Source organism: Antedon bifida, chromosome 7 (assembly GCF_963402885.1).
Source record: "Antedon bifida chromosome 7, ecAntBifi1.1, whole genome shotgun sequence".
NCBI lineage: Eukaryota > Metazoa > Echinodermata > Crinoidea > Comatulida > Antedonidae > Antedon > Antedon bifida.
In genome coordinates this window covers 2,106,084-2,332,516 of record NC_136232.1, presented here as the reverse complement: position 1 = coordinate 2,332,516, position 226,433 = coordinate 2,106,084, and the positions used below count along the sequence as shown (strand labels likewise).

The 226,433-nt window shown below is 32.5% G+C and overlaps 16 protein-coding genes across 22 annotated transcripts; 10 read left to right on the top strand and 6 right to left on the bottom strand.

The window, feature by feature from the left end:
- The first annotated feature begins 3,261 nt into the window (after positions 1–3,261).
- On the top strand, positions 3,262–15,852 carry LOC144847840 (phosphatidylinositol-glycan-specific phospholipase D-like). Its single transcript, XM_078704376.1, has 25 exons — positions 3,262–3,384; positions 4,097–4,155; positions 4,579–4,657; positions 5,057–5,154; positions 5,543–5,653; positions 5,897–5,945; positions 6,194–6,254; positions 6,769–6,876; positions 7,087–7,114; positions 7,782–7,921; positions 8,212–8,401; positions 8,846–8,973; positions 9,833–10,022; positions 10,119–10,229; positions 10,348–10,416; positions 10,782–10,941; positions 11,182–11,234; positions 11,740–11,837; positions 12,195–12,388; positions 12,871–13,083; positions 13,403–13,462; positions 13,691–13,803; positions 14,141–14,167; positions 14,542–14,586; positions 15,226–15,852. The coding sequence occupies exons 1-25, from the start codon at positions 3,303–3,305 to the stop codon at positions 15,310–15,312; spliced, it is 2,553 nt and encodes an 850-aa protein (XP_078560502.1). The 5' UTR covers positions 3,262–3,302; the 3' UTR covers positions 15,313–15,852.
- A 140-nt stretch (positions 15,853–15,992) lies between these two features.
- LOC144847841 (leucine-rich repeat-containing protein 72-like) lies at positions 15,993–19,862 on the top strand. The gene is made up of 6 exons (XM_078704377.1): positions 15,993–16,132; positions 16,512–16,585; positions 16,803–17,068; positions 17,927–18,016; positions 18,333–18,522; positions 18,876–19,862. Exons 1-6 carry the CDS (start codon positions 16,115–16,117, stop codon positions 19,045–19,047), a joined length of 810 nt encoding a protein of 269 aa, XP_078560503.1. The 5' UTR covers positions 15,993–16,114; the 3' UTR covers positions 19,048–19,862.
- Positions 19,863–20,535: 673 nt separating this feature from the next.
- LOC144847764 (uncharacterized) lies at positions 20,536–32,150 on the bottom strand. The gene is made up of 5 exons (XM_078704277.1): positions 31,175–32,150; positions 30,371–30,413; positions 26,010–26,202; positions 25,455–25,675; positions 20,536–25,048 (listed from the first exon to the last, which is right to left on the bottom strand). The coding sequence occupies exons 1-5, from the start codon at positions 31,858–31,860 to the stop codon at positions 24,851–24,853; spliced, it is 1,341 nt and encodes a 446-aa protein (XP_078560403.1). The 5' UTR covers positions 31,861–32,150; the 3' UTR covers positions 20,536–24,850.
- Positions 32,151–33,419: 1,269 nt separating this feature from the next.
- Positions 33,420–43,026, bottom strand: LOC144848146 (uncharacterized). The gene is made up of 2 exons (XM_078704839.1): positions 42,652–43,026; positions 33,420–34,955 (listed from the first exon to the last, which is right to left on the bottom strand). Exons 1-2 carry the CDS (start codon positions 42,676–42,678, stop codon positions 34,482–34,484), a joined length of 501 nt encoding a protein of 166 aa, XP_078560965.1. The 5' UTR covers positions 42,679–43,026; the 3' UTR covers positions 33,420–34,481.
- Positions 43,027–49,833: 6,807 nt separating this feature from the next.
- On the top strand, positions 49,834–52,372 carry LOC144848192 (uncharacterized). Its single transcript, XM_078704904.1, has 4 exons — positions 49,834–49,933; positions 50,381–50,481; positions 50,979–51,099; positions 51,923–52,372. The coding sequence occupies exons 1-4, from the start codon at positions 49,834–49,836 to the stop codon at positions 52,072–52,074; spliced, it is 474 nt and encodes a 157-aa protein (XP_078561030.1). The 3' UTR covers positions 52,075–52,372.
- A 650-nt stretch (positions 52,373–53,022) lies between these two features.
- Positions 53,023–61,868, top strand: LOC144847548 (metal cation symporter ZIP14-like). Of its 2 annotated transcripts, XM_078703963.1 has the most exons (9): positions 53,023–53,114; positions 54,064–54,324; positions 56,425–56,594; positions 56,994–57,122; positions 57,677–57,692; positions 57,839–58,020; positions 58,838–59,060; positions 60,160–60,347; positions 60,817–61,868. In XM_078703963.1, exons 2-9 carry the CDS (start codon positions 54,288–54,290, stop codon positions 60,967–60,969), a joined length of 1,098 nt encoding a protein of 365 aa, XP_078560089.1. In that variant the 5' UTR covers positions 53,023–53,114; positions 54,064–54,287; the 3' UTR covers positions 60,970–61,868. The 2 variants fall into 2 exon arrangements, with proteins under 2 accessions (XP_078560089.1, XP_078560090.1); XM_078703964.1 differs by lacking the exon at positions 57,677–57,692 and having other exon boundaries at positions 57,823–58,020.
- Positions 53,877–169,388, bottom strand: LOC144847555 (lysoplasmalogenase TMEM86A-like). Of its 2 annotated transcripts, XR_013613754.1 has the most exons (3): positions 169,272–169,388; positions 164,864–168,429; positions 53,877–53,886 (listed from the first exon to the last, which is right to left on the bottom strand). XR_013613754.1 is itself a non-coding variant. In XM_078703976.1 (2 exons), exons 1-2 carry the CDS (start codon positions 169,287–169,289, stop codon positions 167,722–167,724), a joined length of 726 nt encoding a protein of 241 aa, XP_078560102.1. In that variant the 5' UTR covers positions 169,290–169,388; the 3' UTR covers positions 164,298–167,721. The 2 variants fall into 2 exon arrangements, 1 of the variants encoding a protein (XP_078560102.1); XM_078703976.1 differs by lacking the exon at positions 53,877–53,886 and having other exon boundaries at positions 164,298–168,429.
- Positions 72,737–80,251, top strand: LOC144847547 (metal cation symporter ZIP14-like). Its single transcript, XM_078703962.1, has 8 exons — positions 72,737–72,830; positions 74,571–74,700; positions 75,637–75,806; positions 76,405–76,533; positions 77,232–77,429; positions 77,931–78,165; positions 79,067–79,254; positions 79,552–80,251. The coding sequence occupies exons 2-8, from the start codon at positions 74,658–74,660 to the stop codon at positions 79,702–79,704; spliced, it is 1,116 nt and encodes a 371-aa protein (XP_078560088.1). The 5' UTR covers positions 72,737–72,830; positions 74,571–74,657; the 3' UTR covers positions 79,705–80,251.
- LOC144847551 (uncharacterized) lies at positions 80,885–82,430 on the bottom strand. 2 transcript variants are annotated; one of them, XM_078703970.1, is made up of 2 exons: positions 82,345–82,381; positions 80,885–81,949 (listed from the first exon to the last, which is right to left on the bottom strand). In XM_078703970.1, exon 2 carries the CDS (start codon positions 81,933–81,935, stop codon positions 81,102–81,104), a length of 834 nt encoding a protein of 277 aa, XP_078560096.1. In that variant the 5' UTR covers positions 81,936–81,949; positions 82,345–82,381; the 3' UTR covers positions 80,885–81,101. The 2 variants fall into 2 exon arrangements, with proteins under 2 accessions (XP_078560096.1, XP_078560094.1); XM_078703968.1 differs by having other exon boundaries at positions 80,886–81,949; positions 82,330–82,430.
- LOC144847553 (tetraspanin-4-like) lies at positions 88,657–107,672 on the top strand. Of its 3 annotated transcripts, XM_078703973.1 has the most exons (8): positions 96,832–96,939; positions 99,304–99,390; positions 99,727–99,918; positions 100,592–100,768; positions 103,612–103,770; positions 104,041–104,124; positions 105,099–105,198; positions 106,079–107,672. In XM_078703973.1, exons 2-7 carry the CDS (start codon positions 99,325–99,327, stop codon positions 105,156–105,158), a joined length of 738 nt encoding a protein of 245 aa, XP_078560099.1. In that variant the 5' UTR covers positions 96,832–96,939; positions 99,304–99,324; the 3' UTR covers positions 105,159–105,198; positions 106,079–107,672. The 3 variants fall into 3 exon arrangements, with proteins under 3 accessions (XP_078560098.1, XP_078560099.1, XP_078560097.1); XM_078703972.1 differs by lacking the exons at positions 96,832–96,939; positions 105,099–105,198 and adding an exon at positions 88,657–88,703; XM_078703971.1 differs by lacking the exon at positions 105,099–105,198.
- On the bottom strand, positions 107,745–113,577 carry LOC144847545 (uncharacterized). The gene is made up of 9 exons (XM_078703958.1): positions 113,467–113,577; positions 112,728–112,989; positions 112,165–112,360; positions 111,477–111,671; positions 110,712–110,889; positions 110,339–110,472; positions 109,611–109,752; positions 109,245–109,411; positions 107,745–108,929 (listed from the first exon to the last, which is right to left on the bottom strand). The coding sequence occupies exons 2-9, from the start codon at positions 112,953–112,955 to the stop codon at positions 108,784–108,786; spliced, it is 1,386 nt and encodes a 461-aa protein (XP_078560084.1). The 5' UTR covers positions 112,956–112,989; positions 113,467–113,577; the 3' UTR covers positions 107,745–108,783.
- On the top strand, positions 113,703–128,434 carry LOC144847364 (uncharacterized). Its single transcript, XM_078703662.1, has 20 exons — positions 113,703–114,076; positions 114,302–114,474; positions 115,239–115,347; positions 116,615–116,728; positions 117,684–117,745; positions 118,144–118,269; positions 118,942–119,052; positions 119,797–119,868; positions 120,424–120,532; positions 120,968–121,044; positions 121,628–121,692; positions 122,233–122,425; positions 123,126–123,278; positions 123,739–123,810; positions 124,226–124,382; positions 125,280–125,425; positions 125,932–126,026; positions 126,585–126,660; positions 126,904–127,015; positions 127,395–128,434. The coding sequence occupies exons 1-20, from the start codon at positions 113,875–113,877 to the stop codon at positions 127,469–127,471; spliced, it is 2,301 nt and encodes a 766-aa protein (XP_078559788.1). The 5' UTR covers positions 113,703–113,874; the 3' UTR covers positions 127,472–128,434.
- On the top strand, positions 129,094–160,623 carry LOC144847542 (serine/threonine-protein kinase tricornered-like). The gene is made up of 11 exons (XM_078703955.1): positions 129,094–129,189; positions 139,107–139,255; positions 144,559–144,604; positions 145,039–145,245; positions 145,382–145,505; positions 149,168–149,322; positions 150,253–150,355; positions 151,261–151,331; positions 153,129–153,370; positions 153,912–154,096; positions 154,665–160,623. The coding sequence occupies exons 2-11, from the start codon at positions 139,131–139,133 to the stop codon at positions 154,820–154,822; spliced, it is 1,416 nt and encodes a 471-aa protein (XP_078560081.1). The 5' UTR covers positions 129,094–129,189; positions 139,107–139,130; the 3' UTR covers positions 154,823–160,623.
- A 2,347-nt stretch (positions 169,389–171,735) lies between the features above and the next one.
- On the top strand, positions 171,736–221,986 carry LOC144847546 (tyrosine-protein phosphatase non-receptor type 5-like). 2 transcript variants are annotated; one of them, XM_078703961.1, is made up of 13 exons: positions 171,736–172,113; positions 183,141–183,198; positions 187,625–187,730; positions 198,589–198,687; positions 210,461–210,645; positions 210,917–211,009; positions 212,886–212,985; positions 213,379–213,534; positions 213,688–213,825; positions 214,243–214,356; positions 215,582–215,742; positions 216,060–216,173; positions 216,619–221,986. In XM_078703961.1, the coding sequence occupies exons 3-13, from the start codon at positions 187,662–187,664 to the stop codon at positions 216,707–216,709; spliced, it is 1,320 nt and encodes a 439-aa protein (XP_078560087.1). In that variant the 5' UTR covers positions 171,736–172,113; positions 183,141–183,198; positions 187,625–187,661; the 3' UTR covers positions 216,710–221,986. The 2 variants fall into 2 exon arrangements, with proteins under 2 accessions (XP_078560087.1, XP_078560085.1); XM_078703959.1 differs by having other exon boundaries at positions 210,914–211,009.
- LOC144847538 (uncharacterized) lies at positions 173,579–176,566 on the top strand. Its single transcript, XM_078703949.1, has one exon. It carries the CDS (start codon positions 174,116–174,118, stop codon positions 176,564–176,566), a length of 2,451 nt encoding a protein of 816 aa, XP_078560075.1. The 5' UTR covers positions 173,579–174,115.
- Positions 221,987–222,572: 586 nt separating the features above from the next.
- On the bottom strand, positions 222,573–224,930 carry LOC144848060 (transcription initiation factor TFIID subunit 11-like). The gene is made up of 4 exons (XM_078704730.1): positions 224,487–224,930; positions 223,794–223,881; positions 223,551–223,647; positions 222,573–223,278 (listed from the first exon to the last, which is right to left on the bottom strand). The coding sequence occupies exons 1-4, from the start codon at positions 224,834–224,836 to the stop codon at positions 223,148–223,150; spliced, it is 666 nt and encodes a 221-aa protein (XP_078560856.1). The 5' UTR covers positions 224,837–224,930; the 3' UTR covers positions 222,573–223,147.
- Between the last annotated feature and the right edge of the window lie 1,503 nt (positions 224,931–226,433).

Here is a 226,433-nt window from a genome sequence, read left to right as displayed (position 1 = left end):
TATTTACCTATATAGTTCCTATCACATGCTTGCTGATTACGTATCATCGAACAATACAAGCGATGACCACTATGACACAAAATATGGACAAGTATCAACAAGGTAAAGCTTCTGAAACGCTGAAAAAAACAAAAATGAAGATGACGTGGGTGTTCTTTGCATTGACCGTTTTCTTTATAATAACTTGGACTCCTAACCAGGTCTTGCTTTTATATTATACCACGATGTATAAATTGGATTACACTACCAAACCTGAGATATATACCAATATTTTCACATTGATCGCCTTTACCAACTGCCTTCTTAATCCATTTGTTTACGCCTTCACTCAGAATACAGTCAGAAGCAAATTGGGCATTAACTGCAAGAAAAATTAACAAAAACACAAACCGATTAATAGGTTTGACATCGAGGGTGTACGGTTGTCAAGAATGCCATCTGAGATAATGACCGTATTTGACTGTGACATTTCTTCTGACTTCTGAAATAGAAGAAACTTAGATTCTATATATATAAATTTATAATAATAAATGTATGGGCCCTTGGGGGATAAAATTAAAACCTTTAGATATAGTATTATACTTTGACAATACTGTTAATACTCATTAATCATTTTTGGTCGCCGTTTGAATCGCAAATTTCTTACTGTGAGTGTGGGTACTGTTGGATATATAAACACATAGGCCTATACAAATAAACTTGATTACTGTGAGTGTGGCTACTGTTAGATATATTAACACATGATATACAAATAAACTATATTACTGACAGTTGCTTCTCAAGGTTTGTATTAATTATATTACATAATTAATCAACAATGAAATACCAAAGTATAGCTAGAGACATAGAATGAATAAATCGAAATACTTAAAACAAAACGTAATACATTCTTTATGGTGAATACCAATCATAATCTGAATTATATAATGACAACAGTATCCTGCATTGGATTCAATCAGAGAAGAGTGAATTTCACTCTTCACTCTTGATTCAATGTTTTGGGTAAAGAATGCCAACTTGAGTTATACTAAATGAATTTGTTTAGCGACAAATTATGAAGGAATCCAATCGATGGTTAACAAATAGCGAACTAAAGTTTCATTCGTAATTTCTTTTATTATAATAATTGATAATTAGACAATCTGTATTAGGCCATGTCTGTATACCGGCCTATTCGCCGTTTGAATCGCAAATTTCTTACTGTGAGTGTGGGTACTGTTGGATATATAAACACATATACAAATAAACTTGATTACTGTGAGTGTGGCTACTGTTAGATATATTAACACATGATATACATATAAACTATATTACTGACAGTTGCTTCTCAAGGTTTGTATTAATTATATTACATAATTAATCAACAATGAAATACCAAAGTATAGCTAGTTAGAGACATAGAATGAATAAATCGAAATACTTAAAAACAAAACGTAATACATTCTTTATGGTAAATACCAATAATAATCTGAATTAAATAATGACAACAGTATCCTGCATTGGATTTAATAAAACACATTTTAATGACCAATGATTGACAACACATAGAAAGTCTCCATGTTTTGGTAAATTAGTTTAAAACGTATCGAATATTTATTAGTCTTGTAAACTAGAATATTATTAGGCCTAGATCTTTCAATCATAATCAAAGCGTTAATTTTTTTTATTAAATGTGTTTTGCTTCTCTTTGAAATTGTTGTCTTTGATCTTATAGTATGACTATTATTGATTACCGACATATTAAATTAGAAGAACCTATGCTTTGCAATCGCTAGGCCTGCATAGATAACCATGGCGAATTTCACCGATGAAGTAATGTTGAATTTTACAGCTAACTGCACTGAATTTATCTCTCAACCAGTGGATTTTGGAGACCCATACAATTGTATATTACTTTTGTTCGGTTTAACCGGTTTAATTGGCAATGCAATTGTCATTGTTGTTATCGTCAGTACGAAGGCTCTTCGGTCGAAGATGACGTATCAGTTAGTGTGCAACTTAGCGATTTCTGATTTGATATCATCAGTGCTTATGATTCCCCGACCAGATATCTTCTATGATCAGAGCCTTATAATGGAGATTGTCTGTCGGTTGTACGGTACGAACGTTCCGTTCTGGACGTCTCTAACCGCGTCTCTGATGGGACTACTAATGATAGCTTTGGACCGATACTGGGCAATAGCAACTCCTTTTAAGTACAAGTCGATTGTATTTTCTTCAAAGCGATATATTCTCTTAATGTTTCCATGGATATATGCCGTTTTGGTTCAAATGTTTGGTTGGTTTGTTAGAAGGGTTGATGACTGCGGCAAGTGTCGTGGGATGTTTAGCTGGCAGTACGCGTTACTTTTAATGGGAATCAATATATTCCTATTTACCTATATAGTTCCTATCACATGCTTGCTGATTACGTATCATCGAACAATACAAGCGATGACCACTATGACACGAAATATGGACAAGTATCAACAAGGTAAAGCTTCTGAAACGCTGACAAAAACAAAAATGAAGATGACGTGGGTGTTCTTTGCATTGACCGTTGTATTTATAATAACTTGGACTCCTGACCAGGTCTTGTTTTTATATTATTCCACGATGTATAAATTGGATTACGCCACCAAACCTGAGATATATACAAATATTTTCACAATGATCGCCTATACCAACTGCCTTCTTAATCCATTTGTTTACGCCTTCACTCAGAATACAGTCAGAAGCAAATTGGGCATTAACTGCAAAAAAAAATAACAAAAACACAAACCGAATACTAGGTTTGACATCGAAGGTTGTAAAGAATGCCATCTGAGATAGTGACCGTTTTAGACATTTCTTCTGAATTGACACTGGTTTTTTACATCATAAATAGCATTTAGATTTCAAAACATGGCATGAATGGAAATTATTTTTGAACAATAAAAACAAAAATTAGATAATTTATAAGCTTAACAAAAGTAAGCCCGTGCGACTCTTAGGCCCTATCACTAAGAAAAGTGAAATGCTTTAGTAACAGGTAAAAGATTAGGTCTATATTAAAATAGAATGTGTATCTTTCTTTTTTTCTTAACTTGTTGACAATGTTGCTTATTTTGTAATGAATTCTCCTATCTACATTATTCATATTACAATTTTCAGTATTATAACAGTATATTAGTTAGATAGATAGACATCGTACAAAAGTGCGACAAAGATTCTGATTGACTGAGGGCAGTGTTTTGCTTTGAAGAAGCCGAAGATGATCACGTGCGTTTGTTATGGTTTTTAAAGAAGTTGTGCTAGCAGACGATCAGAGGAAGCATTAAACAATGTCTCTTGTTTCCTTGTTAATAGTATATATTTCTATTTCACCTGTAAAATCATGTGGCATCACAACACATATAGAAATTGGTAATTCATATACCAAGGCATTGACCTAAACTAGTTTTAGTTAAATTAGGCGTAACTAGTAAGATTATCTATGAGAAAGTATGACTAGCCTCTAGGCTAGCTAGGTAGTAGGTTAGGCCTACTGTATCTACTTTACAATATCCATTGGCATAGTACAGTAGAAAGAAGGAGAGAGAGGTAACCGCTACCTAGATAGAGAGGTAGCGGGGCCTAGGCCAAGCCAGATTTTATTGATAGATATAGGATGTATTGATATATAGACAGTATCTGATTTAAAATAAAATGTTGGTTGATAGTAATAATTGTTAGAATGTGTTTTATTTTTTTAAGTTTTTAATATTTTAAGAGATATTAGGCCTAGCCTATCTGTTTTTTCCTTAACACCTCTGCCATTCCAACCCCTCCCCTCCACCCTCATCAACCCCCCCCCCTACTCACCCACACAACTAACCCCTCCCACCAAACCCCACTAATTCCAACATCTTTCCCAAGTAAATAAATAACAGTTACGTAATATAAAAGTTACATTATTAATTTAGTATAACTCACAAAGGCCCATTAAAATGCATTGCTCTTAGTGAAGTCTGTAACAGTGGACACTTGTATAGCAAATGCTTCCCAACTCAATTTGATTCTTATTGGTATTCCTGCCATCAAAGCCTAGGCCTACATATCTTTCTGGACCTTTCAAGTTCTTTTATTTTTACTTTAGGTCACCGAGCAGCAACTTATTTTGAATACACTGATCAATATGGAGTAGACTATGGAAAGGTTTGTGGCACTAACAACTAAACTAACAACGATTAAATATATATATATATATATTCAGGTTGAAATTATCAGACCGTTATATATATATATATATTAAACTAATGTTTTCTTTTGAATCCTTCTTTTGGTATTAGTGGTAGGCTAGCTAGGGCTAGCCAAATAAAAAAACATAACAGCAATTGGAGGTTCTATTTTGTAATTATTGGATTGATTAAGTTCAATATGTTTGACCTTTTTTTTAGTACAATTCATAATCGGTGTACTTGGAATTTTGTATTTCACTTTAACTAACTGTAGAATTGATTTTTTGCAATATTGGACCAGTTCATTGAATGCTAAGATACAAGCAGCAATTTGTAGTGTGGTAGTTGAAACAATTGTGAGTTTCTGATATTTCTTTCCTTGTTTCTTGTACTGTACTAGTTGATAGCTGCACATCAAGATGCATTCCAAGCTGGTAATCCTTACCCAGATACTTTTTATGACTCATTGTGTCATCAAGGTTAGTGTCAGATCAACACTAATATTTATATAATTTTGACTAACTTTACAGTTATGCCTTACAACAGGAGAAATAACAGGTAATCTAGGGCCACTCCAACTACAGAGGTTATTTCATTCCACAATCAGCGCACCATACTTTTGTTTACCACTATGTACACCATACTTGTTTTGTGCCTGCTGTTGACAAATTAGTTTTTTGATCGAAAGGACAAGGCAAAGAGGGTAAACCATCATGTGAAAATATACACAAGCAAGAAGCACGAACATGTATTGAACCTGTGCCATTTCATACACAAGTTTGATTCCTTATCATATTCAGGAACCTTGAATTTTTTTCAAATATATATATAGTTACTGTATATACAAACTAGTATTGTTTTTATCCATTATGATTTAGGACAGTTCCATGGCGTATCTGAAGACACCCATTGGGCACCCTTCCTAAACGTGACTATCAACTACATAAGAAACACTTACCCACAACCATGGGATACAGTGAGTACATTTGTAGAATAAATATACAGTAGCTTATATTGATGTTATATTATTACTATATTGTATTAATATTTTGTTTATCTTTATGAATTATATTTATGTTAATTTAATTTTTATTTTTAGATGTTTTATGTCATCATTTTGTATTTTTGTGATGGTCCCTAATGATCAGCTTCGGCTGGATGGACCACCCTCGTAAAATATTGTTGAAGTAAAAAAATAAAAAATGATAAAAATAATGTTATTTTATTATTATATTATTTTTTATGTTATATATAGTACATAAAACATACATAGATTTCAGGTCACTGATTGGTCAAAAAGCAGATGATAGTTCCAACCATCATTTAATTATGAACTTTGAGTAATTTTGTTTTTTAAAAAATAGGAAACGCAGAAACTGGTTGTTTTTATGTTGGGTTTTGTGTCTCATCAAGTTGCGGATATTTCGTGGCATAGTCTTGGAATTGAACAAGGTTTCCTAGCAACAATGGGGCAGGTTAGAGTTTAGAACTTTACAAAATGTTTTTGTAAAAACATTTTTTACAAAAGAAAGTTTTACTAAAGAAAGTACAAATATTTAGATTGTTGATATATATATCCATACATGGCGTAGAGTTTGATAAAAAAAAAACTCACTAGCCTTGAACACACCTCTAGATATGTAGAGTATCTGAAAATGTACTAAAACTTTCATTAAAAACAAAAACATTCTTTTAACTAATTTAAATTATTTTTTTAGGTAAATTTCTTTGGATCATTTTCAGCAGCACATCCTGTAGGGGATGAAGGTAAAGTGGCTTTTATATTCTTATAATTAAATTACTAATATGATGATGATATACAGGTAAACAAGTTTTATTCTAAAAGGATTAACCAACCATTCTAGTGAGATTAGCACATCCAAGCCTCGCGGGAGAATTCCCATATGTGTTTGTCAATTAGTCTTGTTTCAATGAATGCATTTTATAACTTTTTATAATGAATAATCCAATAAATGTATACAGTATTGAACATTTTATTTCCTTGTTTTGTCTAGGAGGTGACGTGGTTGCCCAGTTTGAATTTGACACTAGTTATATAGGCGAGATCTCAGAATGGTTAGTGACATGATAATTGTGTTTAAATGTTTGCATGTTATGCTTACCCAAACATATATTTGCTTGTGATAACAAAATAATAAAGAGAGAAAAAGAAATTGTTTTCCTTTATAGCTAAATGGTTGATTTGTAAGGGCGCGTGATGCAGTGTGTTAGGCATTGGCCTTCTGAGGATGTGAGGCCAACGCTCATCCCATGCTTTTTGCCTTAGACAAGATACTTTACTTATGTTTGCCTCTTTCCAACCAGGTGTAAATGGGTACCTGGTTGGATCAAATGTACGCTACAATACGATATTATTTATTGTCATTTTAGCAATGGGGACAAATTAAATTTGGTTGGTTTGTTTACATTTTTATTTACATACAATTATGTAAAATGTAATTGCACTGATTACTAGCTGCATAATTGTGAGAACATACATGTTTGATCCAATGGGGTAACAATTTGACCCGCTTAGAAGCCTTGTACATTAACTGCTATATTAGATTGACATATTATTATTTTTTATTAGGTACCTACCAATTCAGGATCTTGTCAACATCTATCAAGAGTACTACCAGGCTAACAAAGTGGATGCCTCGCTGATTGAGGAATGTAGTGCTCTAATGTTCTTAGGCAGGTTAGTTTAAAAAATATGTTTATTAAAAGCTCTATCCAGGAGTTTCTAATGATCTTTTGTAAATTTTATTTGATTCTTTTGTGTAGTTATTAGCTCTAATGTCATTCTAATATTGTGTTTATTCTTGTGACTTTATTATTAATTAACAACTAAAGCTGATGTCTATGATATATTTACTTTCATTATTTTATTGTACTGTATATTTTATAGACTTGGAGAGAAGTTGGCTATTTCTAAGGTTAGTGTCTTCTATAATCAAATAACATTTCTATTAGTTTCAACTTAGCAAACATTTTAGTATTGAAACCATACGAAGGTCAATAATACATTTTCAACATGTTATTAGTATCCAAAATAGATGTATACTTTCACTTGTAGTAATTTATTCATTTAATATCAGTTTCACTGTACTATATTACTTTATATGAATTCATCAAGCTATGGACAAAGCTGGAACATAATACTGCTTCTTAATCCATACGATTTTGAAAAAATACAATGCAAAAGATAGAAAATCAGTGGTGTAACGGCTATGAGTGCTCAGTGGCTAAACCCCTGAGCAGCCAAATGCAACTGCCCAGCATTGGAGGTCCCCTAAGGAGTGCTAAACCAGGTGCCTTTGCCCACTGTGTTATGCCACTGTAGAAAATGTAAATGATCTTGTGCACTACGCAGTATCTGTATCTTTCTCAAATCTCTTTACTAAATGGGAGAAAATCCTCTTTTAGTGTTATTTTCATTTGTTTACATTGTTATTTTTTGTATATGCAATTGTGTTATTCTAGAATAAAATAATCAATCAATAGAACAGTAGGTACCCTTATTTCAAAGTCCTGGATCTGGCAGTGTAATTGTCATTCTTGATACAGGATATTTAACATATCTGTATCTGTCTTTGTGTTTAGCTGTATCGAAGCTATGCTTCCAAATCACCATTCCTTATAGAGGATTATCAGGACTACTTTCTTGGTGGTGTAGATGACATGGCCGTCTGGACTACTAACCTTTGGCGTACGTCACTCTGGATGCTTCAGACTGGAACTGAGTAAGTGAAAAGCAATAACATTGTTCATAAAGCTCTGTCTACACTATCAAACTTTATGTGACAAAAAAATATGATATGCCCATATATGGACATGAGGATGTCATATCACTACCATATTTAAGAATATCACTACTATATTTGGGCACACTACACTTTTTTATCAAACTAGTTTGATAGTGTAGACCAAGCTTAAAGTATGAAGCTTTCCATGTTTGATTTAATAATTGATTAAACTTTATTTTTGAAATAAAACATTTAGAATTGAATAATCAATATTTTTAAAATTGCAGAGATTGTCAAATCCCACACAGTACTTTGTTTATTTCCTGTCCGAATCAAACGGATGTTTACCAAAACCAGCGGAACATCAAAACTACTAGTCTCCATTCCAGACTACACTTACATGGTTTGTCATTGGATGATGTAAAATACAGAAGAACTGAGCGAGGAGTCTACATCACTGCTTCCCCAAGACTAAAGGTTAGTTTAGTTTCAGTTTTATTTCACACAACATATTACACTATATATACATTTATAAATAATAATAAAACGTTTGATTGTGTGTGGAGATTACAATAAGCCATAATGGCTTTAAGTCTGAACTTCCAGATAAAACAATAAATAGATATGGTGATGACTGAAAAAAGCAAGTAAAAAAACATACAAGATATGCACTTTAAATAGGTTGGATAGTTAGTTGAATTAATTCAAAAGAGCTTATATTATTCAACAATGTCAATGCGAGGTAATTTCCCAATTGATCGTAAAACGGTACTGGGTATGATCAACTGACGTTCCTGCGCTCCACAGAACATCCATTCATAGAGACACTAATAAAGGGATGAGAACAGGGTAGGGACTCCATAATAATTACAATGTTATGAAGAACAACATTTTATTTTGTATATTTTTATCTTTTTTTAGAGAAAATTCAAGTCATTGCAGAAGAAAGAAATGATAAAAAAGCAAAAATTAAGGTTGAAATCATCACATTATCATCAAGAACCATTAACGACATTATATGTTGAGAATGCATATGCAAAATTAGGATGGTAAGAAAAAGTATTGTATGTTTGCTATTCACAGTAAATGGCAGCTGTACAGGAGCTGATGACTATGCCAAGACCATAGCCTGGATTTTTACAGGGGGGTTCTTGTTTCCAACAATTAGGGCAAGTGCAAGAAACTGAAGAAATGATAGATTTAGGCCTACCTAGTAGATGAAAATAATTTGCTATAAGTTAGGCCTATTTACTCTAGCACTTTTTCTGTTGGACTCTAGTTTGAAAGGGACACTTCAGAAAAAAGGAGGTCTTTCGAACCCTACGAACCCCCTGGCTATGGGCTTGCTAACCTCTTGATTACAGATTGAATCCCTTGCTACCCTAATGCAAGACAATGTATGTAGATATTGTCTCCGTTTATGCTTGTGTTGTATGTTGAGTCCTTGACACATACATTCACTGTAAGGTCTATTTTCCATGATAGATAGAGTAGGTTCAATTTAAATTAATTGATGGCATATCTTCATCCTCCTCTGTTAAGACTCGCGTCACGAGTAACACCCTTGCCATAAAATCTTTACACTCATTGCCTCATCCTTCGGATGGTAAACCGTTGGTCCCATGTACATATATTGCATGCTAAAGAATTTAGTACACTATTCGAATAGAGTAGGAGATTGTCTCATGATGATCTGATAGGTGCTGCATGGCGTGAGGCTGTGGATGGTCTGATATGAATTTTCTCCAGTTTCCAGTTTAGTTAAGAATAAATACCTTTACCTAATTATCTTAAGTAATAATATGCATTTTTATACATGAAATAAAAGTGGGTGAAATCCTCACAAAAGAGAGAAAAAATAAAGTAATAACAAAATAACACCTAACCATGATATACATCTGAATACAGGAGTTTTATAACAGAAGACCTGAATGGAGACGGTGTAATGGACCTCATTGTTGGTGCTCCCGGATATAGCATAAACAACAACATCCAGCTAGGCCGTGTTTATATCATCTATGGGTCAAAAACAAAAGGACTGCCACAGGGAAAGATTGACTTGGATGTGTCTGCTGATGTCCATATTACTGGCCTAAAGGTAGACATGTTTGAATCTAATGGGTTATATTATAATACTTATTAAAAGCCAATATCCTTTTCAAATACCGCAAACCACTATGTTTGTCTTTTGTAGAAAAATGGTCGATTTGGTTCTGCACTTGCTGTACTGGACATAAATTTAGATGGAGTCGCTGACTTGGTTGTAAGTGCGCCCTCTGTTGGATCAACAACTCTCTCGTATTATGTAAGTCAGTGTTCCTCATTCTGTAGTGATTATGTAATGCAGTTCAAGTAAATCACATCTCTCACTGACCTATAAATCGGTGGCAATCTCTTATTTCTATTTGTAATTTATTTAACAGGGAGAAGTTTCTATTTATCTAGGAGGCAGCAAACATTTTGGTTCTCCAAATATTACTATCAAGGGTCAAGTAAGTAACTATAAATCAAAGCAAAATGATATATGAGTAATAAATTAATATGAGAAAAATAACTAAAACAAAAAATAAGGAGAAAAAAACTAATAGAAAAAATGATATATAATCATATATATAGCCCTAAAGAAGAAATATAGACAATTATAGATGACAAATGATTATGTTTTTTTTTTTGAATTTACAAATTGTTAGCATTATTTTAATGTATGTATTGATGTTGAAATGACATAAATTTGGGACATGACCCGCAAAAGAGAGAGAAAAAAAGAACTCACTTGTCCCTTCAATGCCATAACTGCAAACTCTCCATTTAAAATTAAAAGTTGTAAAGATTTATGCAGTGTATATATTTGTCTTAGGATATTGCAAATGATTATTATAATTTGGGTTGGACATTAGCTGTTGGAGATGTGAATAGAGATGGACATAATGACCTATTAATAGGGTCACCGTTTGCATCTGCTGGGGGTCAACAAAGAGGCATGGTCAATGTCCTGTATGCAAACCACAAAATTAAAGGTAAATACATTTTTTTTTCGCCTGTGTATGGTTACCTTTTTCTTTTCCATTGTGTATCTACTGTTTGTATATGTTTTTAAATGAAGTGAAAGTTACTGACTTTTATAACTATGTACCCACTGTATGTACCCTCTTGTCTCCACAAAATATTTGCTTATAAATTCAGGATTCTGTCTTTCAGACTTAAAATGCACTTAGAGAAAAAAAAGTACATAATTGTTACTGTTCATATTTGTTTAGGTCATCAAGTCATGTCTGTTATTGAAATGGATATCACACTCAATGGCGATCAGGTACTTTTTAATTCAGACTTTAGCTTTAAATTTCGGGTAACTTTTATTATTTGTTTTAACTTTTTGTTATGGGTCCTAGTGAGACAACTATCCACTTCTAGCTAGGGTCCATTGTTTTTGTATTTGCATATTTTTGTTTTGTGTCATCAAAGATAAGGGCATGGGGCGCATTGTGTTGGACGCTGGATTACCGATCATTGCTTGTATCCTTAGGCAAGACACTTTACTTACATTTGCCTCTCGACCCCACCCAGGTGTATAAATTGGGTACCCAGTTAGATGAAGACACAACTTTGCGCTGATTACTAGCTGCATTATGAAGTATGTTTCCATACATGTTTGATCCAACAAATGACCGTGGTAATAATGCTTGTAAGGCGCCTTTGAGCATCTATTATTCATGAAAAGGGCGCTATATAAATGTGGTATATTATTGTTATTATTAAAAGTGATATGTAAGAATGCTAGTTACTATGTTTGTTACTGTTTGTATTGTTTTGCTTAGGATTATGGTTGGTTTGGTAATAGTATCGAGTTAAAGAAAATGAAGTCTGGTAAGACATTATTGTTTGTGTCACAACCCACATACAGGATTTGTTCTGTGTAAGCTTAATATTATTTGTTGTTATTTTTTTTATAATTGTTTGGTTTATAAATAAAAATGTTAATATTTATGTACTAATAATAATAATAAACTTAATTTCACCCGTGGAAGTCAGTTGGCATATCTAGCTGTCTTCTGACTGTTGGCTGTAAGGTTATAAATCATACCCATTACCGTTTTGATTGTACGATCATTTAGGAAGACACCTCGCAAATCTTATTAATTTTTAGTCTAGTCTCTTGACTGTAAGGTTATAATATAAATCTTACGCAGTCCACTTATAGTTTGAACAATATACTATATCAATAATTTTTCTTCATTTGGGTGTAAAAATATGATCTTTATTTTACCCACAGTGAAGGCTGCCCTCATTCCGATAATGACACACAGAGTGTAGGTCGCATTCTTGCTTACGATGTGAAGAACATCAGTGAGCCAGTGTTCTGCCTTCATGGTGAAAATACATTTGATAAGCTGGGATCTTCTATGGCTGTTGGTGACCTGTACAATGATGGCAGTGATATTCTTGCTCTTGGAGTTGATACTGGAAGTAAGATAAATGCATCGGTTAAGCTCTGTTCACACTATCAAACCAGTTTGACAAAAAAGTGTGATATGCCCAAATATGGTAGTGATATGCCCAAATATGGTAGTGATATGTCCATATATGGGCACATCAAATGTTGTTATCACATAAAGTTTGATAGTGTAGACAGAGCTTTACGTGACTCATTAAGTAGAAAATTGTATCATAACAACCAAAAAAAAATATTTTCAATCACACTTTATTTCTTTTTGGAAACATGTGGTGTACCACAAACTTTACTAAAGCCATATATGGACACGATAACATCATATCACTACCATATTTGTCAAACTAGTTTGATAGTGTAGACAGATCTTTACACAGGGGGTTTGATACTAGTGTAATTTGTTGTGACATAGGGATGTTGCATTATTTTTACAACATTGTCATTGCTAGTTTAAAAGTTTTAACATTTTTTAATGAACCATCATTAATATTATTTGTAGATGTTACAGGAAAGATTCTAGGCATATCTAGCAATTTTCATCAAGCCGGTTATTTACAACTGTTGAATTTAACCAAAATGTCGGCCACTAGTGATAGCTGCGATCAGATGCAGGCTTCATCCATTCCAGTGGTTGCAACCTTCAAAGGCGACAGATTATATTCACGGTTTGGAATGGCTGCAAAATTCCATGATGTTACTGGAGACAAAATAGGTAAGTTTAAAAGAAAAATAAAAATATATTGTAAATCATACAGTTTAGACATAGACTCTGTTGAGAGTAGCAATTGGCCTTCATTGTTTGTGTTCTATTTTAGATCTGAATATTGTGTTTTATTTTAATCTTTGGCCACCATACCTAAAAATGCCCAACAATATTACCACAACACTAAAGCTCTGTTTTCACTATCAAATGTGATGTGCCCATATATGGACATGATGATGTCATATCACTACCATATTTAGACATATCGCTAACATATTTGGGCATTTGATAGTGTGGACAGAGCTTTATTCTGTTTTCTTCTTTTCAGGTGACCTGATTGTTTCTGCTCCATACAGAATTGATGACATCACTGAAGAAATTTTTGGAGGTAATTATAGTTGTTACCATTGTTTTGTAAATAGAATCTTGTTCCTTAATTAAATTATGTGATCTAAAGCTCTATCTACGCTATTAAATTTTATGTGACAACAAAATGTGATGTTGGTCCCATCCTTCACTAATGTACATCTTAGTGAGAAGTTAAATAAATAAAACTGGTAACCTGTAACACTACTGTACTTTTTATATCTTTTACTATTTCTTGTGTGCTTATTAGGAGATACTGGTTCTGTATACGTGTTCAAAGGAGGTGAGAGTCTTGGCAAGGGTGATGTGACAATGCAGTGTAATGGGCTAGTAAGTGGTGTGGAACCTTGCCCAGCTGAAAAAGTATGTATTATTCTTTAATAAAACTTTGGGCTAGTGTTTGCAGTTCTGCTAATTGAGTGATTGAATTATATTTATTTTTGTTTTGTTTGAAGAACACACAGTACCTCTCATATAATGTATATACAGTACAAATACAGGAGATAAAGGCCTTTACATTTTGAAATATAATTCTTATGTATAGTATTATCAAATCAACATTTTTCTTCTTAAAACTACTAATACAGGCTTAAGTAATAAGTTTGCTGGATTGATTGATAGCAAAAGAGTAAACAAATTATAAAAGGATCAAAATCAAACAATTAATCAAAATAATGTTAAGAAATTTTATGTTTTTCAGGCATTTACTTCATATACAACAAACGAGGTAAGTTTGATTTGATTTTCTTAATACGAATATCATTAATACTGATAATATGTAATTGGTCAGATGTTTCCCTATTCTTTTTGTACGTTATACTAAGTATATTAGGAACACCTGCTAAAAATGTTCAAGTAATTCTTTGGTGGGCTCGAACCCATGACCTCCAGATCACCAACCTGGCTTTCATACCTCTAGACCACTGAGCTAAGGGTTAGATTTGAGCCCAGGTAAGCGGCGGGGGCTGCACCACAATAGTTAATAGAATTATCATCTTACCTATAATATGATGTGGATGTTAAAAGTTGATTATTTATACTGTAATAATACTGTATTAATACTGTAATATACTATAATAATACTGTAATATTTATTTTTAGAGAGGATCTCATTTTGGTAAAGGAATTGGAAGCTGGAAAATACAAGTAAGTTAAATTTTGAAAATAAAAATAACACTTAACAACTTCACATGTATGCACACACAATTATTTTGTATTCACAGCTTTTTCCAGTTGATTCTGTGCTGTTATATCACTTTGCCTTTTCAGTGCATGTCTTACTTACCCCCTTATTAGTTGCATTTATTTAAAATACTGTGATTTCACATAGAAATTATGTAATTGTCTTCTTACATGGAACTTGGGCCAGTATAGCTATATGAAATACTTCTTATTAAAAATTATAAATTAATTAATAGGTTAAGCTACATGGGTTAATCATGTTTCTTCAACGTGCTCCACTAGATCATGTTAGGGTGATTAACAAAAGCTCTGTCCACACTATCATACTTTATGTGACAAAAATGTTATGTGCCATATATGAACATGATGATGTTATATCACTACCATATTTAGGCACTTGTCAAAATAGTTTGATAATGTAGACAGAGCTTTAGGTTGATTAGCTATTTGATCATTTAGGTTTTCATAAAATGACAAGCTTGATCATGATAAGTAGAACCATTATTAAAAGTTAATGTGAATCTACCTAGTGAAACAATTTCCTTTTTATTGTGGTACTATGCTGCAGGATTTTCTGCTAATTTGATGATTGTTACTTTACAGAACTCTACAGCGCTGGTCGTATCGGCAGTGGGTAGTAACTTTGGCAGCAGACTCGCAGGCGCACTGTACTTATTTACGGTTAAATAGATTAAGATAATATACTTTCTACCATTCTGGCAAACTTATCTACAGCGACCTAATATCATAGGATTTTATGTTGGGTGGGCAGTGAGTCTAAAATACCATACTCCCGCTCAGTACCACCTGCGCTTTACACAAATATGCAAATTGCTACTATATGAATATGCTAAAAAATTGCTTGCTAATTTTATTATAAATTGATTTATGTTTTGTACTGAAAATTATATTTTGAATTAATAGATTTTTAAATTATAGATATCAAGCACTTTATAAACAAAATGTGAAAATGAAGTTTCAAGATTTGTCACAATTTTTTAAATTATTGATAATATATATAAATTATGGTTTGTTTATTGATACATGTGTCCATTACCTCATGAATAATTTATTCTAATAGAGACCAAAATTAGAAAATAAAACTTACAACAACAATGCAACTTAGAAAAATAAAACAGTGTATTTTTACGATGAACAAAATATATAAATAGAAATTAGTATACTTATTATATATATATATTAGAACAAAATGTTATTTACTTTAAAATTTGTGTGCAATAAGTTAATTAAAAGGTAATTATTTCAGTTGATATTAATTTAAAAGAATGTTTGACTATATTTTTGGTTATAATAATAATATTGTGAACAGCATCAAAAAGTTACACAAAATCATTATAGCGCCCTCTACAAAACTTTGTTATTGTTTGCACGCTGTCAAGCAACAGACAACAAACGATTTTCTTGCTGTGATTTTCGTGATTTAAAATGTGATATTTTGATTGAAAGAATTTGATAACGCCGTGTGGCAATCATGGTGGAAGTTGAAAAGGTAATGCAATTTCTGTATGTATGTATTTTAAGCATTGAATTAGAGTAGAGGCCATACTAATACTGTATATAAATATAGGCCCGCCTACAGTTCTACACAATATTAGACCTAGCTAGCTACCAACCCAGGTACAGACGGAGGCCTACTAGGCCTAGGCCTATGTAGAGTACTAGCGAACCTGTCTAACTACTAGCTAGGCCTAAGTAGTCTTAATATTGTTTATAATAATGGTCATAGAGTAGCAGGCCTATTTACTAATAGTCTAACTGTACCATAGTAGTATAGTGGCTAGGCCTAGAGGTACCCTAAAATTAAATAAGTAGTATTATTAAAATGACATTTTATATAATAAATAATTATTTGTTGATATTTATTACAGGTGATAGAGGAGCAAATGAGGTCACAGGGCATACGAAAAGACCAGGATGTTACACAGCTCTATATGGCTAATAGGTAATTTATATTATCATACACAAATATAGTTATTATTTTTTGTTGATTCCACAGTCCAACATATTGTAGAATGTATAAGTATTTCAAAACTGATTACTACTGAAATAAAAGTGATTACTTATTGTACCTGAAATAAAGTTTGATTTAAAATGTATTTATCTTCAAAAAAACTTTCTGAAAATTAACACACAAATAATATCTTCTTCTGTACATCTAGGAAGTTAGCTGAAGATGGTGATTTATCACAATTCAAGAATCTGAAATACTTATGGTTGAATGGTAATCGTTTACGTCACATCACCTGTCTAACTAAAAACTACCATATGACTGAACTTTACCTGCAGGACAATGAACTTGTTGATATCAGTGGCGCTCTAGGACATCTGACATGCCTTCACACCATTATGATGCAGAACAACCAGTTGACAAAGTTAGAACAGACTGTGAAGGAATTCAAGGCAATGCAGAACCTTAGAGTGTTAAGTGAGTTGCAGCTAAATTATAAAGCTCTGTCTACACTATCAAACTTTATGTGCCCATATATGGACATGATGATGTCATATCATTATGTCCATATATGTATATTTGGGTATATCACTACCATATATGGGCACATCACACTTTTTTGTCAAACTAGTTTGATAGTGTAGACAGAGCTTTAGAACGAATAAGTTTAAATAGACGTCAGTCTTTAAAAGATCTCTTAGGTTGACTACTAGTATATATGATTGTACTTTTTGCTCCACCTCTAGTCGCCTGAAGACTACACTATGGTATTGTGCCTTTACAGTTGTAGCTCCTAAACAACCTTCCCAATTCCATTTAAGCATCATCTTCTATCAAACTTTTCAAAATTCTTTAAAAAACCCACCTTTTTAGTTTATTGTAATTCAATCTGTCAGTTTTTATTTTAAGTTCTTTGGGACAATCTGCTGATTGATAAAAGCACATATAAATTCACATTAACATTAAGACATAACTGATTGGATACGTGAACAATCAAGTAAATAAACTTGTTTGTTAAATAAACCCCATTGTAGATAATATACTAAGTGAACTTTGTATACTGTATATAGACAAACTTCATAATACACAATTACATACTGTACATACCATATGTAACACTAACAAGTGGAACATAAATATTTCTTGCGATAATCTTACCAAGTTACAACACTTTCACATGCTAATTTATCACTATAGCGCTTTTTCAATAAGTAATCTTCTTATGGAAAGCTTAAATTGAAAACATAGAATTTTATGTGGGGTTTTACCTTAAGTTAAGTACCATATCCACATTCCTTTTAAGTAATAAAATTTATCTTATATTGTTTATTATAGATTTGTCAGGAAACCCTGTTGCACAAGAGCCTGAATACAGATTTTATGTTATACACTATGTCCCATCTCTACAACTCCTTGATAGAACCGGTAAGTCAAAAGTATATCTTCATAAGAAAAAATGAAGAACTTTGATTGATAACATATAAGGTTCAATAATATCAATAAAGCTCTGTCTACACTATCAAACTAGTTTGACAAAAAAAAGTGTGATGTGCCCATCACCATGACATCATCATCACACTAGTTTGATAGGGTAGACAGAGCTTAAGGCTATGTGTAAGAGAAATTGTGTCTATAGTAGATTTTAGGGGAGGGCCTTTTAGATCTGATGCAGTTTGGCAATGAATACTTTTCCAGCAAATATTTCCATTTATTCGTTTACCTCTATTTGTTTACCTTTTAGAGGTGTTGAAACTAGAGCGTGATACTGCAGCTCGTTACTACAACCAAAATCGTCAAGCTCTTCTAGACACCATCTCATTTGGACGCCGATGGCCTCTAGGCCCTCCAAGACCTCAGGCTAACACAGGCTTATCATCACACGGCGGAATGAAAATGTTGCATGATGAAACATGGGATAATCGTGAAAAAGTGTTAGTAAAAGTAGTAGTATTTTAATGGTCATTATTTTAACTGCCTATTTGTGATTTTTCAAATCAAAGTATATTTTCTCACCCTTTTATAAATATCTTGAGGTTAAATTTGTCTACGGTTTTTACTTTACAAGATAATTTTGCCAACTTAACTATAGTACTGTAGTTGTTATTTTGCTGTTTTTACCAGCTTGACTATGATTTGCAATCTTTATATTTGACTACTTTTATATATTTTATTTATGAATATTAGGCAAGATTAGGCTATTAATCTTAAACCAAATAAAACATATCTTATTATCCCACATAATTATCAATTACTAAATTAATTATTTTAACATTTTTTTCATTAGTGAAGATGACCTTAGCGACACCTCCAAAGGTGACCGTGCATTGAGGCGTTCAGTGATGCAGTACTCTACAATAGATTGGTCAAAAATACCAAAGTCGCAGGAACGCCGACTTGGCATACAACAGAATGAAGATAAAACAAAAGGAGAGCTCATCACTGTACAGTTCAGATGAAGATACTGTAATAACGCACAAAACAAGTGGAGTCCCTATTTTCCCTTGTTTGTACATTAAAGTAATTATTTAATATCTGAGACGATTGTTGCCTCAGATAATATACAGTAGATTTCAAAAAGGTTGCTATATCTTCTACCTCTTTCTACAATAATTTTACTATATCATACCATAAATTATTTATTAAAAGAGTGTGTTTACTATCATATTGGTGCATTATTATATCTTCCATATATATTTACTCCAGGATTATAGCAATCAATCTTCCATATATTATTTATATATTACCAATATAAATTATTTAGTAACTTTTTTACTATAAGAATCTTGCTTAAAACTCTGTCTACACTATCAAATAATATGATGTGCCCATATATGGAGATGATGATGTCATATCACTACCATATTTGGGCACATCACACTTTTTTTGTCAAACTAGTTTGCTAGTGTAACCGCTCCACTTATCCATTATGATTTCCAATTTTGCTCTTGATTATTTTTATCCTTTATTATAGAATAACAGTTATATTTTGTCTATATTTATTCTACATTTAATCTTGCATTGTTTATTTTTGTTTTATTAAAGTCTTTATCACATTTCACTGGCATCATGTTACTTCCTTATTTATATACCATATATTTATATAATAATTGTATTGTTTTCCACACCATCTTCATATCATGTCTTCTATAGTCAATCTAACTTAACATGAACGCAATGCTGTGCTCCTAGATACAGTAGATGTACAGTATAGGATTTGTATTAGGTGTTAGATGCATAGTTCATATCTGTGTAGTATTTCTGAGTTACAAAGAATATTTATTAAACGGATTATAACCAGAACAAATTTGTATACAGTTATATAAAATACAATTTTGTTTTTTGTCCAAGTTAGTTTTTGCAAGAGCACCTGTTCGCTGTTGTCGTTGAAATTTCCACCTAACTATAACTAGTTCAGTGGAATTCCCACCCCACTAGTTCTTTGGAACTAGCTATGTGGAATTTCCATCTCAGAACTAAGTCAATGGATTTCCTGGGGAGATTTTACTTGGTTATTTATAAGCAGTATGGTGTATCAACTCAGTAACCCTCACCCAAAATCTTTACTTGTGGTGGTACTTCATTTGAATAATTATTGTTAAAGCCCCATTCCCTATAATTGTTGACGTTTTTATTTTAAAATGTAAATGTATGTTTTATAGTAAATTCTGATAAAAAGAGAGAAACAATACACTACCTAGCTTGTGGTGAATGTTCCATCGTGGGCGGTCTTTAGGCCTAGCTAGGCTTAGGTTTGTAGGCCTAGCTGGTAAACAGTACCAACATCATACACTAGCTATAGGCCTAGCCTGACAATTGGCTAGTTGCTGCATTAATTGTTTTTCTGTTTTTACCAGAATCCGTTAACGAATTGGGGAAAACCCGGTATTTTCGCTGGAAAGTCTCAATCAAATACGCCAATTGGTACCCACAAAAAAGACAATTAGTTTTTGAAGCAGAAATATGATTTTTATTTGTTTCCTTCATGATCTCAAGGTAGAAAAAAAAACATATGAGAATGATCTATATAAAAGTTGCATCCCCACTCAGCACGTATAAAAAACAACACTTCTACATCAAATGCTTCATTTGTAACTATACACAATAATCATATACAACAAAATCTAAGATAAAAAAAATGTATACATTGAGTTTACTTGTCTGGACTTACCAATTACTGAATATTACAATCTACATACAAATAGTACAAACACATAACAGAATTAAATACATTAATATAATGTTAAAGGCGTTTTAGAAATTAACATAGCAGTTTAAAAGACAATTTTGATATAGTATGAACAATTACATAATCAAAATAAAGTATACTATTTGAGTTATGATTGGGCAGCATTTTAGCCATTAACATGGTATTAGGGCTTTCTACATCCGTACAATGGGAGGGGTAGTCTTTATTTTGGTCTGGGATTAAGATAGTATCAAGATAGTATCTTAATCCTAGACCATACATTGAATCTACAGAATTTGATTAATAAGAGTAAACAAATTAGGTATAATACTGAACATTAAATGCATTACATGCTGTAGATATATTGTACATTGCCACAAATTAAGACTGTACCCATCAGGGACCAGTCCCAGGGGTTTGTAAGCCTAACAAACACTGTTATCCTCTCAGAAAGACCTGTGACATAAAAGCCCTAAAAAATACATATTTAATTTAGTTAATTCATTTTTTTATTTCATTGTCAATAATCTATATAATTTTAGGAATTCATTATTTTATTTCGTATAAAAAATCTTTGTACAAATTTTAAAACTGGCGTTAATGTCATAATCTTAGATACTTCTTAAAACATGATTAAATTTTGTTCTTTCATTTCAAAAATTCTGTGATATGTCCACCTAACTATTTTTCACAAAAAACTGTGAGAATTCCACAATACATTATTTATTCAAGATTCACAAAACTTTCTAAATTAGTCATTAAAAATGTACTTTTATCACAGAAACCTCAATGGTAATTTACAAAAAAAAACATAAATAAAGTGTTATAAAAAGCATATACAATATTGTAATATTTCATCCAATATATTAGCACTCAACATTATAATGTTTTTACCAATTATTTGAGGTATAACCCAATATTCATGTCACACGATCTCTAATTCATACACCTAGTAATTTTAATAATTTACATAAAAGATATGTATTTCAAGGAAAAGTAACAAGATTTTGAATACTATGTACCAAAGCACCAAATATGTGTACTGTTTCATGTTTTATTATGTGCAATATTAAAATACATATTGTGCTATATGTTTCCACTCTCTACTACCATTATTATATTTCTATATAACCATACAATGGATTTATACTAAAATAGAAATGTGGAAGAACATTTCAATTAGAGAAATCTCATTCTAATTTTTAATTGTAAAATATATTTGACAGGTATGAAAGTTCTATATACATGTCAAATATAAATAGATTTATCTATTATGGTATTAATTTATTTATGTACAGTTCAATACAGCATTTAGTACACTATATATTTAATATAATTGGATTGAACCTACTGGGGGATGGGGGGGGGGGACATTCGGGGTAAGTAACTCTTCATCCATATATATATATACTTGACTGGCAGCATTGGCAACTGGTGGAGATAAAGGGACATAATTACCATTGGCTCATTCTCAAGCACTATCAAACTTTATGTGACAAAAAAATGTGATGTGCCCAAATATGGACATGTCATATTACTACCATATTTGGGTATATCACTATCATTTGGGAACATCACACTTTTTTGTCACATAAAGTTTGATAGTGTAGACAGAGCTTTAGTGTCAAATGAAAAAATATATTTTTCCCAGACCTTACATTCACTCTCTGTATCAACTGTGTTCACAATAGCATTTTGATAATAATCCATATTGATATTTACCTAATATTTAAAAATCTATGTAAAAATCATATCTTCTGCTTTGATGAGCAACACTTCAACATGTCATAACTCATTGATTAAAGAAATATGAATTATTACTACTTATGATTTATAATACATAATGAATCAATATTTACCTACACACATAGATTTGTAGTAGAGTGACTATATAATCAGGTTATTACAATAGATTTGTACGCTCTCTAATTTATTATTTACAGCATGTCTATAATATTTACAGTTTCACTCACACACAAATATAAATCATTATATTTTTATTATTAACATACTTCTTGCATCCTGAGTACCATAGAATTTGTTCAAAGGGTATTCTTATAATAAATTCTATTTTAAGATTATTTGTGACTATGGTATACAGTATGAATAACAAAATAACAATTTTTATTATTACAAAATTGTTTTTATTCAAGTAATTTAAATGCAAACATAAAATAATAATTTTACTTATGTGGGAAAATGGATTTAAATAATAAGTTGTGCCTGGAATTAAAGTTTATACAGAACAGAATTAATGCCAACAGGTAACCATGGGCCAAGAATCACCTTAATAAATATTAAGTTAATTATTGAAGAATCACCGTAATAAATATTATTAAGTTAATTATTGGTACAAGTATGAGAGGTAAGAATACAGATTTCATTATAAATTAAAATACTAGTATTAAATTTGCTTTAGTTATTTTCTTGTACTGTAGTTTTCAATTGTAAAACCTGAAATCTGTACAATACTGTCAGTGTCTAGGTAATTTTGCCAGGTTTAATTTAAAATTCTGAATTTCACAAAATTCTACACCAAAATGCATAGATGATATACACGTAGTACTATCCAATTTGCTAATTACAACAGGGTGCTGTCCAGGTTCCAAACAATCACTGTATTAAACACACCCACTGTCGCAGTGGTACAACAAAGGGTCCAGGGTAATATTTTTGGTGAGAAGGGACACCCTGATCATGATTCTCTAACACTTTGACCACACCGTAGTGGAATAATGAAGAATATCGTTTACAGCCAGCCAATTTAACTGATGGCCTAAACGATGTAACCGTCATAAAGGGGATCCTTTATGTACCACTCCACAGAGTGGTATAACAAAAGGCCTTAAGCTCTGTCTACACTATGAAACTTTATGTGACATGCCCATATATGGATATGATGATGTCATATCACTACCATCTTTTGGCGTATCACCACCATATTTGGGCAAATAAAACTTTTTTTTTTCAAACTAGTTTGATAGTGTAGACAGAGCATTAGAAGGCACATGACAGTTGCCGTAGTGTAGAGATGTTTAGTTTTAACACAGATGATATATTCAGGTACTGTACCATAAATGATGTAGCCCTTACAACATACCTTGGACCCCCTCCGTCATATCACTGTCTAAGGAATGTTTTGAAAGATTGTTAAATGCTAAACATGATTCAAATTGTGATTATTTACAAGGTATTTTGTAGGAAACTAAATATAAACACTTATATTTATTGCAATATTAATTTATATTTGAGCAGTATTTGAAAAGTTAACTAAACCCAGCATATGCTGGTAAGTAGTGCTGTTTAAATCTAGTATAAACTATCCTTTAGTCTTTAATATCCAATTATTTATGACTGTCCTTTCCCATACTCTTCTTCCCTACTACAAAAATATACTTTTTTTCAGTTTGAATTGTCTTAACACATCTCACCCCCACAAAATTAGTTTACCATTCAAAATTGAGGAAAGACTAATTTAGAGAAAGAAACAAGAATAGTAAATTTGCCAAAAACAGAACAGAATGCTTCAGCTGGTTCTGAAATAAATATGTTTTTCATTTCGATATCTTGACTTTTCAGAAAGTCTCACTTCATTTCAGAATGTTTTCTGATTGTAAAATAATAGTTTTGGGATGATTTCTCCACTTTGTTAAGTCTGTTGTTATGCTTGTAGATTTTTCAGTTTGCTGGGCATCTGGCTTTACGAACGTTTCTGGTTTTTTGTGGAGTTTGATTTTCTTGTTTTGTTTGGCATCTGGTTTTGAAAGAGTTTATACTTTTTAATGACATTGAAATATTTGAAACTAACAGTATCTTTACTGAATAAAAGTATTTGTTATTTATCTTTTTTATTATTACTCAAACAAGAAAAAGGACAGTGCTTTAAATGATAAAATTCAACAAAGTGATTTACTGTACATTTGAGAACCAAAAAGAAATAAAATCTTCCGATTGTTTTGTTTCTTAAAACCAAAGCTAAACCTAAATATGTTTGCATGAGTCCGATTTTGAGTTGGTAATCAGAGATTCTTTGGTTAAATTATCGGTCCTTAATTAGACCAGTGCCTTCATTGTCACATGTAAGCAGTGACCGATGGCCTACTAGGGCTACTGAATGAATACTGTGAGTCGAGTCCACTGTGTAGACCATGTGAGGTGTCCTTGACAGGGGATGCGTCGAGGAAAGCGGCGGTTAGACTGACGGGGTACGCTGACGTTACTGGCAGTTCCATGCTCAATGTGTCGTAGTTCATGTTGTCCAAGATGTTGTCCTGTAACATCATTAAAAAATAAATGTATCGTTAAAATAATACATTTCAGCATTGAATATTGTCTATATTTTAGGGGGGTGAACACATAAGAAAAAGTTTAACTGGAACTGGGCATAATTAGGTGTTAACTAAACACAACACTAAAATGTTTGTGTGATTTACAAGATTAAAAACATCTGAAATGGATGAAAATGTACACCCCTGATATTACTATTATATAGTAGATATACAGTAACTAAACCCATCATATGCTGCTGTTCTTATATCTACAAGTAATGATGTTTAAATCTAATAAAACTATACTTTACACTTTAATATCCAATCTGAAATTGATGAAAATGTATACTGCTGATATTACTATTGAGAGTAGAGTGTACTTAAAGAGTAAATAATAGGATAAACTTACATTATATCCAAGATCCAAATGAGTATCCAAAGACAGAATATCCGTGGTCAAATAGTCATTGGCAAGAGTTGTTATGGCTGGAGCACACGTAGTGGTCATTTCAGGAGTGGACATTATGACCGTATCACTGCTGTTGTTTCTTGGTTTGGACATTAGTTTAGGCTTATTAGGAGAAGCGCCGGGAAGACCTTTCGTTCCATTTTCTATGCTAGGTAGATCCTCTATAAAGGCAAGTTCAACAATTTAGTATTCAGAAATTTAGTATTCAGAATTTAACTAATTAACAATGTTAAATAATTACAACTATGTACCTTCATATAATTTAAGAATGGGCCACAGATATGTAACTTCTTCATTTAAAGTCCAGTGTGCTGGGATTGCACCACTTTGGAGGAAATCGGAATAAAACCACCCCTGTAAAAAGTTTGGAACTGGGATGGAATACAGGGTTTGCCTTTTTCAGAATCAAGTGATTTTGTGCTTAACTCGAACACAGGCAATTGGTCCATAATAATTCAGTCAGACTTCAAAGTTACTGTAAAAGTGTAAACCAACCTGGACAGGCCATGGCACGACGGATTCCAGCTGGGTCTTTCTTGGTCCATTTTGATACCTCTTCCTCCATCTTGGCAACTTTATCTGGATTCAAGGCCCATAGACACCCCTTCCTACTGGAACCTGAGCTGCTTTGTGGTTTCTCAATCTTGGCAAAACATTTATTGAGGGACAAATTATGTCTTACAGAATTCTAAAGGAAAAAAAAAACAGAATTTATTATTGATGTGATTGTGCTTAGTAAGTTTGTTGTCATTAGTCAGATAAAGCAATTTAAGAAGCTCTATACATGATGGGATCACCCAATTTCTTCAACCCAGTCTATTAAATATTCATTGAAGGTTTGTTTTCCCTATTAATAAATGGAATAACCTTCCATTAATAACAGTCCATTCATAAAGTTTCACAATAGTCAATGGTAATAGAACTCAATGAATATTGAATGAATTTGTTGTATATGAATGGAAGGCACACTCCTAATGGTCAGTATTGCTATACAAGGTCAAATGCCGGAGGGCCTAAAGTATAAACACTGTTATTACAATAAGCATCCTACTACAACTTTTATTTAGAGAGTTGCAGTTGTTATGAAATGTAATCGGGCTGCCCTACTTTTATGTATTTAGTAATACAGTAGAAACAAATGAATTTCATGTCTCAAGCTTTAGCTATTTTTCCCACAAATTAGTAATATTATCATTTCACAGAATATCCTAGAGCCTTATATTATATTTAATTAATTATTAAAATAATAATTCATTATGTAGTCAAAAATAATTTTCTATTTTTATTATCCATCTTCAATAATTAATTATTCTTGAGGTTATAAGAATTAGAATTATCATAAAATCAATGAATAAGAATAATGTTGATTAATTGATGCTATATTCCCTTGTTTAAATATTGATGCATGTTTTCTGGTTGGTTAAACTCAATAGATCGTTGTGTTCACACCTGGTTTTATCATTTTTCATAACTGATATGTTTTCTATAATTAATAATGATGTGTTCTGGGTTAGCAAACCCACCATACTCTATGTTTCCGGTAGTTAGGGATAAATTACACCAATTTCCATCATGCACTACTAGGCTTGGTTTAATTCAGGGTAAAATTATAGTGTGACAAATATTCAGCAAAGTACATGTAGGAGTAATCATCCACCTAAAGTTTATTTTAAGGCCTTCCACCCAGCTAAATTTCCCCAAGAAATCATCTGGATATTTAAATAGTAGTATGTGATGTACTGTTTTATTTTGTTATCATTCATCCCTTAATTGTTTTAACCCCACCCCTATACCTATATCCCTGCTTAGAGCAGACTTATACTGTATATATATTAAATTACTGTTTTTATTTTATTATTTATAGGTAAATAATACAAAATTATTGTACATTTATTTATTTACATTTAAATAATAACTTTTAGTCATTTTAATACAAAACATAAGTTGAATGTACTGTACCAAAATTTCCATTATATTATAGATTCTTATTTTTTATACATTATCATAATTAATGAATTTGCTATGACTTTTTCATGAATCATGCAGACCTTAATCTACATATACTACTGTACAACGACGACAATGCACTTGTTTTACTATTTTTTACTACACATGATACGGATCACTGAACACAAATATAGATCAATAACAAAATAATAGGAGCAGGTGTTATTATGGAAGAATACATTTTAACCAATCAGAAAGCTATATTTGCATGATATCATTAAATGAGTCATAGCTCACATGGGATTTGACCAATCAGCAACAGGCACCTGGATTAGGTCAAAGGTGATTGATATAATTATAGGTTTTTTTTGTTTTTCAACCTTCAGTCAGTGGAACATTCCATAGGCCAGTGAACAAAGGGTTGAATCATCTATTGTTAAGAGATGTAGATGAGTTAAGAATAAAAGAAAATTAGGGAAGGGAAGGAGTGGTTAAAATTAGTAATTTTACGACAAAGACTTATTTGTGGGTGGAACCAATCAGTCAATAATGACACATTATTACCAATTGAAAGTCTATGATGGTTTTAATTGTTTTTTTAATCAGCAATTTTCTCAATACACCCGCCCGAGCATATTAATATCAGATAACATTTATTTTTATGACATGTCTATAAAAAATAATTACTACATACAATAATAATAAAAATATGGCATATGCATGGAATATTGATAAGACATTTCCACATTAATTTATCCATTAAATATGGCTATTGTTGACAATACAATGACATTGGGAATAAAGTTGACACAAGAAAGGATTTCCTCTCATATAATCTACTTTAGTCTAACTACCAAATTATTATAGTAATCAAGTTTATGCTAGTAATTTTAATATTTTTCCTTTACAAATATGGATACTAAGAATGTTTAAAACCAAGTTATTAATCAAAGAAATTATAATATATTATGAATGAAAAATGTAAGGAGTTAGTTTATAATGAGCCATAATTTATCTGAATTAAGAAATAAGACATAATGGTAACATACACTTTAGATAATAATAATAATTTAAATAAACAATTTCAAATAGTACTGTTGATTTTAATTAAAATTAAAAATTTGTAAACACAATTACTACTAAGTATTTTCTATTTTCAAATTCAGATTAATCAAATTATTTAAATGAAAATGTTCCAAGTAAATATGAAGTAATATAAATTACTTAAATTTTCAGATATTATTTGTTTCATTTATTCTATTTTGATCATTAACAGTTTTCAGTAGTCATGGCTATGTTCCAGCACATAATTTTCATTTCCCTAAATACAATATGTAATTCTAGATTGTGTTCAATGTAGTATATTTGTCTATTTCCGTTACTACTCAAAATAATTCATTAAGAAGGCTGTATTTATAGTAATATCGAAGAGAGAGAGACATGGCAAATACTGTTGTTTTTATAGGATGGATAAAATTTCAATACATCCTGCATATAATACAATGTATTATGAAAACAATATCAAAATAAACAATTTTATGAATTATTACTACACATATAAATGTTACTGTATAATATAGCAGTATTTATTTTTTATATATTTAATTATTTTATTTATAGAGGGCCCTATGCATCCCTAACAAAGCTACTGGGATTGGATGGTTGTTAAAATTGTCAGCCAAAAATTTGAGAAAAACATTAAAATTTAAAATAGAATTTCAAGAAAAACAAGGGTGCATTTCAACTTGTGTTTGCACATGCTTTGTTATGAACAAACAAACCTAGTAATCTTACTAACTGTTCACAGCGTATTTATTATTTAATTTTTTTCTATAAAATGTATACAGTTAATGTATTACTTAAATTTAGTCGGAACAAGCAAAAATAATATTGTCAACAAAGTGACAATAAATAAATAGACAGATGCAAGAATTGACCTTTAATAGTACAGCCTTTATATCAGCTCCTGGCTAATTGGGTTAATGACTTTATTAACACGCATTAATACTATTGTTTACATTGCCAACAATTCAATACCTCATACATCACTATATTTGTACACTTGTCCTGGAGAACATGTCATTGTTGTAAATATTTTTTTAATCAATAAAAAAAAAATATTTTTAATACAAAATATTTTTCAAAGTAGTTGCTGCTTGTTAAAAATTGATTGTTACTGTAATTTAAATAAAATCCTAATTATACTAATTTCACGATCCTATTTGGAGTACAGTATGTTTTTAATTTGTTTTGGAAGGGGGATGGGAGGGTGGTATACAGTCCATGTCGACATAGTAATATGTGTGTAGGGGGTAAGATGACATTTGTAGATGGGTGGAACATACAGATGTGATTAGTATGACAATATTTAAGTGATCTTTTGTTGTTAAATGTGTTTTATAAAACAATATAACTGTAGTGTCACACCTGTCACACATTGAGTGAACAATGCTCGTGTGATATTTCACCTGTTTCTTTTGTACTGCAATTTGTTTAGTATCTTTAATTGTTAGGTTTGGTAACATTTTAAACACATCCCATTTTATAGAAAATATTTTTACTTCAAGGAAACAAAATTACAATGTTGAAAAACTAAGAAAATATTAAAGTGAGAGAGTTTTTGTTATAAACACTATTTCCAAACAAAAAAAACAAGGGCAAACTATATTTTCTTGCCAACAGAAATGGGTCCACTTAAAAAGAACCAAGGGAAACCCCAATTAATCAACAAATACTGTTTTTTATAAAACCGTTTGGGATTTTTCAATAGAAATAGACCCTAAATGTATTATACTGTCAAGAAATATGTAATTTTAATTACATATTTATTATTAAAATAATTAATTGAAAATTCATATTTTAAGAAAATGAAAAAAAATTGGGGGAAAAAATGAAATTTAAGCACAAACCTTCCATCCGTCAGGTGCTGTTTTAAAGTAAGGAAAATTCTCACTGTAAGAAAAAATCAAATATTAATCAATATTTTTTTTATTATCTATTGTGTACAGAATTATTAATAATTCATATTTCATTTCATAGTAAATTGATTGTGAGGGGTGTGGTTATTATTAAATTGATATTGCTTCCTGACCAAAATTTAATTAAAAGATGACCATTTAAATCTAAACCTCTCTACACAGTATTTATAGTATAATAATTATAATAAACCAGTCATGAATTTGTGTGCTAAACCTTATCCAACCAAATCAGTTGAACAAGAATAAATTATAAAGGGGAATTCCCTTTTTGTCATTGTTGAAAGTAGAGGGTGTTATGGTTCAAAATTTCAAATTTTGTTATATTAAAATTTGGTAATTTGACAGGAATTTCAATATTTTTCATGATGAAATTTTAAAATCAGTTTGGATGACACACATCACAAACATATTTTATGTATTGATTTTACATGTCACTCAATGACATCATCAGGGTATTTCCCTAAACCAGACATAAACTGGAAAACAATGGTCTCAGATTTTAGGAGCTGAAAATAAATTGGATGCAACATTTTTCAAAATGAAAATATGTCATTAATATTGTGAGAGTTTTACTTTACGCCTACTTCATGTCGAATGAACGAATAAAATAATACATGCAAGATAAAATTATTATTAGACAAACACAGTTATGTAAATACAATTTTTACAATTTGAAACAGAAAAAAAATACATACATAAATATATTTCATTTACAAATTTAACCTAAATACTCACCACATAAATGCATATATTTCACTAACAGGTAAACATCCGGTTTTACTATTTTTTAGTGCCATAGTTATCAAACAACTGTACGAATACGCTGGTTTTGGATAAACTTTTTCTTGTGAATTTATATCCGAGGGTTGCGGTTCGATCTTTGTATGCTTCACCGTTTGCACCGTGCCGTTTTGGATTACATGAATGTTTGAATTTTGAATAAAATGTTGCTGTAGTTGATAAGGAACTTGGCTGTTGAGAATTTGTTGACTTGCTTGTTGCTGAGCATAATTCTGTGCTTCCAATGCTCTGCGTACAGTTTGATGCTGTTGTTGTGGTTGGGATTGTTGTTGTTGCTGCTGTTGTTGAGCTACAAGAAAATCCAGAGATATAGGCGAACCTGTTTGTGGATTTACTAATAAATTATGGGTATCGATGGCTGAAGAAAGCTGCGAAAAATCTAAACTGTTTGAAGAACCGTTCATTCCGTTTTGCAACCAAGAAAAGTTGATCAGTTCCGTTGAGTCGCTTCCAACATCATTTGAGTTGCATAGATCAACAACAGAATCCACCGTTCCATTAAAATGAAGTTCTGTGGTTGCTGATGTAGTATTTAACTGAGCTGAATTTAATATTTGATCCATTTCAGTCCTTACCTCAGCGTCAAAAACATCGCTCATTTGAGAATCATAATACTCCATTTTGAATATTCGCGTACAGTTCGTAGGGGGCCTGGATTCGGAAACAGCTGAGTGAGTAGTCGGGAGTATTTTTTTCAAAATTTCCCAGCGAGTGTAAACAGAACACGTTAAAATACTACGTCAAATTTCTACAAATCCATATGATATTATAATAATTTCCACCTACCAACAGCTGCACAATATAATTCAGATTATTTCAATAAACTTGATTATAAATTCCAGCTCATTCTGATAGCAAAACGAATAAAGAATCGGAGACTATTATTTTCAACAGACAGGTCCATGATAGTAAAAATGGAATCTACTACGACCGTTAGATAGGACAAAAGGTTAGTGGCATTTAAAGAGACAACCCTGATTGGTCAACGGCAAATGACATAATTGTATACACGTTTTTGATTGGCTGCTGTCATTAAATGGCCTACCTTTGTTATTGGGTGGGGAACGATTTTGTTTTCGCAGAATTTTGCTACTGAAGTACGAATGGTCACTGAATTCACGGCGGGAAAAAGTGGTATGAACTACTATTTGCTAGAAATTAATATTATAGGCCTACTGTAAACATGCATTTGTAAAAGAAAACATATAATTCATTGTGTCACATACTATATCACTAACTAGCACTGTCACTATATGAAGTAAGGCTCCATTTTGACTGAGTAAATTCAATTATGTAATTAAATCGTGATAAAAAAATGAGTGTAGGCCTAGGCCATATATTATTATTAGGGCCTATTGTGTGCCAGTTATAAGAAAATTTAAAAGAAAAAAATAGTACTTTAATTTAATTTTCTATTTTAAAATGATTTTATATATACATTTTATATCAGTAATATTTCATGAATTTCAATTATGAGGATTTAATTAGATTCTTATTTTTATTTTATTTAATATGGTAGGCCTATTATACAGTACTGAAAATAATAAAAGGGAATTTCCCGTATCATTGTTTTTATAATCCCTGGAGCGCGTGCGTGTGCGCGTAACCTTCGCGTATTTCCGAACTTGACCTACTTTGCTCGCGTAACAATACGCTTTTCCGGTTCGCGCTTCCGGTTGGTACGCATACAGCCTGAACTGTTTTATCACAATACAGTACGGTACAATACTTTTTGATTTGTTTTTAATATGATTTTAGTGTGGAATTTTTCATTGATAATATTTAATTTGTTATTTATAAATTAGTGATAGATAAGAACAGAATGACGTAACGTTTTAATAGGCTTGTACCTAGTTAGTAGACTACATTCACCCAGGTCTAATGTGTGGATTGATTGTGTCTAAAATAATTTTTCTTCACAGATTTAAGTATTGCAGAAAGGTTAAATACATTTTTAATACAATATTTGTGAACTTATAATGTATACGATTTCAACATTTCAATTGCAGTTCAAAACTCCTACAGATCTCCTGAGAGTCCTGTAACAGAGTAACAGAGTCCTGTAACAGAATGTTATAGAGGGCGACATTTAGAAAATTGTCAACTAACCAAGAGATCTTTAAAATGGTTTCACGTCCCTTATCGTACTGTCCCCGATTATGTACAAGTAGGCCTAGAGTTGATTGAGTATCGACTTTGGAAATTCCAATGACAAGTGTAAAAAAACAACAAACAAATTATTATTTCCTTCAGTGGATTCCTTCTTTATTGATTTCCATAATCTTTTCAATGTATAGTATTGTCCATAATGCCCAATATCTCAACAGTTATAAAAACTCTTTAAAAAAAACTGAAAACAACAGTTTATATAAACTAAAGTTATAAACTATAAACTACATACTAACAAAGATAAGAACATTTAAGTGGTTGTAGTTACTGGTTACAGACAGTTACTGGACTTTTTTTTTATAGTAATATATTCTTCTGGCCGTATAGTTTTTAGTATTTTTTGTCTTAAAAGATTTACCTTACCCATATATACGGTAATATATTTACATAATCATTGGCATATAGTATATTACAATAATAAATTAACTTCTATTTTTCTTTTTAAACTAAAAATATCTATATATATCTTTATTTTATCTGTTCACATGCAATAAAAGTGAGTTACCCTCACGAACGAGAAAAAACGAATTAAAAGTAGAAGATATGGTCACCGATTATCAGTATGTATCTCCACATTATAATATTTGTGGTGCCTGTATCATAGTTATAGTATATAGGTCTAATATACATGTGAAACACATGTGATATTGTATTACCTCGATATACTGGAGACATCTATAATCGGGTGGATATGAAGGTGTGTCAAAGAATAAGCTGTGAGGAAGAATGTTTTATTTTGAACCAAAATTTAGTTATTTATAACAAAAAGAATGAAAGTTCTACAATATAGACCTATGTAATTCCATAGTCGATTTGAATCAATTATTATATCGAATTTCATAAAATATAATAAATATACGATATTAATTATGTTATTATAATAATTTAACAGAGTTAATGCATATTATTAACAGTACTGGTTATTTTTTTTTTCAAATTAAAATATTATTTTCAATGATCGTTATACAATAATAGCGTACTGTTTATTTTTATTTATTTATTTGAGTTAGTGATAAGTTTTCAATGCCAAATATATCATTGTTACTGTCCTTTCATGTCAATGCTTTTGAAATCACGAATCGGCCCTATCCTCGCTACTTTCTGTCTGTCCAATATTATCCTGCGCGTGTGCCTCTTCCATTAATACTTGAGGGGTGTCCATATTCCTAGGTTGTTCGTTTGGGTGGTTCTGTGCTTTCCTTATATGCCTTGAACTAAGGGAATGTTCTGTCTTTTGTGAAATATCCGTAAAAGTAACCTGGCAATATTCACAGTAAAGAATGACGCCATCTTCAATGTTTTCTTTTACTTTAAGCGCGTTAATATGTCTCTGCCCCTTCTCGTGATCTAGTCGTTGTGTGGCGCTGCTATAGGCCACATTGCAGATTCTACAATAGTCTGTGCTTACGTCACTTCCAGTTGTTTTATAATTCTCCACAACCTTTAACCTTTTTTGGTGAGTCTTTCCACTATAATGTTGCTCTGCATGTGCTGGCGAGGTTAAAGATATCTTGCAAATTTGACAAGGTGGAATTGCCATAATTGTCTAAAAAAACAATATTTATAGTTGTGTTAAAGAAATTTCGAATTGTACGTTATATTAAGGCTTTATCTTACCTACCAATCATTAGTAAATAGAAGTTGGCATTTTCAAATACATTGTAAATATTTGTTCAGTACAGCGTATCTCATCTTTGCAGTTTAAACATTATTATTATGTATAATTATAGCATAATATACATATAATTTAATAATGTTTATATATTATATTAAAGGTTTTCATGGCGAATAAACACTAGGTAGGTTTAACTCTGTCTACACTATCAAACTGTATGTGGAAAAAAAGAGTGATGTGCCCATATATGAACATGATGATGTCATATCACTACCATGTTTGGGCATATCACTATCATATTTGAGCACATCACACTTTTTTATAGTTGGTCTTTATTATATGTTTCCAAAGCAAAGATAGAACAGATATCAGATATTCTTGAAACTATAGTTTTCACTTTCACTCAAATATGGGCGGCCTAATTCGCCCGATGAAAACTGTAACAAGGGTTATATAATAGTACTTAGCTATCGGAACTGCAAAACTGTATTGATAGGAACTAACTTTATTAACTTTCAATACAAAACAATTCAAGATAGGCCTATTTTGTCTCCCTGATTTTTAATATGCCATTTTAATGTCACCTAATAGTTATCCACTTGACCAAAAATTGGATCGAAAAACAAATGTATTTACCTAAAAAACTGTAATTTAAAGCAAAAAATAGTCAAATTGGCTTGGTTTTTGGTTGAATTTAACCATTTATTTTGTCATTTTATAATGTGAAAATGTTAATTGTTTCAGTTTTTTCTACGGAAGTGATTGACTTAGGCCTATTAAAACTATAAAAATCTATTCAAAATCTGATTTTATTATTCTTGATTTTTCATGTTTTTGGGGACAATAGATCTTTAAGTTTAAATAAAGAAAGAATTCTACTTTGGCTGGTGTTGTAGAACATTTTTGATTGTGGTATTAAGCTTCACAAAAACTGTTTTAAATCCTCTTTTTGTTTAAATTGAACACTGATGTTGTTCTTCAATTGATAAATTATTTATTGAATTGAAAACTATATACAATGCCTCTTAAGACCATAAAGTAAGTTTGAAAAAACTCCGTTTTACAAGAAGCTATTGTTTTTGTACTAATCATACATTTTTGTTTATTTTTGTCAATTTTAATTTATTTTGCATGCCGGCTCAGATTACATTTTTTCATATCCGGTAATGAACACAATAAAAACTGGCGGGAATAAAGATTTTGTGAGCCTAGAGAAATTGGTATTTATAGGACTATATAACGTATAGAAAAGGGACACATCATGTTGAAACAATACAGAGAAAATACATTAATATTACATCTGAGCCTAGCTCATTTACTGCTGGTACTAAAAACGTATCTGATATAAATGACTTTCAATAAAAATATAGAACAGCAATTGAAGTACGTATTACTAAACCTATCCCCCCTATAATATACCTAATATGTCCATCATAATCGTTGTGTCCAAAGACTAGGATTTATTGAACAAAATATTGTAAGTTCCGATATGCAACGTTCTGAAATAATATTATGTTTCTAGGCTCTAAATATTCTGACTTCCATGTCTACAAACCTCCGTGTCATCGCCCACTGACAAAAGACTTCCGAACCTCCGATAGGTCTCTGTCATCGAAATTATGGTTTCATCCAAGACTGTTTTACTTTGGAAATCGTTTAACTTTCTACCGTATTTCACTTATTCAGAATAAAACATTACAAACAAATAACATTAGAAATATTTCTGCAATTGTTTTATTTTTATTCTGCAAACATTTTAAACTATATAACGCCGGTGGACGGATTGCTAATATGTCGACATCTTGGTATCGAACACGCCGGTAGAATACAAGTTGAAGGTTAACAAAAACAAAGGATATTGTTTAGGCCTACATAATTATGTTTTCATAAATCCAAAGCAACTTTGTTTCAAAATTCTATAGCGCCGTGAAAAAATTACAAAATGTTGTACTGATTTTTAAAATACGTAAGATGACGTGAGTTATTATTTAAAATGGTGTTTAAGAAATTCTCAATTTTAAATTTATCGTAAGATCTGTAACTTCAAATGGAAATCTTATCTGGAAGAGACTAACTCTTACAGTTGCATATGCTAGTACCAATGCTTAAAGATGTATTGTCCCCCAAAATCATGAAAAATTAAAATTAAGTAAATCAAACTTTGAATACGTTATTTTGTAGTTGTAATAGTTTGTAGTTAATCACTTCCATAGAAAAAAAAATGTTTTCACCTATAAATTGACAAAATAAATGGTTAAATTCAACCAAAAACCCACTGGCTGGCAGCCAATTTGGCCGTTTTTTGCTTTAAATTAATTTTTTTTCAGGTAAATACATTTTTTTTTTATCCAATTTTTGGTCAAAGTGGATAACTATTATGTTACATTAAAATGGCATATTCAACAAAAATTTGGTTAAGAATTATTTTTTCAGGGGGACAATACATCTTTAACTTTGATGTAATTGTTATTTATTTTAATCGTTCAATTTAGGCATCAAATATACGGAGCATTACATTGTAATAGGTCAGTTATTAAACATTCATGTCATTAGAAATAATGTCTACACATATTAAAGTTATAATAAAGCTAAAATATTTAATAACAGATGGTAATATTTTTGTTATTGGTACATTCATGTTGTATACATTTGTACACCATGGATAAATAATATAATTTTTGAGTACCGACCGCTAGCCACTATTCCGTCTGCCCGCAACCGGGTACGACCGATACAAGCCGGCATGTAGTGTGATAATTTATGGCCTAGCAGAGGCTAAAGTTAATACGTATACTTCAAATATAAGAATTATTCATACTTTTAATGTAAAAATATAACTTTAAATACTCTTTTTTTGTTGCCAAAAATGTATTTTATATTTCTTACTTCGCATTTACAGTACAAATCACAATTAAACAACACAAAATTAAAAGAAACATAGAAAGATGTGTTTTTTTTATAAAAACAAACTCAGACAAAACCGTCACTTTAGTTAGAAAAAAATAATAAACTGAAATAAATTAATTACAAACTTTATACTTTGGAATACATATAAAATAAAGAACAATTAAGTAAAAACATTTTAGGAAAAATCTTCTATAAATGTATTTCTATTTCTGTATAATTTCATCACTTTGTATGTATTTTTTATAATGATTGTTCAAAATAAATTCAAATCAAAACAAAGTACATTGGAGACTGCATATAGCCATTTCGATAAAATTATTCTTTTAACAATAACAAAATACTAAATAAGGATTATTTGAATTAATTACAAACTTTATACTTTGGAATACATACAAAATAAAGAACATCTATTTCTGTATAATTTCATCACTTTGTATGTACTTTTTTATAATGATTTTTCAAATCAAAACAAAGTACATTGGAGACTGCATGTCGCCATTTCGATAAAATTATTCGGTTAAAAATATAAGATACTAAATAAGAATTGGTTGAAATTGAAAAAAAAGAAACGAATTGTTGTAAACTTTTGATTATTTAAGTTAGTTAAGAAAAGTAAGACAAACTTATTACACAGTAGTTGTAATGCATAAATCAAAGGAAAGGTATTAGTAGAGAAAGATTTTTTGTTTAAAACATAGAAAAAGTGTGCCACACTAGCTTACACGATCCTCTCCTCCCACAACCAAAAAACAATACAAATTATTATATGCAATTATTGTTAGCCTATTTACACGTTTATAAAAACTTACATAAAAGAAGTTGACTAGGAAAAAGCATTTAAAAAAAAGTCTTGTTTTAGTATACTCAGAGAAGAGTGAAATTTCACTCTTACCAGGTATACTTTAATAATAATTAAATAATAACAATATGGAGACTTTGTGTTGACTATTTTCTTAATTTTGGGGTTTTTTGTATGTGATAGATATTCGTTTTCATTTAGGCCTACAAGAAAAATAAAACAGTAGGTCTATTTATTTTTTTACATTGAAACAGAATGATTTCTATCTTATCCCAGTGAAATGTGTTTGTTATTTAATCAGATTGTCAGTTTTCTTTCGTAATTATTATTGCTCAGATCAGTATTTTTAATATTATTTTGTACATTTTTTTAATAATTACTAATTATAATTATGTTGTAGTTCAATTAAGTCTCAATAAAAATGTCCTTTTGATAATTTTTCTTTTTGTTTATCCTCCTTTTCAGTCTATTGAGGTCATCTATAATTAATGGGAGTTTTGTTATCAATGATGAACACATCATACCGGTAATGTAAATGATATGAAATATTAATTTACAAAGAATGAATGTTAATGTTCCTTTGTTTAAACACCAGTATTCTTCAGATGTTGTTAGTATTGACTTTTGTTAATGTAATGCAAATAGCACTCAATGAAATGTTTAGCATCTCCATATCGTATGAAGCAAGAAGGTATAGGCTAAGATTTCATGTTGTAAAGTTCTGTCCCCTGTCGGCCGCCATTTATCGCCATTTTTTTAGTTGGAATCTCCGTAGAGTAAGATCACCTTATTAAGTGTTAACTATATGTAGGCCTATATAGTCTTAATATACATTTTTTTTAAGTAAGTGCCGGTTCCGTCCTGTTTTATTACGATTGTTATTGTATACATTATTTTAAAAATGAATAGGTTTAATCCCTGATTAAAATTGTTTTGTTTTTGGTTATTTGGTTTTTTTTTCTACATCGAGGCCTATGAATACCTTACGGGTACATAGTAGAATCAAGGCAGGTGTCTAGCCCCACTTGTTCTTGTCATGAAATAGTCATTTTCAGTCATGTTACAAGGGTATTCCGGCGACAGAGATATAACTTCATAAGTGCCATAATCATTATAATAGTGACGAGGTAATTACTCTCTTGTCTAATATTAGTTAATTATTAATATATCGTTTCCTTCCACTTTCTTGAATGCTGCCTATTTATTTTCATTCTGCTCTATGTCTTCTTCTCGGACTCGACATTTTAGTTTCAATAAATCGTAGGCCAAATACTTTCAAACTTCTTACATTTACAAGTTTTCTGACTGAAGATAAAACTAATTAACTGGAGTTGAATAGCCATTTATGAGATTATGATTAAAATTAATTTAGCATTATTTACACCATGGATGCGGCACGGCTAATCAATTATTGTGGGAATTGTGTAAGCCTATATAACTTTTTAACTCTTTTCACTTCGTTTTTCCGCTTTTTAATTCTTTTGTTCAGCACATTGAGGCTTTGTATAATGCGTCATATAAGCCCAATTTATTATTATTATATAATAGTATTCTTTCAATTAATTTCATAATAATGTCACAGACTGAATAAATAATAGAATATTAAAAAATAATAACACTTGTTCAAAATGTCATCCCAAGTATGATGGATGTATTACCATTGGTATGTAGCCTATATGCCTATATTGACACGCTCCGTTCAAAGTACAACACATACAGATGTAACGTGTATATTTCCTGTGACATAATAACGTTAACATAATCATTAATATAATAATAAACCATATCATTTATTTATAAATTGAATGAAATATTAATTACATCATGCGTTTTAATGGCGTGCTGCATGCTTAACAAGACAGGCGTTTTTCTTTATCACTATCAGGTGCACTTGGCATATAAATAATAATATTCTTTTTTTTAGTAGGCCTACAGTTATTAAAATAAATTTGACAATTGAATATCCGCCCTTGAACATGTGTTACTGTCTGCTACTTTCCGGTATTGTGTTAACGTATTGTATTCTCTGTTAGAAGTCTGTAAGTTACGATTAGTCTAATAATATTGTTTAAGAAAATTCTTATATTTTTTTTAATAATTGTACAAATCAGATAAAGAACGTCATTAAGGGCGGAACATAAAGTTTAGTTCTCAACAAACGCTCCGCAAGAATGTTGATAAATCACGAGGCGACGAATCATCTACTATAGCAATATGATTGGTCAACTCACAACTACGTGGTTGCGTTGCGTCCAAAAAGTGGAAACCAAACTGTACGACCGACGATAGGGGTCATAAAATGGCAAAGATTTCAACCATGGAACATAACCATTGCAATCCTAATAAAACTATAAGCGTATCTCTATAATCAAACCAATTAAAATAGACGATCCTATCTATTACATTTATTTAATTTGAACTGTATAAACAACTAGTTCAGAAATGTGAATCCAATTTATCCAACAACAAATATTTTCTAATTCACTGAGTGGGAGTTTACTCGAACTTTGTAGCATTTGGTCCAGAATTATACAATATTGCCTTGTGTTGCTAAAATACTCTAGTGATAAAACTAGTGTTTTACTTGTTGGCCATTAGACCTAAATGCATTAGACGCTGGTATAAAATTAAATTTAGATAAGTTGAATTTGATGGTTATGTAAAAAACACCTTGGGCCAGCTGCTTATTAGACAAAAAAAAAACAACATTGACAAACAAAGAACATGACAAAATAGGGGTTAAAAAAATATTTAGTGCTTATTTTCATTTATTATGGTTTATGTTCGAAAAGCGTAACTTGATCTAACCAATATACAATAGACTGTTGTCTTGAAACAATGGAATGGTAACATATGTTACATTATAAGATCGAGGAGTTGGGGATATTGTAATCATCATCATCATCATCATCATCATAATCATCATCATCGTCATCAACGGATCTTCATCATCACCATCATAACTACCACCACCATCAACACCAATAATGGTACATTAATCGACACCATTGTCTATCAGCACCAGAACATCTTATCGTCACCATGATAACTACCACCACCATCAACACTAATAATGGCACATTAATCGACACCATTGTCTATCAGCAACAGAACATCTTATCGTCACCATGATAACTACCACCACCATCAACACCAATAATGGCACATTAATCGACACCATTGTCTATCAGCACCAGAACATCTCATCGTCACCATCATCAACACAAAAAATGACACATTAATCGACACCATTGTCCATCAGCATCAGAACATCTCATCGTCACCATCATAACTACCACCACCATCAACACCAATAATGGCACATTAATCGACACCATTGTCTGTCAGCACCAAAACATCTCATCGTCACCATCATCCACACCACATCCATCATCTGTTAACTTCATCACCTTAGTTCCACCACCAACCATCACATCAGCACCAACACCACCAACAACTTCATCACCAACAAACATCATCATCATCACACTCTATCAGGCATTTGGCACCATCACCAATGTCATCACCAGCATCTTCCGTTGATTGTCTTCCTACCACCATCACATTTTTTCACCTTCCGTCAACAAAATCACCACCATAAGAGACCGTAATAATTTTAATGATGAGATTGTGGAAAAGATGATTCCATACGCAATATATTTAATTAAAAGTAATGATAATGTATATAGATCTATATATTAATTGATTTATAATTTTGTATTTAAATAAATTAAAATTTTAATAAAAATTGAAAATGAAAAATAAAATACTTTTACAAAGATGACACTATAACATTATTAAATGTTAAGAACCCGCTAAAACATTTTAAAGTTATATGAGTAGAAATTTCTATATAAAAAAACTAAATGATAATTAGAATGCCATGTATACCTGAAAATGATTGAAAAGAAAAACACCTACCTTAAACAGTTTTCTTTTAATTTTCATCTTGACGGCAGTAGAAAAGTTTTGGAAGAATTATAGTACGTCCTACCTCGAACGAGCCACAGTTTTGAATGAATACCGCTGAAAGTCTAGCGCCGCTAATAGGCTGGAGCTTCGCAGACGATTTCTTATAAGCCCCTGGTAATTTTAGCTATTACGAAATTCGCTAGAAACCAGGAATGTACAATGAAATAGCTGTTTAACCGGAAATATATTTATGGATTTCCCCGTATCAGTTCGATCTCTTGTATAGCCCCCTCAATTTGATGACGTTGACAATTGATTACGAGTCCTTGCAGCCTACGTATGATCCAATTTGTACATTTTCACATATTTACAGTATCTTTTAACTTTGTAAACCTAATAGAAGTCTTCTGTTATCTGTAAATTAAAATAACATCAATTAATTTCATTTTTTTAAATTGTATGTAATCAATATTGAATTAATATTTGTCTAGGTTCTTCGAAACATGCTATTACTCAGAACGAATGCTTTTCTCCGAAAGCCAGCCAATCAGAATCCTGGTATTTATCTACCAGTCTGTGACGGATGTGGTATCAATTGATATAATAATACACTCAATGTGATATAATACATGCATGGCTTAGCACATAGTGCTTTTCCAGTATATCCAGGTGCCCCGTTTTTCGGAGTAGGCCTAACGTTTGTCTAATAAAACCGCAAATAAATATTATTTTTGCCATTGGACCTATATATATACTTTTTCTTCCCTATAGGAGAGAATCTCAATCTTCGACATATATCTGAAGTAAATTTAAATTTAAATGATAAACACGAGGAAATATGTATGTTTAGTAGCATATAAAGGTGTCGTGTCGTTTTATAAACCTGATCCAGTCAATCAAAATATAGCTTATCTTATACGGGTTTTTTCACATTTTACAACTGTTTTTTTTTTCTTTTGTGGCACACTACCACTTTTATCCATCATCAACAAGTTTCAGGGGAACCCCTATGGGGGCACGTATAACATGTGAAACGATCGGGGGAAATATGTTTAGCAGTCAGGACAACCTATTCAGGGGACACTCCTATTATTAATTAAGGGCACACTTTCCTGTAACTAATTAAGAAGGGGGAACCTATTCAGGTGACATCCCCATCGGTGACACCCCATGCAGGGGACACCCTAACTCCTGTGATGCTGATTAGGCTTACGAGGGGAATGTAATATTCGGAACAACCTATTCAGGTGACATTCCCATGCAGGTGACACCCATATTTAGGAACACTTTCAACCGAGGTGACACCCCCATCATGCAGCGGACACATCTCCAGGTGACACCCCCATAATGCAGGGGAAACCCCTATTATTAAGGTTCCTATGAAACTATTTACGAGGAGAAATGCATTCCCCATGCAGGTGACACCCGTATTAGGGGATACTTTCATGTGAGGTGAGGCATTGTAGGACACACCCCCATGCAGGTGACACCCCCATAATGCAGGGGACGCCCCTATTATTAAGGTTCCTGTGAAACTAATTACAAGTGGAAATGCAATATTCGTGACAACCTATATCCAGGTGACACCCCATGCAGGTCAGGCCCCCCCCCCCCACCCCACTTCCAATAAAATTGACAGCCATGTCTTTTTTAAATAAAATAATGACTATTTATTTCTTTCTGCAACCCGACGGATCGTTTTTATCATTTAATAAATATTTAGCTTCCCGCCCCTCTTATAATGCTGGATCCGCCCCTATTATTATTAATCGAGAGGCAATATATGTTTTAACATTGAGGATATTCATGTGACACCTCCATTAAGGGGACCCTTTGTTTGGTCCCGAAGATGTGTCCACTTAATAGGGCTTTACTGTTAAAACACAGATCTAAAACAGATAATTTAAATCAATGTCTACAAATCAAGCTATCCCGTGGAAGCAGCAGCTGTTATTTTGTGTATGCATTTATATGTTGTTGTTTTGGGGTTTTTTTTTTAATTTGAACATCTGAAACATCTAAACAAATAATGATACAAATTTAGATTATTCAAAACATTCGGTTTTTCCGAATTCTCCAACACACACTATTTAAATTGACGAAAAAGAGAAAGTATTTTTATCTTTTGAGTTTATTTTTAAACTTGGTTATTTCCGTATATTTTCTTTCCATCCTCATGGATATTGCTACTTCCACAAAAACCCACAGGATGTTATAGCATGAGTGGAAGTTGTAAGGCCTATAAGGCCACGCTACAGTAATCCCAAACGTCAATACGTTATTATTACATGCAGTTATTGGGCCTATTGTGACGTGTCTGCGAATGTATAACAATACACTATATACTTACTCTTATAAGATCCTCCGCTTCATTCACTGGCTGCTGACACTATAGCTTAACTCGAGCGCATAACATAGTTTGTCACGTGATGGCAAATTTACATTATTATTGGTGTCGTATAATTTTATTAGTATACATTGTTTTTACGTGTTTACATTCATATGTCAGCAACGAGGCAGTTGTATAATCATGATATTTAATGCCAGTTAAAACAATTGATGCTGATGAAGGCTGTAGTTATCCTTTTTACACTCTTTCAAAAAAAATGTGTTGCTATTAAGCTCTGTCTAAGCTGTGCCCAAATATGGTAGTGATATTCCCAAATATGATATCATGATCATGTCCATATATGGGCACATCACATTTTTTGTCACATAAAGTGTAGACAGGGCTTTATGTAAAATCAACAATTACTTTTTAAAGACATAAATAATATTTTGAATGTCTAGATACTGTCCTCTTTCTAAATGATCCCAATAAGATTTTAAAAAATATATCCCATTGGTCGACGGAGCCAATGGGATCTATAGACTATTATATTTCCGTGTCAATAGTATTGGATAATTACTGTAGGGCCTAATACTTCCAATAAAGAATAGATTTGCTTAAGATCAAACTTTGTATTGATTTTTTTAAAGATTTGTCATGTGACTGTCAGTGGCCTATCAACTGAACTTCCCACAATATTGAAACATTTTAATACAATAAAACTAAGCATTTATTTTATTTATAGTTTAAGAGGCTATAATTAGGTCTATTAGAACTCTTGGTTTCCGAATGTCTATTTTTTTAAAATTTAGTAGGCCCAATTTACATGTATTATTCACCGTTTGGTGAATAATGGTTTTTAAGATTTTTCATTTGACTGTAGGCCTATCAGTTGAACTTTTTTTTTTTTTTTTTTTCATTTTTTCATTTCATTTATTTCACTATCATCATCGCAGCCTTAGCTGAATTACAAAGATATTTACATTTTCTCAATATTAAAATTTGTATAAAAGTATAAAACCAATGATAATTATATATAAAAAAGGAGGCAATTTACACAAGAAATACAACTTCCCACTACTCTAACTATAATTATCTATAATTGGAACTCTTAGTTTCCGAATAATAGAATAATAATAATTTATTTGAACACACTTTTGTAACAGTGGCATGAATATGATATATGATGTGAATGTGCGTTCTACAATCAAAGTTTACTAAAACCACATAACAATATGCTAATAAAATTCACAACAATAATAATAAAAATGTAATAAATAATGAAAACCAAACAGTACCCTGATAATGTAAAATAATTGGCGTAGAAATTGATAGTATATGTAATCTTTGTGATAAAATGGCTTTTAATAAATTAGAATGGATAATTAAAGATGTGACTCATCCACTAAATAGTATTGTAAGTTTTAATAGATCTGGTAGAATTCAGCAATGCAAAGTTAAAACCAACTCTTTTTTTCCATATGCTTGTCATTTATAATGTACATTTGTCAAGATAATTAGTTAAGGTGTTACGTTTTTATATTGTGTTTTAAATTGTATTGTATCTATGTTTCTAAGCTCAGGAAAATAAATTTCATGTATGTAATATTATGTGAAAAATGTGATAAATTGAATCTTGAAACTTGAATCTTGAACCTCTAAAAATCCCCATTTTTCTTCATGACATTTTTCCGAATGTCTAATTATGTTGTTAAAACTAGTAGGCCTATTTAGGCCTACATGTATTAATCACCGTTTCCGTTCTCATTGATGTTACTAAACCCGAGAGAAGGTAATAGTGGAAGTTACATGGATAAGAATAGGACTTGTAAAAGCCCACGTAATGAATGATTGCAGTAAAACATAAATGATGTCATTGTTGTTTCGCAATCAACTTTGTTTTGTAACTCTACTTATGCAATGAAATCTGAAAATGCTTTTTTTTTCTTAAAATACGCAAAAATGACTAGTCATTCAAAAGATTTGAACTTCGGAAAAACCAATAAAAATAACCAAATAATACAGAAGAAATGTCATGATATATGGCCTACTTTCTAATTACACAAGTTAAGACAATGAATAGTTTTATATCAAACAATGAAGCGTAATTCAATATCTTTATTTTAATGTCTTTATTGAAATAAAATATCAATTGTATTTACAATATAAATAATGTATACAGTTGGACCGGGGAAAGTGATCGCTTACGGGACTAGGTGACCGCTTACGGGAGGTTCTGCCGATAGAGGGCCAAAATCACGTATTATGGCTATGCACGATATATTTCAGGGTCCTTAACGCAATACAAGGGCGTCTAAGTTATCCAGCTAATTGTATGTTATTGTTTATGATCAGGTGGTTTGGTATTATTTATGATTTTGAGACAAATGTTAAAGGCTTGTAGGCTATCATATGAAAATTGTCGGTCAAAATCTGTGTAGTTTTCATCTCACCTAAAAAACCGCTTCGAAATAAAGCTAATATATAAAGCACAATAAGTATCAAAATTGTATTTTTGTTGTCAAAAGTCAATACGAATTACGGGAGGTAATTTATCATACAAAAAATCTAATGTTTAGTAAACAAAAAAAAGTGGCCGTGCCCGTTTGCGGGAGGTAGGCCTAAATGCAAATGCACTAATTAGATAGGAAGAACAAACTGACTTTTGTAAGTGCGGCCGTTAAGGGTGGTGACCGCTTACGGGAGTTCAACTCTAGCTTCCAAATGTATAAATTAATAATAATCAATTTGAGTTATCTCTAACGTCAATGTGACCACATTATTCCGTTAAGTAGTTAGTTATAGTTAATACTTTATACAGGTCTCCCTCCAATAAAGACTCCCTCCCTCCAATCAGGGATTCACTTTTCCCTGCTCCAATTAAAGACCGATATACAACGGCCCTAGATGGACCCAGCTCAACAGTTTCCTCTAACTAAGACCACTTATACAGTTAGTTATAGTTAATACTTTATACAGGTCTCCCTCCAATAAAGACTCCCTCCCTCCAATCAGGGATTCACTTTTCCCTGCTCCAATTAAAGACCGATATACAACGGCCCTAGATGGACCCAGCTCAACAGTTTCCTCTAACTAAGACCACTTATACAACTGACAAGTTAAACAACAAACAAGGAGAAGAGAAGAGGTGATAGTAACGTTTTCTTTTTTTCAATAAAAGTATTACAGTTATTTTATAGCTAGGCCTATAACATTTTCAGGATGTTGGTCTGCCAAAAATGAACCTCAATTCATGTTTCGACCATTTGGAGAATGATGGTTGTCCGTATACGTATTTATAGTCAAAAGTTCCCGACTACGTCACCTCGATCACACTTCTATTTGGTTCCCAATTGGACGGAACCCTGACGTAAGTAATTTAACCAATCACGACGCGATGGATCACCAAAGTGGGAACAAAGTTTAAGATGTACGTCAAAATGACTAGGCATATCTCTTTATTACCAACTGTTTATTATGGGGAAAATATATGCTATAGTTCAGCTATTGTAGTTCTTTATTATGTAAGATCAGTTACCCAGTTCGTGTCGCAATGCCTAATTAAGTAAATATACAAAACCCTTCTTCGCCTCCTTATAATAATATTGAAAATCCTTCCATTGATGTGGAAACACCCAAAACAGCAACGGACCTCTACCTCTGGCTTTTGAATTGAATGGGTGACTACAAATAATGTGACGTGTGGTACGGGTTAAAGGCGTGTGTGTGATGGAAGACTGGTGGAAAATAGGTACGATAGTGTAAGGGAGTGAGATGGGTCGGAGATTAAGCATACCGCAAAGCCAAATTATAAAATGACTCCAAACATAATTTTTTAGGCGTACTGTACTTGATAAAGTACCTTTTTGACCATTGACGCGGTTTTTGAAGTTCATAATTTTTCCGATCCACCAGCATAGTCTATAATCTTCTGAAAACAAGTGCTAAATAACGACAATCAGCTGAATTCGTACTTGTAGTTACGACACATCTCTGGCTTGTTACATAGCATGAAGACCGGACTCCTTACCCCACTCAGAGTGGACAACTTTTCCCTCACTCCCGACCCCTGCATGCCATAGGCGGATTCAATGTGGAGGGGGGTTGCAGCCGGCCCTGTAATGCAAAGCATAAGTACAATAAATTCAGTTCGGCACCTACAAATTTTAGCCCCCCCCCCCCTCCCCATCTATTTCAAAATCCTGGATCCGCCACTTCATTCCTCTCCAAAGCAAGGCCTATGACACATGTGACAAATTTATTTTAAGAATAAGTTTGCACCCATTTAATCATCCTGCTTCTGTCCTTTGACGTCATGATCATACTACAACAAACTATCCAATGGAAAAGCGGGAGCGATGTTTACATAATCTACTGTTACTACTAAAACAAGATCGGAGCCGCTTTGGACCAAAGACCTTATTTAACAGTGTTTCCGAGGAAACACGAAACTACAAAAGAAGTTGTAAGACAAATATTGGTATAAAAGGGTGTTGAATATGATGATGACTTGCGGAATCTCGCACAATATAAGGCAGGGGTGTGTTACCACCGCTCACTATCTCAGTAGTCAAGACCCCTATTGGATCAAAAAAATTTGGTAAGTCCGATTTTTAATTATAACTATACTAATGTATGAGTCCGTAGCATTGCTTGAAGTGAGAACTTTTTTTAAAAACTTTTCGTTTAGCACGTAACAATGTTCTTATTTATATTATCATATTGCGACTTAAACCAAGGCGTGCCGTTACATTTAAAAAAATATTTTTATGAATGAAAAACTTAGAATGTGGGTTGATTTTCAAAAGTTACACATATTTTTTATTTTCCGTAAATAGTAATAATCAACTATAAGCAACAAGATGAAGCTGTTTGTATTCGTACTCGCCCTTGCGGTTGTCGCATTTGCCCAGGATGAGGAGCCCATGGAAGGAGGAGAGAGCCATGAAGAATATACAGGAGGTAAGTACCACAAAGGCGTTACAGATCATTCGTAGTTAGGGCTACGTCATTTGCCTATGTGTTGGTCCATGGTTGTATCAAGGCAAACTTAAGCTATCAAACTAATTTGACAAAAAAATGTAGTATGGTAGTAATATGCAACAGGACACTGAGCTCGCCTTGCCAAGATAGGAACCCGTAACAATCCTGTGATCTATGTCTGGCTGCGACAAATACCAACAGTACTGTACTATATACATATTCTATGCAGCGCGCGGTGTCTGTTAAGGACGTGGAACCAATCGTGTCGCAGCCACAGATAAACCCTTTGATCTCCGTAGTAGCTCAGCATCCTGCCTTGCCTTGGTTTTACGGAATAAGTGTAATTTAAAAGAAAAAAGTAACTTTATTGTAGAGATTATTGTAAACATGTAACATTTTTAACTACCGATAATTGCTTTATTCCAGTTCCGATGTGTTACCATTGTCATGGTACGGACGACTCTGACTGCCATAGACATCCAGAGAAATCACAAAACTGTTCTCTAGCCGAAGGCGGATATTGTGAAGTACGTGTTTGAATAAAACTCTTATTTCATTATTGTGACATCATAACAGTATTTATAACTGTCATCCGAAATATTATCGGGATGATGATGAAAAGCTGACGTTTAACGGGTCTATAGCTACGGAGATTGTGTTATTATGATATAGATAGCCATGTATTTTTAATAGTAATTTTATTGGATAACGTAAACGGCGGTCGTTCAAGTGGGACTGACTGTACTTGTTGATGATGTAATAATAAAATCTTAAATATGTATTTTCCCCTGAAAAATGTTAATGTTTTTTTTATATGGCATTTTAACACCAAATAATTGTCAGTCAAATTGTCTGTCAGACAATGGTTTTGGTTAAATTATTTTTTTGTCATCCTTTTATAAGTATTATTTTTGTTGATTTTTTTCTGAAATGAATAATTAAAACTGCAAAATCGCCTATTCAAAGTATGATAATTAATTTTTAATTAACAATTAATACATTTTAATGTTTGATTCTTTTTTAGGCAACAAAAATGAGTTACGAGGGCAATCATTATTTTATAAGGAGATGTAACAACCAGTGTATGAGCGGAACATTCGAATACAATGACGAAGAAGCCTTGAGGAGAAACCTTACCATTGACGGTAACTATAAATTATTTACAATTTTTCCGACGGCCGTATTAATACTAGAGAGCTTTCGTTCTGCGCAACGGACCGAAAATGACAGGTCAGTGTCGTCGGTCCGTTGCCTGGACCTAGTATGGATCAAGAGAAAACGTCCTAATATACTTGTATGTGTCATCGGCGCAAACGAAAAGCTTCCTATAATAACGTTGTTGTTGAATCCCCCAAAAGAACGTTTTTTCTTAAAAACTTTGCTAGGCAGTTTTTAAAACCGGTAATGGAATCGATTTGGGTTTTTAAAAACCGTGTTCAAAACCGGTTCCTTTTATGTGGACCCGTTTCTACTTGGCAAGAACATACGGTATTTTAGAACACGGTATTTAAATCCGTATTCAATCTCTCAGCAGAAACAGGCCCTTGTGTTGAAGTGTATTGCCTATTTCTGATTTAAAATACCGGTTGAATAAACGGTATATTTTGCCAGCAGAAACACAGGTCCACATAAAAAGAACAGATATTTAAATACTGTTTTAAAAACTCCAATTGATTCCGGGTTCTATCGTCAAATACCGGTCTTTAAAACGGTTTCGGAGCAATTTTCAGCTTCGGTGCGATCTTTTTTTAAAAACAAAACCGATATTCGCGGAATGCTGTTATTTTGAAATGTTTCAGTAGAAACAAGCCCTTAGAAATATATGGTAACATTAACCCGTATTTGATTTTACTTGAAATAAAATCCACAGTATGCATCATATGCTAAATCTAATAAGCAATAATTGAAAGGTATAATGTTGTTTATTATATATGGAATTTTAAAATAAAATGCTTGTTTTGTTTATAGGTAATCCACCCGAAAAGTTTGCAACCAAATGTTGCAATCATCATTTTTGTAATGACATGGAAAACCCTGCATCTGGAGCCATCAGCCCTAGTGTTGGTCTGTTCACCTTGATTGCCAACGCCATCGTTCTTTTGCTTGCAAGATTCTCTTAAATACGATGACCTGCTGCTTGCTGTCTACTGCCTAGAATGGCGTGTCAGATTTTTTAGTTTTTCATTTATAGAAATCGATTAGTCGTAACGATATAAATAGGCCTATTTTCATCTACAACACTAAACTCATAATTGGCCGGATGATCGGGACGTTGACCATGTGGTAGTTACGGGTAACTGTAGGTCCCATGGGTTAAAACATTGGTCATTATCGGATATAGTATGTTTATCGTTATCGGATACTTGATATCGTTATCGGGCATTATTTTCCGTTTTTGAATACCGTTGATTTCAAAACGATATGATAATTAAATCTAAATATCATTTTAGTTATTGAATACCGTTAAGTTGGTTTTCAAAACGATAAGGTCATTAAATCTAAGTATCATTTTAGTCATGTGATCATAATCATCGTTGTTTTAAAGTAACTGGTTTATTTTTAGAATAATGTTGTGTCGAAATTGATGATATAAAAAAGAATGAGAATAAAATTTGTCTATTTCATATACTTTCTATTGATTTGATTTATTTCTTTGTGTTGAAATAATAAACTATATATATTGTTACTAAACGTTTTGATAAAAGTATTTTGTCTGTTTTGTTTCATCGTTATTTAATATATTATGAATAATGATGTTTAAATCATAATTTAATTCTAAAGTGCGAAATGCTATCTATTCAAAATATAGGCCTAACGTGAAAAACTACCTGGAAATTATGTATAGAAATTAATTCAATCTGAATTTTAAAATTAAAGCAATTAATAACTCTATGCACACTTATTATAAGTTAAATGAATGAATTAAATATTAATTCTACAATATTACAAAAAGAGTAATTTTATTCAAATGATAGCTGTGACGTCAGCGATATGGTGGCGTTTTTATACTCAAAACAAAAACCAAAACGCATGTGTGCGTAGTAAACACACAACAGAAACCGGTGCGGTGTGGGTGGTGTTGATAATTAGCCACGTATGACCCCTGCTCTGACAACAACAAGACGACGAATATTTTGATCATCAGTGATGAAAAGAGCAGGTAAAACGACACTCTGAAACATAATTTTCTTTGATTAGTAATTAGTATTGAATGATAGATAGATGAACAATTTTATTTATAACTAGCTAGGCTTAGGTAGACTGTAAATGGAAATAGGCCTAGGCCTATGCCTCCTCCTCCTATTCCCCTTCTGCTATAGAGAGAGGACCTTACTATACTAGCTTATCTCTGTTAGTGTTAGGCTACATACAAAGGCTAGGCCTAACTAAATAGGAAAGTAGCCGATAGTGATCGATCATTAACCGCTAGGCCTAGTTAGTAGAGGGCCTGATCTATCATATTAAATTATTATTTCTATTACTTCTTTATAGTATAAAAGATTAATAGAAATATCTAATATAAATAAATAATAAATCAATTAAATAAATAATATAAATTATACAATACATTCATTCATTTTTGTAGGCATAGGCCTTTATTATCATCAGGACAGTATCTGCCATAACATTTACACAATATTAATTATTATCATTTGTTGATATATATATTTTGCAGTACACCACGTATATTAGTTCTGAAATGAACTGTTGAGTTTCTTGACGTTTCGATCAATATGCTTTGATCGTCCTCAAATTATTATCATGTTTTATTGACAAATGTAGGCCTATCTATCATCAAGTTAAAAATATCTGAAAAGACATATATGCCTCCTACACTACAGTAGGCCTACACACAAAACATAAATTGTACAGTATCTGGCATTTAGTTTTAGTATGTGGGAGCCCAGCAGGCGCACTTCGTACATGTTTTACTTTAGTAGGAACCCCATTCTACTACAGACTAATAGTACCAGTAGCTTGACTATCTAGTATGTTTTAAACTCATGTGTCTTTCTCATTAAGTGAGTTCTATAATTGTGTCTTTCCTATGACCTAGAGTAGTAGACCTAGAATTATGTTGTAATAATATCTCATTTTCTTTTATACAGCTGTAGTACACAATTGTAATCAGATATATTAATTATACTGCAGCAGCAACAATAGATAGGCGAAATTGAGCACGATAAGAACACTTAAATTGGTGGAAAGAACTCATTCACATTCAGACTCAATAATACCTTTTCCTTTATGAACTCTACCCACAAATTGACTGTTTATTGAACAAGAAGATTTCAACTTGTGCTGTGTATGTATTTCTGTAGGAATCAACAATATGAATGATACAACTGAAGGACCCTCAGCCCTTGAAGGTAAATAAGCATCATCCTTTAACCAATAAAATGTGAACATATTTCTTCCTCAGCAGCAACAGTATACCAACCGTTCATTCTCTGTTTATTAATTTATTTATTTCCATTCTTCATTTGTCCATTCTTCATTCATTTATTTATTTATTCATTTTTGTACTTGTCATCCAGTCTTCATTTTTATGTATTCCATTCTTCATTTATTTTTATTTATTCTTTCCATTTTTCATTCATTCATTCTTCATTCATCCAGTCTTCATTCATTTTCATTCTTAATTCATTCTCATTCTTCATTTATTCTTTGCAAAATCTATTCTTCGCTCATCCATCTATTTCTCTCATCTGTTAATAATTCATTCAAGCTTTCATTCTTCATTCATACTGTACAATATTTTTTATTCTAATACACTAATCAAACTGTGTACATATAATTAATTCATAAGTTTTCTATCCATTAGCAATATTTGTTTATTAGACTAATTGTTTTTAATTGTTTCAGCACAAATCAATGTGTCAATAAAAAAATAAGATTATGTTGGATGTTTGCATTTTTAAATAATAACCGAACATTATTATATTTTTTATTGCGATGGCCTTGCTAAAAATATCGTTCTAAGCTTTAATAATCCTACAAGATTAATTCCATATACTTTGTGTGCAAACAACAGGTGTATGAGCGATGAATATTTAAATTGTTATTCCATAAATAAATAAATTCGTATAAATGGGAGTAACTACTGTACTCCAAAATATAATTCCATAACTTTTTTAAATAAAATTGTTTCATATTCAGTTTACAAAACAATTACCTGTTGTAAACTCACCAAAGGTAAAGCATAATTATAATTTGAAATGATTCGCTGATTATTTATTCTGTCTTTATGCTGAATAACACTTTCAGTGCTAAAGCATTGATTTCCAAAGTGGTTCAGTAGAGAACATTAACAATATAATATTAGGGACTTTTTTACGAAACAGGACGGGAAGCCACAGGACCGTTCTCAATCATGAATAATTTATACTTGAGCTTTAACAAAGTGGGTGGAGCTTAGTGTGAAATTCTGTCGTCTTAACTTTTTAAGTACGACAAAGTTGCCATTTTCCCGTTTACGGAGAACAACTAAAAATAAGCTACATATATTATAATCTTAAATGTACAGTTAAATTAAACTTAAAAGTAGAATTTTCGAACGCCATGAATAATAGATGTGAGACCAAAGGAGTAGTTCTAATACTATGTTTTTAAGTACCTGTAACAATATTATTTAGTTTAAAAAATTATTTTTATTTAATTTTAATTTGTTTAATTAAATTATTAGTTAATTGTGTGTGAATAACAGGTGTATGAGCGATTAATATGTACAGTCCATCGTATAAATTTCAATAACCACTCATAAATACAATCCCATAAATAGTTTAAATATTAAATTGTTTCATATTCAATTTACAAAACAATTATCTGTCATAACTTTTCCAAATGAAAAGCATACAGTAATTATAATTTTAAATAATTCACTGATTAAAGCAGAATCCCTATGAAGTGATCATTCGTATTTTAAACAACGTGTTTTATCTGTATTTTATCAAATTTTAACCTTTTTAACTCATTTTATATTTTTATGTGAATTTTTAACAAATGAAAAAATAATTTCAAACCGTGTACATATTTTCTGTGTTTGACAACCAATAAATGAATACTATTCTATGCCTGGTATTGTCTGGTAGGTTTTTATGATAAAATGATGTCAAGTGATTTAGTGAAATTTAACTTATATATTTAACGTATATATTAAAATAATTTTTTTGGTTTTTACATTAAAAATGTATAAAACGTACAATTAAATTTCACAATAACATTAAATATAATGTTACCATGTACTTGATAACATTTTATATTATAAGACACCATCGGGCGATACCAGGGCCTACTGGGTGTAGATTAGTATGACCCCCTATTAAGGGTACACTTTCAAGACCTAACAAAATGTCCTCATAATAGGGTGTCCCAAAGGAGTAGTTCTACTACTCTATGTTAAGTACTTGTAACAAATTATTTAGTAAACATTAATTATAAATTGAATATATATTGCTTTTTGTCAACAGTGTGGGGCTTTGGATTTCTGTTTGTTACGATAATAAACGTTGGTGCTGTACTTGGTATATGCGTTGTTCCATTAATGAACAAAAGACTTTATAAAAAGGTGTTAATGTTTCTAGTGTGTTTAGCTGTGGGTACCTTAGCTGCAAATGCTGTTTTAAGCCTTATACCAGAGGTGAGTAAAATACTGTTATAATTTTATGAAATATGTTGTCTTCAACCAAAGTAATCTAACTACAGGGCACTGAGCTTGCCTTGCCAAGATAGGAACTCGTATCAGTTTCTTTGCTCTTGTGTCTGGCTGCGACAAATACCAAAAGTACTGAGTACATATTCTCCGTGGTGCACAGTGCCTGTTAAGGGGCGTGGAAGTGATCATGTCACAGCCACAGATAAGCCCATTGATCTCCGGAGGTCAGCATCTTGTTGTTAGATTGCCTTGCTACAACTAAGTTTATTGTATTTTCAATTAAAATTATTTTTGCCGACCTTCGGAAATAAGTAAAAATATCCTACCCTTCCAAATCTTTGCATAACCGCAGTTTTATTCAATGATTAATGTATTCTTTTATAGGCCCATGGGATGACGGTGGACACAGAAGGTCAAAGGTTTGTCTGGAAGAACATGACAATTCTAGGTGGCATCTACCTTTTCTTTTTGATTGAAAGAATTTTGAAGATCATAGCAGTGGGAAGAAAAAAAGTATGTAAAGCTCTGTCTACATATATCAAAGTTTATGTGACAAAAAAAATTGTGATTTGCCCATATATGGACATGATGATGTCATATCACTACCATATTTGAGCATATCACTACCATATTTGGGCATATCACTACCATATGTGGCAAATCACACTTTTTTGTCCAACTAGTTTGATAGTGTTCACAGAGCTTTGAATATGATATTACATAGTTTACACATTTTCACAATGACAATAAACCGATTTGGATACTGAAACATTAATGAATGAACTATAGTGTGTGTCTTTCAATTTTGCTCACTGGGACATTAGGATATCAAAATACAGTAGAACTGGGACACCCCTATTCTAGGGACACTTCTATTAAGGGGACAATATATACTTCAACAATATAACCAACCCCTTTTCAGAGGACACTCCTATTGAGTGACACATTGTTTGGTCCTAAAGTTGTCCCATTAATCTACAATTCACTCTACAAGACAAAGTTTACCATTGACTTAATATAGACATTATTTATTTCTTAATGATTTACTATATATTCCTATACCACAGAAAAATCAGCTTAGAGGTAGTCTAGAAAGGTTTACCAATACAATTCACTTTCTTGCTATCAATAAGCTAACCTCTACAAGACAAAGTTTAGCATTGACAATAAACAGTATTTATTCTTATTTATTTACTATTTTCATATACCACAGAAAAATCGGCTTAGAGGTAGTCTAGAAAAGGTTTCAACAATACCAATGTCTAATCACTATATACCTCAAGTGATAGAAGACTACCAGATGCATACAGTAGGTAATCATGTGACCATGCCTTTTAATGGAACTGGGATACATGGTCGTAAAGTATCGCTATCAGATGAAAAGAATACAGAGGAACTTGCACCTTTACAGGTACTTGCTCTGTCTACACTATCAAACTTTATGCGACAAAAAAATGTGATGTGTCAATCATATCACACTTTTTTGTCAAACTAGTTGATAGTGTAGACAGAGCTTTAAACACTACAGTAGAACCTTTCCTTTGGGACACCCTATAAAGGCCAATTTACACAGACGAGCTGAAACAGCAAATGGTGAACAGAGAACAAAAAATATAGAATCTATGTTATTTCATATGACCATTAAACAAAACGCGGAGCGGATGGTTGAGCTGAAATCCGGGATAAATACCGCTCATCTGTGTTAATTGGCATTTAAGGGGACACTTTTCTGTAAAGGAATGAGGGAAAATTTATTTTTTAACATTATGGCTACCCCTATTCAGGAGTTACCTTATTATGAGGACACTTTTCTGTGAAATGAGGGTAAATATATGTTTAAACACTATCGCAAACTCCTATTCAGGGAAACACCTTATTTGTTGGGTCCCAAAGTTGTCCCCTTAGTAGGGATTCTACTACAGTAGTACATTTGTACTTTTTGTTCTACCTAAAGCTCTGTATACAATATCAAAATATGTGATGTGTCATATCACTTACCATATTTGGGTATATCACTACCATATTTAGGCACATCACACTTTTTTGTCAAACTTGTTAGATAGTGTAGACAGAGCTTAATAGCCTGAAGACATCAATCTCTTTCAATCTGTTATTTTTTATTTCTTTGGGACAATCTACTGATTGTTTGAAGCGCTATATAAATATTACATTTCTACTGTTGTAATGTTACTTATTATATATCATCACTGAATAATCTTCTTTTTTAGATGAATGGCAATGGCAAGCCAATCTGTGGTCATGAGCATGCAGAGGTTGACTTCAGTTCCACAAAGAAGGCAATTGCCTCAGTGGCTTACATGATAGCCTTTGGCGATGGCCTGCACAACTTCATTGATGGCTTGGCTATTGGCGCATCATTCACGCACTCCATTGCTAGTGGCATCAGTATTTCTATAGCAGTTATATGTGAGGAGTTTCCACATGAGTTAGGTACTAGTTTTTATTGTAATATGCATAATAATAATCTTTAGCTCTGGCTACACTATCAAACTTTATGTGACAAAAACATGTAATGATGATGTCATATTGCTAACATATTTGGGCATATCAATACCATATTTGGGCACATCACACCTCTTTTGTCAAACTAGTTTTGACAGAGCTTTATACTACTTTCACATCGCATTGAAAAAAATGACTGGGGTAATAATGTTCAGCGCATTGAGAGCTTGCTTGTATGCGCTATATAGGAATGAACTATTATTATTATTATTATTATTATTATTATTATTATTGCAAAACTCCAGAGTTTTACAAACTCTGTGGGAATCAACAGCTGCATATTGTATGGTGTGTGCCCTGGTACATAAACTCTAGAGTTTTGCTATTGCGATGTGAAAGGGTATTAGAGAATTCAGTATTGTTTCTGTACAAATTAATTGTGAGACCAATGATTGGACTGTTCCACAGTTCATGTTAGTTATTCAAATTGTTACCTCTACTATAGAGGTGATGTTTCCACTCCTGTTTGTGTGTGTTTATCTAATTGTTTACCTGTCTGTTTGTCTATTTACAATACAAATGTTATGCTGAATTTTCATGAAAGTTTCTCGAAATGTTTTCTACCACACAAAGAAAATCTATATTCAAGACAATTTTTCTGAAAAATATTTACTCATTACTCCATGATTTAACTGTTCCTGACACAAAATAATTGTTTGTTTGTTTCTGTTTGTTTCTTTATTTCCATTCACAAAAACATAAACATACATAAATAATCATTACAAAACAAAAGAATGGAAAGGGGGAATCTCTGAAGCACAGCTTATAAGTAGAAATCCCCTGTTACAAAACAGTATATATATATATATATATATATATTGTATAAATATTTAAACAAATTCACACATGTCATGTCTACACTATCAAACTTTGTGACAAAAATGTGATGTGCCCATATATAAACATGATGATGTCATATAACAACCATATTTGGTCACATCACACTTTTTTGTCAACTAGTTTGATAGTGCTTATTTTTACTTGATGTTCCAGTAAAACTAATTATTCTGCTTTGTTTTATTTGTAGGGGATTTTGCTATATTATTAAATTCAGGTCTGACAGTAAAGCAAGCTGTGATGGCAAACCTAGCGTCAGCAGTAACTTGTTATTTTGGCCTTGCAATCGGCATTCTACTGGGTGAGCTTACAGAAGCAGGGGAGTGGATATTTGCTCTGGCTGGTGGCATGTTTTTGTATATATCACTTGTAGACATGGTAGGTACAAATGCATGCTTTACTTTTGTTTTATTATTTATTGATTGATGTTCTCTTTGTGACAAGACCCACAACTTTTAGGCGATTCTTTTTATATTATTGAAATTAAATATAAGACAAAAATGTATGATGATTTCAACTTTCTCATTTGCATTAATCCTAGGATATCTAGAATTGCTTTTGCAGGTGCTATTATTTGAAATAAGCTTCCTCTTAGATTAAGAATGAAAAAACTGCCACTGTCACACACAGATACTAATCATATATGGGCCCTCTGGGAGAACAGTCTTTGACTGAAGAGGTCACTCAGTATAAAAAAATAATAATACAGTAATAAAAAAAATTTCTCTGAATGTTAAAGTATAGATTGTCTATTAACTTAGAATTCCAAATTCTAATTTTTATTTGCAACAAAATAAACATTGTTGAATTTAGAGTTCTAAATAATGTGTTTCTTTTTCTTTAACAGCTTCCAGAAATAAATAATTCATCTGACGATGATCCAAGTCTATCTCCTACCAACATTTCAATATTTCTTCTTCAGAACGCCGGCTTACTGCTTGGATTTGCTATTATACTTATACTAACATTATTCAGTGGGTATATTGATCTAGGCCTATAGTCACAAATATTATTGAATGCCTTGTGTAACTCTACTTGGTCTACCTCTCCAGAACCAGCGTTTAAATGGTAAATTAGAACAGATAAAGTCACTAATTTCTGTAGAGGTATACTGTATTTAAAACTAGCCTTACGTATCAGCAGTTATTGAAACGTTCAAGAAATCTTCTTGTCAGGTTCCCTGCGCTCACGCTAGGCTCAAATCTCACAATGATCTCATAACCATTTATTACAAGAAGAAATAAATAATAATTACGTATTCTCATAGGAACAAGGAGATAGTATTTTTACCAATGTCGTGTACCATATGATGTCTATTTTATAAATCTTTGTAGTGACAGCCTAGTATTGTGACAGCCTAGTATAAAGCTTTGTCTACACTATCAAACTGTATGTGACAAAAAAATGTGATGTACCCATATATGGACATGATGATGTCATATCAGTACCATATTTGGGCCATCACACTAGTTTGATAGTGTAAACAGAGCTTAAGTTCATATCAACTGAGTAGCTAGTATGTTAAACTGTTTGTGTATGTGATGCCAAATTGATTTTATGCTTAGCAAAACAGAGCTTATTTGATAAAGAAGCTTGTGTGAGGGCGTGTGGCGCAGTGTGTTGGACGTTGGACTACTGATCGTGAGACCGAGGTTCGAATCCAACTCTCGCCGCATTGCTTGTATCCGTAGGCAAGATACTTTACTTACGCTTGCCTCTCTCCACCCAGGTGTATAAATGGGTACCCGGTTAGATCAAGACGCAACTTTGCGCTGATTACTAGCTGCATTATGGAAGTATGTTTTCATACGTGTTTGATCCAAAATATGACTGGGGTAATAATGTTCAGCGCTTAGAGGTTTCACAACATTAGGCGCTATATAAATCCAGGATATTATTATTATTGTGTGCTTATTGTAACAGTACTTCTTTTACCAATACAGGATATATTTAATTTAAGTTATGTTTATAGTAACATACCTCAATGTATCCTTGCCATTTGATTGTTTTTTAGTTATGCATTACAGACCTTTTGATATTCAGTTCTACTTAATGGAAAAGTGATATAATAGTGATAGTGAATGGTGATCATTTTCTGATATGCGAGGTTGACTAATCCGCGTTCGTGAAAGTGATATAATAGTGATATTTAATGGTGATCATTTTCTGATATGCAAGGTTGACTAATCCGCGTTCGTGAAAGTGATATAGTAGTGATATTTAATGGTGATCATTTTCTGATATGCGAGGTTGACTAATCCGCATTCGTGAAAGTGATATAATAGTGATATTTAATGGTGATCATTTTCTGATATGCGAGGTTGACTAATCCGCATTCGAGAAAGTGATATAATAGTGATATTTAATGGTGATCATTTTCTGATATGCAAGGTTGACTAATCCGCGTTCGTGAAAGTGATATAATAGTGATATTTAATGATGATCATTTTCTGATATGCAAGGTTGACTAATCCGCGTTCGTGAAAGTCATATAATAGTGATATTTAATGGTGATAATTTTCTGATATGCGAGGTTGGCTAATCCGCGTTCGAAAATCAATCTGTAGCGCTTGCCATTTAATTGTTCTATTCCGCGTCCAAAATTGAAGCGCTGCCTTTTTCAATGGCCTAGCTTCCTGGCCTAGCTGTGGACAATGATTCAAGATGGAGGCAGTAGATAAATTAAGAAATATTAATTGAATGGAGAGAATATTTCATTCTTTAAACTCATGAAATATTCTCACCATTCACCTCATAAACATTCATTATTAATTGTATAATGAACCCATGCCATAAGACGACCAGTTCCTAAATTTTAATCTTGTGTTCTTATTGTTAGCCATGTTTTGAAAGTGATAACCACCCCAGATGTTTTTTATAGCCAGTCATTTGTAAAAACAGATTATTTCTACGTACAATATATATTATAATATATTATAATATAAAAAAGTAAATGATAATTCCGTATATTGTATTGATAAGGAATCTTGAAAAAAAATATGTACTGTAGGGAGTTTAAGCAATAATTTTTTTTTAAATACATTTTATATTATTGGGAAATAGGTATTTATAATTGATGTTTGTTTTGTTGTGGCAGTACTAGGGATTGGGGTGGTGGTGGAAGTTATCTGAGGTAAAATTGTATATTGGATTATTGAATTTTAGAACATGCAATATAAGTTTACAAGAGAGGGGTGAAAAAGTATAAACCAAAATCAATGATTGATTGATATATATGTATGTATTTAAACCACACAAATATGGTATAAATGTGACTAGCCTCAGTGTCTATTCCACATGTACAGTACTTGACGATTTCAAGATAGTTAAAATTTAATGATTAATTGTCTCAATCACATTGTCTAGTAGTCGAGGTTCTAGACTGAAAGTAGTAAAAAGATAAATATTTTGGCAGTTATTGTCTTTTTTATGTTAGTCCACCAATCAGCGTTTCAATTTTTATCTGAAATGTGAGCTCAAGTATTATATGTATGAAACGCCATATGTGCCAGAATATTTATCTTTTTACTAATTTTGGTCTACAACCAAAGACCTAGCTGATACTCCGGATTTTACACACATCACAATGCATACCAAACATACAGTGTGTATAGACTCCAGAAATTTGCTAGGTGATGTGAATGGATTAGTCTAAAGCTCTGTCTACACTATCAAACTTTATGTGGCAAAAAAATGTACTGTGCCCATATATAGACATGATGATGTCATATCACTACTATATTTGGGAACATCAGACTACTTTAATAATGTAGACAGAGTTTTTGTATTGCTAGCCTTTCAATGATATAATACAGTCAACCTTCCCAATACCAAAACAACCTTGATTGACCAATGCTTTTCTTTTTTTCTACAGAATCTGATTTCCAAATATTTATGTATTTATATATTTGAATCTTACAAATATTCTTGTGTTGGGAGAAATGTAGCCATAATATAAGTTAGCTAAAATAAATAACTATAATTGCTGTGTTTTAATAGTAAAGAATCTTCATCTTTTTAAAGTATATATTTATTAGTACAAGTAATCATGAGATGTGGTCATGCCTTAGTGTACACTATTTTAATAGCATTTTTCTTTTTCAGTATTTATAGTTTTATGTAGTTGTTAATTGTTATTGTATTTTATATCTATATTAGTTCCCTTTCCAAGTGGTGAGCTGGAGGCAATTTACCCTTATAGCACATGTTGCCACTAATTATAGGGAAGTTTATTTAGTCATCATGCAATTATATCAATTCTAAAGTTTCTGTTTTTCTTTAAAACTTGGTTCCCATTTGGACTCGGTGCAACGATGTGGGCGCATCACAAGCGACAGTTCGGGGATCCATCGCTTCATGATTGGTCAAATTACTTACAGAGGGCTTCCCTCCTTGTGTTGTACCCAAGTGAAAACCAAGTACAAGAAACTAATCTTTGCTGCAAAAATTGATCCCTAACAGTAAATTTTGTAAACACGCTACAATTAATTGACGTTAAATTTGGTTTTAAACATATTTATTTTAGAAGTATTATTGAGCGTAATAGTGTACATACAGTATAATAAGGGGTCTGTTTCCCTATTTTGTATATTAAAAAGAGCAGTAACAATGCAAAAAATCATGATAACTAAATCATAATTTTTATACAGGTTTACTGTAAAAATTACCATACTGAACTCCAGTCCTTCGCTAGGGTTGAATATATCAAGTTTCACCTTATGCCCTACAGTAGTTCAATATACGTCAGTATAATGACGTACATTAAACACAACAGTTTTTGGTAACAGAATATCTGAATAAAGTGTGTATTTGTGTTATGTTCGTCTTTTTACAGAGTATTTATTTAAGAACTAAAAATTGTACTAAACCCTATTTATCTTTTGCATTGCAATATCCCCCCCCCCCCCCCGGTTGAATAGTCTGTATTCAGATTATCCATAAAGTTAACACTTCTTCGCCATCAACCCCAAACATCGACGCAACTCTAGGAAAAGATACTAGTCTAGTAGGAAATGGGGGTTCCCATGCACCCCTGAGGTATATTTTTTTAATGTGATTTTTTATAATCTCAAGTATGTCTAGTAACCAGATCAGGTTGTTAACATTTTCAAATCGTGTCCCATGGGGTTGTTTTTGACCCATTTAGTCGGCCATGTTGGTTTTAACAAATTAACATTTTTTCGCATTTCTCAGGAACCAGAGGTCGTAGAAATATAATTTTGGTACCAAAGTACTCAGTATATGTATGTTTGTATATGCTGTAATGAAAGTTTTTTGTATACAATTACGGGAAGTATGATTTTTGACCTATGACCTTGCTTTTAAATGGTGTCCATATCTCAAAAACCGGTTGTCATAGAAACTTTATTTTAGTCTCAAATTATGCAGAATACCAACATTTATATTCATGGTAATGCAAAAGTTTGTCCGAAAATTATCGGAAATGATATTTTTGACCTTTGACATCATTTCATTTACATTTTTACACAATTTTGTCCATATTTGAGGGCATTAGCAGTTCTCGATAACTAACAGACATAGAAATATAATTTTTGTGTCAAAGTACTCGCGATATGCATTTTTATATTCACACTAATGAAAGTTTTTTGTGAAAAATGACCGGAAGTAGGACTTTTGACCTATGACCTCAACTTTAAATATTGTCATTATCTCAAAAACCAGTTGTCATAGAAACTTGGTTTTAGTCTCAAATTGTTCAGAATACCAATATTTATATTTATGATAATAAAAAAGTTTGGCCAAAAACGACCGGAAATGATATTTTTTTATCTTTGACATACTCTTTTCTTTTTTGTCAGTACAAATTCTGTCCGTATTTTGTTAGCATTATCAGTTCTCGATAACTAACAGACATAGAAAAAACATTTTTGTGCCGATCTTTGTTAGTAACAATACACTAGGATAAATTCGTTGTTTAGTTATCAACATTCCGACCTTTAACCCTATTGAATGATTTTGTAATGATATACCTTATCATTTTTAATTTTGAGATTAATACATACATACATGTATTAATTAATCTTCATTCGAGAGGAGTTCTTCTAGGATGTGACCATCCTCATCTAACTCTTCCTCGTCCAGCTCCTCAGATGTTTTCTCAATCAGATCAATGAGAGAAGGAGGAAGGACAGCACTTTGTGACCAAATTGGCTCTAATATGTTGTCAGTTTTCTGCCAGCCTTGTCCTTGGTCATATGGTTTTGGGCACCAATAAATCCCTTTATCTGCTCGCTTGAAGATAGCAAGGCGGTGATTGACTCTCTCAACATGTGGGACAAGATTATCTCTGCATGGTGGAAGGCGCGAGAGATCCATCTTTGATTTTATAGTCAGTTGCTCATCCTCGCCTACCATTTTCTTGAGCATAATGCTGCGTACATTATTTATCGACTGTTCACGGGAATGACCATACATCAAACATGTAAATGCCTCGATATCATCCATAACTTTCGGACTTACGGACCAGTCATCACCTAGTGTTCTGAAGAAAATCATTTTAAAATTAGGACAGAGTACCAAAAATAATAATAACAAAATGATTACTATTAACGCACGAAAGATCATTACCTGAAGGCAGTTTGGTACTTGGGGTAGTTCTGTAATTTTTTCAATGGTCCAACTTTACCCTTGCCCTTGAATGCACTAGTTACGTCTTCTCCAGTGAACACGTATAATCCCATTAATGTAGTGCATTTTTCAGCTCCCTGCATTCTTGCTAGTTCACTTACATTCACAATTTTGCGATGTTTACCAGTCCCTGTATCTAGGTAAATTACTATTGGGATTGACATAGCATGATGAAGTAGGATCATAAATATATCTGTGTCAGGCGTCCTCACAACTGCCGATTTATACCCCTTATTGGCAGCATATTTAAGGTACAACACAACTCTGGTGTCAGTCTCCTCTTGTTTCGAAACCAGTTCATGTATCTCACACTGTGAAACCTGAAATTAGTATGAAGAAGATTAAAAATGATAATCTGAATTTTAGTCCATACATTATGATTGGATTTTATATTACCATACTCACTTCGCCATCATCAGTTGATTGCATTTGATATGCTTTTCCCTCTACCACAATTATCGATGTTTCACTTCTTTGAAGTCGAGATGCGGCTGTCTTGCTTCCCCACACGCGTAACATTAGATGGCAAAGCTGAATTTTGTTTTGGTCGTTTGACAAAAAGAGTTTGAAATCTTTAGGTTTTCTAGTTGCTGGTCCGTCCAATATGTAATGGTCAGATGATCCACGGCGTAAACGCTCCTGTGCTTTTATTGAGTCCATATGGTATGAGTCAGTTGAAAAAATAAAATTTTTCTTTGACACCATTTGATCAAGTAGCAGTAAACATATTTCTCCAAATGTTGGAGGAAGGTGCACCAATGAATGGAAAAGTGCATTACCATCCTGAATGTAAAACGCATTTTGTGGGTAACACACATCCTTTTGAGCATCTTCCAACAAGTAATGGAGCATTGCAGCTTTATTGGTTTTATTGAAAAACCCGTTTGGTGTTCCAAGACTAGGTGGGACTGGTGTAAGCGAGTACCGCATTAGTTCATCAATATTTATAGGCTCATTTAGTTGCTGTGACTTTACCAGGAGCATGAAAGCAAGATTACTTTGCTCACGATACTGGATAAGCTGTAAAATGATATTGATATACAATATTAATTACTAACTAATAAGTTACTATATCAGTTATATGATTGCAACAATAATGTGTAAAAATAATTAGTATGTCATACCTTTCCCTGTGAGGCAGTGAGCTTGATCATCTTATTGCAAGCTTCCATAGTTTTGAGTTTCTGTCTCTTAATTGGTTCAAAGAACAGTGTTTCAGAATTTTTCATTAGCCGATCTTGGATGAACTTTTGCTTAGCCTCTTTACCAGCTTTCTCAGCACGGAGTACATCTGTTTCCACTTCCAGAGATGCAGGAGCACCTGATGCAAGGTTATACAGATGATTCTTGTCAGTCAAGGAAAAGGGATTTGTGAAGTTTTGAATAGCGGAAATAGTACGCTGTACTGCATCCTCAGATTTGTTTATCTCGGCCCTCGACAACTCGCGGTGTTTTCCTGCCTTTGGATAATCTGGGTCGTCGATGAGACCACACATCTCAAGGGTTTTCTCAAAATATTGTGCACGGGTTGAGGTCGTACGGCACCATCGTTGATAGGCACCGAATTTAGAAAAGATGCCAACAAAGCCACCTAGATAATTAAATTATAGATACATAGCAAAACATCAATATAACATAATTGTGTATTTTGTAGGATTATGCTTAATTATTATTGAAAATGTTCATTACGACATTATTACAGTATGTAGGCCTGTTAATCTAAAAGATAGTTAATTAAAATAAGTATACAGTAGGCAAATAAAAATATGTACCTTGTGACTTTGCAAACTTCATGAAAGTCTCCTCCATGGTCTTGTCTACTGCACTCAGAGCACCAGGGATGAGAGACCGGGCTACTGCAATTCCACCTTTTTTTAGAAGTTCCTTAGCACCAGGATGAGACCGATCGATATTTGTTAGGAACACCTCCAGCCATACGAGATATCTATAAACAGTTAGTATTAATTTATCATTGTAAGCTGATATAATAATAATAATAATAATAATTGTACAGTTTTTTTTAGTTTTCTAAATGTTTTAGTAAATACTTTAGTAAATACTTTATGTACATTAGCTACTAAAAACATAAATTACCTTGAGTAATTGTGTCCATCATAGGCAAAAAATAAGTCTGCCATATCGCCATTACACTTGTGAAAAAGTGCCAGGTTGTTGGTTTTCACTGAATATTGTAGCATCAGAATGAGACGAGTATGGTCAATCACACTGAGCCAGAATGTGGCTGTTTTCCCTAGATGACCATTACGAACTTTGTCCTCATAAGCCATGTATTTCTTGAGCATGTTGAGGGTTGCTGGATCCTGTAGCACAAGATTAAGGGTGTCACGGTTACAAATGTGGACCATATGCAATAAGACATCTAACTTTGCAGCATCAATCTTCTCCTCCTCAAGGAATTGCTCAAATAGCAACCGTTCCATGGCTTCAGTGACTGTTTTGAGACAGAACAAGGCTTTTGAATATGCCTTTCCTTTAAGCACGCTATTCAAACAGCCACTTGTGACGAGATCAGCTTCTATAAGTATGTCGGAATAACCTGACCCTTTGCATTTATGGCCAGTCAACATACCCATATAATTCATTCCAGTGTGGAATGGTCCTGGCGTCACAACATGCTTCTTATACCTGTCAGGGAATTTCCAGATTAGAGGAAGTGCCTTCATACATCCACCAAGATCGAATGTGTTAAGAACATATTCTTGGCCTACCTCCATTGTGGCATCTTCGGATATTTTCAATAATTCAACAATAACTGAATATTGAGTGAAGGGTTGGTTGATGGGTGTGAAATAATCAATTGTTGATTTTGTTGAGGGTTTGACTACTGAAGTTGCTGAAATGAAGCCACCAAACCCTGGAACAAGTTGATTTCCTTCTTGTTGACATCCAATGAACCGTGCATGAAACCAGATAAGATACTCTTGTATATACTTGCAGTACACTGTATCGTTAGTTGCAGGTGGTGTAAAAACAGTTCCATCTTGGAATCTGGGTCCAACTCGACCATACAACTGCACAGGAACAAGGGTTTCTGGTGTTTCAATCATCCGGGACCTTATATTGCTTCGCTCATAAAGAGGTAACAAGCGGTCGTGGTCAACGGTATTAAATCCAGGCTTTACCTCTTGTATCATGATTCCGCCTGTGGTATTTACCATATTTGAGCCATGGATGTTTGTGGTAACTTTGTTTAGATTATCCCACTCAAGATGGAACACATCATTACCATCACCAGTAATGATTTGTGGAGTAAGGAATGTAGAAATTTCATCTACAGCTTTCACCAGTGCTGTTTCAAGTTCTAAGCTGAAGTCGTATGTCTCACAATGACCCAACCTATTCAGAATAGTTGTCAATTGCTTACTGCGATAGAGATGTCTAACTGTGGTACTAAGGAGTATGTGCTTCGGCAACTTCCACTCGCCTTTTGTCACAGCACGGCATATATCCTAAAATAAATCAATATATATATATGACAATATATATGCATCAATGTATTGTGTAATTTTAAATATGCGTCGTGTACAAATAACATACCAATAAACTGTTGCAGAAGGCTTTCAAAGAACATTCAGTTATGATAACTGTTACGTACTGTAAATTTGTAAGAATAAATTTAAATGTGTCATACCTGGCCAATAGAAAGCACAATACGTCTTGTCTTTTCATTCATGTTCTGCATGTTTTCATCATTAGATATAAGTATACTCAAAAAGCTCAAAAGATTTGGTGGAAGAAGTTTATCGGCTGCGTTGATTTCTAAATCACTTGCTGTAGGTGGCCACGGAAATGGCTTCATTTCTTTAAAACCTTGTTGTACAGAATTTCGAAGTTGCATCGCCATATTTTCATACTGGTTTTTCAATCCCAGTTTATATGCATAACTCACTGCATCAGCGACAGACAGATTTTTGCTAAAAACAACATTATAAGTAATACACCCCTTATCACCTGGGTTAACATTTGTAATAGTAATGCATTTGCTTATATGGTGGTTCTCTAACTGTGCCTTGAGTTTCTCACTTCTATACTCTGGATTAGGGAATCCCATTTTCTCTAACTCTTTGACATAGATATCACGAAGTGATGACAATAGCATGACTTCTTGCTGCCCAATTACATGTTCTTGAATAAAATAAATTACACACGTCAATGCATTTAAGCGGGCCTCACCTTTAAGACCATTATCATTATCCACATTCAACGACTGGATGTATTTTACATACTTTAGGTTGAATTTTTTTCTGCATGATTGGTGGAAATTGGCGTCGCGGGCAAACAGGTCTTCACCTTGCACTAAGCAATGTAGGTCATGCATTCCTAGTGCAAGTGACCGAGGCTCAATTTGTTTCCATGTGGGATCTTTAAATACACCATTTTCAGTTTTATAAACAGGAAACTTGATGCACCTTTCAGTCTTTCTAGACACTTTCAATTCAAGTTTATTACAAAAAATACACTCTGGTGGAAACAAACTGTTCGTAGTTGATGGTTGTTTACGATTTGAGCGGGAATTTTGAGCTGCACTGGATGTTGAACTACATTTTAAACGATGTTGGTTAATAATAAAGCGTTGGTAGCAGCCACGATGATAACCAATTACATTCAAATCAGTATTTTCGAGATTCTCTGGAATACCTTTACAGACATCCTCCATACGATAAGGAGAATCATAAGGTTCGGTAAGTCGTTTGTCACGAATACTATGTAGCTGATTCAACTTCTCTGAGGCTGATCCCTTGATATCAGTGAGCGGAATAAATTGAAGATGCTCAATACCTTTGACATGTAAAATGCAACTTACCGATGGACGCTTCCGAACATTTTCTATTTCATCAATAGCAATCTTGCGCTTTTTTGAGTTTGACATGATTATTAAACAATAATCTCACAAGAATACATGTAATTATGTCAATATAATAAAACAACAACAGCTTTTAAACATACTTTTTATCCCAGTTAAATTGAGTAATTATTTCCTGAGTTAGGTGAGATTAGTTGTAAGTTTGTTTTAGAACATTGTGGAATATGAAAAGCATTTTCATTGGTTGAAAGTGATGCATTTTTAAAACAACCTGATTGGTTGGAAGTTAGAAGATGATGATTGGTTGAAAATATTTTCTTTGGAGCCTTTTTTTTGGCGCATTATAATTAAACTGACAAAAAAGAAAAGAGTATGTCAAAGATAAAAAAATATCATTTCCGGTCGTTTTTGGCCAAACTTTTTTATTATCATAAATATAAATATTGGTATTCTGAACAATTTGAGACTAAAACCAAGTTTCTATGACAACTGGTTTTTGAGATAATGACAATATTTAAAGTTGAGGTCATAGGTCATAAGTCCTACTTCCGGTCATTTTTCACAAAAAACTTTCATTAGTGTGAATATAAAAATGCATATCGCGAGTACTTTGACACAAAAATTATATTTCTATGTCTGTTAGTTATCGAGAACTGCTAATGCCCTCAAATATGGACAAAATTGTGTAAAAATGTAAATGAAATGATGTCAAAGGTCAAAAATATTATTTCCGATAATTTTCGGACAAACTTTTGCATTACCATGAATATAAATGTTGGTATTCTGCATAATTTGAGACTAAAATAAAGTTTCTATGACAACCGGTTTTTGAGATATGGACACCATTTAAAAGCAAGGTCATAGGTCAAAAATCATACTTCCCGTAATTGTATACAAAAAACTTTCATTACAGCATATACAAACATACATATACTGAGTACTTTGGTACCAAAATTATATTTCTACGACCTCTGGTTCCTGAGAAATGCGAAAAAATGTTAATTTGTTAAAACCAACATGGCCGACTAAATGGGTCAAAAACAACCCCATGGGACACGATTTGAAAATGTTAACAACCTGATCTGGTTACTAGACATACTTGAGATTATAAAAAATCACATTAAAAAAATATACCTCAGGGGTGCATGGGAACCCCCATTTCCTACTCTACTATACGCTTAGTAACAAACAACAGCTATCTTTCCCTCTAAAAAAATGGTATCGTCGAGAAAACGTTCCCCTGGTGGACAGCCCGCCGCCTGCTGGCATACATACCTCGTGGCCGACAGAACATACAACATAAGATACCTCGTGGCCGACAGTCTGTAGTAGCACGCTGCACGATCTCTATCACAAATTTGATCATCAGTCAGGAATAAAAAGGGCAGGTAAAATGACACTCAGTCACTATGATCATAATAATTGTATTTGATTAACAATAGTTATAAACAATTATATGGCTAACTAGGCCAGGCTAGATAGACTGTTGTTCTGCTTTTACTTGTACTGTAGTAGTCTAGTGTAGTAGGAGTTGAAACACCGGTTCTCGTCTGGTTAGAGCTTGATGGGAGACCATGTGCGAATATTTGGTGCTATATACAGTACCATACTTAGTAATAGTATGGTCCTCCTAAAAATACCAAGCCCTGCCCTACCATTATAAAGTGTAAATTATACAAAATAGGACATGTTTAGAGTGTTAATTGTATTTTTATTAAAAAAAGTATACTTATACCAGGGAGGTGAAAAAATAACCTCCCTGCTTATACCAGCAATTCTTTATTCCTTGCTTATACTGAGGCGATTTTGGTGTAAACAATTTTAAATAATCGATCAGCCTCGAGAATGTACAATGCGTCAGAAATGCGTGTATTGCGTCAACTAGTACGTTTGCGTCGACATATGAGAGCAAATGCAATGTTGACGCGATTATTAAAACATTAATTCTCAACATATTTTACAACGAAATTTCTATATGTATCCTATAAATAACATGTATTAGCAGGTTTTCCTTCTACGCTACATGAGGTACAGTATGTTATTACAGTATATTCATGTGCTATTTTTACTTGCTAAGATGATTTATTAATAAAGTTAATTAACTGCACTTGATCAGTCTATTGAAATATGAACTGATGATATAGCATTCTTTACAATTAGGTATGCAAAGATGTGTCAAATAACGATTCCACAAAAATTGACTATATATATATATATATATATATCCAATCTGCATACATATATATATATATGTGTGTATTTTATAGTTTATTTCCTTTAAAGACCCAGTCAATAAAAAAACTCTATATATCCTAATACTGTCGGACGACCATTGGGATTGGAAGGTACGTTAACCACCAAGCTACTGTACAGCTCCACTACATGATGAAAAGAGATTTTTTTTTTATTCAGCTGACCATAGCGCCATCACACTCGCACGTCCTCGTGTATTATTGTTGTTACAGTGCACAACCTTGCGCCTTATCGAGAGACATTGTTTTCACCATGTGTTAGTTGGTTCTAGTAGGCCTAGTGTTGGTTGATATTACATTCGTTTATTAAAAGTGTTCATATCTACGTGAAGTTGATGAGTCTTTATATTGCCGTAGGTTGATGTTAGTTACGACAATTTTATGACTTTAATTTTCATATCTACAATACTGTACATCACCTTCAATAATAATATAAAGGTCCCCATACATTCTGAGGAGCTGTAACAGGTTCATATAGTGTAGATGAAATTATGCGACCCACATTATTCAAATTTTTAGATATGACGTTATGAAAATGTTTGACCTTTTGACCTTGAGCAGATCTTCATTTAATGAAATAAGAGGAGAGCACTCAATAACTACCCTTAAATTTTCAAGCAGCTCGACTTTTACAATTTTGGTTTTATTGCACCCCACCCAATTAAACAATTTTGAAACGCTAAAAATGATCATGCTGAAAAGTTTCTCATGGCCAGATTTTATTATGGGACAGATAGATATTTTTTTAATAACTTTTTGAAATAATCTGGCCACAAAATCTTCAAAGAAAAGAAACAATTAATCGTAGCAAGAAAACTGAAATTGGTGGATAGATCAATAATTAATACTTTCCCCTTTATATTAATTCTACCACAGGTTTTAAGTGATTGTTGAAGATTAAGAACTATCTATTAAAAAATTCAACTTTGTGTACGTACAGTAGTACTGTAGGAATACAACAATATGACTGGCAATGGTACAACATCAGGAACCTCTTCACTCGAAGGTAAATATCTAGAAGTGCTGAAAATGACAGCAGAAGTCAGCAGCGCTCTTATCACTTTTGAACATATTGATTGAGCAGATTAACTAACAATTCATTTTCAATTTATTTCAATTCAACCATTCTTCCATTTTTTTATTCATTAATTCATCCATTCATCCACTTTATTCATTTTCATTCATCCACTCATTTATTTTCATATATCCATTCTTTATTTATTTATTTATTCATTTTCATTCATCCATTCTTCATTTGTTATTCATTCATTATTTTTTCAACTATTCATTATCTGTTCTTTATTCATCCATCTTTTTCTCTCATCTCTGATTAATTCATTCAACCATTCATTCTTCATTCATACAGTATGTTTGTTTTTCTTTATTCTAAAACACAGTACATTATTGTATGTATTTAATAAATTCTATTTATTAAATTTTCTATCCATTAGCAATAATATTTGTTTATTAAACTGTTGTTGTCCGTCATTCAACACAATTCAATGTAAAACAAGAAATAAGATTATGTTGGATGTTCATATTTTCCTATATTATATCTGAATAATAATTTTATGATTTTTTGTTATTATAATTGAAAATACTAAACTTTCCATACTTTGTGTGTGAGGGATAAATATGCCAAGTTTGTTGCCATCCTATACATTTTAATAACTACTTACAATTTGATAAATTGTGATTTGTTACATTCAATTGCAAGAAAGCTGTTGTAACTTAGCCCAAAGAAAAGCATCATCATAATATTATATAATGGATTGATTCATTATAGCAGAACACCACTTTAAGGGTGTCACTGTCTTTATACTCGGTATAATAATGTAGTAATATATAATTTTAATTAATTATATCTATTTTATTGCACATACATGATTAAAAATTGAATTATGAACTAATTGATAAATGATATATTGCTTTTTGTCAACAGTGTGGGGCTTTGGATTTCTGTTTGTTACGATAATAAACGTTGGTGCTGTACTTGGTATATGCGTTGTTCCATTAATGAACAAAAGACTTTATAAAAAGGTGTTAATGTTTCTAGTGTGTTTAGCTGTGGGTACCTTAGCTGCAAATGCTGTATTATGCCTTATACCAGAGGTGAGTAAAATACTGTTATTATTTATATAAATATGTATGTATATAAATTCAAAGGAAAATTACTGGAAAAATGATAATGTTGAGGATATTGTGTCTGGATCTCAATGGAGATACAAAACAAAATAAGCAAAAAGCTAAATCAAAACAGTAAAAAAAAGTATTATAGAACGACCGTTCAATAGTGCATACTGTTGCATGCCATGTGACCTACAATTGTCCAATCAAATGACAGAAATTTATTTAGGTGTTATATAAATATATATACGTACTGTACTTCAAATGAGTGACATCTGAATCAGATGAGTATTCTTTTTTTTAAATAAATCTTTTGGCTGCCTTACTTTTAAGAAAATTTACAATTTCACTATACATAATTGTACATTTGTCTTTTTCTTCAGTTACTTATTCTTCAAACCAGTACTGTCTATTGCACTCTATTGTCACACCATTGAAAATAAGTAAACATATCCTATCCTTCCATATGTTCGGATTTAAGACCCAAACACTTCGGTCAAAATCTTCCCCTTCCTCACCCTTCCTTATATGGAATTGTTGCATCACCGACATTTTATTCAATGATTAATGTATTATTTTATAGGCCCATGGGATGATGATGGACACAGAAGGTCAAATGTTTGTTTGGAAGAACATGACAATTCTAGGCGGAATCTACCTTTTCTTTTTGATAGAAAGAATTCTAAAGATCATAGATCTGGGAAGAAAAAAAGTATGTTAAAAATGTTAATACATGCACATTTTTACACGAGTACGTAATGGATCTGACATATGCAACTGTTTCTTTCTATGACAATCAACTATGACAGGGTGAAATACATTCCACTCCTCCATTGAGACATTCCTACCTAGGGGACACTTTCTTGTGAAACAAATGGGGTGGATGTGGGAGTGATAGGGGAGGGGTAGGATGAAACAAATGGGGTGGATGTAGGAGTGATAGGGGAGGGGTAGGATGAAACAAATGGGGTGGATGTGGGAGTGATAGGGGAGGGGAAGGATGAAACAAATAGGGTGGATGTGGGAGTGATAGGGGAGGGGAAGGATGAAACAAATAGGGTGGATGTGGGAGTGATAGGGGAGGGGAAGGATGAAACAAATGGGGTGGATGTGGGAGCGATAGGGGAGGGGAAGGATAATATATGTTTAACACTACTGTACAGCCAACTCTATTCAGGGGACACCCCTCTCAAGGGGACACTTAACTAGGTCCTCAATCCCTTAATAAGTGTTCTACTGTATGGGAACATAATATTGACAATTGTCCTCAAACCCAAAGCAGTGTTACTACCTAAACCTTAGCATTACTGCCATTGATATGCTAATCCAAGACAGAGTTTAGCAATGACTTAATATAGACAGTATATATTTTTGATTGATTTACTATTTTTAAAATTGTTTATGCCACAGAAAATTCAACTTAACGATAGTCTAGAAAAGGTTTTAACAATACCATTGAGTGAGAATGTGTGTAATCATTGTACACTGGAGGTAATGGAAGACAACCACATGAATACAATCAGTAATACTTACAATGGAACTGTGGTACACGGGCGTAAAGTATCGCTATCAGATGAAAAGAATACAGAGGAACTTGCACGTTTACAGGTATTTGTTAAGCCTTGTCTACACTATCAGACTTTATGCGACAAACGTGATGCCCATATATGGACACGGTGATGTCATAGCACTACCATATTTGGGAATATCACTACCATTCTTTTTTTGTCTAGTTTGATAGTGTAGACAGAGCTTTAAACACTACAGAGATTGGTACTCCAGTAAAACCCTTCCTTCCTTTGAGACACGCCTATTAAGGCGATACCTTCCCATATGGAATGAGAGTGATTGTATTTTTTACTCTATGACCAACCCCTATTCAGGAGTTTCCTGATTAGGACACCTTCCTGTGAAATAAATGAGTGAAAATATTTATTTACAGCCAATCCCTATTCAGCCTTATTTGTTATAAATCCTTTTTTATTTCTTTGGAACAATCTGCTGATTTTATGCTATATAAATATTACAACATTTACATAAGAAAGTAGAAAGAAAGTCACAATTTCAATTCCGATAAATTTATGTGTAATAAAAAATGATCTTTTTCAGATGAATGACTGTGACAATGGCAATAGCAAGCCTATTTGTGGCTATGAGCAGGCAGAGGTTGGATTCAGTTCGACAAAGAAAGAAATTCCCTCAATAGTCTACATGATTTCCTTTGGCGATGGCCTGCACAACTTCATTGATGGCTTGGCTATTGGCGCATCATTCACGCACTCCATCGCTAGTGGCATTAGCATTTCTATAGCAGTTATGTGTGAGGAGTTTCCACATGAATTAGGTACTAGTTTTTATTGTAATAACTAGAATCTTAGACCATATCGCCTAGCAATACTCAAGACAACACTTCATCATATGGTGTGTGCACCTGGTACACTGGTTGATGTGAAAGTGTATTAGATTGTTTCTGTACAAATTAACTGGGGGACCAAGGATCGAACATTGACTCTGTTCCACAGTTCATGTTCTGTTATTCAAATTCTGCCACAGATGTTATGTTTTCCAAAAAAAATTTTCTATTGAGAAATCAGTTCATTTTCAGTAAACCTGCTTGATTGTCAGTTGACGCATAAAAATACAGAAAAGACAGATTAAGCATATATACAGTATTTTACTACCAAAAACAATTATGAAAATGTGTATAATAATAGAGTTCAATATACAGATAAAAAGGTTCAATTTCCTGGTCATCATGTGCGCACGCAAACTTTATTCCTCGAGAATTCTTGGTTGTAATTTGTCCTCTAATTCATAAAAATCCATGTTAATATATCAGACTATTATGTTTTTTTTCATCTGAAATGTGATGAAACACAATGTGGTACATCTTGCTGAGTCATCCGTCCGCCATGTGGTCGAGTCTCTAGTGATGATGACGCGTCGCAAGCAAAACAATGGATACGCTCATGCTCAGATCTGGCACGCGACAGTTAAATGTTGCGTAACAATAAGATAATTCATGTAGCGGTGGGAAGGTTTGTTGATGTATACTTGCTGTTATTCCTTCCTAACTTATTTCTCCGTGGTCTGTCTGCCTGCTGTCTGTCTGTTTACTTGATATTATAAATGTTATGCTGTTTCTCAAAATATTACTTAACTTTTCCCAACATGAAACAATTTACATTGACTTGGGAATTGATCCTAGAAAAGACTAACCATTCTGCTTTGTGTTTTTTTTGTAGGAGATTTTGCTATATTCTTGAATTCAGGTTTGACAGTAAAGCAAGCTGTGATGGCAAACCTAGTGTCAGCATTAACTTGTTATTTTGGCCTTGCAATTGGCATTCTACTGGGTGAGCTTACTGAAGCAGAAGAGTGGATATTTGCTTTGGCTGGTGGTATCTTTTTGTATATAGCACTTGTGGACATGGTAGGTACAAACGTAACCTGATTTTTTTAATGTTTTTTTTTTTGGATGAGACCAAAACATTATGTTTAGTGCATCATCTGCATCTGCACAGTTCCGGGCATCTGCCTTCATTCTCTGACCTATTATCATTTGCATTGTAGTTTTCTTTACCTTTTTTGTCAGAGTTTGTAAATAAATGTTATGAAATGAGAAAAAAAATGAATAGTGTTAGTTAGTGAAATCATGCAACACAGATTATTTTCCTGAATGTGATTTTCTCATAGAGTTTTAATTAATGTGTTTCTTTATCATTCACAGCTTCCAGAAATAAATCATTCAAATTACAATGATCCAAGTCTATCTCCTACCAACATTTCAATATTTCTCCTTCAGAACGCCGGCATACTGCTTGGATTTGCTGTTATACTTGTAGTAACGTTATTCAGTGGCTATATTGATCTAGACATATAATCACAAAGATTATCATTGTGAAACCCAATACCGGTCTTCCTCTACTTAAGAACTACAGTAATACTTATTTAAGACATAAGCTAGAGTTATATGTCACAATAATGTTGTAACCATGTATTACGAGATAAAATAAGTAATTATTATGTATCTTCATTGAAAGATTATGTCAAACAAGAATATCAACCAGTGATATAGAATAGTATATAAGTTAGTGAAAATAAATAACTATAGTTGCTGTGTTTTAATAGTAAAGAATCATTTTCTTTTTAAAGTATACTTTTATTAGTATGTACAAGTAATCATGAGATCTGGTTATACCTTAATAGTGTACAATTTGTTATAGAATACTTTCGTTTTTATAGTTTTTAATTAAGTAGTAGTAGTAGTAGTAGAAGTTATTAATTGTTATTGTATACTGTAGTAACAAATCCTGTAGTATTGTAACTATACTACTGTACTTTAAAGATGTATTGTCCCCCAAAAACCTGAAAAATGAAGATTAATTAAATCCGACTTTTAATGTTATTTTGTAGTTTTAATAAAGTTAATCACTTCAGTAGAAAAAAAAAAGAAAAAAAATAATGTTTTCACTTATAAAATGACAAAGTAAATGGTTAAATTCAACCAAAAACCCATTGGCTGGCAGCCAATTTGACCATTTTTTGCTTTAAATTACAGTTTTTTCAAGTAAATACATTTTTTTTCGATCCAATTTTTGGTCAAAGTGGATAACTATTATGTTACATTAAAATGGCATATTCAACAGAAATTTTAAGAATTATTTTTTCAGGGGGACAATACATCTTTAATAAGTTGCCTTCTTAAGTGGTGAGCTTACCACTATAGATTATTTCCCACTGATTATAGGAAAGGTATTATGTATTCATCATCAAATTAATTCTGAAGCATCACTACTTGAAAGTTCGGATATGGTTGCTCAAATACTACAAAGGTCTTACAGCCTTGCATCTTTTCTTCCCAAAAACATTCTAATCTCTGCTACAAAAATTGACTTCGAACAGTAACTTTTGTAAACACGCAACAATTAAATTACCTTTACATTTATTTCAGAAGTATTATAGTGTACATACAATATCCTAATAAGGGATCTAAAAATACAGGTAGCAGTTAACAATGCAATTTTTTAATAATTTCAGGGAAAAATGCTAACTAAATCACAATTTTTATACAGATTGACCTCTGGTCCTTTTCTGAGGTCAAATGTCAAGGTTTACCAACATCAATTTACAGTAGTTCAATATACTGTATAATTATTTGGTAACAGAATATCTGAATAAAGTGTGTATTTGTGTGATTTCGTCTTTTTACAGCGTATTTATTTATCTAATAATACTGTAATTGCTGAACTTATGCCCTTTCTTTTGCATATTTCTCTTTCAAATGTCATCTATATCTTGTCTTTTCCTGATGGACTTTTTCTGTTTAATTTTCTTAAACATGTTTGTTTTCTTATCTTTCTCTTCACCGTTATCATCATTCGATTCCTGCCCATCCTCAAAGTCAAATTCAAGCTGAACTGATCCACCTGCCGATATTTTCGATCCATCTTGATGTGATCTCTGCGATGTGTTTTTTTTCTTAGCACCTACTACACACTCTGGCATTCTGTACACACTACCATACATCTTCGTAGGCTTTGTTTCCAGTTCAACCAGTTCTTTCCCCGATGGTTTTGAGAACGTTATTTTATCGTCTAAATTTACCTCTTCTTCTACAACCGCATCTCTGTTTCTATTCCGCTGTTCTGCTAGAAATTGTAACGCCGTGGATGTATTTTTACTTTCATTATCGATCTCAACATCTTCCAAAGAATATTTTGTCCATTTAGCCGGATCACTAAAATCATGTCTGGATTTCCGTTTATTATTAAATGTTGTTGAATATTTTCTATTGTTGTAATCCTTTCTCGATGTGTAGTGTTTTTCGTTATAATCTTCACGTCCTTTTCTCATTGACGATTCAAGTTTTTCTCGGCTGGTTTGGTCCCTTCTTCTACTTGGGCGTTCGCTCGGTGTTCTAAATATTTCAGGTTCTTTTGTGTCAACATCACAGCTTTGTTCTTTATCATCTGTTGAAAATCTATCAATCAAATTAGAATTGTACTTGGATTCAAGAGTTTCAATCTGTTCAAAGATCCCTTTCTTTTTATTGTTAAACCCTTTGTCGCATCCTTTTAAACTGAAAGAATCGAGGCCCACATTTTTTGCCATTTTCCAATAATTTTCTGTGGAAAAAAAAATGCATTACTATTTTTAATTGTACAGTATTCATAACCATCCATCCATACATGATTGGGGATTTTGGATTTAGATCTCGGACTTATTTAGTTATCCATGGTAATTGTTTGACTACATTACAATAGCATATACAGCTAGCTAGGCACTACCTACAGCAAGGATAGGCCGATTATAATGTACCTTTAATTCCCCCATTTGGCCTGTGCGCTGCCTATGCTTGCTAGACTAGAGCATACAATGTTTAGTGGTAGGCCTAGGCTTTATATGCAGCTTTGCTTGGCCTAACTGTCCAAAAATGCTACCTAATATCTGTAATGATATAAGTGCAATTCTACTTATAATTACAGCAACAACGCAACAAACCTACAGTTAAATAATTTACATTAGAATTCTTATTTTAAATGTATTATCTCTCATCTTCTTCATCATCCATCCAACGTTTGTTGTTTTGCAAACCATAAAGAGCGCCCTCTTCCTCTATGTATTTAACAGAGGGCAGGAGGTATATTCAGAGCGTCATTTGAGGTATATTCAGAGCGTCATTCTGACGATGGAGCATTCTCTACTTCTCTACGGAGCGCCATTTATGCCTTTATTTACTTCAGAAATAGAAATAGTACTACGGTAACTGGTCCAATCACTTCATTTTAATATATTTTGTATGTTCATACACTGTGCTCAATTGAACCCAATTTGCCACCAGGGGAGCACAGGGGTATAAAATAGAAATAAAGTCACTAAATTTTAATAAATTTAAGAAAAAAAATCCTTTGTTGATATAAAGTTTGCGGTACACCATGTTCTGAAAAGAACTGTTGAGTTTCTCGACGTTTCGATCAATATGCTTTGATCGTCCTCAGTCCTCCTAATATGCTTTGTGTTTCCTTTAGCAGAGTAAAAAAGTTAAAATGTTGATGTTGTTAATTTTTACATTAGAAGATTGTTCAAATCATGTAAATAAAACATTTTCCGGCTGGGAACCTATCAGCTCCCCTCTTTTAGTTTGCAAAAGTAATCTCGAAAAGAACTTCATTTGGAAAAGAAGCCCACCCAAGAGTACCAAAATGGAAAATAATGCCATGCAACTTTGTTTCTGATTTTAAAAAAGGTCCACTTGTGTTAGGCCTGACATTTACAACCCTCAAAATATCTCTCTTTTAAAATAAAAGAAAAACAATATTCATTATTTTATTTATTTATTTATTTTTTATTTATTTTTTTTTTATTTAAAAAAAAAAATATCCGTACTATGGTTCGAACCCAATCTACTAGAGCTGAGAGCACCTAAAGCTGAGCATTACCCGTTAGGCCACAAAGTAGTACATGACTGAACAGCTGATAATAGTCTATTTATACGTGTATTACGTAATTCATCAGTACGTCATAACTATCATATTAACCTTGTAACAACCAAAATGATCAGTTAGCTCAGTCGCCTGAGCGTCGTGTTAACAACACGTATGTCGTGGGTTCGATTCCCACGCTGGTCGGTGGAATAGAGTTAAAGGCATGCGGCCACTGTGTTTGGGGTTCACAGAATTATACGTCCCCCTTTCCACCACACATCATGAGGCGACAACATCAATGCATCTGGTGATGTGGTGGAAACGACCCCAAAAGGCTGTGGCAGGGCCTTAGTGCTGAGGCAGGGAGAGCACATTTACCATCTTTTTTTTTTGGCTCTTGCAAACTGCTTTGATGGTTTAAATTTTATGTTTAGCGCCCTCAATTTATTTTAATGGTAAAAAAAAGGGAATTAATTCTCTTCGTTACGTGTTTAGAAGAGAATTAATTTATCTCATCGTAGTTTGGTATGCCGTGCGTTTGTTATGCAAATGAGTGTGCACATGTGCTGTAGGAAAGACGGTATTGTTAGTCATTCGCGATCAACACACAATACTGTTCAATTTTTATTTTGTTAATCTTTTACATTAGAATTGTAATTCTACCGTTACACATTATAGTGTATTTTTAAATATCCGTTTCATGCAAGATAATTGTATTGTAGGCCTACTAATATGTTGTGAATAAAAGTTTATGGCAGAATAAATAAATAAATAAATAAATATGTTTTAAGCAGATCTTCGAAATTGAAGCATATATGAAGTCGAGTTTTTTTAAAACCCAACCTAAAATTCGCATCTGGATAGTTGAAATTTAACATTATAATTATCAAAGGTGATATGATAAATCTAATTGTTTTCTAAATTATAGAAATATTAAAATGTAGGCTTTTGTGTGCTAGCTCTGTTTGTATTTCATAATTTTGTTTTGTTGAATTACCGTCACGGCCGCGTGCATTGCATGTCTCACACTTGGGAAACAATCACCATTGTATGGCTGGTCCTGAAGACTTTTATATTTCGTTTCATAATTTCCGGGGACTAAGCTTTCATTCTTAGCTCTGCCCCAACCATGGTGAGCTTAACTGGAGACTTAATATTGAATTTCATATTTCAATAAATATTTTTTTCAAATTTTCTTTGCTCAGCCCCAATCATGGTGGGGTAGTGAAGACTCTTATATATCATGTTTAAAAATACTATAGGTGTCATTTCTGGGGACCTTGTAGCTATTTTAAACAGTTTGGTAAGCCTTGCGTTGTTATGCAAATGAGTTTGTGCAGGTGTAATGGAGAAGATGGTATTGTTAGGTGTTGTAAATGTTAGTTCGTGGTGTGAGAGGATGAGCTTTAAGGGTAATGCGAAGTGCTCTATTTTGAATGGTCTGTATTCGGTCAATATTCGATCTGATTCATCAAACACTACATCAATAGTCAATGTGTGGGAGGATTATAGTGTTATAGAGGAGTATGGATGTGAGTTTATTAATTAAATGACCGAGCACGCGATAAGATGGAGATGGAAAAGCCCAGTTTGGAACGGAGTTTATTTACATGAAAAGAAAAAGAGAAATTTGAATCAATGTGAATGCCAAGATGTTTCTGTTTGTCAGTTTGTGATATGGGTATATACGAAACGATATTAAAGGTAGTGACTTTTATTTCTATTTTATATCACTGTGCTACCCTGGTGCTAAATTGAGTCCACTTGAGCAGTTACCGTAGTACTATTTCTATTATTGAAGTTAATAAAGGCATAAATGGCGCTCCGTAGAGAAGTAGAGAATGCTCCAGTCGTCAGAATGACGCTCTGGATATACCTCAGGGCAGAGGGCGATTACTTTTTTGCGCATCATCACACGACACGTGGCCTGGAGCTTCGGCTCCAATTTCAATTTTGTATAAATAAAAAACTACACAAATTATTGAAAAGAAATTATAGGCCTAGTTCTACTCTGTAGGCATAAAGAAAGGAGGTAAGTTTACACAAGGCTATACCAAATGTTAAACATAAAGCTCCACATTGTTTACTAAGGCTACGTAAAAGATACCAGGAATATCACTTTGTTTTGACCAGTAATATAAAGTAGTAACCAGGCCTAGAGAGTACTGTAGTACTAGTAGGTTATACTGAATGATGAGAGAAGGAGGAGGCGACGTCGTGTTGCTGTGCGAGGGTAGGGCCTAGACTATAGCCATGATGGGTCTAGCAAATTAAAAAAGATATCAAAGCATCTAGATAGGCCTAGGTCTAATAGAATACTACCTAAATAAACTATTTCTAATGCTGTGAATCATGAATGTGATGGTGACATTGTATTTTACTATATATTATATAATAATAATATACTACTAGGCTTATTAATTTTATTATAAAATTATTAATTGTTGAAATATTTTTCATTTTCTTAATTTTGTCTATTAAGTATTATTCATGAGACTAGAGAGGGCAGTTTGACATTTTGACTAAAATTGAGAATTTGACATCATCAGTCAGTAAAATAAAAATTTAAAAAAGATTGGTTGATATAAAATATGGGGCCTTGCAGTGGAAAATTCAGACTGTAGGCCTAATTGCAGAATTCTACATAAAATTATAAATTACAAAATTACTGTAAGACACATTCTTTAAAGATCACTTTGAAAACTGAAAGTATTGAAAGCTATTTATCTCAATTAAATTAGCATACTCAATTTAAAATGATTATATGTTTTACTTTCACTTCATTAAACATTGTTGAAAGTAGTGACTGAAAATGATATTTTTCAGTAGTACTGCACCATACTGTATATGCATATTAAAATACAAAAATTATTTGGGACCTTAATAGGGATATCCACTGAATAGGGGTTGGCGGTAGCGCATATAACGCATGCATACGCACGCTTACAATTTTTCGATGAAATTAGAGTGCGTTTCAGACAATTTTAAGCTTTTAAAAATTGCCACGAGTGCGCAGAATTTGCATAAGCACTGCGCGTTAAACTGTAATGCGTTCTCTTTTTGCATGATTTCTGTTTTACAACCTTTCTTTAGCAATTTTATCATATTTTATTCACTTTTCAACTTGAAACCACGTTATACGAGCATGGTAATGTGATAGGCTACGCACATGGAAGTTAATTTTTTTGACAGGATGGTGGGGGTAGTAGGCTATCAAACTGACCAGAATTGTAGTAGGAAATACTAAATTCCCTTCCCATTCCCTAAATGGATTTTATAAATATTTATTTTTTAATTTTATTCGAACCATATTAAATGAGGGTGATCCATCCAGCATTTGCTGATCATTTGGGACCCTCAGAACAGATACAATATACAAAATACAACAAAAACAGAAAAGTAAAAGGAAAACAAAAACCAAAAAATAAAATTAATTACATATGACTAAAAATCTGAATAATAAAATTTGAAATATAGAAAATAACTGATATGTTAAATTAAGCAAAAATATATACTGCAGATTGGATAATATATATATATATATATATATAAACAAATCAGGCAAAGAACATTAATTCTAAACCGCCCGGTGATATACTGAAATTTAATTAATTAATTTGAAACGATATTTAGATCTACAATTTTACAATTTAAAATCTCCAGAAATGTATTTCCATCACAAAAACCAGTCATAACATTCAAACGCGGCGAAAGTACAAAATAGGTGGTGCAATAGTATAAAACAAAATATTTTCCAAACACGGAAAAGATTTTTTTTCGTACACGCCATGTGACCCACATTCGTCCAATCAAATGACAGGAATTTATTTAGGTAGTACGTAAGCGTGTATTACTATTAGTAATGCATTGAAAAATAATTTACCTATTTTAATAATGAATTCGGGAAAGAAATGATTCTTTATATTTTGTTCATACATTCAGTATAAGAATTTAATTTTATTTAATAACTCAGCTTTAGTAATTTTGTAAGGGTTTCTCTGGTGTGTATATATATATATATATGTAAAATACATGCTACTTAATTAGATACCTGTACTGGACTGATGTGGGATTCGACAAGAACCGTTTTAGTGACAACTGGACTTTGTAGGCCAACCGGACTTGTTTTAGCAGTTCCCAGTAAGTTATGAGTCATAAATGTATGCAAGTTATATAATGATACTGTATAATGTTGTAGACTACTATTAAACGTACTGTAGGTAGGCTCATAGATTAAACCCTTTACTATTAAACAACACGATATAGTCTGAGAGATGAGTCGATTTAGTGCACATATTTTACCATTGGTCTTAATATGATTTTTGTGTGAGACATACTTTGGTACATCTGGAAACCCAATTTTATTAAGTGATTTTGGTGATGCACTTTTGGGTCAGAGGTCAATGACCTATTTTTTCACGGAATTTTACCAATATCTTTATTTTATGGCACAGTATTTGATGAAATGCATCAATTCTTTTGAAATTTAAAGCTGATGAATCATACAACACATTGATTATCATTAAAGTCATTTGAGTCATTTTTTTACAAAATATATGGAAAATAATCTCATTTTTTTGGTAAAAATTATTTTTTTTATTTTAATAATTAACAAATATTTATATAAATAACACATATGAATTTTGAAAACTATCCCTAACTATATGGGAGTGGATATCAAAGAGAAATTTTAATTTGCGTTAAGATCATAATAATAATTAAATAGAATCCATCCGCTAATCACTACAGTTTTTATATATTTTAGATGGAAACATGTATTGGTGTGATGAAATAAAGAATGTAACTGAAGAAGCTAACCTTGACGGAGATAACGGAAGATTGATTCTTGTGATTCTTGCTGGAAAGCGTCCGCGTAGAATTGACATTTATAGAAACTACCTGTACTGGACAGATTTCAACGGTGGTATATATCGAGTTGATAAAACAACTGGAATATCATCAAAGCAAAGTAGCGATAGTCGACTTACTGCACCATTTGGCTTATATATTTTCAAAAAATAAATATTCTAGTTGTTAGTTTAGGACTTTCCACTCTAACAGAAGAATAATTCTTGCTAGAAAGCGTCCGCGTAGAATTGACATTTATAGAAACTACCTGTACTGGACAGATTACAACGGTGGTATATATCGAGTTGATAGAACAACTGGAATATCATCAAAGCAAAGTAGCGATAGTCGACTTACTGGACCATTTGGCTTATATATTTTCAAAAAGTAAATATTCTAGTTGTTAGTTTAGGACTTTCCACTCTAACAGAAGATTAATTCTTGCTAGAAAGCGTCCGCGTAGAATTGACATTTATAGAAACTACCTGTACTGGACAGATTTCAACGGTGGTATATATCGAGTTGATACAACAACTGCTGGAATATCATCAAAGCAAAGTAGCAATAGTCGACTTACTGCACCATTTGGCTTATATATTTTCAAAAAGTAAATATTCTAGTTGTTAGTTTAGGACTTTCCACTCAACATTATAAGTTTTGTTATATAGCCCATGATTATAATATTATTATTATAATTACGCAATTATTGCAATCATTCGAATTATTTCCACATTGCTTTTTGAAAATGGTGTCACCTGTTATTCAGTGATTTAATTTACAATCAAATAATCGAAAGTTTACAATAAATAAACTTTTACACTTACTATGGAAACAAAGAGTTTTACAAATTAGGAAGCACATCCTAAAGATAAATGAATAAAATTTATAATTTGTTTTTATATTCATCAATAAATAATTTCATTTATAACGTTTTTATCCTTGAAAATTTCATTCAGGATGTTGGCAATTTGTGACAGTATTTTCCGGCAATAGCAGATGTCTTTTTTTGGTTGTTGTATGTCGCACAAATTGACTGGTAAATCTCAAATATTAAATTATAGATTATCTTATTATAAAAAGCAGGTTAATGGTTTTGAATTTTTAAAGTGCAGAAAAGTAAATGCAAAAAATTGCAGAGCGCTTTGCAAACAAAAGTGAAAGATGTTCAAGGAAAAGGGAGAAAATGGCGTCAACGACACTACCCATAATATCCCCCTCCTATCCCTACCCACATTTTAAAGACCCTAATTACAAACACCTATTAGGTCCTTGTACTGATTGTCTATTTCGTGCCTAGCTTACCTGGATATACCGAAAATAGCCCATGCTCTCTAGAGGGAGGGCTTACTGTATATACGAAAAGTTAAAAGTTCCTAGAACATCCCTGTACCATAATGGACTAGTCCACAACCACACCCTCACATGGGAACTTTCCAACGTAGTATTTTATTTCTTTTAGTAATGTGGAGACATTACGACATAGAATTATAACATGATAGTTTGATACATAATACATGATAGTTTGATACATAATGTATTTAATTACAAGAAGTTTCTAGCCTATTTTATGGACCAAACGAAGTAAGGAATAACCCTTTTAATTGAATTAAAATAAAGATCACTAAAGTCCAAGTCTCCATTTCTCTTGACCTGAAGAAACATGGTCACACTTCCAGTTTTGAGTGAAGCTCTAGTACAGTATGTGATGTGTTCAAAATTCATGTTGCGAAAGCTCACTGAGAGGGAAAATTGGAGGGTACATATTTAGAATAAATGTTAATCAGATCTTATAAAGTGCTTCTAGTACTAAATTATAAATATGGTTTAAATTATTCTTCTCCCACTCATTTCTTGTTTTTTTGTAATATTTCTTTGTGAGTTAAAGTACACAGTGTCATGTCATTCGCATGTTGCGTGCTGTACTGCATTAGGTGGATGACACATAGAAATTTACGAAATAAATCTCAGCGGAGACAACTTATCCCAATGGGAAATCTTGTATGGATTAGGGATTTCTACCATATATCACCAAGGATTGAGTTTATCAAGTTTGAGTGGGTGGGGTAGATTTGTAGGATTTTCTTTCACAAGGTTCCTCCATCTTCTCCTTGATATTTTGTTCTCAAAGCTAAAATATTCCTATTTGACCTCATATTTTTAGTAAATTACTTCCAATACATTATGATAATGTATTATAATCATCATCCTTGGTTCAATGCAAAACAGGGGTGGATCCAGCATGTTGAAATTGTGGGGGCCCAGATCAAACATTAGAGCCACACCCCCTCCCAATTCCATTTTAATGGGGACTCTTTTGGGAAAATGTCCCTGAATAGAGGTTGGCCATAGTGTTAAAACATACATTTTCCCTTCATTGTACAGTACATTGTTTGCTTTGGTAAAGTGTTTATTTATAGGGGTGTCCCAAAGAAGTAGTTTTAAAGTGTAGATCTGTATGTTCTAAAGCTTCAGAGTATTTTAGCCACAAGCAACAGTTGGATTTGGCCAGGATTTTAACCAAGTGCTACAGTAAAGTAAGCAACATGGTCAAGTTACCAATACGTCCTGTAACTGCTATTGTCATTTCGTGTGGTCGGAAAAAAAACATTCTGTTGTCTTTTGGTATGCCTTGTTGCAGTACAAACCTTATCTTACCTTATCTTCTGCTATGTCATATTATTTTGTTTATTGTAATTATAAGATATTATATTGATCTTGTATTTATAGTTTGTTTTATGACATAACAATAAATGTTACAAATATACTGTAACAAATGGTCCTGAAGTAAAGGGGTAAATGGCTGTGATATTGATATAAATATATATATATATTGCAGACAGTACTGTTTCGATCTTATTAGATCTCGTCAGTGCAGCTCAGGTTTCGAAATGATATGTATATATACTGTAGATATTTTCTAATTTCTGTACGTTCAACCATATAAAATATTATAATTGTCATTTCACAAAGTACAACAATTGTGAATTATTTAAGACATTAAACACTGTAATTTAAATCAAATGTTGTGTAATGTAACAACCAGGCAATTAGCTGTTTAAGCCATCATAAAATGTGAGCGTAGCGTCCTTTTAAAACGCAATCTGCTAAATGGGACGTTGAATTTTTAATGGGAACACTGCTCTACTACTTATAATAAATACCAATGAACTTACAAAATTAGAATTACCATGAGAATTAATGCAATTAAATAGAAATGACATATGTATACTCATTTTGGATTTATGGAGACATTTTCCAAGCTGGTCCATTATGAGTAATATGCTACTTTATAGTCAGTGGTGTCCTTTAAGTGTGCAATTGACCTAGAATCACCATATATAGTCATGTTTTAAAATAGCTGAAAACTCAAGAGCCAGTTTATCGTAAACTACAGGACATGGTTTTGTAAAAGGATTTCATAAAGTAATTAATGGAAATAAAATTAAATAATAATAAATTTGGTAATTTTGACTATTATTTGTGTTATGGTAATTTGAATTGAAAATAGCAGTTAGGCTACAGCTTCAAAAGAGGTGTACTAGGTACTACTACTAGTATTTTGTCCATAATAATGAAAATACAACCATCTTTTCCACATTTACGATCCAGCTTTTAATTTAATATGGCTCGTAAATCCTTGAAAAATGTCATGTATTTGCAAGGTCCAATAAAATACTGTGAACTTCACTAAAATATTTCGGCGCCTGTTAATTGGCTACAAATGTTTACAGGATGTAGGGATAAACTTTTCAGTATAATTATACTATGGCTTGTTGGGCAGTGTGTTAGGCATTAGATTACTGATGTTGAGATCGTGAGTTTGAATCCAAAGTTCGTCAAATTGCTTGTATCCTTAGGCAAGAAGGTTTGCCTCTCTCCACCCAGGTGTATAAATGGGTACCTGGTATAGGTCAAAACACAACTGCACTGATTACTGGCTGCAACATTATGGGAGTATGTTTCCAGATGTGTTTGATCCATAACATAACCAGGGTAATGATATGAAGAAATTAGAGACTTTGTGCAATAAAAACTTTATAAGACTGACGTATTATTATTATTATATAGAATAAATCTTGCTTTATTTTTAGCCTACTTAACTTTATCTTCATCATTTTTGTTGTTCATGATCCTAAATAAATATTTATAGCTAAAGTTCTTTTGCGTTCAAATGATCTATTTATCCTCATATGAAAGAAATTTGGATTAGGCCCTCTACTGACCCCATGGAAGCCAATTCATCTACCAACGGCTATAATAATATAATGGCTATGTTGATATCAAGTTTGCGGAACATCACATGTATAGTTCTGAAAAGAATCTCAACAGTTCTTTTCAGAACTATATCTGGTGTACCGCAAACTTTATATCAATATTGATTTTGCCATGCAAACCTTCAAACAATATAATGGCTAGTTGCTTTTTGTTACTTGTCTGGTTTGTATTAAATTATTTTTTTAACATTAACTCATTGGTTAAGAATACCCATCTTGGTAAATCTATCATAAATATTTTTTTTAAATCCAGCATGATTGCAGAATTTAGAAGCTGACAGATTAATCACAATTGTGCATCACATGAAAAGGAAAGACGTAACAGAGTAATATAAAAAATACCACAACCACTCAAGGTTTACTCATTTTAAGTAGTTGACACACCGTTTCATGTGACTCTTCAGAAAAAATATTAAATACTTTAGGAACTTTGTTTAGAAATTCACTACCTTGTACGTCACACTGTAGGACATCAGAAGGAAAGACGTAATACGGAGAAGATACACCACAATGACTTAATTCAAGGTACTTGAATTACCAACAAGTGGTTGTTTATGCGGGAAAACAAATGTCCCCAAGAATGCAAAACTAAATTGCAAATAGCCTTCAATCTTCAGTTTCCGATTGAATAATATCTTGGACAATCTAATAGGTAAAATAATACCTAGGTTTTATTTATTGAGGAAGTTATACTACTGTGTTCGGAAGCTGTCTCAATTCTCACATCATACTTTGGAGTCTGTAGGTGGGAGTTTAACAACATTCTGTATTGTTAGGGATTAGGGATGTTGTCATTTTGTTTGGAGCATAGTAATTGTGTGGGTCTTAGTTTCATAGTCAACATGATTGTTCATTGTTCTACAGTAAATCCTTGAAAATTCATAGGTAGATCAGGGGGCTCAGTGAGCACTGAAATCTTTCCCCTACTAAATTTTGAGGATTACATAGGTTCAGAACATCATTTTACAATTGTTAGTACCCCGATTTTCAAAATGCTGTATATCTGGCACTGCAATTTTAAATGATGTAGATGCACAAAACCGTACACTACAGTATAATCAAGCCTGTCATTTTGTATGGATATGAATTGCCCACTTGAATTATCATCCGCTATAATAATAATGGTAGTTTTATATAGCACCTAATACAATGTTGCACTTTACAAAAAAAAATTTATATATAAAACTAAAAATGAAGACAAGCAGAGGAATCATTTACACCACTCCGTCTCCAGCACTTTGAAACTCCCATATGAGAGTTCGTCTGGTTCCCACTTGGATGCAACACAAGGACGTAAGGACAACATAAGTGAGTTGACCAATCACAAGTGGCAGTTCGGTTGATCCATCATGTTGTGATTGGTCAGCTAACTTGTGTATTGCTTACATTTGTGGGAACATCAGTAGCAATATAGCATAGTAATATCAAAAGCAAAAATAATATTAAAAAATGATTAATAATTGATATTTGTAGTAGCATTTTTAAAGGTCAATAGCCTATTAAAGGTCAAGGTACATTACAGGATATAGTAGTAGAATGAGGTCAAACAAGAAGTATTTTGATCCTTGAGGAGCATTTTAGCATCCTTTCTTGTATGAGCAAAGCGATCTAATCTTGATGGTTTTTTCTGTAAGCACTGCTGATGAATATTATCGGTATAGCATTGCAGTATATATGCATTCTTTTGCTTTGCTCTTTACTGTATATAACCAGTGCATCTTATGATCTGTAGTGCTGCCTTGGTGCATGATGATTAGTCTAGTGCCCATCATTGTTTTTGCTGAGTGAAACAAACCAATGGACTAGTAGAACTAGGTTTTTCGCTAAAGCTAAAATTGAATGAAAACAGCGCATCTTGCATTATGACCTTTTAAATAGATAAAAAGAAGATTTATATAGCGCAAAACACTAATAAAAATGAACAAAGTATACTGTTTGAAATCATGGAAGTATGAAAAACATAATTAATTCAATAATCAAACTGCTTTAGCATATATTAAGTTCTACACTTTATTTCACCATTTATCTATGTAAGTTTTTATATGGCGCCCTACAACGAACAGAGTGATTAACAATATTAGCATTATTAATTAAAAAGAAAAGTTTGAAGTTGATGTTTAAATAGATATGCTGAATTCACTCCTCTTAAATCGACAGGAAGCGCGTTCCAGATCCGCTGAGTGGTGACAGAAAAAGCATTGTCACCAGTACAACCCCCCCTTCCCAACCCCACCCTATTTCAAAATCCTGGATCCACTACTGAGTAGTTTTCAATCACCCATGTTAATGCTGTGTGATTGTGTTGTTTATTATTCAAGTATTGTACAGTATTATTATTTAGTTTTTAAACTCTGTACACATAATTGTTTCCTATGTAGAATTAATTAACATATTGTATTAGTTATATGCAGTATACTTGGAAGTGAAATCAAATTTTCATTGGACAGCTGTTTACAACAACTTGGAACGTGTTGATATAAAGTTTGCGGTACACCACGTATATATAGTTCTGAAAGAACCGTTGAGTTTCTCGATGTTTCAATCAATATACTTGATCGTCCTCAGAAATATTGATCAAAACTTTTTAGAACTATATGTGGAATACAGTTGGGGTACCGCAAACTTTTTTATCAACATATTGATTTTGCCATGCAAACCTTCAAACAATATATAATTTGGGGCGGTAGAAAGTTAAAGAGTTGAAGAAAGTTTTCAGAGTTTCAGATAATCAGACTATTTATAGCCATACCCGGCAAACATTCTTGAAGGACGCAGAACATACAGTAAACCGTTTTACTTTAGATTTTAATTTTACATGCGATGACTTGCTTAATACGCACTGTCATCATACTGTCCAATACAGATATGAAATTTAATCAGGAAAGTGGCCAACCAAGTATGTTTGATAAAGTAGATCTGAAAGGTTATGCTGACGGCATAGGCGCTTCCTTTACACAGGTTGCTGTACGTTGACTTTACTACGTAGAGCACGGCCTTTGCACGCTTATGTCGCAAATCGCTGACTTAGAAAGGTCACGATTGATGCAAGCAATACCCTACAGACTTTGGTTTTATTCTTAAATATGACTATTTAGTCGAGTACTTAATCATCAGTCTGAAAATAAGTAACTTTCTTTCAATGACTGAATGTCTAGAAAAATATGTTTTAGATTTTTTTAATAACCATTTTTTAAAATAAATGTTTTTAAAATGAAGTTTTATATGTTGCTGCTTCTCTTTTCTTTTTCTTTTTTTTTGTATGAAATTGTTTGTAGGCCTATATGATGTTTTTAATTGAAGGCCTTTTGTAAAAAAAATCCTCATTCCAGTTTTTTAACTGCTATGGATTTTTATTTTCCTCAGTGAATTGTTTTTTATGTTTTTTTAAATAAAGATACCAAGGTATGAACAAAATACAATTCAATTCCCTTTTCAGGGATTTTATTCCAACATATATAGGCTTCAGGGCCTTATATTTTACAAAAGTAAAAGCTAATAACAATAAAAAATAAAATAAAAAAAAGAAACATATTGACAGGCAATAGGCTTTCCGGTTGTTTTTTCTTTGAAATACAATTTTTGCCCAAAGTCAATAACATGTTGTTGTTGAACAAAAGAACACTGTTAATATTATTTTTTCTAGAAGACAATATATCTTTAAATGTTACTAAAAACGTTGCATTTTTATTTTATTTCCTCAAAAACTATTAATATTCATGATTTGTTTCATGTAAAATCATTAAAGATGTTAAAGACCCGTTACTATGTACCAGCATTTTTAGATATTAATATTTTGAAATTTCATATTTGCATAAATGCTATAGTTTATGTATTTAGAGGTGTTTTTTCTGAAAGGTGGTGCGCCGTACAATATTACTCTAATTAGCGGCTAAATTTTAACGATTTTATCTTTGATTTTATCAATTATCTTAAAAGCTCTTTCTACACTATCAAACTAGTTTGACAAAAAAAAGTGTGGTGTGCCTAAATATGGTAGTGATATGACATCATCATTTCCATATATGACATTTTTTGTCACATAAAGTTTGAAAGTGTAGACAGAGCTTTATGTTTTTACTTCATTTAGTCAATTTAAAATTTTAATTACCATAATAACAATACTAGTATATTGTTTATAATAATTTTGATACAATAAATTAATTACTTTTTTAACAGAGACTTATTGATTAGGCCAGAACTTAGAATGATCACTCTTTCCTTATTAGGCCTAGTATTTTTTCAAGCCTATTTTGTCTTAAAATAATTTTGTGTGGGAAGGGAATCGTGTAGGAGGGATAGTCTCCTGGGGCTGTAGTATGTCCCACTGTAATATCCACTTTTAGCATGCAGTACTATCAGTTTCCAGACTGTAGAATTTCAAGAGCAGGAAGCAACGTAATCAGTGAATCATACAGTAGGCCATGACCATTAAGAACTCACTGAGCAATTCAACGAATAGAAACTTGTTTCAGTCAAGCTAAAACTTACTATCCAGCCACACCCCGTTCACTTAGAGCAGAGACTACAGACTATAGGTACACTATATATTATCACTGGAGATTATTTTAGGTGAGTTTTTTTTACTATAGATGTAGTTGGTGTTAAAACCCAAGAGAGTATTTATTATACATTTTAACTAGGGTGTATAACCTTTTTTTTCAACATTATTATTTTTTTTGCAATATTTTTTTTCTAATTCAATATAAATTCATTAATGCACAAAACATTTCAACTTTAAAGAGTCTTATATATATATATATGTTTTTCAATAGTTTTACATATTTTTTAACTTAAAAACATTTTTTTATTCAGATTTTGTTTTCATTTTAACTTTTAAGCAAGCATATTTTCTACATTTTTCTACTTTATGGTACAGTTATAGCTCTACGCATATTATCATTAGAAGACGTAAGATTTGTAGACAAATATTATAAAGGACCCTGAGCAGGTGCTTTATCTTATTATATATACAGTATAACAGTGTCAGTTGAAAGTTTAAATGGATAGTCAGGCACCAATTAAGCTTGTATGAATACATGATGTTGTACAAATACTGCACATATTCCCAGGGTCCTTGGGTAATTCCTGGAATGTTATCCAGACTAGTGTCAGTGAATTATGATATCAAGTAATGGCCAAAAGTGAGAACTTTAAATGGAGACTTTGAAGGTGGAGTTTGAAAATATTATGGACAACATTATTATAATTTCTGGAGTGTAAACATCAGTTGGACAATTAGAGAATACTTCCACTCATATCTCTTTCTATTTTATACTAATTAACAACAAATTGAATACAACTTTTTAAAGGTAATTACAGTGACATTGATAAAGAATTGTGAAACATGTTTTCGTCCGTTTCTACAGTATGTAAATAGGCCTACAGTACTCTAAACTAATTTACTATTGTTTTAATACACAATTTTGTTTTCAACTGTTTATTAATATTATTATTAGGGACTGTCTTAAAAATTCTGACTGTTATTAAAAGCATGAAGTTGATCGTAATTAATATTCAGTGATAAATATTTTCAAAAAGCATCAAGTAAATATAAGTATAAACATATTTCTAACAAATTTCTAATAAAAATTATTTATATTATTAAATGCCATTACAGTACGAAAATTAAAGTTTCAGTGATGTTTCCACGATTTTTAAATAGAGAAGGTGGAGGGGGAGAGGGGCAGGTTTTGGGGCCTAAAAATGTCTAAATGAATTGCAGAACAAAACCGAATGTCCTATCTTTTGCAACCCATCTTTTAATTTCTAATGGGGTATAATAATTGATAATTTTTTCCTGCCCTGCTACACTTCCTCTCTTTAATAGAATTTCCTGTACTGAATCTAGGATACGCATCCTAAATGACAAAAAAAATTACATTTTGGAAGCGATTTACTCTACATATTTGTAAATTGGATTAATAAATGATGAATATACTTTGAAATAGTTGTTTACACTTTAGAGCAAGGCGTACAGGTTTGTGGGTTAATATAGGAGTGGCTGTTTTGCGGCATACACTTTGTGCAACATTTCAAAGCCTGGCATTTCAAACTTCAAATGCATTCATTAAATTTGATATTCTAATTGCCTATTAAGACATTCTAATAGGAATAATTAAAGACAATGTTGGTGACTAGAGAATAACTAATGATATGTAATATCTAAATTGCCTTAATGACAACTATTCACGCTGAATATATATAATTCATAGGTGGAATTACTGGCGTGATAAATTTATTCTGGTTCATAAGATTTATTTATTTAGTGACAAAAAAGATCTCTGAAATAGTTATGACGATTGACAATGTGAAAAGTTAGCTATTATTCTGATCAAGAGAAGTCTTTTTCTAATGCAGTGGAACCTTTTTTTAGGACACCCCTATTTATGGAACACCCCTATTCATGAGACACTTTTCTGTACATGTACAGTAGCAATCAAGGGGAAATAATATGTTTTAACACTATGGCTAATCCCTGCCTATTCATTGCACACCTATAATTAAGGGACACTTTCTTGGGTCCTGAAAGTTTCCCCTTAATAGTAGTTTTACTAGAAATTGTCTTATTTGTTTATTCATTGTCCTGTCATTATCATGTTTTTATTATCCTTTTCTGTTTTGTATGTAAATGGTAGCCATAAAAACAAGCTTTGCTCTTTTGGTTTTTTCCCTCCACTTTTTCCAATTTTAACTAATGATCTCATCAAATAATCTTTGCAATTTGGAAAATAAATTGAATCTTGAATCTAGTTCTAACTGTAAAATCGTATATCTACTGTCAACAACTTGATATTAAATCTAGCTGTATATCTGATATAATCAAATCATATCAAAGTATCTTATGTTGCAATATGTCTTAAGTGCGTCACTGCATTATCATAATCTGCAATCAGTAATTTATTTATATTGTGCATTTATTATTTTGTTTTTCAGAAACTGCAACAATAATAAAACATGGGTGTTGAAGGTTGTGGAAAGTGTCTTAAGTACCTTGTATTTGTCTTCAATTTATTATTCTTCGTAAGTATATTTTAGAAAATAATTAAGTTTGTATGTTGAAGAATATTTACCTTGAAGATTAAAAACGTTTATATATGCGTTACATTCTATAGGTTCGTAATGTTTTTTACACCTTAAGCTCTGTATACACAATCAGACTTTATGTAGCAAAAACATGCGATATGTGGACACTATGACATCATATCACTACCATATTTGGACGCATCACACTTTTTTTGTCACACTAGTTTGATAGTGTAGACACTTTCCCGTGAATCAAACGATGGGCAATATATATTTTAACATTAGGTTTCTACTGTATTAAATTTTTAAATTATTTTATTAACTTTATTTCAGATATCTGGTATTGGCATTTTAGCAACTGGTGCAGTTCTAGCTAAGGAACAAGGTGGATATGGTACACTGTTGCCCAGTATTCCATTAGCCAGTGCAGCTAACCTCCTCATTGCAACTGGTGTTATTGTTGTCATCGTAGCCTTCTGTGGATGTGTTGGAGCTTACAAGGAAAACCCATGTTTACTGTTAACTGTATGTATAATTTAAACTCACATAGTGGTACTGTAGTTTGGTGCTCACTTGCCTTTCTTACCATCCCGTTGTACTGGGTTCTGATTCTTGTCAAGCACTCCATACAAATTAATTCTCAGTTTAAGGATATTATTCTTTTAACAGTTCTAAAGCACAAATATTTAGTTTTCATTGAGGCACAAAAACCAACAAAAAACCTCTAAACCAGGATAAAAATGGAAAAAAAACGTGGGTGGTTCAACCATCTGCCTCCGTTTCTTTTATGAATAAATTATTTTATAATCAGCCATACTCATACAGAATCATGCCTAGAGACAATAAACAGCCTACCGTATTGTGTCTTCTGACATTAACAGGCCCAACCAGTAGCATGTAATACCAGGGAAGAGTTAAATTACAATTTAATTTAACTCTTCCCTGGTAATACCTAAATATTAACTAACACCCAACCATCTAAATAATCTCACAGTAAACCATGTGGGATGAGGGTTGGCATCACAGACACAAAACTGCAAGCCTTTTATTGTCTTCAGACATGATACAGTACATGTATTTGGTGACATAATGACCCTGACTACTAAAAATATACTGAATTCTTGTTACACGCTCCTACTGTATATTGTATAAATTCAACTCCTTTAAGATTATCATAATTGTTTTCTTTCTTTTTTAGTTCTTCATGTTCCTTCTTCTGATCTTCATCTTGGAACTTGCTGCCGGTATCGTAGGATTCATCTACCGTAGCGATGTTGAACAATACGTATCTACCGATTTGATGGTGGGACTTTCTAAGTACAATACCACAGACGAGGAAGGATTAACGACAGCATGGGACAAATTACAAGAAATTGTAAGTCCTTTGTTTCACTAAAGTCAACTCTCCCAATTCCAGACTCTCTAAAAACCAGAAACTCTACCAAAACCAGACTCTTCACCAGGTTCAAAAGCCCTAAATTCATTGTTACCATTAAAAACACATTCCGAATGGAAAACCAGAAATATTTGGCCAGCCCAAGGATGTCCGTTAGTGGGAGAGTTGATGGTATATAGTAATAAAACAAAAAAGTACAATAAAAGAATGTTTTTATATCTCTGTTTGTGACACTCTTGCGACATGATTTAGAAGCAATGGTTTTCCACAATCATACTTGACTTTTTGTATTACTTACTAACTGGCTGTGCAAATAGCCTGTAAATTTTGACTGACGAAAACACACATACATTTCACCTAGTTGTTTTTCATGGCTGAGTATGGTGCGAGTGAAAAATGTACTTGTGTGGACAGCTCTAAGATATTTACTAAATGAGTCCATGTGTGAAAGACCCTTTAGATATTGTTTATTTTTGGAGGATGTTTCTTATTTGCCGTTTTAGTTGTGTTGTAATTTATTAACTATTATTTTTTATTCTTTATACTGGGTGAGCTCTTCAGTCAAAGACTGTTCTCCCAGAGGGCCCAGTTATGAAGAGTGGCTGTGTGTGTACTAATACACCGGGGTAACCCCCTACTCGTCTCGAAAGATGTTCTAGGTTCTTTAAAGTGCACATGAGCTAGATGTGTACATTGGACCTACGGTTTATAGTCCTTATTCGAGAAGACTTGTTCTACCACCAGAACCATGGAGCGAGTGAGCCTTGAAACCTTGCCAGTGTTATGGCTACATATTGCAATTCTTGAACGCACGCACACTCACTCGCTCTTCTATTTCTTTTTCTCTCAAAGTATTGTTCAGCTTCTTTCTAGTTTTTCCCAAACAAGATTCTCGTATTAAAATAAAGAGAACCTCTTTCACTTTTAAGTCATCATTTGATCTACAGGACAGTAAAATTCTTAATGAGGTGCTCAAGAAAATTATGGTACGTAAAAGATGACAACAATTCAAATGAGAATGGAATCTTTATTTTTTGAGCATGATACCGAAATCTGTAATTTGACCATTCTTAGATTACAAATGAATACAGAAACCACCAAACAGTATGATGTTCTTGAAATAGTGGCATACTGTTAATGTTACTAAATGAATCATGCATTAGTAATGAACACACCATAGCAAAATATTCTGTCTTGATCTCAAGGCTCAGTCCATTACATTCTGGTTCTTTTGTTTTGGAATATACATTTAAAATATACAATCTAGTATAAAGTACTTAATTTCATCGGCACAATGTTTATCTCTTAAACATAGTCATCAACTCGTTCTTAAAAAACCAACTTTTTCTTAAATCAACTTTAAACATTTGTCTCGCATCTATCCTAATGGTACAGTATCAGTGTAGTATGGTGTTGTGGGTGGAGAACGTTACTGTACGTACTATTCAACATAGAATAAGCCAAAACATTAGTAAAACTCTTCACATACAGTAATATCCAAAAAATGAGTGGATCGGTTAATTAAACATTTAAAAAAAAAACATTTTGTACAATTATTTAGCTTTGGATTATTTACATGTTGATAATTTAAAAGTTCTAACTCATCATTTTAAACTAAATTCTAATAAAAGAATAGATTGAAGATAAAAATACCAATGCACTTGAAATCAGTTTCCACACCATGCTATATTATTGTTATTATATTTCAGTTTCTTCAAATCTTCAAAAAACAAGATATTAAATCTACAATTAGTTACAGTTTACATATCAACAAATCTATAAAGCAGTGTTTATTTATTTGGTTGTAGTTCAAGTTGTTTCCAATCCATCAAATATAAACAAATGTTTGAAGCAAAACAATGTCAATGAATGTCCCAAGTACAGTACGTCCTCGCTTTTAGGGAAAAGTACTGGCGTTCAATTAGAAATGCACGGTCAACACCTGGACTCTAGTAAACTGCACGGTCAAACACCTGGACTCTAGTCAATTGCATGTGTTGGAACATGCAAATAAAAACTTTATTGCTGCATATGGAATATTTACTGTTTTCTAAGGGAAGACATTTTTGGTTGTCCTGTGGATGTATATAAATTGATTTTTCCTTAAATTATACAAGCATACAGTATGCTTTATTTGTCAAATTGCTTGATATATTGTTATACTATGTATCACTGTATAAAAGTGACAGTTGGTTTGTTGGTATTCCTCTGTCAGTCAGTCAGTCTTTTATGTTAAAGTATTCTGTCAGAGACCAGCAAAATATTTTACAAAATATAATAAAAATATATTATAGTTGAAATACTACTAAGATAAAAGGTCAGTTATACAGGTATACAAGAAAGCTTAAAATTGAATTTTATTTGAATTTGCTGATTGCTTTCTTTATGTATGATTTTAGAGTTTTTGTAGCAAAATGTACACACTGTTTTAGAAGGTAGACTTTCTGTTTGGCTTAGCCTGCCTGACAAATCGTATTATATAAACAATTGTTAAAGTAGAGCATCGAGAGAGTAATGCAATTTTGATTGTGTTTAATGAGGGATGTTGGCGTCAGTATGTTTCTGTTCCAGTATTACATTTTGATTCTTTCTAAATGATTTTAAAGCAAGAATATTACAGTAATCTAATGTAATCCAAAGACAAATTACTGAAAAAATGACAATGCTGTGGCTGGATTTCAATGGAGATACAAAATAAAGCAAAAAGCTAAATCAAAACAATAAAGTAAAACAGCTTTCGGGCAACACTAGCCCTTTCATCTTTGCAAGTAATCTAATGCATATATATTATGTTATAATGTTAATGATTTTTTCATTTACAGGAGAAATGTTGTGGCGTTAACAACTTCACAGACTGGGGAAATACTACATTGTACGGCAACATGAACAGCGTACCTCCAAGTTGTTGTATGGGAGATGATAATAACGAAAACTGCGGAAATGGTGTTTTATTGCAAAGAATGCCGAATGTCTATACTAAAGTAAGTTTCTAGTTTTGCTCTACTCTGACGTAATTTATGCTTTATAATAAGTGCATTGAGAATATTCGGGTGGGACTCAAAACCCCATAACCTCCAGATCACTAGCCTAGCATCCATACCTTTAGACAACTGAGCTTGCGCTTGTTAACGGTGTTTTAATATGTTGGAATTTTACTAAAAGCCATACCAATGGTTTTGATTTGTAATTGTTCTTTTAATGCATAGATGTAAATATATTAAATCAATTTAATACTATTTTTAATATTCAAGGGTTGTAAAGATGCCCTAAAGGATGATTTCTCAAAATACTTGTACCAGATTGGAGCCATCGGTATTGCAATTGGTCTTTTCCAGGTAAGAACACATTCTAACCATGAAATAAACTTTATTTATTATTACTTTAACACTGTATACAGCCGCAGTAAAAAGGAACCAACTATATATATTATATTATATAACACCTAAATAAAATCCTGTCATTTGATTGGAAGATTTTGGGTCACATGGCGTGGAATAGTACACACTATTTAAAGATCGTTAAATAGTACTTTTTTTTTCTTTTTTTTGTCATGCACTTTGAACAAAAACCCATGAATACTCGATGCGAGCACGTTAATAATTGTAAATAACCACGCAGCTGTATTCCAGATTGTCAATGGCAATGGATGCAGTCCTATGCTATTGTAGAATTAGTTACGTTCTAGAGTTAAGCGTGCACAGGACGGAGTTTAGCGCGATAGAAATACCTTCCCACCGGATTACAAAAAATATAAATCAAATGTAACGTTTGTGTTTGAATGCAGAACAAGCTGAGATGAAGTGTAACTCTGCTAGAGAATGGAACGTTCAATAATAATTGTCTTATATAGCGCCTAATACAATGTTTCTAAGTGCTTTACACACAAAAATGATCCATCAAATATCCTAAGATAACCCAAAAAAAAAAAGAAAAGCAGAGAGACCATTTACACCGCTCCGTTCTCCACTACTTTGAAACTCCCATATGAGAACTCAGTGGAACAAAATTCAAAGGAGCTTAAAAAATGAAGAAGCAGAGGAACCATTAAGTACACCGCTCCGTTCCCGAGCACATTTAAGCTCCCATATGGAACAAAATTCACTTGAGTGAAAAAGAAATCTGTAAAAATAGCAAGAGTAGAAGACATCATTAGGACACAAGCAAATGAATAAAATGCATAAAACATTTATACGTATTTGTATTTTCATCATATTTAATTGTTTCTACCGCACTACCATGGCAAACATAATTCATCACTTATCGAGCATGATGCTATAACATTTTGTATAAACTTAATACTACTCCACAGATCATTGGCTTAGCCCTCTCATTAGTATTATACTACCAAGTGAAGGGAGAGGAGCAGTAGACACTGTCCTGCTGTCTACCAAATCATTTCATACAGTAATGTGAGCCTAGCAATGTGCACGATGTCTTGCCATCAATTGCATGAATAAATATACCCGCCAATCTCTGACGCATGATACATCTCTCATGACATGCATTTCTCTGTTTATTTTTCTGTTTACTGCATATTCATGTCTAAAGACAATATTTTTAATTGTATCCATCCTATTTGTACTTTCCTATAAAAGAGTCTTTATACTTATTGTATTGTACAATTCCTAACCGATTTCAGTACTATATGAGAGTGACAATATTTTCTATAAAATTGCATTATTTAGTTAGAACAGAATGTTTTGAAATTGAATGTGTTTTAATTAATCATTAATTAAAGTTGCATGGTATCTAAAAATAAAAAATATGACCAGCCTGCTATGGTTGTAAACTATTGGTCAACCTGACATGACATGTTTGTTTCAACTGGTATAGTCAACTCTCTGAACAAAAAACAAAAACTTTTTTCTGTCCGACAAAGATTTCCAGAAAGTCATAGTTTTTAGAGTGGATCTTAAATTCTTATTTCCTAGGTTTTTTTCTTTGAGAGAGTTCCCACACTTTTGGGTCTCTTCCCATAGTTCCCATACTCCTGTATATATTTAGTGGAGTTTCCATACTTCTGGGTTTTTTGGATTTGGAAGTGTATCCTGTGCTTCTGAGTTTCTTGGTGGAGGAGTTACTGGATATATAGTTTTGAGAGAGTTCCTTTTTCTTGTTTTGGGAGAGTTCCTGGTTTTCTTGTTTTAGGAAAGCTTCTGATTTTCTAGATGCCTCTTTTGAAGAATTGACTATTTAGTTTATTTCATGTCACGTTGGTCAAAAGTTACTGCTATTCTTGATGCGCTTTACAAAAATCAAACTGTATTTAAAAATTTTGTTTCATTACAGATCCTCGGTATGGTCTTCGCCATGGTACTGTATAAGAAAATACGTGAGCAAGGCGAATACGCATAAACAAAAACTACCATTATCTTCTGTTAAACTGTACACTACAATGTATATACAACTTTCTTTATTTGCATGTTTATGTGGGGCGGGGATGGGGGGAATTATTTAGTTGGAGAAGTGGAACGTTTTTGACTTTATTAAACTCTTAAACAGGGTATTTTGTTTTTTTTTTCTGCGTGGTGCGATATTGGAGGAATGCGTAGTGTGTATGTGTGTGAATAATGATTAAGATAAATATACTAATTATATAAATCACCAAATAAAACATTTTGAAAATATGAAATTTTTAACTGTAATTTTTCAATTTCAACACAGAATCAATGATTCTATTGATTAAATTATGACGCGATTATCATAATTTATGCGTATGTCAATTGTGAAACAGTTATTCATTTTGGAAAGCTTGCCTTAATAATTATAACATTTTATTTGATTTTTAACAGATGGTATATTGTATCATCATTTTAGTTGTGCTACAAGTTCAGGGTTCAGATATGCATGAGTATATAGTTTAGAAAATATAATAAAAAAATAAATAAAATTCCATACAGAGGTGCTAGGGATGCAGCAAACCCATGTAAAGAACTCATCTTTATTGCGGTAATAAATAAAACTTCTATTTTATCTATTTAATACCTTTTCATAGTCTACGTCAAAAATTCTATTCTTATATCTTTTCTAAAAACTAATGATGCCGAATATTTTTCTACTTTCTTTTTCTAACGAGAGAAAAAATAATAAACATGTGTTTGTAAGAAATATCTGATTTTATAGAAAATAAAGATTTTCTTTTTGTACGGTTTGGGAACGGATATACAGCGTTTTAGTTTCTATAGATTTTGAATTTCAAATGTAAATATTCGACCATTGTAGGATTTTGAGTAAGCTGGTTCAAAAGCCAGAGAAACATAAATCTGGATGAATGAACTTCCCTCAACTGTAAACATTAGATTGTGTCCATTTTATATATATTAAATACATTTATATTCAAGGTATTTGTCTAAATATCTTTTACATGAAATTGTCATATTCAATCGATTGTCACATTTGGTCATAATGGATTGCCACATCTAAAGTGGTCACATTTGTTTAATGTATACAATGTATAATTGTTATAATATTAATCAATTTTTGCATTTATGTGTGACAATTAATAAATGTCATATCATGTGACATTTGCTTTGATTGTCACAAATGGGCAATCTACAGTGGTCACAATTCATCAATTTTGACATTTGTCTCATTCGATTGAAATGACAAAAAATGTTTAAGGTGAAAAGAGAGGTGCATTTTGAGGACTGTAACATCATAAACATGATACCACTGCATCCCACAATGCACTGTTAAAGAATTAACCAATAACAATCATTGATAATTCACCAGTATTGTAATGCTGTGGTAAAATGTTTGAAAACCTCTCTCTTGACCTTTGACATTCCCAAATTATTTGTAATATTTAGATCATGTCATGAACCATATTATATCATGAATCACGTCATTATTCAGGAATTACTAATAAAGAAAACCCAAGAAATTTGCCTCAATTTTATATTTTATTTTTTGCTGTTGTTCAATCATACAATACTCATGTGCATTGCATTACCAAAACCTTGCTAACAGTTTTACCAAACTGTGTCAGGGATGTCAGTCTCTTAAGCTTAAGCTTTATAGTGCATTGTGTGGTATGTAAGTACCTATGTTTTGTAATATCAACGTTCTATAATATTTGAATAGTACTGTAACCTTTCAGCTCTCTTTGTATAACTTTACCTAAACATTAAAACAAACATTTATTACAATATTACTAAAAAATTATATTAAATTATCAAAAATTGTGAATAATAATGAACTGCTTTTAATCAAATTTTTGCACAGACCCCATATGCCATACTGTACTTGACCAGAGTTTCAGATACCATCTTCCACCCTGTAGGCCAACTGTTCTAGACTAGTATGGCACTAAGTGGCCAGTGAAAATGATGTACCCTTTGACAGGTAAGAAGGTAGGCACTAGAGATGTGTTTGCTCCCCTTTTTTAGAGTTAAGAACTACTTGTTGATATCCATCTTGGACAGATTATTACCATATTTTATGTTAGCGCTCCTACATCTGTCCCTGTCACCCTTCAAGATTATCATTGATTGTGCTGTTTTTATATACTAAATATAATACAGTACTAAAATCTGATTACAACATATATAATATATTCATTTTTCTAGTCTTTGGTAATTTACTTAATTCCCTCTAATACTATATGTGCATTTTATGCAAGTACTGTATAGTATCGAAAACAATCACAAAACAATTATTCTTTTAAATTTAGTACTTTAAAGGCTTAGTTTAACTAAATTATATCATTAAAATCGACCTTCGTTCCATTTCTGTTTAAAATACTATGATCCAACACGGATTTTGATACCATACAGGAAAATCAAGCGCAAACAAAAACAACAAACACGCAATGCTTAGCATGACTTCAGGGTTAACCCTCCTCTAAACTAAATTTAACGTCTGTTCGACAGATAATTTAAAAATTGATAAAACCGATACTTTTTTAACTTTTTACCCCAGTTTTCATATTGATATCTACTGTCACACCTTATGTTTATTGTTTGTGCTATTAATGAATCAAGCAAATAATTTGATTACACGGTCGTTCCTTGACAACTTGACCCCAAACCAGCGGTGCAGCCAAAGCAGTGACTGTCTGTCACAATACGTAGATCTTCAATGTCTGATGTTGAGTTGATGTCCCATATGGAAGGCTCTCTGCTAGACTGTGTTTCATTACCTATAAAAAATTGGGTAAATTTAATCAAGTTGCATTTAGAACTGATCTTATTCGAAAATGACTAAAGCACTACAACCACAAGGCTCGAACTAGGTAGAAATTACGTAATTTCATATGCTATGCCAAAGAGATGTGAATAGAGTTGGCGTTCTTGATTGATTGTGGAAGAGCAAGAGCTCTGCAAGAGAATGGCCGGTCAGCAAATGTATGTCTGCATGTTCTTGGTTGGAATAGTCGAGGCGAGGACATAGATGAATGACGAAGATTTCTGCCAGTGTTCTGTACATTAAATGTCATGTGCTACAATCAACTTACTTTGATTTTTAGGACTTCTCATGGGCATATCAAGTTGCTGATTAAAATCACAATCAAATAACTTTCCATCCCAGTTAATGTTGACGTAATTTCGACACATTAAGCCTTCCATACTTTTGCTGTTGAAGTTGCGTACCAGTAAGTGCATGTAATCTTTTAGTTCATTCCTTAAAATATAAATTTAGAAAAAAATTCTACTAAATAGTCCTAATATGGTCGACTGATTCATAATTCATAAAATAATGGATTTTTATATTAGCAGCATAATGGATTCATATTTATATTGCTCTTTACTGTACATGCCCCTGCTTTAACCGCTTAATTTTTGTCACATTTTATACATGTATGAAACAGGTAGAACCTTACCTTCTGTAGAGAAAATCAGCAAACCTTTTAACCGGCATATTTGTAATTGTAAAAAGGTTGTTAAACTCAATACCAAAGTTATCCCACAATTCCTCTTTGTATTTTACTTCTAGGTCAGCTTGTGGAGGGGCTAAAAATGCACCTGTAATATTATTATGGAAGTGAAATTATGTTCTTTATAATAGTATTATATAATAGTTTTGTTGAAAAAATGTCCTTTTCTTAGCGAGTTGATTGGCCACTTACAGGACAATATACCAACCCTATCCTTTCTAAGGAAGTAAAACTGTAACAATATAATTATTAATAGTGTGACAGTGTAAGGAATTACACCTAGGACCTTGGCAGTTGATGGCAAGCATGTTAACCACTGGCTAATCCACCACTGCATATCAACACATTATAAATGTTAAATGTATTTATTCTGGTCCTCAAGCTTAACTGGAAACTGAGGAAATTCAGATTAGGCCCTCCACGGACCCCTGGCTGCTAGCAGTGCAGCGCCTACCGGATCAGCACACCGGGAGACGTTCCCCTACTCGTTTTCAAATAGTGTATTAAGTACTTTAATATGCACTATATGTACACTACATGGGACCATCCAAAGGACGAGGCAATAAGAGTAAAGGATCTTGCCTAAGGATGCAATTAGTATGGTACAGATAGGCACGAACCCATGCCCTCATATAGCTTATAAATAAAGAATGTAACGGTGGTTGCCAATGTACCTAATGGGTTGTAGACTAGATGCAGTTGAAGTGGTGAGCCTGGCTTGCCATACCCAAGGCTATTAAGCAACAGTAGACTCTGTATGCTTTTGTTAAAAACACCAGCGCCTCGTTGTAGATTTACGTTCTTTGCACTGAAAAATAAATGTATTTTTCTATTAAATTAGTCAGCATAGAAACAACTTCTCAAAATAATTTTTTTAATACACATTTTAAACTTTTTCTTCTTCTTATAATGTGTGCATTATTTAGGAATACTGTGGTCTATCAAGTTAACTTTGACTTTTCTCTACAGTAGAACCCCTCATATAGGAGAAACCTCTATTAATTGGACACATTGTTGTTCCCGAATAGGTCTTCAAAAGTACTGTACCTGTAACATGGCAGAGAAGCAATAACAATGACTTGGTTATCTGCAAGGAATTTAGCTGTGTCTTCTTGGCCAGGTTCTAAGAGGGCTGTCAAGTTGCACCTGTCAATCACATTAAGACCAAGTTCTGTTGATTTCTGAGTGATAAAACGAAATTCACTGCACAATTCTGGAGCACCACCTAAAATTAAAAAGTTGTCTTCAATCATTTCTATAGTGTCTCGATCATCGTGTGAACATTACATTCTAATACTGTACCATTATTCTTTAACAAGTATCATTTAATTTTGTGATGTAGTCGTGTTCACTTAGATAGGGCATTTTCAGTATTTTCCTTAGCCTAAATATGAATAGTAAATATAGCCACTGCCTTATTTGTTGAATCTATTACCCTTTTCACATCTGCAAAATGTAACAACTTGTTACAAGTTGTTACCAGGTTTGCATAGTGTGAATACAATTTTGTGGAAAATCTCCCAAGATTTCACAGGTGACCCCTATGCTTTCTCGGGAGAAAAACACAGCGATGAGAGGCCTGCTTTTGGTTGAGTTGTTACTGCGCACGCATGTATTGCTCTGGCGTATTTAACTGACCAATCATAGTAATCAAAATACTGTAATGCGCAACTTTGCTTTTCTCCCGAGATTTCACAAGGTTCATGTATGCATGTGTGAAAGCATGTAATAAGTCGGGCGATCAACCCATGTTACAACTTGTTACAAGTTGTTATATTTAATGCAGATGTGAAAAGGGTATATGTTACACACCTGTGATATCAACAGTGTGAACGGATGGACTGTTGCTTAGGACTTCTAAGCACCTCTCTGCTGTCTGATAGTTCATCATCTCTTTCCTCTTTGGAGATGATTCCACATGACAATGGTTACATGCCTGGTTGCAGTATAAACCAATGTTAAGCTGGAATATTTCAATTGGTGTTTTCCGGAGTAAACCATGAAAATCTGAATTAAAGAAAAGGGTACTTTATTTGATTATCTTATTTTTAAACTAATATTATTATTACTCCATTTATTGAAAAATGACATGCTGTAGGTTTATGGTTGGATCCCAATGGAGATACAAATAAAATAAGCAAAACCTAAATTTAAAAAAAAATGATAAAAATCCAGAGAAAGAAGTGCTAAGCTTTCATCAGGGCTAATGGAGTACTTAAGCTCTGTCTACACTATCAAACTTTATGTGACAAAAAATGTGATGTGCTCATATATGGACATGATGATGTCATATCACTACCATATTTTTCATTTTTCATTCACTTTTTTCATCACTACCATATTTGGGCATATCACACTTTTTTTGTCAAACAAAATAGTGTAAACAGGTCTTTAGAAAGTTATAAGGCAGAGAGGGAGCTGATGTTTAAATTGTCAGATCCAATTTCCGTATTCTTGACATTTTTTCTGATTAAACAAACTCATAGGTCTCCTTGAATACCTTTATCTTCACTCTTTGATGTTGTTTTAATAAAATCCCGGAAACTGGGAATACCAATATCATTCAATGCACGCTGCCGTTTTTTACGTTCCTCTCTAGTAAGTTTTTTCTGACCATATTTTTTTATGTTTTCCATATTAATTTTAAAATCTTTATCATTCTGCATTTCCTTTAAAGTTTCTGGAATTAAAGATCCCTAAAAAGAAATAATGTATAATATTAATACATAAAAATCATTTACCGTATATCCCCTGGTACAATCCCACCCCACTAGAACACGAAATTGGGCCAACTTTGCGGGGCGGGATGCATTTCCCGAACACATTTTCTGCATTTGATACATATATAAACATTTTTATTTTAAAGAGAAGAAGATGAGCCTCTCTTGCTTTTATAAGTTCTCCTGATATTTCCCTTTTCCAAATTTGTACCTCTGGACAGATGAAATTCACATGCTGATTCTTGGCACCCTCTGTATGCATAATTAAAACTTTTGACCAATCAGAAATCACCTTGAATCAACTTTATATTTTTTTTATTTATTTGTAAATAAAATATTATACTTTTGTATCTTTTTCCAGCATTTTTAACTCTTCTTTTGAAATCCTTGGAGCGGGTCTTTTTGGTCTTTCCAATTTGTGTTCATGAACGTCAACACTCGTTTTGAAATCTGGTAATTCTGTTTGATTAGTGCTCATGTGCTGGGTGATAGAGACTAGTCTGATATGTTGTCTGGACAAAAGGCTATACCTCAAGGACCTTTGAACTGACCCAGATATATTTTGAAACATGATGATATTAAGTCCCAACTAAGATGCTCCGAATCTATGAAATTTGAAAGATAAATATCAATTAATATTATATATCATGATTCAGACGGTACACTCGATCTATACATTAAATGATCAATTAAAATGATTGATTGATTGATTGGGAAAAATAGGTTTCATTTATCATGATATAAAGAAATGTGAAAAAGTCTATCATTAGTATTTATTAGTAGAATAGAAGGAAAGAGAATACAGTAGCAGATACATTTCACTGAAATGTTTTTTTATAATATTACATTAATTATATTATTATAGTAGCATCTGTTGTTTCCTCGGGATCAATGATGTCACCAGTGAGACATTTTTCAGATTGATTGATGATATATCTAACGATGTAATAAAGACGACCTTTAATTTTGTCATGAGATTCACGTCCTATTGTAATATTTATAGTGAGTTTGCATTTTTTGTAACCGACGAATACGTGATTTTTTACTAAGTTCTGATAATAATCTAAATTTAAAATACATACTTGTTTACTTTAGGTAGTTAGGCCACTACAACAATCCTCCAATGCTGTTAATTAATAATAATATACCTGGCTGGTAGGCTAGTACATCCGCTTACAGTAAACAATAACAACATTTCCAGGTCTCATGATCACGTGAAAAACAATCACGTGCCGGTACACAGTACATGATGATGACAGCAGGTGGGCGATGATGCGTGACGTTTGTTGTCATTTTTGTTTCAGGTGTGTAAAGACGTACGACGTGTGCGGTCGGAGTGTTCATGTGTTGATGTTGCACATGCTTTGCTCTTCTTTTAGGCTTTGCATTTTTACTTGTTCCCACTTTTTTTCATCTGTCATAACAATGCATCATCAAAAATATATGATATAAATGCGTAACTAGCTTATATAAATACGAAACCGTGTCAGATGGACGAACAAAATGAAGTTGGAGATGGACCTCAGCTCGACGTGATGGACATAATTTACGGCGACGCTGCTCAGGCTAACGCCAACGGAACACCGATCAGTGACACTAGAGCTAGGCCTACGGTCGGTACAGAACACTCAGATCCTTCAGTAGTGACCGATATTGGAGGTACCAGGCCTAGGAGTTCTACATTTAACTCAGGTAGGAAGCAATGGAGTGCTTGCAATGATTATTATTTAATAAATATTATTTAAATTAAATAAGCAACAACAATATTAATAAATAAATAATATTAAATAACAGTAATAATAAAAATAGTCTGAATGGAAGAATAATTATTTATTAATAAATATTAAATGATAATAAGTTGCTATCTTCTTGTCCATTATTTTATTTTATTTTATTAATTGATACTTTACTGCATAGACTCGCATTGTTCAACAAACAGTATAGGAAGTGATCACTCAACAAGCAGTCATGTAAGACTACGATTTGGGAGACAACGCTCGCACACTGGCGACAGGATCGATGAAGATGGGTTTGTCATCATTGAAGCAGAAAATGAGATTGAAGCGCAGAAAATGAAACAAAACCACATGGTGAGTGGTAATTAAAGATGATACTGTTAAAATGTATCATATCATGGTGTCAAACGAAGTCAGCCGCATGATTTTAAAAGCCAAATATTTCTACCTAATTACACTAGAATAGAATATTCTTATTCTCATTCTTTATTCCCAATCAAAACAACAACAAACAAACAACTACAAAGTAAGTGACACGAAACACAAAAGGGAACTAAATCCCTATGACAAATATAAAATATAGCATTTCAATAAATATATCAGAAAATATTTACACAAGAAATATTCAAAAAACCATTCATAAAAACACAAAAATATCAAACTTAACCTATAGATAATCAACCTAACCACTAAACAATTCAGCATATTTTAACCCAAAAATATTCAACCCAATAAAATAAACTGAACCAAACCCTTTATTGTAAATAATTTATTCTAATCAACAAAGATTATGCACTGGCTTTACTATTTAAAATTGTATAAAAACACTGAAAATAAATATGATCCTTGTGTCTGTGTCATAATTGTCGTATTCGATTGGGAACTTTCGTTGTCAACGTAAAGATTCGTTGAGTACTTTTTGTATTCGAATTGTAAATTTGTGCTCAACAGAAAGTCATTCGAATAGAAAACGTTGACAACGAAAGCTTTTTCGTTAAGAACAATCTCAACGCTCAAAATACTCTGTTAAAGAAGTACTCAACGGAAAAACTGTACTCAACGGTGAAAGTCTAAATCGAATACGACAAATAAAAGTTTCCTCTTTTTCATATTTATAGTTTGGATTCAAGAAATGGAAGTCACATTTGACAGCAAGACCACTTGAAGAAAGGTCAGAGGTTGTTCAGAAATTGTATGAGAGCCCAAATATAATAAAACCATTTGTTAGTAAGTTATTTATTTATTCAAGATCCAACAGTGTATTAAGAAAAACATCAATACAGGATCGCCATAAAACATACATTTGATTTACAAAAAAAGAACAAGGAAAACAAACAGATTTATATATTATTAAAAATGACATTAAAAGCAGAGCCCAAATATAATAAAACCATTTGTTAGTAAGTTATTTATTTATTCAAGATCCAACAGTGTATTAAGAAAAACATCAATACAGGATCGCCATAAAACATACATTTGATTTACAAAAAAAGAACAAGGAAAACAGATTTATATATTATTAAAAATGACATTAAAAGCAGAAGTATTACAACTAAAAATATCGATGTAAGGAAACATTTGAACTAAACTATTATATGAATGAGCAACCCGACAAAAAATACCGTTTTTACATACATTAACACGAGAAAACTGCACTTTTAAAAGATTATTAATACAAAGTTTATGCACACGAAAATGAAATTGAGAGACAAATTTACAATCAAACTTAGCATTTAGGCATTAAAAAAGAAAAATCATGTCGGTTCGTGTGCGTCTAGTACGTGGCAAGACTTTACTGGTGTTGAGAGAACCGGCTGCTGGGCCGAGGAACTTTATAAATTTAGTATGAATCCGATCGATTCTTGTGGCATGTATTTGGGATATTGAGTTGTAGATAACAGAACAGAAGTCCAAGTTAGTAACAAATCATTTATATAATAACAATATGAAACTGAATCAAAATTATTAAAGATCAAGATCTTAAGCTCTGTCTACACTATCAAACTTGGAGAGAAGGAGAGATTCCAAATGTGTAGAAGTAGATGGCTGTAAATTAAATTTGTTGGCTAGACCAAGACATTTCATTTATTTATTTGATTAAAAACATACAAGCATATATGAAACCAATGAGTCAGATACTATTTTAAAACAGAAAATTTAACGCATTCATTCATCTATACTGTAATATAATGTGTGAGGTTTTAGACTGTATTGAAGACTCTACTTACTTGGTTGCAATATCACATTTGTTTATTCAGTCATGCCTAATATTATCCAGGATAATAATAAATAATACAGAATAAACACAGAAATGGAGGATGAATGATGCTGTAAGTGAGGTGTGGCCGTAGATGTGCTTCTGAGGAAGTGTTGGTAAGGTGTGTGCTTGAAGAAGTGTCTATGAGGTGTGTCTGGGCTCTTCTAAAACTCTTGTTAGATTACCTTTAGTTGTACTATATATATGTATTCAAATGTTTCTTTGATTTTCTTTAAGGTACTCTGAGTTTTGGTAATGTAATGTATGTTATATTGTTTGGCTGGTGGATATCGTTGGTCTATACCCTAGTTGCGATGCTCATGTTTCTGACTATCATTGGAAAGGACTATGGTAAGGTCAATATAGAAGATTCCTGAAAAGATCAAGACTTAACCGATGCTAACTGGGGTACTTACACACTGATCCCCAGTTAGCGGTGATGGTGTATCCCCATACTCCTGCTATATAAATCTATCTATTATTATTATTAAAGCTCTGTTTACACTATTAAAAAATGTGTGTCCAAATATGGTAGTGATATGACACTATCGTGTCCATATATGGGCACATCATAATTTGTTGTTACAGTTTGATGGTGTAGACAGCTTTAGTGAGTAAACTGTAACCCCCTTTTTAGGTGTATAAAATACTGGTACATAGAATATTGATAATATTCAAAACATAATACCTTAGTAAAAAGTATCAATTGATGCTGGTAATTATACAGTAGTTAGTATGATATACCTTTATTAATTGGCAGTGTCTTTTTAATTTCTACCTGCTAAAAGGTTTAAATATCATGTCAATAACACTTTTATTATCTTAGGCCAAGTCAATAATTGTTGGCATTGTCTGTTACATTTATGACTATTAATTTATTACATATGTAAACTTTAATGATTATGATTATTATTATGTTTTTCCATGTCTATATCCACACATACAGTATTACATGGGTTGACAGAAATGTACTGTATATGCTTTCTTCATAATGTTCAACTTCTAAAGCTATGTCTACACTATCAAACATTATGTGACAAAAAAATGTGATGTGCTCATACTTTTTTTGTCAAACTAGTGTGATATTGTAGACAGAGATTTAGGTATTCCATTGAAATCCTGCAGAGAAAATGTTCGAGTGGAACAAATGAGGGGCATATTTTACCACTACAGCCAACCCTCTTTTGTTTTAATAATAATTAATTTGATTATAAATAATCAATAGAATCACTGATTATGCTTAAATTACATAGTATAAAATACTATGATAAATAACTATTATTATTATTTTTTTTTCATTTTTTAGGACATTTTTGTTTGAAGTTGGCTTGGTATATGCTCTGGCCGTTTGGAAGATTTGTTCAGAAGGTAACTTTAAACTGCTCACCATGTCTCCTTTCACATTTTCTTTTCGCAAACTAAAGCTCTGTCTACACTATCAATCTAGTTTAACAAAAAAAAATGTGATGTGTCCAAATATGGTAGCGATGGCCTCGAATATGGTAGTGATATGACATCATTGTATCCATATATGGCCACATCACATTTTTTTGTCACATAAAGTTTGATAGTGTAGACAGAGCTTAAGGCACACTCAGGATTCATTATTTACCCGGGTAATTTGATTACCTACACTACGGGTAGTACCACCAAAGTTGGCAAGAATTAATCTGTGAAGTCAACTATAGCGGCAAAATAACTAAGTCTGAATGGGCACTAACTTGACTTCTCTCTAAACATATTTAAATAATTTTTACCCAAAAAAGAAATGTGAGGAAGAGCTGCAAGGATTAGAATCGCAAGAAAATGTAGAAAGTGAAGTGCTTGAAGATGAGAACATTCCAATTGCCATTACCAGAGGAATGTCAAATACAACAGAATCATCATATTGCGTAAGAACATGAAATATATTTATATTATTATTTATAGTGATTTATACAGCACTTTTGCCAGAGACCAAAGCGCTGTACAAAAACTTATTTACATTAATTTCTACATAACAGCAGTCCCCTATTTAAAAGAAAAAAAGTAAATTTTTATATACTTAACTGAAAACCGATGAAATTCAAATTAGGCCCTTCACGAACCCATGGCAGCCAGCCATGCAGCACCAGATCAGCACACTGGGAGACAATCCCCTACTCTTTTTTGAATATTGTACCAAGTTCTTTAATGTGCAATATATGTACACAGGTCATAAACATGCAGTATATCTTATCAAACCGATAGAAATATTCCTTTAGGAGTTACTGTATACTGGGGTAGATGTATTAATCAAAAAAAATCATTTTATCTATGATTTGAGCCAATTATTTTCCTTAAAAGTTAGTTTTAAACAAATTATTTGTAGGGTTTTTTTTTAAAGAACTTGTTTCATAAAGAGTTTTTCACTTAAGCACTTCTTAACAATCTTGACTTAAGCGAAAAGATTGATAATTCCAGCCATACAATTTGGTATATTTCCTATTTGTTAAAATGTAATCTGTCCCTCAAATTGCTATATGCAATAAACACACAAAAAACCTACACAATATTTTAAATTTTAAAATTTCTTTTATTTACAGAAGCCATCGTTCTTTGTGTGGGCTGTGTTTGGACTACCACTTATGTCACTAGTCCATACAATTACTATTCTTGTATCTGGCTTTTTTGTAATATTCATACCTGTATCAAAAGTAGGTTGAAACACTCTATTATCTGTTTGGTCACACAGTATTTGTACTATGATAATATAAAACCAGCTCCGAAAAAAAGTGAAGCAAGCCATTATGATTCTATATTTCAAAATGTGTTTGTTCATCTTCAAGAATGAAGCATATTTACATTGTGACATATTTATAGATACCAATAGTGTTAAGATGTACTAAAATATTAATAATTTTAAATCACACTTACTATAGTCCAAAACCACTAGTCCCTTAAATACTATTTCCCAATGATAATTTGAGTTAAGCATAGGCCTACTCTATATACCAAACATACAGTAGTTCCTACAAACAAGCATATATTTTCATTCTATATCAAAAAATGTTTGGTTCTGGTCTTCTCTGACCATCATACCCCCACCAAATATGAAGTGTTTTATTTTTATTTATTGGTTTGGTGTAAAACTATTAAAATCTATTTTAAGATATCATACATTTGGTTATATAATACTAGCAAATACAAAACTGCACAACTCTCTTATAATACAGTGAATGGTTTTTCTAGGACTAAACTACAGAAGAAAAGCAGTACTTTCACTGTTTGTAACTAATTTAATAGAAACTTATTTATTTGTTCCATGAAAGAGAAATGAAACTTCTTATAAATGAATCATACATTTATGAATACTTTAATTACTGAGGAATAAAAAATCTGTTTCCTCTATGTTTCAATCATGTAGTAAAGATATAGAAATGTATTCATTACTTTAACAGATGAACGTGATAATGTTAAAGCATATTTTATTACTACCCCCAAATAAACTAAGCATCAAGTCATCAAATTATGTAAGTACTAAATTCTGTCCATTTATTATTAACAAATTTAAATAAATCTGAGTTTAAAAAACAAATTATTTACCTGATAAATTTAAAGAAAAATATAGGGAAATTTTGGAAGACAATTGGTTTCTGTTAAATTTAAATATTTATTTTGTCTTTTTTTACAAGCAAAATCCTTAGTTTCATATATATATATATATACTGTATAAATATATTTAAAGCAACGTTTTAAATAACTTCATTAAAGCTTCAAAATGGCAGGCCAATTCAAAGTTTGATTTTATTTATTTTTATTTTTCATTTTTATGGTGATAGGGGGGTGCAATACTGTACATCTTTTATTATAAGAATCATTCAAATTGCTGAGAGTGGGCGGAGGCAACAAACGGTCAAAATTAAAATTGACTGTTCATATTGAGATTGACCATCAACTCTGGGACACAAGTTCCAAAAGCCATTGGTCAAATATCTTTGTTTTCTCGTTATCAATGGCTATTATTCAACTTTAATAATGTATATAAAGTCAACTAATTGTTTAAATAATATTCATTTTCATATTAGTGGATGCGATCTCATTCCAAGCCAAGAGAGGTTATTATGTGTTCATACCAGGCTGTAAATGTTTACTATTATAAGTTTACAATTGATGGTATAAACATTGTTATAGTCAGTATCCTTTTAAAATGATTAGCCTCTGGACTAAAGAGGGAAAGGGAATTTCTCTAAAGCTCTGTCTATACTATCAAACATATATGGACATGGTGATGTCATATCACTACCATATTTAAGCATATCACTACCATATTTGGCCACATCACACTTTTTTTGTCAAACTAGTTTGATAGTGTAGACAGATCTTTAGAACCAGGACTAGATAGAGCAGTATGGCGTAAAGATAAGGAGATTATCGGACTAGCATGTGAGAGGTGCGGGTTCGGACCAAGATACTTTACTTTCAGTGCATCATCTTTTAAAAAGGACATACAGTGTGTATACACATACAATAATGAACTTATTCTTTAGGACATATTTTTTTCAGAGCCATGCATTAGAGTGTATTAATGTTTAAGTATATTTACAAAATGTATCCTTAATTTGACTATAGACATGTTACCAATAGTATTGGCAGCCATTGTTTTAGGTTATTTGGACCCTCACAATTATTATATTTCGCCAATCATGGTAAGTCCTACCTATTTATTCTGTATTTGCTTTTAAAGATAGACATCTTAAATCTGCTTTCTATTACCTATCTGTTGGAATAGAAACCTAGTCTGTGGTAGGAAATATTGTGTAGATAACAGTTTTAATGGGTTTCACCAAGGTAGGTTTCTTTACATTAAACTTGGCAACAGATCAATCAATCAAATCAAAATTAACATTTATTTCAAGATACAAGATAACTTTATTGTCAAAATTGTAAATTATTTCCCAAATGGAGGCGTCACCAATAAAGCAAATGCTTGTGTCAGATCCAGAATTTAAAAAAAAAAGAATGCACAGAGAAAAAAAATACACAATATAAACTCTATGCTCGTTGAATTTTACACAATCCAGGACGTTGATGTACCAGGATGTTGATGGAAATAACGTATAAAATAGTAGTATCCTTTGAAATAAACTGACTTAATTTGAACACAACTCAACTAATAACCGTATGCTCAAATGTTAATTTGTAACAACAGTTACATAACTCCATTCAAGTAAAAATATAATTTATATAATAATTTGTTAACATTTTAATTAATGTTTTTATCTTTTGCAGGAATTTATATTGTCTTTGATTAGTATCTTTCCAATGTCATACCTCATAGGGATGGCCATCACAAGGTTAGTGGTGTTGTTGAGAATTGGCGTTTTTAGTGATGGTAAATGTGTAGTTGTTAGTGGTTTTTGAATGGGGATGATGATGTTACTACAGACATGGTTGTGGTGAGTGGTCTTGATTGTATGTGTTGATGGTGAATGATGGAAGTGGTATTGGTTGTATGTAGTGATGGTGTTGATGGTGAATGATGGAAGTGGTATTGGTTGTTTATGTGGTGGTGGTAATGGTCCTTCACATTAAAATCACACTTAGTGGTTGTAATAACTACTGTTATAACTTTATCAAACAATAAATTTATTTAGTATATAAGTATACATATTAAGTGCTGCATTCAGCATCCATACTGCCTGACAATGACTACCATAGTATGAGCAGCCATGTGAGCATAAATCTACGCTGTATATTACAGTGGAATTCTTATTGAAATAAAATAGAGGTTTAATCAGAGTCACCATACAAACCCTTGATTCCTAATTTATTTTGAGTGAGCTTATTTTCGAGATGGATTTGTCATTACTTATAGTGTTTGTTTTTTATCACAGCATATCAGCACAAAGCAGCCATGCAGTAGGAGCTGTTTTAAATGCTACTTTTGGTTCAATAGTTGAAATAACCCTGTACATATCAACGTTGTTAAAAGCCAATCAGACCAGCGATGAGATAGACATCTGTTATGTGGATTTGGTGAGGTCTGCTCTGACAGGGACACTGCTAGCTACTATGTTGTTGATTCCTGTAAGTATCTTCTCCAGTAATTAGGTTAACAGTACTTAGTTAATTGGAATACAATAGACCAACTGCAAACATGAAATGAATAGTATTGTCGTACTATTGTTTGAAAGTTCGCATGGCTTAAATCAATACCTATAAGGAAGATCGAGCCATATTGATCAAAACATTGAGAAACGCAATAGTTCGCAAACTTTATATCAACATATTGTCATAATTGGCACCCTTTTCTGAATTTGGTTTTCATTCATTCATTTCCTTTATTTCTGATAGTACATCCATATATAAAACATCATTTTACATTTTTTACCAGATATTAACAATAGCATCTTCCACAAAAACAACCTAAAATATCAATTTGCACCAACGCTGATGTAGGTTGGATTGTGGAAGTACGTTAACTATGGTTTGAATCAGACTATTACAACTTTCATGAATTCTATTCTTAAAACTATGAAGGGAGTTCCTCCATTATTCATAACATGTTTTTCAGAGTTAAAGTACAATTTTGAAGTCTTTTAACATGAAAATGAAAACATATTCAGGATCTTAAGCTCTGTCTATACTATCAAACTTTATGTGACAAAAAAAGTGTGATGTGCACAAATATGGTAGTGAAATGTCCATATACTGTATGGGCACATCACATTTTTTTTGTCACATGAAGTTTGATAATATAGACAGAGCTTTATTCTCTCTCAATCAGGGAATATCAATGGTTGTAGGTGGAGTAATGCACAGTGAGCAGAGGTTCAACATGCACTCAGCTGGCGTAGGGTCTTCTCTACTGTTCATCTCAGTAGCTGGAGCGTTTACTCCAACTATCTTCACAAAAACATTTGCAGTCATAAACTGTTCTGTAAGTAAACTATCTATTTAATTTTGATAAACCTGGTACCCTGGGGTTCACTCTTACATATTGCCATACAGGGAGGTGCCGCATTTACGAGTTATATTTTCGTGGGCCTGGTAGCACAAGGGTGGGAAAATATGGGGAGGTGTAGCATTTATGAGGTACTGTATATTTCAGAGGATTTGGTAGTACAAATTTTGGAAACGATGAGGTGAATTTAGTAGTTTAAGTCCTAGCCCGCCCCATGTAAAAATGTCACGATTTATCGCACAATTTTAGTAGGAATTTTAACTATACTACATGCTAAGCCCATTGCTAAAGGGGTCCTATCTTTAAATCAATGAAAACTAGCAACCAGTGTTATCAGAAAAACAAATGTTGCCCATTTTTCAGTAAAACAGGTAGTTGGTTTGTATATTTTTACCAATGTACAGACTAATGTGTGTATATTTTTTCTATTTTACAGCGATGTAATATTACCCCTTCAACAATTGATGATAATGATGACATCCAATGTTCTGATTGTTTCTTCTCTGTGGTATGTTCACCAGATTTGTAATCCATTAAGCGTCAGAAACAATCTCTGCATCGTCTCTCCACTACAATGTATTCAATGTTTTTGGAGGGTTTTTCAATAAATTATTGGAAATTTAGGAACTGAATTTTACCGATTTCAACTATGAACACTCACTACCCTAAACCCACGGGCCCCAGATAATGAGGGGTCTAAGATCTTAAGGGGCCCCAGAGCATGAGCAGCCCTGAAACTACCCAGCATTGGAGGGCTCCAATGCTGGTGCTAAACCAGGGGCCTTTGCCTCCTGCGTTACATCTCTGCACATATAAATAGCAAAACAGCACCCACTAGTCTAAAAAAGTATTCTATGATCTTCTACACAAACAAATAACAAACTTCCGGTAAGATTTTTTTTGTTTTATTCTTCTTCGTTTAGCGTGGATCAAATCACAGTGATACATTTAAAGATGACAAACTGACGCCACTTGTCTATACCTGCACTGTTTTGTTACCCTTAGCCTACTTCATTGGATTGGTGTATACGCTAAAAACACACACTTTTATTTTTGAATCGCCTCATAGTGAGACAAAGGGTTAGTAAAATGTCATTTGATCTCTCTAGTTTTGTGCATGAAAAACTAGAGAAAAATCAAGGACATTTCAGAATCAGATTTGAAACTAAACATGTTGGTCAGTTAACTGATATAATGCTTCCAGAACAATATTACTCTTGATTTAAAATGGGTGAACTATGCAGAATTTCTTTTCGATATAAGACAACCTAAATAGGTCATGTCAATATCCCTGCAGGCACACAATGAATTAACATGACATAGTTTGGTCATTGGTAAGATTGAGTAGGACACAGCACCTACCCTTCACAGCACCTACTCTTCACAGCACCTACCCTTCACAGCACCTACCCTTCACAGCACCTACTCTTCACAGCACCTACTCTTCACAGCACCTACCCTTCACAGCACCTACTCTTCACAGCACCTACTCTTCACAGCACCTACTCTTCACAGCACCTACTCTTCACAGCACCTACCCTTCACAGCACCTACTCTTCACAGCACCTACCCTTCACAGCACCTACTCTTCACAGCACCTACCCTTCACAGCACCTACTCTTCACAGCACCTACCCTTCACAGCACCTACTCTTCACAGCACCTACCCTTCACAGCACCTACTCTTCACAGCACCTACCCTTCACAGCACCTACTCTTCACAGCACCTACTCTTCACAGCACCTACTCTTCACAGCACCTACTCTTCACAGCACCTACCCTTCACAGCACCTACTCTTCACAGCACCTACTCTTCACAGCACCTACCCTTCACAGCACCTACTCTTCACAGCACCTACTCTTCACAGCACCTACTCTTCACAGCACCTACCCTTCACAGCACCTACCCTTCACAGCACCTACTCTTCAAATTTGTTTTCATAATTTGATTTCATATAATATTGTTTTATTTTTGCAGGTTCTGGTCACCACAAGCCCATTGTGTTATGGGGTAGGTTAAAGAGTTGTATAATATTATTAATAGCTGTCACCTGTATGTCGTTATGTGCTGACTTAGTGGCTGATAACATCGACCCTCTACTCCGCTCTACAGGATTGTCGGAGGTAAGTTATCAGAAAATAGACTCAAGAGTTTGTTATGCATGACTTTAAAACCAATATTAATCTTATTTTCAAAATGCATATGTCTGTTTATTTATTTCATTTTCTTTTTCCAACAGGTAGTAGCTTGGTAATTACAGGATAGATAAACTAAAGCTCTGTCTATACTACCAAACTTGTGATGTGCCCTAATATGGTAGTGATATGTCCAAATATGGGCACATCACATTTTTTGTCACATAAAGTTTGATAGTGTAGATAGCTTAACGCCCGTATTCTTAAACCGGACTTTAGTCGTAGTTCGAGCTAAAACTTTAAAAATGGCGTCATTTTAATTCATAAACCGAACTTCAACTAAATCGCCGACTAATTCAGGCCAATCCCGACTAAATCGAGACAGATTTTGATCGATTTTTTTAGTCCTGGAGAGGGCAGGCTAAATGGTCGACTAAATGGTTTTTAAATGATGTTTATGAAAATATAATATAATCAAATTTTATCTTTTTCAGCTTTTTCTGGGTGGAACAATTCTCGCTCTTGCCCCAAGTTTACCTGAAATACTCAATGGTGTTCAGTTCGCTCGTCAAAATAATATTAATATGAGGTACAGTAAGAATATATGCTGTATTATTTCATTCTATTATATACTGCACACGTAAATACCCAGAAAATTGGGGCTGTTAATCCTAAAGGGTAGCTCTGGGTTAAAATTTATATTGTTTATTATGAAAGATAAAATTTCACATCATCATTAATTTATAAGGTGACCTTCCAAAGACTGCTTCACTGCTGTAGAAAATAAGTTAAGTTATTATTTTGTTTTTATATTCAAACAAACAATATAAATTTTAAACACGGAGCTACACTTTAAGCTGTTGAAACCCAATATCTACTGTATCTAATTACAGCTTAAATCTTTAGAGGATGCCACTGCTGTTATCAGATTCTAAGTAAAATTTAAGCTTGGTTCCCACTAGCGACGCAATGTACGTAATGCAATGTAAGTGATTTGACCAATCACAAGCAATGGATTATTTAACAGTGGCTTTTTATTGGTCAACTCGCTTGCCTTGCGCTTACATCCTTGCGTTGCGTCTCTAGTGGGAACCACGCTTTAGTTCTTTATTATAATTTTTAATTAACTTCTTTTTTTTTATGCTAGCATTGAGATTGGTAGTTCAGTTGCTGTCCAAGTGTGTCTTCTTCAGATACCCATTCTGGTCCTTTCAAATAGTATAGTAAGTACATTCTTCCAAAACCTAGTAGCAGTAACCATAAAGTATCACTACCGTATTTGGGCATATCACTACCATATTTGGACACACAAACTAGTTTGATAGTGTAGACAGAGCTAGATAAGATAAATTTAAAAAAAATGTTGCTTCTATGAAAAATTGGTGTAGGGCCTAGGCCTGATGTGTACAAGATATTTTGGAAATATGGTACTGACATTGTCATTGTGTTAATATTATCTTTTACAGAAAGACATGAGTTTTTTACTTGTTTTTAATGACATTCATCTATGGTCCGTGGTATTAAGTGTAGTTATCATGAATTACACTTTTATTGATGGCAAGTCAGACTATTTCCAAGGTAAGTAGTTTGTTTTTTTATTATTTATTTATACTGGGTGACCTTTTCAATCAAGACATGGTCTCCCAGTTATGATCAGTGGTTGTGATGTATTGTACTAATACTCCGGGGTAACCCCCCTACTTGTCTCGAAAGATGTACTAGGTTCTTTAGAGTGCACAAGAGCTAGATGTGGAGCGAGTGAGTCTCGAACCCTTGCCTATGTTATGGCTACTTAGTTACGGTTTCACTTAACCGCTCTGCCACTCACTCGCTCGTTCGCTTAGCATAGCTTTCTCATCACTTAGTGTACATTTAAAATCATCATTTTGAGAATCTAGAAGTGCAATATTCTTCTGATTTCGTCAATAACTATGTTTAGCTCTTTTTTATTCTGTAGGATCTGTTCTGCTGATAGTGTACGCAATTCTTATATCTATGTTTTACTTCGCACCGCCAACTACAGTGTGTTTATAACAGCAATCGACTTTACTTTGCTGTTTATCGTAAGGATGGAGAAAGTAGTATTTTTTATTGAAAATAAGCCAAAAAACTGTATGTGCTAAATGTACTTCACTCCAAGTGTCACTATAACAACTTTATTTAAAAACGGATGCAGTACTTGAATCACCAGATTGGTGTTTTTCACAAGGCCGTTACTTACTATAAAACTATTTACACAAGTTATCATTTATAGTACAGTACAGTTATCAGTACAGTATGATTAAAAAACTATACAAAAAACAAAAAGAGACACAACTGATAAAGAGAAACAAAAAAAGAAATCTATTGTGATGTTTGCTGACCCCAGTGCCAACATTGTCTTTGATTTATTCCAATCCTAGCTACTCTTATTGTACATTTTCTGCTAAAAAGCATGCATAGTATTTTACATTAAGGGTTTTTTTGACAATTAAATATAACAGTACACACTTGGGATTTTAGTTATTTATTATATTTTTTTTACTGGTCTTTATAAAGGTTAGTTTTAAAAAGCAATATCATGTGACAATCGTCTATATTAAAATGCTTAAATACAGTATATGCATTTATTATTATTATTTGTATATTATATATATATGTATTTGTATTTTTATGGATTTTAAACATATTTAATTAATATGTTTTTCGACTTTAAGCATTCCAATCTATAAAATAATTGCAATAAAACCAATGTCCCTGTAGCCTATAGATTTTTGGTTGTGGGTTTGTGGTCACAGATTTAAAATGTCAGGAAATTACAGGAAAATGTTCCTGAATCGAGTGTGATAAATGATAATGAATTATTATTATTCTTTCAATGTATTTATGCTATATTTACTGTATATATTTCAATTTCAGACTTACAATAATAAATATTAATAATATGTAAAGCAATCAAATTCAGCCATTAGTTGCTGATTTTTTTTTTTCATACCGAAATAAATAAATAAACAATCTTTGCAACTTTTTATTCATGAAAATTCATTGTTTTTATATTCAATGTTAATGTGCGTATTAACATTTGTATAGTCTGTAGAGTAGAAATTGAAAAAAATAAAGTTTCAATTAATCAATTACTGAATTAGTAGTTTCAATCTGTATGAACATAATAAAATGATAGCCAAAACAATGTTGTTGATATTGATAAATGTTAAAACTATAATTTTAAAAATATTATTGATGATGGTATAGGCATAGTGATGAAAACCAGGGATGAAAATAATGATGATTAAATTAATAATAGTTTGTGATATGGTTAATAATGAATATAATAAAAAAAATGATTACGATTCCCAACGTATTACCATATTTTTGCGTCATGTTTGTACATCACTTTATCACTACAAATATTACATTGTTTTATATTTTTCGTTTTTTATGCTTTTATGTGATCAACGAATATGGTTACTTTTGAAAAACAAAATCACGTTTTTAAAAGTATATTAAGATATGGAAATTTGATTTTAATTACATAACGGATAACGTGTCAACAAAAATGATTATTTGCACAATTTAACGAGCATTAACCACAACAAGTGTTTGTTTTGAGAGGGCGGGCTTTGTGGGAACCAATCGTAAAGTGATTGGACGATTTCTCGTCGGACCACAGGTCATAAGGTACGGTTTTGCGGAAAGGTGAGAACCTACTGCTGGGCCTTCACAGTAAATAATTTTGAATATCTTCATATTGGATTATGGTTCACAAATTTCAGGTAAATATATATTTTCTTTAAATAAAGATCCATGATAACTACACACTGGTGTTGTTTTTCTGTTCAAAACGGATTGCATACTGCTGCTAAGCAAACTACAAAATCATGCCCTTCTCTGTTTGGCAGTAGGCCTAGGTTAGTGGCAGTAGGCCTAGCTAGGTAGACCTATGTGGCTGATGAATGAGTTAGGTCAGGCCCTGCAACTGCAGTACTGGTGCTTCATTAGACCAAGACGTATACTGAGTGAGGTTTATTTAGAATTCACTTATTCACTTACCTATAGACCTATGTTGATTTCCGAATAAACATATTATTACATATTATTTTATCATGTGCCTTTTTTATAACAATTTATTATTTTTTCATTTATTTTAGGTTTTTAAATAATATAAAAACATACATTAATATTGTTTTCATAAATGTCATTAATAATGAGTAGTAGCAGGCGGCTCAAGTGCAGCGAGAGACCACTAAACAACCTTTTTTGGGGTTTTTAAGGATGGTGATCCCTTCCTACCAGTACATGGCAAATGCTTGATTATAAACAGCAGATACAGGATGGTTTTACATTATGTGTTTTTCCTGTAATAATTTATTTAAATTGCATTCATTGATCAGATGAAGTTTAAACTGAAGTTTAGGTGCTATTATATTTTCATTATTTTGTTTTTAGATCATTTATTGCACAAATGAATAAAACAAATGTTTAGAACACATCGATAATTTTCAAAAATTTCAATTTTTAAGTATTTTAAATGGAAAGTAGTAATACAGATAAAGTTTGGACATTAAATACATTCATCTAAATATCGAAGGTTTTAGTAAACAAAGTCACTTATGTTTTGCCAAACCATATCAGATTTTCCTCCCCATCACAAACATTTATGAGTAAAGTAAGCACCTGTTCAAAATGTGCATAAAAAATAGTTTAAAAAAAGAATAAAATATCATGTAACAATATACCGGTAGGTAATGTCGAGAATTACAATGTATGAATAACAGAAATATTTTGACTACACATAATGGTCTTTACGATTGGTAAACTGTTTATTTTTGTGTGAATAGAAAGAAAGACGTCAGTGCCAATTTGGTGAGTTTAATGCCCATATATGATAACATACGTTAATTGCTGTTTAGCCATGGTCCTGTATACATCTCGCATGTAAACAATCAATCAAATATTTATCTAGGTTAGATCAGATTTTGCAATTTATTTACATGAAACTGTATGCAGGGAGATCCAGTTACATGAATTGGAGAAACTCATTAATTACGAGATGAAATTCAACGGTCTGTGCCTGGATGGCAGTGGATACTCCATAGCATGTTCATCATCAAATTCCATTGGTGTATAGTGATTTTGTTTGATGACATTATAATGTATGGCATTAAGTGTTTTTCAATTGTAGGATCTGATGTTAATGCTTAATGATCTAATGACAGACCTTTAGTGTTTACCTTATATTTCAATAGCTTAAAATATATTACATTTATTGTACACTATTTACATTTTTAATGATCAAGATATGTACCTCATTGGAATAGAATCACTAACCAGGGAGGTATATTATTATTTGTATACCTCCCTGCACTAACTGCTAACAAAACTGATACTAACATTAAATTACCACTTTTTGGTTTTTATTATAACTTCAAAGTGTGCGTTGATGTTAAGTACAGTATACAGGTTATGTTTATCTAGCAAGCAGCCTCAAATTAAAAAATAAATTTATTTTTGTCTTAATACTGTACTTTTAATTTGCCATTATTTTATTATATCATTTTATTCATCATACTTTTCTAGCCCAATTTAATGTTCTAGAATAGTATGTTTAAATTGCAGATCTTATGCATTGATATGAGCCTGTGATATTTTCTTCCCAAGCCTGCTGTGTACAAACACAAATCAGTTTGTACTGTTGCATACTGGGAAATAGTTACAAAATGAAGCCTTAAATTATTGCAAAGAAGAAAAAAAAGAGAAATAGTCAGAAATTGTATTCGGTCAACAGTGATCTCGCTAGGAAGTACTGTAGTACTTTTTACGAAATTATAGGATGGCTGGTCCAATAAATGAAAATTGTTTTATTTAATACCATAAATACAATACAGAACTATATTAACCATACTTGTGCTGGCCTAATATGTCTGGTTTTTCGGGAAAATCTGTTATTCTGAATTCGTTTTTATATTTTTAGAAAAGTCTGGTTTTAAGAGAGTTTCCAGTTTTCATTTCAGTTTTCAGAGAGTCTGTATTGGGAGAGTTGAATACACAGTACAGTACTCGTTTTATGTACAAATGCAATAAGTATTTTAATTGGTAATCCTGTACAATCATTAGATGGATTTCTATTTATTTTCAGGCACAAATCTAGAGTATAATCTAGTACTTACAGTGCTGCCGTTTCCAGATACACTTTACTTTATACTGTTGTATCAATTTACATACATAATTAAACTGATAGGTTTATAATTTTATAATAGGTTGACAAATTTACTAAATCGCAATCTAAAATCAACCGGATATCAACATAACTAACAAAAGACACTGTACTGTATCTGTACATAGTTCAAAGTAACATTCACTATTTTCAATATAGGCTAGTAATAAAATAATATTCGATTGTACAGTAGTTTGTACTACAATGAGCTCATTAAATTTAATAATCTAGTTTTGTTGGTGGTAGTAAAAGTTGGACAATCTACATGTAATGTTGATTTTGGATAGTGGTTGTTGATCCCTGTAGTTCTTATTTTATTTATACCTTCGTACTGTTCAATATCCCAGCCCAGTGTAGTACACAACTTGCAAAAGAATGAATAACTCGCAAAATAACTCCTTTTCTAAACATTAAAGCTCTGTCTACACTATTAAACATTATATGACAACAAAATGAATGTGATGTGCCCATATATGGACATGATGATGTCATGCCACTACCATATTTGGGCATATCACTATCATATTTAGAAACATCACACTTTTCTTTGTCAAACTAGTTTGATAGTGTAGACAGGGCTTAAGAATAAACATGGTTGACTTCCATAAAAGGAATGTTGTGGTTGATGTCTCACAGTGTAGAATAGGATAGAAAGCCAGACATCCACCTAAACTGTGCAGTTGTACAGTACTGTATAGTAGTAGGTTGATGTACCTTGTACAGACATCATTAGGGTCTAGACACCAAGTGTTTGAAATGATTATTATATTTTTATGATTCATTATTATTAGTATTTAAGGCAGACGTTTTTGTTTGATGGTATGTTTAAAATTGTTTTACCAACAATAATATACTGTTTAGTTTCCTGTTCCAATACTGTAGCTATTTTCTCAATCTTCTACCTCTTAAAAATAAATTATTAATTATTATACAAACTTCTTCATCACAAAAGATACAGTACCATTGTATTACTAGTATTAAGTATTATTATTATATTATTTCAAAGGCGATGGGTCAAATTATATGAGACACTACTTTAGTAATATATTAATTGATTATTCAGTCAGTTTGTACTTTTTCTTTTATTCAAGTTTGTTTAGTATTTTGTGTAGTTTATGGTGAGTTAGTTGTTGATGCCTTTGTTGTTTTAGGATGTTTTTTAAAGACATTTTGTGTAGTTTATGGTGAGTTAGTTGTTGATGCCTTTGTTGTTTTAGGATGTTTTTTAAAGACATTTTGTGTTTTTGTGACTGTACAAACACATTTTGTTTATTTTAGCACCACTTTAAAGTGTGATAAATGCAAAAGTGAAAGACAATGTAGATTATGAAAGTGTATTATTATATTTTTTTGCAAACCTATTTATTGTATAAAAAGAAAGTCTATAATAAACAGTAATGAGTATGTTTACATTAGCTAGAGTACTGTGGAAATCATTGCTTTTCCATAAATAAAAAGTAAACTGTATTCAGAAACGAGAAATAATTTTTAAATAGCTACTGTACTGGTAATGATTCCACAGTATTTTGCTCCATCCAGTATTTTTTTAGTACATTAATTGTGGAGTCGTACAAAATCGTACTCAGTTACATGTCTTGTGTGGCTAGTATGTTGTGATGTCACAACATGAAGCCCTACTGTAACTTGGCCTATTTAACATACTTGGCATACATGATACATTAAATGACCTTGGCATATATCTCACACAATATGATGTGCAGAAAATTATTATTAAATGATAAATTGATGGATAGTAGAATAGTTACTAATACTATGAATAGGAAATAATTAGCTTATTATTTATTTGTTGATTGGCTGGTAGAACAGGTTTTTGTGGAGACAATAACATTAAATAATATCAAATCTCAATATTCACAAAAAGCTATCATGCGATAGTACCATTAATTGATGAAATGGGAGAAAATACGATAGCATTGGCATGGGATACAACCAACCAGTTATAAAATAATGCATTCTGCTGTACTGTACGTATAAAATCCTGATCGAGAGTTAAATTTGAACCCAAAACCTTACAAATGATTTTATATTTGTTAAAAACCAATTAAATTTAAGATTTATATTGATAAAGAATGTTTGCTTAAAAATTTTGTAAAAATCGATTGTAAAAGTATAAAACTGACTTGTTCTTATAAAAACAGTACTTTAAATCAGCAAGTACAGTAATTAAATTTCAATGTTTTTTTCTGTATATTGTTAAATAATGTGCATGAATCAACAGTTTAATAATAGTATTATTGATTGACTTTTACCAGCAGATTATTCTGTAATTAAATTAGTTAGATGAGAACCAATATAGATATTTAAGAGCACTTACATAGGCTTAAAAGTTGTTTGGCTTTGTTAAAGCCCCACGTAAGTTACTGTAACGGATGAACGGATGTTTGTTTGTTGCTGCTTTTACCTATAAATCACTGTCATTGTGAACTGTTTCATCATAAAAGATCGGCTTTCTTTTAACAAACAGGATAATAATTTAATAATGTATTGTTATTAGGATACGACTGTGACCTTTATTGACCCTGAGAATTCAACTGCATTGGTTATACCATGAGGAATAACCAGATACTTTAGGTGAATTATGTCGTAATTAATATTGATTATTGATCATTATATTCATTAGGAGGATTTAATTTTTAATTGAAAAAAGCTACATTATGAAAATTGAATATTAGAATTATTAATTTAAGTTCAGCGTACATCTTATGTTGGAAAAGATAAAGAGTCGAGGAAGATTTGGTTAATATTTGAATATTTGATTCAATATTTGCATATCTTATTATAATAGAATAGTAATATTTGCATAATTTGCAACTGTTTTTTTCATGAAGGAGTTTTACTTTGGTGGGGCTGTAATGTTTGATAATTACAAAGTCCAATATGTAGTATGTTGTTGATATTATCACAGACTGATAACAAGTGTTGATAATATTTTATTCCATACTTTATTATAATAAGCTCATTCTCAAGACCAGCTTTTCTCAAGGGGTCTAGCCGTGCACTGTAATGAGCTTTTAAGGGGTTTGGCCATGGTGCCAAGGGGCTTATCAACTGAAGGTATACAGATGCTAAGTGCCATTTATGGCAGTTGCGAATACTGTCCAAACACGCCTTGTGCCTTCTACTAACACTGGAAGAAAGAGAGCTGTTTAAAATGCCTTTTTGTAGTTCCTACTTTCATTTCTTATTAGTTGTCCAAGCACAGTATACAGTATAGTATGTTGTATTACTGTTAACAGAGCCCATGTTTTGGTTTGTACCCATGGTGCAATTTCATTAACAAATTTATCCAATAATTATCCGATTTGAATGAGATAATTATCGGTTAATTTTTTATGACCAGAATCGGTTAAACCCCGTTTCCACAGACAGATTATCGGTTAATTGTTATCAGATAATTTTTGGCTGCAGACACACTGCCTAAAGTAGGTATTGTGTAGAATTTGGCAATGATACTACCCTGGCAAAAATGTTCCCTGGTACCTGTTCTTTGATTGATGTATTAAGAAAAAACCAAATTAATTTAAAATTCAATCTTTGCATTATTCATACTATGCAGAATAACATTACACTGTAAAATCAATAACTGTTTTTTTTTTTAACGAAAGGTATTATGCTGTACTCTACTGTGTGATTGGATTTCAAATCCAAATACAGTATTCCTTTAAGCTCTGTCTACACTATCAAACTAGTTTTACAAAAAAAGTGTGATGTGCTCAAATATGGTAGTGAGACAGTATACCCAAATATGGTACTGGTATGACATCATCATGTCCATATATGGGCACATAATATAAACTTTGATAGTGTAGACAGAGCTTTACAGTTGAAAGACTTCTTCAAAATAAAGACCACTTTTGTGTTACACTATGACCCTACTGTACAGTAGCCCTTAGATAAATTAAGGTGATTCTAGAGAGAAACCACTGTAGTACAGATTAACCTAAAAAATATCTCAAAGGTATTAAAGTACATCTTGAATTTTCGCACTATTTTCGCTTTTGATGCCAAATATACCTATAATGCGCTCTGCATACAACAGAAAATATTCACTCCTTTAGTAGATCCACAACATTCTGAATTTGCGAGCAATGTGAAACTACTGTACCGTTTGGTTTATGACATATCTTCAATCAGAAAGTGAAATGTGTTTGGATTTTCATGTTTAATTGTAAATTTATTATTAGGATACTCTGTAGTTGTGGTGGTATATTTCAAAAATAGTAAATGATTTGTTTGCTAATGCCAGCATACTTATTAGTCGGACATTTTCAATCTGCTTTTGAAACATAGACTGGTACTTATCCAGTGTATTTCAAACATCTTGTGTAAATATTGTAAGTTTTATGCTCCTAGAAAACAAACATTTAAACAAATTAGCTGCCAAATCACTGTTAAACATTGGCACGGATGTGGCAAATGTTTAGGGCATGTGCCATAAAATTGAGAAAAACCAAAAGAATTTCTTAGTGGAAAATAAGATCCAGCGCTAACTATCAGTTGGTTTCCTTCATGCTCCATCCCTGCATTGTAATCAAGATGTGATATGATTTTTAGCATCATAACAATAATTTGTATTTACCTATCATTAATATTTTACAGTATGTCAACATTATCGTACAGTTTCGAGTATCAGTATCTTTATACATCCAGTACCTTAATTGAAACACCGTCTGGACAATTTGAACTTAATCTACAAAGCTATAATAAGTCTACATATGTTCAATGGGTACGAAGGTTATTAAAGATGTGGATTGGAAAGTCCCTTATTAAACATATCTTATGAGTAATGGAATCAGAGTAGGCTATTGACCACTCCTTCTTTCCCTGCTTCCTTCCTCGTTTCCTCTCCACCTTCCTCTAGCTTCCTTTTTATCTTCCTTTCTTTTTCCCTTCCTTCATTTTTCCGTTTTCCCCTATTTTCTTCCCTTCCTGCAAGTTTATTTATATACTGTACATTTGAGGATTTTTTTTATTTTGTTGGTTTTTATTAAATTGTGCTGTTTCCTTTTTGGATTCACTTTTTTACCAATTATGGTAAGCACGATAGCCTGACCATTCAAACCATTAATGACCTGATCTGTGGGTAGTCATTTACTAATTTAACAACCGCCCTTTCACTTTGACCTATGTCCATGGGTAGTGGTCAAGTATTGAGTGACCAAGCCCAAAGACAACACTGCAGGGGCTGTCCGCAACAGCTGCTAGGCCTTGATATGCATACAATCATTAAGTGCGGACCTACAGTATTTTGGTAAGAGTGACAGACTTAAACATTGTCATGTCTATATCATTCAGATTAGCAGTGCTCGCATAAACAGTTGCCCAAGGTTCAACAAAAAATTTACACTGGGCAACTACAGTAAACTTGAAAAGGTCTGCCCCGACAGGCAAAAAAAAGTTGTAATGAAGTTAAATTTCAAAAGTTAACCACCAAAGAAACCTTTGGAAACTGCTTAGTTTTTCCTCGCCTATCATCAACTTTTTGACACTGACCCTCAACACATCTCAAACCTTTTAAAAGTAGGCCTACTGTAATAAGTATAGACAATCATTTAAAATGTCAATAATTAAATACTGTAGAATGGATTTTTTTTTTTTATTTAAAAATTTAATTTTGAATCAAAGTTCATCAACGAACTATAATCATTCATCCAAAAGAAATTCAGCATTCCACACAATGTGTACAATTTGTGACACCTCATTTGATAGGTGATGTTTTTGTTAATATATGGGCAAAAAATGTTGCAACCTGTGGAATAAAGTTTTTATGACACCATTCCCATTAAAAAGATTGTAGTGATATGGTAGACGATGTATCACCATCAATCATAACCTGTATTCATTCCTACAGTATCAACAATTAATTGATTAATGGATTATTGATCAATGTTGATTGATTATTGATTAATGTTGATTGATTATTGATCAAGGTTGATAGAGTATTGATCAAGTTTAATTGATTGATTGATTATTGAATGTATTCAATAAATTTCTATATTTAAATAATATACTGTAGTATAAAACTGACTCCCAATAACGAGAGGCAGCCATGATTCAACGTTTTTGATTTATACTGTATTTTATCATACAGTATACTTTATTTTATCATATTTCTATATTATTTCTTTTTTTTTCCTTGTCTTTTTTTCTTGTTTTTGTTTTTCCTTTATCATGCTGTAGTAGAGTAAAGTACAAATTTATTGTTAAATGCTCAATACAGTACTTATCTGTCTTCCTTCCCATTCAGTTCTATTTCATGCCATGACTATTGGTATTTACTTTGTGGTAGCAAAAACCATAGGGTGGCTACCAACAAGGATTTAATTGAAAGCATGGTATTGGATTTGTTTGAACAAAGAAAAGAGGATTTTTAGGGTAGTACATTGGTACTGTAGTTAAAATCAGATCTAAGTTAAATTTACTAATTAAAAAAAAAAACTTGTACCTTAAAAGTGGTATGACAAATAGTCTTAGAATAGAATTCAGAATCAGTTCAGAGGTCAAACATTAATAAATACGTATCCAGCATTCGCAGACCATGACCTGACAACATAGACACACATGCTGCGGTGGCTAGTCTCCACTCCCCAGGCTTTAGGTCAAAGATTCTTTTATAATGACACATTTTATACTGTTTATTTTGAGATCATTACTTAAGTTCTATTCTCGGGTTCTGATTACAATGGTGTTTCGGTAATCAGAGTAACTTTGCATGTGAAACAGTTCTGTGTTTCCGTCGTATGGATTTCAACGCCTTCTGTACACGCTATTTAATACGGTAGAAACCATTTCTACATGCTGTACTGTACAAATGGTGTAATTATTTAAAGCATTGGACAAATAGTTATTTAACCAGAGACTCGTGCCTGTACAATCTGTATGTTGTTCATGTATTTAGATTTGATTTGCATCGTTTTTCAAGGAATTATAAATCTTATTAACTGTCCTTTTTTAATTGTACTGTTTTATTTGTAGGCTTCCTCTACCTAAAGACCAATAATACTGTAGTCCCAACGAACACTGAAAAAACGCTTAAGTTGATTGCAAAACCATAACATAAGATGTTCTACATTGTGGTCCATGCAATCCAGTGTATTTTCAGAGCAGCAAGGAAGAATGTGTGTGATAGTTAGGAATAAGGCTTTTTTGAGAAGATATGACTCCACAACATTCTTGCGCCATCTTGTTTGTGTCTTTTATGCCAAAAAAACTTTTAAATGCTCTCATTAAGATTAAGAAGAATATGGTATTGTCTTTTGGATGATGTGGCTACTGTGCGCCAATAAGGGCCTAATGCAATTCCTTGGTTTCTGGTTAATTAAAAGTCTTTTTTTTTTAATAAATTTTTTTTTAAATTTAGTTTTTTTTTAAATTTGATGATTAATACAGTGTATTTTAGTTATTTAATTATAATATTCAACAACATAATCTAAATTATTATTATTCTCTTCATAGATCAGGTCTGAGCCATAGTGACTGATGGCGACGGTAGGGGCTGATATCCGCTGTAGCCAACACACTTATGACAAGGTGACGAAGGCGAAAGTAACCCTTGAAAGCTTTTATACAAATTTAGTTTTTCAACATGAAGAAAGACAAAAAAGGTGAATATTCACATAATTCATTTTTAAGATCATACAGTATAACATTATTTTATTTTCATTTTGTAGGAGTCATACAAGTAGGAACTGTCATTTAAAAAGTTTTAAATGTTTGAGTACATTTTTGTCATTATACAGTTTACACAAATTGTCAGTTTTTCAAGAGTTTTATCTTTCACTGTCGTCAGTATGTTTTATGAAGAAAATTACTGTCATCGTCGTAATTATTGTATACATAGCAAAGATATCCACCCCTGATCCCCGGATGGATTTTAAATATAGTCCTCAGTACTAATTTTGATAGCCATAACCTCCCACCCCACACATCAACCCTGTTGAAATGTAGTTAAAAACCTTCTAATTACAATTCTGATCATTATATCCAGGCCACTTCCCAATCCCAACTTCAACATCCCCAACTTTCTGCACTCTGAGAGTTTTACAAATGTAGTTTAAACCTTCCCAGTACAATTTTGGTAATTTTAATATCCCATAGACACATGCAGTAGGAAGATTTTGTATAACAAACAACCACACAAACGCTCTCTCTTTTAATATAATATACTGTAGCATATCACACCCTTTATCGTATTTGGGTTGGCTTCTGTTAACACTGACAATTTTTTTTAAATAGTATTCTTTCCTAGTTGAAAGTATTCATATAACAATATAATTAAACATTACTTAAAGTTCACTTATTTTCAGTCACATCTGTTTATTGGTATGCGATTGATTCTATAGTTTTGCTATCATCATATCAGTCAATATGATTATTAAAACATGTTTTAAACCTGTCTTTCAATTTCTGTTTGCTAAAACATGATTAAGAATTATCAATGCTAATCGTATTTACAAAGTCTAGTCAATGGGTGTGGTTCATTTAATTTGCGAGATGGTATTCATCAAAGATATATTAATTTCATCTACTGACGTTATCATAAAATATGACACTATATTAAAACCTTTATGGATCTATTTCTACTATTGAAATAAAATTGCAGGTGGAAATGTGTGATATGACATTTAAGTGATATCTTGTCGGAATAAAATTATCTTCACTTGTAATTGAGACAACTGTGTGGATCCAACACAATCTAACTATAGGGTGCTGAGCTCCGGAGATCAAAGGGTTTATCTGTTGCGACACGATGAGTTCTACGCCCCTTAAAAACAGACGTTGCCCGCTGCATAAAATATGTACATCAGGGGCGTAAGCTGGGGGTGAGGCAGGTGTGTCGGCCCCCAGAAAGCTTGTTTTTTTTTAGGTCTAGGCCTGAAATGTTCAAACTATATAAGGTATTTTCTTCACACAGCCCCAACCATGTAGGGCTGGTCCTGGAGACTTATATTTTGTTTTATATTTCAAAGTATATACTGTAGGTGCAATATCCGGGGACCTAGTAGCCCTATTTTTACCCAACCATAGTTATAGATATAAATCATACTGTAAATTATAGAAACAGTGCTCATATTCGGAACATGATCTCATAATCGCGTCGAGCATAGCTCATTGGCGAAAGTTCCGTATTTTTTTTTAGTTGTATGAAAAAATGTCTCTGGCGGGATTCGAACCTGCAACCATAGTTAGATAATTGGCCCATGAAACCAACCTACCCAGGTGAATAGCTAAATCTGAATGGGCCCTTGTTACTCTATGTGGCACAGTACTGTATTATCAACATACAGCATAATATTAAAGAAATAATGGCTGATCGTGCTTTTACTAATAATATAACTGTCTATTCTGTTCTGGAATTTATCTGCTATCATTAGCAGTATAAAGTAAGTATCAGAGCTTGTTAATTAAAAAATGAAATTAATATGGTTATTTCAAGTATTTCATACTATATTTGATTAAAATTAATAGCAATCATTTAAACAGTATCATTGTTTATGTTAATTATTAGTCAGAGATGTAATTGAGTGATTGCCATTTATGTCCATTGTGATACCTCAAACAATATTGTATTATTAATGACTGCTATTGTTTGTGATCATACTGCAAGTGAATGCTGCGAGGTTGATTTCTGTGGATCAATATAATCTGGGTGGTATGACATCATACCATCATGCATGGATGGCGTTTGTCAAATTCTGCGTTCAGCCCCGTCATTGTTCTCCACGCTTTTCAAACTGGTCATTTGATTTCTAATGTAACATTTGTTGTTTTATGATGGAGTGACTGATTGTAACTGTATACGCAAGCAACGTTCTTGGAAATGCAAGGATGCTGCTAAATTTGGCACGATTCCACAGTTTTATTCGCAACCGAACAGGGCTCGTACGAACATAATTAGTTTCAAGTTGAACTAGAATAAAAACGCCCATTTATGATCTTACTATAATCAAATTTTCTTGGAATCAAACTATAATGGCAATAATTGAAATCTGAATTTAAATGCTACATTTTAATAACCCATTTGAATTCCCAGATCAGTTTGATTCTTGCACCTTTCATTATCTAGGTGCATTCAAGTGGGAGGTATTGTTCAAGATAGCATAATGTAGTGCTCTTATATCATTCACCATTAATTGTATTATTTAACACTAGTTGGAAAGAGTAAGCTTAATAATAGTTAATACTTCCTGCATTTGTTTTTCATATTTAAATTTTCAATAAAATTCTTGTTAAATAACGATTATTATATTTTATTGGACATTTTGTACTACTGTACAGTACCTTATTTTTTCCGGATATTTTCCTTACTTACCTACCTAACTTACCTACCTTACTTTACCTATCTTACTTACCTACAGTACCTTACTTACCTACCTTACTTACCTAACCTCTTTATTTATTTATTATTATATTTTATTGCACATTTTATACTACAGTACAGTACCTTATTCTTTCCGGATATGCCCCTAACTTACTGTACCTACCTCTTACCTAAACCTCTTTGTGCCTTTTGGCCCAAAAGGCTGCAAAATGCCCCATACTATCTGACCATGTACAGTATTGTTTTTCAAAAATTGTTTATTGAAAAATGTTTTATAAAGTCTGTAATTACAGTATGATCAATTAATTTTTCGAGTGACATGTGAGGAGATGAGGTTATAATGAGGCCAATAATTAATTTATAGATTACATACAATGCAGCTGTGTACTTGCTACAAAGCATCCTTAGAATTTATTTTGTGGCACATACTATATTAATATGTCAACCTTGAACTTTGACATTTATAATATGAACAAAAAATAACACCAAGAGAATGTGAAATCTATCATGATATTTCAGTTCATGGTATTATGTATTATTTTCATTATTACTTCTACCTGACCTAAGGACAAGATGGAATATACTGTATGGCAGTACTGTACTACAAATTTGAGTGGTATGTGGGATGCTTGGACTGATGCATGCTGCATCAGAACTGTAATTTGACTGTACTTAGTACATTAAATTATCGTTTGATAGCAAAGGTACTCTTTGGCGCCTGTTCCATACCATATTTTTCTGTCGAGGAAAACAATTTTTCCATGTACAATTTAGTATATAGAACAAATAAAGATTTCATTTGATTTGATTTGATTGATTTGATACAGTAGCTAACTCGGGTTGTATTCTATTTTAACCTACCGATCATCCAATTATTAGTAATAATAGCACTATGCCATATTTGATACTGCAAATAAATTCCACCCAACACCTGATCACCTTCCCTTAGGAAATAATGTATTATATATTTACCCATTTACAGTGTAGGTATACTTTCTAACTGTGTGTGTGTTATTTTTGTACCTAAATGGCACATGCTGTTTCCCGTGAGGAACATAGTATCCTTGGAAATATTACATTATTAATGTACAGGTACCTTAGTAATATTTAGGGTCAGATAGGTACTATAAAGCTCTGTCTACACTATCAAAGGGGGTTACCCCGGTGTACTAGTTCGTCACACAACAGCCACTGTCACAAACTCATCATATACAGAAAAAAAAATTAGGTATTTAGAACATGTATACCCTAGAAAAGTATTCGGGACTGTAAATCCCAGGTTAGCAATAAATGTTGCAGCAAAAGACATAATAGATAATTGAAGTATATAAAACATATTGTATTGTAGTATTGTACCCAGTGTTCTCCCAATAAGAAGCAATTCCATACAATTATTTGCAAATCCTAGTCGTAAAGTGATATATTGTATATCTAAATACAAAAACGTCAAATATGGCACTGTACATTTCAATCTGATTTATATAAAATAGCCTCCAATTGTGTAATGGTTTTAATAGCTATAGGCCTAGCCTAAAAACACTTTAACAAAATGTGTATTGTACCATTTAAAAAATGTATACTGTTTGGGAGAAATTTATTTGAAAGAAATTTTATTGTAAATCTATCTGGTAAAACCAGCTATATTGGTATATGTTAAAAGATGGGATTTGCTGTGACATTCAGTATGCAGTATGTAGTACAATATGTTAATACTAATGACATTACAATTATTATTGATATACCACATTGTAATACTTTTGTTACTGTAGATGTTGTACAGTAATTGATAATAGATAATATTCTGTAATTCTTGTTTTAAGGGAGGGTTGCAAATTAAGTCAGCATGGTTTCTATGGTCAGGCATCCTCCTCCCCAGCTCCCACCATCCCCTCTTACATACATTCCCTTCCTGTGTAAGGAACCCTGCCAATGTACCTACTACTATAATAGTACTAGTCACCTACAAGACTCAGTATTACAAACTACAACATTTAACAGTTATTCAGTTAATTTATTTTATTTTATTGGCTTTGTGGTCAATAAACTATGAAAATATGCAAATGAGGCAATGATGTATACATGTCATCATATGAGCTACAGAATCTGATCGTCACAAGCTATGACATCATTTCATACGAAAGATAATTTGTTTGTATGTTGTGACTTAACAATGACAACATAAGTCGTCTCAAATAGGACCCATGAGACATCTGATTTATAGTTATCGTTTAATTTTATACAATTATGAAAATGTTAATTTTGTCACATTTCCTACGGGAAAAAAAAGTAATGTTTTATGCTTATCTTCAAGTTGTTACATGATTGCATTGACGTCAATGTTTATACTTATAAAGCTATACAATAAAATGTTGGGCTTTACTTTTTTCCAGAAAGTGTTAATCATGGTATAAAGCAATTTCTTACGTAATGCTAAAATTTATCATAGTTTATTGTTCTGATCAAAATACTTAATTCCTTGTTTTATTTATTACTAATTCTAATAATTTCTTATATAATTTTCAAATTTATATTTATGATTGATTGATTTAAAGAATTATTCATTTTGTGAATGTTTTTGTCTTTTAGAATAAAGCAACTTGAAGAAATAATAGAAGGTTTATCTGAAGAAGAGGTAAAATAAAAGGAAAACACTGCTTTAATTAAGAATTAAAATTTTTCTGATTATTTTCAATCAACGACAATTTGTATGTTGTAAATTGGTCATGTTTCCACAAATTAACCGATAAACTGCCTGTGGAAACGGGGTTTAACCGATTCCACTTGAGAAAAATTAACCAATAATTTTCTCATTCAAATCGGGTAATTATTGGATAAATGCGATCATTTTTAATGTTTGACCTAAAGGACAAATTGTTGTGTTGTGATTGGGCATCTGGTTGTTTGGTAATGACTGATCATGTGCACGTTATTGGTTAGAAAATTAATCGATAATTTTGTTTTGGTTGTGGAAAGACGGCCATTGTCTATAGAATTGTATTACCCTTTTTCTTGTTCTGTTTTCAATTTGTCATTAAAAAAAAATTTCTTTTTATTTATTATTTTTAGAAACGAGAAAAAAGAGCACATCATGCCCAAAAAGAAACAGAATTTCTACGGCTGAAGAGGTCACGACTAGGGGTCGATGATTTTGAGTCGTTGCGAGTAATCGGAAGAGGTGCGTTTGGTGAAGTGCGACTCGTTCAAAAGAAAGACACTGGTCATATATATGCTATGAAGATTTTACGTAAAGCTGATATGCATGAAAAAGAACAGGTGGGTCATTTGAATATGCTAATTACTTAATTTGAATAAAAATTGATGTGTGCAAAATGATAGATACTTATGGATACCTTATTATGGACATGTTAACGTCTAATGTTTTCATCATTGTTTTCTTTTCCGAGTGCAGGTTGCACATGTGCGAGCTGAACGTGATATTTTAGTAGAAGCGGATAACCCATGGGTGGTGAAGATGTATTACTCATTCCAAGATCCAAACAACTTGTATTTAATAATGGAATTCCTGCCCGGAGGTAAGAAGTTTAATCAGCAATTCTAAAAGCATATACTTAATAGACTCTTATAAATGTCAATTTATTCAGAATATAAAGACACAGCTTAGAAGGCAATTCTACCAGTATCAAATTAACACAAGTACAGGTTTTAATTGCTGACAACAACAACAATAACACAAATGTATCTATGAGCACCAAATCCTTAAATAATATATTTTTATTTTATTGAAATTTTTCTTTAAATAATAAACCCACTATTACTGTATTATTTATGCATGTATCAAAAACAACCCCCTTCTCCTACACACTATTCACTAGCTTGATAGCATGCCTACCCGAATACAGTGTTCGACCAAAAATTGTTTTGGGAATAAATTGGCTCGCAACCGGTATTTAAAATTGTGTAAGAAATATAACACAACATTAAACACAAGATCAAACAGTGTATACTTTGTGTATTGGATTTATAACATGTGCAATTAAATATATTTCATTCACAGTATTTTGAACACATGGCAATAATATGATCATCCTTCATATTCATTCATATGACCAAACAAATAAGAAAGTGATGACAATTCTATAATTAGCCTCCTTCTCTTGTTAAATTAAAATGTACATAATAATTATTTATACCATGTAATTAAATTGAATGATTAATGAATCCAAGCTGTCTGTTGCGTTGGTTTCATCATCTGGTACCAGCTGTACCTCACTACCATCTGTGAAAACATGTGGTACACTGGTGACACTTTTGAAAATTAAAAGGACCGCTTATGGATTCTGCATTTATTCATTGCATCCATGCAATCTATTGGTTAAAAATCATAAAATATTAATTGTATAGAGAGGTTATTTAATTGATTAAAATAGAAACCAAACATGTGTGTTCTGTAGGTAGGTTTTGGATACTGTAGGATAAAACAGCATGTTTTCTAAAAAAAATTCAAAATGTCCTGTAAATTTAAATTTGGAATAACCTGCGACTTAAAGCCTAATGGGCTGAATTATGCACATATGTGGATGACACATACCACAACTTCTCCCCGTGTCGAGTGCTGCCAACAAATGGTGCCCTGTTCGTCTGTTCACAAAGACAGGGGCTGAATGGACCAGTACACCGGGGTAACCCCCTACTCTTCCAAAAGATAAACTAAGTTCTTTAAAGTGCACACAAGCCAGATGTGTCATACTGGACCTCCAGTTTTAAGTCCTTATCCAAGAAGTCCTTACCACCAGAACAATGGTCGAGGAATATAGCTACAGTATGGTTTGTGGCACCCCTGCCTTATCCGCTCGGCCCCTCGACTTGACTATTTAATTTCTTAATTTGATTAACATATTAACTAAAACCTAGATTTATCAATTTGAATACATTTGTATGCTTATTGCATTATCTTGGATATAATAAACATACTACATCCTGGTAGTGAACTATCAAATGTGCAGGTCTATTTCGTCCCAGATTTTATACCTGGAAAGCACAACTGTAAAAAACAGTAATACTAGAACAGCCCCTTCAAAACTACTTCAATTTAATTAACAATATGTCTACAGTATTCCCACATCTATATAATGTGACTTGCATTTACCAAATCCACAAAACATTATTTATGGTGGCCAAGCCACGAAATAAACCAATTTCTATACAGTACACCTACTCATTTGTTTATCAATCTTGGCAAACACATTCTTTGACCACCCACTATTTGACAAATAATGTAGTTTGTTTTAGACATTGTCATTTGAATTGTCTAACTCCTCATATAGTTTGTATACCATGTGAAAATTGCTGTTAACGCACTATGATAATTTTCCAAATATGGTTTGATGTCTATTTAATATTGTGTATGAAACTGAAATTGTCTTTATTTGTAGATTGCTTTTATTCAACGTGTTTATTTAGACCTATCAACAATGACCTTATCTTTTCTGGTCTGTTTGTAGATGGCCAACTGTGTACAAACACGACTTGGAAAGATAAATTTGTTATTTGCCCTGTTTGTAGATTTTGCAGAGTGATGTGACAACAAACACCATATGCAGAGATCGCATGAATTTGGTATTATTCTTTAAACAATATGTTCTATTGGCCTTGAGGAGAGCACTTTTCAATAGAATATGTTCTGTACTTATCAATAAATCATCAGACCAAGCATGTACCATATACTAGATCTTTGTCAAAGTATAATATCTGTATTACAGTGTCTCTGTACCCTACATTTGATGTATCTATGTACATCTTTATAATTTAGAGTCTTTTTATCCGTTATCTAAGCCTACTCTAGGCCTGGCCTCGCCTGGCATGAGGGCGTCATCAGATATGCCAGACATGTCTTTAAATATAGTTAAATTTATCAGTTATTTTGTCCACTTTCTGCCCCAAAAGTCTTTAACTATTGTGTACTTGAATACACCCAGATATATACAGCGAGATTTAAGGTGGATAATTTTTTTTTTTTGATATGCCGGATAAAACAGATTCTAATCTAGGCCCCTCAGCTGAAAAAAGAAGGTGTCCCAAGCCGCCATCTTCCGCTGAAATAAATTGAGCCAACACCACACAACAAAGTGAAGAAGCCGGCCTAGCAAACTGTATAATACTTCTGCTAGTATAGTATTTCATTGAAACATTAAGTAAAGTGTTTGACTAAACGCTGATCCCAATAGTATTATTACTTGATAGTAGTGCTATCTGTGAAATTATCCATCTTTTCAACACTTTGAAATGAGTTATTTTTTAATATTGTTAGTATACACCTACACATAATGCCTGAGATATGGTAATGTAAACTAATGCGTTAAAATATTTTATAACTCTGCTGTCATGTCTTTGAGAAAGATCATAAAACATTATTACTGCATCCTTCGGATGAGATGTGAAGCCAGTGGTCCCATGTACATTAAAGATATTACTCTGCACACTATTAAAAAAGAACAATTAAGGCTTTTTTTCTTCAGTTTTAGCTGCTGCTTTCAGAGTGCTTATATTTTCCCAAACCAACAGGTGTTGAAACTTATATAGCGACCTTTTTGTTTTCTTGACGCGCCATTAGAATACATGTCTATCGCGTAAAAAGGTAATTCTGCACATGATCAGACACATATGAGAATGCGTAGAATGGTCTTTTTACTTGTTAGGCGCATATTGTAGTGCATCATGAAATGAAACATCGCTAATAAAATTATATTGATTGGCGAACATTATATTTAATTATAGACGTTGTTGTATTGCAGTTATTGATGTTTTTTGTTATGAATATGATAAGTTTTTAAGAGATTACACTGGTCTTCTAATCAGAGATTAGGTTTAATATAAGTTGTTGATTAAGTCTACCACCAAGGATAAGGACATGCACAATGTATTGAGTATTTTAAAATGCATGTGTTTTATCAATTTATCAATAAAAAAACACAGTTGTTTATCATATCAGGATAAAAAAAACCCTGTTATTACTTACAGTAAAATAAACATATCTCGTATCTGATCTGTATTACGGTAGCATGCAGGAATATCAATTCCAACTATAGTTTCTCTTTTCAAAAAAGAAATATTTTGCATTGATAAGATATGGTTGATTATAACTTGTTCCCAATTTAGCAATGTTCAAATTTGTTAGGCAAAATATTTACATAAAATTCATAATAAATTTTGACAAAAGAACATTTGTATTTTTCAGGTGATATGATGACACTACTAATTAAGAGGGACACTCTTTCTGAAGAATGTACTCAATTCTGTATAGCAGAGACTATATTAGCCATTCACTCAATACATAAACTAGAATTTATACATAGAGATATCAAACCTGATAATCTTCTTATTGATATTACGGTAAGTTTTTTTATAACTCGAGTCTAACCTTTAATATGTCATCTTCCAGCGACGAGTTTACTCGCCATATCTGTTTTGTACAGGCTCGTCAAAAACAGTGTTCGCTTAAAACGTTTGTTAACCCGCATGTATACGTCATAGGACATCACAATTCCACAGGGTAGTGCTGAGAAGAATTTTAATTTTAATTCTCTGTTTTTAATAACTTGTTCCTGCATACAATACCTTAAAAAAGTCTGGCAGCCAATGTGTTGATTGGTTGATTACGTATCACGTTTTGGATCTGTATTCTCTAAGCGTTTCACATTATTACCCGAGTCATTTTTTTAGATCAAACACATCTGGAAACATACTACCATAATGTTGCAGCCAGTAATCGGTGCAGTTGTGTTTTGACCATACCGCAGATATCCATTTGTACAGCTGGGTGGAGAGAGGCAAACATAAATTGTCTTGCATGAGGATACAAGCGATGCGATAAGCTTTGAATTCGAACTCACAATCCAACACACTGTGCCACATGCCCTATATATGGCTATTGTTCTGGAATCGTATCAGTTTTATATGTACGCCAAATTTGAACTAACCCCAATTGATTAATATTTGCTAAAAATAAATTCCGTCCTATTAATAGTCTTTGCTTTCTCTTTGGTTTGACGACAAATCTTGTATTGTGTTTCTTCATCCCAAAGAAAATGCATAGTCTCCATCTCTAAAGCTACACTATCAAACTTTATGTGACAAAAAAAATGTATGTGCCCATATATGGACATGATGATTTCATATCTCACTACCATATTTGGGAATATCATTACCATATTTGGGCACATCACACTTTTTTTGTCAAACTAGTTTGATAGTGTAGACCAAGCTTAAAGTCTAGTTCCTTGCAATACTAAAATCATTGTTTTTTTCTCTTGTTCTGTACAGGGTCATATTAAGTTATCAGATTTTGGACTGTGTACAGGTTTAAAAAAGGCACATAGAACAGAATTTTATCGCGACTTATCTCGGGCAAATCCAAGAGAATTAAGTAAGTATTTATTCAGAAAAATCCAAAGTAAGAGTTAAAGTTTATTGTCAATCGCACTTTTTTGATGGAAAGTTATATATCAAAACATCTTCATAATATAATGAATATAAAAGATTATTAATATTGTACAGTAGAACCCCTATTAAAAGGTGGCTCTGGGTTTAAATATAAAGGTCTGTCTACACTACTGTATTAAACTAAAAAAAGTGTCGTGTTCCCAAATATGGTAGTGATATGCCCACATATGGTAGTGATATGACATCATCATGTCCATATATGGGCACATAACATTTTGTTGTCACATAAATAATTGATAGTGTAGACAGAGCTAAACCATTTCCACAAGATTGATGATATACCACTTATTTTTCAACACAACGCTTGTTCTGCTTCACCACTGACAAACAATAAGTGGGGTATCAACCATGTTGCTGCGAAGGTTTTTAAAATTTTAAACCCGGAGCTACCCTCTAAGGGGCACCTTCAGAACCCAACAAAGTCCCCTCATAGGGGTGTCTCCTGAATAGTGGTTGGCTGTAGTGTAAAACATACATTGCCCCTCATTCATTTCACAGGAACGTGTCCCCTAAATAGGGTTGTCCCAAAGGACTACTCCTTTTACTGTACTTACATGTATGTTTTTCTTTGAATTGTGTGATAAAGAATGTAGGGCAATAATCACCACGACAATACCCACCCATTATGGACTGTACCATTATTAGAGTGGGGGGTATGTATGACAATGTTAGGTGTTGGCTCCTTAATGAATAATAAACAATATGTCCCTGATATTTCCTTTATGGCTTCAAATAATTGTACAAAGGTGACAAAAATACAAAAATTCGTCACTCTCTTTGTTTGCTGTGAATTTTTTATTTATTCACATTTTTATTTTGTTTTTTTAGCTGTGCAAGCAAACAAGCCATTAGATTCAAAAAGAAAAATGGAAACATGGAAAAGGAATCGACGTGCATTGGTAAAAATCTCACTATTTTACATAACATAATTTCTCTTTATTCATCTCATAAAACAAACAAAAACACAAAACAATCTCTTCATACACAGAATCTACAAGATTGTCCACCTCATCATTATGAACCTCATTACAAATACAGATCACCCTGTAATTATCATCTATTAGAATACAAACATCGGATGTACACAATGATGTACTTCCTGTGTAGTGGAATTAAACATGATGAATTGAGTATAAATTATTATTTATCACTAGTAGAAATGAACTCGCTATTGTATGTACTCACTATTGTATCTCTTTCATGAATGAATGAATCACCATTTTGAAGTTTTTTTCTTTATTTTTTCAAATTGTTTATTTTTTGTTGTTGAGGACTATTAAAATTCCTTATATATATTGTTATATTGTTTATATTTATATATATATAAATACCACAGGCACAGATTATAAATTCTAAACAGCCCGGTGATATACTGAATAATAAGTAATTAATTTGAAACGATAAAGATGAGGAAATCTGTGAGAATGAGGAAAAAATTATATAAACAAATATTGAAATACTCATGTATGTTTCTTTATGTACTCTTTATTACAGTAAAACAATTTATAAACCTCTGTTTACTGATGCCTCTAAAAAAGAATTATTGAAACGGGTGAGATTTTAAAAATGATGAGATGAGAGATTTACACTGACGGATGTGAAGCGGAAAGTGGTTTCAAACCAATGTTGCTCACATAAAAAAAACTTGCATTCCAACACAAACATTTTGATATTTCATTAAATATTTACAGTCGACAAAAAAAAACTCATTTATGAAAACATTTAATGAAACATAAACAACTAACCGATATATTTAAGTCTAATTAAAGCTTGTATTTAAAAACTATTCTGAATGTTAATGGGGGAAACATGGGATTTAGTTCTTTTATTGGATTTGTTGGAATTAGAGATACTGACACATAAATCATCCAGGTAGGATTCACATGATCGATGTGTCTTCATAGTACTATCTTACTTCAGGCTGATATCATCAGGCTAAAAAGCACCATGCGCATTATTTTCATCGTTTATGACTCACTAAATATGCTGTTTAGTCATTTCAATTTATTCATATAAAAATTACTCACAAACAGGCTAACATTAACTTTCATTATTTTTGTAACGACGTCTGAATGTGAAAGGTTTCCAATCTAAAAGATTTTATATTTTTATATATTTCTTATTTATACTGGGTGACACCTTATAATCTCCCAGAGAACTATTCTAGGACCGTGTTAGTACACCAGAAGATGATCCACTACTGTTTTCAAATGTTATTGATTTACATGTACATGATACCGAAGGATAAGGCAACATTTATATTTTTATTCATTTCTTATTTATACTGGGTGATACCCTTTCTGTACAAGACTGTTTTCCAAGAGGGCCTAGTCCAGGACCATGTTAGCACACCAGATGACGATCCACTACTTTTTATTTACATATACATGGTACAGAAGAAGAGAGGCAATAAGAGTATTTAATCGATACAAATGACACAGTGGTGTAACAGCTATGAGCACTCGCTGGCTAAACCCAGAGACCCAAGAGCTGAAGGGATCCCAGAGCATGAGCAGCCCAATGCAACTGCCCAGTATTATAGGGTCCATTAGGAGTGCTAAACCCTGCATTTTACCACTGAAATAACATGGATACGAACCCATGCCTCTTACTACGCCATACCGTTATCAATCGCTTTTGTACTTTCAATAAGTTATTATCATCTGAGACATGAAACAACATTTACTCTTTTTTAGGCATATTCTACGGTAGGCACGCCAGACTACATTGCACCTGAGGTGTTTCTACAAACTGGTTATACGCAAGCGTGTGATTGGTGGTCACTAGGCGTAATTATGTACGAGATGTTAATAGGATTTCCGCCATTCTGTTCAGAGTCACCTCAAGAAACTTACCATAAAGTGATGAACTGGAAAGATACCCTCGTCTTCCCGCCAGAAAATCCAATATCTGCCGAAGCAAAGGATCTTATTTTAAGGTTAGTAAAGATATACAGTATTTAATTGGTCAGATGTTATCCCTGCTCTAGGTTGTGTACTCAGTACATTGAGAATTTGCAAGTCATTCTTTGTAGGATTCTAACTTAGTGTACTACCTCCAGATCACTAGCCTGGCATTCAGACCTGGGTGGGTCTCAAGAATTACATTACTAACAATTTTTCCGTAAAGTGATCTCAATGTAATACAATTACTTCAGTGCAGAGCAAACATCTGACCAAGTAAATTGGCTCCCTGCTACAAATCTGCTTTTGTAGTAATTTTATTTTGATAAAAAATTTAAAATAGTTTAGTTTTTGTTTTTCTTACCTAAAAGCAAATCCAAGGTAAATTTTATTTTATAATTTTTGCACCAGACCAAGGACTGGGTTTGAAATAGACCTTACATTTATTTTGTACCATCTATGCAATATTAACTTCTTCATGTCAATGTAGTCTGAATAAGGCAAAATTCAGAGATATTTGTGAATTGTGAAGGAGGCCCTCTATTGTGTGATATGTGAATATACTTGTCCCAATAGGCTATGCTGTGAAGCAGATCAACGCATCGGCAAGAATGGAGTGGATGAAATCAAGAGTCATCCATTTTTTGAAGGGGTTGATTGGGAGCACATTCGTGAACGACCGTCGCCTATAGCAATTGATGTCAAAGGTCTTGACGATACGTCAAATTTTGATAGCTTTCCAGATATCGAGGTCAAGCCACGTAAGTATTCATTTAGATTGTACAATATCTTTTTAAATAAAGAATCATTTATTAGTTCATCATGTGGTTGTTTTGCTAATAAAGAGGGGACTCCCCTTTGGGCATTTAGAGGGCTATCTCTGGCACCATACAAAATAATTGCATTTTTTGTTCATGTATGGTATGGTATCGAAATAAATCAAATCAGTATTTAAATCTTTATCGATCATCATATTTATAGTTTTATCAACTTTATCATTTATCAGTGTCATCTATATCATTATCTTCATCACTTCATCATTATCACCATCGTCCACATCATTATCTTCATCCCTTTATCACTTATTATCTCACCATCATCCACATCATTATCTTCATCATTATCACCATCATCCACATCATTATCTTCATCCCTTTATCACTTTTTATCTCACCATCATCCACATCATTATCTTCATCCCTTTATCACTTTTTATCTCACCATCATCCACATCATTATCTTCATCCCTTTATCACTTTTTATCTCACCGTCCCTCTTTTTTAATATTATTGTTTCATATGTTTTGTATATTTCTTATTTTTATTTTAGTTGCTCCTGTACCTAAAGAAGGTGATGACAACTATAAAGATTGGGTCTTTATTAATTACACTTTCAAACGTTTCGAAGGCTTAACACAACGAGGAGTGCAACGCAGTGCTAACGCTAACCGGTTATCAACACTTGTTTCCCAAAACAATTTCAGGTAGACGGTAGCCACCAACGAAACTAATATGTACTTAACAGATGAAGTTTTCTAGCATAAAAAGCATTTAAAATTATTCTCTCACTAAATTATTCATTTCAAAAATCTATATGTTCGTCATGTGTAATGTTTTGAGTGAAAAAGATGTGTTTGTGTAAATTCACTTTTGTAGTGGAAAACAGATGTTTTTATGTATGTTTATCACAACATGGAAGAGTAAACTATGTTCAACTGTTATTTAAACATGTGACAATAGATTAATATAGTTGATGAATATTATTTCATAAGCTTTGTCTACACTAGCAAACAAGTTTGACAAAAAAATGTGTGATATGCCCAAATATGGTAGTGATATGGCCAAATATGGTAGTGATACAACATCATCATGTCCATATATGGGCACATCCCATTTTTTGTCACATAAAATTTGATAGTGTAGACAGCTTAATTTGCACCTGCTATAAAGGAAGGCAGATATACATGGTTGAATGGTTAGGTTATGTCTTGAAGTCATAAATATAACAGAGCTACATGTCATAGGAGTCAAGCTCTGTCTACACTATCAAACTTTATGTGGCAAAAAGATGTGATGTGCCCATATATGGACATGATGATGTCATATCACTACCATATTTAAGCATATCACTACCATATTTGGGCACATCACACTTGTTTTTGTCAAACTTGTTTGATAGTGTAGACAGAGCTTTAGAATTTTGCTCAGTCTGTAATATTGTTACACAACGGTTGTCTTGAAAATCTCGTGGAATAGTCTATGCAAGTCAGGTGAAGAAGATTGAGTTTGTGATTGGTCGACAGCATCATTCCTTCTTATTAGTCAATGCAATCATTGTTGTCGTCGTCGTATGTTTGTCGTCTTTGTTTTCTCAGGCTCTGTCGGCGTTTTGTAAATTAGGAATATATTCATTAGAATCCATGGCTTGGATATGTTGGACTATTACCCAGTCTGGGTATGTTAATATGTAAATGTATCAGAGAAAGTGTGTATTTAAATATTGGATACTGCTTTGAAAATAATATTTAAAAATCAATCTCTTTCATCATCATCAATAATTGTTACTAACATAAGTAGTATCATAAATAGAATTTAATCATCAATGTCTTCATGCATCAATAATTACTATAATCATAATTAGTCATCATTATCATCATCGCATGATCATTCCTGATCATTATCGTCATCGCTTGAACTGGTCATAGTCATTGGGTGATCATCATTATCATCATCGCATGATCTGGTCATAGTCATTAGGTGACCATGAAATGATCACCTGATATGATTATGGCCACTGTGGTCAGATGATCACCATAGTCATGAGATGATCATGAAATGCTCATCTGATCATTGTTATGCTCTGATTTTCATCATGAGATGATCACCTGATTTTTTTATGCTCTGATTATCATCATGAGATGATCATTATGAGATGATCATTATGAGATGATTAGGGTCATGAATCGATCTCATCATGACCTAGTTATCCTAGATTATCTGTGAAATGAACCATACATCAGCCATAGTTTGTATATAAAATAGCAGGCTTATAGACAGCTACCATTTCAGATTATCTGCAGGACACAAACAAATATAAAGCATACCAGGAATGCATGTTAAACCTCACTTAAGCCTCACTCCTAGTACCTAAATCCTGAGCACTTGCGTTGTTTTTTGGCTTTATATTATCACTGTGTTGTTGTTGTTGTTTTTGTTGCCAAAGAAAACGTTAACAATGATATATATGTACATAGATAATAAATGAATAAATAAGAATGTATTTTTGGCAAAATTTATCGTGATGTAAAGTAAAACGGTGTGATTATGCCTTGCGTTGTCTTCCCATGCTTGCTCTAGGATCAAAGGTTGGAAAGCATGGAAAAGAGGATAATTATAGGAGATGATTTAGTGACTAGGTATCTATGTAAAGGAGAATAACACTGATATGGAGAGAAGTGAGAATGAATGAAATGGGAGGAAGAGAGAGTAAGGGATGATGCAGGAGGTAGAAGAATGGAAATAGTAAGATGGCAGGAATGATTGATGGAGAAGTAATATGAGAAAGGAAGTAGAGATTATGTGGAAAGGGGGATAGTAAGAGTAGAAAAGACATAAAAGAAAGTATTAAAGTAAAGAATAGTTAAGGGAAGAGAGAAAGTAAACATTGTAGAAAATGAAAAATAAACAGAAAGAGGATAAGTTGGACAATGTGATGAGGGGCTCGTAGAATGTTGATTCCTAACCCTGTATACCTTAGTCTATGCATGTTGTTTAGCAGTTTAGTGGCCTTATTGCGAATCACTTGAGCCTATTATTTTAAGCCTCCTTGAATGATATAAACTCACCTACATACCTTAAGATTATATATTCAGAAAATAAAGCTACTGTGTACAGTTGCGACAATATAATAAACTCTGTAAATAATATTGGTCAGGAAAAAGCAATAATTTGGGTGGTACAAAACACTGTGGTATAATAACAGTGGAAAATAGATAGTCATTTTCCTCTTTTTCAAAATGCACTTTTTTCTTTCCATATGAAAAGACAATAGAAACAATCTGTATGTTGTACCAATAACTAACAGAGCTTAATGGATATCTGCATATCTACATCTCTTCTATGTTTTAGCACTACAGTTAACCCCTATTCAAGAGAAACCCCTACTAAGGAGACACTATGTGTGAAATAGAATGAGGGGCAATATATGTTCATTGCAGGGAACACTCCTATTTAGAAGACACTTTGTTGGGTTTCAATGATGTGCCTTGATAGGAGTTTTACTGTGTGTGCAGATATTTCTGACAGTATATTATTCTTTAGGACTACACACAATAATTCATATGACAAATAAACACCTTAATGGTCACATTGAATTTCTAAGCAATTTTCGTATTAAGCACTATTAATACTGTAATACAGTAATGTTAATATTCAATACAACTCAAAGCCCCATTATGCACAATTTAATACTAAGTCTAACTTTTCAAATTTAAATCTGTACTCACTACTCAAAACAACACGTTTTTGTCTAACCATTTTAAATTAAAATCAAATTAACAACAATTTCAATTGAATTTATTTTGTTTTCATTTCTCAAGTTAAGCTCAATATGTTTCAATGTCAGGTATTCTGCCTTTTATGACAATAAATTCTATCCAATGATTTGTACAGTATATAAGTATATATATAAAATATAACGTAATGATAACATGGTGTATATAGAGACATTAAGAGATATATGTAACAGTTTACTATTCATACATTTGTCTTAATCTTGTGGATTTTTTAATCCATTCTTTTTATGTTGGCACCTCATTACCTGTTGTACGCTGAAATATTTTTGGCTTGATGCGTTATTGTTTGGATTCCCTTTTGAGGATAAACTCCCTCTAGGCCTATCATAAATGTGGTTGTCTTCATTGCGTCATTAAATGCGATTGTTTTACATTTGTTAAGGATTCCGTTTTGTTACATTTATATTAATCCAGCTCTGCAAGTTTTATATTTTGGTCTACCCCTTTCTAGTTGGTTTTAAATCCATTTTTAAATGATCTGTACTTTGCTTGTGTTCTTTCTAGTTCAGTCTGGTTTCCTATGAATGGGATTTACTTCTTACAAGATCAAGGTCTTCTGAGGAAGCCAGTCAAAACCGGTTAAAACTAACAGTAGATTTTACACACAATGAGATTGTGGTGATGTTCTATCTATACATTCGTATGTTTCCTTTTCATTTGGGTTTTAAACAGATTGTTATTGTAATTGTGTATTGTTATCCTCTCAGATATGTTTCCTATTTCTGTATCCACTCATTAGCTAAGATAGGTCTAATACCCTGTTCACACTGCCTAGCAAAACTCTGGGGTTTACACACACTGGGGTGTTGTATGATGTGCTTCCAAGTGTGTGTTTGTAAACTCAAGAGTTTGTTTTTTAGGTGGTGTGAAAGGGGTGTGAGAATGGTGAGATAGGGATATAATAGACCTGATACACACAGGATCTTAGAACCCACAGAACCCACTTCACAGAGTAATACCTATAATAATTTGTATTCAATAATACCACTTCCCTAGTTATGAGTTCAAATTGAATCATGGTATCGAATCACTAAACTCTTCCTTTTGCTAATTCACTTTGGATGGAACATACCTTAAATAACATACTCATTTCAATACTTTGTGTCATATGCTATAGAAATAATGTTTTGTTTTCTGATCCTAATTTGCTATTTATACCATTCTAAAAATTAGGTCTATTTAATTTTGTTTTGTTTTATAATAAATTATACTATTATTTTTATATTCAATTTATTTTTAGCGCTTTAAATTTGATAAATACTCAGATTGTAATTGTTTTAAATTATGAAACAAAAGTAGTTCTGTGATTGTCAAAACAAACATTTCTATTGATGTGAGAACATGTATATTCTATCACTTTCAATCCAATTGTTCAAAATAGTATTTCTGGTTTGGTTTTGCAGATGTATACGTTATACAGTATGAAGTGCACTTTGGGCTTTACTGTAGTTCAATAGCATTTGACAAATATAGAGTATTGATTTTAACTTTGCTTTTGCACTTGGTATTGGTAACAGATTTCAAATCAAACTTTAATAAGAGTTGTATATGGTGTGTTTAAATCATATTCCAAGCTTTATTTTCCCATACCAGTTTTTAAACAAACTGGCTTAAGGTACATTTTACACTATAGTATTACAGCACTGATACATGTTTTAATGGTACATGTATAACACTGTGGTACATGTATAACACTGTGGTACATGTATAACACTGTGGTACATGTATAACACTGTGGTACATGTATAACACTGTGGTACATGTATAACACTGTGGTACATGTATAACACTTTGGTACATGTATAACACTTTGGTACATGTATAACACTGTGGTACATGTATAACACTGTGGTACATGTATAACACTGGTACTGGTATAACACTGGTACATGAAAAAAAGCACTGTGGTACATGAAGACACAGTAGTAATATGTGTATAACACTGTATGTATAACACCATGCTGTATGTATAACACTGTGGTACATGGTAGTATACTATGGTACATATTTAAACCACTGTGGATATGTACTGTATACTGCTAAATTTGCCAGGACAAAATGTATTATGGTATATGTATTATAACACTGGTATTTTCTCAATGTATTCTACTAAATTCACATAAATCAGTTTAAAAGCACGAATATCAGCTAGTTTGAATTATATTGACTTTAAAGGGTTGTTTTACTTAATTTTTAATGATTTTCTGTTCAATAAGTAGGTGTAAATTTGCTCTTTAATTGACCTTTGACTGCTGCCTGCTTTCAGCTTGACCGGTCAATATGCAGTGAACTGTGACTGAGAGACCAGTCCGGCAGTCATTTGAGTTTAGCCATATTTGTCGCATCGGATGTTGTGCAATATTTAGGTAATAGGGGTGCTTCTAATCCTAGATTTTAGTCATGCTTTCAAAATTATTTGGACAGATATTTTTTTTCTCATCATTTAACATTATATTGTTTTTGATTTATAATTGCAGATGGAAATTCTAAAATAGTTATAATTTTGATAATGATTCAATCGTTAGTTTTTAACATAGTGCTAATTTCTTTTGGGTTTTAGTTTGTTAATATGATGAAGTTATTTTTATTTAATTTTTTTTTTGTTGCTATAGAAGATTCACATAAACACTTTGGAAGAAAAGTGGTGATGTGCATGTAAAGTGGCCAATATTGTGAAGATGCTTAATGAATAAATTATTCAACAGTCAAGAGAAATATTATTATTTGTCGTATGTTTCTTGTATTTAGACATTTAAGACATTTTCACCAAAGGCTCAAACAGTTACTCACACATGCGCTCATACTGTTACTCATGCGCTCACTGTTACTCATGCGCTCACTGTTACTCATGCGCTCACTGTTACTATCTCACATGCACTCATACTGTTACTCTCTCATACTGTTACTCTCACATGCTCTCATACTGTTACTCTCACATGCGCTCATACTGTTACTCTCACATATGTTCTAACTATTATTTGTATGCTCAAACTCTGCATATTTGCTCAAATTCAATAAACTGTTATTTGCATTTTTGTACGTTCAATTTATTTGTACACACTTGCAAACTGTTCTTCATACATATGCTCAGATTTTTATTCATACACATTTGCAGACTGTTTGTACATGTACGCTCAGACTGTTATTTGTACAAACGCTCAAACTTGTATTCACAAATGCATACACAAGCCCATGTGTGTACAATGCAGTGTATCTCTTTGCCGTGGCAGCGTTTTACAGTACTATATTGATTGTTTATGTTTAGTATACAGTACTGATTCAACAACCTATTTTTTCTTACTTTTTGTCCCTTTTTTTATGGAGCTGAACATAGGCCTCCTGGATCTTTCTCTAGTTTTATACATTTACAAACTTTGTTGCATTTCATTTGAAGGAGGTTAGGCTTGGGTTTCTTCTTGATACTCAACCAATATTCTATATTTCACTTCATGTAGTAAACGTTGTTATCTACCGTATCTCATGATAGCTATTTTAAACACACATGTAGTGTTGCAGATAGCATTACGCTATGATGACTAATACTAATTTCTAAACCAAGATTATCTTTAGAATTCCGGGCTTAGAGGTTGGAAATGAGTATCAGTCCATTTTATATGATCCATTTCTACTGTTCAATGACATGACACAGGGCGGATCCAAGGGCTGGGGGATCCAAGGGGGTGAGGGATCTAAATTTTGTGAATTGTAATGCAAAAGACAGGACATCAAATTAAGCTTCATTTCACCATTTGTAGGCCCTGAGTTCTCCCCTATTTCAAAATCCACTGTGACAAAAATGAAAGAGCAGTAGCTTTTTGTCACTTCCAAAAGAAGCAGCATTGAGAGTAAAGCATTTTGCCTGTACAATCAATATGGCAGAGACAGAGGCTTGAACCCATGCCTCCTACATGGTGTTCTAAACCATTACGTCATGTAACTTAGAAAGATCTATATGGCACCCATTCTAAGATGCATCCAAGTTCTGTCTGGCCCAAAACATCTTTTAACTTCAGTGTTCTGACTTAATCTGTAATAATGCATTCTGCGGTTTATAAAAATATGACTAGGCTAAAATAATACTTGTATTTTTTCCCATGATTCATCAGAGCATAAACCTTAATAGACATTCTTTATACAAATAAATGAAATTAATGATTTTACCACTATAAATTTAACTAGAATTTAATTCGTCACTTTGACGAATTATAGGTGATCATTTTTATCATTTTACTGAAATAATTTTTTTTTAAACATGCACGTACATTAACATACGATCGGAAAATGTTGATGTATGCCATCCTATTATACGCTTATAGTGCTGAGTTGTGCCTATATGCCATATACAATATGTACAGTATATACTGTATATCTATATACAGTGTAGCATAGGTGAAATTACGGGACACACATCATGTTCTAATTTTTTGGAATGATGGCGTTATCAAACAAAACTTTAAGATGACAATTTCGAAAGATAATTAATTGAGCAAAAAAATATAAGATTTGGAAAAAAATTTGGCACGTAGAAGCGCTGTGCGCGCTCTTTGAAATGTGTATAACTTTGACGAAAAATATGAAAAAACTACTTTTTCACTTCAACTGGCCATATGTTAACGTCACAACATCCGATAGGCTTGATTTTTATATGAATTCATATCTACATTTCATCAGCTTTCATAACAAATTATAATCATCAAGGTAACCTTCAATTCTGAAGAGCTGTAAGATATTCAAATTTACTGCGAAGGTGAAATTACACGAACTACGTTATTCAAGTTTTTACGCGTGATGACGTCATTAAAATGAAGATAGTGTCAACTCATGATAAAGATAATTAATTAAGCAAGCACATACTGAAAGTTGTGCGAAATTCGAGCACACATAACCAAGATGCGCTCTGTTGAATGTGATAATCTACACAAAAAGATAACAAATCCTAATTTTTTAATTCAAGTGGCCATTTGATGACGTCAAAACATTTTGTACGTAAAATGTGTACATGAATTCATATCTACAACTCAATGGCTTCCAGAATAAGTTAAAAAAATCGGGGGTCATCTTGCATTCTGAAGAATTATTTTCATTTTAAAAAAGACCTATTTTTCACCATTTTCAGAACTTTTGTAAAATAAATGTGCGCATTTTGTCATTTTTAACGTGCTCGTATAGCGTTATTTTAAGTCGGAACTGACTCAAATTTGGTGAATGTACTAAGGATGGTGAGTAGAATGAGATTTGTAAAAAAAATTCATATTTTTTACGCTTTTTAAGTATCGCGCGCGCAAAAACGCATTTTTGCGCAGTAATTTTTTGAAACACGCAAATGGCCTAATTCATGCTCTAAATTGATCAAAACTTAATTTTGAGCGTTTTAAATTTTTAACGCGCGATATCACGCGCATGAACCTACGTGTGCGTGCGTTTTTATTTGCTAATATTTTTACCCTTGATCTGAAGTTTACGTGTAGTGAATTTCATTAATATGTGATAATGAATTATGGAGATATGATTGATAATGTGATTTCGCAAAATGGCGTATAAATGTCGTCACGGATGAGTGATCACGCTGGAAAGCTTATTAGGATTAAGTTGTATTATTTGAAAGATATTCTGAAATTTTTGTAATCATTGACATTAAACTTTTTGAGATAATTGTTACACAAAATAGTGTACAGAAACAATAAAAAGAAAAAAAATAATAAAAAAAAAAATAATAATAAAGATTTTATACAATAACAATAGGTGATCATTTTATTCTAAATGATCACCTAATTATAATGGACTCGTCTATTATATACAGTTTATTATTTGGCTTTTAAAATGTATTGAAAGTTGACCTTCAATTTCTTTTTAGTACATAAGTCTAACTATTGATTGTATTCAAATGAAACCGGAGAGCTTTCAAAATGCATGTACTGGAGTGTACACTATATAAATATATGTTTCTGGAAGGCCTATTTTTGTATACAGAAGACTACTGTAAGAAATTATAAAGGGGCGGATCCAGGATTTTTTTAACAGGGGAGCGCAAACATAAAATATTGAAAGTCTGTCAAAAAATATATCAAAGAGTAGTTTATAATTTAATTTTAGTGGTCAAAGTGTAGAGTACCTTACCCCTAGTGCTTCCCCTGGACCTGCCCTAGACTGTTACTGCTTCATTAACCCCTAGTGCTTCCCCTGGACCTGCCCTAGACTGTTATTGCTTTATTAACCCCTAGTACTTCCCCTGGACCTGCCCTAGACTGTTACTGCTTTATTAACCCCTAGTGCTTCCCCTGGACCTGCCCTAGACTGTTACTGCTTCATTAATGTGAAAAATCATCAAAATTAAACAATCGTTTGTACACAGACTGTCTGTATAATTTTATTTTATTAACATTATATAACATCTAATTATTATATTTTAACAGGATAAAACAAATATTCAGTTTATCTGTAAAATATTCTTAAATATGTCTATTAAAATTAAATGGTATCAAAGAATATAAATACATATTTATAATTCATTACTATAGATACTTATTATATTTAAGTTTACTGTGCCTTCAATGTATAAACCCACTGCCCCTGAACATCACCAATTTTTTTATTTTTTTTAATTTAAATTTAGGTGGGCTTATATCAATATCAGTACCACTGTGTAAGAGTGGATTTTGCATGGGGCTATATTTGGCCATAAAATCAATAACGTATCCACAATTGAAACATAAAATAATAATATAATTATTGTAACGTGAGAGAATGACCTTTTGAACAATAGACCTATGTGTCCTATGATTTAACCATTTCCTTTTTGTAAACTGAGATTCCTAAAACAAAAACAACTTAAATTCTCTACTGCTTTTATTTCAAAGAAAAACTAAATTCAATTTTAAATTAAAATTTAAATTAATCATTCACAATCTTAAATATTGATAATTAATTAATCAAATTTAAAATACTCATTTTTTACTAAAAAAAATATAGGCTAAACATAACTAGCACACAAAAAATATTTAAAAACTCAAAATGTCCTTGTACATTAGTGATACCTATTGGTACCAGTGGATAGAGAATTTGAAATAAAAATGGTATGTATACGTATTTATGTACAGTATGTCAAAGGTTAATGTGTATCTCTTTGTTTCAAATTCAGAATTCACAGGTATAGAACTAAACAAATTAGGTAGTAATAAAAAATGCACCTATCGATTTAATAAGTAGTACATTATTATTTTATTTGACAAAAAAGCTAATAAATTAAACAAAACAGCATTAAACACATTTTTGGGATGTACAAGAAACATAGGACTACCCTATGATACATATTTCTGTCAAATAAAATAGGCTGCTTTATACACCTGAGAAAACAAATATCTTTTGACACCTGTATCAAAAAATCCTTACTGAATGTACAGTAAGCATTACTGATATAATAGGTCTTTGCATTGACTGTTGCATTACACTTTACAAGGTAATCTTGTCTGACTTACCACTGAGTCGAAAATAAAAATAATTTTACATTTACAGATCAGATAAACTGAATAGAAAAGGAGAGGAAACTTATATTGCAATATATAAACACAAATACAGTAAAATAAATACAGAATTGATAAATATTTATCATTGATGAAATAGTTTTTCTTTTTGTTTGCTAGAACTTTAAAGTGTTCAGAATTTAGAAATGAAATATTTAATACATTTTCACTTTCAAACAGGAGCGGATTCAAGGGTGGGGGCTTCTAAATTACACAAATTGTAAAACAAAAGATAGGACATCAAATAGGACATCAAATTAAGTGCAGCACTTCATTTTACTACTTTTAGGCCCTGCCCTGCCTCCCCCTTATTTAAAAATCCTCAATCCGCCACTGTCAAACCTTTCTAAACCTTTTATTGTAAAATATGTTGCACTCTAAATAATTACGAATGAACTAAGGTTGCAATTAATTTTAAGATAAAGTCTTTATCGTATAAAACAAAACTTGTAATGTTGGAAAATAAGAACATCAAAGTATATGCAAAATCGACTTGTTCTTTGTTTCCTTTTCTCTCCCCCGCCCCAATCAGTTACAGACTTGTAGTCAATTGGTCTTTCAATCTTACTGTATAATTGTACTCATAGAAATATGGAAAAATGTTTCCTCTAATAATTTAAACTGATACATGAATTTTACAAACTAAATAATGCCAAATTATTTGTGCTTTTTCGACTTCTATTACTCTTTTTATTATACATGAAGTACATTGTATATTAAACTATGCATTCAAATAATAAAACACATTTTTCTTGTACCAATTTGTAGCAGATGGAATCTATTTAACCACATCAAACCAGTATGACCTTTTATGTTCACATTGTTTCCAAAGTATTGCAAAATCAACGGTAATAGCAAACACAGCATTCTACACAACAAAAAGGCTATTTTAAGAGTTCAGTTATGAAATATCAAACAGTATTATCAATAAAGATAACAAATAACTACATAATACAGTAATCTGTTATTGCTTCATATTGCCCTTATAATCAATGAAATATAAAAATATCTTTTAATTTATCATTACAGTAAATATAAAGCTATTTTAAGATATCTCTATCTACAGTAGCTTAGTTTAGACATGTGATTTTATGGTAGGTCCATATATGGTTAAAATATTCAATCATTCTTTTTTTTAATTAGCAGGAACAAAGCAAACCAATTTTTCTAATAAATATTAGTAGACTCTTCCTTCTTCGAAATTTTAATCGTTAATCCAAGAAATAATGATTACGAAACGATGAACTGTACAATCATTTCCGTCATTGACAACAACCGTTTAAAATTGTATGGTTACAAAACATGTTATGAAATCTATATTATCTTTATGAGCCATGAAATTACAGGGTAAGTGAAAATAAGGCCTAAAATAATTACATAAATATTATTACTTTTTATTAACACTATTACACGAATATGATATATAATAAAAGTGGACAAATTGAAAGTAAACTTCTAGTAGAAAAATACTGTACTACAAAATTACTGTAATCATATCTTATGATTATAAATAGTTACAATTTACAGTACAGTACATTTAAACAGAGCTGAATTTAATATTAGAAAGTATAATTCAGGTTTGCCAACTTTTGCTTTGCTAGTAGTTTTCCTCACCACGCAAAAGAAGAGAAGTTATAAATCTTCAAGTAACAACTCAAGAGAAAATAATACTAAAATTAGAATAAAATGGATGGAAGCCAAGATAATTTTAGCAAACTATTAGTCATGGCCATTGGTCAAAAATTAGAATTCTTCAACAGAAAATATGTAGCAAGCCAGAGAGGTAGTTCATGTTACCATGTCATGTGGCAGTAGAACAGCAGGGTATCCTTTAAGTACTAGTATAACCCAATGCTAGCCAGGCAAGAAAAACAAATTAAATTCAGGGAAAAATTACATGGACCAATTAGGGTAAGCTAGAAACAACAGATTGTTTCTTTAAATAAATAGCTCTCTGTGGGCTATTTTGAGCACAGACATGGTCGTAATCCCTAATAATATCTTTAATCTTTAAAATGTGCCGTATAAATGCTAATAGCTATTTCATTTAGGAGCCAGGAGTTCCCCCCCCCCCCTCCTCCGAGAGTTTAACCCACTTTAAGTCACATGGCTACGATTTTTAGTGTTTTACTTTTTAATAAGCTTATTTATTATACAGACTTGCTATTCCTTCATTTTATCTGCTTTCTATTACCGCTGTACATATTATCAAACATATTAATTTATAAAATATTATATTATTGTTAATTTATTTAGAGAAATTTACTTTATTAAATTACTAAAAACACATTAATCAATTTTCCTTCTTTTTACTGCAAACTTGAGTAGTATTTTCATCCCCACGTGAGGACAACTCCACGACTGATAACGCAAGGCCAAGCTGGGCTGTGTAATATGTGCCCATGATGATCTCCTGGTGGTAAGGCACAGGGAACCTGAACTTATTCACAGCCAAAACAAAGTCTGAAATGCAAAATAAAATAGCACCGACTGTCGCGCAAATCTTTGTCCATGTCCACATTTTCTCAAATACTTGTAGTCTTGCGACGGCACGCCATGCCATGATCAGGATCAGCAGGATGTATAAACCACCGAGGAATATCATCTCGTTCTGTAATCCTGGAAGCATGAAGAGGTAAATAGAAAGGCCGAGAAAACCACAGACACATAAGACTGACCATTTTGCTGGGGATACACCAAATGCGATGATATATGTCAGATGTGCCATCGCAAAAAATAGAAGTCCGTGGATGAAGAAGTTCTCGCAATATATCAAACATGCATCACCCACACATGAGAGTATAAGTCCGAAAAGTATAAGAGATGAATAACGTTTTTTAATTGAAAAATAGTAGGATAGAACAAAGAAACATAGGCTGACTATTGGTAAACATTTGAAGAAGATTCTGTAAGGTGATGGCTCCCACTTTTGCGGCTGCAGCGCAAAATATACGATTGAGCTTAGGAGAAAGGGAAGGAGTTTTGGTCCAACAGATTTTATCTGAAAACAAATAAAAAATAATTGTTTAAACAATGTAACCATACTTTACAATCAATTTTTCAAAGAATCAGCTATTGGAAGAAAATAAATTTGTAGAGTTCAGGAAAATTTTTTTTTTTGGGCATAGAACCTTCTTTTCCTAGCACACAGTAGAAACCCTCATTTTAAGGGGACACTTTCGTGTACATGTGTAAATATATTTTTTCAACTATACGACCAACCCTTATTCAGGGGAAACCCCATTGGGTGCCAAATATCATTTAAATATGTCCTCTCTAATGTATTCTCTTTTTTGCCATTCATCCTGGAAAATTTTATTTTGAAGGCTCATTTGTATGGGGATTTATATTTATTTAAACCAATAATTGAAGGCTATTTTGTATAAATGTAATAACAACTCCCTGATATACCCATTGTTCCTGAATTAAAACTAACCCAACAGGGCAGGTAACGACCTTGGGGTATTTGTGGTTTGTGAACTGCAGCATGGGTCTTTGTTAAGTTTAAACCAAAAACAAAAAGATATTGTTCTGTAACACTCCGTGTCCGGTTGGTTAATATAGTAGGCCTATACAGTACAAGTTAGTTTTAAAACTATTCACTCACTAGAGCACATGTCATGAATTTTAAAATATAAAAGATAAATGAAAGATTTTAAGAGAAATAGGAACTATCATCACGACTAATAGCACATGCAATGTGTGTGCTTATCTTATCGTCTTCCTGGCGGTCTGAACACGAGTAACCATACTCTAAGCTCACTCAGTCTCAGCCTAACATTGTCCAGTGTTTTAAACACTCTTTGAATCTAATCTATCTATAGAGAAACACAAACAACTTACCAAACGATTCCTCATCATTTTTCTGACAGTTAATTACAATATAGTAGATTTTAAAGCAATAAAAACTCGATGGTTATAGTTGGTCACTAACTGCGCAATGGTTCTTATAGATTATAGCATGTGATAGTGTTTACCTCTGGATGCAACGTCACAGAGATTACGTCAATGATGTTTTGATCACGTGGCTGATTGATTTCTATGGACTCGTCCATTACAACAAAGAAGATAAAAATAGGGTCTGCATCATCATACGGTATTTGAGAATGCTAAAAAATACTAGGAATTTTATTGCGGTGTAAAATAATTAACTGGAAATTTCATATACGGATATTGATATAGTAATAAATAACAATAATATTGAGTGAAGTTTGTTTGTAGAGCCTACAACTGACAATATTTTCCTGCAACTTATTTATTGCGGTGCAAAATAATTTAAATACAATTAGGTCTAACTGGAAATTCCATGTAATTTCGCAATTAATAATATTGTTATACAGTAAAGTTTCCCAAATTTATCATTTAATTAGTTTACAATTTTAGACCTAATGCAATTATGCGAAATCCATGTGCCTCCATTTTGTATGACACGCATGTTTCGTAGGCCTACCATATACTACTACAGTATTACATTTTAAAGTTCTTTGTTTTTTTGTAATTATAAAAACATATTCGTTTTCTTAATATGTATTTTTTTAATAAGATGCAAATAAATCAAATCAAATTTGACACCTGGAAAAAGTACGTGACTGCTTAAAGATGCGATATGCGCCATATTCTTATCTTTGTCGTATATGAATCAAACCCTTTTAATTTTTAAATAATAAAAACTAGGCAATAACAACTTAATGGACTTTATTATTATAGTTTAAGCTAAGTATAAAAAGTGATGTGTCGTGCAGATGTACCGAATGGTTGATATAAAAAATAGATAGAGATAAAGAAAGATAACGTTTTAAAAAATCAGAGAGGGCGACATAACATCGTAGAATTAAAGTTATACTTCTCGTTCTCTTTTCGATTATTAATTGTTGGTAGTATATATTGATATTTCTGGATTAGCAAGTAAAAAATAACGCTGTTGTTTCATAATTTGTCGTTTCTCTTTCAAATATTCTCAATTGTTGTATTCTTTTGTGTTTTTATAAATAGGTCTACCTGTGTATTTTAAAAAACTGATTTTTTGTATTGACAAAACCGCGTCATCTACAATTGACTACTAGTAGGCTACTACTCAGTTCATGTTGTATTTTTTCTGAGATCGCTGCGTTTTTGAGAAGGATGAGAATTATTGTTTATGAAAAGAATGACGTGATTTCCAAATTTTCAGCCGAATTAAACGCATAAGTAAAAGCTGAAAACAGAACATATTTATTATGTATATTTATCTATTATTTATATTATAAACCTCACTCCCGAAAATCGCGGGAGGTCCCAATATTTCGAGTAATTTCTATTCTGATGTGTTTGTTTTAATTATTGTATGTTTTTCTTGCAAAATTCTCCCGATTTTCACTTTTACATGTAGACCCACCATTGTTTTGGTGGGCCTACTGCCATTTTTAAGTTTGAGTTATTAATATTAATTTATCAATAGCGCCCCCTAGAATAGATGGAATGGAATAACGATTCCACATTAATATGTATGGCTATATTACGTCATTACTTCCGTTATAGGTAGCTCAACGACTCGGGTTTATGACGTCATTACTTCCGTTATATAGTTGCTATGGAAATATGAGATTTTAATATAAAATGCGTTCTTGTTTTAATCATATTATGTAATCAAACGTCCATCTTCTGCAAGGTGTTTCTTGAAAATATATACAGTATATAGAGGTTTAATATCTTAATCCTTGAATGAATAAAATTATTCCTGAATTCGTATCGAGAGATGAATCGCGACAATTACCCTATATAACTAGGCCTAATAATATATCCCCTCCCTATCTTATTCTTAGATAGGCGCTACTATTCTTTAGGCCTATGTATATATATATTTTTTATATTTTATTTTTATTATTTATGGTACTAAAAACGACACGATGATAGTGTACATTACTGTGGGAAATTGTTGAATACACTTATGACAGTATACTATACAAATAATAAGTCATAGTAAATAAAATAATAGTTTAGTTCGATTGGTAATTGTTGAATAATTAATTAATTAGTAGGCCATGCATAGTTAAATGAGTGAAAATCAGGTTTTAGATAAACAGTAAATAACAGATCAAATAGGCCTAAAGAATAAAAATTGTTACTAATAATTATATTGATTTTAACATTGAATGATAATTTATACAATAGTATCCTACAATATTATTTTCTACAGTGGTGGCCTTTAGAGTTAATTAATCAATATTCATAATATTTAAACAAATTTGACCTCATTCATATCACGATATATTGCATATTCATTTTTACCTGCAAAGAACTACAGATGGAAGGAGGCCCTCACGGAACGTGTATGTTGCAAGTACCAAAGAATATGAAACATACTGCACATAAGTAAGGTGCAGAATAAACAGTGGTATTGTACACTTTATGACCCACTTTCACCGGTTTATTTACCAAGGCTAGCTGTACAACCTTGCAAGCAAATACAATCTTGCCAGCGAGGTTTGACAGACTTTCACTGGAAACGATTTACCGTGTGCTAATTGTACGTGTTCTCAAACAACCTGTGTGAGTGACACTTGGTGGTTGGTTTCTACGTACGTAGTAGTAGTAAGCCGGGCGGTCGAGGGTAAATTTGTGAATGGATTTCTACCACCAGTGACTGACAGCCGGATGCATAAAGTACACTGCAGATATTCTGAATCGGGTTCATCTTCAATTTAAGGTAACTGACATTATTCTCAATATATCATTATAACAAAATTAAGCATGTTCTTTCCGACCGTACTTAATAATTCAGAAACTAGTTTAGGCCTAATTATTTTTTAACCGACGGCGAATACATCACCGGATGATGGTAACATCTGCCGTTAGTCGTCTGTTGTGTATTTCTGCCAGTTATTAGTTTGCTGAGCCTAGACATTTTATTTGCTATTACAACCATGTATTGGCTAGCAATTCAAGTCTGACATTGCTATAATTATGTGCCAGTGCCATTAAATCAGTCTTAGATTATAGGATTGGGATGGGTGCAGGTGGTGGGAATCTAAAGGTTTACGGATAAGTGCAGTGGGTGGGGCATGCAGTATGGTGTTTTTTCATTTCAGTTATGGAACGCCTAAATTCATGACATGCCACACTTTATAATTTATTCACCATCATCTTTATGTACAAGAGTTCGTCTGGCTATACTAACTGTTGTGAAAGGGGTCTCACGCTTGAATACCCTGTCCAGTATGCTCATTTGCATGTAAATCAGCTGGTTGAAATGCATGGCTGACCCCACCAGAATAGGCTAGTTAGCTCACTTGATGTCTGGACCCCATGTAGGAAACATGCTTAATGCATAAGAGTACCCTGTACTATAAACAGTATTTACCCTAGAGGGGTACTGGGCATTGGGTCTCTGTAGTGGTTTTAGTACTGCGGGACTGAATAAGGTGAGTGTATTTGCTTGCTTTAGTAGGCCATTTCAGTGCTAGCCTAAAATCACAACATTGGCGCTGCGAGCAAAAGCTCGGAAATTTTTTTTTTTTTTTTTGGTGGGGAGGCGGGTGCCTTGATTGCCGGGCTGGCATTCTTAACGTGATCGGGTTGATCGCGAGGTATTTCGTCCTCTACTGAAACCTATTAACTTATTGTACGTACGGTGCATTTGTTAGTTTATTGGAGTTGGTGTATTTATTGAAGGGTACAACATACCGGTAAAGTTAATCACGCAGTATTGTGGCATTTGGATACTTGCTGATTAGCGTATTGACGGGGTTAGTCGATACGTACCGGGAGTTGTATTGTTTGCAGTACTGTAGTTGAAGTATTAGTGGGCAGTTTACTAGGCCGTATCACCTAGTGGGATACTAGGCGTGGCCGGCGAACTGAGTGGCACCACTAATTTTAACCTTGATTGTTTTTTATTGACAACATCCTTTTCGTCCGTCAGTCAGGTTTTTCATCTTGAGAAATTATACTGGCTGTACGTGAAATATTGTGTTAACTTCACAGTGGCATTACCGCTTTCCTTTCTTTGCATCGGGGGAAGGTTTAGTGGTAAGTGTTGTTAAACTGTATCGACGTCTTTTTAATAATCTAGTTGCTTTTTATTGCAGGTTTGCTGGTGTAATATTTTAACGATATTTGTATCGCCAGCTGCCATTTTGCAATATATGGGTGTGCATTGGACGATATTTTATTATACTGTTGTGCTTGTATTCATTACTACGTCTATCAGTATTTTAATCCATATTGTATTCTATGCTAAATAACATCTGCTATCTCACACTGCAGCTAGTTTTACCACACTGAAGATCGTAAAGTGTTACTACAACTTTTATTCCGTGCCAGTCTGTTTTCTTCTGGAAAGCTTGAAGACTGTTCACGTGATTTGTGACTTCAACTTCACACACTGATTATCACTGCCTTTCTGCGGAGGGTAGAGGTCTGTGATCAGTGTTCGTTGAGAATTACCAAGATCTGGATTTGGAGTATCGTCATCATTTGAATGCTGTGCAATTGGTGAATGTATCACAAATGTTTTAATAGTTTTATGCCCATTTTAATATTCCAGGCATTGGTATTTTATGACATTTTACATTCCTAGTTTATACACAGTATTCATCTTAACCCGGATAATTACTAGTGGCACAACATACCTTTAGATACATTTTAATGAAAGTCTTTGACCTCTGGCAATACTTTTCTACTTTTAAGTGTATCGTATGTTTTAAAGGATGCCTCATGTTGCAATAAATTTCTGGACAGAGCAGGATCTCGTCCATCTACTAGGAAAGAAGGCTAGGAAGATTACTGATTGGAGGTCCAAATTTGGAAATATGAGACCCTGTGACTTAGAATATTTAACTGGAATCAAGTGCTTGTCATCCAAAAAGACTCACTGGGATTTCACACCGAATCCTCAATTAGTGAGTAGTTGGGTTCAGAACACTAGCACTCCTCAGCTGTTCCATGCATCACAAGTTCCCTGTGGAACTTATTCCGGTGATTTACCTGGTGGTAGTTTCTCATGGAAACACACTAGTACCAACCAACCTAGACAATTCTCTAGTTCTGACCACAGAGAAAAGACAGATCCAGGTTTTAGGAATAGATATGCAACCAAAACAGAATGTCAGCCAACATCTAAACCATTAGCTTTAGACTCTAGTTTTAATGTACGGGGTCACCATTGCACTAAAGGTTGTAAAACCTCAAAAACTAGATCTATGTCTAAGCTTCGTAGATTATTGACTGAGGATTGCTTCAGTGACTCTTCTAGTAGCTCTAGTCTCATGGACTCCAGCTCTAGTAATGAGGAGAGTAGTGACGAAGATAGTGATCAGGATAGGGCTTATGGTAAATATTCTACGAGTGTTCAATCTAGAAGACGACACTCGCATAGGCATTCCCACCGATCACAAAAACTATTGAGACAAAAAGACATTCCCAAGTCCCTAACTTTTAATGGCTGGGATGATGACTGGTATCCTTTTAAGAAACGGTTCAGATCTTTCGCAAAGGCGCAGAACCTTACCACCGGGGATAGTAAAAATGCCCTCTTTTGGTGTATGAAGGGACCTGCGGCGAAGTTCTTAACTAATCTTTTAAGGATGGAGCCAACATTAGACTTCAAAGAGATGATGGATGTCCTCAGTGTACGTTTTGGAGATGGTGAGCGGTCTCTGAAACAGGAACGACACGAAACTATAGAAAAATGGGGACGTAGAGTCATGACTGTAACCGAGAAAGCCTGTAGTGATCTACCTAGATCTAGATTGCAAAAGCTACAGGTGGAATGGTTCTGCACTGGGTGTCACGACAAGGAGGCTGGTGAGTATGTTTCACGGAAACATTGTGCTACTATCACCGAAGCTCTTGAAAAATATAGGAGGTTTGACTTTCGCCGCAAAGGGTTGTACAGAGAGCATAGGAGCAAAGTCAGAAATGATTTAATGCCTCGTACTAAGTCTATGACTTATACTCTCTGTAGCTCAACCCATCATCACATCTCCTCACACGAAGATGAAGCCGAAAACCATTATCAAGCTTCTGAAATCTGGAGTAGGCCGAAAGAGTCATCGATTGGAGAAGAGGACGTGCCCAATGGGAAATCTCTTACCATGATAAAGGCTGCTGAGCGGCAAGGTAAAAACAGACTTCCTGGCACATCCGATGAACTCCAACCTGGGGCGCCTTACTCTTCATCAACATCGGACATGCTTCCTGTAGCACACCCATGTATTGCCATGGAACAACTAGAGACCATAAAACAAGGGTGCATTTTACCCACCGGTGAAATGCCTAACCCTATCACACCAACAAGTGAATCAAGAAAGAAGAAAAGTCAAGAATCGGTGTCAAAATCTGCCCGTGCTAATCTGGATTTCCCAGTGGTTGACTCATGGTCGGCTAGCATTTCGGGTCAGGAAAGGACACATACAGCACACACCACAGCTCTTGACTTCACAGTGGTTGAATCATGTTTAGCCACCCTTGTTGAAGACCTAGAAGGGAGGACTAAAGTACCAGTGTTAGTACCTGATTTCCCAGTGGTTAATCCAGGGGAGAAGCCAGGACAAACTAAACCTGATGGTACCAGAGAACCACGTAGACGACGGCAACTACCCACCATTCCGGTAGAGTGGCCTGAACCAACACGGAGTCCACGAACTCCAGAACAACACAGACGAGGGCCGCAACTACCTACCAATCTGGTAGATAAGCCTGAACTACCTCGACGAAGACGGAAATTACCTACCGTTCCGAAAGAAAGACAAACTGTGATATCCGCTTTTCCTGTTGCTGATATCCGATCTGCCAGTATTGGAGTCTGTAACACTCCAGTGACTTCGGTCACAACTGGATCTGATCGGACTAGTTGTAAACAGGCTGCGAAAGATGTGGGATTGACTACAGTGGAGGTTACCATAGTATCGACAGACCAACCCCAGGTTAGAATGGTAACTGAAGTACCCTCTGAACACAAGGTAAGTATGCTTTGTCTTTCAGGTACAGAGTTTACGGTGACATCTTCCTTTCCTATCGGGAAGCAAGCCTGTAGCTCTCAACAGTTACATTCTTGGCTACTCACCCCGACCAAACCTGGGGTTCTACACAGCAGGACTGGGAAAGTAGACCCCAAGCTAGCTGGAACGATTCCGTGGGATCCAGGAGGTGAAACTTAATGGATGCTGTCACTTCTGACTGCGCTTCCTGAGTGTAGTCTGCAAGAATCTTTACGGAATCAAACTGGAATTGTGCCCATGATGACGGAGCAGTTAGGTTGACTCGTTTCTACTGGAAACCTCAACCTAACTCACATCAATATCAACCTGCCAAATGGTTTCATTACTTTTGCTCGTGGCAATGTGATGTACATTTGTTGAGGTTGATTTTGTAAGTTGCTGCTATGGTAAGTATAGTGATGCAGGATCTGATATCTGTTCATCAGTATGCCTCCTGAGCTTCACCCTTACCATGACGATGAAGAAGAAGATGAAGCTGCATTTCAGGGAGTTTCCCCGGTGTATTCAAGCTAGTGTGAGAAAGGTGGAATGCATCCCTTTTGGAATGGGGAGGTGTGTTGTGAAAGGGGTCTCACGCTTGAATACCCTGTCCAGTATGCTCATTTGCATGTAAATCAGCTGGTTGAAATGCATGGCTGACCCCACCAGAATAGGCTAGTTAGCTCACTTGATGTCTGGACCCCATGTAGGAAACATGCTTAATGCATAAGAGTACCCTGTACTATAAACAGTATTTACCCTAGAGGGGTACTGGGCATTGGGTCTCTGTAGTGGTTTTAGTACTGCGGGACTGAATAAGGTGAGTGTATTTGCTTGCTTTAGTAGGCCATTTCAGTGCTAGCCTAAAATCACAACAGCCATTAAATCAGTCTTAGATTATAGGATTGGGATGGGTGCAGGTGGTGGGAATCTAAAGGTTTACGGATAAGTGCAGTGGGTGGGGCATGCAGTATGGTGTTTTTTCATTTCAGTTATGGAACGCCTAAATTCATGACATGCCACACTTTATAATTTATTCACCATCATCTTTATGTACAAGAGTTCGTCTGGCTATACTAACCATCGTCTTATACTCAATTGCCTAGAAGGACCGGGGGTTTTTGGTTAGTGGTGGGGAGGGAGTAGGAGGAAAGGGGTGGTATTTTTTTTTGGTGATGGCTCTAATTAGCCCAAGGAAGAGTTTGTAATTTAACTCTTCCCTGATTAGCCTAAACAAATGAACATGATGAATATTTTTCCTTGTTGGCGGACCATGAATTTGGTCATATTTACCGTTCATCAAGCTCTCGAGATATTTTAAATCTAGGATTATTAAATATATCTGATAAATAAGGTACCAGTAAATTTTGTTGTTATTACAGTTACTCAATAAATTTCATTGGTACCAGCAATTCTTTCCCTGTTTTTGACAAAACAATCTGTAGTCAGTTGTTTAGTTAAAAATGTTGTTTGATCTAATTCCATATGTTGACACAATTAGTTATTATATTTATCTATGACACAGTTTAAATAAATTTAGGTAAAATATAAAGAATTGACCGAGGAATTAATGTAGTTAACATATTGTTTCTATTGTATTTAATCATATATAAACAATAACTGTTTTAATAAATAAAGGCCTCAGTTTTTTTTCTTGCTTAACTTAAAAGCAAGATGATTGTATAGGCCATCCATTTGAGGGTGGGGATTTATGGACTATACAATTATTGGATAGGGGTGCTAAATAAAGTTTCTTATATATTAGGCTCTTGTATGTTTATCTAGGTATAATCAGATAGTTAACAACCCACACTGTTAATTTGTTTATTTTCCAATAATAATTACAGTAAACTGTTTACATAACATGATCTATTCTGTTGAATATTAAATAAGCATGTAATTAAAAAAAGAGTTGTTTGTTATTTTACTAGCATCACAGCTTTATGTAGTCACAGTAGGCAAACATTTGACAATAGTAGCCCCATTGGGATCCAGCCACTGATACCAACAACATTTTTCATTTTTTCCAGCTATTTTTGCCTTTGGATCTATATATTGTTGAAAATATCAAACATGCTTAGGAATAAATCATCTTAAGTCAGTTTTGGAAATAATTTAAGCAAATACTTAAATTGTATATTTATTTTTCTATATCTTAGAATATAAATTCCATAATTTCATAAGATATAAAAGTGAACTTGTTTGATATCTAATAAAGCATCAGTTTTTCACGTTTTAAGTTCTTGAATAAGCAAAAAGATTGATAAATGTCAGCCCACCCTGTGTATAGGCCTATCTTTTTTATAGCATAGCTCCAAGCATTGTGAAATACTAGGTGTTACAGGACTTTTTCATATTGTTATAAGATAGGAATTTTACTGACTATTTATTAATAAAAATAGTATTTTTCATTGTAAAATTGATTGTTATAAAGATTTATTCACCTTTTTTCCTAATAAAAATGCCTCAAAATTACACAAGTGAGTGAAAATGAAAGCATTTCTTTCGAACTATGTTTTGCATAGCTGTGAATGGTGTGTGTAAATATACAGTGTAGACCTATTGTCAGTAACCTCCTTCTGTTGTACATCCGAAATTGACAGTCAATCCTAGTGTGAAAATGGGTCAATTCATTGATTTTTACCATGTACACGTCCACATCGTTTCATATGCTAATTTCTTGTGTAGAAACTAATAACGCAATACTGCAACAAAATATTGTAGAATAGTTTAGTAATTTGAAAGTCCACACAATAGTGATTTAGTTCACTTGTGGGATGCCCTGTCTCATGTTCTGGCTGTTATTTATTATGTTGTGTATTTAATATTGTTTTGTTTATTGTTTTGAGACGAATGAATTGAAAATGAAATATTTTGTGCCTAGCTTACCTGGATAAACCGATAATAGCCCATGCTCTCCAGAGGGAGGGCTTTATAGATACGAAAAGTTAAAAGTTCCTAGGATATTCCTGGACCATAATAGACTAGTTCCATAATTTTATTGGGAAAAAGGAAATTATTTATGTAAATTATGTTTGGAGTATTGATTGTTATTCATTTTCATTTTTGTCATTCTCATCAATAACATCACCATGTATCAATCTTAGTATGTTTGAAGATTTGAATGCTAAAGATCAATCCTCTTAATGGGCTAGAGGCAAACCATGTAAATTCATATTAAAGAACTTTAATACACAATGCCAAACTATCTTTTAGCAAGACTGGATTTATGTAGAAGGGTTGGTTTTTTTCCCAAAAGCTGAAAAATTATCATGAGATAAGCTAGTTAGGCAAAATCACTTCCACTATGGTATCTATGGTAAGTAAATGGCACTTTAGGAAAGCAGGCCAGTCTGTATTGCCCAGTAGGGCCAGTCTGTATTGCTCTGTAGGGCCAGTGCATATGACCCTGTAGGGCCAGTCCGTATGACTCTGTATATTTTCTTTTTTAAACGGCAATGGGAAAAGGAGAAACAAGTGCAAACAACCTTTAAAATACTTTAACATTTATTTTGTCCAAAATATCATAAATAAATAAATATTGATGTATTATTTATTTGGCAGAATAAATTAATCATAATCTTGATCTACTTCTATGCTCATTATCCCATAATTAAATTAAGACTAATAATAATTCCAAATACTATATGTTATACAATTTAATAAATATTTTACTATAATTATGATCATACAGTAACACCTGTTTGATAAAAAGTTCAATAAAAGAATTATTATTAATATATATGTATTATATCGATTAAAAATGTATAATTACAGTTAATGCTTATCGCTTTGGGTTAATATTTATGATTCTATTCTTTTGACCTCTAGGTCAACTTTCATCTACTGTCCAAGGCCTTTTTTAATATCATAATAAATTAAAAATTAAATCTATAATTAATATCTATATTAATATCTATATTAATATAATAGTTTTGGGAGCAAAAAAATTATATATTCGAAGACCTATTCAATTAAAATTACAATGTCAGTCAGTTATTTATATACAGTAGTTAAGCATGATCTTACTTCCAGCTACAAATTATGCTTATAAAACTAATTCATTAGATCTTATACATGACCTCAAAATAAACTTACACAAAATCTACAGTATTAAGGATTTAGGTTTAATTTAGGTAGGTGTGGCATAATGTTTAGAATATTTGACTTCAAAGTTGAAAATAAGGTCATTTAAAAGTCGTCATGTTGATCAAAAAGATTGGATTCAAAGCTAAATTATGTATTATATTTTATGCCTAGACTTTCAGGGTTAACATAATCAGAATAGCCTTCAATATTATACTATCTTTATATTATATCGGAATATATTCAAAAATTGCACATAAAAATATACAAGGCTGAATTGCATAGTGTATAATGGGTATATAGCTGTTGTATATATAAACGTCAAGGACGCGGTATAGTGAGTGGAGTTAATGCATACATACCCTATGATTAACAATGTATAAAAATATAATTTCATCTACAACTACACAACACAAATTATAGGCCTACAGAAAAAACAAATAAAAAATCATTTTTGTAATGACAGTAACATTTTCATTACACCATCTAATATACCTTATCTCAATTTTATCCAACCCAGCTCTGCCAAAAATGTTAAACTCATTCAACTAAACATTTATTATTTATAGAATTACAAACTTGTAATCACATTATTGTTTTATAAACATGAGTATTTATAGTGTCTTTGTGTTTATCTTTATTTTAATACATAATGAGTGGCGACACTGCTTTTTAAAATAGATAAAGTAATTTATTATTCTAATGAAGAATAGTTTTGCGTCATTAATAGTATTTAGCACGCAACTTATTATTTTAAGTATGATGATTGGTATGATAAATGGAGCAAATAAAAAAAATAGGATTAAAATTTGTAATTTTATACATTTAAATTCAATTATTGACGTCAATTATGACAAATGTTCTATTTGAAGCTAAATACAGTAGTTGATAAATTGAATATTAGGCCTCTGGTTACTAATTCTATTTATAACAATTAATTGAAACAATTTTGCTATCCAAAAATAGAACAGAAATTATATTTTGTTTGGCTTTTCTTATTTATACAAAGGACATGCTGAAAGCCGGAAATCTAAATTTAAACTTTCTTAATATTCCTAAATTCATTTGAAAAACACACAAATGAGACATTTTGTTTGGGAAAACCACAAAGCTTTTAAAGTTTAAAAAAACAATGTGGATTTACAATGCAGTATACAAGTCGGCTGACCAATGACCCGTAAAAACATACTGTACCTGATCCAGTAACTGCCCCATTCTGTCCAGTGAATTTTTCACAGAAATTCCATTTACCTGTCAAAACCATTGATGGCCAGTAAATTTGAATTCGGGCCAGTAAAAAACTGATTTTCTGGACCAGTGGTCAAGTTAAAAATGACCTTCACTGACTTACTGCAATGTACAATATAATCTTTAATACATTTTTTTTAAATATACACCTCAATAGATTTAATTACATATTTTAATATTCAAAGAATATATTATCTCAGTAAATTATGTCTATGTTTGTCTACACTACCAAACTTTATGTGGACAAAAAATGTGACCATATATGGACATGATGATATCATATCACTACCATATTTAAGCATATCACTACCATATTTGGGCACATCACACTTTTGTTGTCAAACTATTTTGATAGTGTAGATAGAGCTTTAGAATAATATATTTTTTACTCTTTTCATTTGTTAAATTTGTTATTTTTTTTTGTCCTGAATGTTAGTATTAATAATTCCATTCATTACAAATGTACGTCATGAATCACGTCGTATTTAAAATCGCCAATGATGTTGATCGTAACATTCTTCATATGAGTCATACCACCAACTGCGGTTTTCTTCTATGATTGGTTGACGTAATCGTCTCTCTTTCTGAATTCTTAATCCTTTTCAATTCACAATGTTGTATGCAATTGCACATAGATCAATTTCATTTTTTCAGTGTGACATTTAAACATTGACAGACATATCAATTGAAATATTTCTTGAAATTATTTAATGAATTAGCGGAGAATTTTTCAACGTCTTGATGTCCATCATGTTTTAATGTCTTAATTTCTTAGGGATCTTGTCAAAATTATTCTACAGTTACTGCAGTAACTATGTTTGTTTAGACAATAAAGTATGATTTTGGTTTGCTTCTCTAGAAGTTTATAACATTGTACCACTACAATTAAAGCAGTATGTATTATTTTAAAAAAGCTTGCTAAATAATACATAAACAAAAAAATATAGTCTATTTCATGCCATCTTATCGGGATAAACCGATAATAGCCTCCTTGAAGAGCAAGGTATAACTCGATAAAGCAGACAATTCTTGAACATCCCTATCCATAAATGGTACTGTCTACCACCAAGTTGAAACATGGCCACAAACCACCATCTTCATTTCTTTTTTATCCAGGCAATGGGCATTCATAAACACCATTGTGTGTTTGTGTAGTTTACTGCAGTTACTGCAGTAGAATACTTTTAACATGGTCCCTTTTACAGTAAAGCAATGTGATTATTGTACACGTGTCTGATAAATGTACATCATTATTGGAACAGCATCTGAACATAAATAGCTTGTCAACATTAGAAAAATGTAAATGTCAGTGAACATTTCTGTTGAAAATCATCATGTCATTTAAATATAGTATATATAACTCATGCAATCTGGTATATACTTGTTTAATCTACAATATACTGTTACTTTGTTTTTTCAGATGAACATCGTAAGGTGACATTCCATGATGTTGCATTAAACATTTTAGAATATTATCGGTAAGTATACAACATGAGTTACTATAGAAAATGCAGTAGTGTAGTATTATGGATGTTTTAAATATGGGTTTAGATTCTGTTCTTATAATCTTGAAGAAAGATGGGGTTTTTTCTGCTATAAGTTAATCTTGCAACGAAGTATTTTTAGTTTGAACTAAAACAACCTTTTTTATGAGAACGTGTTGCCTTATTACGAGTGTTGCCTTATTACGAGTGTCATCTTATTACACTTGTCGCCTATGAGTGTAGCCTTATTATGAGTGTCCCCTGAACAGGGGTGTCCCAGGGAAGAAGGTTTTACTGTAGTTGTGAGTGGCTATTGTATATTTTGTGCCTAGGCCTACCTAGATAAACTGACATTGGCCTTTCTCTTCTGAGTAGAGAACAAAAGTACCATGACTCCCTCAGAAACAGTGGTATCGTCGTCTGTGTGTTAGCCACGCTCTCATATGGGATTATAAAAGTCGAGTACAGCATTTCACCATTGTACAGTTGAAAATGTATGACAAAGGTTTTCTAATAATAATTTCAGATGATCAACATTGGCAACTTGTCCAAGGGCAAGCAATCCACTTTATTGATGCCCAAACTTATAAACCTCCAATGATTGATTCAATTATCATCAATACAGTGCAGTCAAACATTGATTATGTCAGAGGGGCGTTTTTCATAATTGTAGAATTGAAAGAGTTTATTCTGTTGAGCCTAGAGCTGTGCCCTAATCAATTTAATTTGATTTGAAACTAATTTAATAAATGCCAGAGTTAGTTAGAGAGATTAAGTTTAAATGTAGCTCTGTCAGTTTAAGATTACATTCATGCAGATAAGATTATGAATACACTTAACAATTTAGAGAATATAAGGGAATTTACATCCTGAGCGGTATCTATAGTAGAATACCTATTGTTATAATGCTCTCCTAAAGTTGACAATATGGAGCTTTGATTTGCAAAAAACAGAGGATCGACAACGAAGCTAGGTCAATCAATGTGTCATTGGTCGTCGGCAGGACCTAGAAACAATCAAACCGATGTAAAGGTGATGAGCTAGGACACACGTCTCCACATGTGCACAATAACGTGACATAGTTAGAAACAATGAAAGCGAGGTGATGAGCTAGGACACACGTCTCCATATGTGCACAATAACGTGACATAGTTAGAAACAATGAAAGCGAGGTGATGAGCTTGGACACACGTCTCCACATGTGCACAATAACGTGACATTTAGAAACAATGAAAGCGAGGTGATGAGCTAGGACACACGTCTCCACATGTGCACAATAACGTGACATAGTTAGAAACAATCAAAGCGAGGTGATGAGCTTGGACACACGTCTCCACATGTGCACAATAACGTGACATAGTTAGAAACAATCAAACCGAGGTGATGAGCTTGGACACACGTCTCCACATGTGCACAATAACGTGACATAGTTAGAAACAATGAAAGCGAGGTGATGAGCTTGGACACACGTCTCCACATGTGCACAATAACGTGACATAGTTAGAAACAATGAAAGCGTTTTTAAAGTTTGGTTCCCACTAGGACGTAACGCAATGACGTAAGCGCAACGCAAGCGAGCTGAAAAATGACAAGCCACGGTTCGAATGATCCATCGTGTGTGTTGGGGCAAATTACTTGTGTTGCTCTTAACGCCCTACCTAGTGGGAACCAAGCTTTAGTATGGCCCAATGGAGTGGTTCTATGTACAGTATCTGCTGTTCTTTTCAATTCATCCATTGATATATCTACCCATCTGTCAATCTATCTGATCTAATTTCATTCATGTCAACTCTTTTCTATCCACCCACAAATTAATTGTTCATCCGTTCGTGTAATTCTTTTTAATTTAATTTAAATGATTATTTATTCAACCATTCATTCACCTGCTAATACATTTAATAATTTACTACCCTATTTATATTTAAATAAGATCCAAAATGTAAAAACACTTCTCTACAGATAATAATAAAAACCTCAAAGATGAAAACACTATACCGTACATCTCGTGATCACGAACAATTTGGATTTGTTTATTTTTTATTAGCTGTTATTCACATGGGACCCATATCATTAATGATGTGGGAGAGTTTGAAATATCCTAATCACCGTTATTAACTCTCTGGACCGCAAACGCTTGCCATCATCGTCGGATATTATACGAGTTGATGTTTTTTTTTGTCCATTGATGTGGCTAATGAGTGCAAGGAGTTAATGGTAGGCCTATGTCAATGGTTTGTATAGGATTAGATTTTGATATCTATGTGGGTATGGGTTTTATTACTAACTTATATATAAAGGTAGGATTGGAATTATTGATACTTTTCCATATGTTTTCATTTCATTTTTCTCAATACATTCCAGCCTTAACCCTGATGGTACCAAGTAAAAAAGAGACCATGTATTGTTTAGACCTTACCAACAACACTGTGGTAATAAATTGGTCACTTCTTTTAGGTATTTTAGATTCTAATATTAACTATCAAAATAAAGACAATATATTTTTAGCCATCAATTGGAATACTATATTAAATACAACAATGACCACCAAGAATAGTACATTTTCCTCAATGAAATTTTTCCAATGTTTGTTTTATAATTTTAAAAGAATATCAATTTGCTCACAGAATATAAAGCATATTTTTTCTTATTTCCTTTCCTATTTGTTGTAATTGATAGGACAACATTATAATATACAAAAAAAAATTGTTATAATTTATGATATGATATGATAAGCAAACATCATCCTACCATCCAATAATAATTTCTGGCAGATACATATGGAATGGATAGCAGAATGATATAATTTATGCATTTCATTTTTTTATTACTCAGTGTTATACTATTTAGGTAATATCCACTGATTAATTGTATATGTTAAAAAACAAGATTAAAGCTCTGTCTACACTATCAAGTTTGACAAAAAAAGTTTGATGCGCCCAAATATAGTAGTGATATACCCAAATACGGTAGTGATATAATATCATCATGTCCATATATGGGCACATCACATTTTTTTGTCACATAAAGTTTGATAGTATAGACAGAGCTTTACATATATACCCAAATGCCCATATTATTGCATGAAATTCATTCAGTCTATCATTTAGAAGTGAGCTTTTATCCTAGTCTATGCTTATACTCTCCATAGTGACAGTCATATATCATTTTTATCAATGCTACAATTTGTTTCCAGATGAATTTCATAGTAGTATATTATTAGTATTGATCAATAAACGTAACCTATGCTGTTATGAACCTAGTTTAGCTTTGTATGTTAATTAGCTACACATCACATGACTTCACAAACTACCAATGTATTTAATCCTAACGCTAGTCTTGTCGCCCTTGCAACCGGATTCAACAGGATTATATTATAAATATAATTTTGTATATTCCAAAAAAATACTGAATCTGTTTCCTAATTATTTTTTTAAACATTTTCAATCCAATTGATATAGTATATTGACTGAAGCACAAGTTGTACATATTATTTGACATAATAATTAATTATTTATTGGTAACATTTAAAATATCTAAACATAAATTTGTTTCAATATTAAAACAGCAAACATTAGTAAACAATGTATAGATAGATCTTGGGTTTTGAGAGTGACTTGGTATTTAAACACTACATAAAGATAGTTCACTATAATAGCTCTATGCACTAATTAACTCAAACGAACACTTTGTTGGGAAGGTTCTTATTTGTCAAGGAATGCGTTCATTATCAACATTGCGTGACTAGCTGTTATCTTGTATCCGGACTATTTTGTTAATTGATTTATTAATAAAGGATTCTTATCAGGTCTATTGTCATTAGTGTCATATTTGCTGATAACGTTAAATTAATATAATTTATCATTAAAAAGATAAATAAACCACTATTAAAATTCTTGTCTATTGGTGGCGGCAATAAAAACGTACAAACAAACGTATCGTTTCTCATATAGAAATAAAAAGATAAGACAAATATAAACTCAGTCATTAGAATTGAATCCTATCTCCCTCCATAAAACATATGGCAGTCTTTCCACTGTGTTACAAGGAATTGAAATTTCTATTCACTAAATTATGGTTTTGGCGAATCAGTACCCCAGGAAAACATGGGCTATTTTTTGTTTATCCATGTATAAGTGACACTCATAGACACAACTGTTGGTTTATGTGAAGTTCTATGACAATTATTTTTTATAGAAACTAAAAATTAGCTGAATATTTCACTTTGTATTTTTTTGGCGAATCAGTACATACCTTAGGAAAGCATGGGCTATTTTTGGTTTATCTAGGTATAAATGGCGCTCACACACTACTGACACCACTGTTGGTTTATGTGAAGTTCTATGACAATTATTTTTGATAAAAACTAAAAATTAGAATTATGAATATTATACCTTGTTTTCTCTCTACTTTTTTTCTGTAGGTGTTATTTACCACTGTAGTTTTTGTAACCAACTACTATGTCTGTTGAAGCTAAAGTTCAGCCAGAGCAAGACACAATCAACCTTACTAACAAGTTAACAACAAAGGTATTATATTTGTTTTATAATTAAAAATATAAAAATACAGAAATTGGTCTTGTATAACAAAAACATGATCATACAAGAAAATAATTCGTTGATGGCAGATCATTGAAATTCATACACACTAGATATATAAATATATATATATATATATATATATATAAACACAGTAGGCAAAGAACATTAATTCTAAATATATATATATATTGGTTTGACAAATAAAGTTTCACTTAAGAAAACAGATATTAAGCACAACTATCTTGACTTAAGCAAAAAGGTGTTAATGTCAGTTTAAGAGCTCAAGCATGTTAAGGGATGATAGTGATTCTGAACATCTACTTCTAAATTGTAATATTGGTAATTCTTGGCCACATGTTCCTATGAAGATAAAAACACAATTTTTAATATATGTTTTGAACAACAAATTGAATAATAAATGTCTATATTAAATTTTCCAATTTTCAAAACAATTTTACATGAATTGTTTCATTCATTCATGTATAAAGTTTTACGTATATGAAGAGAATTGACCAATGAGATGTTGCGTATCCACCTACTTTACAGTAATTGTCTTTGATATTTTTACGTAATGCACCCACTCACTCCTAATTCATCAAGTTATGATAAGTGCTGACTTCAGCATTTCTACGAATCATTGCAATTTGAAGATGCTTGGCCGATTGTTGACTGTAAAAGTTGACCCAACTTGACAACAATAGATAATACTGTGTTTATGTATTATACATATATAATGTATGTTCATTGAATAAGGAGATTATTTTCACAATAGGCTTAAAAAATATTTTCCACATTCAACAAATACAAAATATTCATTGGTAGTTTTATAACACATCTGGTATTGTAAAGTTATCTTTTATTCAATTAATCCACTGCTTCCATGTTGTTGTTTTTGTTATTGAGAATCGATACTAGTATTCTTAAGCTCTGTCTACACTATCAAACTTTATGTGACAACAAAATTGGTATTATGCCCAATGGTAGTGATGTGACACCATATATGGGCACATCACATTTTGTTGTCACATAAAGTTTGATAGTGTAGACAGAGCTTTACAGATGAGAAATCCAATATGTTCCAGATTTGTGTTGTGACCACATATCCGTTGAATGTGTGTAATAAACACTGTTGCTATCTGTTCTCCTGCACCTTGGGACTACACCATTAATTATAGATTGTAATTGAATGTATACAGTTTTCTAAAGTGATTCAAGATAATGTTTATTTTTAATTAAAATTAGTTATTCAGTAATTTCAATCTTTCCTAATGTGTGCGATGCGCAATTGAGGAATCGTTAGGTGGCATTCTGAATATGAATGACTTGAAGATGGCGGTGTCTTGCTTTGTAGACGTCGTCCACGTCTGCATGTCACGCGTCATAAATACAGGTCACCACTAATGTTCACACTTTCGACTGTATTAACATCAAGTGTAGATTTTCTTTTAAAGTAATGCGCTGAGATGCAGGTTATTTTACAGATGAATAGTAATGAATTTCTTGCAGGAGATACTTAGACTTCTTGGAAATACAGTACCATTCGTCGTCATTTCTTTGTGTGTGTGACGTAAGTTAAGAAGAAAAAGTAGAGAAAAATGGTGAACCACTATTACATCACTAAAAATTACCAAATTAGGTAAATGTAAACAAAGCCGATTTTCCTATGTTTTTGTGTGTGGTAGTTTAAAAAAAACATAAAAAACCAACATTAGTAAGAAAATATTACATCTCAAAAACAGATGCATCAAAAGAGCTTAAGTAAAAAAAATATTAAAAATTTAACAAGAAATCAAACCTATCATGGAAACTGTGAAGTATAGGTGAATCTTAAATTATTTTATTTAAGCTTTACTAACGGGAAACATAAGAATGACTTAAGTATTTTCATTAATATAGCAGAAGATAGCCTATAGCGATTGCACTGTGGATCTTTTAGATACAAATTACTGGTATCAAATTAACACTCGGAATGTAATGACCACAGGAAAAAGAGAATTACCATTATGTTAATTTTGCACTGTATTTGGTTCAAACTAAATTTTTTATATTCACTATATTCATTTAATGTTTTTCTTACACAACTATTTTTAACTTGCATACCGCAATAATATAAACAGTTAATTTACAATATTTTTTTTAAAGAATTACACAATACAGTCATAGAAAATGTTCCCATTGATCAAAACCCACAACTGTGTTCATTGGCTGAGAGCCAGAAAAACGATTCAATTGATAATTTACGTAAAAGAGAAACTGTTATCGGGAGAAAACTGACTGTCCATTGTTTGGTCTTTCGCCATTAGTTACTAAGTGACTTGTTCACTTAATGCTAGGCAAAATTAAATCATACGCAATTAATTTGAAAATGAATACTGCCATGTTTTAAGGAAATTTAATCTGCTCATAATTAGATAAATTTAAAATGTATTATGATAATAAATATTTCTGATGTTATGAATCATTGTTGGCCTGTCATACAGCGGTTTGTTTTTGTCGTCGTTTGCAATTGTGTTTGTCTCACTTTTCACAAAACAAAATTGATTTATTGAATATAGAGAGTAGTAGAACCGAAATGATTTTGAAAAGGGAAAATATGATATTAAGCGTACCATTCACTGGCATGAATATTTTGGTTGATGATAGTTTTGAACACCAGATTATACTGTATCTCCATATATGGCATTGTATCTACAGTATCATAGGCAGATTCTGTATACAGTGTGACATATATCACATGTGACATATCAAATGTGATACTATATAATACACATGTGAACAACATGTTATTCTATATCACAGAGTTTGTATTATACTGTACAAATTATATCAGTAGATACAGTACTAGGAATCAGCAATTTTGAGCCCCTTAAATATATTTTGATTTGATCTTTCATGATTTTATATAAAAGTGTACATGTATTGGATTATACATGTACAATATATATTGAACCACTATAGTGTTTTCCCTCACTTTCATGGTTTTGATATGGATACAGTTGACAAATAACTCTTAGAATGTACCACTATGTTTAGAGTATTGTATAGTATCTTTTTAATGGCTGCGACACATACAGTAACAGTATACTGCTGTACTAAGTGTTATATCTATTTGATTAGAACAGCAATGGTATGTCTGAAAGCACCCACTTGAGGGTAGGATTCATGGACTATATCATTATTAGATAGGATCTTTTTTATTCATATTTTAACCTACTCTTCTCTAATAAGAAAAAGATTGTCGGTTTTATCAAGATAAGTGACATGATTTTATTGGAAAGCATGGTCTATTTCGTGCCTAGCTTACCTGGATAAACCGACAATAGCCTTTCTCCTTGAAGAGTGAGATATAACTCAAAAAGTATAAATTTTAATTGAACACCCCTTTCCACAAATGGTATAGTCCATGAACTATGTTTTAAAGTATTAAATCAAATCTCAGATCTTCTGTTTATATAATTTTTCCCAACAATAATTAGCTCTAGGCAATGAGAGAATGAAACAAGTTATTTATCATATCTTTCTGAGTCCATTAATTGACACCCACACACTACTAAGTAAACTGAAGATTTATATAATATTCCAAACATTAAAACCGTCAGTTGATTGCTTCGAAATGGTGGGTAGTTTATCATTAGATACAGTTATCAATAATCTTTAATTTATATGTTGAAATTAAAGTACTTCATCGCCTGTTTGAATTTATAATAAGCCCTGATAGTGGGTGTGATAAGTGTTGTAGTTTAATAAAGCAAAGTTTTACCATTGCAAATTGGATTCAGAAGTTTTAAAGGGAGGTCCCCATCCCTATTGTATCTGCTCTAGAACCCGGTATCTCCACATATGACAATAATTGTCCAGTATCATAGTATGACATGTTGTGCCTGTATCAGAGGTTTGGTCTATGAAACACATGTGATGCTGTAACACAGAATTTGCCTATGAAACTAGGCACATTTAGATAATTTACTGGGAATCGGCTGATCTGCAATAAGTGAGCTAGGAAATGCAATGCAATGACATTATTGTCGCCCATTTAAGTAATTTGAAATTTTATTATTAAACTTGTACGAATGACAAATAATTTGAGGCTAAACTTGATCAAAGGTGATATTTACTGGTTTTTATTTATTTATTTTATGTCTTTAGGCACATATAGTAAATTAATCACTGTCCTATCAGGTAGGTGGTAATACCCCTGATACAGGGACTATAATGATGAACTGGGTTCTTTAAAGTCAATACAGGTTAAAACTGTGTACAGCGGTTTATAGTCCTTTTCTGAGAAGACTTGTTACACCACCAGAAGTATATTCTATGAAAAAGTGCAGATATCCATGTTACATAAAATATTCAGTTCGCTAATAATTGACAATTAGGCCTACCAATTTATACTTAAAACCAAAAGTAGCATACTGTTCATATTTTGTAGAAATGCAAGCAACCCAAAATAAATATTCAGTTCGCTAGTAATTTACAATTAGGCCTACATGCGTGCAACGCGACTCTACAGCTCACTATGTCGGCGGTAAACACTAACTTGAGTATGCGACCGTAGCCATGTATATGGCCTTGTTATATTAAAAGCTACAACTGTACATATATAGTATGTGTAGAAATGCAAGCAACCTGGAATAAATGTATTAGGTTATAGGTGACAAGTAATTTCAAAAGATATTGAGTAAATGTATCCTGTCACTTGTGCATATCCTCAATATTTGTACCTAATATCTAATTTACAAAATGCTGAATAATTTATTAAAAAATTGCCAAGTTTCACAATTTTTATGTAGATTACATAAACACATAATTTATGATAGTATAGTATTATATAGATCTATATTTTTTTGTATTATCTATATTATATCGTACATTTATTTTATTGTGATTTAAAGATGTATTATCCTCCAAAAACATGAAAAATGAAGATTAATAAAATCAACTTTGAATAGGCCATTTTGCAGTTTTAATCAAGTAATAATATTTTCACTTATAAGAAACAGTTAAATTCAACTAAAACTCATTGACTTCCAGTCAATTTGACTTTTTTTTTATTTTAATTACAGTGAAGAAACATGAAAAATGAAGATTAATTAAATCAGACTTTAAATAGGTCATTTCGCAGTTTTAATCAAGTTTGCTTCCGTAGAAAAAAAATGTTTTCACTTATAAAAGACAAAATAAAAAACCCATTGACTATCCAGTCAATTTGACTATTTTTGTTAGTTTTTTCAGGTAAATAATTTTGATTCATTTTTTGGTCAAAGTGGAAAACTATTTTGTGACCTTAAAATGGCGTATAACATTTTAAACACAAAAACATTGAAAAAAATTATTTTTTTAGCAGGACAATATAGCTTTAAATAAAAGAACAGCCAAGCCTGTAGTCATTGTTTATAGAGGAGGTTCTTCTGGACCTATTTACTTGTTTGCGCTTAAAATTGTAAAGAGAATGTTTGTAATCTCATACAAAAATTGCATCACTTATACCTTATTGGTTTAGGTACTGTAGTTTAAAGCATTATATTTGTAATATTAGGTTTGTGGAGATATAATACTGTAATGGCAACAGGTGGTGTCGGCATAGTTGTTTACTCAAATCAAACAAGAAATATAATGTGTGCGAAATGCTGTACCAGTACCTTTTAATATGCTTTTCATAGCTTGTGATGATTTATATTATTTGTGTATTACTATCTAGAAACACAGCCATCTGCTATCAAGTTACCTCCTGTTGCAGCTGAAAATGCAATAGGCACACCGCAGCCATGCATGAACACACTTCCTCCCTTTCCTACATCTTTCTATAAATAAAACCTTTTGCTAAATTCTATACTCAACAAGTCTATGGCAAAATGATATTGTATCATAGTTTTACTAGAGAGTATGAAGAAGCCTTCTGGTATAAAGTTACCCTCTGTTTATAGTGTGAGCATCTTGCACAATTCTGAGTTGCTGCTGAGAATGCAATAGGCACACTGCAGCCATGCACTCTTCCCTTTTCTAGATCTTCCTCTAAATCAAACCTTTTGCTAAATTCTATACTCAACGAGTCTGGTGAAATGATTTTGTATACATAGATTTACTAGAGAGTTTATAGTGTGAGCATCTTTCACAATTACTGCTGAGAATGCAATAGATACACCGTAGCCATGCATGAACACACTACCACACTACCTATTCTATATTCAACAAGTCTATGGCAATTCTCCTGCAGTTACTGCAGTAACTACATTTTGGTTTACCCTTTAACCTGCAGTGTGTTATAGCAGGGTAGACTCTTCCCTGAATATAGCAACATTTTTTTGAATATATCACACTGTTTATGGTAATATTATCTGCCTCATTAACTGCTACATAAAACAACATAAAATCAAATATTGCAGTAAAACATGTAATTACTGCAGTAGAATAATTTTGACGTGGTCCCTAATAATGATATTTTTCCTTTTACACTATATTCTCAATTATAGCATGTTTGCATAGCCTAACCTCCTTGTATTGTATAGTTAGTCTAGCCATAAACCTGATACGTTTTCAACACAAACTAATTACAACACTGGATACCGTTCCTATATTCCGATACTTGACAAAACGCCTGTAAACCGTAATTAAACAAGCGCGTATAAAAGAGCTTAGTGGTTTTACCGTAGTTGAAGCATCAATGACTTCACGGTGTTTAAAAAGTACAGATGATGTCTCTTTGCTTTGATGATATCGCACCACTTGTTTCTGTTTAACCAGGTGTCTAAATCAACCAGTGCTGACGTCATTGCCTGGTCATTACCTGGTCATTACCTGTTATTGTTGTTGTTAAAGGTTAGAGCAGCTCATGCCATATGTAAACTTTTCTGTATGTATCATGTGTTCAACATAATACAGGTTATGTGTTAAATGAAATTGTTATTTGTTTGTTGAATTGTAATAGACTATAAATGAAGACAATCTTTTTTCAAATAGAAAAAGTGAAAGGATATGTAGATGATTGCAGTCAACAATCATTATCTGTTGTTATTACCATATGTACACTGCATTTATAATTATGTTCCAACATATAAAGTTCTTATGTGTGAAATGAAATTGTTATTTGTTTGTTGAATTGTAATAGACTATAAATGAAGAGAATTTTTTGAAATAGAAAAAGTGAAAGGATATGTGGTTGTAGTCAAATTTAAATAACAAGTCTGTCTATAGTTTAGGGATTTAACTGTAGTATTGCCAAGATCATTTTGGTTATTCTTATTGTAGCTCCTATTGTATACCAACAAAGACCAACAATCTACTGCTCTTTTTTTTTTTTTTTTACCCTTTATGTTAAAGTAATTTTCTAATGAATAAAACGCCTGCCCACAACCACTAATAATAATGTAGTACAACCATAGTATAAATGTATAATTTATACAAACTCTAAAAACATCACTTCTTCAGGTTTTGTGTTTGAGCAATCAGACTATCTTATTGTAATTTTGCGGAGATGTCCGGCATTTAATAGACAATCGTACAGTAGACCATTTTCTGTGACTGCAAACTACAACATTTTCTCTATCAAATATTTGCACATATGTTTTACACAAAAATACCATAAGCCAACATTTTAATTGCAAGCCAAACGTCTTATGGTTTGATATGACAATAGTTGCTAGTATCACGTACTATGTAAGGCATACTACATTATGTAACGAGGGAAGGCAAATGTGTTAAATATGGCACATTTACAGGTATATTATTATGTCAAGTCATCTTGTCTTGCCTTAATTTGTAATGTGAATGTGTGAATATTTCAAACTAAATGACTTTACAGTCATTCAATAGAATTGAATTGTCTATTCAGCACAATTGTATGTCGTTGAAATATTTCACTGAAAATTATTGTTGAAATTACCTTTAGGGTTAATCTTTCACTTTCAGGTGTTTTGCTTTGTTTGTTTTTTTTTATTTTTCACAAAATTATTATTAAATTGTTCTCATTTTATGCTCTCTGATATATTTTAATATTTGTATTAACACATTTTAACCATTTTAAAAACAAATTTCAATGTAAAGTGGGTACAGTACAAGGTTACCTGTAGTGGTAAAACATTATATTGTCCCTCATTTCTCGGGAAAGTCTTTCCATCTGTGTCTTATGAACAGGAGTGTCCCAAAATTCCAATTTAATCATCATTGCAAAGTAATAAAACGAAAACACGTCAAGTTTCTACTGTATATAGGTATACAACAAACATTTATTATGTACTACAGTTGAATTCCTATAAAAGAGACACTTGAATAGGGTTCCTGTTTACACTGGAAACACCAGTGTGGTGTCCCCTAAATAGGGGTGTCCGATGGAAGGGATTCTGCTGTCATTTTCTTTTACAATATTTTTCTTTCTTTTTCGTACTTATATGGTGTTTGATTTTTTGTAAAATCACACACTTATTTAAAAATAATATTCAATTGAACGAGTTGTGCTGTTCATTAGTCTCGTGTGTAAATCAAGTTTATATATATCACCATCATCATTAGTCCTCTTGTTTTGCAGTACCACTAAACAAGCAAGACATCTTGCCATTTTCCTCTGTCATAGGAAGGATAGTTTTGCATATTTTGTCTGTATATTATTAATTTTAGACAAAATAATTAGTGTACAACTGTTTTAAGTTTGTTTTTTTTCAGTAATATATTCTCAATGTTGTATACATTGTATAAAGACATTTTAATCTTATCCAAATTCTGCTGAATTTTGAAATTACTTATGCTACATTTATGAGAACAGTTTCTTTTCAAAATAATGTTAATTTATTATGAATATGAAAGAATTAATTATGTCTTACATTTAATATTCCTGTAAGCAAAATACAAATTGAAAATTCAAACAATGAATAAAGCAGTTGTCAAGGATGATAAAAAATGATTAGTACTATGATAATGATGTTGGTAACCATAGCAATATTGCTGATGTCATTTCATTACGAGTATGATATGGTTGAATGATTTTGATAGTGCACGTATAAAGTATGAATAACAATTTAATTTTAGTTTGTGCAGTATGTTCGCTGACTTTAATTGTGACTGTTATTCAGAAAGATGTTGTTTCAAAAGCAATTCTGATTCTCATGAATCTTCAAGTTCTCTCAAACCAATCAGAATTTTTGTTAATACCATATATCCTCGGGTATAATCCCACTTCTGGTCTAATCCCACCCCCTACTTTATGTATAATTTCACATACAGGCATATCCCTGTGTATAGTCCCAGTATTGACTTTTGTTGTGGATGTAGTCCTCTCTCTAGACAGTTCAGATGAGTTTTACAAGAAATGCTTACCAATAATTTTTTTTCCTGAACCATGGTTTCCCCAGTTATAGTCTTTTCCCCCTCCCTCCCCCCCCCCCCCCACCACTAGCCTATATTAGGGCTAGTTGGATATATATATAATCTTTTCTCATTAGTGGGCTAATGTCTTTTGTACAAATTAAGGTGAATGGAATTTTCCCTAGTGACTTTTGTTCTATTAAACCTGTTGTCTGTGATTCTTCCTATAATAAGTATTAAGCTCATTATCTTCTTATCAAATCATGTTCTATGACATCGGTCAGTCTCAGCAAGAGTAAAGGTACATTTACACTCTGTTTTATTCTTCCTATAATAAGTATTAAGCTCATTATCTTATAAAATCTTGTTCTATGACATCAGTTAGTCTCAGCAAGAGTAAAGGTACATTTACACTCCGTTTTATTCTTCCTATAATAAGTATTAAGCTCATTATCTTATAAAATCTTGTTCTATGACATCAGTTAGTCTCAGCAAGAGTAAAGGTACATTTACACTCCGTTTTATTCTTCCTATAATAAGTATTAAGCTCATTATCTTCTTATCAAATCATGTTCTATGACATTGGTCAGTCTCAGCAAGAGTAAAGGTACATTTACACTACGTTTCACCGAAAGAATTTAACAGCGCCGTCTCCCGTGTGAATGTAGTGTAAAGAGTCAGTTCTAGTACAATAAATAACACACTATTTACGTGGTACCATATGCATTTTCTTCTTATTATTCCTCACCATATCAACAATATATTGATGTTGAGCAAATAATTATGTCTGTCAACTTGTATTAATAATGTACTATAAAAAGGTACATATTTGTAGTGACATCAATAAAAAGAATATATTTTTATTCATGAGTTTTTTAAATTTAAATTTAAATATTTAATGTCCCAAACAATTTTACAAGCACATTTACCAATAAACAGAATTCACTTCTGAGGGGGTTGGGTGCCTTGGGTGGGATGGTATTTGTGCCAGGGAGAGGGATACCACTTTACAACAAGTAGTGATTGTATAATGAATGGGGTAGATTCTATCTGTTGATAATTGAATTAAACAAAAAATCACAGCTACACTAGCTGATATTAGTAATGACACGCTTCACGTCGGATCACAGCTACGTATCAACTTGTTTAAAGCCACATAATCATCATCGCTAACTCTTTGTCATTACCACGTTCGCTTGGTGGACTTATCCTCTGTCAAATAGTCTTGGCAGTATGCCAATTAGTTGTGCGTATTGGTGACGTTTCAATTGGCTCTGGTGTTAATCACTTTCTCTTAATGCTGGCGTGATCGCTCAGTTTTGTTTTGCATTAATACTCGCTTCCCAAGGGACAAGATAATTGTTGCACTCATCAAAATATTTATTACAATACGGAAGAAATTGTTGATGTTTGCATATGCGTAAAAAAAACCACTTTTGATAACAAAATGTGATTAGCCCAAAAAAATGGTAATCTTTGTAACAATTTGCAGCCAACTAGACCTGTTTATTAATTTATTTTATAAAATTGTTGCTTTCATTTTATTTTGTAGAATGTAATGGAAGAACCAGAGGAATCGTTTTTAGAGCAGGGTTACACCCCGTATATTATAGGTTTTGCTTGTGCCATATTCGTCATTGGATCTGCTATTGTAAGTATCTAACACACACACACATCTCATCTTTTACCTCGTTTCCCAATTTAGCAATGTTAATAATTTTCCAAGTAGAATAACATGCCAGTATAAGGGTTGGAAGATGGAGATAGAACCCTCATCTACATTCTTTTTCTAAATAAGATTTTTTGTAATGTCAGAATTAATTCGAACTTAAAGTAATGTGTAGAATCTGCATCCATTTAAAAATCCTGACTATCATATTACAAAGTAAACTTAGGCAAGTACATTGCATCAACCTTATAATTATAGCATTAACAATAGTGATGAATACCTCAACTACATTCAGAGCAACCCCCAGAGCAACCCCCAGAGCAACCCCCAGAGCAACCCCCAGAGCAACGCCCAGAACATCTAAACATTACGCTAATTCCACATTAAAGGGTCTTTCACACCTGTTCCAGCACGGTACCGTTCTGGCAAATTGAACGTCTATGTTTCGTTTTCACAACACTCCACGTGGCTATGTGCCAATCATCGTTTGATTCCGGATGACGGAACATGTGTGAAAGAATCTTAAGGGAGTCTGGATGATATTTGTCCAAGAAGTCTGTTGTCTTTGAGAGTACTTTTCGGTTAGTTACAGTATAATAACTGGAAAAGGATTAGTCTATTACGTGACTAGCTTTCCTGGATGAACCAACATAGGCCTTTTCCCCTTCAAGGGGAGAACATAACCGAAAAGTAAAAATTTATTCCTGAACTCCCCTCCAAGACAGTGTTATTTTCTTATAATTTTAATTTACAAGTTTCTGTATGTATAATCTCAATAGATGTATGTTGAATATTTGAGTGGTTCTTTCTCAATAATATATGTAATATTAAACCAAAGTAATTTAAATTTTCCACCCAGTTACCCCAGTAATCATCAGCTTTTGTCGAATTGATGTAATTTAAACGAGTCGGGATAATGCACTTATCCAGAGAAAGATTAAATTTGATATAATTAAATTTGTTTATAGAATAGAATTAATTTTAAAAGATAGACACCAAGGCTCCTCTCTCAATTGTGAGTGCAGTAATAAAAAGACTATTGCATTTGGATATTGAATGTAATGTAAAGGCGAGTGAAACATGGATGTAGACTCCCCAAGTCTCTGATAATCAGGAGTTTCCCAATATTTTTAGTCATCTTCCCAAGGCCGTAGCGAGAGGTTAAAAACAGATGAGGCAAAGATGCTTTAAATATAATTATTAATAATAAATATGACGATCTGTGCTGGGAAATTGGGGTTGGTAGTGAAAATTGATTGTCTCATACTGGCTACCCTGATCTCCCATCACCCGCTAAGGTCCAATTTTTCCTTATTTTAGTACAAAAATATCTTAATAATGTATAAATGTATTACTTGGCTATACTTCAAGACCTAGAGCCTTGGTCCAATGTGTTTTCCGCCTTTGCCACGCCTGGAAAACCAATAGTTTAGTAGATACCTAAGATATTACAACATTACAACTAATCCTCTATATATTTATACCAACTCAAACTAGCTAATTAGCTAATGATCAAACAATTAAGAAAAAACACTTTTTATATTTGGAAAAAAGGCCCTTAAAGAAATATTGTTGTATCTCCCAATTATTCTAGAACTGCACATGTAATTAATTTAGGATTTTTTGCGAAACCATTTGATTACGATCTTGAATAGGTTTGTAAGATTGGAACAGATGACAATGATAATGAATTTAGAAATATTTTTTATATTCTAGTGATCTGAACTCATAAAAATAACAATTATTTATAAATTTGTTTTACCATAATTCACTAGAAATTCTCTGAAGTCACATTAACATGTAGTGTTACAGATCCCTGACCTAATCTGAAGAAATAAACCTCATGACATGCGGCATGCTTACATGTACAAAATTCTCTCGTCCCTAAAGAATATATTTGTGCCTTCAGAATTACTCATATACATGGTTAGAATTACCTTTACAAGTGCACATAACACCATAAATTTATGTGCTCGTTCAATGTATATCCTCTCGGGATGTTGGAAAACTCTGCCTTCAATTATTGGCAACGGTTTAATACCCACTGTTTACATGATCCCTGGGTTTTTTTTCGTGAAACAAATTGTTTTCATTTGAGAATATTAATCACAAAGAATAAATCTTGAGTGGAAGTTTCTTGTTTAAGCCCATGGGGGTTAGTGAATGATTTACCAGTTGTCATTACATCGTGAAGCGTTATTTAAGAATTTCATTAATCAGATAAGCAATATCATTACATATTCAGATCTGTTTCTTGCGAGTTATTTATATCAGATTCGTTTCTTGCGAGTTATTTATATATCGGTCGTATACATCACTAGATTGTCTAAGTATAATGGTGCGTCCATTATCTGTAATTGTAAATATTTTCCTGGGCATCATAACATGGCCTTTAGTAATTAACGAAGAGTATGATTTTGTGATCTATTAAAATTTGCAATGAGTGTATTGATTTCATGAGATGTGCAGTAGTGTGTTACCTATAGCAGGAATACATTAAATGGATCAATGACATAATGAGGAAAATTAGGCCAAGGTACTTAGCACATTTTAACAAGAGGATCGGCTAGGGTAATTATATCATCTGGGATAATGATGTAAAGATTGTTTAAATATACAGGTGTCACTGTACTCAAAGTCTTAACCAGTAATGGCTAGCAGGGCTGGGGATGGATTTATATCTTATGTATCATATTATTACAATACAAAAAGGTTATAAAATTTATCATCCTATGCAAAGATGTTATATATAACTAGAGAGTCAACTCTGATGTAATAGCTCAAAATGAAGTTGCCTTGGAGAGGAACCATATATGACATTGCTACACCGTACAACCAATCAGATAGAGTACACCAATCTTGCCTGTACTCAGTCATGCAACACTAGGTCTATGCTGAGTGTATCAATGTGATTTTTATCATTCTTATAGGATCCGCGCAAAAAAAAAATCATTTTATTGCTGTTAACAATAGAGTTAATTTTATAAATCTGTATTGCATTTACAAAAAAATGATTTGAATATGGTTCTTCATAAATATTGAAGGTTATTATATTAACTATTTAACAGACTGATGGCAGCCATTTTGAAGAGTCACATCGTTGTTTCCTAGTTCACTTTCTAGTTAATTAATCTATTATATTATTGTCATTATCATTTTAAATCGTCACAAATTCAATTCACATTTATTCAGCAATTCAGCAAAGTATTAATATCAAAATGTCCTCTAAAATGATATTTTTAAATCCTTTTTTTTTTAAATTGAATGCAAATATAATTTATTTGTCAACCAATATATGATAGACACTCTATTGTAATGTATGTTATCGAAGTGGAATAGTTTTTTGTTTGATGAGAACAATGGCGCTGAAACCCGAGTTCACATAGCCATTTCCTAATATTGATTTGTCCATGCACTACTGGAAATAGCATGCTAACTATAACACTGAAATCAATCTGTACCTTTGTCCTGTTCTGAACCCACACAAAAATCAATCTTCAGCCATTTTGCTCTGAAAATCTGCCGGTGGAACACTAGCATATATGATTACTGTAGTAATGTCGAAAATAGATACTACTTCATAATTCCATTTTAGCTGGAAAAAATGGGAGCGTGTCTGAATATAATATTATAAATCAGGCAAATTACTGAAAAAAATGACAATGCTGTGGGTATCAATGATTGGATCTCAATGGAGATATAAATAAAATAAACACTGAAAAAATGACAATGCTGTGTGTATCAATGATTGGATCGCAATGGAGATATAAATAAAATAATCAAAAGCTAAATCAAAACAGTCAGAAAAATGTTTAGAGCTTTCGGCAACACTAGCTCATATAAAACACATGTCACACCCTACCAATTTATGTGTAGACTACAGATTTTGTTTTCAATGGAGAAGTTGATCATAGTAATGTTATCATAAATACAGTAATAATATATTTAGAATTAAATACACTACCAATATTGGCAAAATGCACTACAGAGATATCTCCAAATTCGACTCTTTACATTTTTGATCCTATCTGAGAATGAAACAATTTTGAATAATAAATACCAATATTTGTTTATGAATCAATCATGTGCCAAATTTTTATCAAACAAAATGTTAATGTTCAAATACTTTATATCAGAGAATCTAAATAAAGCATGACAAAGATACAGTAGAGTAGAACCCTATAGGGAACACCTTGTTGAGTCCCAAAGGTGTACTCTGAATAAGGATTGACCATAGTGTTAAAACATATATTGCATCCTCATTCATTTTACAGGAAAGTGTACCGTTAGTAGGAAATTTTCTAAATATGGTATACAAAAGAGTGTTTCTATTGCATGCCTAGCTTACTTGGATAAACCGACAATAGCTTATTCTCCTTGAAGAGTGAGAAATTTTCATTGAAAACCCCTTTCCACAAATGGTATAGTTCTATAAAAGATGCCTCCCCACAAACCACAATTTCTTTTCAAGACAATGGAAGAGTAAACATGTTTTCAAAGAGCTTACACATACTAAATTTAATGTTAAAAAATCATAACTCTCACAAAAAAAACTTGAATATTAAGATATCTTTGTCCAATTGACTGTGAATGATTTACTATATGTCAGAGTATGGCGTGATCTTGCCTGATGTCACAGAATACTATACCACCTTGTTTAGTTAGCAATAAATTGTGTAAAAAACATACTTAATTTTATTTTAGAATCTCTAATGGTTGAGAAAATAACAAAACATAACATTAGGAAGATATCCCCAATTGACTGTGAATGGATCACGTCACACAATGTGGCGTGATCTGATGTCATAGAATGGGTTCGCTATAAAACCCGCTCGTAGTAACTTGCTTTGACATTTATACTTAATTGCAATCGCTGAAAACCGAGGATCCCTGATGACACGGATCACGTCAAATGTAATTTTGAATGTTTTTATAGCTGGTTTGTTTAGTAATTGAACTATTCTTAACATATAATAAACATTATAAATCATCATCATCTTCAACCATAAAAACAAAACATGACCAAAAGATGTCATGGAAAAGTTTTATAAAAAATAGTCTGATAATCAGTTACTTCTTCTGGAGACAACGTTGATTAAAACCAATTAAATTTCAATATAGTATTATTATTAAATCGAAAATTTAATTCTCTATGGGTTTATATTATTCATAACATTCATGAATTGAATTGTATATATTATGAGTATAATTTATTCATTTGATATTGATAAAAATGAATGTGATGTCAGTGAACTCGGACATGAATAATGTTATTGTAGTTAAAGGTATCATTGCAACATAAAACCTAGGGCGTTCACACATTGAGACTAATAATAAGCCTAGCTGAAAGTGAATTATTTTTGTATTTCATTATTAACCAAGCCATGTAATGACTGTCATAGCGATAGGCTTATCGTAGTAAAGGCCAACTTATACAGACAAACGGTACCGCTTAGTTTGTCACACGTAGAATCTGTATCTATCTGAGCAGAAACCGCCTGTCCACTCCACATTTGTGTAAATGGTCATACGGAATACCATAGAATCTATATTTTTATTATCGTTACCGCTCGTCTATGCCTTTATGGTGCTTAACTGTCATAACTGACCAGGGGCGGATCTAGCATTTTGTATTTAGGGGGCCACATTCCATGCTGAATCAACGAAAAATAGCCTGGAGTCCTGGTGAAATTTTATGTTGAAATTTAACATATTTTTTTGGGATTATGTATGCCTCAGACTAAATGAGTAATGACTAAGAAAAGGGGGACATCTCCCTTAAATTAAGGTCTCAACACCATTTGTGATGATATGATTATTAAAAGTTATAATTAAAGCTGCCTAAATGCAGGAAATGATAACTGTAAAAACAAGTAGCTAATTTCTAATGATTAGTTTTTATAATCAAAACATTTTCTTCGAAAAACTATTCATTGAAACTGATGTTTTCATGGAATAGGTCAGCATGGAATAGGTCAGCGCATACCCTCATTTTATTTTATTATCAAATATTAATATCTTGATTTTTTTTTTAATATACCTATCCTACACGGTTTCCTTGTTTATTAGGAATATAGTATGTACCAACTTTACAAAATTACAAATTGATGATATTGATTCCCATGAGAAATAAAAAAGAAATAAAAAACCAATATTTAATCTTATATATATATTGTTATTTTAAACCATGGATGTATACCTCCATATTTAAACTATAAAAATTATAGCATGTACTTTAACGTATAGAAAATATTGTATCTAATATCTAGTAGGGAATAATAAAATTGTTGTAAAAAAGTTTTATATAGTAAATCTGGCCCAGGAATTTAACTGATAATGCTAGTTGGTGGTTAACATTCTTTTTTTCTAATCTCAAGGTTCAGGGTTCAATCCTGACCTTACCAGGGCTGTAACTCACAACTCTTTTAACTCCACTCCCTGAGGCTGAAAGACTCAAATGAGACTTTATATAAGTATGATAAAATATAAGATAGTTTATTCATTCTGTAATTGTTGAGTTACTCGCTGTTGGATGCATGAAAAAATTCTCGATCTTTGTACTTGATCCTAATGTCTCAATCCAAGCCCCTACCCCCTTTTTGATGTCATTTTCGAACTGGAGACTAACAGACTAGTAAATTGGCCTAGCTCTAGTTAATTCAACAAGTTATCGGGCTAGTCTGTAGATTTTACATGAAATTTTACTTGTAGAGAACTAGTACATCATGAGCTCACAGTATAATGTGGAGTTGTAGTTATTAAAGTTTCTAGATAAGCCTGCAATGGGGATCTATGTTTGTAAACATATAATCTAAATTTTATGTCGAAATTTAACATATTTTTTTTTTGATTATGTATGCCTCAGACTAAATGAGTAATGAGTAAGAAAAATTGAATGTTAATTATATTATTTGACATAATATTTCATAGTTTATGTCTGCTGTTGATGGCATGATGTGATGAGTCACGCAGGTAGAGATGCAGGTAGCTCAATACTACCAGCCTTGTTCATTTACTAGCTAATAGGAAGTAACAATTAAATAATGTATTATGTTTAAAGGCCAATTTACACAGTTTAATTTCATTTCAAAAGACATTTATTTTCCTCCATAGCAAAACAATACAAAATAATAAACAGAAATGGTAGGGTATATTAAAAATGAAATAGATGATTGTTGGATATACAAAAGAAAAGTGAATTTAAGAAAATTGGCTATGGAGGAAGGCATAATCCCGAGAAGATGAGGATTGTGTAATGGCATTGGGCAATCCACCGATCACGATAGTATCATCTTGTTAGAACAGCAAACAGTGTCTTTTTTTGTAATTGATGTCCCTTACCATTACGCCACTAGTTAGCTTTAGAGCTTTGTAGATTATAAACAAGTTTAAAATCACTTTAGCTCAGTATAACTTATTCTTAAGTCTAACTTTTAAGTCTTCTATTGTCTGAAATATTCCTACACTAACTCTCAAAGTGTTTCAATACAATAATACATTTATAACAATTATTTTAAATATTACTCTAGGCTATATTTTTTTGGTTTGATTTTTCATTAAATTATTTTAAATTTAAATCTACAGTAAATTCTAAAATATACTTTATTAATTTGATTAATAATTTGTTTGTTAATAATGTTTGGCAGCCATTCTTTGTTAATTTGCCATACTATACAATAATTATAATCAATAGAAAAATTCGTATTTTGAATTAGATTAATCCATCTTTAAACTGTGACATTCTAAGAAAAAAACAAGACAATCGATATATGATATGTATCTTGTTTTGTCCGCTTTGTGAAATTACTTTACAAATCAATTGTTTTTATTTATCATTACAAAATAATGGTGGTTACTCTACCTTAGCTATAACTAATAAACGTGAGCACAATTTTCGACTCAAATTGGAAAAACAGTTGTGAAATGCGTCATTAAGCCAATGGAATCACCCAAGTAACCAGAATTCAGTTTGACGTCAATCTGAATTCTGATCATGTGACCGTGGTCATATAATCGTGTTTGGAAAAGCTGTGGTATTAACTCTGTACACTTCATTGGATTTCTCAGATATTACGGCAATTTAGAAATACAAAAAGAGAAAAGATCTTTACAGATGCTTAAGTTACATATTACGCAATATAAACGGTAAAACTAAAAATATCACAAATTTTAAATATTCAGATAGTTTTAATCTTTAAAAAAATCTGGACAAATATTTATAGTTTCACAAATATGTATTAGAATTAAGATAAGATTGTTTTATTGGTCTATATAAAATACAGAAATTGAAGATACCTAGCAATAACTATTTTTTATCAACACCATTACCAAAAAAACCAAACAGTTTTAGGGATGCTGTGTTTAAAACAAAAAAGTTTGGGCGTTTAGTTTTTTTTTTTAAATCGGATAACATGAATTGTTTGTTTGGGGGATTTGTTTGGTAATTGTTATGATTTGTGTATATGTTTCAGTACAGTAAACCCAGTCCTTTTAAGACTTCCTACACTCCTAGGAGGACATTTTCTAATTAATTGAACAAAGGCCAATATTCAAGAGATACCCTTATTAAAGGGACACTTTGTTGGGGCCTGAAGGTGTCCCCTTGATAGGAATTCAACTGTAGTAAGTAAGTCATACTGTATATTTATTCCATTTTGTCTGCTCTTAAAATGAATGAAACATTGATAATTTTTCCATGAAAATAAACATTATGTTGTACATTAATGGATTTTAAGATTATGTTATTAATGAATTTTGATGTTGTACATTATGCAGAGATTTACAATTTCAAATTGAATTTAACGCATAATATCTCTAAGGCTTTCTAATACATTATCATTTTTTTGGTTAATGAAACTCGTTCATTTAAATTATGTTTCATTTTTAGATAGTTCTTCACCTTTGACCTCAATGCAATACATTTAAAGCATCCTATAATCTTATACATGCATTTAGAGTTGATTTTAAAAAGTATTTTTCTTGTCACTTATATTTAGTGTATATAATAATGAACGTTGACTTTTCGATTTAAATGTAATTTAAATTATGAAATGTAGTTACTAAACCTACTTTAATATCAGTAAATGGCCTACAGTATGCCTAGAAATTTGCATTTTATAATATTTTCTGTATTGATTAATAAGGCATACGCTTACCTGTGAAATGAATGAGACACTTGGACCAACCCATATTAAGGGGACACCCCTATTACTGTAGAATACTTCGATGAAAGATGTGTCCCCTTAAGGCTCATGTGTCCTGTATTTTTGTTTCTTTGGACCATTTAATTATACTGCTCATTGTTTGTTTAGGCTGGCCAAATTTTTATCTTCTCAGGCATTTGCCTTCTTTTAAAAATGGATTGCTCTTTACTTTCAGTCAGTTGAAAGGTATTCATAATTATTTACTTATTAATGTTTACTATATTATGTTAAAGGAAGAAAATAACTGTTCATTTGAATTTAAAGGGTCGACGATTTCCCTGGACAGTTTCTGATACAGTTGTGCCGCCCAGTGTACAGAACCTATATTGACCACTTGGTCGCAAGGCTTGTGGTTATTGCCATTATAAAACCACTTTATCATATTAAACGCTGTATAAATAGTGTTTTATGATTTTAGGTTAATAGGTCAACAAGCATTCTAAATATATGTATCTTCGAATAATTAAGGTTTAAAAAAATGTAGGTTACGCAATGTTTTTTTATAGGCTTGTAGTTTCATTAGTATCATGACAATTGTAAATTGCCATACATGACAAATTATTTTGTCACAATTTTTGCATTCAGTGACACACATTTTTTATTAAAAGAAATGCATCTGATGAAATTGGACTAATGAGGAACGGATAGTGTCATAGGGGATACATTTAAAACAAAAGAGAATAATAAAAACACACAGAATTTATTGTATGGAAGAAACAGTCTAAAATTCTGGTTCAATGATTTATCAGAATCCTGTCCTGAAAAGAGTAAGATCTCTTCATTGGTTTAATGATTCATCAGTAAATGTGAGATTTCTTTACTGGTTCAGTTATTCATCAGAATTCTGTTCTGAGTAATTGTGAGATTTCTTTACTGGTTCAGTTATTCATCAGAATTCTGTTCTGAGTAAATGTAAATTTCTTTATTGGTTCAGTTATTCATCAGAATTCTGTAATGCTTAAGTGAGATTTGTTCACTTGTTCATCAGAATTCTGTTCGGAGTAAAGTGAGATTTCTTTACTGGTTCAGTTATTCATCATCAGAATTCTGTCCTGAGTAAATGTGAGACTTCTTCACTGGTTCAGTAGTTTATCAGAATCCTCTTCTGAGAAGAGTTACATGTCTTCATAGGTTCAGAAAATCATCAGAATAATGACTTTCTCTATCCAACTTGATATATTATTATACCTTTAGTTGATATAGTAAGTAGACAACCTGTCTATGATGGTGTTTATAAATGATACACAAATCAGCCTTAAGCACCACACTAAAACACCTACAGATGGCAATTTATATAAAATATTAAAAGGCTAATTATGAATATCCGGTTCGTAATAGATTTGCTTAATATTCCATAACTCTTCAATTTTAATCATTGCTTGATTTTGATAGATATTATAATAATTGTGTTTGTAACTATTTAATATTATATAACCATTTGCATTACTGTGAAACAATTTGTTAGCTCAACAGATACCTTGGTTTTCGGAAACTATTGTTGTTATGGATATAAATTTTTTTTATTATTAAAAAAAGTCACACATTTTCCATTGAATAGTCAGTTTGAGATTTATTAGAACAAAGTTAGAATATTAGGGATCTTGTGATTTGCGACGACCGACAAACAACCTATTTCAGGTCAATCGATGAGTTGCCTGCTGTCGACTGAAACCATCAAACCTGTATGGAGGTGAGGAGCTAGGACAGCGTCTCAAATTCCCGCATGCGCACAATTTTATTTTATTTTGTTATTTCATTTTATTCAATTGAAGCCAACAGCGATAATTACCGCCACTAACAGGTTTGATACAAACAAAGCCAGGACCTTGATTGGTCCTAACATTGATCAAGGGCTTCTCTCGTCCAGTGCCCACCTTTACCAGAGGAAAGGCATGGGCCAATATGTCTGAGGCAGATACTAGATGCAGGGGCTGCCATAAGAGTCAGCAATGCTGATTTCAAATGCCTAACGAGACCCCAGCTCCATATACAGCACCCGATATTCCCATAGATCCCATCCAGGCCCAACGTTGCTTAACTTCGGTGATCTGATGAGAACCGGTGTTTCAACATGGTAAAGAACTAGGTGACAAATAGATAAAAGTACTGTAGCCTACCGCATCAAGATGTTAGTAACCGTACTATTTATTATCTTGCGAACATTGCACTGTTTGTTACTTATCTTTATTAAATGTATTATCAAGAAGCTTACAAAAAAAACCCACACAAAAACAGCTAAATTAGACAACCTATTCTAAGAATTCGTTGATTTAAATTAATTAAAATATTATGTATACATTGAGAGTATATTTCCTTAGCAATTTTACTATACAATTGCACTGTTATGATAGATAGATATAGAAACAAGACACTGATGCTGATATTGATGTATGAGGCATTTAATGATCTTGCCTTCAGATGTATTTACAGTTTCAAAATCAACATCATTTGATTTGCAAATTCACCTTCTTCATAGTGGATTAAATCTATAAATTTGATTTATTCATCAATGTTTGAAATAACCATAATTGTTGGCGTTTTAATTTTTCTAGTTGGTGTACTGCTTATGCAAATTCTGGCGTGCTAAACACCCTAAAGATGAAGAGCAGAGGATATGTATGCCCCAAATTAAACCGCACACCCACAGTGGTGCCCCGGTTCAACCCCCTCAACAAGCTTATACATACGATGCAGTTGCCAAAAGTGACCCTATAAAAATTAAAAAGTTACAAGAAAGGTAAGACTATATATTCATATTAATTATGTTTTTCTTAAGCTCTGTCTACATTATCAAACTTTATGTGACAAAAAAATGTGATTTGCCCATGGACACAATGATGTCATATATCACTACCATATTTGGGCACATCACACTTTTTTTTTCAAACTAGTTTGATAGTGTAGACAGAGCTTTAGAGTGCAGTATAAAAAATATAAGAGAAACAAAATTTAGAAAGAAATTTAGAACGAATTGGCAAGAAGATTGATTATTTTCTTTCTTTTAGAAGACGGTCAGACACTTCATCAACAACATCGTTAACGATAGATGTTGTCGTTCCATCTGGAACCCGAACATTTGCTGTGACTCCACCAAGAGAAAGGTTTGTATATTAAAATTATATAACATTTTACAACTATTATGTGATACATACACTAAGAACAGGATATACTCCAGGCGTTACACCAGCTGTAGCAGTATAACCCTGTAATATTAGTAGTACTGCCTACCCATTCAAATTGTTAATGAAATTGTTTACAAAACATTCAGAAGGAAATGAAGTACACCTGTTGCTTGTATCTTATTAAATATGTGTCACAAACGAGCAATGGAAAGACGGACGCTATAACTCGCACTAAAAGACAAAATCCAAAATACAATATTAGGGAAAATTTACAGACATTTTAGAGATAGGTAGGACACAGAAGGAATAATTAACAATAGATGAACAAAAAGATTCATGGCAAGAACTGGTAGAAGACGGCTGAGGAATACAAAATGAGAGATGACATCAAGAGATATCTCAAGCTCCGTCTACATTATCAAACTTTATGTGACAAAAAAATGGTCCATATCCTTCAGAGAAACGTAAATGGAAAATGCTTACATACAGCAGTAGATGACATCCTATTCTGATGGCATTACAAACATTTTGACAACAATTTTAAACATTTTAAATATAAAACCATATCATTTCTTCCATTTCTTTCATCAATTAAACATGGAATACTGTGGGTTTTTTTTCTGTCTGTAATAATTTCATAAGAAAAAAAAATGTCAAGGTTTTATTTTAGTCTACTTTTATAATTTATTTGCATTTATATTGCAATTTTTATTTAGTGGTTTAATTTCGAAAAGATATTCATATTAAGACCGGTCTTATATTTGCCTGTGTATTGATTTTGTCGTGTAAATGCGATGTGTACTTTTATGGTGTTGATGGTAATGTTGTTGCATTTCTCTAGTGGCTAATTGTACTGTAATAATAACCATATTATCTGAAACTTATGAATAATAATAGACATCATTACAACTGTCATATGTTTTATTTCTATCAGGCCTTTAAAAACATGGTGTTTTTAAAATGAATTATTACGTGAAAATGCATTTATTGTAAGATATTAAAAAGAAGACATGATAGATCTTGAATTCATGAGCTTCATAGATAAACAACCGACGTAGACAACTATACTGACGTAGACAACCATACCGACGTGGACAACCATACCGACGTAGACAACCATACCGACGCAGACAACCATACCGATGCAGACAACCATACCGATGCAGACAACCATACCGATGTAGACAACCATACCGACATGGACAACCATACCGATGCAGACAACCATACCGACATGGACAACCATACCGACGTGGACAACCATACCGACGTAGACAACCATACCGACGTAGACAACCATACCGACGCAGACAACCATACCGACGTAGACAACCATACCGACGCAGACAACCATACCGACGCAGACAACCATACCGATGTAGACAACCATACCGACGTAGACAACCATACCGACGTAGACAACCATACCGACGCAGACAACCATACCGATGCAGACAACCATACCGACGTAGACAACCATACCGATGTAGACAACCATACCGACGTAGACAACCATACCGACGCAGACAACCATACCGATGCAGACAACCATACCGACGTAGACAACCATACCGACGTAGATAACCATACCGACGTAGACAACCATACCGACGCAGACAACCATACCGATGCAGACAACCATACCGATGTAGACAACCATACCGATGTAGACAACCATACTGACGTGGACAACCATACTGACATGGTTATGGTATTCCCAATAGACAAACAAATGGACTGTCGTGATACACTAAATAATCAATTCATATACCAGGTTGTAAAATTATAAATGTTAAAATATTTATGTAAACATGTTTTCATCAATAAAACATATTGCATTTGATGTATATTTCAGTGCTGGTGCAGAGTATTTACAATCAGCAGGCAATAGGATGAATCGAAAACAACTTAGGCAATCTTTGAAAAATATAAGAGCATTGCATGAAGAATTCTGGGTAAGTATTACAGTCAGTTGTGTTCTAATGACGCATAATTCTCACTAACATACAAGAAATTAACCCATACTGAAATCTTTTCCAGCGTATAAGCATTCACGTAAAAGCTGTCTACACTATCAAACTTTATGTGACAAAAAAATGTGAAGTGCCCATATAAAGACATGATGATGTCATATCACTACCATATTTGGGCACATCACACTTTTTTTGTCAAACTTGTTAGTTTGATAGTGTAGACAGAGCTTTAGACTGTACTTAAGGAATACAACCTGTATATACACCACCTTACTGTATGAAAGGGTCCCATGAAACAATACAAAATCTGAACATTTTCCATAAAGGACTTTGTATTTTAAATAAAGTCCTTGATTTTTTTTTTGTCTAAATTAGAATATACCAATGAATCATCCAGAAAGTATAGAAGTGCCAGGCTCAGCAGCTAAAAATCGATATAGGACAATACTGCCAAACCCAGAGACAATGGTCTCTCTACCCCCCATTCCAGGTGACCCTCTATCTGACTACATTAATGCAAATTTTGTCAGGGTAAGTCATTCGCTTTCGATACCATTTTCACGTTTGTTTTATGTGCTTAAAGCCATTGTATGTATAGTATGTCTACCGATATGCTCAAAATTCAATTTATATAATATATTTCATATTTTAATGCAACAATTTTGATTCATTAAATTTGTTCAGGGTTTTGAAGCAGAAGACAATGAATTCATTGCCACACAGGGCGCGATGACTCACACCGTTGATGACTTCTGGAGACTTGTCTGGCATACTACTGCTCCAACTGTTGTCATGGTAACCAAACTCAAGGAACGAGAAAGGGTAAATTGATTACTATGAATAGATGAGATGCCTCGAAGGCAATTCATCGAATTGCGTGTCGTATCACGTCTCCATTGTCGACTTAATGTATCACAGTATTGTCCTAGGAATACTATTAAATTACTCTAAATTATTAGATTGTGTGAACTGCATATCAATTCCTAAAAGAGAGAAAGGAAAAAAAATAACAGCCAAGATCGATCAAGAAGTTTTAACCTATCATCATTTTTATAGTGCCATTTTTATAAAAATGAAACAAATATTGTTTATTCTTACATACAAAAATATAACCCCTCATTTAAGACACCTATTAAGGGGACACCTGTAAAATTAACATGGTGCAATAATGTTTTAACACTAAGGCCAACCTCCATTAAGGGGACACTTTGTTGTAATTTTTTATATATTTGTTTACAGAGTAAATGTGAGATGTATTGGCCTCAAAAGAGAGGTGTTTACGAGGGTATTGAAGTCACTGTACAAGATACTGTTCGGAAAAATGATTATATTCTAAGAATTTTTCATCTGAAGGTAAGTTATGTTCTATTGGATGGAGCTGTTTGTGAAGATGTCTTTAAATGTTGAATAACTTAAATGAAAATAAAATGCTCAATTTAAAAGAGGTCATGAAATATAGATATATCGGATAGGTACTGGAGATTACAATTTATTCTTTTATTTTAGTTATTTCTTAAGTTTTGGTTACATTTCTTTGGATGTTTATGTTTGAAAATTGTCTGCCTAAAATTATGAAGATAAAAATAGAAATATGACAGAAAAGATTTAAAGAATTAGTTGACATGATTTTTTTTAAATTTTGCTCTAAGTAGGCATAGTTAGAAGTATGCTGAGCCAATTTGTACTGGTGTTATATAATGATAATGACCTTTAGTGATGTCATTATTATAAGTAATGGTGACCTTTAGTGATGTCATTATTATAAGTAATGGTGACCTTTAATGATGTCATTATTTCAGTCGTTTCATCGTTAAACATACATACAACACCCACGCATTGCTGTCATATCACGTCTACTACGTCTCACATAAACATATGCTTTTAGTATCTAAACGTAACTTAAAAAACTTACTTTACTAAGAATTCATTTGATGAGAATAAGGAAAGGAGTTTGTAGAGGAGTAAGAATATTACCACCCACACAATCTAGAGATATTAATATTGCATCCACTAAACATAACGTATAGATAATATGAAACGGTAAAGATGACAAGAGAAATTCCCACATTTCAACTGATGCTCAAACTTCCAATCGTGTATACACATAGATTTACACAATTAAGTCATAGGTTGTTTTCTTCAATTACAAGTGGTCTTTCTAAAGGTATATTTTAGGCCATGTGAAATAGGATATGTAGTTCTCATCAGCCTGCTTAAAAAAGTTCACCTGTTCAAAAAAAAATACCAAGATTGTCGGTGAAAAATAAATATCTGGCAACCTTCTATTTTGTATATGTAAAAGTGTAGATAGAGTGTGGGACTAGCCATGGAGGAAATATATATTTCCACCAGGCTGCACACACTTATGACCTGTCGACGTTATTTCGCATGCGATTAAAATTGGTGATGAAATCCTGCACCAAAATATATAGAAGTACTGATGAGAACCATATTATTTATTTCCCCTGGCCTTTACATCAAGTTGATTAGTTGAATAAAAAATACTAGTATTTGTACATGTGTTTAGATAAAATACCCAGCAGACGCCATCAATATTTGGTGTTTTTTTGTTGTTTAGTTTATGAATGAAGTGCGGACATTAATGCATTACTGGTATACACATTGGCCAGACAACAAAGCACCAGATAATCCAATAACATTACTAGAGATGATACGTGAAGTTGAGTTGAGTCGCAACGACCCAGCTCTACCAAAGGGACCAATCATAGTTCATTGCAGGTGGGTTATTTGGGGGTTTTTTTAGTATTGTATTACCCCAGTCATTTTTGGATCAAACACGTACGGAAACATACTCCTATAATGCAGCTAGTAATCAGCACAAAGTTGTGTCTTGATCTAACCCGGTATCTTGCCTAAAGTATACAAGCAATGCGGCGAAAGTTAGATTCGAACCACGATCTCGCAATCAGTAATCCAACATCCAATACTGCGCTACACGCCCTCAGAGTATAAGGATACATGGATTGAAAAACAGGAACATTTAAAGTTTGCATTTTATTTTTATTTAAATTAAAATATAAATATATTTGATGTAGTGCTGGTCTTGGTAGAACAGGATGTTACATTGCCATCAGTATAGGCATGAAACAGTTACAAGAAGAACAGATGGTGGATGTACTAGGCATTGTCTGTCAAATGAGACAAGATAGGTGAGTTACCATGACAATCGACAACAATAATCAATAATTATATATCAATATAACTTTCTTTTTCTAAACGCGATCGCTTATTAAACCATCGGTGCTATTCTACTAGGCTATGTTGATGTTTAATAGATTACTAAACTATATGGCTAAAAATAATTAAAATATTTTGAATTGAATTCTGAAAGCAATATTAAAATAAGGCAAAAAAACGTTACAAAAATCTTTTAAATAGTTGGCTCATTTTCAATTTTATCACCCAAATTATTCCACAAAATTTCCCCACAGTAAGTCAGACTTTTCTTTTCGTTCATTGTCTAAAAAAAGAAACAAGATGAAAATAGATATAAATAAATAGTTTATAATAGGCCTATTGTTTTAGTTTGATTAGATGATAAAATACTATTTTTTTTAAATAATAAAAATGGATGAACTTGATTCTTGTTTTTAGGGGCGGAATGATACAAACCAACGAGCAGTATGAATTTGTCCACCAAGCACTATGTTTGTACGAGAAAAGCTTGCCAGCACTAGCAGAATGATTGGAAAATCGATTGAAATTGATACATTGATTGATTTATTGGAACATCAATCAATTGATTGATCGATTAAATATTGTTTGATTGATTGATTGATTTATTGGAACATGGATTGATTGATTGACTGATCAATTAAATATTGATTGATTGATTGATTGATTTATTGGAACATGGATTGATTGATTGATTGATTGATCAATTAAATATTGATTGATTTATTGGAACATTGATTGATTTATTGATTGATTGATCGATTAAATATTGATTGATTTATTGATTGATTGATTCTACAGTAAAAAACTCCCAAAATCAGGAAATATATTTAAAACACTATTCACATCTTTACCTCAGTTTTAAAAAAGAAAAGTATTTGTGATTGAACATTTATTATTTGATTTTGAAGTTTTGCGATCAAGTAGTTATCAAGTCAAGAATTTGAAATAATGTTTCTACCAAAAACAAAAATAGATTTCAATCACTATGGACTATTGATCTGATTTCGTTGGCTTTAAACTGAAGTGTTGCATATCCACTAATGATGAAATATTAAGCTAACTGGATTTACTATATCATCTAGCTTTGTACATGATGTAAGCATCCAAACATGGTTTCAGATGTGACCACATCAACCGACAAATGCATTGGAAAATGGATTGAACATGATGATGCTTTGTGGAATGGACAAGTTGGGTTAATCCGTCTTAATCAACAGGCTTAATACAGGATTAAGTCATTAATCCATCAACTCGTATTATTTATTTTTCAGTTAATTCAGATATTTATAGCGATAGAACAACATAGTTTTCTGTTTATATTAATATTCTGATTGGAATGTAGAAACTAAAAATAACTTTCTCTCGGAAGGTTCTGCAATGTTTTAATGGATCGGTTATTTTGAACTGCTGTGTTTTTTTGTCAGTTATATGTTCAACGAGAATTAAAAAGCTGAAAGCACAACTAATAATGGATCGTACATCAGCAAAGGTTGAAAGGTGAAAGCAAACGTTGTCATATTGAATTATCTACAAATGATGTTGATCATACAAGGCACTGTACAGATGCTTGAAAAAGGATACAAGATACATCAAAGTTAAAATATGTACAGTAGAACATCTAAGGCTCTTGTCTATTAAGCTAGTTTGACAAATGATGTGCCTATATATAGACATGATGATGTCATATCACTACCATATTTGGAGACATCAAACTTTTTTTGTCAAACTAGTTTGATAGGTAGACAGAGCTTAAGAGGAAACTTTACCATGAAGAGGCTTCTGCAAAAGTTAAACAGAAAACTAAGATGGCCGAGAAGATCATGAAAATTAAAAAGGAAATACAAAATGTAACAGACAAAATACAAAAAACATCCTGCCTGTGACAGAAGTAAAATGGCATAACATAGTGGAAATCTTCATGTCGCAGGAACGTAACTGATGATGAACAGGGGGAAAATATCTTGGCATTGCATTCAACCCTTCACAAGACACACCTATGAGGGTACCTTAAGAAATTTTACTTTACCTTACATGCTAAACTCCATCTTGTTCCGTCTACAGAAGTATTCAGAAGTTGAGTTCAACTGGATGTACCTCGCAGAAAGACTTGGGCATTTTTCTTATTCACCTTTGACCTTTGTTCTTTCTACCTCTATTTCTGAATTACTATTTCTTATTTGTATATTATTATCTTCCATATTAATATCTTGTTAATATATTCTAAAACAATGCAATTCTTTTGGGTTTTTTTTTTAAAGTAGTGTAAAAATAGCAATTCATGATTTTAGGGTCGTTCTCACTATAGCCTCTAATGGCGTCTACATCCAAGAGTATGAATTACTTGCTTGATATAGTTAATAAGACATTTTCTTTGCTATCCTAATCAAACATGCTATTAATTCTTATCATATTGGTTGTCAGAGACATACCCACCCATACAGATCCAAAGTAAATAGTGCTGTTGATTTTAATATATCCATGGAGTACAGTAATTGGTTTAAATTCCTCTATCTCTTCTACAGAAGAGTACATTTTTTTAATTACTAATATTTATGATGTCTACATTCCGATTATAATTAGTAAATTGTGCAATAGCGATCTTTATAATAATTCAATGATACTGTGTTATTTATGTTGATCTTTAATTATAGTCTAACCACTAGTAATTAAGGAGAAAACAAACTCTCCCCTTAATAGAGGGTGTTCCTGAATATGGGTTGGCTATAGTCTTAAAAGACATACTATACAGTGTTTCCCCTCCTTATTCATTTCACCATGGATTAATGGTTTCATAGGAAATTTCCCCCTTAATAGGGGAGTCCACTGAATTTGGAGGGATTCTACTGTAGGCCTATACGATAACATGGTAGATCTTGATTTATTGAAATAGGGTGCCATACAGGCTTTCTAGGTCAAACTAAGTATATATTTATAGGCACATAAGCATGGTCTGTTTCTGATATATATTCTACTATACAGAAGAATTACATGTGAAAAATGACTGAATGTAGGCCACTAGCTGACTTTAATTAGAAATTTTCCCAGGCGAGTTGACTGCTGACTTTAAATGTTTACATACGTGTAGTAAACACAATCTAGTCAAACAAGCTCCTCGCTACAATACACCAATGAAGATGTTAATTTACAACCTTTTATCTTAAATTCATACATACTTGGTATCAAAATTTAGACTTTTTTGAGAGTTCATTATTTAAAGAAAATAATACAACCCCACACACCTCATAAGTTAATATTTTAATATTTCTATTTAATTTGTGAATAATTGAAAAATGTAGGCATTTAAAGGATAACTATTGAAAGAGCAGGATTTACTGTACTCCCTCCTTTAGTTAGAAACAATTTAGAAATTAAGGTGGTAACGATAGTTGATGAAAGAGCAGGATTTACTCCCTCCCTCTGTTACCTAGTTAACAAATATGTTTGTTTTGTGATAATGACAGTTGATGGAAGAGCAGGATTCACTCCCTCCCTCTGTTACCTAGTTAACAAATATGTTTGTTTTGCCTCAAGAGTGTGGTAACGCGTCGCCTGTACATAGTAATTAACAACTAAGATTTATTATTTGCATGAATAAAACATGATTATATTTATTTAAATTAACAGTACAAATCGAAAAAGATTCTAAAAAAATGTAACTATAGTTGATTTTAAATAAAAATACATATATTTAAAATGAATATTTGTTAGGAAAACTGTAAATTCACTGTAAATATTTTCGATTTGACATCAGTGACTATACATATAAAAAATATAGATGTTGTTAATAACAGTCTTTCATTTTCATAGATCTACTACTGTACTTATGGCTGTACTCTATAACCCTCTGTTACCCCTTTTACACCCCTGGGGGAATGATGCATTTTTTACTGTGGGCTGTACCGACAGGTGAGTTTAATTCCTTGTAAGTATGGTACGCTAATTTCCACCCTAATGCATTAACATTACTATTTCTGTTGTTGGACCAAATGTAAAATAAATACTGTATGTCTTAAAAAAAAGTTATGCATGTACAAATAAAAAATTTAGTTTCTGCAGAGTATTTTCATTCTGCCTAGAATATCTAGATAAATTGTATAAAACAATCACAAGTGTTCATCTTGCTCTTTAGAGTTAGAGTGACAATAATTATGTTTAGGAATATTTTTTAAAAGAATTTAAATGAATTATTTTAAATAATAAAATAAGGTAGTTGAGAAGCTGGAGTGTTACTGTACAATAGTATATGCTGCATCTGCTACTGTATATTATAGTTTTTCATGAGTTATCTAAAAATGTTTGCATGCATTGTTTTAAAATGTGTAATTAGTACAAGAATATCGGATAGTGCACACATATCAGATATTAGTGTATCAGATACCCATGCATCGGATACCCATGCATCGGATACCCATGCATCGGATACCCATGCATCGGATACCCATGCATCGGATACCCATGCATCGGATACCCATTCATCGGATACCCATTCATCGGATACCCATGCATCGGATACCCATGCATCGGATACCCATGCATCGGATACCCATTCATCGGATACCTATGCATCGGATACCATGCATGCATCGGATACCATGCATGCATCGGATACCCATGCATCGGATACCCATGCATCGGATACCCATGCATCATAAACCCATGCATCGGATACCCATGCATCGGATACCCATGCATCGTTACAATAGAGATAAAAAAAAAAAGCACATTCTCAGATTTGGAAACATTACAGTATATAATCCAAAAATCAAATTTGTGTGCCAAATTAAGTTGTTTAGTAGAATTATTTATTTGCATACAATTTAAACAATTGTATGATTAATCTGTATTTTCTGTAAAAGATGAAAATTTAATGTTGTTCAAAGACTTTATTTTTATATTCACACATTTTTGTTTCAAACCTGAACTCTGAAAACTTGCTACAATTTTAAGTTGTGGATGAATAAAATGGTATTAGGAAATCATTTTCTTTTAAAGCTCCATATAAAGTTGGTGCTGTTTCATCACTTAATAATATTATGTCATAATATTTTTTTGTGTGCAATTTCATATTTTCAGTTATTGGCACACAATGTAGTGGTATATGCTATTGTGTCCAGTAATATCAACATTGTTATCTGCATTCATTTCATGACCTCAAGGTCATGTCAATTTGTTGTGCGCATGCTGGGTAGTTGGAACATCCTGTCTTTTTTTTGGTCCAGAAGACAACCTACTTGTTCCTTGGTCGTCGGATGAATTATAAATTCAGATTCTTTTAAAGGAAGATAATATTCATTGAAATAGGAATATATACACAGATTAAAATAGACAGATTCAAACCTGAAATGTACAGAATAATTATTAATTCATTGATTTTTTATTCATGAAAACAAATAAAACATTCATGAATAATATATTATTTAGGTTTTTAAAATAATTTTATTCAATTCACGAAAATACATGCAAATATTTTCATTTGCATACTGTCCTATAGTTTACCATTGTGGTCAGATTGGAGAAAGAAACATGCAAATGTTTTAATTTGCATACAATTTCAATATGAATAATTAATTAGTTTGGTTATCATGTTTATTGAAGTCCAATATTCATGTGTTGTATGTCTTTTGAAGATATATTGGTTCTGATGTTAATGTAAATGATCCGATATATCTTAATAACTGAACGTTTGAGATATGCAAGGCAACCCTTTTATTGTCTTAATACAGTATACCCAAATAATGTATGGAGTTGTGAGTAGATTATATTAAAAGCTATGTACGTAGTTAAACTTGTGTTAAACCGTGTTTTAATTGTAGCTATCGCATGCCAATTAGCACCTTTTCGATATATGAAGTGGTTTATGGGATCAGTTTACCATAACTATCGTTCCAGTAGTGTATTATTTTTAGTAATAAATTCTAAAACAACTTTTGTCGAATTCATAAAATTTTCATGAAATTTTGGGTAGCACTTACAGTAGTGTTATTCCACTGTACCATGATTTTGTTATGGAATTGACCCATACAATGACCAGTGGTCTAATGGTAGGATGTCTTGTTTCCGGAGCTCAGCATTTGCTGGGTCCGGAGTCGAGGCTAGGCTATGCCTATAAGCCCTTCTTGAAAATAACATCAAATCTTGAATATGGCGCAAAAGTCTTTGCTCATTTTGTGGAAAAAGAACCTATGGGTTTGTCATCACAATTAGAAGACACTGATACCAGAAATTAAAGATATAGAAATTATCTTATTACTGTTACAATATATTTAATTAAAACATGTATGTACATAATATATACATCCTTCCGTATAAAAACACAAAATGTTCTTTAAAAAATCATAGTACATTAATTTATATGAATGTTTTTTAGATAGTTTTGATCTTATATGTAGGCCTAAACCTGTACTTGTTCCACATACCCTATCTAACCCAAATTGTGTACTGTATATAGGGTTCGGGAGGAAATTATATAAAATAATATGATGAAAAAAAATTACAGAGCAATACTCCTTGAGTATCCCACCTCTTAATATAGACTGAACATTTGGACAATTTTAATACAATTTCATACCCAGTGGCCATATTCACCATTTACACTTAGGCTAGGGGAAACACCCTTAAAGTTAAAGTTGTATTGTCCCTTGAAACACAAAAAAATTAAAGTCAAAATATACTAAATTTAAATTGGCCATATCAAAGTAATATTAAAGTTATTCACCTTAAGTCGAAAATTCGAACCAAAGACAACAATTTTACGTAATTAACAGCTAAATTAATTTGATTACATTTCGTCTGTAATTGTAGTCTTTAAAAAAAAAATCCTATCTAAATGAATATAATTATATTTATTGAGTTAAGGGAAATGTCTCACTTAAGTATGATTGGTGAATACAGCTACTGGCCCTGCCTGTAAGAAGTCTAATATCTAAATATCTTGGCTGTCCCTATACTACCTAAACATACTATTCTTGTATTTTGTTGTTGGAAAGTTGTCCTGAGACTTCAGACGACGCACTGCTTCTCGTATATGTTTAGGTTGGAGAGGGCCAACATCACCCCACTCACCTACAGCGTCTAAGCCTGAAAGAAACAAATTATTGGTGTCAATTTTGTAATAAAGCATCAGATTGTTAGTACTGTGAGGTGATTTCCCGATTGATCGAAGCGGTATTGGGTATGATCAACTAGCGTTCCTGCGCTCAACAGAACATCAATTCATATAAGCACTGATGAAAAAACCCTAATCTTATTGTACCTGTAGAATGGTCCCAAGACATGATTATATTTGGCTTTAGTATCTCCATGCAGTACTTTAATTAATTTAATTTTAATAAAAGTGAGATACTACTAACCTTGCTCAACAATTTCTCCAACGTACACTTTCGCAATACCAGCCATTGCAATGACAACATTTTGGGACACTGTGCCTCCTGTTATTGATTGCATAATCTGAAAAAAAATAACCAAAATTAATATAACAATCAGCTTATAGACCAGCATCTATTAGTATTACAGCATCAATAAATTTGTACAAATAACCGCCTAAAATGTTCATGCCAAAATGTTTGGCCTATTTATAATTAAATTCAGTATACCCTTTTAACAGCTGCCCTAGGAAAAGCTGCTCTCCTAAACATCTCATACCGATTTAGCTGCTCCTCAGAGAAGGCTTCAACTAGAACCCTAAAAGAAAAGTTGCAATATATTTAGCATTATCATTGTGTACAGTTACAGTGTAAGCTGCTGTTTGGTCGCTGGGTGTATGGAATGCTCAAATTTATGATGTGCCACCAAAACCAAATATTTATCATGTTTGTTTGGCTTAGGCCATGTTGAGCCACAACACAAAAAACACATCCCTCCGAGGCTCTGCTAAGTCTCCTAGAAAGAAGGCAATGGTGAGTAAAGGCGATGGTGAGTGAATATAAAGTGTCATCTACTATATTCCAAAATAATAATAGTAGTACTAGAGTAGTAGTTAGTTGTATTACAGTAGGCCAGACTAGGGCTAGTAGAGTAGCTTACTATTTTATGTACATACGTAATATTTAATAAATAACAGTAACATATAGTGCCCTAAATATTATGTAATACATATATAAAAGTTAGGCTTGCTAACTAGAAATAGATTACCAACCATGCCAGTACTGTTAAATTACAAGTACTAGCCTATTTAATAGACATACTGTAGTCATAGATAGGCTAGGCCTATACCATCACTTTAGTATAAATTAATAAATACATATAATGACAGCACAATAAAATAATAATATTGAATATTCATTTACTGCATTTTCTCTCTTTCTTCTTGTGCCAAATCTTCTTTACTTTTTTGCAAATGATGTTCCTCATCAGTAACACTTCCAAATCGTCCAATTTTAGCTAAAGGTTCTCGGCTACGATCTGTATCTTCGCCTCCTTCTTCTAAATCTCCTAGGCCTACTAGGTCTTTACTGGAAGAGCTGAATACTCCCGGTCCTTCGTGGGATTTCAGGGCTTGATCTTTTGTTTTGGGACTGCTCTTCTTCGTTAACGTAGGCCTACTGTTGTGATTACCGCTGAGTAGTTTCTGTTCGTCCAACGTCGAAATTGAGTCATGTTTCCTTTTTACACCTTTATCACTTTTTGATTCCTCCATTTCTTATTATTTTAGGTCTATGCTATATGCAATAATTAGCCTAATAACTGGTTACTGTAACTTTCAATTTTCTGCCTATCTTTCTCTAGCTTTGCTTATTGTTGTTAATTTAAACCGGTGATTCCATTTCAAATTGGGTAATAATTTTCACTTCGTTTTAAAATTTAATTTGTTTCAAATACGGGTCTAGTTTAACTGCTGCAGCATTTATTTGTTCAATTTTGTTATAACTATTCTATTCATTTCAGATGTTTCTGCAGTAGCATATTATATGATTCCAGAAGGGCTGGGGGATTAAGAGGTAATCATGAATCGTGAGAAACAAGTCTACCTTCCTACTAATAGAATATTCCTATATATATGGGCAGCCATTAGGGCAATTTTGGCCAAACTGCTTACTATGGCAAGCGCGCATAGCAATATTATTATAGCATAATTAATTGAATTGTATTTATTTTTGTATATATTGGCATGAGTAGAATCACATAATGCGTTCTGCGCATGTTACCTCAATGTATACTGGCCATTTTTCGAAAAAATTCCCTGTATTGTGCGATAATATTGCCATATATGCACATGTTATCATCGTAAAGAGCAATAGGAACTAGTTATGTCAAAAAATAAAAGGTTCGAAATTTGGTCATTTTTCGAAAATTTCCCCATATATGCGCATATATATTATCATCTTATAGAGCCCTAGTAACTAATTACGTCGAAAAATAAAAGGATCGAAATTTGGTAATTTTTCGAAAATTTTCATGTAGCCTACTATAGTACAGGGATTTTTTCGGAAAATGACCAAATTAGCCACTTTTTAAAATTCAATTATTATGCGAAAATATTGCCACATATGCGCATATATTGTGTTATCATCATCTTATAGAGCCATAGTAACTAGATGTCGAAAAATAAAAAGGTCGAAATTTGCTGATTTTTGAAAATTTCCCTGTACTATAGTACAGGGATTTTTTCGAAAAATGGCAAAAATAGCCACTTTTTAAAATTCAATTATTATGCGAAAATATTGCCATATATGCGCATATATTGTGTTATCATCATCTTATAGAGCCATAGTAACTAGTTATGTCGAAAAATAAAAATGTCGAAATTTGGTCATTTTTCGAAAATTTCCCTGTACTATAGTACAGGAATTTTTTCAAAAAATTGCCAAAATAGCCACTTTTTAAAATTCAATTATTATGCGAAAATATTGCTATATATGCACATATATTGTGTTATCATCATCTTATAGAGCCATAGTAACTAGTTATGTCGAAAAATAAAAGGTTAAATTTGGTCATTTTTCGAAAATTTTCCTGTACTATAGTACAGGGATTTTTTCGAAAAATGGCCAAAATAGCCACTTTTTAAAATTCAATTATTATGCGAAAATATTGCCATATATGCACATATATTGTGTTATCATCATCTTATAGAGCCATAGTAACTAGTTACGTCGAAAATAAAAGGGCCGAAATTTGGTCATTTTTCGAAAATTTTCCTGTACTATAGTACAGGGATTTTTTCGAAAAATGGCCAAAATAGCCACTTTTTAAAATTCAATTATTATGCGAAAATATTGCCATATATGTGCATA

Coding starts and splice junctions, on each gene's coding strand:
- LOC144847840 (XM_078704376.1), top strand. CDS start 3,303: ATGTCTCTTGTTTCCTTGTTAATAGTATATATTTCTATTTCACCTGTA. Junction 10,417..10,781: donor ATATTACTATCAAGGGTCAA/GTAAGTAACTAT, acceptor TATTTGTCTTAG/GATATTGCAAATGATTATTA. Junction 11,235..11,739: donor TCACACTCAATGGCGATCAG/GTACTTTTTAAT, acceptor TGTTTTGCTTAG/GATTATGGTTGGTTTGGTAA.
- LOC144847841 (XM_078704377.1), top strand. Junction 17,069..17,926: donor GCAGAACCTTAGAGTGTTAA/GTGAGTTGCAGC, acceptor TGTTTATTATAG/ATTTGTCAGGAAACCCTGTT. Junction 18,017..18,332: donor ACAACTCCTTGATAGAACCG/GTAAGTCAAAAG, acceptor TTTACCTTTTAG/AGGTGTTGAAACTAGAGCGT.
- LOC144847764 (XM_078704277.1), bottom strand. CDS start 31,860: ATGGAGTATTATGATTCTCAAATGAGCGATGTTTTTGACGCTGAGGTA. Junction 30,414..31,174: donor GAAATATATGCATTTATGTG/GTGAGTATTTAG, acceptor TTTTTCTTACAG/TGAGAATTTTCCTTACTTTA. Junction 25,676..26,009: donor TCGTGCCATGGCCTGTCCAG/GTTGGTTTACAC, acceptor TTGCCTTTATAG/AGGATCTACCTAGCATAGAA.
- LOC144848146 (XM_078704839.1), bottom strand. CDS start 42,678: ATGAAAATTAAAAGAAAACTGTTTAAG. Junction 34,956..42,651: donor TTAAAAGAAAACTGTTTAAG/GTAGGTGTTTTT, acceptor TTGTTTTTTTAG/ACAATTATGGCAATTCCACC.
- LOC144848192 (XM_078704904.1), top strand. CDS start 49,834: ATGAAGCTGTTTGTATTCGTACTCGCCCTTGCGGTTGTCGCATTTGCC. Junction 50,482..50,978: donor CCGAAGGCGGATATTGTGAA/GTACGTGTTTGA, acceptor ATTCTTTTTTAG/GCAACAAAAATGAGTTACGA. Junction 51,100..51,922: donor GAGAAACCTTACCATTGACG/GTAACTATAAAT, acceptor TTTTGTTTATAG/GTAATCCACCCGAAAAGTTT.
- LOC144847548 (XM_078703964.1), top strand. CDS start 54,288: ATGAATGATACAACTGAAGGACCCTCAGCCCTTGAAG. Junction 56,595..56,993: donor TTTTAAGCCTTATACCAGAG/GTGAGTAAAATA, acceptor ATTCTTTTATAG/GCCCATGGGATGACGGTGGA. Junction 58,021..58,837: donor AGGAACTTGCACCTTTACAG/GTACTTGCTCTG, acceptor CTTCTTTTTTAG/ATGAATGGCAATGGCAAGCC.
- LOC144847547 (XM_078703962.1), top strand. CDS start 74,658: ATGACTGGCAATGGTACAACATCAGGAACCTCTTCACTCGAAG. Junction 75,807..76,404: donor TATTATGCCTTATACCAGAG/GTGAGTAAAATA, acceptor ATTATTTTATAG/GCCCATGGGATGATGATGGA. Junction 79,255..79,551: donor ATATAGCACTTGTGGACATG/GTAGGTACAAAC, acceptor TATCATTCACAG/CTTCCAGAAATAAATCATTC.
- LOC144847551 (XM_078703968.1), bottom strand. CDS start 81,935: ATGGCAAAAAATGTGGGCCTCGATTCTTTCAGTTTAAAAGGATGCGAC.
- LOC144847553 (XM_078703972.1), top strand. CDS start 99,325: ATGGGTGTTGAAGGTTGTGGAAAGTGTCTTAAGTACCTTGTATTTGTC. Junction 99,391..99,726: donor TCTTCAATTTATTATTCTTC/GTAAGTATATTT, acceptor ACTTTATTTCAG/ATATCTGGTATTGGCATTTT. Junction 99,919..100,591: donor ACCCATGTTTACTGTTAACT/GTATGTATAATT, acceptor TTTCTTTTTTAG/TTCTTCATGTTCCTTCTTCT.
- LOC144847545 (XM_078703958.1), bottom strand. CDS start 112,955: ATGTTTCAAAATATATCTGGGTCAGTTCAAAGGTCCTTGAGGTATAGC. Junction 112,361..112,727: donor TGCTGGAAAAAGATACAAAA/GTATAATATTTT, acceptor ATTTCTTTTTAG/GGATCTTTAATTCCAGAAAC. Junction 108,930..109,244: donor GAGAAGTCCTAAAAATCAAA/GTAAGTTGATTG, acceptor AATTTTTTATAG/GTAATGAAACACAGTCTAGC.
- LOC144847364 (XM_078703662.1), top strand. CDS start 113,875: ATGGACGAACAAAATGAAGTTGGAGATGGACCTCAGCTCGACGTGATG. Junction 117,746..118,143: donor TTGGAAGATTTGTTCAGAAG/GTAACTTTAAAC, acceptor TACCCAAAAAAG/AAATGTGAGGAAGAGCTGCA. Junction 118,270..118,941: donor CAACAGAATCATCATATTGC/GTAAGAACATGA, acceptor TTTTATTTACAG/AAGCCATCGTTCTTTGTGTG.
- LOC144847542 (XM_078703955.1), top strand. CDS start 139,131: ATGGCGACGGTAGGGGCTGATATCCGCTGTAGCCAACACACTTATGAC. Junction 149,323..150,252: donor ATCTTCTTATTGATATTACG/GTAAGTTTTTTT, acceptor TGTTCTGTACAG/GGTCATATTAAGTTATCAGA. Junction 151,332..153,128: donor AAAGGAATCGACGTGCATTG/GTAAAAATCTCA, acceptor ACTCTTTTTTAG/GCATATTCTACGGTAGGCAC.
- LOC144847538 (XM_078703949.1), top strand. CDS start 174,116: ATGCCTCATGTTGCAATAAATTTCTGGACAGAGCAGGATCTCGTCCAT.
- LOC144847546 (XM_078703959.1), top strand. CDS start 187,662: ATGTCTGTTGAAGCTAAAGTTCAGCCAGAGCAAGACACAATCAACCTT. Junction 211,010..212,885: donor GTGACTCCACCAAGAGAAAG/GTTTGTATATTA, acceptor TGTATATTTCAG/TGCTGGTGCAGAGTATTTAC. Junction 213,535..213,687: donor TTAATGCAAATTTTGTCAGG/GTAAGTCATTCG, acceptor AAATTTGTTCAG/GGTTTTGAAGCAGAAGACAA.
- LOC144848060 (XM_078704730.1), bottom strand. CDS start 224,836: ATGGAGGAATCAAAAAGTGATAAAGGTGTAAAAAGGAAACATGACTCA. Junction 223,882..224,486: donor GAAGAAAGAGAGAAAATGCA/GTAAATGAATAT, acceptor CTTTTCTTTTAG/GGTTCTAGTTGAAGCCTTCT. Junction 223,648..223,793: donor CTAGGGCAGCTGTTAAAAGG/GTATACTGAATT, acceptor ATTTTTTTTCAG/ATTATGCAATCAATAACAGG.